This window comes from Rhinolophus sinicus, chromosome 15 (assembly GCF_057876585.1).
Source record: "Rhinolophus sinicus isolate RSI-liver-muscle chromosome 15, RSI-T2T, whole genome shotgun sequence".
In the NCBI taxonomy this organism is placed as follows: domain Eukaryota; kingdom Metazoa; phylum Chordata; class Mammalia; order Chiroptera; family Rhinolophidae; genus Rhinolophus; species Rhinolophus sinicus.
Genome location: NC_142515.1, coordinates 29,393,022 through 29,630,250, shown reverse-complemented (window position 1 = coordinate 29,630,250; position 237,229 = coordinate 29,393,022). Strand labels below are relative to the sequence as shown.

The 237,229-nt window shown below is 38.7% G+C and overlaps 3 protein-coding genes and 2 pseudogenes across 10 annotated transcripts; 2 read left to right on the top strand and 3 right to left on the bottom strand.

Moving 5' to 3' along the window:
- Nucleotides 1–51,016: 51,016 nt before the first annotated feature.
- LOC109450782 (elongation factor 1-alpha 1 pseudogene) lies at nucleotides 51,017–52,623 on the bottom strand (annotated as a pseudogene).
- Nucleotides 52,624–52,784: 161 nt separating this feature from the next.
- On the bottom strand, nucleotides 52,785–164,435 carry IDE (insulin degrading enzyme). Of its 5 annotated transcripts, XM_074339387.2 has the most exons (26): nucleotides 152,669–152,806; nucleotides 118,515–118,564; nucleotides 117,393–117,577; nucleotides 115,985–116,192; nucleotides 112,780–112,949; nucleotides 98,519–98,641; nucleotides 94,210–94,322; nucleotides 93,532–93,694; nucleotides 92,733–92,825; nucleotides 92,195–92,286; nucleotides 91,141–91,221; nucleotides 87,522–87,625; nucleotides 80,773–80,875; nucleotides 78,779–78,901; nucleotides 76,836–76,918; nucleotides 73,940–74,084; nucleotides 70,516–70,626; nucleotides 70,284–70,404; nucleotides 68,084–68,175; nucleotides 67,028–67,139; nucleotides 64,071–64,238; nucleotides 62,440–62,712; nucleotides 61,323–61,384; nucleotides 56,525–56,597; nucleotides 55,767–55,834; nucleotides 52,785–55,089 (listed from the first exon to the last, which is right to left on the bottom strand). In XM_074339387.2, the coding sequence occupies exons 3-26, from the start codon at nucleotides 117,550–117,552 to the stop codon at nucleotides 54,994–54,996; spliced, it is 2,937 nt and encodes a 978-aa protein (XP_074195488.1). In that variant the 5' UTR covers nucleotides 117,553–117,577; nucleotides 118,515–118,564; nucleotides 152,669–152,806; the 3' UTR covers nucleotides 52,785–54,993. The 5 variants fall into 5 exon arrangements, with proteins under 5 accessions (XP_074195488.1, XP_074195487.1, XP_019594986.2 ...); XM_074339386.2 differs by lacking the exons at nucleotides 118,515–118,564; nucleotides 152,669–152,806 and adding an exon at nucleotides 164,298–164,435; XM_019739427.3 differs by lacking the exon at nucleotides 118,515–118,564 and having other exon boundaries at nucleotides 152,669–152,801.
- LOC109451283 (UDP-N-acetylglucosamine--peptide N-acetylglucosaminyltransferase 110 kDa subunit pseudogene) lies at nucleotides 139,765–152,801 on the bottom strand (annotated as a pseudogene). Of its 3 annotated transcripts, XR_012498487.2 has the most exons (3): nucleotides 146,128–146,241; nucleotides 143,751–143,843; nucleotides 139,765–143,654 (listed from the first exon to the last, which is right to left on the bottom strand). The product of XR_012498487.2 is annotated as a UDP-N-acetylglucosamine--peptide N-acetylglucosaminyltransferase 110 kDa subunit pseudogene, transcript variant X1 (transcript). The 3 variants fall into 3 exon arrangements; XR_016018911.1 differs by lacking the exons at nucleotides 143,751–143,843; nucleotides 146,128–146,241 and adding an exon at nucleotides 152,669–152,801; XR_016018910.1 differs by lacking the exon at nucleotides 143,751–143,843 and having other exon boundaries at nucleotides 146,128–146,239.
- A 509-nt stretch (nucleotides 164,436–164,944) lies between the features above and the next one.
- Nucleotides 164,945–201,513, top strand: KIF11 (kinesin family member 11). The gene is made up of 22 exons (XM_074339384.2): nucleotides 164,945–165,270; nucleotides 168,584–168,716; nucleotides 168,938–169,035; nucleotides 169,120–169,198; nucleotides 170,294–170,479; nucleotides 170,628–170,752; nucleotides 173,221–173,311; nucleotides 174,249–174,491; nucleotides 175,646–175,741; nucleotides 177,275–177,363; nucleotides 182,252–182,339; nucleotides 182,979–183,167; nucleotides 183,787–183,994; nucleotides 184,944–185,116; nucleotides 186,857–186,982; nucleotides 187,476–187,634; nucleotides 189,816–189,922; nucleotides 194,725–195,004; nucleotides 196,800–197,022; nucleotides 198,266–198,417; nucleotides 199,150–199,266; nucleotides 201,231–201,513. The coding sequence occupies exons 1-22, from the start codon at nucleotides 165,194–165,196 to the stop codon at nucleotides 201,360–201,362; spliced, it is 3,171 nt and encodes a 1,056-aa protein (XP_074195485.2). The 5' UTR covers nucleotides 164,945–165,193; the 3' UTR covers nucleotides 201,363–201,513.
- Nucleotides 201,514–223,224: 21,711 nt separating this feature from the next.
- Nucleotides 223,225–229,253, top strand: HHEX (hematopoietically expressed homeobox). Its single transcript, XM_019739463.3, has 4 exons — nucleotides 223,225–223,718; nucleotides 225,867–226,045; nucleotides 226,295–226,345; nucleotides 228,175–229,253. The coding sequence occupies exons 1-4, from the start codon at nucleotides 223,358–223,360 to the stop codon at nucleotides 228,391–228,393; spliced, it is 810 nt and encodes a 269-aa protein (XP_019595022.1). The 5' UTR covers nucleotides 223,225–223,357; the 3' UTR covers nucleotides 228,394–229,253.
- Nucleotides 229,254–237,229: the final 7,976 nt, after the last annotated feature.

The window sequence follows — 237,229 nt, the reverse complement described above, 5'->3', positions numbered from 1 at the left end:
ATCTCAAGACTGGATGGATTAGGTTAAATAAAGAATGTTTATGTTCTTCAGGTGTACTTTGTTGAAGAACTGTCCAAAACGTAATTTATTAATTCTGTACCTACATCATTCTTTTTAAATCAGTTATCTAAATAGCAGTTAGATTTTTCTTTTAGTAAAAATAATCAGATTTGTAAAAAAAAAAAAATAATTAGAATTGTCTTATTTTGTAATCAGGATAGCTTAAATTTTAATTATGTTCCAATTTTTTTTAATGGATCCCTTCTCATACCCTCAGAGCCACTTGGACTATGACCAGAAAAGTAACTCAACAGACTCTGAGCGTGCTCTCATGCCGTGGGGTATCTTAAAGTATATTCAAGTGGGTTGGGACACATGAAAAAAACAGCTTGTTTCCTCTGAGATACTAAGAACTTAAGTTTCTGAACAAGATTAGAATCTTCTAAAATAAGGACAAAGGCCCTTGCATCCATGGGGATTGTATGGTTTCTAGGTCATTTCATCACACGGGTCTGAGACAGACTAGCCAAGGAGGAACAGCATAGTCAGACCGTCCTGGATGCATATTCTGATACTTTTAACTTCATTGCAGCACAAGTTATTTTACCTCTCAAACCCTCAGTTTCTTCATCAATAAAACGAAGATTATAAAACCTATCTCTTGGGTTATTGTGAGGTAACATTCTAGGACAGTTGGTGATACAGAGGAACTAAGTAAATCTGTGCCAATTTAAGTAGAGGTTTGTTTGCCCAGCACCTTTCATTGATCCCCTGGGATCTCAAAGTTGCTTCTTCTCTGCTACCCGCCACCCCACACACCCATTAGAAATGGTAGCTTGATGAACTGTATTGTTTAATTGCCTTCCTGGAACAAAGATCCTGAGCAAAGGGTTTGTAGCCGAATGGCCGTAGAAGCCGTGGGCAAGCACCAGAGGTGAGGCTGTCATTCTGTCAGCCCCTTGTGGCTGTAAGCATCACACTGGCAACAGTCTGTCAAGGTTCCCGTGTCAACAACATACACCACCTTACAATGCTTGAGTGCCTGTGAGCCAGGCACTTTGCTAAGTCCTGGGGTAAAGTGGGGCATAGCCTGCCTTGAGAAATTTAAAGTCTTAGAAGAGCACAAACAGGTCTTACGTAGTCTTCCTGTGACGTTTCCACCACAAGAATGAGCTCTGTAATGGTGGGGATTTGTTTTTACTTTTGTTTACTGTATTCCACAAATGAACCAAATTCATGGGCCACTGTGGAATACTTTGAACCCGTAGAGGATGGGACCTGCTTAAATAGTGACTGTCTCTAGTTTAAAATTAGCAAGAAACAATTACAGCAACTGAGCGGTAACATGTCCATGGTCTTTTAATAATACACATCAGTGTGTTTATCAATTCAGATCATTGTACACCAAAAATAAGACATGTACAAGTACACAAGGTCCAGTCACGAGAGCAAAAATCACACCAGTTATTTGAACAGGGAAAATGTAATGCAAGGAATTGTTGACTGGTAGGATCTAAATACTAAAAAGAGTAAAAGGAGACATTAAAAGTAGCAGGGGCAGGGAAAGTAGCTGCTACCTCTAGGCTGAGGGAGTGTAGACCTCTTTTCCCCCCAAGACTGATTCAGACCCCTCTGAAGATGAGTGGCCACCACTGGTACTGTGAAGAGTGACAGGAACTTGACAGGGCAGGCTAGAGCTGGTCTGTAGAAGCTGAGCTGGTGCCTGAGGGCGCAACTAGACATCGCCTGGGCTGCTGGGCTCCTGGGCTCCGTGCTAAGTGGTCACAATGGAGGCCGGAACCTGGAAAGAAGGTGTCTGCCTGACACAATAGCCTTGCAGTGTCACTCCAGTGCCCTCGGGTGAAAAAGTCTAATGTTCCAAAGGAAAAATGTTTACAGAATCCAATTCAGTGGCAAAGAGTGGATTTGGAATTAAGAGACAGTAAGTTGGCACATGTAACTAGTCACCTTTGTGACTGCTAGTCAATCTGACACCCCTAACCCCACCCCCACCAAAAGGAAACATAATCTTGACCTCTTTTCAGTTAATAACTTAGTATTTGGCAGTCATTTAATCCTGATACATTTGATTCACAGAAAGAGCCATAGTGATTTAAAACCATAAAATCCAGGATGATGAATGGGCCATTTTTGTATATTCTGGTTGGGCTACAAATTGGTATGGAGGGCAAGTAGACAGCATCTGTCAAAATTACCAATGTATGTACACTTTGCCTCAGTAGTTCCAGTTCTTAAGTAGTTCCTTAAGATAATACTTGCACTTAAATACAGCAACATAAGCTATAAAGTTATTTTTTGCAACACTGTATGTAGTAATAAGAGAATTGGTTAAATAAATTATGGCACATCCACAATGGAATACTGTGCAGCTACAAAAAAGAACGAAAGCTGTTTACATACTAATGTGAAAATATTTCTAATACATATTGTTAAAAGGAAAAAATCCAAGATGTAGAACAGTGGTTATAGTATTTTACCACTAGTGGAAAATAGGGGAGGGAATTAAGGGGATTATATAAATATTTGTTTATACTTTTAAAATATCCCTGGAAAGATACATAAGAAAAGTGTCGTTATCTACAGGAGGTTTGGAAACAGAGGGTGAACATTGGGGGTAAGAGGAAGATTACTGTTACCTTTTATACTTTTAATTATGTAGATACATTATTTTAAAAGGAATTGGGAATTAAATTTTCCCACTGTGGACAGTACTGGAAATCCAATATAAATTTCTATTTCTTTTGAAGATGATAACATTTGAACTGTATAACAACAGTTTCTCTGTTCTAAAGACTGATGTGATTTTTTTCTTTTTTGAGAAATAGTTTTGCCTCTCCCTCAAGTAGATCTTCCAGTAGGTATTCAATAAATGCTTATTCAACTGAATTTGCTTCCCATAAGATTCACTTTTTATAGAAAATTTTATAACTAGTTTTGCCCAGTAATTTACACAAGGATTTTAAAACAAAAGCCATCCACCCTATAAAAACAAATACCAGAACTTTTTAAAGCAGAAAATTGACAGCCAAAGGCTTATTACTCATTCATTTAGTCATTCATTTGTTGAGTAAACATTTCTTGAGAACTTACTGTCTGATATGCTAGGCACGTGAAATTCAGAATTAATAATAATAATGACTGTTGTAGTATCCAGCATTTATTGCATGCTTACTATGTGCCAGGCACTATTCTCGGTATATTAACTCATTTAATCTACAACAACCCAAACTACTGTTTATGATACCATAAACAAATTGTAATATATTACAACTGAAGCAACTGAGGCACTCTGTGTTTGGTTTTGTTTTTTTAAGTGAATTACCCAGGGATACATGCCTCGACCCTCATGGAACCCATGGTCTAGTAGAGGGGACAGAAAAGAAAGCGTAAATCCCAATATAAAGTTAAAAAGTGCAGTGAGAAAAGAGATCCAAAGGTAGCAAGGGGGTGAAGCTTCCTTCACGTGGATCTTGGAATATGAAAATGAATGTGACAGATGGGAAAAAAGGGACACTGATAGCCACAGCGTCTCAAGGAAAATTCTGAAAAAGGTGATACACATTCATGTACTGGCCTCATACTCAAATAGATTGCAAAGGGGCAATATTTAAAACTGTGGTACTGTTTTGTGGATGAAACACTGGAACGACTAGAAGTCCAAAACGAGGCCTAAGTACAAATGAGAAGTTTGTATATGGAAAGGGTAGCATTGAAATCTGAAGAAAAAGATGGATTAATCAGTATGCAGTGTTGGAGCAACTGGTAGCCATCTGGAAATTCCCTTTACCAAAATAAACTCCAGTTGGAACAAAAATTTAAACGTAAACAATTTAATAAAACATTTTAAAACAAAAGGGAGAAAATATTTGCAAGATGCATACCTCATTAAAGACTTGTATCCAAACTACTCTTAAAGTTCAACAATAAGAAAACAACCCAATTAAAAAAAGCAAAAGATCTGAACACACACCTCACCAGAGAGATGGCAAAATATACATGTGAAAAGATTCTCGATATATATCAGTACAGAATTGCAAATTAAAATAACAAGATAGCACAACACACGTTTAGAATGTCTACATCCCAAACACTGACAATTACCAAATGCTGGTAACTGTGGAGCGAGAGGAACCGCATCCATTCTAGTGCGAATGCAAAATTGTACATCTGCTTTGGAGGTTAGTTTGCTATTATAAACGTACTCTTACCATATCATCGAACAATTGCACTCATAGGTATTTACCCAAATGAATTAAAAACGTACATCCACACAAAAACCTGTGCATGCCAGTGTTTACAGCGGCTATATTCATAATTGGCAAAAACTGGACGCAGCCAAGATGTCTTTCAGGGTAAATGAACAAACTGGTACATCCGTACAGTGAATTATTCAGCAAAAAAAGAAATGACCTATCAAGCCACCATAAAGACATGGAGGAATCCTAAACACTTCTTGCTAAGTTAAAGAAACCAGTCTGTAAAGGCTATATGATTCCAACCATATGGCATTCTGGAAAAGAAAATTATAGAGACAATTTAAAAAATCAGTTTCTAGGAGTTGGGGGGTGAGGATAATAGATGAAGCACAGGATTTTTAGGGCAGTGAAATGATTCTACGTGATACTGTGCATGGTGGATACATGAATAAGCATTTGTCAAAATCCATAGAACTGTAACACAAAGAGTGAACCTTAAGGTAAACTGTAGGCTTTAGTAATGTATCAATATTGGTTCACTCGCTGTAACAAATGTACCACATTAATGGAAGATGTCAATAAAGGGAAAACTAGGTGAGGGGCAGGTATATGGGAACTGTCTGTATTATCTGCTCAATTTTTCTGTAAACCTAAAACTTCTAAAAAATAAAATCTTTAAAAAATTTTAATATTATATGGAAACATGGAAGAGTTGTATTTTTAATAATTTCACAGCTTGAAAGTTCTTTTTAAGAAATCATAAAAGATTGTAAATTCTAATTGCATGAAAAACTGCATAAAATACCATTAAGTTAAAATAAATGCACAGTGGAAAAAAATCACAACTCATACAGAACTAATTTATTTTACTCATAAAAGTCTCTTTAAATCAATAAAAGACTATAATGCAATCTTTCAAATAGTCAAAGGATGTGGTCAGCTTACCAACAAAATGGCACTGAAATATGTAAAACGATGTTTAGTCTAATTCATAAGAAATACCCAAATTAAAACTGTAATGAGACACAGTTACCTATCATTAGCAAATAGTAAGAATTCTTGAGCACCTGCTCTGTGTCAAGCGGTACTCAAAGTTCTCTGTGTATTAGCCCATTTAAATTGAGTCAACTTGAAACTTCTTCGAGCTAACGGTGTGGGGGTAGGGTGCAAGGAAAGTACTTGCCTGTGCTGCCTGTGTATTCAGCGCCTCACATCTATCTAATAGGTGACCCCCTCACACTTTCTCCTCTCGCCTCAAATCTCCAATACCGCCTTTCCCATCTTCACTCTCCCCGATGACCTTGCTTTTTGCCTCTTACTTCACTGAGAAATTAGAAGTAGTCAGAAAAGCCATAAAATCTTCCAAATCCCCCAAAACTACCTGTCTCTATAGCCATATATACCATAATCTACCTTTTCTCCTCTTACGGACAGTCAGTGTTCCTAGCCAAGGCCACCTGTGTCAGAAATCTTTTTCCTTAATGAAACATTCACACACACACACACAAACACACACACACACACACAAGTTTTCCATCTTTAAAAATAATTTTGTCTTCCAGATACTGTCATTTCTCTGCTCTTCTTACAGCAAACTCCTCGGAAGAGTTGTTCATGTCTCCACTTTGTCTCTTTACATTCTCTCAAAAAGATTTTTATTGAGATACAATTTATGTAACATAAAATTCACTATTTAAAAGTTACCATTCAGTGGTTCATACTGAAGTGTCGTAGTACTTTCACAGAGTTGTGCAACCATTAGCACTGTCTAACTCCAGAACATTTCTGTTACCCCAAAAAGAGCACCTGTACCTATCGGCAGTCAGTCCCTCACTCCCCCTCCCACAGTCGCTGGCAACCACTTCTCGACTTTCTGTCTGAATTTGCCTATTCTGGATATTTCATCTAAATGGAATCACGATGTGTAGCCATTGGTGTCTGGCTTGTCACTTAGCATGTTTTCATGGTTTGTCTATGTTGTAGCAAGTTTCAATATTTCATTCCTTTTTATGGCTGAATAATTTTCCATTGTGTGGATAGACCACATTTTGTTGATCCATTCATCCACTGATAGACATTTGGGCCCTTTCGCTCTTGAATCTACTTCAATCACACTTTAATCCCCACATTCCGCACTTTACCAAAACTACCGTAATCCAGATCATCAATGACCTCTGCTAAATCCAATGGTCAATTCCTAGTCCTCGCCCTACTTATATAAAGTATTTAACAAAGTTATAGCTTCATCCTTGAAAGTTTCTTCATTTGGCTTTTAGAGTACCACACTCCTGATTCTCCTCCCACTGCACTGGCTGCTCATTTCCAGTCTCCTTTGTTGGATCTTCTTTCTCTCTCCAACCTCTATGTCTTGAAGGGCCCCAGGGCTCAGTCCTTAGACTTCTCTGTTTTCACTCTAAGAGAATTCATCCAGACCCCTGACAATATGGATGATCTACCATCTATAATATAACAGTTCCCAAATTTACATCTCCAGCCAAAATTCCTCCCCCGAATTCCCAATGTGGGTATTTCAAAATACATACACACACACAACACACATACACACACACACGTGTGTGTGTGTATACATCTCAAATTTATCCCAAGTCATATGGAGAGTCCCTGGAGGGTAAAATGCTTGGGGGGGGAGAGGTGTCAGGGAAGAACAAGGGCACAGAGGTGGCAGACATGTGAGTGATGGAGCCGTCTGGGAAATGAATTCTCCAGCCCCCACCTCTCCCAGCTAATGCCATGTAGATCAGAGACAAATTACCTGGCTGATCCTTTCCTGAATTCCTGACACACAAAATTGCCAACAAAATGAAGTAGTTTGTTATGCAGCAATAAATAATACACAGTGACAGCCATTAGTCAGTGGCATGAGGCATCTTAGGGGGTGAACCTCAAGTATTTCTGGTTCAGTTGTTAAGGGTATCCCTATGGTGAAGTGAGGAATGAGGGTCTCACAGCCTGAGACCAATAAACTTTGGAGCTGTCCAGCTCCTCTTGCTCTGATGCCATATCCACCAGACAACTCTCTGAGGCCTGCAGAGAACAGCCTAATGGAGACGCTGCCTGCATCTTGGGTGTCCCATCTGGTCTTGATGACACGTATGCTGAATTAATAAAATGATCTCTTTGTCTCTCCCTGCAGCTTGATCACTAGGCAAGAATGTGCTGATTATAAGGCCACAAATTGGCTGGTCTGTCCATAGAGAACTGATTCTCACCATAACTTAATAAATGGGCATTCTGACATCCACCTTCTTGCGGGAGCTTTTCAGTTAGTTGGTCTTTGAGGGCAGAGGAGAGCAAGTGTTTGTATGAGTCTTCAGAGCAGAAGAGGGACAATTTCAACTGTTTTTGTTTAGATGACTCATCTATGAACCGATTCCAGATGTACTTGTCATCTACTGATTTCTACACTGTTACCCTAGGTGAATAGTGGTAGAGGTTAAGCGCTCTCTCCTCTCTACCTATTTTGTTTTCAGTCATCAAGGCTGTGACATCTACCACATATCTATAATTTTAAATTTGAGGCCATTTTTACTGTTACAATTATATACATTATACAATACCCATCTTTAAAGGCTAACAACTCAGTGGGTGTTTATCCATGGGTACCCCTGGGTAGTGGACCCCCAGCCACTCCATACAGAACATTTCCATCTCCCTAGAACATGCTCTCTTCCCAGTTACATCCCCCCACGAGGCAATCCTATCCTGATACCTTCAGCAGTCTTATTTTAGCCATTCTGGTGGGGATACAGCAGCAGTATCTCATTTCAGTGATGTAATTCTTAACAACAGTTGCTAAGGTTACAACTAATGTGCTACCTCAGCCCTCAGACGGCTGCAAAAGAGGGTCAGTAAGTGGCAAGGGTTTAATGGCCTTGACTGAATTGAGCTACAGTTTCAGATACTACCCCTGGCATCTATCTCCTTATTTCTAAATAATATACAGCCATTTCTTCTTGTTTTCACCATTATCTACTGACTTCTCACTCTGGTGCATAGGAATTAGCTCTCTCAAAAGACCAACACCTTATTTCCCCTCCTCATCCCAACGTATAGTTGTATCGCCTTATGTGACTACATACGTTTGTTTACTGTTGAACCTTATCTTGTCTTTTCTATTATCTCTTTATCATTTTTGCTGTAGTTCATAATTGCTTCCTTTTTTTTCGTTTACCTGATCCTGTATGTACTTATTTAAAATTTCCCCAAATCCTATACAACCTGCCACATACCTAACAATAATACTTTCCATTCTTTCAAATATATTAGTTCCTTTCCTTTTTTTTCCCCCTAGATACTTTTCTCCTGGAGCCATTTGTCTTCCTGCTCCAAACTGGAAGGCTTGCTATCCCTGCTTGTCACAACTGAAATCCCAATACTTCACTTCTCCACATGGGCAGAGCGCCCTCAGTTTGTGCCCAGCTAAGGGGGCAATGAGGTAAAATCTCGTCCATCCTTGGCTTTCCAAGCTGTGCATCCTGGCAGCTGCAACTGCCTCGAGGGGATTCTTTTTTCTAATTCATCCTTACAGGAGAGGAATTGTTTTCTAGTTCACGCAAACGCTTCGTTTAGGCAGCCCTGGTACCGTATTCCTGTTTTCTTGATCTGATGAGTTCCTCTTTTTTTTCTTTTTTCTTTTTTTTTTTTTCAGTGGCATACATCATCTGGTACAAAAAGAATTTTGGAAGCTTTGTGTGTTTTAAAATGTTTTTCTCCTATTCTTACACTAGATTGAAAAATTCTGGCTTAGAAATCATGTTCCTGCAGAATTTTAAAGCATTACTTCCTTCATTGTGTGTTGCTTCTAATGCTGATGTTGAGAAGGCCAATGCCATTGAATCCTGATCCTATGCCCATAACCTGTGTTTTCTCTAGATGCTTGTAGGCGCTTCCCTTTGTCTCCGGTATTCTGAAATGTTGTGACCATGTGCTGGACACTGGGGCGGGGGCCTCTTTCAGTCATAAGACTCATGTTCTTTGTTCATAGGAAACTTTCTTAAATTATTCCTTGACAACGTTCTCCTCTTTGTTTGACCTCTTTTTTGGCAATTCCTATCAGATGTTGAATCTCCTAAATCAATCCTCTAATTTTCTTATTTTCTCCCTCCAATGATTCAACTCTTTATCAAGAGTTGCCTCACTAACTCCCAACCCTTCTATTGCAATTTTCATTTTGACTAAGCTCGTTCCTTTGAATTCCTAAGAGCTCTTTATTATTCTCTGAATTTCCCAATTCTTTTTTTCCATATAACAATAGCATCCTGTCCTTGACCTTGGCTTGTAGATGTAATATTTTCTCATCTCCTCAAGAACATTAATTAGAGCTTTTAAAAAATGTTTTGCTCCACTCTCTGCATTGCCTTGTTTCCTCTGAGTTCTTTTCCTTGGGTGCCCGGTGATCCTTGCTATCCTTTCACATTTGAAAGTAATGCAGTAAATAGTGGACTTGGAAGCTCTGTGGGGCTGTGAGATGCTTGTCAACTGGTGCCTTCCACTGTGTAGTGAAAGGGTAGGGAGCCAACTTTTCCTTGGGGGAAGACATCTGTAAGTCAGTTTCTGTACTAGTCAGCTTCTTTCCCTTACAAACAAGCACACAACGTCAACGGCTTGTAGCACAAGCATTCATTTCTTGCTCCCCCATCTGTAGGCTGGGCTCTGCTGAGCTTGGTTCCAAGCCCCAGGTTGGGTTCAGGTCTGTTCCACATGTCCCTCATCGTCCTTAGACCACTGTCTACCTACGGTATAGTCTTGTCATGGGGAAAAGGAGGAGAGGAAGAGAGCAGAGCGACCATGTAAGCCTCTTTCAAGTCTCTGTGTATTTCCCATCTGCTACAGGAGCAAGGAATTCACACTGCCAAACACAAAGTCGGGGAATGAAGGAGTGCAGTCTCCCTACCATGAGGCCATGGCAAGAATGAGGATGGGAACTTTATTACACAGGAGCTAAGAATTGGAACCAATAATCCAATCTAACGTTCTAAGTCTTTTATGGCAAGTCACTCAGCGTTTCCCCAAAACAGTCCTGCAATCTACTGCCAAGGGTGAATACACCAAGCTACAGGTGTTCTTGGCAGCAGTGAGGGAGGGGCCCGGCTCGCCCGCTCAGTGACAGCCCTGTCCCTGACTCTTCCCGTTCTCAGCCTAGTACTCACTACGGTCCTCACAGCTGCTCTCCACGTGCTTAGTGTCCCTAAGTCCTGCACTTCTCAGGTTCATTCGCTCCAAAGAATACACACCCTGTGGGAGAGAAGGAGGGAGACCTGCCTGATTGCTGGCGGGGGTGTTGGTCTATGTGCTCACTGTAAAGACTCAAACGAACCTCCTTGTTTTCACCCCGCCTTCTGAGGGGCTATGTCTCCCAGTCTCTCTCGTTCATTTTCCCTTCTTGGCGTGCTTATATTTTTACCTTTCCTCTATACGGCTAAATCAGTTTGCCTTCTGTTCTCATACGGAGTAGCTGAGGTTTACAGTTTCATCAGAGGTGCAGTTTGTGTTTTTATTCCTTTGTTTTTTGTTTGGTTTTTGTTCTGGAGTGATTTCCAAGAGCTGGAGAGGATAGAAAGATCTTCTATTCTCCATCTGAAAACTAGATATCTGAGTCAGAAATACAAATTTTAAAGCTGTCATTTATTGATTGCTTACCGTGTGGGAAGCACTTCACTAAGCAATGTACATGTATTACCTCATTAGATCTTTACGAAGTCCTGAGAACTAAATATGATTATACCCATTTTACAGGTGAGGAAATGGAGTCTGAGTGAAGTAACTCAGCTAAGGCCAGCAAGCTAGTAAACGGTGGCGAGAAGATGAGAACACAAGTGTGCCTCAGAGTTTACACTGTGGGAGGGTGTCACACGCGGCCCTCATCTGCTCTTCACCCTTTGCTGAGGACCAACTCCAGGCCAGGCTCTGTGCCTGCTGGCTGGGGATACACTGTGAATATGGGGTGGCAGTGGGGGGCTGCTCCTGTCACCCTGTTCCCTGGGCTTCTGCTCGAAGTTCATCCTTTCCTAGGATTGTGACACATCCTACCAAAAATGTCATTAGAGACTGCACTCCTCATACGCCAGGTATACCAGGCTCTCGTCTAGATTTCCTAAGTTCTGAACATAGAGGTCCCAGGAGGAAGTCTTTCGTATCCTGCTCTCTCCTAGTATTTGGCTCTCTTTGGATATTGACAAATCTGACCCTGTCTGCAGAATGTAATTATTGTCTAAAAACGTGGAAGATTATAGAAATGGCCAAATTCCACATCGTTTTTATCAGAGAAATGTCAACTTACAATTACAGAAAGTCTCCCAAATACCATGGATTCAAAAAACACCCCATAAACAATGTGAATATATCATCTCCTTTTTATAAAAATAACTTATAGCAATAGTATGTGCTATCATACACATATCAAACAGGACAGGACAAAATTAAAAAGTTAAAGGCTGTCCTACCCCATTTCCTTCCTGATTACCTATGATGTGTCTGTTGTCAAAACTTCCATTGATATAGAAGCAAACCCTTCATCCCATTGGCCACCTGGAATGAGTCTCTATTAGTTTTTGATATTCCCATTATCTCTTTTAAAAATAACTCACAGAAATCTTTGGGATCAAGAACTAGGTTTCGCGGAGCATTCTTCGGGTTTCCTGTGTGTGTGAGCCTGGAGGGGCGGTGCTTCACTTCAGCCTCAGGGGACTTGGTTTGCTTTTGTTTTGATTATGTTTTGGAGTCTGGGCCCCAGTAAAGGATTCCAGTTGAAGCAATGGCAGGTCCCTGAAACTCCAACACAGTTCATCTCAACTCTAGGGTGGTTTTTAGCAAATGAAATATCACCTTCATTTGAATAAGCGTGATACTAGAAGGAAAGAATTGTGTCGCAGGGAAAAATGCAATTAATATTCTCAAAACAAGATGCAATAGATTTCTCATTAAACCATCCTTACCAAGGCAAAAGTACCTTCAGTAAAATGTATATTTATTTTGGTTTTCACCTTATAAAATGAATACATTGCCCTTGTAAAAATGTTAACATTATAAAAATATGTAACATAGAAATAAAAGTCAACCCACTCCCTAGACCCCCAGAAATGACAACAATGAAGAGCTTGGGGTTCTTCCAGGATTTGTTTTTTCTATAGAGCAAAAAAATTTTTTTTTCTTTGTTTTTCTTAATTTTTTAAATGTTACATGCTCATTGTAAAAACTTTAGTTGATACAGAAGCATATCAAAATTCAAAATGAAAATTTCCACCCTTTCATATCCTAATTCTTAGAGTTAATTTGGTATGTACGTTCCTTTTCAGACCTTTTCCTACATAGCTACAAAGATATCTATATGGCTTTTTAATTTTTTAAAAACACAAATGAGCTTATTTGCAACATACTTTTTTCCACCAACAATGTATCTATTCCTGTAGCTGTGTCTTGGCTGTTTAATCCTTGCATAGTATCTGTTATTGGATATACCAGGTCCTGTTTACCCAATTTATTTTGGTTGCTTTCTTTTTACACATTTGTATGAGCATTTCTCAAGTCTAGTGTAGTGGTTACCAGGGTGGGCTGTGAAGTTAAATGCCTGGGTTGAAAATTTCAACGCCACGACTTTATAACCTTGGGCAAGTTACCAAACTCCTTTGGGCCTCCATTTCCCAAGCTGTAAAATGGGAATCACAACAGGGTTTGCATCATAGGGTATACTCTAAGAATTAAAAGACATAGAATATGTTAGGTTGGTGCAAAAGTAATTGCGGTTTTTGCAATTATTTTTAACCTTATAAACTGCAATTACTTTTGCACCAACCTAATATAAAACACTTAGCTTGTTACTTGGCACACCTAATTATTCATTAAATAGTGGCTCTTAATTATTAGCAATAAGATTAATAAAGAGTCTCTATTATTATAGTTATCATCACTTCTTAAGAAAGCAAAACCAGGACAAATTGAGAAAATAGTAATTTGCTAAGAAAAATTGTATCATTACCATTTAAGACACTTACTTAACCACATGGGTCAGTTAATGAAAGTGTATTTTAGTATGAAAAGAATTTTACATTAAGCTAGTTACATGAGGAAATCCAAACAATTTGTCTTTTAAATAAGAGCAAACAGGCCTTCTGAGGCCCAGAAGGGAAGGAATTAACTGGTAATTAGAAAAGTCAATTTCTTTAGCTGCAAGTTTTAATAGCTTCCCTTGCTCTTTTATCCTACGCTGTTATATGGACGCTGGAGGGCACAGCCCTGAGTGTTCCTGGCGGGGCCTCCACTTAGGACCCCATAGGGACACCTCAGGGCAGGGCCTACAGCTTGGTAATTCTATTATGAATATCTTCCCACTAGAAATTTCTGTGTCTCTTATAGCTCAGGAAACTGAGGCCCAGAGACTGCATCATTTAGAGCTTCTGGTTTGCATCCCTCAGGAACCAAGGCTAGCTGACTGAAGTGAAGAGGGGCTTTAGGCAGGGATGCTAGGAGCTCGCGGGGTGGGCAGGGCAGCGGGAGAGCCTGGGCCAGGAAGAGGCCCGACCCACAGGAGCCCACCGGTTTGTCAGCCAAGCAGCGTCTCAGGCTCCACCCGGAACGTGGGGAATCAGCTTCTGCATTGCAACACGTCCTCATCCTCATATCTGTACCTGCTCCCATCGGGAAGCACTGGGCAGGGCCCCTAAATAACACCTCATCTGTGATTGCCTTTTCCATGGGAGAGGGGTGATTCCTCAATAGGAAACTTGGGGTGCTGCTCAGAGAAAGAGAAGGGATGGACTCCAGGACAGCCATACAGGCATCCCTGGGATTCCAGCACGGGCTGGTCTCCCCCAGACTGCCTCCTCCTCTCCGTCCACAGGACCTGTGGGCAGACAGTTCCTGTTGGCGGTAGGTTTTTCACCCTAGGTTGGATTTCTCAGAGGCTACTGACATCTGGGAGATCTGAGAAAGGCCTCTGCTGTAACATCCTTGACCTTTTTAAACGGATGAATGCTAAAACAAAACAAAACAAAACAAAAACCTTTCTCCCTCTTATGCAACTTTTTAGACAAAGAAGGAACGTCAAGCCAGCAGCTGCATTCCTTTTTCTCAATGGTGCCTCTGTCACAGGAACCAGGTCTTATTGCCATATTAAGGGAATGATGAAGATTAAAGTTTTGTAAGGCCTTGAATCCAGGTGCCAAGGGACAAAGCAAGCAGCTGTCTTTGCGGGCACAAAGGCTCTGGAGCAGAAAAAGCAAGATGTGAGCCTGGGAATGGCAAAGAAGAGCAGCTTCCCATTCCTTCACCTGGCGTTGCCTCAGCAAAGGGCTTTTACAGGTGGAGCAGGAGACATCTTTGGAGACTTCCTACCCCACCTGGGACCCTGCCCGTTGCTACCCAGGCCTCTCCTTCATGAACATAGCAAGTCCATGATAGTCTGTCATGGGCGCATGGACTGCTATCCTTGGTCCTGAACCATCCCTCTGAGTCGCAGCAGGAACTCACAGCCTGGCTGCAAATCTGAGTCAATGGAGAAGCTTGATAAATGGATGAATTGCAAAGCCCCGCCCCCCAGATATTCTGACTCAGTAGGTCTCTGCATTTAAAAAAAAAAGAAAAAAGAACCGAGCCCAGATGAATCTGATAGTCAGCCCATGGATTTCAGATTGGAAATCTGCAAATCTACCAGGCGATGCTATTGCGCCGAAGTTTATACAGTGGACTCCTCTTGGTGTTTTTGTTTTGTTTTGTTCTGTTAGCATCTATTCCCCAATCTTCTGAAAATGCATCTTGATTCTTATTAGGAGAGTCACTCCTCTCTACTTTCAGGTTTGGGCAAGGCGCATGCAGCTCCAGGCTTTTCAACTTATCTCAGCTTCCTGACCACAGTTACTGGCTCTGAGGTGCCCCAGTGTGAGCCAAGGATGGAGTTGGGAGGTGTGAGATGAGACCCTTCGTTATAATGAAGCCAACGCAGGGGCAGGCAGAGCTGATGATGGAGAGACACCAAGTTCAAATGACCTTGTTTGAGCCTCTGAATCAAGTAGCCCAGAAGTCAGAAATTCCCCTGGACTTTTCAGATAAGAGAGCTAATACATTATTGCTTACGCCAGTTTGGGTTGGTTTTCTGTCACTTGCAACCAAATATAACTACCATTTCTTAGGACTCTGGTGACTCTTATGAATTCTCTCTTAAGAATTCTCTTCTACAAATTCTGAATCAAGTGAGAGAAGCAGCAGCAGGGAGGAGATGAGCTGGGGCCAGAGAGAGAACAAGGAAAAGAAGCTGAGGTTGACAGGGAGGAAAAAGAATGACTCTAATTTGGACGCTGTTTTCAAATAATCAGTTAACAAGGATGAAACCTCAATCAAACATGGCCTAAAGATCACTTGACTAAAGGAGAGTCAAAAGCATGGGTGATCCCAGGGGGCCAGGCAGAATCAATGTTGACACACCCTCAGCAGAAGTAACTTAGGTTGAGTGTCACCAAAGTGTTCACAGATTTTGCTATATTTTCTATCATGATGAAACATTGTTACTTTTGCTCTGTTCTTGATATATTTGCAGTGATACCTCACTGAAGCTTTGTGTTGACATTTACAATATTTGTCCTGAGGAGCTGGGGCAGCACGAACCCCTCCGTCAGCACAATGAGCTCAATGTTCATTCCCTTCCATGGTACTGTGGGTGGATATGTATGATATCTACACTCCTAGGAGCATTCAACCCACAACAAAAAATACTGAAAGATCAAAAGGTCTGTGAGCGAATAATCCCACAGTGGTAGAGTTCCAGAATATCATTTCTCCAAGTGGGAAGTACAGGTGGGAGTAGGGAAGCATGACAAAAATGCCTGTACCCCTTAGTTTTGAGAGTATCTCTGCCTGTCTATGTTAGGGAAAAAGTTCTGATCAGTGAACGTTGACGTGGGTTAATGTTTGCATTACAGGAGAAGGAAGACTTGCCTGGCAGAGATTCTGGGACAGAGGTAATTAGACAGGAGTCGAAGGCCCAGATGAGAGACTTCTGGGGAGATCTGAAAAGCCAGGGTAAAACATAAAAGGAAGATATTTTTAGAGATGTGAGATCAGATCATAGGACAAGTGGATCCAGGTATCTGGGAATGGTCATTAGAAACAGCTTGAAAGCCAGCAAGTCCAAGGAAAAGAGTGTTAGGGCAAAGTTATGGTGTTTGAACAAATGTCAAGAGATGTGTGATTTTTAACAAATTCTGGGAGTGGGGAGGGTCACATGCCTCTGAGTTATATACAAAGCCCAGTAAAAGAATCTGTCCCTTTTGTGGACAAAGGTTGCTTCTCTAATGGGGTACAAAGTCATTAGATTATGAACGTCATAATACATTGATTGACCTTTTCAAATGTTGTAGCTGAAAGTCTGGAGGAGGGAGGGTTCTGGGGGCTGGTTTTTGTCTGATTCTTGACCTGGGAAGTGATTATAAGAGAGCTTACCTTTGACTATTTGTTAAATTATACAATGGTGTTGTTTGGACTTTTCTATGTATTTCACAATAAAACAAAAAAATTATCCAGATGTTGATTTTAGCATATAAAGATTTCAAAGCAACTCTTTTAAATATGCTCAAAGAATTAAAGGAAACCATTTTAAAAATAAAAGGAAAATATGATGGCAATAATTCAGTAAATAGAGAATTTCAATGGAAAATATCAACTAGATTTAAAAAAATGAAAATTCTAGAGTTGAAAAGTAAAATAACCAAAAATGAAAAATTCACTGGATAGGCTCACCAGCAGAGTTGAGAGGGCAGAAGGAAGAATCTGTGAAGCTAAAGATCGTTTCATCAATAGAAACTATCCAATGAACTATCTGATGAACAAAGAGGAAAAAACAAGAAGAAAAATGAATAGACTCTCAAAGACCTGTGGACATAGAGCAAACTAACTTACTCCAGAAGGAAAGGATAGAAAGAGACATAACAGATATTTGAAGAAATAATAGCCCAAAATGTTCCAAATTTCATGAAAAGTTCAATAAATCCCAAGTAAGATAAACACAAAAAGCCCATACATCACAGTCAAATTGCTAAGAGCCAAAACAGAGAGAAAATATTGAAAGCACCAAGAGAAAAATGACTTGTGTACAAGGAACCATAATACAATGACATCATCAGAAACAACAAAGGCCAAAAGACAATGAAATGGCATATTTAATGTGCTTTTTAAAAAGTCAACAATTAAAGATTCAGCAAAACCATGCTTTAAAATGAAGACAAAAGAAAGACATACTATTTTTCCCTTTGCAATTAATAAGTGTCTTATGGAGAGATACTTTGAGACTACGTAAATATTCTGCTCCCATCATACATTTCTCCACAAACTTTAGCATCCATTGATAAGCCTTGTTTGCAATAATTATTAGTGTGCTATTTGCCAAGTGGTGATTTTCTATTTCAATCGGTCCTTGTACATTGACTTAATTGGAATTCTACTGTAAGGAAGAGCTTTCCTTTTTCTGACACTTTCAAGTTTACTCAACTATTTATCTAACCAAGGACTTACATGTATTTTACTGTGGGTAGTAATCCATCACCATCATTAAATTGACAGTGGAGAAATCTGGCAGCTACCACCTTAACTAACTGTTAAAAGTTATCATCACTGCTCATTTCTATTTCTTTTTTTTCATCTTTATTAAATTTACTGGGGTGACATTTCCAAATAGACAACATCTGAGAGACTTTGTTGCTAGTAGGCCTGTTTTTTAAGAAATACTTAAGAAAGGAAGTCCTTCAGGTTGAGAGGAAATGACACAGATGGCAACTTGAATCCATAGGAAGACATGAAGAGCCCCCACAATGTTAAATATACAGGCAAATTTAACAGAGTAATATATATGCTTCTCTATTTTTCTCTTAATTTCTTATAAAAATATTATGGTTATATCTCAATAAAACTGTTCAAGAAATTTAAAATGCATAAATCAAAAATTCTAATACTATATTGTTGGATTCATAACATATAGATAAAATACGCATGAAAATAATAGCACAAAAGAGGGAGAGGAAATGGAGCTTCGTTGGGTTAAAGTTTCTATACTTTGGTCAGTATTTAAGTTTTCGGCACCTAGCTCTGACATGGGCAGGGTTTTTTTCCCCACACCACCAATTCTCTGACACAAGCTGGGTGTCCACCAATTTAATTCAATTCAACACTGTCTACTTGGAGCTAGCATTAAATTCCACAGGTTAAGGGCTTAGTCCCACAAGACTGCCTTCCACTTCAGATGCCAAATGCAAGTCTAGGTTGTTACCTGTGCTAACTGCATGGCTATAAATCACAAGCTCCCATGCCCACCTCGAGTTCCATTAATTTGCCAGAGTGGCTCACAGAACTCAGAGAAACATTTTACTTACTAGATCACTGGTTTATTATGAAAGGATACAACACAGGAACAGCCAATGGAAAAGATGCAGAGGGCAAGGTATGGGGAAAGGGCCTGGGGCTTCCGTGCCCTCCCCCGGAGTGCCACTCTCCCTGAATCAAGATGTGTTCACCAACCCAAAAGATCTCTGAAGCTCATCTTTTTGAGTTTTTATGGAGGCTTCATTACATGGGCATGACTGATGAAATCACTGGCCACTGGAGACTCTCCCCTCCCAAGAGGTCAAGGGGGTGGGACTGACAGTTCCAACCCTCTGATCACATGGTTGGTTCTCCTGGCTACCAGCCCATTCTTAGGTTTGGGCCAGAAGTCACCTCATTGACATAACATAAGACACTTTTATATTTTCATCACTTAGGAAATTCCAAGGGTTTTTTGTTTTGTTTTTTTTTAGGACCTCTGTGCCAGAAATGGGGATGGAGAGCAAATATGTATTTCTTGTTGTAAATCACAGTTCTGTGTCACAATATTAATCTGAAGCAGACTGTGATACATTGTGGTGTGCACTGTAATACTTGGTACTCCTGACATTTGGGGCCAGGGAATGCTTTGTTGTGGTGGAATGTCCTTTGTATTATAGGATATTTAGCAGCATCCCTACCTTCTCCCACTCGTAGCACACCCTCATCCCCAGTCGTGGCAAGCGAAAATGTCTCTGGAGAGTTCTAAATGTCAGCTGAGGGAGGTGTAATAACCACCCCCAGCTGAGAACCATTGTCCTAAAGCAACCACTGAGAAAATAATCCAAAGAAATATGGTGAAAAATCAACAGAAGAATTAGAATGATATACTAAAAATACTTAACGCAAAAGAAGGCAGTACATGAGCAACAGAGGAACAAGAAAGATAATACATACAGAAAATAAGTGATAAAGTGGCTGATTGTAAATCTAACCATATTAATAATTACATTAAATATGACTAAATACTCCAATCAAAATACCAGAACTGTCAGATTGAATAAAAAAGGAAGATCCAAATATATGAGGCATACAAGAGACACACTTCAGAGTCAAAGACACAATTAACTTGAAAGTAAAAGGATGGAAAGAGATATACCACGCAAACTGTATTCCAAAGAGAACTGGAATGGCTATATTTATATCAGACGTAATAGGCTCCCCTCACCCCGCCCCCACTCCAGTTCAAGCCGTTGTTTCTCAGTCTAGTTGTATAGGACACACCTCCCTGGCCCGTGCTGGTATTATGAGCCTTGCACTCCCCCTGGCTGAGGCAGTCAGTGGGCTGAGCCGGCTGCTCACGCTGGCTGCTGGCCATTCACATTGGCCACGCTGGCCACCCATGGCAGCACGTGACAGCACACAGCAGCCCAGCTCCAGGGAGAGCTGTTGTTCACAATCTTGGCTGTAGAGGGTGCAGCTCACTGGCCCATGTGGGAATCGAACCTGCAACCTCGGCATTAGGAGCTCGGTGCTCCAACCACCTGAGCCCCAGGGCCAGCCCCAAAATAAACTTTAAGACAACAAAATAATGCTAGAAATAAAGAGGCACATGTCAATAATAAAAGGGTCACTACATCAAGAAGATACAATTATAATTATATCTACATCTAATAATAGACTTAAAATATGTGAAGAAAAAGCTGACAGAATTGAAATGAGAAATAGAACTAGAAAGGACATCAGTAAGGATATGCAACACCTTCCAATTTGATCTGAAAATGATAGAAGTCTCCACCCAATGACAGCAAAATATACATTCTTTTCAAGCACACTTAGAATGTTCTCCAGCATAAAAAAAAAAAATCAAGTCTCAATAAATATGAAAGCATTGAAATCCTACGATGGTTTCTGACCACGTCGGAATTAAAATAATTCCGAAATAAAAAACAGTAGGAAAGTTAGGAATTCCATAAATATTTGGAAATTAAACAACATATTTTTAAATAACTCATGGGTCAGAGAGGAAATCGCAAGGAAGATGTTTTCTAGAGGGTCACTGTACCTGTAAAGGGCCCCTGGCTAATAAGCAGTTTATTCTGGATTCACACAGAGGTTTCTCAGCCCAAAGCCTTGGATGCATACGTCTATACTGAGGGTCAGGCCTTAGTATGTGAGTGAAAATCCTGCAACAAGATTCTGTTTATCCTCCTATTCCCAATAAAATTGACTTCTTAATGACACAAAAAAACCCATGTGAGGAGCTCAGAAACCTCTGCTTTCCGTAGAAATTCTAGATTTTTTTCCTCAAAGGAGAAAGCTAGAGATGACAGAAAAGAATGTAATATATTTAATGGAATGTTTCAGTTCACGAGTAATAATATTATTCCATTAGAGCCTACCATTCAAAACGTCTCATAGCATAGAATGAATTATTTGTGTGTTCAAACCATGCTTCTGAAGGACCCATTCATAATACATCACAATAGTCTCAACTGAGAATGTGGGTCATCTTGGCATTTTTTTTCCTCTTTTTTTAGTCCTGTTTTTCACTGCAGCTATTTCTCAAACCAGTGCACCAGGTGTCGGCACTAAATGTCCTCAGTCAGAGAGGGAGACAGAGGCCCACATTAGACACATTTGTGGAGTCAGGACATAGCACTTGTTCCCCTAAGCCCTTGATTAGGCCCAGCCAGTCAAAGTGGATATAAGATTTGATACGGTTTCAGGAGCTCGGGCTGAAGTTAGACACACTGAGTGAGTCCTGGCTTTTCTGCTATATGTCTCCAGGCAGCAAATCACTTAACCTCTCTGAGCCCATTTCCTCTCCACCTGCAAAATGAGGATGATGAAATCCACCTTCCAGGGCTACAGTGAGGGGACGATCTGGGCCAAGTGCTTTGGAGAGGGCCTGGCATACAGAAGTGAAGGAAGTGCTGCAAATAGTATGTGGCAGAACTGGGGTCAGGGCTTTGATCCCTAGGTTCCCACTGCAGCCTTCTGAGCTCTTCACCGTCCCCCACTCATCTCAAGCTGCCCCTGCCATTCCTCCCCACCTCAGCTAATCACCACCCTTCCAGTTGCTCAGGCCCAAAGTCCTAAAACCTTTTTCTTTTACTTCCCCACGTCTAATCCATCAGCCAAGCCTGCTGGCACTTCCCTCAAGGTACATCCAGAATCCAAGCACATCTCACCACCCCACTGGCCCCGAGCTGCCCGACCCACAGTGGAGGCCCCCATCATCTTTCAACTCCAGACTGGTCGTGCCGCCTCTGCCTTTGCTCCCTTGCAGACCAACCACCAAAGGGATCCTATTCAACTATAAAATCACATTCTGCTTCTGCCCAAAGCTCTGTGTCATGCGGGAGACCCTGCTTGCTGCGCCATGTGTCGTGCGGGGTGGCCTGTGGGGTCTCTGCTCCCGCTCCCCACATAAGAACGCAGGATGTGGTGAGGCCAAAAAGGAACACCCACAGAGCCATAGGTAGGGGAGTCATACCACTATATTCTCGCTGGCTGCTGGGTTGGAGAAACAGGAAGCAGGAGCCACACTATTCGCAACCCTCCATCCTAACTGCAATCCGCGCTTGCCAGCCACCATCTTCTTGCCAGCCACCACCTTCTTGCTAGCCCCCATTTTTTCTGCTTGCGTAGCCACAGCAGTTATATTAGTGGCCAATGGCTCAATGGTTACAGCTGACGGCCAACTAGCCACAGCTGATGGCCATGCAATCACAGTTGATGGTCATTTACTACCTGAGCCAGCACCTTTCTATGTGAGGCCGAGAGCCTGGAAACTGCACTCCTGGCTCTGTCCCCACACCCTGTGAAGAAAACCATTTGGCAGTCCCTGAATCTGTGGCCAGTGGGCTTTCTGGGCCAGAAAGGACAAGAGATACTGAAAGTACAAGGAGGAAGTTGGATTTAGGACCCGAGCATCCAGAGGCCTCGGCCACCAGCTACTTTCAGAGCTCTCAGAGCGGCACTTACCTCCAGCAGACGCCCTGAGGCAGCAGGCTTGTAAGGCCGAGAGTGAAGCAGGACTTACCTTTCTTCCTAAGATTCTGCTCCCCGAATTCCAGTATTCTGCAGCTGCCCTTGTCCCCCCAATACTAAAGGAAAGGGAGAGGAACCTGACTTCACCAGTTTACTACGAACCAACAGGGCAATTTAATCAAAGTCCGCAGCACACACTTGTGCTGAAAGGACTGGCTCCACCTGCGTCATGGGCTGCTGCTGCTGCTGCTTTTTAACAACAGATTTATCGAGGTATATTTGATATATACAAAAAAATTATATACAAAAATATTTAATGCATATAATTTGATGAGTTGGAACGTATGCACACACCTGCAAGGCCATCACCACAATCAAGGTAATAGATGTATCCATCACCTTTAAAATTTCCTTATGTCCTTTCGTTTTGTTTTTATGGTGAAAACACTTGAGATCTACTCTCTTAACCAAATGTGCATAATATGGTATTATTTGTCCTCTGTGATGGTTTATTTCACTTAGCACAGTGTCCACAGGTTCATCTATGGAATCTCAAAGTTATCTGCTCTCCCATGTTCATTGAAGCACTACTCACAATAGCCAACCAAGGTGTCCGTCAATAGGTGAATAAAGAAAATCTGGTATATACACACAGAATAGTATTCAGCCTTAAAAAGGAGGAGACACCATGGGCTTCTAAGAGGAGGGCAAGCTGCCTATGGACCTGGAAGGACCTGGAAGGAGGTTAAGAAGTAGTGCACAGACAGACTAGAACATTCATCTCAATGACCAGCAGGGACTGGGTTACTTTAGAGTTGGGGGAAGGATGGAATAACAGCAGAGGAGAGTAGTGAGGGCCCAGAGAAGAAATCAGAGGAACTAAGGACTCTAGAAGTTCTAACTGCTCCAAGGAATTGACGAAACTTGTGCCTAGGTTTTCCTCATGTTTCACTAAGTGATTGCAGCATACCAAATCCCCCCAAAACTCAACAGCTTTAAACTATAAGGATGTATTATTACCCACAAGTCCACAGGTCATTCAGGTGGTCCTTTTGATATTGACTGGGCTCATTTATGCAACAGTTATCAGCTGTGGGATCTGCTTATCGTGGCTGAGCTCTCTCATGTTTGGGCAGGTGTGCAGGCTGGTCTAGGACGGCCTAGACTGAGACTATGGGGCTGCCTCCCATAAGCTCTATTACCCTCTGGCAGGTGGTTGTAGAGGCCCCAGAGAGAGAGAGAGAACATAAGTATTCAAGGCCTCTGGAGGCCTGTCTTGCAACTGATATCACTGTCATTTCTGCCACATGCCTTAGGCTAAAGCAAGTCGTGAGGCCAAACTCAGTCAGTATGGGAGGATACTATGAAAGATGTGGATGCAGTGGGGGGGCAAAAACTTGGGGCCATAGTCAATCTACCATACCATACCAACCCCAACTTTAAATCTGCCACCCCACTATTAGGGAGGCCCAGGGAACAGCAGAATGATTAAGGCTTTGGGATCTGGCAGACTTGGATTCAATTCTACTTCCTTGTCTGAGGGGCTCTGGGCAAGTTACTTAACCACTCTGGCCTCACCTTCATACTCTCTCCCCCTCAGGACAGTGAGGATGAAATGACAGGCATGGTGAAAAGGCTCTGCCTGGCCCAAAACAAGTGCCCAAGGAGGGTATCAGGTATTTTAATATGCGAGGCTTAAAGCCAGGGAAACCCTAGGCCCCTCTTTCCTCTGGGCTTTAAGTAGGATGTGGAGGATGGGAGAGCCGAGGAGGGGAAGGAAGAGATGGGTGGGGAGTGGTGTGCGGTGAAACCATCACATGGGGCCTCGGGAGGGACTTTAAGAGTGCACTTCCACTGGTCCCAGTGGCCCTGCAGGCATTTGTCAACCCAGGAAGCAAACAGCTGACTTTCTCTAGGGAACAGGGAGGAAAGAATGAGAGATTCATTAATTCAAGTCAGCTCAACTACTCCAGCAAGGGGGGCCTTAAACCATCCTCATCCAACAAGGAATGGGGTTGTGGCCTCTCACTTGACTGGCTTCTGCACACATCTTTTTGTGTGTTTGTGTGTGCAAGATAGATAAATAGAGCCACATAACTGCGGGACCTACATTCCAATACTATGAGCAGATGACTAAAACCGCAGATAGTACCAAACCCTATATATGCTACGTTTTTTTCCTATACATACAAATCTATGGTGAAGTTTAATTTATACACTTACACGGTAAGAGATTAACAACAACAATAATATAGAACAATGATAACAATACACTATAATAATAAAAGTATGTGAATGTGGTCTTTCTCAGCAAACTAACATAAATTTCTTGTTTCTCCTTCACAATTTCACAGCTAGAAGATTCATTCTCACTGTAGATCTAAGCAACCTCAGCATTTGATTTTTTTTTTCTTTCATTATTAAGTCAAGTTCTTCCACCTTGTCACTTAAAGGACGCACTTTACAGCTTCTCTTTGGCATATGCAAATTGCCAGCATCGCTGCTCTTGTGCCTTGGGGCCACTGTTAAGTAAAGTAAGGGTGACTTGAACATAAGCACTGCTCATCAGGACAGCTACTAAGTGACAGATGGGCAGGTGGCCTATAAAGAGTAGATACACCGGACAAAGCGATAATTCACGTCCTGGGTGGGATGAAGTGGGATGGCACGAGATTTCATCACGCTCCTCAGAACAGTGTGTAATTTAAAATGTATGAGTTGTTTATTTCCAAACTTTTTCATTTAACATTGTCAACCACAGCTGACCGTGGATAATTGAAACCACAGAAAGCAAAACAGCAGATAAGGGGGGGACGACTGTACTCCTGGGAAGAAAAGAACTTCATTTAATAACAAGGCTAAAAGGAACCAAGAGACCATTTATTGTCCTCATTTCACAGATGAGCAAACTGAGGCCAGTGAGGCCAAATGGCTTGTCCCAACCCACACAGCCAGTCAGTGAGCCTGGAGTAGAACCCACACCGGTGCTTCCTGGTGCTTCCCTTGACACCAACGTCAAGTTCAGGCTTCCAAAATCACCCTCTAGTTGAACGATTTAGTAAAAGGAATCACAGAACTCATTGAAAGCTATTATACTCACATTTGCAGTTTATTTATGGGAAAGGATACAGATGAAAATTAGCCTAAAGAAGAGACACATCAGGTAGAGTCTGCGAGGGTTCCAAATGCAAAGCTTCTATTGTCTTCAGACTGTAATACCCTCTCCGTATTGCTGTCCATGTGTGACAATACGCAGGAAGTGTGGCCAACCAAGGAAGCTCACCTAAGCTTCTGTGTGCACAGTTTTTATTGGGGCTTCATTACATAAGAACGAGTGATTATTGTCCATGGCCGTGAACTCAGTGTCCAGCCACCCCCCAATCCCTGGAGGTCAGGCTGGTATCACCTCATTAGCATGACCTATCAGGTGTGAGCTAAGGAGCCCACCATGAATAGCAAAGACACTCCCATCACTTGGGAAACTCCAAGTGTTTAAAGGTTACCGCCCAGGAACCTGGGACAAAGGCCAGACCTCTTCAGGCAAGGCCAAATTCTTTACTATACACCTTTCATCTGCCGCATGAAGGCAGTTACAACGAAGAATAAAAACAGTTATACTGAGATTATACTAGGGGCCAGACACCATACACATATTTTGTCTAATTCTCACAACAACCCTGCAAAGTTGTTGTCATTTCATCACATTTTACAGATAAGAAAATTGAAGCTCAGAAATGTGCCCAAAGTTTTAGAGCTGGAAAGTAATAGATTTGACCACGTTGACACAGCATAACTCCTTGGGCTATTAAATTCATGTTGCCAACTTCATTCATTCATTCATTCATTCATTCATTCATTCATTCATTCATTCTACAAATATTTATTCAAGCCTACTATATGCCAGTCAGCATTCTAGGTGTTGAAGATACAGCAAAGAACAACACAGACAAAAATCCCACTTGCACAGAGTTGATATTCAACTGGGAAGGACAATAAGCAAACAAATATATAAAAGACATAGTATTTTGAATGGTGATATTGCTACGGAAATAAAGCAATGTGTATATATTGTTTGGGCCTTTATTTAAAAGTATCAATTATAACAAGACATCTTTGAGACAACTGGGAAATTTGTGGACTAGTATATGAAACTATTAATTTTGTTAGATTCGATGATGGCATGGCGACTGTTTCCCAAAACAGTCCTTTTCTATTAAAGATTTGGACTGAAGTATTTATGGATAAGATTGCAAAATGTTGCTAATTATTAATGCTGCATGACAGCTACATGAAGAAAAACCTTTATACGATTCTAATTTTGTGTGTGCTTGAAAATTTTGTTAGTACAAAGTTTTGTTTTTAAGTGATGCATAGAGGTGGCAGATAGGATGTGTAGAGGGTGTTGCATGACAAATAGGTAAATTAGGGAAGGCCTCGCCAAGAAGCAAACACTTGACAGAAGTGAGGGATCTCTGGGAAATAACATTTCAGACAGAAATGGGATCTCGTGTAGAGCCTGGAGGTGGGAGAGGGCCTGGCAGGGCTGTTCAAGGAGGAAGTCCAGTTGCTGGAAAGGAATGAAAAATTGATAAAATACTAGGTGACATAAGAGAGTTAACAGAGATGGGTGGAGAGGAGAGGAAATGTATGCAGGGTCAAATCCAACAAAGAATTCATACCCAAAATATATAAAGAATGCCTACAAACCAGTAAGAAAAATGCAGGCAACCCAATAGAAAAACGGGCAAAAGACTTGAACAGGCACTTCACAGAAAAGGAAATGGCCAATAAGCATATGAAAAGGTGTCCTTTAGGCAGCAGGGAAAGGCGAATTAAAGTCTCAGTGCTACACCACAACACACCCACAGAAAAGCTAAAATTGAAAGGCAGCCAATACTCGGTATTAGGGAGGAAACAGAACTCTCCTGCACGCACGGCTGGTGGGTATGTAAACTGGCACAGTGTCTACTAATCCTAAAAATATGCATGCCTTTGAAGCAGTCAATTCCATTTCTAGTTATATATCCAACAGAAAACCATGTAAATGTCCGCCAAAGACTGGAATGTTCGTACAGGGCAATGCTATTCTTAACATACAAAAACCCAAATGCCCAGTAACAGCAAAATGGATAAACAATGGGCTACTATACAGCACTTAGAATAACAAAGGAGACAATACAGATGAATCTCACAAAAACTGAGCAAAGCAAGCAGACACCAGGGATTTAATACTGTGATCCCATTCATGTAAAGTTCAAAAACAAGAAAAACTAACCTATGCTGCTGGAAGACAGAACCATGGTTAGTGGTGTAGAGAAAGTAGCTGGAAAGGCGGGTTGGGGGGTTGGGGTAATGTCCTGGTTCCTGATCTGGATGCTAGTTATGTACCTGAGTTCAATTTGTGAACTGCTGCCAAGCTGCACACTGATGATTTGGGCACTTTTCTGTATCTACATTACACTTCAATAAAACATTTCTAAGAAACCATGTTGGGGCATCTTGGTTCCCTCCTCTGAGGTGACCATGTCCGACACCCAGACACCCCCATTCCTTGAGCCCATGCTGAATAAGGAGGATACAGAGCACAGATTGTTGGCTTAAGAAAGAGTAAAGACGGGGTGGCCGGATGGCTCAGTTGGTGAGAGCGTGAGCCGGTTCAATTCCCGCATGGGATGGTGGGCTGTGTCCCCTGCAACTAAAAATGGTGACTGGACTTGGAGCTGAGCTGCACCCTCCACAACTAGATTGAAGGACAACTATTTGGACCTGATGGGCCCTGGAGAATCACACTGTCCTCCAATATTCCCCAATAAAATTTATTGGAAAAAATAAGAGTAAAGACATGGTTTCTCAACTGACAGCTGCAAGCTCTACAGTTAAGGTCCCTGAAACTGACGTAGTAAGTCAGTAATGTCTCTGTTTCATTGTCTCTTCCAAAGAAATGAGGCGAAACTGTAAATATGAGAATACGACAGCTATCTTCCCCTCGGTGTTATAGATGTTAATGTACCTTATTGTGTCTCATGCAACAGAACATTTTTGTATAGTATGGTGCCAGTTATGTTGTAGCACTTTGAGAGCAATCATTCAGAATTTAAAGAAATTGAATATTTTAAGTGTAGACATTATGAGCTCTTTAAAAGCTGAAAATTATTACAGTTTTTCAAACTAGAAATGAACAGGCACTGAAGAACTCTGCAGATTTTAATTTCTAAGAGAGAAGGTTGATAGCTGTAACCCATATAAGCAAAAAAGTCCTTTGGAGTCCTCAATTTTTTTTTTTAAAGAATAAAGGGTCTTACATGAGACCAAAAAGTGAGAAAATCGCTGTGGATTATCCCCAACCTTGTTGATAGTTCTGAGTCTTCCAATGGCCTCATAAAGAAACTTCTGTTTTGCAGTTCCGAGAACCAAATAGCTACCTGGTTGGGCCTAGGTTATCGGTGGGTCCTTCTAGCTCAGAAACCTGCTTTTCAGTGACCTGAGGGACTTTGACCAAAGTTAGCTTCTTTCATCCTTGGCATTTTGGTTTATTTTGTTTGTTTTTTTCCTTTTTTCCCCCTCATCTCCTCTTTTCTTTCTACTTTTACCATCCTGCCTTTTTCTTTTGCTCAATTTTTAAAAATTTAGTTTGTTGGTATTTGCTTTTATTTTTATTTTTGTCTGGCATTGTGTTTCGATTCCATTCTAAAGCCCATTTCATCAGGTGAACTTTGAACTGATTTTCTTTTGAAGTGACTTGGGCAGGGCTTCTTACCAAACGTAAGCTGACGTGAGGACACCGTGACCCCACACAGGGCAGGAAGCCCGGCGGGCCACGCACGGGCCTCTCAGCCATCTGTGCGGAGCAGAGGCCCACTCTGGCAGCAGTCTCCTGGAGCGCTGAGGAGGGCGACTCCGCTGCGGTGAAGCTGGCCCGGCACATCCCGAATGGGAAAGCGACAGCCGTGAAGATCATTGCTGAGACTCAGCAGGACTCCTCTCCAGCCTCCAGAGACATCTCACAAAGTGGGAATCGTGAAGGCTTGGGTCGTCCCTGCCCAGTGAAACACTGAAGTGACGGAGGCTGAGGAAACTGCCTTGTTAGGAAGGACGCTGGTGGAAGAGAGGTGTCTGCGGACCTAGTGGCTCAGGGCAGTAGGAAAGAGAAGAGGCTGCAGGCAAAGTCCACCAGAGTGTCTGCTGTGCAACCTGCCACCAGAAATGTCTTGTCCCTAGAGACTTAAAGACAGAAAGCCTGCTCTTGCATGTTGGCATGAACTTCAGACTTTGGCTTCAGCAGCAAATTCTCCTTTACAACAGGCTGGATACCTTCTGTGGCAGTCTCCCTAGGCTGCCCTCGAACTCTCCCAGGGTCAAAGTATGACCCAGTGGGTATATGGAGTCTGGAAGTTCTTCTACGCGTATGGACACTGGTCTACAGATTCCTGCCTGTTGATGGACAGAACTTCTAGGAGCTGCCAGAGTGGTATTAGAACACAATATATGTTCATGGAATGTGAAAATCTTTTTAAGAAATTTCTGATTCTCAATGAGGAGCAAATCATGAAAGATCCAGGAATTAGTGTGGGTCATAAATGTGAGGAACTAAAGCCCTAGATGGAGCAACCCCCTAACTACGAGGACACAGGGCAGACTGAATTCATGGTGTCCATGGGTTACACAGGGAAAGAGAGATCAGGACTCACTGACAGGCTAGAAAAGCACTGAGATAACGGCCACCGGCCACCTCTGTGCTGCTGGGTTGTACGAGAGCCCAGCCGGGTGGCTACCCCATCACCCTGAAGCCTCAGCCCTCAGCTGATCTAACCAACAACAGCACCTCTTTCCTAACACACAAGGTACAGCATAGGGTCTCTGCCAACTGCAAGCAGCATGGTTTCCACAGCCTGCCATTTAATTCCACCTTTGATTGCGACTCTAAGACCACTCCGAGGAGCCATGCAGACACTGAGGAGGATCAGGGGACAGGGCACAGCCAACATGCCTGCCAGCCCCCAGCCCTGGCCCTGGCCCGCCTGCCAACCACCACTGCTCCACAGCGCAAATCAGAGAAGGATCCCCCACTTTGGAAGCGAGTCAGCCTGGGCCAGGCTTCCATGCAGAACAGCAAAGACAGCCTAACTGAGCCAGGGTCTGGGCACCATGCTTATGCTTTTGCCACAGTCCTCTGGAATCCAAGTGGGTCTCAGGCAGCCCAACCAGACCTGTGGCTGTCCCCCATGGAGAGGACCTATGAGGAACCACGGCCCGGTACAGCCCCCCAGCGTGTCCCTGTGGCCTGCAGTCCACGAACAATGTCAGCAGTGGTGGTGGAGCCTCCAAGGGTGTCCAAAGGAAACCCCGCCCATGCTAGGCAGCCCTATAGGTGCTAGACCCAGAGATTTTGCCCTCACATGAGACCCCCACCTCGCCCTATGGCAACAACCACACCAGCAGGGGCCACTGGGAGCTTCTTCAGGAAGTTCAAGTTCAAATCTACAGGAAGAAATGTTTGTTCGAGGTTTGCCACAGGAACCTGAATGAACCTGAAAGCAAAGAGAGAGGGAAGTCATTCTACCCTCATGTGGTGGGCAGCAGAGGCAGTGATTTAAAAAACAAAAAAAAAGGATTTCCAGCAGTCAAGCTGTGCTCTCTACACTTTGGGTGAAGGATGAAGGTCACGAGTTCCATGGAGCCAGAAGAGATGTCGGGGGCCCCCCTACCCCTGAGCAGCTGCTGTGCAGCGGGTGAGCAGGACTAGCAGATGCAACGGCCAAGTACACACTGTAGGGAGGCCTCCCAACCCGGTAAATATACACGTGAATCCTGTACCTCTGTGGCCTTCAGAAGCATCGAGACAACGCTACTTTGGGGACAAGAGGAGAGGCTGCCCAGAGCATGGAGAATTGGACCTGCTGCCGCCACCTGGGCCAAACTGCAGCCCCGCTTGCTGGTGTCTCATCTGGAGCCCTGCTCCCTCTGCTGCCCTTCCTTCCCGTCTTCTCCTCCGCCTCATGGGAGAGGAGATGGCTCTGGAAGAGACACACACAGAATTCCAGTGAGTACAGGCAGAGGCTATCTACTCAGAGCTTGCTGGGGCAGAGTTGGCCCCCATCACCTGGGACTGGCAGACTCTAGGCAGGCAGGGCCGTGGGAGAGCTTTCTAGTGAAAAAGGAAGGCTCCAGTTGTGCTGTCGGAGGCTGTTGACCAGCGGCCACCTTGCCTCCCTGCTCCACTGGGACAGAGGAGACTGGATATGCACCCCACTACGGCTAATAAAGTTGGGGAAATACCAAAGAGAGGAAGGATTACAGATGTTAAGCGACTGAAAATCGTCACAAGTGTCCATAAGAAAGAGTGTATCGGATGAAGGTCAGTGAATGTGCTATGACTACCAGACTGATTTCTTTCTGTGGCTCTAGTCCACACTACCAGGAGGGAATTCCAAGAGAAAAATCACTCTCCTGAAGGAACCACCTTCCTTAAAGGAAAACACTTGTTTGGATATTTGTTTAAACATTATTGTCAAGTTGCATGATAAATTTTTTTTTCCTTAAAGAGGGCGCAGCTCACAGTGGCCCATGTGGGGATCAAACCGTCAACCTTGGTGTTATTAGCACCACACTCTAACCAACTGAGCTAACCGGCCGCCCCACATAATAAAATTTTTATAAAACAATGTGATAGATGGAACAAACATATATATCCTGACAATATCATTTGATACCCTCCTTGATCCAGCATACCTAGGGTGGAATAAATCCTTGGAATTCCCAGGTATTCAAACAAATTACCTTCTTAATTCCGGTTAGTTTGAGATGATTTTCTGTCTCTTGCACCCAAGAGAATCTGGAATAAATAAATATTTGAATAGAATTTGCACTTAACGTTTGTTGATTCTATTTATTTGGACTACAGATATAAACGGACTTATATGAGAGCATTTTTTCATTAAATCAGAAGGGAGAATAAAAATGGAAATGATTATAGATTATTTTTATAACCCGCCATTTGAGAGATTGATAAATTTTATTTTCTTTACAATTATTTTTAGTGTATAAGGTTTAGTTTTTCTAAATGTAAGTGGGACAAAAGCACATATAACAAAAAAGAAGAAAGCAGTCCTACCATATTTAGAAAAAGTTTTAACTTCCAGGCAAGGCAGGTTCTATTTATTCCTGAAAAGGAACAAAATTTGACATAGATTTAATGTCAATGTTGAAAGAATAGATAAATAAAGTGACAAGGAGACAATAGCAAAATTCTGGAAGCAAGAATTCAGGTGTATGAGTAGTAACTTTTTAGCAAACATGAGAAAGCCAAAATAAGCCAGCAGTGGCAGAAGTGTAAGCAGACTCATTCCTGCTGCAGGTCCCTCAAAAGCTCTGAACTTGAGCTGTATCAAACCCTTTTATGAATGTTCAAATCTGTGTTTTCTCCTGCCCTCCCACACATGTGTGGCCAGTTGGAAATGTTTGGTGTGGGTTCATCTGTCCCTCATTTCTAGAACAGGGTCTGAGACCCCACTCCACATCTCCTATGCTCTGCATCCATACTTCTTTTGGACATTAAAGATTCACTGATGCAAAAAAAAAAAAAAAAAAAAATGTTATTTAAGGTGTATTGTCAGGGACTATTCTGTGGAGGAACTAGTGGGTTAAAAATTGGAGGAGTTGCTGGAAGTGTGGAGACAGAAAGGCTGGAAGAATTCCCCTTTCCCACTGGAAGGAGACGAGGTTTACTCTATGGAGATGTTAATTCAACAAAGCTCTGGACTTTGGGGCCCCAGTGTCTCGTGTAGGCAGTCAGGCTGTGCTGAAAACATGGGAACAAGTGAGAATCTACACACCAAACAGTGAGACCCTCTCCCCACTTGTCTACTAGGCTCCCCAAATATTGGTGGTTAAATTAGGGGGCAGCTTTCAGGCTGCCTTTACTTCTGTTTGTTATGAATTCTTTACAATGACATGTATTACATATATATATATATATATATATATATATATATATATATATATATAAATATAAACAAATAAAGATTCAGGAGGTAAATTACTTTCAAGTTAGATATCCCAGACATCAAAAAATGTGCCGAATTGCTCCAACAATGAAATGACATCTGGCAGCTAAACTGGAGTGAGCATCTGATTAAGTTGATAAAAATCCGTTATTCACCAAGATTCATCCACCTGCCCTTTGTGTAGATATAACTGAGAAAGCCTTTAAAAAGGAAGAAATTGGGGTTATGGTCACACAACTAATAAAAGTCTGACTAGAATTCAAACGTGTCTGGCTGGCGCCAAAGTCTACGCCCTTCCCCCACACCACAGACCATCAGGGGCTCCGTAATCACTGTCAAGTTGCCACCCGCAAGTCTGGAACTGCGTACTCATTACTACGAATTAGTCTCAATTTTTAGTAAAAATTGTGTTTTGGAAAAATTCACCAAATATTAAATAGATGGCAAGGTAGTTACCCAAAATAATATCCAATGCTTTCCCCGCAATATCTCAAAGGTTTCCGATGGAAATCCAAATCGTGACTGGCTTTCTAGATGGCCGTTTGGTAACGTATCAATGTCCTTAACGACGACGATGGGCGCGCGCGGAGCGGCGGGGTTGCCAAGGAGCCAAGTGCCTGCTGCCCTCAGGCCTCCGGGAAATGTCCTCGTGGGGCGCAGTGACTTCAAGTTCCAGCTCCAGGGACCCAGGCCCTGGTGCTTAGCGTGGCTACTGGAGGCACTGAAGCAGCAAGAGAGACTTCGCACGACAAAAAATTCATTTGCAAGTTGCCCAGAAAGGGTAGAAGATCTTAGACGCTGTGGCCAAAAGACAGGCGGCCATGCAGAACGTGAAGGGCTTGGAAGAAAAAGTGACGAGTTTCATCCTGTTAGATTAGACTGTAAGCTAAGGCGGAAAGCCACTGCGGGAGCGGATGTGGACACAGATAAAACCTAGAATTCTGACCCTGGTATTTGACATTTCACGACTAGTTTCTGACTGTTCGGCTGTAGATAACAGCAGGTCATCTAAAACAACCCCACACTCACAGAGACTGTCTGTCCATGTCCTGCATGCACAAAGAAATGGAGATTTCAGAGGCGAAGTCCGCAGCAGGCAAGTGCTCATCTTCTAGCCACAGAGCCAGTACAAGGAACGTTATCTGAGATAAAGAGGGGAATTACATAACGAAAAAGGGGTCCATTCCCCCAAGAAGACATAACAATCTTTAATGTGGATGAAAGTAACAAAGCACCAAAACATGAGCCAAGACTTGATAGAGCTGCATGGAGAAATAAACCAATCCCCTATTATATTTGGAGATTCCAGTACCCCTCTACCAGAAATAGACAGAGCCGGCCTGCTGGGTGGCTCATGCTGTTAGAGCTCCATGCTCCTAACTCAGAACGCTGCCAGTTTGATTCCCACATGGGCCAGTGGGCTCTCAACCACAAGGTTGCCGGTTCGACTCCCACAAGGGATGGTGGGCTGCGCCCCCTGCAACTAGAAACAGCAACTGGACCTGGAGCTGAGCTGGGCACTCCACAACTAAGACTGAAAGGACAACAACTTGAAGCTGAACGGCACCCTCCACAACTAAGATTGAAAGGACAACAACTTGACTTGGAAAAAGTCCTGGAAGTACACACTGTTCCCCAATAAAGTCCTGTTCCCCTTCCCCAATAAAATCTTAAAAAAAAAAAAAAAAGAAATAGAGCCAACAGATAGAAAATCAGTAAGGATATATTTGAACTGAACAGCAACATCAATCAATTGGATCTATTGACCTTTAGAGAATATTTTATCCAACCAGTGCGGAATACACATTTTTTCCTCAAGCTCACATGATAGACCACATTCTGGAGTACAAAATAAAAACTTTAACAAATTTGAAAGACTAGCAATCCTGCAGAGCATGCTCTCAGACCACAGTGGAATTAAACTCAGTGGAAATCAATAACAGAAAGATGGCTGGAAAATCCCCAAATAGTAGAAGACTCATCAACAAACTTCCAAATAACACATGGATCAAGGAAGAAGTCTCAAGAGAAATTTAAAATTTTTTTTGAACTAAATGAAAATGAAAATACAACTTACCAAAATTTGTGGGATGCAGGAAAAGCAATGCTAGAGGGAAATTTATAGCCTTGAATGCATATATTAGTAAAGAAAAAGATATACAATCTATAAGCTTCCACCTTAGTAAACTAGAAAACAAATTAAATCCAAAGTTAATAGAAGAAAAGAAATAATAAAATTAAAGCACAAATCAATGAAATTTGAAGGCAGGCAATCAATAGAGAAATTACTGAAACCAGAAGATAGTTCTTTGAAATGATCAGTAAAATCAATAAACCTCCAGCCAGGCTAATCAAATAAGAGAGAAGACACAAAATGCTGACATCAGAAATGAAAAAGAGGCCATCACTACTGATCGCAGAGACATTAAAGGATAACAGAGGAATATTACGAACAACTCTATGCCCATAAATTTTGCTGATCTTTTTAAAGAACCAAATTTTTTCTATCATTTTTTAATTTCCTAGTCATTTATCTCCTCTCTAATCTTTATTATTTCCTTCTTTCTATTACCTGTAGGTTTAGTTTGCTCTATTTTCCTAGTTATTTAAGGTGTATAGTTAGGTGATTGATTTGAGATCTTTCTTCTTTGTCAATATATGCATTTACAGCTATACATTTCCCTCTTAACATTTCTTTTGCTATATCCAATAATTTTTGGTATGTTTTTAATTTAGCTCATGATATTTTCTAATTTCTCTTGTGATTTCTTCCTTGACCCATTGGTTGTTTAAGTGTATTTGGTTTAATTTCCACATATTTGTGCGCTTTCTACTTTGCCCTCTGTTATGGATTTCTAGTTTCATTCCACTGTGATCAGAAAAAATAATTTGTATGATATCAATTTTTTTAAATGTATTAAGATTTGGTGTATCCTGGAGAATGTTCCACTTGTACTTGAGAATGATGTTTATTCTTGTATTGTTGGGTGAAGTGTTCTGTATATGTCTCTCAGGAGTAATTGATTTATAGTGTTGTTAAAGTCCTATATTTCCTAATTGATCTGATGTCTGGTTGTTCCTTCCATTATTGAAAGTGGGGGTATTGAAATATGCAACTATTATTGTAGAATTGTCTATTTCTCCCTTTGGGTCTGTCAATTTTTACTTCATATGTTTTGGGGCTATGTTATAAGTTGTATATATGTTTACAATGTTACATATTCTTGATGAATTGAAACTTTTATCAAAATATAATATCTTCTCTTGCCTCTTGTAAAATTTTTGATCTGTAATCTATTATGTCTGATAATAATTTAACCACCCCAGCTCTCTTTTGGTTAACTATTTGCATGGAATACCTTTTCCATTCTTTTATGTTCAACCTCTTTGTGTCTTTCTATCCAAAATGACTCTTTTGTAGACAACATATGGTTAAAGTATACATATTATACAAAATATGTACAAGACCTACATGACAAAAACTACAAAACTCCAATGAAAGTAATCAAGATCTAAATAAGCAGAGAGATATTCCATATTCATGGATAAGAAGACTCATATTACTAAGATATCAGTTCTTCCCAACTTGATGTATAGATTCAACACAATCCCAATCAAAATCCTAGCAACTTACTTTACAAATATCAACAAACTGATTCTAAAGTTTATATTGAAAAGCAAAAAACCCAGAATAGCCAAAACAATACTGAAGAACAAAACTGGAAGACTGACACAACTGACTTCAAGACTTACCATAGAGATACAGTAATGACAACAGTATGTATTGGTGAAAGAATAGACAAATAGATCAATACAACAGAAGACAGAGCCCAGAAATAGACCTACACAAATATAGTTAACTGATATTTGATAAAGGAACAAAGGTAATTCAATGGAGAAAGGATAATCTTTTTAACAAATGGTTCTGGAACAACAACATGCAAAAAAAAAGTGAATCTAGACAATGACCTTATATCCTTCACAAAAGTGGATTCACCATGGACCATAGACCTAACTGTAAAATATAGAACTATAAAATTTCTAGATAATAGTATAGAAGAAAATTGAGGTGACCTTGGGTTTGGCAATAAGTTTTTAGATACAACACCCAAAGCACATGAATGAAAGAAATGATGTTAGACTTCATTAAAATTAAAAACTTCTGCTCTGTGAAAGACATCATTAAAAGAATGAAATGACAAGCCACAGATTGGGAGAAAATATTTGCAAAACACATATCTGGTAAAGGTCTTGTATCCAAAACCTTAAAACTCAATAATAAGAAAAACCCATTAATAAGTGGACAAAACATTTGAACAGATACCTACTAAAGATGGCAAATAGCAGATGAAAAGATGCTCAACATCAAATGTCATTAGGGAATTGCAAATTAAAACAGTGACATACCACTATACATCTATGAGGATGGCTAAAATCCAAAACACTGACAGCAGCAAATGCTGGCCTGGATATGGAGCCACAGGAACTCTCACATATTGCTGGGGGGAATACAAAATAGTAGACCCATTTTGGAAGATAGTTTGGTATAACAGTGTCTTGCAAAGCTAAACATAGTTTTACCAACCAATATAGCAATCATACTACTTGGTATTTACCTAAACAAGTTGAAAACTTATTTTCACACAAAAACATGCACACAGATGTTTATAACAGTTTTATTCATAATTCCCCAAATTTAGAAGCAACCAAGATGTCCTTCAATAGGTAAGTGGATGAACAAACTGTTACCTCCATACAATGGAATATTATTCAGTGATAAAAAGAAATGAGCTATCAAGACAAAAAGGAAAAAAAAGACTCAGAAGAAACTTAAATGCATATTGTTCAGTGAAAGAAACTATTCTGAAGAGGCTACATACTATATTATTCCAAATATATGACGTTCTGGAAAAGACAGAACTGTAAAGACAGTAAGATGATCAGCAGATCGCAGAGGTTCCTGGGGGAGGGGTAGATGAATAGGTGGAACACAGGCATTTTTTTAGGGCAGTGAAACTATTCTGTCTGATGCTGTAATGATGGATACATGATGTGTGTTTGTCAAAATTCTTTGTACGTTGAATGTACAACACAAAGAGTGAACCCTGAAGTAAACTATAGACTTTAGTTAATAATAATGTATCAATATTGATTCATCAATTGTAATAAATGTACCACACTAATGTAAGAAGTTAATAATAAAGGAAATTATGATGGGGGGTAGAATGGGGGAGACTGGGGTATTTTGGAATTTGTACTTTCTGCCCAATTTTCCTATAAACATAAAACTGCTCCCCCCCCAAATAAAATCTATTAATTTAAAAAAGTAGGTTTATTTTTAACATAAAATGGGAAAGCACTAGAAAGATGTTAGTCAGGAAACCAACATGGTCAGATGTAGGTTTTGGATCACGGTGTCTGGAGGCAGGAGGGAACAGGATGAGGGATAGAGTGAAGAGGAAGGGAAAAATGTACAAAGCCTGGCCTCAAAGAGTAATGTGTGGTCCTTATAGAAGATGGAGACAGTCTCAACTAGAGTAATGAAGAAGGGAAAGAGAAGATGGGCTTGAAAAATACTTAGGAGGTCAAATAGGGAAGATGTGGTGGTTGGTTGTGTATAAATGATAAGAGAGGGGAAGGAAAGGATGACGTCCATTTTTCTAATTTGAGTGACCGGGTGGGTAATGTTCGGCATAATTAGGCATGAAGCCCCCCTGTTGACTCTCAGATAGCACCCGTGTCCATTCTTCATCACCACTGATTGAAATATGTAATTATTTGTGTGCTTCCTTGTTTAATGGCCGACGGCCCCTCCAGACTAAAAATGCAGCAGGAAGAATGAGGTCTGGTTTTATGCATCCTTGTACCACCAGCACCAGCACAATGAGTGGCACAGAGTCCGCAATGAATAAAAGTTGTCCAAAAAGTATATGGAATGAGAAAGGAATATACAGGAAGCAAGGATACTTTAGTGAGTTTCTTTTTGGACATGGTAATTTTGAAATGACTCTGCAAATCCCCAGGTGAAGATAACCAGGAGGCAGCTGGAAATGAGTCTGAAACCCAGGGAGAGGTTAGGTTTGGAGATAAAGATTTGAGAGTTACCAGCATGTGATAAAATCATGACAGTGAGTTTGACACCTAAAGGGACTTAAACTTCCTCCTACTTTCTAGTCAATTACCTTTGCCTGCTACAAGTCCACTGTCACTGTCCCCTGGGCTGCTCACAGAACTGGCATATGACATGACTCCAGGAGACACATTTCTATGCTGTGCTCAAGAGAGGGCCCAGCTATGCCTTTATGACCTTGCCAAGGAGGCTTCATATGCCAATGATATCTTCCCCCCATTTTGCCAACTCAGTTCTCCTGAGTCCTTTAAACAGCCCCGGAATTCTGTGAAATCCTTTTCCCTGAAATCTTTGCGAGCCTACAGAATAGCAATTATCCTGAATATCCTAGCTATTACATTGCAGATCGCCACTCTGCTTAATCAAAACATAGAAATCTTACCCTTTCCCAGTTCTTTTTCCAATGAGATCCCTTTGTGTGTCCTCTACCCTTAAGATCAAGTCAGGCCTGTGTTGATATAAACACTGCTGTCTATTGCTACTGGGTTTACTGCTTATATTCAGGGTCTGTGTGTCTGGCCCTAGCAGGGTGTGTGCTTTGACCTGGTGTGTACCCAGGTGGAATCACGGGCTGTGTCAGGTAGGGGGACGGGACATCCTGGCTTTTTCTAGCACCGTTCTGTTGAAAGTACTCACCCTATAACCAGGTGATACGTCAAACTATGCATTTTGGCTCAGATAATGTTCATCGAGGAAGGATCCAGGCTCCTCCTGCCTGTCCTCTCTGCCATCCTTGGTTATACTGGTTTGTCCAGTATAACTTTGTCATCTCATGGACAGGGATGGTTCTTCTACTTCCAAGTCTTGTGTCCCCAGAAAGATGGGGACAGGAGGAGGGGGAAACAAGGGAGAAAACACATTTCTTGTACTAAGTCTTTGTCATTTTATTCTGGAAGAGAAGCCTTCTCCAGTGGTTTGTTCCCTGCACCTCACTGACCATTGGCACGTACAAGAGAACAGAGATCAAGCTTGTAGCCTTTACAGCTTCTATGACAGAGCTGGGCGAGAGACAGGAGAAATGAAAGTGGAGAGCTGCTAATGAAGTATTTCAGATTTAGGAATCAATGTAAGTTGCATTATTACATCTATATATTTTCTAAAACCTGTGAGCATATCTTACACTATTTCACTTGTGATGATGTTGATTTCTATTTGCATAATTCTTATTATGATCTTATTTCAAAAATTTCCATTGTAATATATGAACAATATTACCGTCCTGTTTTATTTTTCAGTCTTTTGTCAGTTTATATGGTCTATTTTATCAAAGTGAGCTAGGTAAAGGATTAAAAATATTTCTAGAGGCTGAATCAGATATATTTCTATCCACATGTTATTTTTTTAAGTTAGTTCCTAGAATTTTCCCCAGTGGTGGGAAGAATATTTTTGGTTGGCAAGCAACAGTACCAAGGATAATTTTACCTATCTTCCCACATGTTTGCTCTGCTTGGTACATTATATAAATTGGAGTTGCTGCAGCTGTAAAATCAGAGAATGGGTTTTGTGTGGTGCTTTTTTATGGAGAAGTGCTTTGTCTCCATCTGGTGGACAACTTTATCTTTGCAATGTCACCCATAGTTCTCAGGCCTGGATGTCCTTTAGGATCACCAGTGGTTCTTGTAAACAAGCCCAGTACACAGGTCCCTTCCCAGACTAATTCAATCAAGTCTGGAACAGGACCAGGCATCAGCACTTCTTTTTTTTTAAAGATCTGTAGCTAATTTTAAGGTGCAATTAAGGTTAAGAACCACTGAGTTAGAAGAAGCTTTAAATTCATAATGAATACTGGACAATCATTCCTCCTGTAAGATTGCCATAAAGGAAAAAGAACTATCTACATAGGTAAATTCTATACTCTTCCAGAGGCCCTTTTACAGCTTTTGGAGCAGAGATCATCAAGGAGTTGCTAAGAATATAAGAAATTTAAATCTAAATTACTTCCTGTGTGACTCTCCCTATGATGACATAGAATGTGCTGAGAAAAGACACACGCATACACACACACACACACACACACAATCAATCAATCAATCAATCAGACTGGTCCCTGGGCAAAACTGTCAAGTAGTTTCAATCTGATTTTGATATCTTATGTATTTACCGAAAACTTGCTTACACATTTTCTCATTTAATTCTCTCAAGCACTGGATGAAATGAGTATTCCTTCTTCCCACAAGTGCTAATACTCACCTACAGAACACGGAGACCTAGAATCTCTCAGGTACCCACTCAGACCCTGCATTTCCCTTCATCATTTTGCTCATTCAATCTTACACTGCCAGAATCAGCTTCCTTCTCTGCTTGCCATCTTTTTAAAAAGTTTCTCTAACTAATTCCCACTGACGATGGCTCCGCATTCATTATAATACATGCATTACTGGTATCAAATGTAGTTATTAAAAAGGGGACCAAGTTCTGCTACTGGCAATGGTTGACCAGATGGTTCTGAACTCTCTCACTGAAAATGAGTTTAATCTGGAATATATACAATTCCTACAACTCACTAAGAAAAAGAGCAAGAACACAATTTTTGAAAAGGGCAAGAAAAGGAAAGGGAATATTGAAGTAGTCAATACGCATATGAAAAGGCTCCGAATCTCACTAGTATACAAAGAAATACAAATTAAAAGTACACCCATCAGAATGGCCGAAAATTGAAAAGACTAAGAATATCAAGTGATAGTGAGCAACTGCAACTCTGACACTGAGCTGGAGTAAATTGGTAAAACCACTTTGGAAAATTGTTTGGTGGTTTCTCCTAAACTTAAACATACATACATATCTTCTAACATAGCAATTTCACTCTTAGGTACACATAAAGAAATGCATGTAAGTGTGTACCCAAAGACATGTTTAAGAATGTTTATAGCAGCATTATTTATAAATAACCCAAAACTGGAAACCTAAATGTTTTTTTGATAGTAGAATGGATAAATTGTGATCTATTTATACCATGGAAATGCAGAAAAAACGATAGCTACACACACAATAAATGGGTAAATCTGACAAATGCAATTTTGTACAAATAAAGTCAGACACAAACAAAGCATTTTAAAATGTCATTTATATAAAATTTAAAGCAGGAAAAACTAATGTATGCTGTTAGAAGACAAGATAGTGGTTGCCTTTAAGTAATAGGAGGAGGTAGTAACTGCAAAGGGGGAAGATAATGATATATTTCTTGTCCTAAGTTGCCATTACATAGATGCGTTCACTTTGTGATAATTAATTGAGCTGTAAACCATTGCGTGCACTTGAATTTTAAAAAGTTAAAAATGAAAATGAGATATTCATAAATAGTTTTGTAAAAATGAAGCCTTCCTTGTGTTAGTCATCTGAAGTAGGGGAGTTTTAACTGATGGGACGTAACCGGCAGTGTTCCTCAAACTTTACTGTATAACTCATCTGGGGAGCTTGCTGAAAAACAGAGTTGATCCAGTATTCTGATGTAGGGCCTAAGATTCTTGCATTTCTAGCAAGATGCCCATATTTTGAGTAGCAAGGACCTAGGGCTTTCCAAACCGTGTTCCACAAATAGTAATGTTTTGAACTATTAATAGATGTTAGGAAGGTTGCTAAAATCTAATCAAAATTTACTTTTAAAATATAATACTAAGTACTTTTAGGCCATTCCTCTTATTTGGTGGTAAATTGTCTTTAAAAATAAGTGTGCCATACTTGAGAATAATAAACTCAATAAACATAAAGCTCAAAAAACATAGCTATGTGCCAGGCATGGTAACACTACCTTACTGAATCCAGAAGAATATGCCAGAAAGTGGCAGGAAACACCGCCTGATTCTGAACACACACGTTTGGCATCTTGCTGAATAAGTAGCACCTAGCAACTGTGTTGGATTGTCTATTGCAGGAGCCAGCAAATTTTTTCTGTAAAAAGCCAGGTAGTAAACATTTGGCTTTTATACCATAGGATCTCTGTCACAAATTCTCAGCTTCGCCCTTATAACATGAAAGCAACTATAAACAATACGTAAATTAATGGGCATGACTGTGGTCAAGAAAACTTTATTGATGAAACTGCTGGCAGGCCACAGTTTGTGACACTGGTCTATTAAATCTTTAGTCAATGATATGTGTCCTGTCTTGAAATTTCCACATAGTTTACCTTAGAAAATATTTTAAAATCTCTAATAAAAACCATTTTCTATTAAGATGTCACAAATGAGCTTTAACTTTTTGAAAACAAATATTCCACGTGTATATTACATCTCAAGAAGAACTTTTTGGTGTCATGAATCATGGTCAGATAAGTTAAAAAATGGCCATCTAAGAACAAAAGAGTCCCCAAATTAAAAGATATATTGAGTGATAACACAGGGACTAAGTCTCAGTATAAAATTCCATTCTTGAACCGCACACTTGCTAGGCCACTGGCTTAACAGCACAATGGTTTCCCAGGACTAGCAACCATCAATCATTAGATTTCTAAGTTGGTGTACAAACAGCACAGAAATAACATACCTGAATTTAGGTTCCATATAGAACTTAATCAGGCTGAATCCATACCATGAAGCTGTCAGAGATAAATAAAGCCGGACATTAATAATTAAAGCGACACAAAAACCAGATTTTTTTTTCTTTCAGTAACTACTGACAGTAAGGCAAGGAACTGAGCTCCATTTCCATTTGTGAGGCTGTGACTGGGCATTTCAAAGGGAGGGAGAATGAGTGCCTAGGACTCAAGTGAAAATTTCAAAGGGTTGGTCAGCCCAACTGTGTCTGCTAGCGGGCAACTATCCAAGTTGAGATTTGATCTTCCCACAGAGACTGAGAGACTGAGAGACTGAGGCCCTCTCCTTCCGGGTGATTACATTTCCAAGGAGTGGTTTTGAGGTCCTTGAGAAAGACGCTCCTGGGTTGCAGGAGATACGTAACATCTCAAAGAGACAGAGAAAGGATTCACAGTTGTAAACCCTTTTTAGTACATGTTCTAAGCAGGGGCCTGTAGTCAGGTACCAGACCTGCAAGAACCAACCATAAATTCTTTGACAGCCTTGAGATTTCCAGACAAGAATTCCAAAGGGGGCTGGGTTGTCCCAGGGCTTCCACCTTAGGCTGCTGTCAATAGAAGCTATGGTACAGCTTGGGCAAATCTCTTACGGTCGGGGTTTGAACAGTGTTCGTACTGAGAGGTTTTGCCATTCTTAAGGCCCATTTGTTATTGTATGTTGTTTTATGTTCTTGGTACACTGGAAGGTATAACCAGAAAGGAAAAATGGTGTTTTAGAATCAAAAGACCAAACTGACCAAACTTTAAGTTAACAATTATAATTAGACTAAGCTCGGCTAGCTCGAGCCTCAGAAAGCCAAAATGAAAACTGACATTTGTGGAAGTTCAGCTGACTTGGCCATGACACAGGTCTAAGCAAAGCCTAAGTTGCTTAATGAGTTCCTCCTTTTGGGAAACTAGGGACTTTATTGTGGATGAAACTCTGAGACAGAGTTCAGACATTGGTTCAAAGGTGTGAGTGACCTCTAATAAAGGAAAGGCTTTGAAGACTCTAATTAGCCAGTAAAACTCCAGTCTAGTGCCCACACTGGTCACTCTTTGGGATTCGGCCAAAGCAGATATATTGACCGCCTCTACGCTTTACAAAATACATAGAAAGGAGGGAAAATACCCATTTTGATCAAATTGCAATCATAGCAATTACAGCTGCAGTGGTGGGTGTAAGCAGAGTTCAAATAGCTGACATGCTTTTGTCTTGCTCCAAAGTGGTGATGGGAGGAAGATCAGCTTAGGGAAGCCAGCGGCTGGCAGGTGAAGCACAATTTGATAGGTGAGGGTAACCAGAACATTACGTTCATGGGTTCCCTGTTCTGGTGGAATTTAATCTGGAGATTAAAGGAGACTCAGGTCAGTAGGAACATTCAGTGTGTCGCACTGTGACTTCACAAAACTGGTACAGTTGGAACAAGTGCCGAACAAACCTCCTGAAAGCCGTGGACCAAGCATAATAGGCTCAGCATGCCTTCCAATAATATTCTGAATTTCCTTGAAGTCGTTCTTTTGATTTTAACATTCTTAATTTCTCTTGAATGCTACTGAAGATCATTATAATCAAAAGGGAATGCAGTAGCGTAATGCTTCCCATTTTTAGATTTACTGTATTTGGCTTTTTTCTCTTGTGATTTTAAATAGTATTTGTTATCAACAAGTTTTCATAAGTACTTGCTAAATGACTTCTGTCACAAGCACGGTTAGCCCTCTGTAATAAAATAAAATCTTAAACTTGTAAAACAGGTAGATTAGAAAGTGATTATTTTAAGTATTAAAACATATTTATACCCTTTACAAAAGCCTTCATAATGAGGTTCCTTTGTCTAATTATCTCCCTTAGGGCATTTAGAATTAATGCAATTTACACTTGCCTTATAAACCATTTTGAGTACTATTTACAGAATTTCAAACTGTCCCCAAAATCTGCTATCAACCACTTTATCAAGTGGAACTATTAACATTTGTATTCTAAAGTGAACTCCATTAACTCTGTATTTCTAAATCACCATACCTTACAATCATCAAAAGCTACCTCCAAAATATTGCCCAAAATACGATCTTTTACTACTACAATAAAGGACATCTACTCTATAGAAGGAAATTTTTAAAATATACATGCTAGAAGATATAAGCATTTATTTGGTATTGTATTTCTAATTTTAGCTATTCTAGTCTGCATGGAATGATACCTCATCACATTTTGGTAGTATTAAAAATATGTTTTCCAGCTTTTTTTTTTTTTAACAGGACTTTATTGGGGAACAATGTGTACTTCCAGGACTTGTTTCCAAGTCAAGTTGTTGTCCTTTCAATCTTAGTTGTGGAGGGTGCCGTTCAGCTTCAAGTTGTTGTCCTTTCAGTCTTAGTTGTGGAGGGCGCAGCTCAGCTCCAGGTCCAGTTGCTGTTTCCAGTTCAGGGGGCACAGCCCACCATCCCTTGCGGGAGTTAAACTGGCAACCTTGTGGTTGAGAGGATGCGCTCCAACCAACTGAGCCATCCGGGAGCTCAGCGGCAGCTCAGCTCAAGGTGTCCTGTTCAATCTTAGTTGCAGGGGACGCTGCCCACCATCCCTTGCGCGACTCCAGGAATTGAACTGGCAACCTTCTGGTTGAGAGCCCACTGGCCCATGTGGGAATCAAACCTGTAGCCTTCGGAATTAGGAGCATGGAGCTCTAACCGCCTGAGCCACAGGGCTGGCCCCAGCTTTTTATTAATATAAAATATTTCCTTTTTTTTTTTTTTTTTAAATATTTCCTCATGTCCTTTGAGCCTATCTCCTAGGCAATCACTGATCTTCTCACTGTAGTTCTGCCTCTCCTGTTGATGTTAATTTGCATTTCCCTGATGATTAATGATTTGAGTATCTTTTCATGGATCAGTGTTTATATCTCCTTTAGTGAAGCATCTATTCAACTTTTACCAGATTTTTGTCTTATGATTTTAAATTTCCCATATATTCCTTTATATGTCCTTGGTCTGATTTATGTATTGCACATATTTGCTGCCAGGCAGCAGTTTGCCTTTTTATTTCTCTAATGGTATCCTTGGAAGAGAAGACATCTTTAAACTTAAAAAACTTCAATTTGTCCATTTTTTTCTTCGATGGTTAGTGACTTTTGCAGCCTAAGAAATTTTTGCCTTAGAAAAGATTTTCTCCTCTTTCCCAATAGAAGTTTTATGCTGCTTAAATCTGTAGTCCTTGTTGCATTAATTTTGTATATACTATGAGGTAAGGGTTATGGCTCAATTTTTTTCCCTGTGAAGATACCCAGGTGTTCTTGAACCACTGTTGAAAAAGCTATTTCTTCCCCATCAAAGAATCATGACACTTTCGTCAAAAAATCAATTGAAATCAACTTGGGGGTCTATTTCTGGACTATCCTCTTCCATTGATCTATATATCTATCTTTAGGTCAACATCGCACTATCTTGATTACTATAGTTTTATTTTTTTATAAGACCTGTTTTCAGGAAGGATAACTTTGTTCTTCTTTTTCAGAATTAGCTACTCAAGATTGCATGTCCATGTATATTTAAAAATCAGCCTGTAAATGTCAGCCCCTAAAGGCTGCTGGAATTCTGCTAGGCATTGCTTAGAATTTATAGATTAATGGGGGAGAATGGATATCTTAAAAATACTGTCTTCCACTCCATGAATACAATGCATATATCCTTTTATTTAGGTCTTTAAAAATGTCTTTCAGTAATGTTTTTAAGTTTTCCAAATTAAAAAAATTTTACCCCTAACTAAGTACTTTTTGGTACTATTGAAAATTTGAATTTTGCTGACAGTAAAATTTGAATTTCCTGCAACCTTGTTAATTCAGTTAACAGTAGCATTTTCGTTGTCCTTAGAAGTTGTTTTGTATGTGCTCATGTCATCTGTGACTAGACAGTTTTACTTCATCCTTTCCAACCTCTGCTGCACTGACTAGGACCTCAGATACAAGTTTGAACACAAGAGGTGAAAGCATACATCCTCATCTTGGTGCAGATTTTATCATTCAATATGCTGTTACCAGTAGGTATTTTGTAAATTCCCTTTATTAGGTTGAGGAAGTTCCCTTTTATTCCTCATTTGCTGAAAGATTTTATTACGAACTTTGTAAAAAAATTTTACTGTTATCTATTAAAACGTCTTTTTCTCATTAATTCTGCTACTATGGTAAATACTATTAATTGAGTTTCAAATATTATACCAACCTTACATTCCTGGGAAAACCACTTTGTCACCATGTAAGATTGGCATAATTGAAAATGCACTGTATAAAAAAATTCCTTTTTATACATTGCTGGATTCAAATTGCTAATATTTTGTTAAAGACTTTTGGGACTTTTTAAAGGGTAATTTGAGTTTTCTTTACTTTAAATAACTTTGATTTTGTTATCAAGGTTAACATTGGCCTCATAAACACTGTCCTCATAAATAGGGTTCCCTCTTCTGTTGTAAAATTTTATGTAAAATTAGTATAATTTCATCTTTAAACATTTGATAAAATTTACCAGTGAAGCCAGGTGTGCTTGAAATTCTTTGTGGTAAGGGGAGTAATTCAATTTCTTAAATAGATAAGGGAATACTCAAACTTTCTATTTCTTTTCATATCTGCTTTGATAATTTGTCTTTCAAGAAATTTATCTATCTCATCTAAGGTGTCAGATTTACAGGCATATAGTGTCTAACCAAAGACAAAGGAGACAAAGGCCAGACCTTCCTTTAGGTGAGGCCAAATTCCTTACTCCATACTCACCTTGTCATCAGGAGATACTTGATGTTATTTAGGGGTAAAGAGCCATGAAATCTGCAACCTACTTAAAAGAGAGGGGGCAGTAATGTGCAGCAAACATAAAACTGGTGAATACAGGGTGGACGGTACATGGGAATTCAATGTACTATTTTTACAATTTCTCTGTAAATTTAAATTTTTTTCAAAATAAAAGTTAAAGGATATATTCATATTCTATAACCCAGCAATTTAAATAATCAGACAAATCACACACATACTCTGCACAAGTTTTATCACAGAACAAGATTTGAAAACGCCTTAAACATCCCACAAAGAGGACTCGATAAACAAACTACAGTATGACACCAAACACCCCAAAACAACAAGATCACATTTTTTTCAAGAGTATCCATGTGGAAAATTCTCAATACATGTAGACTACTGAAGGAAAAAGTTGCAGAACTGAATATATGACCCTATTCTATATGTATAGGAAAAAGACCGCACAGAAATGTAATGCAAATGTGGTTGTCTCTGAGTGGTGGGGTCACAGGTGAACTTGAGACCTTCCCATTCCTTTTCTGAATTTCTTGAAGGGTTCCAGATACTCTTACCACTCCAGGGGCAACAGGAAGGAGAGCTTACACTGATTTAGGGGTTTAGCAGGCCAGGAGGCGTGGGTCTGGATTAACCCCAATGGGGCGGGGGAATCTTGCTGGCAGTGGTGCTAACTGGCCACAGGGTAGCCCAGCAGAGCGGAAACAGTGGACTGGAGGAGGCGCATAGGCTCAGATCCGGTCTCACTCCCTCCAACATAGGCAACGGTTGGGCGATTAAGATGTTGCATGTGAAAAAATAGCTTCGTACAAACGTAAAAGCACCTGCTTTTCTACTTTGTTCCACAAGTACATTAATGGACATGGTAGCTATTACTATAGCAAATCCACATGGAACAGTGAGATGCAGTGTTTAAAGCTCTGAGTGGAGTTATGAATTTGTCCTTCCTACATGATCCTGGGCAAACGGTTTAGCCTTTCTGAGCCTACGTTCAGCTCTGAAAACCTGAGATGATGATAATTTTTATCACAGTCCTCCTACGTCCGAAGGTTATTGTGGAAAATCTATTGTGGAAGATGTCTGTGAGGGTGGTCTGTAATCTACAAAGTGCTTTATATTTATAATGTTAAGGTTAATTTAGGGCATTAGCTGTCCCAAATGCTGAATTATCTTTGAAGAGGTGGACTTGGATGAGAAGAGCAGCAACGCAATACGACCAATAAGCTTTGCCACAAGAAACCCTGGGGTGTTCAATGTTCAAGTGAACACGGACAACAACTGAATTTCGTTCGATGGGCAGCGCCGGATACCTGGGATGCAGGAGCCAGCTGGGCGGAGGCCTGGCCAGGGAAGGATGGGGATTAGGAGGGCAGGAACCACCCTTACAAAAGGGAGCTAAGTAGGTGAGAATCCTTGGTTTTCACCACAAACATTCCAAGAAGCTGTACTGAATAGTGGAAAGGACCAGATGATTCCCCATGTCAGAGAGGGACACTGCCCCAAGACATAAAACTTGGGGTTACTCTGGGCCTCTGGATGGGGCTGCTCCATCATCCCTGAGCATAATGCTGACTGTGGTGGATGGGCATCACTGTCCTAGGCTGGGAACTGAGGAGCGAGCACATTTCCTCCGAGACGCCTGTCTGAACTAGCCAGGCAGCTCACAAGCAGAAAAATTGTCTTGACAGTGTCAGAGGCCAGAGATATCTGCCTAACCTGCTGCTGGAGATGCTGCAATAAGATGCAAACACGAGCTGTAGCGGAAAGAAATTCTTGTTTTTCTACCTTTTTTATTTTCCTCCCTGTAAGGCCAGGGACAAATCTTTCTGGGTTTGGGGTCACTGACAACACCCATAGCAAGGAGGTCAGCCTCTTACCCTGAGATTCCTGTTTCATAAAAGTGATCTCTTTTTTTTCTCATTAAACTTTGTTTTAATGAGTCTCAAAATTCTGTGGCAGATTTTTGGTCAAGTTGTTTCCACTAAAAAGTACTGATTTTAAAAACTAATAACTTAAAAACTGCCAGACACACAGAAAACAAATGGTCCACAAAACATTCTCTTTTTCTGAAGGATTTATGATGCATTGTAATCATTAGCCTGTCTTTTACTATTAAACTTAAATGACCAATTGAGACAAACAGTTCTGAGACCGTTCTTCCACCACTGATTAAAACTGGGGTGGTGGGTATTGGGGATAATATTCATTTAGGCTTCTGAGATTTCTGGGAAGACTTGGTGACCTTGCCAGCTCCAGTTGCCTTCTTGTCTACTGCTTTGATGTCACCACAGCAACCGTCTGTCTCATATCATGAACAGCAAAATGGCCCAGAGGAGGATAGTCCGAGAAGCTCTCAACATATGTGGGCTCGCTAGGAACCATATCAGCAGTGGCAGCATCACCAGATTTTGGAAACTTCTGGCCACCTTCCAGCTTTTTCCCAGAACGATAATCGATCTTCTCTTTTAGTTCAGCAAATTTGCATGCAATGTGAGCTGTGTGACAATCCAGCAGAGGTACATATCCAGCACTGATTTGGCCTGGATGGTTCGTTCAGGATAATCACATGAGCTGTGAAGCCGGCTGCTTCCATTGGTGGGTCATTTTTGCTATCACCAAACACTTTGCCATGATAGACATCTTTGAAAAACACACTCTTGACATTGAACACACTGTCCCCAGGAACAGCTTCACTCAAAGCTTCATGGCCCATTTCAACAGGCTGTACTGCAGTTGTAACACTGATTGGAGCAAAGGTAACTAACCACCTTGCTAGGTCTGAGAACACCAGTGTCCACTCAGCCCACAGGGACAGCACCAACACCAACTGTGTAGACATCCTGTAGGGGAACATACAAAGGCCTATCAGTTGGATGAGTTGGTGGCAGGATGCAATCCAGAGCTTCAAGCAGCATGGTTCCACCCATTGCCATCTTTACCGGTGACTTTCCATCCCATAAACCAAAGCATGTTAGCACTTGGCTCCAGCATGTTGTCACCATTTGAATCAGAAATTGGCACAAATGTTACTGTGTCAGGGCTGTAGCCAATTTTTAATGTAGGTGCTGACTTCCTTAATGATTTCCTCGTATCTCTTCTGGATGTAGGGTGTCCCAGTGGAATCCATTTTAACACCAACAATAAGTTGTTTCACACCCAGTGTGTCAGCCAGAAGGCCATGATCACAGGTCTGCCCACTCTTGGAGACACCTGCTTCAAATTCATCAACACCAGCAGCAAGAATCAGGACAGCACAGTCAGCCTGAGATGTGCCTGTAATCGTGGTTTTGATAAAAGTCTCTGTGTCCTGGGGCTCCGCAATGGTCACATAACACTTGCTGGTCTCGAATTTCCACACGGAGATATCAGTGGTGATCCCACATTCACATTCAGCTTTCAGTTTATCCAAGAAACAGGCATACTTGAAGGAGCCATTTCCTATCTCAACGACCTCCTTCTCAAGTTTACAACCGTTCTTTTGTCAATCCACCACATTTGTTGATCAGATGGCTAGTAGTGGTAGACTCGCCCGAATCTACATGTCGAATGATGACAAATTGATATGAGTCTTTTCCATTTTGGTTTAGCAGTTTTCATGACATCTGCATTCTGGTGACAAACCCATTGAGAAAAAGCATGATCTATTCTTAAGAGTGTGGAATCAATCCATTTATTTGACTAAATCATTGCTACCCAGATATACTTTAAAAAAAAATTTCACTGCTTTCTGCGTTAGGAACAATGAAAACAAGAAATATTGTCAAATCAGGATGTCGAGAGATCGGTTGAGGATTGGCCGGTGAAATTGTAAAAATAATACGCAAACTCCAGAGGTTAAATTCAGGCGATTTATTGTAAACAGGATTATCCTAGCACTCCACCAAACTGGCTGTGTCATACACATGCTCTCTCTTCCAAATCAACTAGTCAAAAAGACTTTATTAAAAAGTCACAGGTAACTAATAACTTAGTGTGTTTCACTAATCTCCTTCACTAAATAAGCATTGAGTAAATAGTGTCGGGTAGTCTGTTATTGCTCATGGACTGCAGCTTGGATCCATTTAAATGAACCCATTAGTATGCCTGAGTGATCCAACAGTAGCTCTAGATCCAGTTTAGAAACCAGCCAATGCTGGAGCACACTGAACCACGATCACAGGTTCCTGGAAGACCACATGCGATTCCTTTCAGATTTCTTCGCGTGACTTACTCATAAAAATGACACAGTTAAATTCCATCCGTTTTTTTTTTTTAAAAGAGCTAAAAGTTACTCAATAGCATATAACTTTCCACAGAAAAGGTAGGTGGATCATCTACTCTTACAGTGGTGGAGTTAAACGCTCAGGACTAATTTTAGATCCTTCTCATATATATTTGCAGTTTGATGAAAAGCTGCATAGTCTACAAATGCATAAAACGTGATGATTGATGCACCTTCGGATGGACAAAGACAGGCTTCATACAAGGAAGCTCTTGAAGGTAGGGATAAAGATAGTTACAGCACCACATTTACGTGACAGAAATGGAGCCCCGCTTTTGAAAGCAGCCTCCACAGCTGTGATTATATCATTCTGCTCCAAATTTAGATTATCTGGAAAATGGTAAATGTGAAAACTTAAGATGTGAAAAGATACGATTCTACGGAAAGAAGTCCTGGCAAGGCAACTCATATGGAGGTAAAATGTCACTTGAAAATGCCATTCTTTACTTTGCCTGAGTTAGTGGACATCAGGGCCCCTTACTGTTGTTACTAGTGCCTGTATGTGAAAGTATATTCATAATTTCTCTTGAAGTTTTAGAAACAGTAAATATTTCAAAACAGCTGTTCAATGTGTAGTAACAATTTCATCTAAAATAGTATCTCATGAAAAGAAAAAAATTTTTTAAGTCCACTCCAGTCATCTTTTGCGTGTTTGAATGTTTATATTTATACATTTGAAAAATAACACTTAAGGCAATATTAGACTGGTAGCAAAAATGGATTTCAGAGTCTTATGGAGATCATGCTACTTAAGAATCCAAGGCTTTATTTTTTTAAACCTCCAAAAAGGTAGCTTTGTATTTGTTGCCTTTTAAATTCATAATGGGGCAAATATTTTGGTTCATCTACTCACTGTAATTTCACAATAGTAAAAAATTACAGGTGTCTACAATAGCTAATGTTGGAAAAGCATGTCACACACTCAGTGGGATCTGAAGTTCACCGTATTTGTACTTGTTAAATAAATACAGTAACATATTAATGGGAAAAGGTAAAACTGATAGAACACTGCAAACCAATTATGAACAAGAATGTTGATATAATTCAATCAGAAAGAAACTAATCACGGTAATCCTGAGAAATTCAGTTTGGGATCAAGTTGATGTTAGGTAACTGTATTTCTAGCACTATAAGTAAGTAGGGTGTTCTAGAGTTTTCCAGCACTTGACTAACTTGAATAAAAAACATGTTCAAATTTTATAAAAAGATTAAAACCATGCCTTATAATCAGCAATTTCACTAATAAAAGAAAATCACATTGCTTGTACACTGTTTTGTTCATTATCTGCCAAATGTAATGTCTCCACTGATTTACATGAAACTATTCAGTGGAAAGCAAATTTGAGGGTCAATTTTTTAAAAAGATATTATTACCTCTCTAAATGTTTTGAAGCCTTTTTTGGTCAACCTATGAGGCTCTTAGAAAAAAGATACCACATTTTCTTCTGACAAATGACTATTTTACAGGACAGGGAGGGAAGAGTCTATAGGAATATCACCCATCATTTTAAGTATTGCTATATAAGGGAAATTTCTCTTAGTAAGGAAAAAAAGCTTTTTAAATATTTAAGAGGCATGTATTTTAAAAATACATCTATAAGATTTTGTAATTTAATTACTTTGGATTTTTAATATTTCTACATAATGACATTTGACAACTTCTCTTTTTCTGTTTATCTCTCTAATAGTGAACCAGAAACTACTAAAGTGGCCAAGATTGTTTTCCCAGCCCCTGGAAGACTCAGGAATGCATCCACTTGCATTTGCCACCCATGGGAATCTTCAGAGTTTTGCAGCCATGAAGTTAATATGTGGCTTCACAAGGGGAAACAGTGGCAAACCACGCTTGAACTCGGTCATGTTCTGAATCACTTCAGGCTGCAAAGAAAAAAAGGTTTCTCTTAGTGTGTTTAGCCTAAAAAGCAGACTGAATAGGACATTGACATTTTTCTTTTTTTCATGCATACTAGTTTCTACCCCATATATTATGATCTGCTGACCTTTCTTTTTGGATCAGTAGGGCCAGAGGGTCTATGCAAACCTATGGTGAAGGTCCCCAGAGGGACTCTGGACCAGAAGAAGGAAGACACGGCTTTCCTCTGGGTATTCAGGGCTGGCATACTAAGGGCGCAGCACCAAGGCTTCAGCAGAGTGACAGAGGCTGGTGTCCCCACCCAGCAAGGACCTGGTTACATTGCCAGTTTCCTCCTCCTGCACGTAAATGCCAACCTTTCCAGATGACTAACATATGCAGTCCCTGTAGAAGGGGCTGGGAACAAATGTGGCTGGAGACGGCTTGCTGCAGAGTAAATTGAGCTGGAGGCAAGGGCAGACAAGGGCAGAGGCTGAGTTTCTGTGCAGCTGAAAAGCAACAGGTATGACCACTGGGAACCGTCGGAAAGAATGGGGACCTGGCCTTTAAGGGAGACCTAAAGTAGAGGCTCGAACACCAGGGGACCTAAAACCTCTAGGCCTTATGTATCCTGATGAACAAGCTCCTTCTAAGTAGGAAATCCTCTAACAGTGCAATCTAACATAATATTTACATTTCTTACTTGTGGCAAGGCTGGTGCTTGTGACAAATTTATATCATTTTGACATGGGAACTCTCCAACCACAGGACCTATAAGAAAATAAAAGGTTTAGTGCTTTGCACTTACTGATACTAGCACACAAGAGCCACTTTCAAAAAATAATCGAAACGAGACTAGGCGCCTTAAAAAACTGTGCCAGGCCCAGTGCACGTACTTCTCAGATCCTCTCGGGCTACCTGCTCCCCCAAGGCCTTGATTGCTTATCCTGCCTCCTATCGGGAGTGTCCCCATTGATGGTTCATGATGTTACCATGGTTATTAAAGCATTGGCAGCAGGTCTGATCTCACTGGACCCTGAAGCTCTGGCCACCAAAACAACCCAGAAGGCCGAAGGAGATAATGGTTGTGGGTAAACCTTGTCCAGTCAGAGACAGGAGACGGGAAGGACTGAAAGGATCAATTGCTCATCCTTCCTCCCCACATGCACTGGCTCCATATGGCTTCTTTGGGGATGTCCCGCCAGCAACTAGCTGTATTTTCTTACAGAACAGTGGCCAGCTTGGCATTGTGCCATCTGGTGTTGGCTCTCTCCTTCACTGCCTCATTCTTTTTTCCCCCCTTATTTTTGCTTTGCTAGAGCAGACCATGTTTCCAGTTAGTTCCCCTTCTGTACCCCTTTACTTTCTGGTGCTCGATAAGCAATGTGGCTATGGCAAGGGATGGCTACCATGTGCCTAAAAATATACTTAATAAAAAAAAAGTCATTATTAAATACTTACAAGAATCCATTTCTCTGGCAAGAACATGGACGGATACCTTATGTCTCCTCGGGGCATCTACTGCCAACATTTCCTAGGCAGAAAGAATAGCAAAGTTACCTTTTTGTTTCATTAAGGAAGTTAAACTGGGGTGTTCTCTTATAACTATGAAGAATCAGCTCTTGCATATCCAGATACAGAAAAGATGCATCTTTTTCTTTCCCCTCACAGTATTTCATTTAAGCCGAGAATTATCCTTAACCCCATTTGACAGATGAGAAAACTGAGTCCAAAGAGATTAAGTGACGCGTGCTCAAACTCCTACAACTAATAAGTACCTGGGCTGGGCTTAAAAACCTATCCTAGTCCTCATTGGGGTGCGATGCAGAGCCCTACCTAGTGATCTTTAGTGTCTGCAGAGACAATGGCCTGAGCTTAGTCAGGGGACGACCACAAAGCCTGCTCCTCTAAGAACCTTCGCAGATTCTGCACCAGGGCACTGCTGTGGTTCCTCATCTACCAAAGTTAAGGAAACTATCACTTATTGAGTTCTGCCTTTTATCAGGCGCTCTCTTATGTTAGCTCACTTGATTCTCTGTAAGCTAAGCATCATGATGATTCTTATTTTAGAGACACAAACTCTAAAACACAGAGAGATAAAATGACTTGCTGGAATCATACAGCTCATAATCGCTTCCACAGCCAAAAATGGCTCAAATCTCATTGCTAAAAAAAGGTACTTTCAAAAAAAAAAAGCTCATAAGGGACAGTGTCAGAAGTGAGGTCCCTCTTGTTCTCTCCATTCTACCATGTTGCTTTGAGGGATTCCCTTTAGTTACTACCATGAATACCAGGAGTGGCAGGTTGGAAGACATATCGGTGGGGAGGTGTCTCTTCACCTTTCCCTGTCTTTTTTAAAGGGAAAACACAAGTTGTGGAAAAGCTTCCCCTGATGCCTCAGCCAGAAGTAATGTTTTGTATCCTCAGCAGAAGAGATCATCAGCGAAGCCAAATCCACTCAACTGTTATTTATGGAGAGTTATTATAAGCCCGGTCCTCTGCAGCTGCAATGGAAGCCCTGCTGATGCTCCATAGCAAACTTGACCATGGCTTCCTCCAACTGGCAGAATAGCCCAGACTCATCTGATAGCATCTAACTTATGAAAGCAAACTTTTTGATTCGTGATAACCTTATGATTCTTCATCACTTTTCATTGCTTCCTTATCAACCTATATAAGTAGAGAGTAGAACACTTTTTTCAGTTTCAGATTGTTCTCAACTTCCCAACCATCTTTTGACAATCCCCATTTTTCTAAAAACCAACCAACCAACCAACCAACCAACCAACCAACCAACCAACCAACTGCATTTTCTTGCAAAATGTATTCTAAAGAACACTAGAGTCCTAGGAGATACTTATAGATATTCAATGCAAGAAAAAGGGTCTATGGTGAAATCAGTTTAGGAAATGTTTTGTTGATCAAAATTAAACAAATGCTGGACTAAAGGAGTCTTTACTCTGGGGCTTCTTAGAACTTTTAAAATGCAAAACCAAACTCTGTGCTTCTCCAAGAATGGAAATAAAGAGTGTAGACATCTTCAAACTTATGTAGTCACTAAACTCTTTTTTCTAGGTACCTCTATTATTATCTTATAGAACACTAGTGTACTATGGAACACAGCTTGGGAAATGTTGTTTGACACTTAGCTTAAGCTTGGTAACAAACACTCAGTTTTGAAGACAAGAATAATCTAGTCTTATAACTGCTATTTTTACAAATTCAATAATCAGGTATGACTTATGCAAATGAATAATTGAATTTGTGGAAGGAAATGAATAATTAAATTTGTGGAAGGAAAGACAAATCTCCATTTCTTCTGGAAACATTACAGTACATTATATTAGGACATCATTCTTTTTGAACACACATAACTAATAATGCCTTAAAATGAATGTTTAGTGGGGCCGGCCCAGTGGCTCAGGCGGTTGGAGCTCCATGCTCCTAACTCTGAAGGCTGCTGGTTCGATTCCCACATGGGCCAGTGGGCTCTCAACCACAAGGTTGCCAGTTCAACTCCTCAAGTCGCGCAAGGGATGGTGGGCTATGTCCCCTGCAACTAGCAACAGCAACTGGACCTGGAGCTGAGCTACACCCTCCACATCTAAGATTGAAAGGACAACAACTTGACTTGGAAGAAAGTCCTAGAAGTACACACTGTTCCCCAATAAAATAAAATTAAAAAAAAAAAATGAATGTTTAGAAACCAAAAGGAGCTGAACATGATCACCCTGTTTTGTAGGCAATTGAGAACAGATACCTAATCTCACAGAGTTGAATAGTCTTAAGCAGTAAATAAAAACAATTAAGACTTATTTTATAACATTAAGGAGGAAAACGTATTCTAATTTAAAGCATTCTGATGAAAACATTAAAAAAACCCTACGATTGAGTATTGCTAATAAAGAGATAACAACAACAGAGACTATTTATTAAATACTACTAAGTGTCAATCACTTTACATACCATTTCAATTAATTCTCCAATTAGTCTATTCTTTATCTTGTAAATAAGGAAACTGAGGCTTAGAAGCTTAAGTAACTTGGCCATAGTCACAGAGCTAGCTAGTTGGTGATGGGACCGACCCCCCAGGTCTGTATTCAGAGGCCATGTATGGTCCTGCTGTTGCCCCCACGGGTTAAAGCACCTTTGGAGAAGTTGAGATCACTGAGTGAGGTCTGCACTCTAAGCAGGGCTCTCTAGACAACTGAACAGCCTGGCAGTGGACATGTGTCCTCAGCATTGCTCCTACACCTAATGTGGTCCCTCAGAGTCCTACGGTAGCTCTCTCCTCATTTACACGACTACCTGGGATTATATTTCAGATCACAATTTTGTTTTATATACATTTTATTAACAAATTAGGTATGTATTTTTACACATACATACATACCTAGGGGTGGTGCCGAAAAACTGTATACACATTTTAAGAGATGTTATCTATGTATTACTTTTCAAAGTTGAATTGAATTACGGTAGCGATGTGTAGCATGACGTTCACACAAAAGATGGTTTTGGGAATGATCGATTTTACTTCCAACAAGTATTACAATTTTAATACAGTTATTTTCCTTTCTTAAAATGTGTATACATTTTTTTGGCATGGGGTGTGTGTGTGTGTGTGTAATTTTTTATAGCAGTTTCGGGTTCACAACAAAAATGAGTGAAAGGTACAGAGATTTCCCATCCATCCATTGCCCCTACATACGCATAGCACCTCTCTTACCAAAATATATGTATATTTTAAAGACTATTATTGCAAAAGAGCAAGAGTAGTTTAGATGAGACACTTGTCTTCCTTTACACAATGCAAAGGGATCTGTGAAGTAACGGAAATAACTTGCCCAGCCATTTCCACAGCCAACACAGCTCAAACCTCATTGCTAAAAAAAAGGTACATTCCAAATACTGGCTTTTACTATCAAATTTTGAAACTAAAATAGTTGTGTCTTCCTTTTCTTATTGCTAAGGTGTTACGGGCTATATTATACTTGTTTGCACATATGGAGAACAACAGCCTTGTAGTTTTTCAGAGGATTTGGGTGAAAGAAGTATAAGTAACTTGTAGACAGTGCAAGATCACCATTTTCCTCTAGGAAATTATCAGCTCCCTCGGGTCAGGACATTTCCTTTTTCTCACTCTCCCCACAGCACCAACAGTGGTGAATTAAGTGGGCATTAGAAACTCCAATACAGGAGAAAAATGTGGTTAGTCTTCACTGTACAAGTAATTTCACAAAATCATTCTGATGAGAACTGCAAGTACTGACTCTTGTGTTGTCGGTTACAATATACCCCTGGAAAACGCCACGGTAAAGTAGATGATTTCCCTCCCAAAGTGATGTCAGCACAGGTGGGAGTGAGTCCCTGATCAAACAATTGGCACCTAATAAATCAGATATGAACCAGGAGACGTGGCTAGAACCCTAGCTAGGATATAATTCTAAGGCACTATGGTAATTACAGAGGATACTTTTGCTCCTTATCCTGCAAAATAGACAATATTTTACGCAAATTAGAGGCCCCAATATATTACAAAGAATATATGGAAGACTCTAAGCACAACTTTCTTGCAGCTTACATTTTAATTTCTGCACTTAGCATCCTTATTACACATTATATACCCACTTAACAAAATTTTCACTACCCTTAGAATTTTGTTACAGGTGGGGAAAATTTAGATGGTACAACCCTCTTAAAGCTGTACTGGGAAAACTTGAATGGTGGTGTTTCTTTTTTCTCCTAAGAAACTTTCTCAGTGGGCACAGGCATTGACAACTCATAAGATCATAAGACACCTGAACAAAGTCCAAAGGTGAGTCATCATCATTAATGTAAAGAAGCAGCCACAGTAGCACCGAAATGGTTGAATATAATTTATAGTTGTCAGAGATTGGAGAATAATCTAATTTTCATGTTCTATTTGTTTTCTTTGTTCTTCCCTCCCATCAAACAAGCTCAGCAATGTTCTTTGTGGGCTGGGATGGGAACAGAGAGAAGAGACAAAAGGGTAGCTAAAGAGATGCATCTGGAAGCCAGGAAGGGCCATCACGGTCCCTGGTCCGGAGGGAGAAGGAAACAGTACTGGGTACAATATGAATTGTCCCTTTCTGCTAACAGTAGTATGTGTCAAAAATACTTAAATCCATAAAAACGCCTTCATAAATCCTGCCCAAAAGGATTCAAAGTAGCAACATACAACACAGTACATACCATATTTCCTTATCAGTCAAAATCAAAATACATGAATTGAATTTACCTTGTAGAATTTTATGATATCTTCCTTGGTAAGTGTCTTTAAATACGCAACTTCTGTATTATCTGAAAAAGTAATCAAACAGTAATTTACTAAGAGTCCCATTTTAAGTAGCCCAGATACTACACTAAATGACAATATACTTCACTTCAACACTTCTAAGTATCCATATTTTTAAGTGATCATCTGCTCCTGCAAGTAGTGAGGAAATAAATTTCAAGTAAAAAGTTAAGAGGATATTCTGGCTCTCTACTTATGAGCTGTTGGATCTTGGGCTAGTCACTTTCACTTTTCTGAGCCTCAGTTTCCTCTCTGGAAATTGGGGATAAAAATGACTTAATGGGGCTTTACTGAGGACTAAGAAAAATGATAAATGACAATAACACATTGCTAGGGCACATGAGAAATGCTCAGTAAGTGGTAGGTATTATATTTATAGTGAATACAATTGCTAGAAAAATTACAGGTAAGGAAACAGAGGCCCCAAAAAAGGTGAGTCGGCCAAGATCATAGCTTCTTGGTGTTAGAATGAGAACACAACCCAACTCTTCTGACTTCTAGTGTAGCTTAGCACACCCACTGTGAATCTCTGCTCTAAAAGAAAAGGTGAAAGGAAGCCGACAGGCAAGAGACTCTGGGGAGCATGCCCATTTCTAAAAGCACGGACAAATTTCTGGAGATCCCTACAGGCAAATGTCTGAACCCCTGTGCCTCCAGAGTAGCACCTGCCTCAACTGAGTTCAAACTGCAAATTTTTCTTTTTCTTTCTTTCTCTCTCTCTCTCTCTCTTTTTTTGGTGTGTGTTACGGGAACTCGATATCTACATATCCACGCTCAGAGCCGCAGGGGCACAGTGACTGAACACAAAAATGAAATTAGATTATTAGTGCATTATTATATAGATCCAGCTCTAGCTTGAGAGAAGAAAAAAAGATGAAGTTTCTTTTTTAGGAAATTGTTATGTTAAATCACGGTTCTGTAGAAATGCTGTACCCTCACCCCCACTCCCAAATCTACAAAACGTCATCTACAAAACGAATACCATTTTATAGAATGGCCTCAGTGTCCTCTAATATTACACTTAGATGCCATGAACGTTGAGGCCTTAATTTTGCCTTACCTCTGTCAAAATTGTATTGCTGGGAGATGATTTCCCCCCAGTATTTAGCACACTCTGCAGAGAGTTTCTTTGGTTTGTCTAGTCGACGAATCGCTAATGCTTGAATGTGTTTTTGGAAGGCCTCTTCTGTCATGTCCTCTATGGACTTTTCCATGGCGATTAAGAAAGCTTCCACTCTGCTTTCTAAGTAGTGAGGAGGCTTTTCTGACTGGATGATGAATCGTAAGCCCTGTATGCCATTGGCTCGACGTGGCCCGCTGAAGACGATATAGCCTGGAACACAAACACCAGCCAGTCAGGACCTTGGCATTTGAGACTCGGGTCACTTTAAATCTTTCAAAAAGCATGCTGTCAGAGCAAATAAAATCTACTTTAGGGTTTTACATTATTAACCTTTGAAGAAATATGAGCAATTAAGATATCCTCAGTTCCTACGGACACAGCAGAATAGTTAGGAAGTTGGAGATACCTCTTCTTAAAAAAGTAAAACAAAAAACAACCCTACTCATCATTCAAACTCAATATCGCATAACTCCTCGTTATCTGCCAGCTAATCCCCTTCAATCTATGTTAGTTATTCCCATTCCCATGAAACGCTGAACTCATTTTCATCCTGTAACCATTGTCCTAGAACTGTTTCCTTTCACATTCAAGTTCCTTACGTGAATTTGCTTCTATATTGCATTTCTTGTTAGAGAATCCATTCCTGGACCAACTCTGTTCAGACTGTAAATCTTTAGAGACCAAGTAATTGAGGTCATACTTCCATTGTCATCTTGTAAGCTCATGCCCTACCTCCTTCAGCTGCCCTCCCCTGAACCACCCCTCTGACCGCTGTGGTGTCTCTGGGTTCCACTTCTGAACCCAGAAACTATCTTCAGCATAGCCTTTAGAGTTTAAACACTCTTAGTAGCATTTATCACACTGTACAATAATTACTGTTGTTCCTTTACAGGTCTGCCTTCCTGATTAGACTATGAGCTCCTCAAAGGGAAAGGCCATCCATAACTTACCTATTTTCACTGTCCAGCATCTAGCATGGTGGTTGTTTAACACTTGGCACTTGGAGACACTCACCCAAACCCTTTTTCACTGGCTCTTCCAGTCATACTTGAGCTTCTTTCTTTTCTCACTGATCAAACCCGCTAGGATCTCCAAGACTTTTAACAGTGCCTAATACTCTGCCTGAAACATTTCCTCAATACCTACTGAGCACCTTCTATGTGCCTTAGGCTTGGGATACAAAGATGAATGAGAGAAAATACCTGTTCCCTCAGGGAATCCAAAGTTTAGTGCATATAAACTCCTCTGATGGCTTGCTTCCCACCTTGCCACTCATAACATCCTGCCTTAGCATCCTCTCCCCTCTACCCAACATGTCCTCTTTATTCACATGTATATAATGTAAACAGAGTGTCACCTCCTTAAGAATTACTTTACTGTCCATAAAATATTACTTGCTTATCTTTTAGAAGGGGATTCCTCACAAACAAGTTTTTCATAAGTCTTTCTGAATAGAGCACGCCTGAAGCCACATGCTAGCAGACTATTATGTGTGGAGAATGTCCTCTGAGAACAATGGCTGTTCCTCAAGGTCTATGGTACCCTGCTATGGCCCACTTCTCTCTCACCCAGCTGTTCCTTGGTGCGCAGGGTGTTGAAGCAAGGCTCAGAGATGATCTGACAGAAGAGCTCCAGAAACATGTTCTCCGAGGTGCTCTGCATGTCCGTTTGGTAGTATATCTCGATGCCACAGTTATTGTGAACTTCATTCCTCTGCTGGTAAACGAACCATCCTCCTAAGAAGTTTCAAAAAGAGAGCAACACGTTCAAACACTTATTTAAGTTTTCATAAAGTTAATGTTTTGTTTGGCTTTTTAAAGTTGTTCAATGTGGTTGGTGTTTATTGGTACTTCCAAACTGCAATTCATTTATTAACAGTGTGAAACTCAACTTACCTAAGAGAATCCTATACCAGTGATATGCATTTGGCAGGCACTCGCGTGCTCACTTCGGAAGCACATATACTACAATTGGTAGGCCCTCGATAAACACTCATTGAATTTAAAGGGCAAGGAACTTATAAAATACCCATTTTATGACTAAGTATTAATGCTAAATGAGATCCATAGTTAATAAAATGTGCAATGTAGTGCATGTACTAGATTAGAACTAGCTAATACACATAAGAACCTCAGTAGAAATACCACCTATGTTTTAATAACCATATATAACAATTTTTTTTTAATTACTAGTTGTGCCTTTATTATTTTGTATTTCTATTTAACAGTCTATTGGCAATATTGTTTACTAACACTCACACTAAAGGTCATTTCACAAATTTACACAAATGTGTAGAATGCTTAGAGATAACTCAGACTAACATCTCACTTTAGGGATGAGGAAATTAAGATCCTGAGAAGTAGGGTGACTTGTCCAAGGACACAAAGTCAGATGGTAGACAGCGAAGACTCAGATATGCGGATCAAATATTTCATCAAAGTTATGAGTACGATGATCATGCTTTATGATCTGATGACTACTTCATGAGCGATAAATTTGACTAAGCAAATATATAGTGTTTAGTTTTAGTACTGTATAAGACTTATGAATTGAACATTTCTCAGAAATAGTAGTAATGATATGCCTGCTCACTCTTATAGATGCTAATTTAGACATCAACAGAAAAGGGAGACAGCGGAGCCTGGAATTGTATTTCATCAATTTCACTTTTCTGACCAGGTCCAAGTCTGACTAAAAGTCAAACTTTCTGATCGTACATTGGCAGCACTAAGTTCCCTCCTATCAGAAAAGGTCAGGGAACCCAGGCTGCAAGTCCAACATACAAATCTCCAAATGTCTCCTCCTTCATAATGCCTGAAGCTTTTCTTTTTAAACTGTAAATATTGTTCCAGGGAGAGTTAAGTGAAGTACTACCGTGTTTCCCCAAAAATAAGACCTAACCAGAAAATAAGCCGTAGCATGATTTTTCAGGATTCTTGTAATATAAAATAAGCCCTGATGCGTCTTTTGGAGCAAAAATTAATATAAGACCTGGTCTTCTTTTCGGAGAAATACGGTAGAGCTTATTTTATATTACGAGCATCCTGAAATATCATGCTAGGGCTTATTTTCCGGTTAGATCTTATTTTCGGGGAAACACGGTATTTAAGACTTTCAAACCTGCTCAGTTGACTAAATTAGAATGATTTCCTAACAACTAGCATTTTGAGAATGAGATGTGAATGGAGTTATTTTTGAGCATGGGCAATTTGAGAGATAGAAAAGATAGGGTCCTAGGAGAGGAGAGAAGGCAGGAAGTATAGTAAAAAGAGGTGAAAAAGATAGATTTCACTTTGAAATTTTGTTTCTAGACTGGCCTCACTGGCTTTTGAATGGCAGACGCTTCCTCCCAGCCACATTGCAGTGACTGAGGAACAAACTAGCAGAAGTCTGAAAGGAACCATTAGCAGGTCTGTGATGACTGGTCATGCAGAACAGCAGAGCTGTGCTCAAGGTATCTCTGTGCATTCAACAGTGATATCCTGAGATAATACCATGCTTGAGTTGCTTTAGTAGCTACTCAAGTGAGCTAGACTCACAGCCTGGTGTTAAGAAATGTAAAGCTAATAAGAGATACGGAGATGCACTTCAATCCCAACTCAAGAGAAAAAGTACTAAGTGGCTTATATAAGTATGTAAAGGTTCAGAAAACCTGTGCTGGGAGGTCAGAAGAGAAAGTGATAGCTGGGAGTTTTAGAAAAAGTTTAGTGGAATAGGTGGCTTATAAGATGGGCCTGGAAAGATGAATAAGGTGTAGACATAGGTGCATGAGGAAACGGGTGGGGGGTCAGGGGATAGGATGGAGCATTATTTTCAGGAGGATAAAAACAGCTGGAGAAAAAAGCACAGACCATGAGTGCATGGAAAACAGCCAACAATCAAGTTTGGCCCCCCAAAAAAGAAAAAATCAATGCTTCTCATCCCTGGTCTAATATACTTTCCACTAGATAATTTTGAACAATATGGAAAATAATGCTTAATGAGTTTTTATATCAACAGAAACCATTTTTAATGCAAAAGTAATCCAACATTGCATCCTCTAATATGTTTATTATCCATTTTATGTTAATTCCTCATAAAATATGCATGTAATGAATACATTGTGTTATCTGCACCTGTGGCTTTCCTAAACTATTTTTGCCAAAGATGTCTATGGGCTTCCAATTAGATATTATGATTCTAGTTTTCATGTTTTATAAATAAATTGTATTTCATGATTAACAATCAGCATTTCTTTAGCTTTGTGATGTTTTTATTTCCTAACTCTTCTATACTCAATTACTAGTCAATTCCAGTATCACTGTCTTCAAAATAATTGCCTGCCTCCAATTTCACCTCTATGGCCCTCCTACAGAGAATTTTCTGAGAAATGTCTTTAACTATACTTCAATAAATAGTAGAGGATCCCAGGAGATCTTTACCATAAAACTATATATTATCATCCAAGTGAACTCAACCTACCTGTAATCACACACAATATCATGTTCAAGTACTCCATTACCAAAGTTATAGGATTTCAACTTACTGTCAGGGAGCTGAACTTCTCTATACCGAACCAGCTGACTTGGAAGGAGAGGTTTCGTATGAGCATGTTCAATAAGAGTGTCTTCAACCATCTGCATAATTCCTAATGCAGCCTGGGGAAAATCACAGGTCACAGTATATTACAAAAACACAAATGTATCTTGTCTGTGAAAATAAAAACAGTATATTGAATGACAGCCCATACAATATGAAAACATGCCTGTGAAATAAACCAGCCTAGCTTATCATAAAAAATGGATGAAAATTGAATTTGTCAATTTGCAGTATAGTCAATATGGTAGTGAAGAGACACAGAGACCCAGACAATCTTGACGCTGGAAAAAAGGCACTGCTAAAGCTGGAGATGTCCTGGTCATGGAAAGTTGGTCCCAAGTGAGTGACACCTGGAGTTACAGCAAAGAAAAGGAAGTGAGCATAAGCCTTTATTTTGAGTAAAACTGATCTTGCTGAGAATCCTGTCTCTGCCACACTTATTAGCATCTGACTTTGGGCATATTGTTTTGGAGGCAGCATAGCAGAGTGGTAAAGAGTGTGGGCTCTTGAGACAGACCGCAGTGGGAATTCTGGAGTGCTATACATTTGGCCTTTGCTATTTCGTTTAATCCTAATAACACTAATTTTACAAATAGGGAAACTGAGCTCAGAGAGGTTAAGAACTTTTCAGACGATTACATATCTAGTATGTGGCACTGTTAGGATTTGAACCCAGGTTGTCTGATCCCATACCATGTGCTCTTTCTTATAGTCCTGCTGTCCTATACACAGTTGGGAAAGCGATCTCAACTTCCTCCTATGACTGCACGAGACAGGCAACAACAGAGGCGGCCGCACTAAAGTGGGTCCATAGTTCACCACCATCATTCTACTTCCCCTGTGCCTCCCTCCACCTTCCTCCATAGAGTAGAGAAGATTGAGTGAACACTAAAACACTAACGTGCTTATAAACATACTGTGGTAGTTAATTGTCTAAGACAGACTAGGGTAAAAAATCTCTTGCATTGGTCCATTAAACATTGCTAAGGCCTCACCCACCCACCTGCTTTGTTATGTTTCCATGGAGAAGAGCTTCAATATGCAGCCGTGACAGGAGCTGAGGTATGAAGGCCTTAAGGCGAGGAAGGGTGACATCTGTAAAGGAGTTAAGAAATAGTGAGCTCTACATATGAGCTTTTTAAAAAAAACTTTGAGATAATTTGAGAAGAGTTTGGAGTTCTAAAATAGTACAGAGTTCCTGTATACCCTCCAACCAGTTTTCCCTAATGTTAACATCTTTCATAACCATAGTACAATGATCAAAAATAAGCACTTAACACTGGTACAATACTATTAACTAAAATAGACTTTATTTGGACTCCATTAACATCTCTTTTCTGTTCTAGGACCTAATCCACAATCCCACCTTGTATTTAGTTGTCATGTGTCCTTAGTTTCCTCCAATCTGTGACAGTTCTTTGGTCTTTCCTTGTCTTTCATGACCTTAAGATTTTTTAAGAGTACTTTCAGTTATTTTATAGAATGCCTTTTTTTTGGGTTTGTCTAATGTTTTCTCATGAGTAAGCTGAGCTTATGTATTACTAGAAGAATACCACAGAGGAAATGTGCCTTTCTCAGAGCATCACATCAGGGGCACATGATGTGGATATGTTGTAGTACCGGCGATGTTAACATTGATCACTTGGTTAAGGTGGTGTCTGGCAGACGTCTTTACTGGACGTGCGCTATTTTATTCTTTTGGTTGTTATTAGCTCACGAATGCTCAACAAGCAATTAGGAAAAGCCACCTGCTCATCAACACTTTTCCCACTGTAACTAATAAATACTTATTTGGGTGGGAAATGTTTTGAAACTATACAAATATCCTGTTTTCTCTTAATTTTTACCCACTAATTTTAGCATCCAATGGTATATACTGCCTGTATCAATTATTATTATGGCATCCCAACAGTGGGTTTTCTGTTCCCCACTTTCCTTTTACATGTATTGACTTAATTCTTCAATAAGGAAGAACTGTCCCTTTCCCATTAGGACACCATCCTAATAATTGTTACAATTGATGCTAAAACTAGTGGTTGAAATTTAAAGAGAGATACGGGAAGGGAATTAACAAGTGTTTACTATGGGTCAAGCACCTGATAGATGTTATAAAACTGTAAAGCGTGTACTATTATCCACATTTTAAAGGTGAGAAAACGGAAGTTTGGAAAACTTAAGTTTCTTGTCCCAAATCATCAAGCCAGTAAGTTACAGAGTGGGCATTTGACCCTTGGTTGGACTAATTCCAAAGGGCATACTCATTCCTCTCCATTGCACTGCCTTAGGAGCCCCGATACCCTGTCATTCTGGGCAGACCTGTACCACAACACTTACTCTCTTTGTGTTTACTAAAATGATCTGTTTACACTTATGCTATGGCACTAGACTGGAGCTCCCTTATCAAAGAAACCCACCTAAATGATCGTTTGTTTTTTTAATCTCAAGCACCTGGAGTCCAGGGCCTGGTGCATGTCGGGCAATCGGTAAAGACTGTTGGATCACACTGAAGTCTAAGGTTCTTGTTACCAAGGCACCTGGATAGCTAACTGACTTAGAGTCATGAGGGAGCCAGCTTCTCACATTGAGTTGTCTCCAGATTAAGCCATGTTGGTATTACTGGATTTTTTATGAGTATACATATCAAAACAGAATGATTATTTATTAGAGTAGATAATTTCAACTAAGAAAGTGCTGACTTTATAAAATACATTTTAGGAGGGTTTTACATGCCTATGAGACACATTAGAGCATATTCTGATTAAAATTTACATAACATCTCGCCCAGAATCTAAAAAATGGGGAAACCTCCAATATCTCTGCTTTTTGATCATGCTGAATGTAGGTTCCGTTTCTTAAAAAATATATTTAAAATCAATTATGTGGTATTTTTTTAAAGGTAAAATTCTTGCTATTAACTGGATGTAACTCATAACCATTTTGCAAAGAAAGGTATGTTAACTGGCCAGATTAAAAATGTATCTGTTCTAGTTAACGAATTTTATAATCTATACGTCTATCCAATGCCTGAGGCAACCAATAAAACAATGAGTTTTCAATACTTTGCTCTTGATTTGTCACTGAAGACATCAAAAGCATAGTGTTACACAACAAGTAAGCACTTGTCATAAAAGATCATTAAAATTCAAATGACTTTAGAAAAAAATAAAGAAAGCATTAGGCTGCAAGTAGAAAAGGAGTCTCACCATCCAGGGCTTCTTTTAATTCATCTTTAGTCCAGGCCACTTCAGTCATCAGCAGGCGGAGGTAGTACATGGCGTGCTGATGCGGCTGCTCAGCTCGGAAATTGTTAAGAGATCGCATATACTAGTGAAGGGAGACACGGGCTCATTAATTTTAAAAGTCCTTAAAAATCATTTTATATTACCTTAGGAGCACAAAAACAATACACTGTAAAAGTAAGGTTGGTAAACTTACTGCCTCTTTGATAATTTCAAATCTTTTTTCATCAATCTCAAAGGTAGCCATTTTCTCAATAATCTTCTTTAGCAAAACTGGCTGCTTGTCATTGTAACCTTTTACCGAGAGCTACAGAAAGAGTTCAGGGTATTAAAAATCAAAAATATCATGAAACAACGTAAGCTTGTTTATTAAACATTTATAAAATCCCCAAACCAGGTGTATTAAAATAAAAATTCAATAAGAAATTTAATTAATTTAACTTCTCATAAATATAGTTTAACACTTAGGAAGACAATATTAACCATCTCTATTTACTAATACCCAAAAGCATAATTTTGCTTTTCCTAAACAAAATCAACAGTAAGAAAACTCACCTGATGACAAACTATGGCAGCACACACCACATCATCAAAATTCAAGTTTACATTAAATCAAAATTAATTATAGACTATATTTTAAGTTTAATCTTCAAAAAGAATTTCTAAGGAATGGCAGGATTAAAGTTTTTATAGGTTTAATGAGAAGGTAAAAATCACAGGGGAGTGATATCTACAAATTATGGGTAGGTAGGTTCCCAAATTGTTTATATTGAAATATTTTTAAAAACATATTTGGAGAAATCGGGCAGCCCCAATTTTACAGTATATGGCATTTTGCCACTTTTCTCATTCAATGTTGCCCAATAAGGATCCATATGTCTCACCACTTGCTTGTTTGATGGGTTCTGCTTATGTTCCAAAAGAAAATGGCAAAAAGGATGTATAGTGAAGACACACTGTATATACCACCAGGATTTTGCCTTAGGACAATTGACTTTAATAGTCCCTGAAAACATAACATTTTGAAAAGTGGGGGATCCCTATTATCATATTTCCTATTATTATATTTCCACATGGTGCCATGCACAGAAGTAGAGGATATCTTGCAACTAGAACACCTGTGAAAGCCTCTACCTTATGAAAAATGATAGGCAAGAAGCAGTAGGAGTCAACGTCCTTGGCCATGGAAAGCGTATCACATACTGTGGGAACTAGACTGACAATTAGCAGAAAGCCCATTTTGTCACAAACAAAAAAAATTATTTATATTAATGGTAATAAACCCCTAAAACTCAATAGTGAACACTTAATAATAGATTATTACTTTTCTATTTGGAGTTTATTTTGATCTCTGAGCTTCAAATATCCCTGGACTTTGAGAATGGTTAGGTTATGTACATTCTTATACATTAAACAAAAGCTACCAGAAAATTAACTGTGTGAAGAAAAAAAGTTACTGCAAAATAAAATTTAAAAACCCTGAAACCTTTTGTATTAGAATTTATAAAGAGGAGCACACAGCATATGCCCTGATTTTAGTTGTTACTAAAACATACAGTACATTTTCAAGAAAAGTGAAGATGAATGTGTGCTATAAAAGGGATGTTAATTTGGAAATGAGATACCGTGTTTCCCTGAAAATAAGACCTAGCTGGACAATCAGCTCTAATGTGTCTTTTGGAGCAAAAATTAATATAAGACCCAGTTTTATATTATATTATGTTAGATAAGACCCAGACTTATATTATAGTAAAATAAGACCGGGTCTTATATTAATTTTTGCTCCAAAAGACGCATTAGAGCTGATTCTCCGGCTAGGTCTTATTTTTGGGGAAACACGGTATAAGTTTGGAAACATATCACAAACAGCATCAAGAGAAAGGATCTAGATTTCTTAGAGTACACTTAATAATGCTTATTTTAAAACACACTTAAAAGTAGTTAATGATGCATGCTACAAAAAAATTAAATGAGAATGTCACATGTATTTGAACTCAGGAACTTTCTGCTACGTCAGCAAAAAGAAAGGAAGTTTATATGAGGTCTGACAATTAAGTTCGTGAACTTGTTGCAAACAATGTTGTTAACCTATTTTGATATCAGAGAGATTATTCATTATGAATTTGTACCAACTGGACAAACAGTTAACCAGTTTACTATTTGGAAGTGCTGAAGAGACTGCATGAAAAAGTTGGACACCCTGAACTTTTTGCCAACAATTCATGGCTCTTGCATCACGACAATGTACCAGCTGACACGGCACTGTCTGTGAGGGAGTTTTTAGCCAGTAAACAAATAACTGTATTGGAACATGCTCCCTACTCACCTGACCTGGCCCCCAATGACTTCTTTCTTTACCAAAATATAAAGGGAACATTGAAAGGAAGACATTTTAATGACATTCAGGATATCAAAGGTAATACAATGACAGCTCTGATGGCCATTCCAGAAAAAGTTTCAAAATTGCTTTGAAGGGTGGACTAGGCACTGGTATCGGTGCACAGCTTCCCAAGGGGAGTACTTCAAAAAAGGTGACCATAGTGATACTCAGCCATGAGGTATGTAGCACTTGTTCTAGGATGAGTTCGCGAACTTAATTGTCAGACCCTCATATATAAATAAAATTCAAGCACCCCAACAGTAACTATTGACATCTTTCACTTACAGATGTTAATATACTCACATATATAAAAAGACCAACATGCTTTCAGGATTATATGTTAAGCATTTCAAGCAGAGGAACATGCAAATAAATGTAGCACACATACATGTTCAAAAGATGCACTAAACTCTGCGAAATCAGTCTTTAGTATAGCGAATACTAATTTGAGTTCTTCAATCATTAAAAAGTTGCAAGGAAAAAACCATCAATCTTCTTGTTTAAAAATGCAGAAGTTAATAGTTTTCCCAAGCTCAACATAATGCTTAAATGGTGTGGTGCCTTTTCTTTGGTTTTCATTTTACTTACAAGTATTGCATTCATTCCTGATGCAATGCCATAGCTCAAACCTGAGAGGCGTGCTGCATATGTATACTCTTTTAAATCATCCTTCAATAACCTGATAAACAGGTATGTCATGTTGCAATGGAGAGGATCAGCATAAATGTAGCGACTAACAAAAAGAAAAACAAAAGAAATGCTTTGACACTTCAAGCTGTGGTATGGTAATGAAGAAACATGACCGAAGAGTATGGATATGCAGCCTCATGATGTGAATTGCTAGGGAAATAGTACAGGCCAACCTTAGGTTTTACAATGGCAGCAAGAGGTCATTCTCTGTTGTCAAAGACCAAGACTTCACATAGAGAATGGGTTAAGAGCTAAACCTAAATCAGGGTCCAATTTTGTTTGAGGAGAAAAATATGACAAGTTGATGAAGGATGTTAAAAAAAAAATAATAAATAAAAGAAATCAAGGAAAATTTGCATGGTATGAATGATATATTGCTGACTACTTAAAATAAGAGCTAACTTAAAAATTAAATGAGAAAATATGATTAACCATAAAGATTTAAGAAAAAAGAAAAGAAATTAAACTCATACCCTCAATCGAAAATGCTTCCATCAAATCAATGTCAAAAATGTTGATGAGTGGAAGGCTCTAAGACGTGGGTACTTACATACATCCCATAGATGGTATTTTGGAGGTCATAGCTCAAGCCTGCTAGCTCTGCTGCATATGCATACTCGTTGAGTGAGTCTTTGAGGAGCTCAAGGTACAAATGGGCCATGTTACAGTGCAAGGGGTCCACATAAGCAAATGGGCTGGAAGAAAATGTTGACAGGAAAATAGCTGATTTATTACTTCCCAATGTGATGTGTGGCCTTTGAGATGGATCAAGAAACTGAACACTGATTAATACAATTTCCTGAAGATAAGGTTTCAATTCTTGAGTCTGTCTCTTCTTCCCATGCGGAAAAATATAAGAGGTTTAAAAAAGGAGTCTGAGGCATGTCATGTGTGCTGGTGGTGATAAACAGGGAGAAGGAGCTGCTTACCCCAGATGGTGTGGCAGAACTGACAAGTTAGAAATGCAAGGCAGGAAAGGAGTGGAATCAGCCAAAATGTGTGCCTACGTTTAGGCTGATAGGAGGAGGTATGGCTCAAAGAGCTGATACAGCACTGGCATGTCCTCTTTCTCCTTCTAAACCTAAACCAGGGTCCAATTTTGGCTTCTAAGCAAGCCATCCCCTTGGTGGACAAGAGTGTGAGATTGAGAAGTGTGTGTGTTATGGTTATGTGAATTTAAAGGCAAAAACTGAGACTTGTGAAAATGTTAGCTTATTTCTGAGTTTCCCCAAACCAATAAAGATAGAGCACTGTGGGTTAAACAAGTGATGATTTCCACCATGTAACTGCAGCCAGAACTAGGAAAAAAATATTAAAATAGGAAAATATTTAAGTAAGAAAGAAAAACAGGAGACAAAAAACAATTATAGAGTACAAAAGATAAACAGGACCACAGAGATCACCTAATTTAAATCTTCATTTCCCAATTAAGAAATCTCATTTTCCTCAAGTCAACTGGGCTGCAAGTGGCAGGGTTAGGATTTAGATTTAAGTCAAATGACCTACTCATCTGACTATATGACACTACTTACCTTTATGAAGAGGAAGGAAAAGATTTATTTACTCAACAAATACCTATTACATGCTTACTACAATGCTAGGCTCTGCTCTAGGTACTAGGAATAAAGAACACATCAGGCAAAGTCCCTGACCTCAGAGTTTATAGTCCAGTTGGAGGAGACAAATGATAAATTTAAATATGATAGATCAGGTGGTAATAGTGCTGTGGAGAAAAACTAAGCAGGCTAAGGGGAGTAGGAGTGATGGGTGGCAGTGGTGGTGGGACAGGAAGGTTGCTAAGATGGTTCATCGAGGCCTCTCTCATAAGGAGACATCTGGGCCCAGACCTGAAGGAAGCAAAGGAACAAGCCCTGGGGATATCTGGATAGGGCAGAGAACATTCCAGGCTGAGAAAACAGCCTGTGCAAAGGACCTGAGGCAGGTGCCCGCTTGGCCTGTTGGCGGTATATTCAAAGTTTGACTCTATCCGTAGCACAGTAAGTATAACTAATGTACTGACAGCAAAGCCAACATTTTAATCAAAAATTGGTAATGAAGCAAAAATAGGGGTAAAATGTTTAGCCACTTAGAGAATTAAAATCAAAGAGAAAACTCTACAGCTATACAAATATTTCTTCTTCTGGAAAATCTAAACGAATGCTCTGTCATTGAACTTTTTAAAGTATTATACATGACGACACACTTCCTTTTTCAGGCAAACAGCAGCTCAGAAACTAAGGGTACAATTCATAAAAGCAAAATCATCAAAACAAAAGAGAGCCCATGAAAGTGCTCAGCCCCACAGGAACCTTTCTATGCACCTCTCTTAGGTGGACGTGAGAAGCCAGAGAAAGCCAAGCCTGGGAGCTCAAAGCATATGGTCAAACTCAGAATGCAATTCTAGAAGTGTCCTAAAGTGCTGCGCCCACAGCAGCGGCACTGATGAATTGGAGAGGGTCCTAAACTAACTTTTAAAAGGGAACATGATTCAACTACAATGCTTAAATTCTGGCTCATTTGTTAATTTAAAATGTATTTTGTAATCTGATGCTATAATGCTTAAATATAGACCACAGAGTTTTAAAAACTGTAACTAAGTATGCATAATATAATCCTGAAAAAATTAAAAGGATGACACACACAGAAAATTTCTAGCAGAATGTAAGAAACCTAACAGTGTTTACCTCTAGGGAGACCAGAACACAGAGAGGGATTAGTGGGAAGCAAACATTTTTAATTCTTAGGATTATGCTGGGCAGTTTAGAGAATGCAAAAATATCCAATGGTCTCTCAAAAGGTATTCTGAAGCCAAATCACAGAAGCCAAATGGGAAAGTACAAGCTTACCCTCATTTTATTGCACTTTGATTTATTGTGCTTCACAGATATTTCATTTTTTACAAAGTGAAGGCAAGACCTTCCACCAACGAAAGGATGGCAACTCGTTTTATTGAGATCCTCACTTTCCTGCAGTGGTCTGGAACCAACCCTCAGTATCTTGCCTGTAAGCAACCCAGAAATAGAGCGGTATCCAGGGGCTCAGACAACCAAGGGGCTGGAAAAGACTCAGGCCACTTAGTAACTACCACCTCTTCTTCTGGGCAAATTCTAGGAATACAAAACCAAAAACACCAAATTATCTCATTTTTCTTCAGTGAAACCTCTGGGGGAGTCTACAGCCTCCTCAGACTCCAAAATCCTGAAGGTGAGGAAGGTCTTCCTAACAGCTAACTTAGCCATTTCAGTTACAAGGCGTACTCATCAATAGAAAGGAAGAATCAACAACCTTGGTTTGTACAATATCCCTTAACGGCAGCAGCCTTCCTTTGTCTAGGCTAAATAACCTTTTATTTCTAGACATGGGTCCTCAAGGAAGCAAAGAAAACTTTTCAAAATGTAATTGTTGATTTTTATAAGAAGCTTTGTAGCTAGAGTCATCTTACATACCTGAAAAATTCAAAGTTGAGACAAGCCTTCGGCAAGAAAAACTTATCATCTTGTTTGAACCAAAGTTTGCTCATAGCTGTATCCTGTGATGGAGAACACAATTTGGTTATGCAAATATGGGCACATGGGAAAACCACATCACCCTTCAAGAGGAGGAGAACAAAGGCAATAGTCGAGAATTTTGTTCTGGAGAGGCTGCTGTCTCATGGCCTTGAAGTATATGCAGAGGGTCAGCAGGTGGAAAGTGGAGAGAGAAGACTCGGATTCCAGTAGCAGAGAGAAATCACCCTTTTATCTCCCCTGGGTTAAAGAGACAGGAACATAGTGGAGGAAGAGTCAGATTGGAGAAGCCAATACCAACTGCCCTCTCCCTGTCTTTCTGGACCCTGGGAGGCAGATGCAGGAGTCCTTAGAGTGCTGTGGCTGCCGCCTCCAAGGTGGGCTGTAAGGATCCCCGCCTGCTGGAATCCACACCCTTGTGTTGTCCTCTCTCCTACATTGAACCAGGATTGGTCTGTCTGCCCAACAAAATATGATAGGAATGATGGCACAATACCTCTGAGATTAGGTTATAAAAGACACTGTGGCTTCCATCTCAATCACTCACTGTCACTCTTAGATCACTCATTTTAGGGGAAGCCGGCTGCCATATCAAGTAACTCTATGGAGAGGCCCAAGTGGTGAAGAACTAAGGCCTGCCAAAAACCACACAACCGAACATGGAAGAGAATCCTCTAGCTCTAGTTGAAACTGCAGATGGCTGAAGCCCCAGCCAATGGTTTGACTATAACCTCATGAGAAACTCTGAGCTAGAACAACCCAAATAAGCCACTTCCCAATTCCTGACCCTCTCAAACTGTGAGAGATAAAATATTTGTGGCTGTAAGCTGCTGAATTTTGGAGTAATTTGTTACACAGCAATGGATAACCAACAGCCAGGGATGAACAAATAAGCCACTACCTTGACTTTCCACTTTACTCATACTATATTAAAAATAGGCTTACATGGTCACTTGAAACTCTGACAAGAGATAGAAATGGTTTAATGTTCTCCTTAGTTTACTCTGAGAAGTAAAACTAAAACAAACAACAAATAAAATTTAGAAGAGGTAAACGAGCTTTTTCTTTGAATAACCTAACCTATAACTCATTAAAATGGCATTTTAAAAGAAAAATGATTGTTTTATTAATAATCATGTAGTTGCTTGAAATAAATTAAATTTTATATTCCTAAACACTAATTCTTATCTCATTGAATTAATTGAATGTCAGGTCATTTGAAAACAATAAAAAGGAAAGATGTGTGTCTGTGGTGGTGAGTTTAGAAAGAGGTAGTTTTAGAGTTTAGAAAAGAGGATGTGCTGCAATTATCTTATTCATTTTTCTACACAATTTACCTTAGGTGTAAAATAATAACATGCAGAGAACATTTTGAAAAGAAAAATAAACCCCACTTCTCAATCACCCTTTCCACATGGCTTATAACTCCATTAACTTCATACAGCCACTCTGTCACAAGGAGAATTGTTTTTAAGGGCAGGAAATCCAACAGCTCCCCTTGGGGATGCTCTCTTCCAGGCTTTAGAGATTCTTTCTTATCTCTAACTTTCATGACGTAGCATAAAACCTACTTCCTTATTGGGTCTTCAGAGAATATGAAAAGGAGGCCGCTATCTTTCAACAGACTTGTGGTTACAGTCTTTTTTTTTCTGCAAAGAAAATGACTCCCTAGATTCTATGTTGCTTAGTAGTTTTGCTTGTTTGCTTTAACATTTCTAGCCTTTTACTATTTCTTGTATCATTCTCTTTGCAACTTTTCTGTCACCTCTTTAGATTGAGCCCCCAAATCAACACAGTACCAAATGCAAGAAATCCTCTCTCTAGTCCCTTCCATGTAATAGATCTGTCCCCTGGATTTAAAATCACTGAATCTAACAAGTTACCTTAATAAGAGAAGGGTATGGTGCTGCTTCTTTTTCTAATGATAAAATCTCAAAATTCGTAGGAATAAATTCATTCTTCATTGGAAGTTTAAATTTCCCATTCAGCTCAGCATTTTGCCATTTCTGGATGAATAATGAAAAACACAAGCAATTAAAATAGTCACTTTGCTTAATATCCTGGCAAATTATTAAGGGGATAAACGTCACACAGCATTCTTTTCCATCATATGGAAAGAGACTATTCCCAAGATCTATTGATGACTTTTTGTGAAATTTGAGCTGGAGTCTCTGGTATTAATCAAGGTTTTAAACCTATCTGCCTTTCTTCTTTACAAATCTCCAAAATGACCAGCTAAGGTTAAGGAACCATCTAAGACTGTGGAATACTGAGAGCCTAATTGGTCCCATATAAAAATCACGTTAGCTTTAGCTCTTTAACGAATGGAGAATAACCTGTACAGGGATATTTCCCACAACTGCTAAGCAATAGGTCATGTACATGTGAGTTAAAATTTTAGCTACACTAAATTACTAGCCGGAAAGATAGGCTAAAGGAGGCGTCTTTCCCTTCAGTACGTCTTCTTAAAACACGGCCCACACCTCTCCCAGATGACCATGTGAACTTCCAAGTGAAGTAGTAATTGAAGCAAAAGGTTAAGGACAAAATTGAGACTTAAATCTGGATTGTGAGTCTGGCTGTCAACCTGCAGTTTGGATCTGATCCATGGGCTATTGCCAGAAGCTAAGTGGGACAGGTCACATTGATTGTTGAACTCTAATTTACAAGACTATTAAAAACAAAACAAAACAAGAAACAGAAAAAAGAAGCCATCAACTGCCAATAATTCTGGGTTCAGTAATTCGGTCTGCAGATGATGAGGCAGAAGCCCTGTAGTTTCTGCAGTTCTATTTTGGTCCCTGCATTTGTGTCTTCTGGCACTGGGATAGTGGGGATGTTGGCCATATTATTTATAAGTAGCAACTAAAGTCTCCAGAATGGCTGAATAATGGAACTAGTAAACACTTAGCAAATAATTTCACTGCTGAAGTCCCAGATAAATTTGTTTTGAAAAAATTCCCATTCGGGGAATGGGTTCTCTCATTTTAGGATTAGTTCAGACTGAGCATAATTCAAGGGCGATCAGCTTCCCTCACAGTTTAGCAAGATGGGTATTTTCAGACACTAAAGAGCTCCAGTGATGTGAATATGTCAGAGAAGTACCAGTAACAATTTTCTTTCTTAAACTCTTATTTTTTCTGTATTGTCATTCCACAGGTACATTTAAGAAATGTCCGTTACTTGGATTTAACTAGAATCTAATCAGAGCAAGGCTTCCTGGTATCTCACCATGAATAAAGCTCATGTAAATCTCAAAGCTACAGCTACACAGCCAAGAAGAACTGAAAAGGAAAAATACTAAGTAAGTAGATAAGATTCACAAACAGAATCTTGAAAACTACTGAATGGTGTAATATGCTATCTAAACATACCTGTTTTGAAATGAATCCTAATTCCCTTATGTTGACAAAATGAGCAATGATACAGGATGAGACATAAAATATAGCATCTCCTAAAGCGAAGACAGTAGGAATCCCAAAGACTCCTCCCTGCCTGTGTTCCTAACAAGGTCGTGAGCTCTCTGTAATCCATGCGTCTGTTTTTCATGCTCCCTACTTCCATCTCTTCCTGCCTGTCTTCGTACCTTTGCTTCTCTGGGTACTTTGGACTTCGATGACCTTTGACTGCATGAGGCTGGGAGTGTGCCTGACAGCCCTGCTGATTTGACAGACACGAGAAGGTGGCCATAGCGCCATTTCCTTATACAAAACCTAAGTTCCTGCTCTCCAGCTCCTTGTTCACTTTTCCCAGGACAGTATATACAGTGCTGGGCCATCACTCACCACTCCCTGTGCCATGAGTTGGTGACCAAGGGAGCGCATGTTCTTCTGTGTCCCTCACACACCAGGCTTATTCGCAGATGAGTAAACCCTACCTTAATGACTTCATCGGGTATAGCTTCTTGTTTGTAGTGGGTTCCATACCACTCTTCTGTGCGATCAGTTTTGCCTTCAAAAGATTTGGAAACTACTGCAACCCTAGAGATAGATGGAAAAAACAAACAGAATAAAAACCTATAAACTCATGCTGTATATATAAATTTATAGACCCTGACTCATGAAAATAGAAATGACAGCCAAGAATGTGTTGGGCCTTTAAGACCCGGTAAATTCTACAAGGCTTAACTGAAATAGGCAAGATATGTATAGAGTCTGTTATCCTTTCGTTATAGCCCATCATTTTCAGTATGAAAAGTATTCACAGGAAAGATTCTTGTGGGTATGCTATTAACTAAAATTTTACGAGTAAGTAGCGAGGGAAAAATGGAACAAGGTCAGTTGAAAAACAGTACTTAAAAAAGCAAAACAAAGTACTTCCTCCCAGGAACAGTGCAGGCCCGGGGTTAACAAGAGTGGCTAAGAAAGCCTGTTGGCTCATCCAGAGATCAAAACAAAACAAAAACACACTTTATTACTTGCGAAGTTTGTGCTCTATATTTGTTTTCCTGCCAGAGACGACCATCAAATATAGCTACTACATGTACATTGGTCTTCCTGCTGCTAGAAGACAAAGGGACAAGACCAGGAAGCACCTTTCTATCTTCTGGTTTATTAAAAGTTGTTTGTTTGTTTGTTTGTTTGTTTGTTTGATGGGAGAATAGAAATAGCCCAGAAGTCAGAAGGACAAAAAAAGTTCAGGGAGGGAAGGTGGAGGTAAAATAATGTCAAAAGATAAGGGAACAAGAATGGAGGCGCAAAAGAAGCCCTGGACCAGTGGAACTCCTGTCCCTGTGCAGGATGATGAAGGACACTTCTGCCCCTGCTATCTTTTAATTATCAAAGTCGGAATCATTACACTCTCACCAGCAGACTCAACTCCAGGCTGGAACCAATCTTATTTTGAATCCTGTGGACAAAGGAGTTCTAGGCCAATAGCTTCTCCCTTATGTGCCAATTCAAGTAGGTCCGTATCTGTTCCTGATTGTTCTCATCTGTCCTCCCAGAGGTTTGGCTGTAACCTCCAAATGCTGGCCTCACAGCTGAAGGCCAAGTACTTGGAATCAAAACTCTCCTCTGCTGAATATATACCCATTTTTTGAATCCTAATCTGTGTTTCAAATACCTGCCCCTCATTGGACCTCTCCAACTTCAAAGCTTGATTGTCTGAACAACCACCTATGTCTTATTCATTCTACACAAAATACTCTACCCGGCTAACTGGACTTGACCTTATCACCTGCTTTAGGGTAGATATAATAATCTGACATTTATCTGCTAGTATGACTGAATAATCTTCCGGTTCAAGGAGTTCCTAATGTGACCTTGCTGCCGCTGATCACTACCAGTTCTAGAAAACACGCTAAATAAGAACCTGTTCCACAGAAACATAGACAGGAATCACAGGGTTTAATGGATGAAAGAGTTCTGTCATCGTGTCCAGAAGTGATGCATGTTGGCTGTTTGAGAATCCCTTTTGGGAGGTATGTATAAAGTATGTATAGAAATCACATGGCCGCATGAAGGGTACATGCTGTTTCTTAAGGGCTATCATTCAATATATGACAGAGCCTAGTAAGACTCAGCCCTAGAAACTGCTTCCACTCCTACTGATTTCTCAAAAATGGATGGATTGATTCTCAAGGAGACCTCTGAAAAATGTGTTAAGAAGTAGAATAACCTGGTAGAGCAGTGATACTCCCATCTTCTCTTCCACGACACACTTGATTTTGGAAAAGTTTGTTACATAGATGGTTTTGGTTTCCCTGAAGGGACAGCCCATGCATCAGAATAAGGCACAAGGGACTGATAATGACTTGTGAAACCTGAAGCATTCATTTATCAGTGGACTTGCCCTGTGAAACAAGAAAACTTTAAACTTACTTCTGAGAGAGAAGGTGAAAAAGCTCAGGGAAAGCTGCCAAATGCTCTGGGAGGATGACTCTATGACACAGAAAGAAGCAGACCCTGGAGGCTGCCCAGTAATGCTCAGGTTAAAAAAGCAGGGAAATTAAGGAGATTTGTCAGGTAGAATCCTAAGGGATTCAGATAGTCACATAGTAAAGTGTATGGGTAATGTCTGAAATGTTATTATAAGGAAGTAAATATTAATTATATAAACATAGTTTCTCAAACTAGGCAAATACTGAATATGGGCCTGTCAAAAAGAGATACCTTTGCAGACCAAGAGTTAGTGTACCACTGAGGAATTCAAAACTGAAACATACAATGGAAGAGTATGTATTTTAAAAAAAAATGATGAAAGGTAGGGAAGGGGAATAACAACAGAGACAGCATATACACACCTCAAACCTAAATTGAAATCTATGAACCAGTGTGGAAGCACAAGAGCACTTGAATTAGGAGAAAAGAGAAGTCACAATAATCAAAGTATACCACAGATAGCTGCAGTATATTTAACTGCAGACAGCTAAGAAAAACTGGCACAGATATTGTATCATCTTAGACTATATGCTGGGCATCTAATTATGCTAAAAATAGTCTTGGTGAATTTTTTTCTTAAATTGTGTTCTGTGTGTGCAGGCACCTATGTGTGTGGCAATGCTCTCCTTTAATTCTGATCACAAAGAATTCGATACTGATGTGGTGCTGACGTGATCCTTGGAAATATGAGAGAAAATGACCTTTTCTTTTCATACTGAAATTTACAACAGCGAGAAAAAGAAACAGTGGGCTAGAATGTTCAGAGGGAATGAATAGCTGTTGGAGCTGGATGGGACCCATTCAGAAACAAGAAATATCCTGACTATAGATGTTAAAAGGCAATATGGTTCCCAAACAATAAATTCTCATGAGGTTTTTATAAATAATCCCTGAGAGATAAAAAGGGAGCAGACATCCAAGAATAAGGAGAGGCTTTATAGATAAATGTGATGAATGCAAACAGAATTACTAGAAAGGGCACAGACATACATGGCCATCAAAAACTTGGATTCTGGTAGATAGTTGTGACTCACTTTCTTTGAGATCTTGCCAAAGTCAAGGTTAAGATCTAAATTAGGCAAGTCGCAGGGCTTCAGTTTCATTACTTTTTACATAAGGATTCTAACTATAAGAACTCTATCCTTCCATTAGTAGGTAGAATTCTATAATATCATGATATCAAGTCTTATTTTTAAAAGATACACACAGAAGAAAGCAGGTGAAAAACAATCTATTGATGAGACTCAAAATCAAACTTGAAGAACAGTGACATGAGTGCTAAGGAAATTGAGGTCCATGAAAAACGCTAAAAAACATGTTGAAAAACGGTTTTTCAAAGCAAGAAAAAAGAAAGGTTAGGCTAAAAGTTTAGAATATTTAATCAACTTTTACTGAGCCAATACCAGCTTGAATTCTCGGAAAGATAAAACACAGTGCCTATCTAGAAGGAATTCATAATCCAATAGGATACACGACCTAAAGCTGGATGTGATATGCTGATCTCATGTTAGACAACAGGGCTACTCACCTCCTATGTACATTGATTGTCTTAGAAAGAAACATGGGTCTTTAAACTGCAAAGGTGGACTAAAAACAGAAAAAAGGAATTGAAGCCCAGGATTGGTGAGTGAGCCAGCCATATGATTCAAATGAACTTACACAGATGAGTCATATTCTCTGATGCTTAGGCAACTAATAAATTCCAGTAGAATATCTGCCCATCACCTTTTAGAAATCCCAGAGGACAGGAGAAGGGGCAGAAGACAGGAGATGTGCGAATGCTCTAATTTTCAGAAAGGGAAAGGAGTGTAGCCTAAAAACCATAAATCACTGGATTACGCATTGACCCCTGACAAAATTCTACAGTCAACTGTCAAACTATCAAATATTTGGACAAGAAGACAGTTATCACGAGGACCTGCATGGACTCACCAAGAGTAACTCCTCCCAAATGAATGGAATTTATGACTGACACAAGGCATGTGGCAAAGACTTTACAGCTGTATTTGTAGGTTTAATATGGCAAAATGGGCACCAAATGATAGGATCAAAGGAGGCGGGTGATGATGATGATGGAGTAGTAACAGATAAACATCTTTGAAAAAGTAAATCAAGTCTCAACATTCAAAATAACTTTCTAACAATTAAGACTGGCAAAATGGAACTGGGAACCCGGATATTTAATGAATTCCCCATCTTTGGAGGAATTTAAGCTGAGGCTGTTGGAGATATTGCAGAAGAGATATACCTAATGAAGGGTAGATTAAGTGACCTTTAACGTTCCTTTCATTCTGAAGGATTTTCCTGTTTATTTTCCTACCTGGTTGCAACGTTAAATTTGTCTTAGTAGGTATTAAAGAAAGAAATCTTACCCTTAAGCAACCTCAGTCTGGCCTGGCAGCTGGCACTATTATTGCAGGCTGTTTTGTACTGTATCACTGACCTGCTACAGTTAAAATTATAACAGCCGTAGAGACCAATCCTATAGAGAAAACGCTTTTTCTTCAAAGGTGAGGGTAGAGAGAAGAAAAGGTTCTCAACTCTAATTGCATAAGATATCAAATTTAGAAACAGGCAATTTAAACAAAAGTAAAATGTATACTCCTGCAAATTTACTCCTACGAAGCGTTGCTGGGATAAATTGCTTGCTCTATTGCAGCAAGGATTATATGAATATAATTGAAATCATTTTTCTTGCAAAAAAAGCACATCCTTAGCAAATAATATAATCTTAATAGCATGACCTTGTATTTGTACAATACTTTTCAACTTTGTTAAATCATTTTGCATCAGCTAGGAAGATAAAGTACTATCGTTATTTTGCAGATGGGCAAGTTTCAAGGAAATTAAATGAGAGCCTGCGTTCAAGACATTAATGAAGTTAACTTTTCACATGTCCCCTTTGCAGGATGATGAACTCTGAGTTTTCACATTAGTTATTCAATAAACATTGGTTAAAGAAAAAAGTGACCCATCCAAGATCTCATGACTAGTAAGTAACAAAACCACTCATAACTGGTCACTGAAAGGAATCTTACCAATTTTCTAGTGAGTTCTATTATTTAAGTTTAAAGCTTTTTCTCCTTGTGCTGACAGGAGGTTTTGGTTTTAGAAGGTCTATAATAAAACTCAGCAGGATTTAGGTTTCTTTTTTTTAAAGAATGTATAAGCTACATTGAGGAAAATACAAATATTTAAACGTTTTCACTTGCCTAAAATAATTTAGTATGTACTCTGAGTATTTTTCTTCAATATACCTTAATTATGTAAGCAAATGCATAAATGACCTTATGAGCAGAAGTTTTTATCTCAATGAAGTCTAATTTATCAATGTTCTTTCTTTAATGATTACTGCTTTTTGTGGTCTAAAAAATCTTTGCCTATCCCAAAGTTTAAGATATTTTCCTATGCTTTCTTCTAGATGTTATATAGTTTTAGCTTTTATACTTAGGTCTATAATCTATCTCAAATTCATGTTTATGAATGGTGTAAGGTAAAGGTCAAGCTTCATCTTTTTTCATATGGATAATGGATAATGGTTGATTTTATTCATAAATTACTGTGTCAAAAGACATTATCTATTCAATCATTAAGTTCCCATAATTTTGGAAATATGAGCTTGAGGAGAAAAATTAAAAATGCAAAATACATGTCTGTCTAGTATACTGCTTTTATTATTTGACTTTAGAACAATATAGATGAAATTCAATTTTAAGGCAGAAATATCATGTGTTAGCTCATAATCTCTTTACGGCTGAACTTCTTCTAACAGGAATACCTCTGTTAACTGTAAGAACTCCTACAACTTCTGATCTCCTGATTTATCACTGGATGGTCAGAAGAATTCTGAAATTGTAATCCTTACTTCCACTCAAAAAAATCAAAAAGAAGGGCCGGACCGGTGGCTCAGGCGGTTAGAGCTACATGCTCCTGACTCCGAAGGCTCCGGTTGGATTCCTACATGGGCCAGTGGGCTCTCAACCACAAGGCTGCCAGTTCAATTCCTCGAGTCCCCACAAGGGATGGTGGGCAGCGCCCCCTGCAGCTAACATTGAACACGGCACCTTGAGCTGAGCTCCCTCCTGGATGGCTCAGTTTGTTGGAGCATGTCCTCTCAACCACAAGGTTGACAGTTCGACTCCCACAAGGGATGGTGGGCTGTGCCCTCTGCAACTAGCAATGGCAACTGGACCTGGAGCTGAGCTGTGCCCTCCACAACTAAGACTGAAAGGACAACAACTTGACTTGGAAGAAAGTCCTAGAAGTACACACTGTTCCCCAATAAATTCCTGTTCCCCTTCCCCAATAAAATCTTTAAAAAACAACAAACAAACAAACAAACAAACAAAAAAGAAGAGTGTTCTCACTTATTTATTAAACCAGATAGGTAAGCTGGGTTCTTTGGGCATTTGAGTTAGGATGAAGCCAGGTTAAGATGATCTATTATTTATTCATGATAATGAAATTATGATTATGTTAACAAAACAAGTCTTCATGTTTTAGAGATATTGTCTCAAAAAAATTTAGAGTGGAGGGAGGGTAAGTGAAGCAGGTGGGTAAAGATAAAAAAGACTGGCCATGTACTGATTGTTGAAGCTTGGTATTGTTCATTATACTATTCTCTCTCCTTTCGTAATCATGCTTGATAAAAAGTTTTAACGTTTTATTCGCAATTTCAAAATTTCAGATTCTGATCATTATTGAAAATTGAGTATGTAACAGTAAAACATGTAGAGTGACTCACCGGACATTTTCTGGTCTGAGTTTATCGAGAACCATCTCTATTAAATCGGGTCTAAATTCTTCCAGTAAACATTCAGCTGTGAGCACTTCTTCTAGGGGATAATACTTTGAAAAAGGAAAATAAATAAATAAATAAATAAAATGTGCAAAGCTAACTTATTAAAAAGCAAACAAATCTCTAATACATTAAATACATTATTTTATACCCCCCCCTTCCTTCAATGAAAATTTTACTCTACTAGAAAATCTTCTCTTTTTGCTTTCTGACCATATTTTAAGCAGTTTTATATTGTGGCATGATTTTTGTAGTTAATCCCCAAATACACTTACATTATTGAGAGTAAAATCACAATTTAGTCCAGGGAAAAATGTGAGTAATATTTCTGGCTTAAAACTGAGTACTTGATAAGAAAATTTGATGGTTAAATGCTGATAACTACAAGATTCTTAATATAAAGTACATATATTTTTATCAATAGAATTTCTCTCAAGTTTCCATAGCAATCAGACAGATAAGCATTTAGAAAGTTGTTGTGGGGGGAAAATAGCTTATATTTTCAGCTAGTGAAGAAAAATAATGTAAAAGATGCTTTTTATTAAGAGCAACTTCTAATATACTCAGACAGATTGATGCATTCATTCAACAGGTATTTAATGAACACCTAGTCAGTACCACGCACTATTCTTGGTACTGCTATGGATACAATGGTAAATAAGACAGATAAGAAAATTGTAAGACACTGAAGAAAGAAATGAAAGAAGATACAAATAGATGGAAACACATCCCATGTTCATGGATAGGAAGAATTAATATAGTTAAAATGTCCGTACTGCCTAAGGCAATATACATATTCAACACAATTCCTATCAAACTACCAATGACGTTTTTCACAGAAATAGAACATATAATCCTAAAATTTATATGGAACCATAAAATACCCCAGATAGCCTCAGCAATCTTGAGAAGTAAGAACAAAGTGGGAGGTATAACGAAACCTGACATCAAATTATACTACAAGGCTACAGTAATCAAAACAGCATGGTACTGGCATAAAAATAGACACATAGATCAATGGAACAGAATAGAGAGCCCGGAAATAAATCCATGCCTATATGACCATTTAATCTACGACAATGGAAGCAAGAATTTACGGTGGGGTAAAGACAGTCTATTCAATAAATCATGTTGGGAAACCGGGACAGACACATGCAGAAAAATGAAGCTGGACCACCTCCTTACACCATATACAAAAATAAATTCAAAATGGCTTAAAGACTTAAATGTAAGATCTGAAACCATAAAATTCCTAGAAGAAAATATAGGAAGAAAGTTTACAGATATTACCCAGAGTAAGATTTTTACTGATGTATCCCCTCACGCAAGGGAAGTAAGAGAAAAAATAAACATGTGGGATTACATCAAACTAAAAAGTTTTTTCACAGCAAAGGAAACCATCAATAAAACAAAAAAGGATCCTACTGAATGGGAAAAGGTATTTGCCAATGACATATCCGATAAGGGGTTGATATCACAAATTTATAAAAAACACACCCAACTCAACTCCAAAAAAACAAACAACCCAATTAAAAAATGGGCAGAGGACATAAAGAGACATTTTTCTAAAAAGGACATACAAATGGCAAACAGACATTATTTAAAAAATGCTCAACTTCACTAACCATCAGAGAAATGCAAATAAAAACCACAATGAGATACCACCTCACACCTATCATCAATAAATCAACAAACAACAAGTGCTGGCGTGGATGTGGAGAAAAGGGAACCCTTGTGCACTGTTGGTGGGATTGCAGATTGGTGCAGCCACTATGGAAAACAGTATGGAGGTATCTCAAAAATCTGAAAATGGAACTACCTTATGATCCAGCAATTCCACTCCTAGGTATTTATCCAGAGAAATCCAAAACTCTAATTCAAAAAAATTTATGCACTCCTATGTTTATTGCAGCACTATACACAATAGCCAAGACATGGAAACAACCAAAATGCCCATCGGTAGACAACTGGATTAAGAAACTGTGGTACATTTATACAATGGAGTATTACACAGCCATAAAGAAGAAAGAAATCTTACCATTTGCAACAACATGGATGGACCTAGAGAACATTATGTTAAGTGAAATAAGTCAAACAGAGAAAGACAAATACCATATGATCTCACTTATATGTGGAATCTAAAGAAAAGTATAAGTGAATGAACTAATCGGAAACAGTTTCAGAGACATAGAGGAAAAACTGAGGGTTGCTAGATGGGAGGGGGGTGGGAATAAGAGGGAAGGTGAGGGGATTAGAAAGCAGTCAGTAACCACAAGATTGCCATGGGGTTACGAAAGTTAATTTGGGGAATGTAATCAATAATGTTGTAAAGATTTTGTAGGGTATCTGATGGAATACTTGTCTTGTTAGGGAGACCACCTCAGGGATGATGTAGATGCCTGATCACTGCATTGTACACCTGAAGCTGAAGCCGAACAATAATGAATGTCAACTATATATATATATATATATGTATATACTTACAGGAAGGGGAATACAGCATTAGGAATAGAGACAGTGGAGATGTAATGGCTGTGTGCAATGTCAGAGGGATAGCGGATGGGGGGAGGGGGGTTGACACAGTGTGAGGGATATAAATGATAAACATCTAAGTATTACTTTGTTTTGTGCATCTGAAACTATTAAAAAAAAAAAAGAAAAAAAATAAGACAGATGATGCCCCTGTTCTTTAAGGAACTTATATTCTAATTGGGAGGGAGGCAGACAATAAACAAATACTGTCATTATATTGATAGGTGCTTTGAAGAAGTTAAAAAAGGGCAGGGGTATGATTGGGAGCCAGGTAAGGTCTCTCTGAGGAGACATTTGATTGGAGACCTAAAAGATAAGAAGAAACTAGCAAAGATCAGAGAGTATTCCAGGTAGAGAAAACACCAAGTATAAAGACCCTGAGAGGGAGGAATAAACTTAATGCTTGAAGATTAGGCAATAGCATCACTGGAGTGGAATGGAAATGGGAAAGGTGGGCTAGGGAGTGGTATGGAATATGATCAAAAAGATAGGCTGGGGCCAGATCCACCCTGAAGGCCAAGGTCAAGTTTTGGATTTTATTCCAATTCTGATGGGAAACCAATGAAGGACTTGAAACATCTGATTTTGGTTTTCAAAAGATCACTGAGGCTGGAAGAATAAACTATAGTGGGGACAAGAAGGAAAACAGGGAACCCTGGTAACAGACTATGATCGTAGTGCAGGCAAGAAACACTGGTAGTTCAGACTAGAGTGGTAGCAATGGAAACGGAGAAAAGTGAATGATCTATAGCTTTCACATAATTAGCAACTGATATATTGCAGAACTGAAAAATATTTAAAGCCAATAAGCAAAATGCCTAGGTAATGAAAAATATTACAGATGATCATTTTTAGGATGATGAAAATTAAGATTTTAAGCATGTCTTGACATCAAAGTTTGCCTGGTTGCTGCAAAATCTAAAATTTTATACTGCAGCTTCAATTTTTATCATTTATGTAGTACTGAAAGATATGTAGGATTACTGAAATACTCTATAAACCAATATATACAGTAAAATAACAGCAAACTTACATGTAATATTCCTGCAATCTTAGAGGTATAGCCCCGTGGTCTCTCTTTATCTTTAAACCTAAAAGCAACAGCATTCAAGTCCTAAAATGGAAAGTTAATCCAATTAGACATAAGTTAATTATTATTTTTAAATACCTTTTTTAGTGTCTGTTTTGCACTATAGAATATCTACTCTATATTTAACATTATTCCACTTTCTGTAAAATGACTATGCTTGATTTAGAAATGTATAGAACATGAATGAAAATAACATAGAGAATATGATTCTATAGCCAAATTAGTGAAAGAATTAGAAAAACTGTGTAAAAGACACTTGTGAGATACCACAGTTGCATTGATGATGATTGTGTTGACCCATTCAGAGAATTGCACCCAGATTAGAATTTATTGTCAAAAATTTCACAGAGATTATACCTTGAAACTTACCTAGGTAAAGAGGATATCTTTCATCCTAAAATACATTTCAGAATTTTGATAGGCCTTAAATATAAAGTCCATATTTTAAAAAAAAACCCTTTTAAAAGAAGCCTTTAAAATTTTGGAAGACAAATACGTTTTGTTTTATGGGAGAGAGAGAGAGAGAGAGAGAGAGAGAGAGAGAGAGAGAGAGAGAGAGAGAGAGAGAGAGAGAAAATAGCCAGGCTTTTCCATACATACAGTCATAAAATCACTTTTAAGACCACAATCATATATAAAACAAATTCACTATTTCCTTGAAAGTTTGCTACAGATTTTTATTACCAGGTCCAATGAGGCTGGTAATAAATGAGGCTTCCGGCATAGTCAAGTTAGCCCTGATAGAGAGAAGCTCAAGAAACTGCTGGCTTTCTTCCCTCCTGAAAAAGGCTACATGATGTCTTCACTCTTCTGTGCCCCAGACAGCCAATCAGACGAGTACAACTAAGCCTTAACTAAAGCTGCTATGCATTACAAAATTGTATTTAGATTAGGAAAAAAAAAACCCTTCAAGTTTCAGTGGGCCTTAAATTTAAATTAATTCACATATATATGTTTTATGAAAATTTTAAGAAAAATTTTGGTGAAACAAAAGTACCTTGCATTCTTGGAAAACCCATTCTTGAGGTCCTTCTGCACGTAACTTCTGAATGTATTGAAACATGTGCAAAATTATATCTTCAACATGTACTGGAAAAAAGGGGCACACTTAAAAACCATTCAGTCCTCAAATCCTATAAATCAGTGAGCTCACTCCTAACGTAAATTCAGGTAAGTAGAAGTTGGTCCCTCTTAGAAATGGAGTTCTCACCTCCGTGGGCCTGGTTTTTAGGGTTCCACACACATGGCCCTCCAGGCTCTGGGATATATGACAGAAGGGGCTTTGGGTCAGTAAACAAGCAAATGAAAAGCCAAGTCCACATTTTACAAGTGCAACATAATGATCAGTCGTTAAGGTGGGAAAATCATCCATGAAATGAAGGCCATGTTACACATGAAAAATACAATGGATAAATTGGATGAATTAAAATGTATAAAGTTTTACAACATGAAAGAGATCCACAACATAAAGAAGTTTAAAAAAATAAATCACATGAAGTCAATGTTCATTCAAAAATAAAAAAGTCAATACTTACATAATCCTTCCTCAGTCAAGTCCACATTAATGATAAAAAACATAAAACCTCGGGCTCCTTCCTTCTGCCCACCAACAAGAGTATTAACCCAGCCTGTAACATTCAAAGGACATCAACATGACTACATGTGTAGCTTCTTTTAAGACAAGGAATTTTTTAAAAATTACATACTGTATGTTCCCCAAAGATTAGAGTAGACCTCTTGCAGAAAAGACCATCCCCCCAAAAAACAGAAAAAAGTTCAGAAAAGCAGTTTCAGACACTGCAGAAGACTCGAGGGATTTTTGGGGGGTTGGGAGCTTTCCTCAGGACTCCTTAAGTCAGTTCCCAAATCAAGAGTAGATTACTATGTGTGTTATATAAAAGCAGAGTCTGAGATAAGAGGAGCCTTGGAAATCATCTGTTAACTAGATCCTACTACACCCTCTGGTTTCATGGGTAAGAGCAGGGAAATAAACAATGGGTATTGACATTTCACAGAGATGGTAAAGAATATCCAATGTGAGCTTGTACTTTTTAACCTCTTTTTTTATTTAAAACATGCACCACAATATCTTATGAAGGGTAAAAGAAATTATAAAAAAAGGAAAAAAAAAGCGAAAAACAAAGCACACAAAAAAAAAGGAAAAAAAAAAGCGTAAAACAAAGCACACTAACAACTACCACCTTACTTTCCCGTATTTCCAAATGGTCTCACCCAAAAACAGTTTTTCACAGAAAATAGTTAGGAGCAATTGAAAGCCAGAGTGAAAGATATGGTGGGGTACTACACTCAGAAGTTGGAGCACAACAGACTTACCCTTTGATTTAAGTTCTGATAACAGACTTCCAGGACCTTCGTGCCCAATGAGATGACCCAGATAATGACCAGGATTTGATTTGTAGTATTTCTGAAGGTCAGGTATGGGAAATGTCACATAAAGATTCCTTATATCCTTAATGGGTACTATTTTGTAAATTTGCTGGGGAAAAAAAACAAACAAATCACAAAAGATTCGCTATATCCAACACCTACGGAATAAAATATTTACGCATTGTGAATAATACTGATTATCATGGAAGTAGCCCAAATTCTGGAAACAATCAATTGCCAGAGAAAACCCTACTGATCACAGAGAAAGAAAGGCCTGGCCTCTTTCTTGTGGAATGTCATTACAGTTGGTATGCGGCCCATGTTTGGTCCCCTAGCCCATGCAGCTAAAAACTTCTGGATGCTTGCCTACTGGCACTAGATCATAGCTTTTATAGTCTGCCAAGGCTATCGCTACCAAAACTACCTTTAGCATGCAAAGATCAGATCATATTGGTATCTTTTTGGTGATACTTGTCCCTAATAAATGTGAAAGTGATTTGATTATCCAAATACTAAAAGCTATATAAATAATGAAACCTCTCAAATTTTTCACCTACTCTTTGGTAAACTAGGCATATGTTAAGTCCATAAAAAAAAAAAAAAACTAGAAATACATGTACTTACTTTAAGATGTTCTTCTTGGAAAGGGTGTTCAGGGAATTCTGGTAATGGCACATTTTTGTTCTCTACTTCAGAAAATAACTTTACCACCAGATTAGTCAAGTCGTCTAAAGATTCTAAAATAAAACAAATAATGAAAACAGAACTTAACCTAATCATAACATACGACAAGCAGTATTTAAGACCTTGGGATCATATGTACATATATAAAATCACTACATTGTACACCTTAAACTTACACGTTATATGTCAGTTATATCTCAATAAAGCAGGGAGGGGGGAACCAAAGGATCTCCTGAAACATCTCAGGACTATTAAAAGGAAAATTTAGAATTAAAAACAAAAACAAACTGCTTTTGATAAAATTGAAGCACTCAATTAAGTCCTACCAGTGACTATATAACTTCTAAAGCTGCTAAGCAATATTGATAGTGATTATACCTCATGTGTCTGCTTCTTTATCGTTTAAAAAACTGTTTCACAAATGTTATCTTGCAATAAATTTAAAACAAATATTAGAAAAAAATAATAGAATAATTAGTTGCGTTTGGAAACTATTTTACCTACAATTCCCAATAAGTATATACTAAACCATCATCAGCTGATAGACTGAGACATTCACTTTATCTATGCCCATTGTTAAAAGTCAAATAGAGTTTGATTTTGTGGGGGAATAGTATAAAATGATGAAAAGAATCCTGGGTGGGGATCAGAGGACTTGGATTCTAACCACAGCTTTACCAAGCAACCATGTCAACTGACCACTTAGACAAAGTGGTTATCCACTCCAGGTTCTATAAAACAAGGAAGTTGGGTGAGATGATCACAAGTCTCTTCCAAGGTCTAACATTAAATGATTCTATATCATAATGTGTATGCCAAACTTACTCAAAGACTTTTCATTGTTGATAAAATTATATGGCCACCAAAATGAAGTTCTGCTACCTATATTTTTTTTATAAAGAGTTATACTCGCAAAAGTTTATAAAGTTATATGTATAAGATGTTCACTGCAGCACTGTTTATAACAACAAAAAATGGGAATGACCTAAACATCTATCAATGTGTAGATGTTATGAAATGTCTGTACATTAGAATTTTATGCAGCTGTTTAATGAGGGAGAGATCTGTACTTGCTGATATGGAAATATCTCAAAGCTCTATTAAATGAAAACTACAGGCAACAAAACAATGCCATGTAATATAATCTTGTTTAATTTTTTAACAAACATACATATACGTAAGTATATTAACAAAATTCTACTTTTGAAAGCATAATAAGAAATGACTGAAAGTGACTATCTTTGAAGAGGTAGTCTTGGATGGGATGAGGAAGAAGAACTTGATTTCCATTTTATACCCTTCTGTGTTGGACGAAATTTTTTCTGTGTATACATTATTATTATTCTAAAAAGGAAAATATGCAAAAAAGGTTCTCTTTTTATAAACAAGATAACCACTCACCTTGATTCTGTCTCAAAAATAGGTTATTTATAAATGGTATAAACATTTATCACTTGTTATTTTCAGGAAGCGTGTGAATCAAGTAAGAAATTTCCCTTGATAATCTATGACCCATTTTGAACTTTCTATGAACTCTCGAGAGAGCATTTAATCACTATTTGAGAACTGCCTTTATATAGTATGAAATTCTTTTCTAGGCCTATGAATGTGGGCATTTGCACTTTATTTATAAAATTTTGTGTGTTTACTTCAATTTTTTTGGCATGTATGAAGGACCCCAAAATATCCAGATCCAAATCCAAGGCAGATCAATGGCTGCTTGTTATATAAAAAGTGAACTCAGGAATGAAGTAGGTATATTTGGAGTGAGAAATATCAGAGACATCTTTGACATAAAGAGACGCAGATGGGACATGTGACTTGAAACAAGGTGGGCAGCCAACAAAGGTTTGTTGACCTGAAGTGCTGATGACAGCGAGGCGCTTTACAGCAAAAGGCATTCTACCAGATACACCTTTTGAGTATTTGTAGCCCAAAAGCAAAAAAGGTAGATTTTTAAAGGTAAGGCATCTGTACAATACTGCAATCTGTCTTCACCACTCAGCTGTGAGCTACCAGAGATCAGGGAATTGGGTCTCATTCATCTTTACATCATAGGACTTGGCAATAAGTGTCCATACTTGATAGGTACCTATTTGCCAAGTGTCCAGGTAATTAGTGCTGCCACAACTAGAGGGACGGCCCCATGGGAGAACAGAGAAAAACGTTTTTGTCCCTTTGTGACAGAAATCCTTCCACATCGTAACTCTTTCTCTACCCTGGTCCCAGAAGAAGGACGGATTAGCTTTTAATCCTCTAAGAGATCCTGCTTCCTGCTAACTCCTCTGTACTGTAAGGACATGTCTACCAGACCCCTCATCAAGTTCACTGAGCTTAGCACAGGTCAGTCCCACTGGGAGAGTGATGTGTATGTGATCAGGGAACTGAAAACATCTCGTTTCGTTTAGACACTTATTCTGTCACTTCCACTAAACCAAGCAGGGTTCATGTCTGATTCACCTGCTATCATTATCAACTGCCCAATAAGTGCTTATTAAAATCATGTGTTTTATCTCAGTATGACATAGACAAAAATACAGTTTGGGCACCTATTGCCAGGACTAGACTCTAAATACCACGTGATATTTAACACTCCAGACCTACCTACATTTAGAAAGTACGTAGGATTATAAAGCACACTTTATTAGCCCTTACTCCTTGGACCCATTTTTTATCCTGGTTCCTATTACCAAGTTAAAATATACATAATCGTTTATTTTCTAACTACCTAAGTAACATTTGCCAATAGCAGAAAACTTAGAAAAACAAAAGCAAAGAGAACAAAAGTCATCCATAACCTCATGATTATGGGATGCTAAGAGTAGCCACCATTAATGGAGCTTTTGCTATGTGCCAGGTACTATGCTAAACACCTTTTCTGCATTATCTCAATGAAACCTCAAAACAGACATGAGGTGCCACCTCCATTTTACAAAGGCAAAAACTGAGGTTCAGAGAACTGAAGTAACTTCGTTAGCTCACAGCCACACAACAAAGTAGGAAGTATATCTGGAATTCAAACCCAAGGTGTGGGACTCTGGAGCATGAGTTCTTAACTACTACAGCACATTATTAAATTTCCAGTATGTGTTTTTCTGTTTCCTCATATGCCTACCATTTGCATCTATTAGAATTTTTTTCATATCCCCAAATGGGACCATATAGCACACAGTGTTTTTATAGACTACGTTTGTTTTCTATTTAATATACTAAGAACGTTTTCCCATGTTATTAAAATGCTGTCATAAAATTGTTTATTCTTACAGTATTTATTTACCAAGTACCTATGATGTACCAAAGACCATCCCAGGAAGCACGAGGGAGAAAGCAGTGAACAAAACAGTTTCTATTCTCAAGTAACTTACATTCTGATATAGTAGACAACAAAGGTGGTAATAAATATTATAAAGAAAACTAAAGCAGGTAGAGGACAGAAAGTGGGAGAAGGGATGCTATTTTCTATAAGGTGTGCTATTATATTGCTATAACATCAACATTTTAACCAATCTCCTATTAATGAACATTTAGATTGTTTCTAACTTTTCACTAATAAATACTATGCTGACAGAAACATCCTCACACCTGACCTGTTTGAACAATTCTGATTATTTCCTTAAACTGCATTTCTAGAAGTAGAAATGTACATTTTAAGCATGGTGCATCTTGTTAAACTGTCCTCCAGAAAGGGTGGAGCAATTGTATGAATTGTATACATCACCACCAACACAAAAGAATACCTCTCCTCCATAATGGGTATTACCAAAAACAAAATTATGGTAATTTAATGGGGGAAACAATATATTATCATTAGTTAATTTGCATTTTTAAATAATCAAACCTTTGTGGTTTATATTCCAAAGTTTTTCCAGTTTATCATCATCTGTCTTTTAATGCTGTTTCTAGTTTTTGAATTTTTATCAGGTCAAACCTGTCAATCTTTTCCTTTATACATCCTTTGTTTACTAGTACGTACTTAAGAGCACCTACTATTAATTTATATTTTTTTCAGGTCTCCATTTAAAATCACCTAAGCTTTTTTTTAGAACACAGTGAGTTAAAAACAAAATTGCCCTCCACATATTCTCTAACAAGATCATTTTCAAAAGCCTCTGAGCAGATAAAGGGTAGTATCTTTCTTCTAAAGGATAGTATTTCTTCTAAATACTATCCTTCTTCTAAACGCTTTGAAAAAGCCAAAATGGAAAACTGCTATTACCCAATTCTATGAAAAAATGCTAAGGATTCTTACCTCGACCTAAAACACAAATAGCCATTAAGTTGGATGAATAATAAGTAGAATGGAATTTCAGTAGCTCTTGTCTTACATCAATGCCTTCTTGGGTTGGTCTAGTCTCCAGAGTATATTTGTTACCTGAAAAGGAGGAAAAACATTTCTTAGAAAAAGTAAAATATGTGGACTTAAAATTTTGAAATTATTACTGACATTGCTATAAGATGAATTTAAAAAAGACTTCAAACTAACACACATGATGATTAGTCAAATATGTTTGAATGTAAATTGGGTAAATGAGACAGTTTGTACAAACTCGTAACATTTTAAACTAGAGATTTTTCCTCAGGAACTTGAAGTGCTTTAGAAAAATTACGCTTCTTAAAATCCCTATGAGATAGTAGGCGTTATGAGCACTTATAAGACAAAATGAGATCCACCTGACCTCCATTCATACCTACTTTAATTCCCTATGTGCTCCATAATTAATTGAACATAGTCACTGAGGGATCTTTTTGGAATTTGCCAAGTTACTTGTGGAAACAAATATACTATTCTTGGATGAAGCATTAAATTTGTGATGTGATTTAATCTATACTGGTAAAAAAAAAATAGGATACAATGCTATTTTTATGTCTCAAGTGATGTATTAGTGTACCACTATGAGATCTCTTATGAAATCTAGTAACAAATCAAATTAGGATAAAATATGCATGTCAAAAGCAAATAGCCAAACTCTCTAAGTACTACCTTTCTAATAAAAAGCTTGCAACTTAGAGACTGAGGGCTGGAATTTCAATGATTGGTGTCTCTCTGAAAATGGCATCTTGACTAGAAATATCCTCAGATCCTAGTATAAAAACTTTTATTATTGTTCCTGTTTACACTCCTAAATTGGCTCCTTGTCTTTTATCTGCAGAGATGAAACTATGGCTGAACATATTCTTGATGTAATTTTCCCCCTTGGGTTATTATAATTAGTGGTTGATGAACTGACATTGGGAGAGTCCCTTTCACTAAACTGAACATCTAGAGAGAGCCACCAGATGGCAATCTCAGACCCAGTCTTTAGACCCACAGATCTGCATAGTACTGAGCCAAGATTCATGCCCCAGAAAGCTTGAATGCACAGATCCAGTGGAGTGTGCAAGTAACAGCCTAGCAAGTACTCATTAACCTTTTTAACCTTTGTCTAGTCCCAAAGCAATAAACTGTACTCACATTCACTAGCAGTAGCCTGCTAGTCAAGCTTCCAGGTTCTTAACTAGTCTGTTTCTCACTAAAGACTCAGTCCAACTCCAGATCAGCTCTACATGGGGTCCTGGGACATCCCCTCACTCTACTTGAAGGGGGAAAAGGGGGTTCAAATGCTCTTAAAAGTATCCAGAGCCCCAACTCATCAGGAAAAAAAGAAGCTTTTTGCTGGGTAATGGCTTGAAGTTCTCCATTGATGGTGTTTCCTTTTCCACTAAATGAAAATTCTAAAAGCCTCTGTTCTAGAGGGATTAGTACTCAGAGCTTCCTTAATCATTTACATTGCCAAGCTAAGATTCCAGTACATTCATTCTTCAAATAGCAGCAAAAGTCAAAACCACAACAATTTATCAAAGCCACATACACTCTGTGTATTTATTATACTTCAAGTTAAATGAAAAATGTGCCAAAGATACCACTGTCAACAGCAACCTGGATCCCCTAAGGTACAAAAACCTAATGATACTGGCTGGATCTCTGGCCAAACTGGTAAACAGAGACAATCACATTTGTTCTTAAAAGTGACTTTGAGCGACAAATAAATACCATTCCACAAATCCTCATTTCTTTGCTGCCTAGATGTTTTTAGTCTTTCTAATACGTGATGACAAAAGGAAATAGTGGTCTATTTGGGAACGCAGCCCAGACGGGCAGTTTTGTATCCTCAGAAGCTCCTGAATTAGAAAGAGGAGAAGGTTCTCTACTACGAGTCTCCTGGAGTCAGGATAGTCAGCTCTCAATACACTGACAAAGAGAAACAAGGATACTAGGTACAAATGGGCCAAAGAGCCAGGCTTGCCATTAAGTTGAACGCTTTTATAACAAGTCCTTTAAAAGGGTTTTCTAAAAACAGTAAAGCTAGCTGGTGGAAGTTCTCCAGAAACAGTTAGATGAGGAAATGAAAAGCAGGACATAAAGCACAATTCCATAATTAGTCCTTAAATTACCAAGTGGACTCTGTTACTATCTGTACCATCATCCCCAGGTAGGGAGGTACAGAGAAACAGGCACTGGCTTTGGTGTTGGCACAGCTATCATCTAATCCAGGGTCAGCCGTCTTTTGCTTGCATGATCTTGAACAAGTTACTTTACTTTTCTTAGGCTTAATCTCCTATCCTGACATTGGCAGGCTTACACCAAATTAGAAAAAAATACACGTAAAAAAGTATAAGACTAATATTTAACATCCAATAGATAGAATGGAAAATCTGATGACACCAAGTGCTATTTAGAGATGCAGAGAAATGAGAATGCAGACACTGCATGAGGGAGTGCAAGTTAAATCAACCACTATGGAAACAATTTGGTAATATCTGTTAAATCTGAAGATGTATATGTAATTCTACTTCTAGTACCCTAGGGAACTCTGTGTATAACAAAACATGTACAAGGAATGCTCACAGCAGCACTGTTCCTTTAACAGGAAAATCGTAAGTCGTGGTATATGTGTTCAATGAATTTTTCAAATCCCACAAAAATAAAAAACTTAGAGGCACATTTACCAATATGGATAACTCTTAAAACTATAACATTGGGGTCAGCCAAGTGGCTCAGGTGGTTGGAGCACCACGCTCCTAACGCTGAGGTCGCTGGTTTGATTCCCACATGGGCCAGTGAGCTGTGCCCTCTACAGCTAAGATTGTGAACAACAGGTCTCCCTGGAGCTGGGCTGCCCTGAGCAGCCAGAGGTTGGCATGAGCTGCCGCCGGGCTGCTGTGCTGCCGTGGGCTACCGTGTGCTGCCGTGAGTGGCCGGAAGCCAGTGAGAGCTGCTGTGAGCAACCGACTGTCTCAGCGGGGGAGCACAAGGCTCATAATACCAGCATGGGCCAGGGAGCTGTGTCCTACACAAGTAGACTGAAAAACAACAGCTTGAACCGGAAAGGGTTGGGGAGTAGGAAGAAGGGGAAAAATGTATAAATATATAACACTGAATGGAAAAATACAAGTGGCAGAGATTACTCATAATAAAGTACCATTTTTATAAAACCTGAAAAACTATACAACATATTGCTTAAATACATGACTAGCACAGTTTTTATAAAAAAGCATGAGAAAGATAATCATAAAACTTAAGATAGTGGTGATCTGTCAGGAGCAGGGAGGAAAATGCAATTGGAGAAGTATGTATCAGATGCTCAAACTGTATTTGTAATGTTGTAGTGTGAAAATAATCTGGCAAATGCATTTGTACCTATCTCCTTTATGACAAATAACAAATCTGTAAAAATGTTAAAGTGTTTAACATAATACTTGATATATAGCAGAAAATAAACACACAATAAACAGCAGCTACAATTGCCATGATTTAAACTATAAGAGGGACTCCTGGCTTCTGAATATATCATAGAAACCATGGCACTAACGTAGGGAAGAAAGCTCAGTAAAAGGTCCTGATAACTTTCTTCTACCTAAGAATCCATGTGTGGAGAACAACGTGAATATGGCTGGGACAGCAAATACCAGTTCAGTCTCTAGACACATACTGTCCTAATTTAGTGCTAATTCAGCTGGGTCATTTCTATCAAATTAAAATGCTGCTACCAAAATCCCAAACCCTATCTTTCTGGCTCTGGCACCACTAGAGTGAGCTCCAGTAGTGGACTGAGGGTATCAGGTATACCCTGACCCACCAGGCCCCTGCCACTCTGGGCCTGCTGGGAGAGCACTGGTTTGGCGGGTAGGAGGTTCAGGGTTTCTTAGACTCCATCACATACTAATTAAGCAACCTTGGAAAAGTCTCCAAATATCTCCCAGGGGTCATTTATTTTTTCTGTGAGATAGGGTAATGTGGATACATGCCCAGTTGTTAAGAGTAAGGGCTCAATCCCTGTCTCCTTGGTTTCCTAGCTGTGGGACACAGGGAAGTTTCTTAATATCTATAAATCCATTTCCTTATTTGTAAATAAGAATAATGACAGAATCAATCTCACATTATTACTGTGAGGATTAAATAAATAATCTGTGTTAGGGCTCAGCATAGCATCTGTCAGGCTTAATTACTTAATATAACTTGGGTTTTTGTAAAGCTTACGAAAACTAATAATGGATATGAGAGGGTTTCATAAGTTAAAAGCTCAGTAAATACTATTTTATATTTTCATTGTAACGATTATTTAAATTCTATTTTTTGTTAAAAGCTTACGAACTCAGTACTAATGTATATGAATGCTGATTTTCACGGAAATAGAATTTATTTTCCTGAAGCTAGCCATATGTTTCTTATACCCTGAGGGAAAGACTGAATTTGAAATTTTAGAAATCTGCTTTAGAAACCAGAGCTGTCTCCAACTATGTCTGATGAGGTTCTCAAAAAAAGATCAGCTTGATAACCATGAAAATCTTAAATATTCTCTGAAAACCCACGATTCTGAAGGTTAGGTTAATTTATCTACAGTGAGTTACTTGGAATTATTATAAACTTTTCTTTTTAAAGCTCTTTCTCCTTGGTGTAGCAATGTTCTAAAAATCCTGGAAGAGACTAAAGCCTGTGATATATAAATTTTCCTGTAAAACTTGAAAGGACAATTCTTCTGCAAGTGGGTAAGAACACGCAAGTACAAGAGTTATGACAGGGGACTTGAAGTGAAAACCTTTTAAATGCCGCGATAGAGCACCTACACACTTGATTAATCCAGTTCTTGTGTTTAGTGAATTTCTACTTTTCCATAGACACATTTCCTACCGAGGAAAAAAAAGGTAACAAACTCCATGGAAAAACGTAGGGAATAATAAATGACTAAGTGGGCTAAAACATATCAAATATTTTTATATCCATGAGCATATTTGGATACTATAAAAACAAGTTAGTCATCATTCAAAGATGCTAGGGAACCAACTCATTATTTTGAAAACAGGTAAAGGGATGAATCAAACATTTGTCCTGCCTTTCTTATAACAAATGTCCCACTGGGTAGCCAAATAGTAGAAAAGGAAATTTTCTTTTTATAGCAGTATTCAAGCTAATCGATATGAGAGGAATAAAAGAATTAGAATTAGAGAGGTGATGCATTGAGGATCAATGGTTGCAACATTATAAATAGAGAGAAAACTAGACAGTATGTGCCCCTGATGGGAAGAATACATCTCCACCTATGAAGCCTTGTCTGAAAAAGTCTCACATGGATCTGATCAAGCCTCTACATCCAACTGCCAATTTGTGGAAACACAGAAGACAGAGGAGATGTTAACTACATTGTTGAGGATGCAGTCAGTAAAACCTACGCTATGAAACGTTCTACACAACAGACAACCAGATTCTTCAATGAATACATTCTTAGGAGGCAAGGGGAGGGAGTGGGGGGAAAGATAAAGAATGAACCTATAGACTAGAAACTTAAAAGATATATCAGCCACTAATATTTGAAGCTTATCGGAATCCTAATTTAAATCAACTTTTAAAAATTATGATTTTTATGACACAACTAGAAATGTAAACGCTAACTGGCTATTTAATGATATTAATGATAATGGTATTTTTGTGTTTTTTCAAAGAGTCATTATCTTTTAGAAATATATACTGAAATATTTGTGAGTGAAATTGATATGATGTCTGGGATCTCTTCAAAATAATACAAGGGGATGAATGGGAATGTGGATCAGACAGGACTGGCTGGGGCAGAGTGATGCACACATGGGGCTCATTATAGTATTTCGTCTACTTTTGCAGGTTTTAAACTCTTCACTTAAAAAGAGGGAGGGAGAGTGGGGGCAGAAAAGTAAATGATTAACTTTTATCAGTATCCAACTTTGTGTATCATAATCATCATCCCAGGCTCAACTATGTTCTGGTTCATATTCCACAGTATTTTTTGGTTCTAATCCATTTTTCTACTCTATTCCTCCCTACTTTCCTACGCAAAAGTATCCTTCATTATAGCCAAACTGCGCTAACTCATGTTCTCCAAACGACACAGGGCTCACTCCTTGGTCTTTTCTTCTTGTCATAGTTTTGGGGATCAGTCTAAGAATATCGCAAAGAACATAGTTCTGAGTTCAGACTGACTTGCTATCGAATCCCATAACCTACACAAGACACTTCCTCTACCACCCCACCTATCTCCGCCCTGGATCTGCCACAAGACTATGGAACTTTAGTCTAATTACTCTTTCTCAGTATCAGTTTCATCATCTGTCCAAGGGGATGATGAAATTTCAGTATTGTGGTGAAAGATAAGTAAAATCATATTAGGCAAAACATTTGCCCAGCATGTGGCACTTAATATTTATTCAATAAATATTAGCTCCTTTTCCTTCTCCTCTTGAACGGCTCTGCCTTCTGCTTAAGATAACCCTACCCACCCTTCAGGAGAATTCAATTTACAACCCCTTCAAGATCCTGGAGAATTCAATTCTAGGCAACCCTAAAGCAGGCAGAATAGAGCAGTGGTAAAAACACCAGATCTAGAGTCAGATCCTGGCTCCGGCACTTAGAAGCTGAGTGACACCAAGCAATTTAATTACCTTGAGTCTTAGTTTACTCATCTGTAAGATGGAAATAATAAGAGCACATGTCTACTGGGGATATTGTGAGAATTTAGTTAAATCATCCAGGTGAAGTGCTTAGCACAACTCAATAAAAATGAGCGGTGAGGAGGAGGAAGAGAAGGAACAGCTCATGACCCTGGAAGTCAAAGCTGAGATTATAACGCGTGAAATCCTGGGTTTGCCTTGCCTCTCCACTTAAACGATTAGCACCTTGAGTGCAAAACATTGAGTACATTTCTTTGCATTTTCTAATATACTTTATATGTAGGGGGACTTATAAAAATTACTTGTCACCTGAGAGAGATAATCTGGGCTCACTTATAATACCCTACTCAGATTCTTGTAATCGTATAGCACATGCTACCAAGCATACAAGAGTAAATAATTAAATTTAAAAATGTCACCCACTTCTGAAATGCAGCACCACCCTCTGTCTATTTCTATGTGCTGTCCTGCCACTGATACATGAAGGAGTGCCTGTTTTGTTTCCCTCACCCACATTTCGACTTCCTTCTTTTACTTCCTTCCCAGCTGACTAAACCAGTTGTTCCCACAGTGTCTGTGGGATATGTTTAGAGAAACGGATCACTAAAGAATAACCAGAACTAAGTTTTTTTTCCCTTTCCTGTTCCAAACTACTTTTAAAAATTCAACTGCTCCTGATTTTATTCCATGGAGAGGCAAATTTTAAAAAAAGGCAAACAGGGCAGAGAAAAAGCATCCAATTTATCAGGGATATGAAACTAAAACTGAAGACATATGTGAAGGATAAATGAAGGGGGAAAGTCAATGTGGGCATCAACCACGGGTTCCGTTTAAAAAGGAAATAACATTCCTCTAATAAGATAACTGCTCTACAGTTGGTTCATCAAACCCACTGGCTCTTCAAGCAGCCCTTGGCTGGCCACCTCACGATTCATGTCTTTCATAGCTACCACTAAGCTAGGTATTATATTGTTGTTATGAAGGCTACTATCATTTACTGAGCGCTATTATGACCAGACTTTTTGCTAACCCTTCATATGCACAACCTCCTTTAACCTGACCTGGGAGGAAACTGAGGCTTACAGAAGTTAAGAAACGCCCCGAGTCTCTCAGCTGGCCGGTGGTAGAGCAAAGATTCAGTACTTCAGAGGCCAAACTTTAAATCACCTAGGAATATGCTGGTGGGAGGTGGGACTCCTGGTTGAAGTCTGAGGCGAGGGGACATGTGTAGAGACAGATTAGCATAGAACATCTATGAAAACAACTTTCAAATAAAGTAACTGACTCAAAACAGTAAAACTATTGCCAGATGGCAGTTTGAGAATGTGTGAACTCAGATCATGGAAACCCAGGACACAGGAGGAAGGACAGTAATTTGAGGGCTTGTCCCATTTGGTTGGACAAAAGTTTGCAAACTCACATGTTTCCTAGGACAAGACAGGTAACCTACAGGTTTCTTTTGACATAGACACACTGGAGTAGTAAACACACACACTCCTCACACACGAAAGAGAGCTCTTTCCTGCTTATTTCGAAAGGTGTCACCCTTTCAGTCTTTCATTTCCCCATTTTTGTTAGATAAATGGGTATAAGAAATACTTCACATTTCTCTTTTAATTTTAAAATGTGAAATATTTTAAAATATTTAAACATACTGAAGTATAAAATTAACAACTATGTACTCAACACCCAGTTTTATCACTCTTCATTTTGCCATATTTGTTACAAATGTTTTCCCCCCAGTAACAAAACATTAGGGACAGAGCTAAGTCTCTCTCTCTCTCTCTCTTTCTCTCTCTCTCTCTCTCTCTCCCTCCCTCCCTCCCTTCCTCCCTCCCCACGCATACTAATCAGAATTGGGTGCTTCATCATTTTGTGCATATTTTATACTATCTTGTATACATATATAGACATTAACACTATGCAGTACTATTTTGCCTGTCTTCAAATTTTAAAGAAAGCTATCATACTAAGCATATTCTGCAACTTGCATTTAGCTTAATATACTTTGCTCTTTACCTAGTTCGATACATGAGTTCTAACTCACTCATTTTAACTGCTGTAGAATATTCCACTGTACGACAGACCAAAATATATTTATCAACTTATTCAACTGTTGATAGAAATTTTAAGTCATTTCCCATTTTTCACTCATTCAAAAAATGCTTCATGAACACTCTTGCATCTGTTCCCTGTGCGCAACTGCTACAGTTGTTTCTCTCTAGGCTATACCGCAAGAAGTGGATTCCCTAGATGGAAAGGCATGGATATCACTTTATTAGATACAGGTATTGCCAAGTTGCTTAACAAGGCAGCTGAACCAATTTATTTTCCCACCAACAATGTATGAGTTTCTGTTTTTCTACATTCTCACAAACACAATACTTGGTTTTGTCTGACTTTCAACTGTTGCCAACGTGATAGATGTGAAAGGGTATTTCTTCATTGTTTTATTTTGTATTTCCCTGATTACTCATGATTTGAGCATCTTTGTAAGTGTGTTTATTGGCACTCAAATATCCTCTTCTGTGAACTCCATATTCATATTCTTTGCCTATTTTTCTAGTGAGGTGTTTCATTTTTACTTACTGTAGAAGTTTTTATCTGTTATATGCTTTGCAAATATCTTCACTGGGTATGTGGTTTGTCTTTGTTTTTGTGTCTCTATTGAACAGAAAGTTTAAATTTTAATGAAATCAAATGTATCTTTAAATCTACGCTTTATCTTTATCTCTAAAAGATATGGTTTGTACTTTGTGTGCTTAGGAACACTTTTCCTTCTTAAAATTAAAAAATTCTCCTATATTTTCTTCTAAAAGTTGCAAAGTTCTCTTTCTATATTTAGGCCTAATTGACCTGGAATTAATTTTCGTGAAGGTGCGAGATGAGATCTAACTGTACTTATTTCTACACGGAGAACTAATTGCCCCTGCACCAGTTATTGAAAGGTCCATCCTTTCCTTGCTCATTTGTAATGTACCGCTCTGTCTTATGTCAAGTTTCCATATATCTGTGGATATGTTTCTATTGTCTATAATATGTTCTACTGTTATCTTCGTGTATCCATGCACCAATTCTACTATTGTAGCAACCAGAACTTTATAATAAGTCTTGATATCTGGTAGAAGTAGTCCTTTCTTTTGTGTGCTTCAAAATTATCTTAGCTATTATTGGCTCTTTACTCTTTCTTATGAATTTTATAATCAGATTATCACGTTCCTCAAAACATTTTTCTAGGACTTTCAAATAGCATGGCACTGAATTTAGATAACTTTGGGGTGAATTTACATCTGTGTGATATTGAGTTTACCTATTCATGAACATGGTTTATCTCACCATTTACTCAGGCATTCTTTTATATCCATTATATATATTTTGCTCTTTTGTTAGATTTATTTCTGAATACCTTATAGCTATTTTTATATCATGAATGAAATCATTGGTCCTCTAGCATTTTTCTAATTGATTACTATTAAGAATGCAATTTTAGTGTACTCCTCCTCTTTTGGCAACCTTGGTGAATTATCTTATTTTTAATGGCTGATCTGAAGATTTTCTTGAATATTTTTAAGCAGATAATCATAGCATATGGAAATAAGGATAGTGTTTTTTTTGCTTCCTTTCTACCTCTTACATATCACAGTCAGTCCCCTCCCCTCTGCCTCCTCTCCCCAGACTTACTGCAACCATTAGTACCTACAGCACAGCTGAACTAAAAAGCGATTAGGGGTATTCTTATTTTGTTTTTGTCTTTCAATGGACATCCTTTTCAAACTTCACTATTAATCATGATGTTTGACAAGGGTTTTTATCAGCTCAAGAGTTTTTTGTTGTTTTGTTCAATAATGAGTGCTGAGTTTTATCAAATGCTTTTCTGAGTCTAACTGAAATGACTGCATATCACTTTGGGTTACTCAAACTGTGGGTTGGGACCCATTCGATCATAATGAAATAAATTTAATGTATTGGAAGGCCAGAATCTTTTTTAAAGAAACAACAAGTATAACAGAGGGTACCAGACTATATCCCAAGAAAGTTTCATAAAACTTTTGTTTCAGCTTCTTATACAAACACACATATATATGCTCCTGAGTTGCTAAGTAAAACATCCTTCTTATTGTGTTTTTTAAAAAGTTTGAAAGTCACTGATCTATACTATTTTTGAAGCATAAATAGTATAAACATCTTATTGTAAGATTTTCGTAAATATAAACAACACAATGTTTAGTTTTTGTTCATTTAAAAATACCCAGCTTTTCCTGATATTATAATTATTTAAATATTATTAAATATCATGTTTTAAATGTTATTTTTAAATATTACTAATATTAAAAAAAGAAATCAGGGCCAGCCAGTCGCTCAGGTGGTTGGCGCGCCATACTCCTAATGTCGAGGTCGCCAGTTCGATTCCCACATGGGCCAGTTAGATTGTGAACAATGGCTCTCCCTAGAACTGGGCTGCCATGAGCAGCCGGCGGTCAGTGTGAAGGGCTGTGCACTGCTGTGTGCTGCCGTGGGCTACCAGGTGCTGCCATGAGCGGCGGGTGGCCAGTGTGAGTGGCCAGCGGCTAGTGTGAGGGGCCGTGCACTGTTGTGTGCTGCCGTGCGCTGTTGTGAGCGGCCAGCCAACCAATGATCAGCGACCAACCACCTCAGCCAGGGGAGCACAAGGCGCTCAAGGCTCACAATACCAGCACGGGCCAGGGAGCTGTGTCCTACATAACTAGACTGAGAAACAACAGCTTGAACTAGAGTGTGTGTGGTGGAGGGGGGAGGCAGAAGAAGGGGAAAAAACAAAACAAAACAACAAAAAAAGAAATGATAATCTTTTATGGACAAAATGACCCACATTCACAGAAAAACGTGAAGTCACTCAAAAGTAACAGAAATAAACTAAGCATGAATTTCTGACAAGGACTCTTCTTCAAGGATCACTTTTGCAAATTTTATATGTGTGTAATTTCTAGGACTAGGGTATACAGCCTTCATCATATTTTCAAATGTATCTGACTTTGAAAATGGACATAGCTTCTACTCCAGAAAGTTCAGTTAGTTTATACTTCCAAAATCAGAAGGTAACTTGGCATTCGTACTATTTAATTACATTTTCTGTCCTGTTGCACTGAGTCTGGCTTACTCATCTCTTAGCTGTTACATTACCTCATCCTTTGCTGACTAACTGCCTAGACTTGTCAGTGGTTATAAAAACAAATATGCCCTCGAACTCCACCCATACACATATAACCATTCAGTGTTTCTCTTTGCCAATCACTCTGGAAACCTTCCTTTAGGACATTTAAAGATTTTTCTTTGTTGTGATCAGAAGTAGTATTACTCACTCTATTCATTGGATTTATTTCTGTAAGATCATTATGCTCATTATGATTTGTCACCAGTGAGACTATTTAAAAGAAGGCAACTCCCAGAGGAACTGCAACACATTCTGCACAATGGCAGCATTGCGAGTAGAAATATCTAACTCAACAAAGGGACTACTTAAAAGACAACAATCATTTGGGGGTAATAATTTTGTTTTTTAAAACTCATATTCCCTTCTTGATATCCCATGTATGCTGATGTTCTCTATGAAAGTCACTTTTCAAACAATCCAGTATTACAGACATTTTAGAAACCATAGGGTTCATCTTAGTAATGATGCTGATTTTTCTTGAGTGCCCAGTAAGTACTATGAGTCTAAAGAATACAATATCACTGCTTCCAATTGTAATTTTTCAAACTTCTTCTAATTCTGTAAAGCTATGCTAATTCCCTCACTGCTTCTTGATGTATAGAATGGTATCCAAACTGAAACAAAGCTGTCTTTACAGTCTTAAAAAAAAGTCTCCCAAGTTAAATGACATAATAAGCATAAATGTGTAAGTGCACTAAACAATCTATTATTTTTATGTAAAGTTATAATACCCAAAGCAGTATTTTTAAAATCACAGCAACCTGTTCACAGCAATTACATCTGGTAAGTGGGACTGGCAGGAGTAGATAAGGAAAAGAGAGCCTTCCTATTTTTGTTTTTTAAATACTTTTGTATTGGTTAAATAAACACTTTTCAGTGGGAAAAAAATGAATAAAGAAAAAGGGCACAATTATAAAATCAAGAATCTCCACATTTCATTCTGCGCCATGTCATCCCCACCTCTAATCTCCTTCTAGACTGCAGCACTTTGAGAGCAGGGACCTTGTGTGTCTTCTGTACAGTTCTGTCTCCCACAGAGCCATCCCCATGGCAGATGCTCTGCATCTGGATGATCATAGAGGTGGAGGCAATGGGAGCCGGATGATTCAACAAGCCTTGAAGTGAGCATTAAAACAGCACTTCTTTTTAGAAGTAAAGAGGGCCAAAGTTTTGCCACCCTGAAGCTGCCTTAAGAAATAAGACGAAGAAAAAATCTTTGACTACCCCCTTTCCTGCCCAAGAGATTCAGACAGAAAAACCTGCTTCAGGAAGAAAATCTTAGGATGCTGCTTTAGCCTAATTTGAATTAAGTATGGTAAATAGGGGACTTCAGGCAGGGGCCTATTAGCTAGATACCCCATGTCCCATGGTTTCTGAGTTGCCTGGCAATAATTTGCCTGCCATGTGTGTTTCCTCCTCCTCACCTACATGTAAATTGCCCATTATCACTTCTGAAATCTAATACCCTGTCCCCCCCCCCTTTTCTCTTTTGTCCAAAATGTCATATATACCCAATGTGGCCTCACTGTCTTTGGAATTTTCATGCTTATGTGAATTCCCCAGGTACATGTATTAAAACTTGATTTTCTCCTGTTAATCTGTCTGGTAATTTGATCATTAATGCACCTAGAAAGTGTGAGGAAACGTTTTTTGGTTTTTTTTTTAGTCCCCATAGAAGGTAGACTTTAGAACAAAAACATCTATTACCTTCTCCCTTTGAAATGCTGGTTAGTATCTATTCACAACTCTAACTGCTCTGCTCCTTGAATATTTAGACCCCTATTTGAATGGGATGGTCAAAGTAACCCTCTAGCAGGCAAATAATGGCTTAGGTCACAATTACTACGATTTTGAGAATATCATCCTAAGTGTATGTCTCAAGTCCAATGGACCCGACTCAGGTGTGACATTCTTCTTTGGGACTATTAGCTAAAGGCTAGATATCTGTTGAAGAGATTATAACTACTTCACTCTTATTATTTCTAAACTCTGAATTCAAATCTATGCCTTGCTACCCAACAAACTCGCTTCATATTCGGTCACGCTTGTCAGCAACCTATCACTTTCCCCATGAAGGTCTTACACCTAAACTTCAGCCTCATCTTAGGTCACAAGTCACAAATATAGGTGCCTACACAGGGACCAGGCAGAGAGCAGTGTGGGGCATGGCTGGAGAAATTAACAGCAAGTAACAACGATATGTAACAACCACTTCTCAGTTCCAGACTATGAGCTTATAAAGAACATGGCAGGTAGAAATGAGTTCTGACATCCTCTATCCTGAACTGTAAAAGACAATACTATGCAAAGAGGCCATGGGTTTAAATGAGGTCAAGCATGCATGAAAGCTGCTATTGACAAACCTGTCCCAAATTTGCTGAAGGGGTGTTTGGGATTCCCCGTAGCTTTTTCCAACTGAAAGAGTCTCCAAGCATCGTTCATTACATTCTTCTCATGTTCTGAATCAACTGCATTCACCTCTCTGTCTTTGCAACTCTCATCAAACAAGGGGCACAGAAAAAACTGTGCAAACCTAAGGGTGTGAAACATAATTTGAAAGCTGTTATTCTAAAAGAATGGCCTTTAAAAAATGTTTGAAACTTAACAGATAGGAAATAGGAATTCTATAGAACCAGAAAAAACTACCATTGCTAAGAAAAAAGGAATATAAAATATGTTCTAAGTAACAGATGAAAAATATAATGTAGGACATATATAAATTCAGAGAAGTCAATCTACCCCAGAGATATTAAATAATTAGTCAAAAAGATTAACACCTCCGATTCTGACACCAATTCCCATGTGTTTTTTCCACATCACCAAGCAATTCTCCAACACCAGCTGGATATCCTACAATTCAACTAAATTCTGACACTACCTGAAAATCAGACAGCAACACATCCCACAAGGTAAGGGCTCAGTCCTACAAGACACTTCCTCCCCTCCCTTCAGATGCCAATCATAAGTCCAGGTTGTCACCTAGGCTTCTGACCAACTCTCTGAGGATGCCATGACCTCCTCCTCAGGTTCAATTAATTTACGAGAGAACCTCACAGGGCTCAGAGAAACATTTTACTTACTAGATCACTTTATTATTATAAAGGATATAATTCACAACAGCCAGATAAAAGAGATACAGATGCACAGTGCAAGGTATGAGGGAGGGGGTTCAGAGCTTCCATGCCCTTTGAACGTGCCTCTTTCACCAAATCTCCATGTGTTCACCAACCTGGAAGCTCTTCAAAGTCTGTTCTTTAGGGTTTTTATGGAGCCTTCATTAATAGGCATGACTGATTAAATCACTGACCATTTGGTGACTAAACTTAATTTCCAGCCACTCTCCCTTCCTCGGACTTCTAGGGTGGAGGATGAGACTGAAAGCTCCAACTCTAACAACTTGGCTGGTTCCCCTGGCAACCAGTTCCCCTCGGGCTATTGGGGCTTCCCCAAAGTCCCCATTAGCATAACAAAAGACTTTTTTTATGGCTCTCATAGCTTAAAAAATTAGGCCCAGAAAAGACCAAATATGTATTTCTTATTATAAATCACAATATCACAATACCCAAAGGCAAGGCAGACGTATGGAGAAAGCAATAATCTATTTAAGATTTGAAATTTTGGCATATCTATGAAAATCCTTGTTATACATGGCTAATTAAAAAAGGAAAAAGCAGGTGACAGTTCATAGGCAAATAAATCTTAAATTTACAGTTTTAGGTGCAATTTCACTAAGACTCAGACATTTCAGGACAAACTAAGTGACCTACTTTTAAAAGGCTCTACTTGAATTTTTTTCTTCTTATGGAGAAAAACAAACAGACCTACTTTAATTAGTGGAAAAGATAATGGAATGAAAAACCATGACATAATAGTCTAAGACATAACTATGGGCTTTTGTGAAATATTGAGTATTTTAAAATCTTAATAAGCAGTGGTTAATCAAATTACATGGCACGCAACTCAAACTTAAGTAACCAATATGCTTTTCTTGAGGCTATTCTTTTAATAGCAGTACCAAAGTTTAACTAAGATACTTTTAGTTAATAAATTAACTCTCTCCTATATCAGGTTGCAATTTAAATCATGATTTCATATAGTAATTCTTAAGAAACTTTAGACCCCATCTTATAAAAACATGAATTCAGAAGAAGCCGAGAGCAGAGGCTCTTTCTGAATGAAACTACTATTCAGTGGGCCTAAGAGACTCCGGCATCTATAAACCTCTCAGCAACTGCAACTCATGGTCCAACTGTCAAAGAGGCTATTGTTATTTGATATTTATTTTAAGCACAATACTGTGCTAAGTACTTTACACATACCAATCCAAAGAGAAATCCATCCATCTGGAGTCTATAATCAAAGACACATGGAAACAGCCATTTCTAGACATGTCACTCCTTTTATCTACCTCAATACATTCAGATTGGGAAAATGCCTACTAGTTACATACCATAGCTGGACAGGCCTCCATAAAGGGTCACGATTATGACACCGTATAATCAATTTTTTTTTTAAAGATGCTCTTATACAAGTGGTTTTTTTACTCTCAGCCAAATAACAGACATCCTCCATCATACAGAGATCTATTATATGAACATTTGCCACAGCATTTATAAAGCAGGAAATTAAATTCAGTGTATGATCCCAGGGAACTCATTCATGTTAGTCTTCTGGGAATACACTGAAAGATGATTACACCTCAAAGCCTAAAGATTGAAACATAAGCTAGAATAAGTAAGACACAGTCTGCTTTGACTCAGCCATGGATCCTGAACCTATGCATTTGCCCTGTTAATGTTCTTTGCACTAGGGAATAAATTCAGATTTAAAAAAACACACAAATAAACAGAATGACTATTATTAATGTAAATAAACAAAGTCGACAACTACTAAAACTGTTAAGTCAAACTTTATTGCAGACCCATTAAAAAGCTACAGATTACACCTTCTTGGTAACACAGAAAACTATAAAAACTCACCAAGAAAAACTACACTTTGAATAATGAATCAAATCACAGAGATAACAAAAAATTAAAAATTGTTAGCTGTATAGAAAATTGACCAAGAAATTAAATTGGCCTAAGGGAGCTTGCTCCAGAAAATACTTTCACAAATTGTCCCCCGGGGTTGAAACAGCAGGTCAAAACATTCTGTATCTACTAAGCATCCCTGAGAATAGAGGAACTAAAGGAAAATAGAGTATTTAAGTTCTAGCATTCTGGAACAAAAATATGTTTGAAAAGAGATCCATGGCACTATTACAGTTTATTCTTCATCACCTGCTTCATATGTAATACCAATTAGAATGGGAAGAACTGGCGAAAATTTTATAAGTCAATAAAATATTTTTAAGTCTGAAGGCTGGTTTAAAGTCATGCCATTATTTTTCCTCTATCACAAAGTAAATATATGAGATCACTTATTATTTTTCTTTTTTATAAGACCCTGGGGGGAAAACACTGATTAAAATACCTTTTGTTAAGCTATCAAGCTATGAAAATATCTTTGTAAAAATAATAATTGTTACTGTTATTATTAATGTGATAAGTGCAGAGTATTCAGCATTACCTGTCTAGAGCACCTTCCAGGTGTTCATGGGAAACATCAAAATAGTAATTGGTATGCTCTCCACTAGTAAAAGCATTTGAACTTCCTGCGTGTTCACTGAGAAACTGGCTGTATTCATTTTCTTTAGGGTATTTCTTTGTTCCCAAAAATAGCATATGTTCACAAAAATGACTCAAGCCAGCAATATTTGGAGGATCTGACAATGAACCTGAAAGAGTAGAGAAAACATATATATAATAAGTCATTTATTTATGTTGAAAGATGTCAAGTACTGATAAATTACAGATAATTTGAAACTTCTGTTAGCATAACAACTCCCACCACACAATCAGAGAATGTTAAGCATAGGCTGTTCTAAAATGGTATTGTTTAATTCTAGCCCCATTTTTTTCACATTAATTAATTGGTGACCTTGGGCAGATTTTAACCTCTCTGGACATTCATTTCCTCACATATCACACTGGAGGAAAAGAAAGAACTGAATTCACTGTTTCTGTTGTTTTGCAGGAAACAATACAGCATAGTGCTATGAGGTTTGGGGGTTAGCAGCTCTACTAACTGTGAAACTTTGAGCACAATATTTTGCCTCCGTCACTTTTCTATATGTATATATACCTAACTTAAGAGGTTTTGTGTGAATATAAATTAGATGGGATTTGCAAAGCACACTGCATTGTGCTTGGCAATAATTATTTGTTCAACATATGATGGTTATTACTTTATTTCCTCAATTTTAAAATGGCAGCGAGTTAAATAAAAGCTTTTCAGAGAGGCAAAAAGGAAACATGCCTCACTAAATGTATATACAGATAAGAAACAACCTGATTAAAGCAGCATGAAATGTGGAAGAAATGTGCACACAATAATCTAGGAAATACGTTTCCTAGTGTACCAAAAGTGTACAAAAGTAAAAGTATTAGAACTGTTACTGTAAAGCAGGGGTGTCAAAACTGCGGCCCACGGGCCAACTGCAGCCCGCAATCCATTGTTAATTGGCCCACAGAAAATTCCAAAAATATATTTAGTTTACTTAAATAAACCAGGTGAGGCAATACTTACTTCACCTCGAGTGAGTGGCCCGGCTGTTTGTGTATTTTACCGCATATGGCCCTTGGTAAAAAACGTTGAAAAAAGTGTGGACACCCCTGCTGTAAAGGATGGGAATGAGTTTTCTTGCTGCTGGGCCACCTTAGCTGGGAACCTAACAAGATGCCCTTGGTAAATGTAAGATGATTTGACTTAGACAACTATAGATTACCAATGACTGTACAGGGCTGCTGTACAAAGTGAGGTACATCAAACTGCTAACTATCAGGTCTTTATTGGCAGAAAGATGGAGCGTTCTAATAAATGTCAACACAAGGTCAATGAAACTGAACAAAGCTTAATTCATAATGTTAGACTGTACCTATGTGCACATCAAGTGCTGCTGATGACTTATCCGTGGTGGGATCGCTGATGAGAAGCACTTGGATGCCATTGGCTAGCTCTAGCCCACGGTATTCTCGCTTGTCTTCGGGAGATTTGATAATGTGATTTTCTAGTCTCTTGATAGCTGGGTTATTCATTTTGCTGTAAGTCCTTTTTTGAAAACTTAAAAGAAAAAAATTATTAATTATTAGATTGTGGCTACTTTTCTTTTCAGAACAAAGAATAACATCAAGTAAACCCATATAGTACATCATCAGATTAAAAAAAACAAACCTGGAGGAAACTTTTTATAGCCTATCTATACAGATAATACAGAGTGTTATCAGTCCACTCCTCCCTCTTACTCATCATCCTTTCAGAGAAATGCTAACAATATTGTTTTCACGGAGCCCTATTTGTATCTAGGACAGCACATGGATGGGGATTTGAGACAGGATGGGTTGGGCCATGAGTTGGTCAATATGCTGACCTAGAATAGTTTTCAATTACCAATAACTGCTTTCCCACACATTTCAGAGGCATCTGTTAGAGTTAAGTGAGGTGAGAGGTGTAAGAATTATTATGTCATCCAAAACATTGCTCAACCTGATAATATTCAAAGAGAGGGCAGATCTAGAACTCAGCAGTCTGGTATGTACATGCTCAGAACAGGGAACAATCTCCAAAGAGGAAAAAAATTCTGTGAAGTCCTAACACAAAGAGACCTAGGCTGTCCTATGAGGGTAGCAAAAGTAAGGACAAAAACAAAGTTGGAAGGATCCCAACTAATTTTTGAAGTCTGATGCAGAGGTGAGTGCCAGAGCAGGAACAAGTCCAGTGATCTTAACAGAGAAGTCAGATAAATTCTCTTACAAAGGACCTCCCTTCTTCTGATAGTCCTCTCCTTTCTTCTCTAGGAAAGCTAGAGTTACAGTGATGGGAAGGGACTATCAGCACACAGTCTTATAGGGAAGGTTTTTTTTTTCTCAGAGCCTGAGGTATGCGTGTTTTTGAGACTAACAGTGGATGCTATTTTTGTCTATGTTGGGAACTGCTTAAAAAACTAAAACCTGACCTATTAGTAGGTCAATAAACTAATCAAGTATAGCCAAAAACATACCTGAAACTATAGAGGAAAACTGTCCCTGTGCTAGCACATTTGCTTCTCACCTGGAAGACAAAAGAAGTGGATCTGACTGCTCCTTAAAGACTGACAGACATCCAGATTTAAAAGCAAACCAGAGGGGATATGAATAGGCACGCAATTATATTGGAAAAACTCTTTATTTGGGGGTGTTAAAATCTCTGGAGATTAATGGAGGGAAAATTCCAGTTTGTTTTTGTCAGGATACCTTCCTCTATAAAATCATCTGTAACTTTTCTTCTGAGTAATAATTGATAAACCAAAGAGGTTTGTCTGTTCCTATTGTCTCCTGTCTCTTCTTTTGAGGAGTACATTTGTAATATTAAAGATCAATACTGTAGGTCATACTAATTGTATAATAATACTGGTTTTAAAAAATCACATAGTACTTTACAGAGAAAGTGCTAATAATCTTGCCCTATTTATAGTAAAATTGTTTTGAAAAATAAAGTATAAAATATAATGCTAACATTTCTGTAATATAAGGCCACCGTTGGAAAATTCTAAAGTAATCTGGAATGAAAAGGTATTATTAACAACTTTCTACTTCATTAGCCATAAACCACTTTAAAATCAGTCAGAGACACATGAAAATATCTGAATGAAAAGCCTTAAAAATTGGTGTTTTGCGGTTAAAAAAAAAAAAGCTCAGGGTAACAGGAAATGGTCTACCTAAGCCTCCAAGGAAGGGCACAAGAATATTAATCCTGGGTAAGGTATTTCCCAAAGGAGAACCTGTTTGGACTGCCACAGATGCCTTCAGTAAAAAGCTGGTTTCAAAGACCTTAATTTAGGTTCAATAGAAATTACTATTTAAAAAAAATAAGTTCCAATCTAGCAGCAACATTAACATTCAAGAAGCCGTGAAGCAGGCTCCATTGAGACCCACAGCCAGGATGGCAACATTACAAGGCGACATTAAGAAAGCTCAGTATGTACCACGGAGATGGCCTCAGCTCCTCCCTGCAAGGCTCTACTAGAGGAAGGGAGGGGGCTGAGGGTCTAGTCATGGATTCACCAAGTGGGAGCAAAAGCTAAATGTTACTGCCATTGTTTACACCCAAAGCCCTCTACTGTGCTGGCCCCAGTTAGTCTGATTTGGGGGAAACAAAAGTTACAAATGATTAAAATGTGATGATAATGATGGTGGTGGTGGTGATGGTGGAGCTCTAAAACTTCTGTCCAATCCACAACCATAATGGGGAGATGAAATACAGGTGACTTCGTTAGGACAAATTGTCTTATTCTACGAGAGGTGAAAAATTCATTATAATTAAGATAACCACCCTCAACTATAGGCTACATTCTGTACTTTTTTCGGGATTCAATTTCCCTTGTCCAGATTTTCATTTTCTTAAAGGAAAAAAATAGAGTGGATTGCTATTTTTGTCTATAATCATAGTCCATCACAGGCTATAACTCATTTAGACACTGAAGCTAGGCCTGATTAATATCCATGGTGTGGCTGAGAATAAAAAGATAGATATATTCTATAAGTCAAACATAAAAATTAGTTGAACTACTTTTAGACATTTGTACATGAGATCCAGGACAGCTATAAATTTCCAAGCTGGCAATACTCCCAAATCAAATATTATGACTTCTTGAGGAAGTAAAATCCAAAAGGAAGAGTAGCAACATTTTCAAACGAGCCTCATCCCCAGCAATCCATATTCAGTAGGCACAGCCTAGCATTACCGATAGTGTATCTATCAACGTGTCCCACCACAATTAGATTCTCACCTGGAAAACTGAAGGAAATGACCTGGAACTCCTCTGATGATGAATTCATCAACAGCTTCCCTGTCTCTGTACTTATACTCACGAGATCACATGTCTATCCAATCTCACCTCATTAGCATAAATAATTTATTTATTGCAAGTGTTCTCCAATGTACGCCAAAGAGTGAGCAAGCAAGTATTCTGACTTTTAGATGACAAGCTAACTCAAATGCTTTCCCAGACATTTATTTGATTATTTTTAACCTGTGAAAGTCAAAATCTGAGAAGCAATAAAATTAGTTTCAATTTCAGGGACATACATTGGAAACTTCCTAATAAGGCACAGCACTGTTAGTATTCAGCACTCTGATAAACGAGAGAGATCGTCATCACAGCATATTTTGTAATTTTGTTCAGATTTAAAACAATGACTGAAAACACAAGAAGGTAAAAGCAGGAAGAACCGTCGGATGTTATCTAGTCCTTCGTAGTTCATGGACCAGCAACTCCTACTCTTCCTGGAAGCTTGTTAAAAATGCAAAACATCAGAAACCACCAGGGACCTACTGAGCCAGAATCTGCATTTTTTTCTTTTTATTTTTTTTTAAGTGTGTTTTTCCAGGACCCATCAGCTCCAAGTCAAGTAGTTGTTTCCATCTAGTTGTGGAGGGCACAGCTTGCAGTGGCCGAGGTGGGGATCGAACCAACCACCTTATTAAGAGCACCACACTCTAACCAACTGAGCTAACCAGCTGCCCCCAGAATCTGCATTTTAACAAGATCCCCAGGTGGGCTAGTCCCCTCATCTTACTTATAAGGAAACTGAAGCTTAGGGACATTAAATCACTTGTCCAAGATCATACAGCAAAAGTTACAATTATAATTCGGTTCTTAACTCCTAGTCCTGTGCACACTCCAGCCCCCACCCCATAAGCAAACATTGAAGGAGGCCTGTTAAGATGAGACACTACAGCATGCACGTTGGCTACAAAGATGAGTACACCAGAGCCCTTGCTCTGAAGGAACCCAGACTAGCAACAGATATGAAAACAAGTGATTATCTTTTAAGTGTGGTGACAAAGTTGTCCCCAGGACACTAAGGGAGCAACGAAAGAGGGGCACCTAATTGTCTAGAGGGGAGAGAGAAAAAAAGAGTAGATGAGCAGAAGCATGCCAAGTAAAAGGAAGGGAATACCTGAGCAAAGGACTGGTGGTAAGAAAAAAACACGAGGCACATAGAGAAAAAAACAGAGCTTGGTGTTAACAGAACAACAACCAGAACTTCCACTGAGACATCATGGACTTTTATCTAGACACGTAAAGACCTAAATTTTAGGTTTGCAAAAACAAATTCCCAAACAGGTCATTTCCAAATTCCCATACCAAGAGGAAATTTTTCTGCAAATAACCTTTTCTCTCATATCTCTTGAAGCGTTCCACAGCGTATTGAGTAGGAGATTGACAAACTTTACTTTGCCTTTTGTTTCCTACCCACCCCATTGCCTCAGACATATTTAACGTTAGACCTGGTCCATTTCTAATCTCTAAATGAATGACCTATAAACCCAAACAGGAGAATGATCATGCTAATAGTCAATTATACGTCAAACCCTCCCTTTGATGGAATCCATCCACACCCAAAACCACAGGCAGAAGTTGAGCTTACCTATGGCACTCCCCAATGTGGAGGAGGAGGCCAGGGAGAAAATGCCTAGAATCAGAACCACACAAGAAACATGCTTTCTTCCCCATAGAAGCCAGAGATAAGTAAGAGAGAAGATCAAGGTAGTGGTGGTATAAGCCCTGGGAGGCCTCGCTAGAAGACCACACATTCCCAAATACTATTCATGTTACTTGACCTAAAAAATAACGACATGTCTTAGGAAACCATCTTCCCAGGCCTCTTCAGTTATAGGGAACCAGTACATCTCACCTCATACACCAGCTAGATCACAAAGGTGGGTACAAACTACAATCCTGTCAATTGAATCCTATTTTCCCATGATGAGAGGCTTTCTTTGCCTTTGTTCCAGGCAAAATGTCAGCTGTTCTAACTCTTGCCCTCTGGAAAGGAGTTTACAATGAAAAAAATAAACCTTTAAAGGAATAAGGGTGGTTGCAATTTAAAGGAACCCTACAGCAGTATCGTTTTAGAGATATGTGCTTTTGCAAATGTTGGTGCACGGGTATCTATGGTTGTTCATTCCCAAAGTGACAGGCTTATGCGCAAGAGGAAGTAATTTTCCTCTACGTTTCCATGTTCTTTTGGCTGATCTAATAATTAAATCGACAAGAGACAGATTAACAAGAGAAGATAACCAAATTTAATTAAATATGTATGTATGGGAACCCCACATACATGAGAGTCAGTAACCCCACATACATAAGAGGTCTAGATACAGAAAGGTAAAAGTGGTGTGTATGACATTCTGAGCTAAGGAAAGGTAAAGTGCCTTGGGGATTCAGAGGGGAAGAAGGTCATTCACAGAATAAGAGCAGATGTTCAGTAATTACAAATTTGCCCTGCCCTATAGATCGGTCATAAAAAGTTATTTTTGGTGACAACTCTTGTTGATGTGAGAATGTCCAAACCTTTAGAGACTTTTTTATGAGTTTATCTGAGCCAAACTGACAACAATTGCTGAGAAGCAAAATCTCAACAGATTGAGGGGCGGGAGAAAGCAAAGCAGGGAAATCTCTGGCATTGGATAAAAAGTAAAACAGAGACACATAGTTATTTTACATTGGTGGACACAGGATAGTTAATAATGAACATTCATAGCACACAGAGATGGTAAGAAGGGAACAAGATAACAGTGAGGGGTTCGTTCTGTGGTCTCCTGCTCTGGTGGGTGGGTTTTGCCCTGAAGGGTCTGCAAAAAGGGATTATCTGACATTCCAAGGGTATGTTATCTTAGATGCAAAAAGACAATAGAAAACCTCACTTAAGGTCAAGACTGACTTTTGTTAAGGAAGCTACAGGCCTAGGATGAGAATACCCACTACGACGTGCTTTTAGTTAGGAATTTTTGTGTTCAGACCATCCTAGTATGTAGTTACTTTCGGTCTGAATTAGTAAGGCCTGCCATGCAGGCCTCCCCCAAGCTTGTCAGGTTTCTTACGTGGCCTCTTTTTCGTCCGTGCTCTTATTATGGGCAAGGCCCAAATTTAAATTCTTTAAGGGAGAGGTAAAAATTTCTCTTCAGCCCACAGGGTCTCAACTGCCTTCAGCTCAAAATATTCCACATGGGCAAAGTAGTACATTTTGGGAAGCCTGTTCTGAATATCTTCACTTAACATGGAACACTTTAAAGACCTTATGAAGGTTTACCCGAATGAACAAAACCTCCATTTTATACCTCTTGCCATATAGTTAACCACAGAAGGTTTCTTACAGTTGTAGTTTGGGGACCAATGGTGTTTCACAAGTGTGCTTCTTCCGCAGGTAGCCTTCAGATGCCACTGGACAAACCCAATCCTCACAATCACTCCATTTTTAACAGGTTACATGCTTTGTAAAACTGCTAATTTAATGTTTCCATTCTCCCTAAGTAACAAGTCACAGCAGCTGTTGATAGTCATTCTCCTCAACTCCAGATGAGGGGGAAAAAGCTCAGTGCTGAAGTGACTTGCCCAAGGGCACTTACACCTTTGACTTGTGGCAAAGCTGGAACTCTACAGAAAGAGGACGATAGGAGGGGAGGCAAAGGCCATCCTTCTATGGCTTTCCGACTCAGTTCCCGGTTCCCACCGCACAGCCCTCCCCTGACCCCATTCTCCTCCCATACGATCCCAAAGAACAACATGAGGAAACGAAAATTAAAATAGGTCAAAATATATGCTCCCAGAAAAGTTTTCAGTTTCGTACTTCTCCCCCATATAAAACAGATAGGTCGTGGAAGGAGCTTGGAAGAACGCTTCTAATCTGCCAAAGAAGTCCCTGGGCTGAGAACCATATTATCTCACTATGCTAATAAAAAAATGAAAAGAAAAATGTATGGCAGGATTAAACACATAGCAGGTTTAAAGGGAGAGACGTGTGTATAGAATTGTCTCATGCATGAGACGGAATATGAAAATAATTACAACAGTGAATATGATAGGGTCATGAGTAATTTATTTTTTGGATACATAGCCATAGGAACAGGAAAAAAGGAGAAAAATCACATAATCATCTTGGTAGATGCAGAAAAAGTACTTAACTAAATTTAACAACCATTCATGTCCTTAAAAAGAGTCAGCAGGGGAGAGGGAGGGGGTGGGAAAAAAAAGTCAGCAAACTAGAAATAGAAGAGAGGAAAATTCCTTCATCCGAAAAATTAGCTACAAAAACTATCGTATTCAATGGTGAAATAATGCAAACACCCCCATCTCCACAAATAGGATGCCACTATTATCTCTTCTATTCAACACTGTACTGGTAATTCTGACCAGTCCAATAATACAAGAAAAAGAAAACATACACAGATAAGAAAGGAAGGAGGGAAAATAACTAACATTATTCACAGGTGACATGATTGTGTACATAGCCAATCCCAAGAATATACTGATAATTTTCATTTCTGGGTAGGATATAAGTCAGGGGTGTCCAAACTTTTTTCAACGTTTTTCACCAAGGGCCGTATGCGGTAAAATACACAAACAGCCGGGCCACTCACTTGAGGTGAAGTACGCATTGCCTCACCTGGTTTATTTAAGTAAACTAAATATATTTTTGGAATTTGCTGCGGGCCAATTAACAATGGATCATGGGCCGCAGTTGGCCCGCGGGCCGCAGTTTGGACACCCCTGATATAAGTCATGGCAACCTGATTCAGCTTCAAAAACTAGAAAGAGCCCAATAAGTTACAAAAATCACATGTTCAAAGACGTTAGAGAAGTATGGAAGCATTAAGGACTAGAGAAACCGGAATTCCCAAGGGGGAGCGCCTCTGAGTAAGCCCAGGATCCTCACTTGTCTTCTTCTCTGGGGGGTATTTGCCAATTCTGGGTGTGGCCTGAAGATCACGCTTGGCCCAAGCAGAAGGACTTTAGTCCAGGGAGAGAAAGCCAGGCTTAGGGGGGAGCATGAGCTTGGTGTGACCGACTAAAGCCCCAAGATGTCCCAAATTCACAGCTGATTTTTGCCACAGGAGCTTTCCTGAGCTATCACTACATACCTACCAGAATGGCTAAAATGAAAAAGAGAGAAGATATCAAGTGATAGAGAAGTTATGGGGCAACCTAAACTCTCATATGCTGGTGGCAGAAATGAAAATTAATACAACCATTATTGCAACCTGGGAGTATGTACTAAAGTATATATAAAACTGACAATATGGCCTAACAATTCATGTGTTAGGTATATACCCCAAATAAATGCATTTATATGTTCACAGTAATACTATTCATAATCACTAAAACTAGAAATGATCAAATGTCCATGGACTGTGAAAAGATAAACTGTGATATATTCCCACAATGGAATAGTATACGACAATGAAATGAATAACCTAGAACAAAGCGCAACAATAAGGATGAAGCTTACAAGGTTGACTGAAAGAAGCTACATACAAAAGAATAAAGACTGCATCCTCCCGTGCATATATAGAGTGTGAGGACAAGTAAAATCAAGCTATGCCTTTATGTCAGGATAGTGGTCACCCTTGGGGGTGGGGGGTAGTGATTAGGAGGAGGCATGAAGTAGGCTCCTGGGATACTGGTCATACGCTGGTTACATCGGTACGTTCAATTTGTGAAAACTCATCAAGCTGAACACTTATGATATATTTCAATTAAAAGTTTTTTAAATAGTTTTTTTTAAAAAAAAACATACAACATAGTAAAATAAAAGGAGGCGGGAGACACATAAATTACTCAAGGCTATAAATATCATCCACCAAAAGTCATCCTGGAAATAGCACCATTTGAATACTGAAAGTACCTATCCATATCAAATAGGTGCTAAACAGAGAAGGCTCACTAAGAAATAATAGTCCAATTAATGTGATAATTATCTAAACCTTCTCAGGTGTGTCCTGAGACAATTTATTCTGCTGATGTCATTCTGGCCACAACAAATAGGAAGCTCATGTAAGGACAGCATCAGGCAACTTGACGAAGTCAATAATAAAGGAAGTCTTCAATCATTATGCATAATTTGAAACTAGTTTTTATTAATTACTTACGTTATTATTTAAAAATAGAACTTCATGTTCCCAGCAAGCAATTAAAAGTGACAAGCCATAAATGTAATCATGTAAGCAAAAAATAAGTAAAAGCAAAATGATTCAACTTTGAATAAATTCTCCCCTCAACAATTTTCGACATTTACATCAAACAACAACTTCTAACCGGGAATTTGATTTAGATAGGTTCTGTATTTTAAAATAATATAAAAAGAATACTATATCAAGTTAACATTTCTTCAAACTCAGAATTAATTTTACATACAGGTATATCTTCCTCATAGATGCTCCATGATCCCAGAAAAACAAGGACAGTTCAAGGATCCCTGTCATGGTCTCTAAAGAGTCATTTAAATCACAGGTGAGGAAGAGTTATCAACCTGTAACTAATTCTCTGAAGAGAGCCCTCTAAGGAAAGCAAATCACAAACACCCCATACTCTGTATTCTGGATGTATCTCCATTTGAGGGCTCAGTTCCACCCGTATGTACACCCTGCTTCTCACAGAAAGAGTCACGTAATGCTGGCTCAGGAAGCTGGACCTGTACTCTGCTTTAGTATGATTCTCCATGCAGCACTGATCTACTGATCACTTCCAGCCAGTGTCCAGTAATTATATACCTTCACCTTTACCAAATGACCCATTTGCTGCTTAGATCCTGGATACTACTGGACTATTCTGGTCAGACAGGGCTTGTGAACCTCATCTTGTTTTGCAATCAAGAGTCTCGTGAAGCATGCATATGGGTTCATTAAATTGACAGAGGTATCTAAAAGTTGCATCAGACTTAGGCAGACTTTACAGCATTTCTCCTGTAAAACAGGTACAAATAAACTTCACCAAGGCAGTGGCTGGTACATTAATAGGCACCCATAAATGGTAACCTTATATCATAATCGTAATTACGGTCGCAGGAGGGTGAGATGCAATCGACCACCTCAGTAACCACCATGTTATTACGAGCATTCTCAACATATACTCATGCAAATTCCAGTTGTATACTGTCACCTACAGAGATCAAAACAATCACTGGACAGGCTGGTAATAGGATGGTACTGTATAAGACTCAGGAAAACAGGTAAGTAATTATCCGTTTATAATTGTAATAGGCAAGCCACTGTTTATAGTCAGGGGTTCTCAATAGGTGACAATTTTGTTCCCCAAGGGGACATTTGGCAATGTATCACAACTGAACAGTCAAACTCAAGGGTGCAACTGGCAACTAGTGAGTAAAGGCCAGGAATGCTACTAAGGATCTTGTAATGCACAGGACAGCCCCACAACAAAGAATTATCCAGCCCAAAATATCAACAGTGTCAAGGATGAAAGACCCTAGTTTATATATGACTTTTTAATCCAAAAATAATGGATGAGAATCACTGCAACCAATTCAACCCATTTAAAATAAAACCCAGGAGATAGCTTCATCAAAACACACAAAGCTATCTGTTCCCATCTATTTATTTGTATTTAAAAATCTAAACCAAAAAAGGCTTAAATGAAAAGAGGAGAAAAACTGATAATGAAGGAGGAGGAGAGGTTTGTGGAAACCTTGTCCTTGGGTAAACAATCTATTGCACAGTAAAGGGACCTACCTTGGAAAGCAGCACAGCCAGGACACTGGGACAGACCCTTCCTGGGCTCAGGAAGGGTCTTGCACAGCACAAACTCTTCATGGGAATTGTACTTTCAATGAACCCCTTGGACAGATCCTATTCTCATTTTTCTTGGGTGGGGAAATTAAACCTCATAAAAGTTATCTGGCTCAGGCCACACAGGTATTAAATAAAAGAACTAGGATTCAAACCCAAGTCTGTAGACACCAAAGCACCATGCTTTTAATCACTCCACCAAGTTAAATAGTTTATTTTATGTACAGAGACTAAATCTCTGGAAGGATACTCACAGAAATATTGAGTATGGTTGTCTCAGGATAGTAGATATTAGGTGATCTTGATTCTGTATGTTTCAGAATAGTACAAAAAGAATCTTTGAAAAGGTAAAACTTAATGGACTCGAATGCACTAGGTTCTGGTTACTAAATTTATAAGCCCAAAGTGAGATTTGTTATTATTATTACTTTATTGTTAACTTGGATCACCTACATCACAATATAACAAGGCTAATTAATAAAGAAAAATCTGGATTTCACTTTCATTCACTGTTGTTGCTCCCTTAAGAAATTGGTTTCTTGGCTCACAACTGAGGCAATTTCCAAAATAATTTTTTAAATAGTTTGTGATGTGAGATGGAAGCTTAAGCAGACAATGGAAAAGAACCCATAGCCTAATTCCAGAACCTACTTCCGCACTCAGTTGCTGACATACTGTGCTTTGGTCCAATGTTGCCATCAATTTTAGGATTCATTTTGTTTCTTCCTACACATTGAATGAGGACTTCAGGTAATTTAGAAAGTAACAGCCTAGATTGTGACTTTTAAAAAAAATCACAGATGCTATTCTGTTTATTTAGATACAGACCTTGATTCAAGAAAACTCACCCCTCAAGCCCCAACTCGCCGGCTGCCTACAACTATGAAATTACACCTATGCTATTTGTTGTGTCCAGAAATAAATACATAACACTTTCTTCTCCTCTTCATAGCTATGGTAACACTGTTCACATTTACTGAACACTTAACTACATGATAGAGACACACACATTACATGCATTCCCTCATTTAATTCTCACCACAAACCTGTGAGGCAGATACTGTTATTGTCCCCATTCTGCTGATGAGGAAACGGGCTAAGAGAGGGAAGTAACGAGTACCACAGTCACACAGAAGTAAATGACAGAGTCCAGGCATTGTGGCTCCAGAATCCCAACAGCAGCTCAAGCCAAAGAACTGTAATTATTGACATTCTCATCTGGCCCCAAAAGGATCTGTATCAGAATGGGCTGTCCCACAATATTATGACCAATCCATAAATGCAATGTTCAAATATTCAAGACTATTACGTAACAAAGCGAAGCCACTTCATGTCACCTCAGCACGCAAAACTAGGTTTAATGGTGGGAGTATAAGGAGAGCAACTGCTGCTTCTGTAACCAAACCATCAGAGCAGTCTTCACTGACTAGGTAGTGTCAGAAGCACCCTATCAAGTAGAGGCTGAATACTATTCATGACATGGTTTTCAAACCGCTTTTAAAAAAGGAAACATGCTTCCTTCCACTGAAATCTTATGGAAATATAATTCATAAAACTAAACTACTGTTTCAAACGGAACAGAAGTCAGAGACCCTATTCCCGCCTCACAGAACCCTTCAGTGGCACTGATACTGTCAAGAATTCCCAAGGCTCTGACAAGTATTGCTTAAAAACTAATACAGAATCCCAATACAAATACTAGAATGATGTATTATGGAATTAGACAAATTGATATTAAAACTTATATGGAAAAAATGAACACTTAAAAATAGCTATAAAAACACTGCAAATTTTACATGGGGAACTTATTAGACATTAAAACGTACTCTATACTGAAAACAGTATAGTACTGCCACAACAAAAGACAAACAGATCAGTAGAAAAAACTAGAAAGAAGAGAATTAGACCCAAATACATATGGAAATTTAGTGTTTGACAAAAATGGCCATTTCAACTCACTGGGTAAAAGACAGATGTTTTAATAAATGGTCTTTGGACAACTGAGTAGCCATTGGGGAAGAGATAAAATTAGATCCGTATCTAACACGATTCATAAAATCAAACTCCCAATATATAAGGGCACTACAGTCATGCGCTGCATAACATTTTGGTCAACAATGGACCACATCAACAATGGTGGTCTCATAAGATTATAATGGAGCTGATAAATACCTACCACCTCCTGATGTTGTAACACTGTAGCACAACTGGTGTAAACAAAGCTATTGCCCTTCCAGTAGTTTACAAGTATAGCACATACAATTACATACAGTACGTATGTGATAATGGTAATACACGACTGTGTTACTGGTGTATGTGTTTACTATATTAAACTTTTTATTGTTATTTTAGAGTATAAAAATAAGTATATTTTTTTAAGTTTGCTGTAAAACAGCATGCCATGTTACGTCAGCAGCAGCCTCACATATCACGTTTACCATATCTCGATTGCATAATTTTCTCTTGTTCTTGATTTAATCTTGTTTTGTACAGTAACATGTTGCACAAGCTTGTAGCCTAGGAGCCACAGGCTGTACCACACAGCCTAGGTGTGTAGCAGGCTATACCATCAGGTTTGTGTAAGTGCGCTCTCAGATGTTCACGATGACAAAATTGTTTTACGACACATTTCTCAGAACAGATCCCTGTCGCTAAGCAGCACATGACTATGAATGTTAAAAATGAAACTATACAAGTACTGGATCTGGATATACCATGTTTCCCCAAAAATAAACCCCAGTTAAGATCACCAGCTAGACGGACGCATTTAGTACGTTATGATAATGTCCCAGAAGATGACATGACTATATTTGAATAAATGTAGATTGTTGTACATGAAAAAATAAGACATCCCCTGAAAATATGCCCTAATGCGTCTTTTGGAGCAAAAATTAATATAAGACCCGGTCTTACTTTCGGGGAACTACGGTATATGCTGACTGGAGGAGGGATGTAAGAACAAGGAGATAAGGATGACTCAGTTGTTAGTCTAAACAAGCAGACGAATAGAAATGTCATTATCTGAGATGGGGGAGAAAACTGCGGGAAGAACAGGTTTTCAGGGAGAAGATCTGGAGATAGGTTTTGGACGTCATGAGTTCAAGATCTATATTGGACACCCAGGGACAAATATTGAGTAGGAAGCTTATTACCTAAATCTGAAATTCAGTGGAGAGGTTCTGACTAGAAATATACATTTGGGAATTATCATAACATAGATCAGACCAGTTTCATAAAGCTTCTGTGATGACGGATATGTTTTATATGTGCACTGCCCCATATGGTAGCCAGGAGCCACATGAGACCTGAAATATGGCTAAGGTGACTGAGAAACTGAATTGTTAACTTTAGTTAATTTGCATTTAAATAAGCATGTGTGACTCATAACTACAAATTGAACAAAGCATATATATGAGGTGTGATCAAAAAATACGGTGAATGCTGCCGCCGAGTGCCATCCAACGGAAAGGCAGGGATCTTTAATACAGGAAGCAGTGCATCGAACCTTAGTAACAGTGTGTGACAAGATTCAACTTGTTTGGTGCAGTGAGTCTGGAGTGAGCTAAAGTTGAGAGAAGGTGTGTTTTAAAGTGTGCTGTAAATCATGGATCGAACAAGCATTAACATGAAATGGGCAAATGGTTTCATCGTCCATCATGACAATGCTCTGTGTCACACATCGCTTCTGGTACAGCAATTTTTGTCAAATAAAAACATTATGGTGTGTCCTCATTCATCTTAATCACCGGATCAGGCACCATATGACTTCTGGCTCTTCCCCAAAATCAAAATGACCATGAAAAGTAAACGTTTTGAATCGATTCAGGACATCGAGGCAGTCATGACAGCACAACTAAACACACTCACGAAAGAGGACTTCCAGAACTGCTTCAGAAAGTGGCAAGAACGATTGGATAAGTGTGTTCAAGGCAAGGGGGAGTACTCTGACGGGGATTAATGGCAATGTGTCTTTTACTGTACATTTTTTAAAATTTAAACATTCACCGTAATTTTTTATCACACCGCGTACATACTAAGATCACTTAACATTACGGAAATGCACATTAAAACCACAATGAGATACCACAGGATGGCTGTTACCAAAACAAAGCAAAAACCAAAATAACAAGTGCTGGTAAGGATGTCAAAAAATTGGAACTCTGCACTGCTCGTGAGAATGTAAAATGGTGCGGCACTATGGAATACAGTATGGAAGTTCCTCAGAGAATTAGAATCACAATTACAATATGATCCAGCAATTCTACTTCTGGGTATACACCAGAAAAAACAAGATTAGCCTGAAATAAAGAAATTCTCTAAAAAAGATGGGGGCTCACTGAAAGTACACAGGAGCCAACCCAAGGAGCTCCTAATGGCCAAAGCTAGTACAATTTGAGCAACAAAATAAAAAATGACAGCACTGAATTTTAACCCATAGAATAAAATAAATATCTGTGAGTTCATACTGATATAAGTAAGTAAATGAATGAGGAAAAAAACGGTTCTATTTCACAGAATTTCAGTTAACAAATAAAGAAGGAAAGTGGGAAATAATTACCATTAGGTACAGTAATAAATGTTGCAGACAAGATCTACCAGTAGATGCTAAAAAGTTTGAGGCACAAAAGGATTTGCATAACCCCAAAGTATTTTCTCAAAGATGTTATCAACTACAAAGGTAAAGATAGTCTCTTATTCTTGATAATTACACTATAATTATGTATTGAGGAAGTATTTTATTTTTGTAACTTTTCTGCATGTCTAAAATTAGTCAAAATAAAGTTTTTTAAAAATTAAAAATACATCTGTATCCAGACCCTCTTGCCCCCACCAAAAAAAACCAACAAAAAAAAACCCCAAAGTTAATGCAGAGGGATGTTTACGCAACATTAGAGATCAGAATTCTAAGCTATTATTAATGATGGCCAAAGGTAGAAAGAAACTAAATGTTTATCAAAGGCTTTCCTAAGAATATGGGCACATACTTTTTTAGTTTTTCTTTTTCCCTTATCCCAGGACCATTAAGCAAAAGTACTCAATCCTGGGCATTTGAAGTACTTGTTTTATTTTTATTTCGTATTTCTCACATAATAAATTATCTATGCTAGTTGTAGATATAATTCTTTTTTAAGTAAAAGTATCTAAATTCTACCATCCAAAAAGATAAATACATTCTTAATGCATCTCCTTCTAGAAAATAACATATACTTTTCCCATATAAATGGTTACAAGTTTAAGTCCAACAACCCACTCTATACTTAAGATTCCCTATTCATCACCTATTTTATAGCTACCAAACAAAAAACCTTAAGGAAAAAGGCAAGAGAGTGTTATTTTTGAGTACAGGGTTACCCATCCCCTTTTCCATCATTTTCTCTTTCCTGAATTTTGTAGACAGCCAAGTTAGGCCTTATACTCGGGTTTATTTACAAACTTCAGGATATTTAAAATAAAGGCTAATGCATGTTTAAATATCCCCATTCCCAAGTCAGGTGAGTAGTCTTGCCCCCTGGCAGCCCAACACAGTAGTTGAAGCCCAAGCAGGATTAGTAGGCATACTTTTGAGGGAATAGCCACAAGTGGGGTGTCAAAGCTCAAATAAAATAAAAAGGGGAACCACTAATGGAGCAGCCCAACATGGAGTGATAATGGCCAAGGACCTCAAAGGGAAGGGGGTGGCAGCAGTGATGAGATATTGGCTACATTTAAGGGGATGGATTAAATAAGTATCTATTAAGGATAATGAGAACTAGGGTTTCACTATCAGGGCAAGGAATTACAAATATGGACAAGAAAAAGCTAAAATAGACTTTGTAGTTTTAGATTGGAATTGGAGGTTAACTGTGTGACTCATGGTTTTTCTATATACTATATATATCTGCAGATATATACATATACATATACACATTCTCTCTCTCTCTCTCTCTCTCTCTCTCTCTCTCTCTCTCCAGGTCTGACAAGCTCATCAACTTGTTGCAATGATGTTGCTAACCTTTTTTGATACCAGAGGGATTATTCATTATGAATTTGTACCAACTGGACAGTTAACCAAATTTGGTTACTACTTGGAAGTGCTGTAAAGGCTGAGAGAAAAAGTTAGACAACCTGAACTTTTTGCCAACAATTCATGGCTCTTGCATCACGACAATGCACCAGCTCACACGGCACTGTCTGTGAGGGAGTTTTTAGCCGGTCAGTAAATAACTGTATCGGAACACCTTCCTACTCACCTGATCTGGTCCCCAATGACTTCTTTCTTTACCCGAAGATAAAGAAAATATTGAAATGAGGACATGTTGATGACATTCAAGAGATCAAGGGTAATACGATGACAGCTCTGATGGCCATTCCAGAAAGAGTTCCAAAATTGCTTTGAAGGATGGATTAGGCACTGGCGTTGGTACATAGCTTCCCAAGGGGAGTACTTTGAAGGTGACCGTAGTGATATTTAGCAATACGATAGTTCTTTAACTTAATTTTACCAATGAGTTCGTGAACTTAATTTTCAGACCTTGTGTGTGTGTGCAGATAACAAATATTTATAGATGTAAATGTGTCTGTGGACCAAGTATTCATATATATCTACATTTGCATACGTGTATTTCTAGCTCTATGAAAGCCTAGGAGCAGGGATCCTGCTCCTCCTCCCAAACAGCAACGAGTACACCCAGCACCGAGAACTTGGTTTCTAAATTTTATTCTCCACTAAAAGGAATCAGGGCTCCTTAGAGAAATGGTTGATTCCAGGACTGGGGCAGGGAAAGTACAAGATGAACCTGGAACATCTCATTGTGCCAAAAAATAAAGTGTTAAAAGAATGATGGATATTAAATGGATACAGAAGCCAGCTTAAAAGGGCCCCCACAGCCCATATCTGGGACAATTTGAGCATCAGACTAAATAATGATAGTTTCGGATTAAAATCCTTTAAATATAATAGAACATCGTAAGTCCATACTGATACAAATAAATGAATTGAGAGTCTGATGAAGATTAGATTTAGTTTTAAATTATCTCTCCTGAGGATACTATACAAAGGGAAAAGAGTAACTTGCAGTGGAGAAGGCTAGCAGGAACTATCCTACGGTGATAGAAGTAAATATAATCAATGAAAGGCAAATCAACATTGAGTGCCACCTGATAGGATGCAATGAAAACGTAGACAGCTTCATGTTTTGATATTCCTGCCAAAGCTGGGTAATCTGCATTTAATCATGAGGAAATCTCAGAAAAACCCAAATTAGGGACATTTTACTAAGTAATTGGTCTGTAGATTTCAAGAGTCAAGGTCATAAAAGGCTTTAACTGTGGAACCATCCCAGTCTGAGGAGAATAAAGAGGTACAACAACTACAACACTAATTCTGAACTGAATCCATTCATTTACGGTATCTTCAATAAAGGGTATAATTGGACAACTGATAAAATCTGAACGGGATGTGAGGTTTACGTGCTAGGAATGTCACAATGTTAATTTTCCGATTTGATGGTGGTATTATGGTTATATAGAATGTCCTTGTTTGTAGGAAATCACACTAAAGAATTACAGGGTGATAAGACCTCAAATGGGTAGCTTACTGTCAAATGGTTCAAGAAAAAATTGAACAAAACAAGTGTAAAACTTATAAAAAATGAAAAACATTATTGTAAGAAATTAATGGATGATAATGAATGGATAAAATGTGGTACATCCATATAATGGAATACTATTCAGCAGTAAAAAGAAATGGAGTACTGATACATACTAACGTTAATATTACTGCAACCCCTAATTTGTTCATTACTCTAATATTTGTAGAAAGATGTTTTGTATTTTGCTCAATCATGATATTAATTAGTACCAGTTTGGCTGGTTGATTCATAAGTTTAAATACAAATATCCATTTTACCTTTTAACAAGTCTATTATTTTAACTGTGTGTCTAACTGGCCAGATTATCTTGTCTATTCAGCTTCTAGGAATCGTTATCTTCCCAGTGTCAGTGTTTCCATCTGTCTTATCTATGTGACCTGACCCATCAGAGACCCTAATGTACTCATTTTGCTTCTGTCAGTCTCCCCCACCCTACTACATCATACTCATCTCCTTGATGTACTGTACACTAATTTGTTATCCTTTCCTGGGCTCTTCTTGTTGGGTATCTCTAGAGACACCTCAAAGATTGGGAGTTGATTTGCTATTCCTTTTACGCATGACCACCTAGCCCAGGCTTATAGCTCTACCTACTTTCCTAGAAGCAAACTTAACATGCTCTTCTACACCCACCTACTCTCACTCCACCTTGCTCCAGTTCTAGACAACACAGTGAATTCAGAGGCAGCAGAGCTGTCTAAATTAAACTTCTTCAAGACTGGGGGACTTTTCATTTCTGTCAATCACACACAGTTGCCATAAGGATCAAATACGATGATGTGAGAATTCTTTGTAAACCAGGGGTAGTCCTGATTACATAATAATTTCTGTAGTTTCTGAGCAATTTGTATATATTTTGTTTCATTTTTAGTACTAACAAAAACCTGCAGTATCACCAAAAACTACAATAGCTCCTCCTTATCCACAGTTTTGCTTTCTGCAGTTTCAGTTACCCACAGTCAACCATGGTCCAAAAATATTAAAAGGTTCACTGGCATCCAAATACTATTGTTTTTGAGAACTGTTTTTCACCATTTCCTATTCCCTTCTCTGCATGATGAATAAATTTCTTTGTTAAATGTAAAGAAATACATATATAAATATCAAATGGAAAATTCTGGAAATAAACAATTTATAAGTTTTAAATTACATGTCATTCTAAGTAGCGTGATGAAATCTCTTGCTATCCCACTCTGTCCAACCTGGGACATGAATGATCCCTTTGTCCAGCGCTTCCATACTGTATATGCTACCTACCTGTCAGTCACATAGCAGTTTTCGGTGATCAGACTGGTTTTCAGCGAGATAGAGAGACCACACTCACATAACTTTTATTATAGTATATTATTATAATTGTTCTATTTCATTATTATTAGTTACTACTGTTAATCTCTTACTGTGCCTAATTTAAAAATTAAACTTTATCATAGGCATGTATGTACAGGAAAAAGACACAGTGTAGTATATAGGGTTGCATACTATTGGCAGTTTCAGGCATCCACTGTGGGGGAGCGGTCTTTGAAAGTATCCCCTGAAAATAAGGGGGATTATTGTAGTAAGACTGATTTCCTCCAATCACTTGGGGCCACAAATGTAACTGCTTACCAGGTCAAAGAGGTAACATAAGTGAGCAAAGCAGAGTGAGGTGGAATTGTGGTGTAAAGGAATACACGCTCATCTGAAAGGAAAGTAAATCTTAACTTAGGCCAATTGTTGCCAGGCAAGAATGTGCACCAGTGTCACCAGATCACCACATTTTCCCTAAAAGGTCTCAACTCTTGGGATTTTTAAGTGTTGACACACATTTTAAAAATAACATCTGAAAAAAGAACATTATCCGCATGCCATATCCCAGCATCTGGTCCACAGCAGCCTGCTTCAGAGCTGGCCAGACTAACTCTCTAAAATAAAAACAATACAAAGTGAGGAGGTAGTGACAGTGTAGCACGAGGAAAGAAAAGGAACTATACAAGAAGCAATGTTGTTCAGAAATAAAAAATTAGTCCTAATAAGGATTTTGAAGCTACTTAGTCCCATGCCTAGTAAAAAGAGGCCCATGCAAAGTAACCCATTCAAGATAACAAAAATGCCAAAGAGGTCTTCTGACCGCTTCAGAATGACTTACCCACTACATCACACTGACTCCCAGGGGAATAGAATTACAGAGCGAATAGGACATTTTGTTACGGGACAGTAGTCTGCAGTACAAACTCAGAACCAGGAGTTGAGCTCACTATCTTCCAGGAACAGACTCCGAGCTCTAGAATATTTTACATAGATTAAATGGTGACCAATATTCCCAGTCTCTTCAGATGGCGGCTAATGAGATGTGAATGGTGACGAGAATTGGCCATCAGCAGAATATAAAAACCACAGAGTAGCCCAAGGGAAGTAGGAAAGGTGGGAACCTTCACCTACTGAAGAAAGAAGGAAAAAAATAGAACTGACCAATGTTTAATTTTTTCTTATTTGAAAAGCAAAATTTCAAATGTACTTGCTCCATAAAAGCAAATCTTTAAGTTCAATTGAAAACAGAAGAAAGGAGAATATAAGAGATGTCTATGCCTTTTTTGTCAAAGTCCTACAAAGGGTCTCTCTGAAAGTTTGTTGTTTTAACCATTTGCTAGATAATCTCTAAAAATCATTTAATTCTCAAGAATTTAGAATCCTAGAATTCTAAAGCTGGATGGAGAAGTAGAAGCCATTCAGGTCATCTCTCTCGATTCTGTAGACTTCTTCTACCAATGTGTAGAATCACACCAAAACGCAGATCTCCACTTTACAGATCAGGAAATCATTAGATCTTTTAAAAAGTTATCTTCCATGTGCTGTTTCTCAAGAAGTTACTGGAAGACACGTTCCAAATATAACATGTAGCTCTTGAATAAGGAGCAGACCAAGATAGAAATAGTTGATCCAAGAAATGGATCCGTTATAAGAGAGAAGCAAAGGGAAATTCCAGGCAACCCCTTTGCAGCAAGCCTAGAGCAAAATTAGTCCACACTGCAGCTGGGGGTTGGGGGAAGGTGTCTAGAAGGAAAGTCTCCAAGGAAAAAATATGGAATAAATAGACCATTTAATAGGTTTGATCATGAGGAAAATTGTACTAACTGCTGTGGGAGCAAGCGGGAAGAATCAGAAATAAGTAAATAGACAAAATAGCAAAAGCAAAAGATGAACAATAAAAAGAATATAATCAGGTTATACTGTTTGGCTTGGCAGTGAACACTATTTATAAAGTCACTAATAGTCTAAACACTGCTATATCCAAAATCTGTGATATAACTGTTTTGGTTAAGATGGGGCAAGAGGGAAAAATAAGGGAAGAACTAAATGTTTACCTACCATAAAAACAAATCAACAGATAACTCCAAAAATTAAGAAATGAAGAAATAACAATACAGCATATTACTTAGGAATATTAATACAAATTTCAAAATAGAGTTGAATAATGGTTGAATAACTTAAAGAGATAAATGTGCTAGCCTCTGGGAGCAGGAACTAAGGGATGCTGTAAGCAGGGAAAAACTGTTTTTCTCTGTAAACCTTTTAGTACTATTTGACTCAAAACTCTGCCTGCATTACTTCAATATCAAAAATTAATTTAAAAAATCAGCCATATATTAAATAGATTAAGTTGTCCTTTAAAGGGAAGGATGTTTGATTTTTAGTATATATGTGATGTCACATGTTCTTTAAAAAAAATCACTAGTGCATGTACTGAATTCAGAATCTCATTTCTGAAGCAAGTCGATTATGCATTAGGTTTGTCCCACAAGCCATTCTCTTTTGTGAGCAGAAGAAAAGAAAATGATGAGTTACAGGGCCCATTATGCCAGTCACTGAGTTGCTGAATATTTTTTATTCCGTTTATTACTGCAAGAGAACTTGGATCCTTTGTGACATAAAGCTCCAAAATAAGCAGTATTATCTTCCTCATAAGCTCATCTTGACTGAAACGTTGTTATATTACAAAGGAAACCAGAGCTATTTTAAAAATAAAACCTGTTAAGAGTATCAACTGAATGCAAATATTGATACGTATCACATGAGTTGTCAAAGAAATATTCTTTATTATATATCACTTCAGAAAACAATTATATAATCTCTACTGCCAGAAATTCAATTATACTAGCATCATGACTCTAATCAATTATAATAGCCTGCCTCTTTTCAGAGCCATAGTATAGTTAGAGAGCAAGGCAAAATTCTTTTTGGGGTTCTAACATAGTTTTTTTTTTTAGGCTCAAGTGGTTTATAAAACCTACAAAAAGACTACAACAGCAAAGACCCTACTAATCTGTAGAGTTTAGAAACTAAAACAAGAAGCAACATTTTAGCTTAAAACCTTATCTAATGAGAATCATATACATTTCACATGAATAAAAACACCTGAAATCAAACATTTTTTGAAGTTCCAATACCCCAAATATAAAGAAAAAATTAAATTCAAAAGACTCAGTCACTCCATGGAATCATAAAGTGAGTGGACAATCTTGATGTCCCTCCGTATTAACCATCCCATGGAAGACAAAGGGAGAGCAGACCTTCCAGACCTATATATCACCTGCTTACTGAAAAATTCCATGGCAATTTCTTGTAGAATAGCTGTTTCCCATCTTTCGTGACTCTCCCTATCATGCAGGAAGCAAGTTTGGCTGTGCTATTCTATTATTACTTGTCACCCATCTGCAACATGATACTGTACTGTAAAAAGTACATCATCTAGTTCCCTTTTTTCCAGAAGGTTGAGGCTCAGGTACCGGGGCAGTTCTCCTATGCATAGTTTTTATTTAGGCTGACTCAGTGACTTCAATGGGCTTAATAATGTGATCAGGTTTGTTGCCAGCAGCATAATGCTCCCACATCTGTAGATAGAGCTGCTCTAGTTCCATTGTGTATTGTTTGGTGTTGAACAGAGGGCTACATAATCTCTGCTTCCAGACTTTGCCACGAATCTTCTTCAGGTATTCCAGATCCGTTCCCAGTTTCACAGCTATGTCTTCATATTCTTGTCTGTTTTTAGCAATAAGCTCAAGACAACCTAAACAAGTGAGCTGGGAAGCCGCAACTCGAGAAACAAGAGTCTCTCCTGGCAAAGTCACCATGGGTGTCCCTGCCCAGAGGACGTCCATCCCTGTGGTGTGCCCATTACAGAGTGGAGTGTCCAGGCAGACATCAGCCAGCTGGCCTCGCCTGACATGTTCCTCTTTAGGAGCAACAGGTGAAAAAATGATGCGGTTCTGGGCAAGGCCCATGTTTTGTGCATACTGTTGAATGTTAGGTTCTCCCGCTGCTGGAAAACACAGCAGCCACAGCACACTATTAGGAACTCGCTTCAGAACATTTGCCCACAGCTGCAAAGTAGAAGGGTCAATTTTATACAACTGATTAAAGTTACAGTAGACAACAGCGTCTTCCGGTAACCTGTACTGGGACCGTGTGGTTACAATAATGGTGCGGGGAACCTCCTCTCCAGTGGCAGCCTTACTGTGGATCTGGGTAGTTGCCAGTCCGTTGCTGATACTGAATCCATTAATTGTTATCTGAATTTGTCCCCTGTTAATCATTTCATTAACTGCTTCTGTAATAGCATTCCCAGGAATAACCGGCATATCAAGAGCTGTATTACTACTGTCTGCATTGTCTCCTCCATCAGGACATTTCATCTTGACAATTTTCACATCTGGTAGACTATCAAGAAATGCTTTGAGGTCGATGCCATTCAGAACAATCCGATTGTCATAAATGTGTCCGTTGGACTTAGAATCGATGACTGCCTTTTTCTTCAGATGAGGGAACATATTAGCATGATCACCGATAAAGAAAGTGTGGGGCATATAAGCCAGCTTCTCAGAATATTGCTCAGCCACTTCAGCTGGTGAAGCTTCCTGATCAGTGATGATATAATCCATGAAAATTGCACCACTAGTCCCAGGGTATCCCAGCCACATTGCCTGAATAGGAGCTGGCCTGAGCGCAAAGAGTTCATTTCGAGCTTGCTTGGTATAACCATTCATATTTATAAGGATGTGTATGCCATCCTGATAGATGCGATCAGCTGCTTTTCCATTGCATGGAATCTGAGAAAGATCAATGAAATGATCGGCTTCTGTCATCACCTTCACTCGGAAGTTTGTGCCATCGTCTGCACTCAGCGCATAACAGAATACCTCAAATTTATCATGATTGTGCATGCCGGGGATAGACTGCATCAGGTGAGAAGTAGGGTGATTCCCAAAGTCAGCACTCACATAGCCCACACGCAGTCGGCCATCACTGAGCTTCAAGTCCTTTGGATGTTCATATGGTGGTTTATGAAGGACATTAATCTTATCCAAGCAGAGGTTCCCATGCCTCTCAGCAATAGCCTTCCTGAAGCCATGAGAAAGTGGATACAGCATACTATGGTGAGGATGCACAGAGGGCAACCTATTCTTCTCTAACTGGTCAGCCACGATACTGACCAACTTCTTCATTCGCTCATCATAGTCTGTCCAATCACAGACAATCTGCAGGCAATGAGCCAAGTTACAATAAGCATCAGGAAAATCAGGTTTAAGTTTCAAAGCAGTGCGGTAAGAAGCTATTGCTTCGGGAATGTTCCCTGAATCCTTGTGAATGGAAGCCAGATTGCTATGGGCATCTGCAAATGCAGGGTTAATCTGAATGGCACGCGTGTAACACTGCAAGGCCCCTTGAACATCCTGCATCTCCTTTAGCGTGTTCCCCATGTTAGAGTAGGCGTCAGCAAAGGTCGGGCTGATGCGAATAGCCTCCTTATAATGCAGCAGCACTTCCTCCAGTTTGCCCTGCTGTTGCAATACGCTTGCTAAATTTGAATGGGCAGCAGCAAATTCTGGGAAGACTTCTAATGCTTTGCGATACAAGCGAACTGCCTCTTCAATGCTCCCCTGTTCTCGTTTGATATTGGCAAGGTTATTCAGAGAGTCTGCATGAGTGGGACACAGCCGGAGAGCTGTATTGTAACAGTCTTCCGCTTCGGCAACACTGCCCTTCTCTTTGAGGGCATTAGCTAGGTTGCAGTAAGCATCAGGGAAATGTGGCTGCAGTTCAATAGCTCGCCTGTAGGTATCTATTGACAGATCTATCAGGCCTTGCTCATAGTATACACAAGCCAGGTTGCCGTGTACCACTGCGTGATTGGGACTCAAGCTTAAAGCACGAAGGTAAGCTGCCACAGCTCTGTCAAAAATCCGTGCCTCTTTCAAGACATTTCCTAGATTGATATAAGCATCCAGAAAATTGGGATCAAGGGTGACAGCCTTTTCAAAGTGATGAGTTGCAAGCCAAATTTCCCCTTGTGCATTGAAAACACAGCCAAGATTACTCCAAGCTACTGCAAAGTTCGGTTGTGTCTCAATTGCTTTCAAATAACATGCCTTGGCTTCTTCCAAGCGACCCAGGGCTTTGAGTAGATTCCCCAGGTCACTGCGAACACAGTACAAATCAGGATTGTACTGAAGAGCAGAGACATAAGCTTGTACTGCCCCTTCCATGTCACCTGCTGCTACCAGTGCAGCTGCCAGGTTAATATAACCATCGATGAAATCTGGTTTGAGACGCAATGCATGCCGGTAATGCTCAACTGCTTCCTGCAACTGTCCTCTTTCCTTGTACACATTCCCCAAATTTGAATAGGCTTCTGCCAGAAAGGGGTTCTGTTTAATTGCCAGAGTGCTAAAGTGAGCAGATCTGTCCAGCCTTCGACACTGGAAGTGTATAGATGAAAGTAATAAAAGCACACCAGTGTTGTCCGGCTCTTGTCTCCACAGCTGCATGCAGTGTCTCTCAGCTGCCTCAAAATCTCCTGCCTGATATTCCCGATGTGCCAACTCAGCTAACCCTTGGAAGGAAAGCATGCGTTTCGTTGGTTCTGTGCTATCGGCCACGTTGCCCATGGAAGACGCCATCTGGAGCTTCTGCAGGGAGGGCGAGAAGGGGGTGATTGGGTCTCGCTGCCGTCACTACTGGCAAGACTGTTTCTAGAGGTAGTAATGAGAGGGCAGCAGCTGTACCAGTGCTTTGGCAGGCTCAAGTGGCGGCAGTGGGTACAGGCTTCGAGCCTTAAGAATTCTGGTTGGCCAGCTACCTCTCACGATCTTGAAAATCTAGAGTTGTTAAAAAACATAAGGTCTCAGATTCATGGAGGTAGTAGGAATTTTAAAGCTGATCAGGCCCAGCACCCACAACCACACAGTCAAGCTAATGGCAAAACCAAGACTAGACTCCAGCTGAATTGAGCCTTTTTATGTAGAGCTCTTTCCCACCACGCTGTCCTAGTTCTTAGGTCCCATCCCTTTTCAAACCAACTTAATTCCTATGAGTAACTCAAAACTACCAGAAATCTTGGAAGTACATTCCAACCTATAATTTCTTTTTAATAAGAAACACACTGCTACACTGACATTTAGAGCTTGATAATGGCAAATTGTGAGCAAAAATCGAACTGTGTTTATGACTAGGGCTCCCTACTTCCAGGAGTCTGTGTCTTGGATAAATTTATTCAACAAATACTGAACAACTACTATGTGCCAGAAACTGTGCTAGGTACCAGGGATACCATTATAGTATAGATACCATTGGGGCTCCTTCAGATCTCCAGGCCCCAAATACAACTCTACATGCCCTAAAATAAAGTAGCCTATAAAGCTGGATCATCCAATTAACTGAACTGGAACACATACTACCTACTGGACCTTTTTCTACATGGGGGGAAAAAAAAGGCAGAACTTAGAACTAGAAGGATCCTTTCTTCAAATGAGGAAAGCTGAGGCCAAGAGTTATAAGGGCCTCAGTTTACCTTTTTTAAAAATAATTCTTCATAAGCAACTGCCCTTCTAAATTAAGACCTATCGTGAACAAATCTTCATTTTCCAATGCTATCCTCTTCACCTGTGCCTTCATATCCATTTTTTTTCAGGCTCTCTCTTAGACACTGTTCTCCTCCACTAGCTTCTTCCTTTCAGCCGCCACTACCAGGTTCCCTATTTCCCTATTTCCCACCATGCTTTCACTCAAGCCTGCTCTTTCCCAGCTGCCATCTAATTGCTCCAAATTCAATACCTTATTTTTTCAAAATGACTCCATGGGACTGCATGAAATTTAGCTTGCGTCCCCTCCTCTTTATTTGCAGGTTACCACTGAAATGGTCTTTGACCTTTTGCGGAGGCCCCACTCTCTTCAAAACCTCTTTGGCTGGACACGTCTGACCATTCCACTTCTGATGTCATCTTCTGCCTCTCTAGCCCCCAAGCTCTCCAACTGTTTCCTCCTTCCCCCGAAATGTCAGCATTCCTCCAAGTTTAACCTGGGCCCTCTGCAACTTCACACAGATATTTCCAATATATTCATCCATGTCAATGTCGCCAACCGCCTCTTTACACTCAACTCTCAGATGTAGGAAACCAGCTCAGATCTTTTTACCAAGTTCCACCCACATTTCAAAGGCAACCTGCAGTCTTCCCTTGCCTATCCAACAATCACTTCAGACTCAATACCACCACTTCACAATTTACCATGTTTATCCCTTCCAAAACTATCTCTACCAGAGATGCCAAACTACCTTTAAGAAGGCAGATAATACAATGGCCAAACCCTGAGGTTCTTTAGTGAGCCCACCTGAATTCATACTGGTTAAGCCACTTACTAGCTGTGTATCTGAACAAGTTAATCTCTCTGAGCCTCAATCTCCTTTTCTGAAAAAAAAAACACCAAAATAACCACAATAACACTCTCACAGAATTATTGTGGCCATGAATCAAGGCATTATACGGAACGCTCCTAATACAAAGCAAAACCCACCATAAGCGTTCAACAAGTATTAGCTGCTAAACCTTGCATGGTTAACATTAGCAACAGCAGCGAGAGCCTCACAGCTGCAGCTACCCAGCCTCTACACAGCTCAGTTTTGTTCTAGCCTCTGGACCCATTTCCTATCCTTAGGCAGAGGAAATTTAAGAAACTCCAATAGTAGTTCAAGGCTCATCAACCTAGTTCTAATCTTTTAACTGTACTCTTCCTTGAGCTACCAATCTACAAATTGGGTCATTTTGGTTTGCTTTCTGGGTATTTAAGGATTGCTCCATCTTGGCCACTGCCCTGGGAGGCCCTGGTTAAGTCAGCTCTGAAACGCCTACACTATCGCCATTGTGCCCCACCGCTGCACCTGACCAATCAGGTCTCGTCATGCCTTTAGAAAACCAGCCAGCACCAGGCAGGTCCCACATCTCACTAGGCCGGACTTCTTCGCACGGCCTGCAGCTAAAATCTCCCCAACAAGAGCCTTCCTTACCCTGGCGGCCCCTCCTAGTTTAGGCTCATCCTGGCACTAATCTCAATGTTACGCGAGCCCGAGACCTTAGGCCTTTCTGACTCCTCCATCTCCCCACTTACCCAATCAAAGCAGCTGAATCTTCTTTCAATGTATCTTCTGCAGACACTCTCCTTTCCTTGTTTTTTGCACTACTTCTTTATCCTTCGTCAATCTCTGCGTGCATTTCAAACGTGCTTCCAAAAAACAGCCAGATTAATCATCCAAAAACATAGCTTTCATATGTCACTCTACTGCTTAAAACGTATCTGAGGCTCTCTACTTCCTATAGGATAAAATCTCACTTTCCCTTGATTATACTGTGAATTTTCTTACTTCTGAGCTTTTGCTAATACCATTCTTTCTATCTAAAATATTCTCTTGCCCAGAGAATCGACATCAACTAAATGGGGATCAAATACAAGATTTTAAGCATTCCCTAGCAAAGATATATTACTTGGATTTCAAAAAGATCATGCTGCCAGTGGTGACAAGAAGGCTGTAAGTAGAGAAGCGAGTGCATAAGCAAGGAAACTGGTTAAGAGACTAGGACAGTAATCTGGGTAAAAGGGTGTGATCAGAAAGAGCCAGGGTGGCGACAGTGAGAAGTGGTCTGAATCTGAATCCATATGCTGACTAGATGAGGGATATAAGAACAAGAAAGGAGTTAAGGACTCAAAGTTGTTAGCCTAAACAAGCAAAAATGTTAGGTAGAAGTTAGAAAATTAGAGGAGGAGGAGGAGGGGTCCCACAGTGCCTACAGAAAAAGCTCATAAATAGCTTTGATTAACTGCCTACAACTATGTATCTGTTTTTACAACACAGATGACAAGAGGTGGTCTGGAGCAAGATAAGGACCTGAGTCAACAGACCTCCACCTATCTTAGGAGGTCACGCCCCCCCATGGAAGAGCATGTACCACCTTTTCCTGACAAATCATTATGTAACTCCCTCACCCCACCCAGCAAAATATAAGTCCTCTGGACAAGGGCTCTCTCTCTCTCTCTCTCTCTCTCTCTCTGGCCCTTCAGCACTCTTGCCCTCACTCTCTCTCTCTCTCTCTCTCCTCTTCTCTCCTTTCTCTTTCACTCTTTCTCTCTCTCTCTCTCTCTCTCTCTCTCTCTCTCTCTCTCTCTCCCCTCCCCCTCCAATCTCTTCCCTGAGGACATATCACGAATAAACCTGCTTACATATTAATCAGCTTGCTGACCTTCAATTCTTCACTGCATGGGCAAGAAGCGAGGCTCCCATAATAACAGAATAGAGATGTCATTATCTGAGATGGGGGAGAAAACTGTGGGAAGAGCAGGTTTTCAGGGAGAAGATCTGGAGATAGGTTTTGGACGTCATGAGTTCAAGATCTATATTGGACACCCAGGGACAAATACTGAGTAGGAAGCTTATTACCTAAATCTGAAATTCAGTGGAGAGGTTCTGACTAGAAATATACATTTGGGAATTGTCATAACATAGATCAGGCCAGTTTCATAAAGCTTCTGTGATGACGGATATGTTCTATATGTGCACTGCCCCATACGGTAGCCAGGAGCCACATGAGACTTGAAATATGGCTAAGGTGACTGAGAAACTGAATTGTTAACTTTAGTTAATTTACATTTAATAAGCATGTGTGGCTCATAGCTAAATATTGAACAAAGCATATATAGATAGTATTTAAAGCAATATGATTGGATGAGAATCCTACATGAGTGAGTGTAGGTAGAGAAGATGTCCAAAGATTGGGCACTGGGGCACACCGACAACATGGGTGATTTGTGATGGGAAAAAAAAATTGAAATAACCCAAATCTCCATCAATAACAGAATAGAAAATAATTAGTGGCATATTCACATAAGACTGCCTCTGCAGTGAATGCATACATCTATGTGAATGAATCTCAAAAAAAAAATAGTGTTAAGTGAAAAAAGTAACTTAGAGAAGAAATTTTTCTATAAAGGTCAAAAGCAGACAAAACCAAACAATATACTGTTTAGGAATATATTCAGATTGTTAAAACTACAAAGATTAAAGGATTATCCAAATTTAGGATAACATCACCTCTCCAGGGGAGGGAGAAGGTTGCAATTGGGAGGTGATCACAGAGGGCTTCAAGGTTACTGGAAACGTCCTATGTCCTAAACTGGATGGTGGGTACACAGGTGTTCATTTTGTTATTCTTCTTTGTCCTAGATATATGCTGGCATGTATAATACTAAATAATTAAAAGAGAAAAATATGTAAGGCAGCACATAGTTAAACGTCAAATGGATGTTTCAAAATCTCTTTAAATCATTAAGTTCAGAATAAGGAAAGATAACTGTGGCTTGTATGTGGTCTAGAAAGGACAGATTTAGTCATATAAAGAAAAGAGAGGGTATCTAGAATTGGGAATGCACAGGTCATGTACAAGAGATAGTAAATTAGTGAGTCTGACTGGAGACAAGGAAAGTTAGGTTGAAAAGTTAGGCTATGGCCAGCCTACAAGATGCTTAAATGCTGGGTCAAGAAGTTTGGACCTGATCTAAAAATATGGCAGAACCATTGGTGGTATCTAAGCAAGACAATGGCATGAGGAAAGTGGTATATTAGTAGGATTAATCTGATGATAAAGATTAACTAGTAGGAAGATAGGAGGCTGGAAAAATCAGTTATAAAATTTGTAGATGTGAGATGTCACAGAAGGTGATCATGGCCTAAACTAGGATGGTAATGGATAATCAAGTTTACTCCAAGAAACTGTAGGATGAACGACTCAAAAGAGTTTGGTCTTGGGAATAGGCAGTGAGGGAAAGAGATTCAAACATTACACCAATTTTTTAAGCTAAACTGAGAAAATAACACCAATGTATGCAAAAGTAGGGAAATCAACAGAGAAAGCTAGTTTTGAAGGAAGATCATTCATTAATTCGGTAAATATGTCAGGCCATATTTACTGACACCGTCCCCTCAATCCCCTCAGGGAGCAGCTTATGAGTCCCTTTTAAAAAAAAACAAAAAAAAAACAGTTACACGTTTTTAATAGGCAAAGAAAAACTATACAGTTCTTTGGGGGGAATAGAAGCTTTTATAGCTTTGAACTCTGTAAGAATTTTATAAATCCCACTTTTAAAAGAAGAACGAGTAGTGTGATAAAAACACTAAGTTGCTTTTCAAAATAAATTGAAAGAAGCAACAGAACACAAAAGTGATGTTTAATAAAAGAACAGAGGTAAAGGAGTTAAAACTACCGTGTTTCCTCAAAAATAAGACCTAGCCAGACCATCAGCTCTAATGCATCTTTTGGAGCAAAAATTAATAAATATAAGACCCAGTCTTATATTACATTATATTATATTATACCCGGTCTTATTTTAATATAATGTTAATGTTAAAGTATTTTAATTAATGTTAAATATTATTTATTTATTAAATATCAATATTTAATAATTAATATTAAAATAAGACCAGGTCTTATATTAATTTTTGCTCCAAAAGATGCATTAGAGCTGATGGTCGGGTTAGGTCTTATTTTCGGGGAAACACGGTACTACTCACTATTGGACTGAAAGCTCCTTAAGGACAGAATTTATCACGGTCTTTGCATCCCCACAGTGCTGAGTACAGTGAGTGATCACTACAGAATAGACATTCAAATTACAGCTGACCAGAGAGGAGTGAGGATAGACTGAAGACAAGGCAATTAGTAATGCCCTAATCAAGCCTCCAAAATCCAAAATACCTAGAAGAATCTACCCCTGTGGAAGAAGAGTGTTTTCAGCCGTGTCACCCTGGCTGAAAGGTAGGCTGATCCTCTGGTATCTGTTTAGGAGATCTAAAATACCAACAGAAAAACAGAAAGGAAACCAAATCTTATGAAAATATACACTTGAACTTCTGCTCCCCACCCTGCTCCCAGATGAGATTATTCCCAATGCTTTAAGGTAGATAGGCAGAATGTAACATTTTACAGTGTGTGGACAGAGCTGATGCTAATTAAAGATACTCAAAGGTATCCTGTCCTTTTAGACTATGAAAAGACATTTTTCTGGCTAAAAGTATTTTAAAACCCTGAATCTTAATAGTTAGTCCCACCTGGTACACTGCTGTTTCCTAAGCCTGTAGAAGAGAGAAATGCAAAGTAGAGCTGCCTGCAAAGTGAGACGACTGATGCCCAGGTGTTTCAAGTGGTTGCCAGAGACTGAGTTATTACCTCCAGGTTCCCCAATAGTTCAGATAATGCTGCACAGCCCAAACTTATCCAATATGGCTGAACAGAGGACAATAAGGCTGCTTTTCAAACGAATTGATCTTATATAAATGCTTTAAGATCATCTTTCTCAAGAGGTTAGAACAGGAAATAAATGCCCTAACACTGGCAAAGGCAGTATAACAGTTAAGAGCTCAGGCTCTGGCACCAGACAGACATGGGTTAAATCCCAGCTCTTTAAATAAATAGCTATGTAACTATCTCTGTTAACATATTCTTCCTATCATGTACAGTAGGATTGATTACCTTCCTTAAGATTTGAATATGTGGTAGCTTCAGATGTTAAGTACTTTCCTTCCCAAAGCTACCGGTACACCCTGATCCTTTTAATTGGACCTGTATTTTCCTTAATAGCCTCAGGCACTAATTTTTAGTGTAGAACTTTCTAGATGGTTGATCTCATCATGCTTTGAAGCTCCTGAATTTCCCTCTCTGAGAACAATGTTATCTTGAAGCTCTGGTTGTTGAACCCATGCCATGGACTTCATCAATGAAAGTAAAGAGCCAGGGGAGAAAACCATAGAGAAAATCAAATTGTAAGTAGAACATTCCAACCCTTTTGTTTTATAAAACTTAAAACTGATGCTTTCTTTGAAATCACAAATTCTGTACACTGAAGACAATATGGAGCTAAACATAGCCTATTTGCAATGATTTAAGAACAAAAAGTATTCTGACCTGAAGGAGGCCCAGGGAAGCGCCCTGCCTATGCTTACCATCCCCACGTCTCTAAGCTCAGGGATCTTTTTGCACGTTGTAGTGAATTTTTCAGTGCAGAGGGAAAACAAGTTCCACAGAGTCTTCATTTGCATTAAGCCTTCGTAGAACCATTACTGCCGTCAGAGTTTAGGCAATAAAGTCTAAGTCCCAACCGGTTTCTCTGCCTCAGGCCTCTTTACTTCCTTACATCCTGCACACAGCCACCAAACTAATTTCCTAAACTACCAGTTTCATTTCATCACTCCCTACCTCAAAAACTCTTAATGGCTCCCTACCTCCTATTCACTAAACTAAAGCCCAACTAAAATTCAAAGCCCAGGCTAGCATTATCCTACTTTTATAACACAGGTTTTGTTTCCTCCTTATTCCCCCACGGAAATTCTCTAAGGCTCCAACTAGACTAATCTGCTGTCTCCCTAACACAGACTAATCTGCACACCTGAAATGGATTTACAACCACCCCTGCCCACCCTCCACCCTTTCAGCCTTTCCTTCAAAGGCCAGCTCAGACCCCTCCTCTATCTCTGCCAGGCATTGTGCTCCTTGAGCACACACTGCCCATAATATTGTCCATCTTCTGACCCCCATCAAACACATCCTTTTTAGCCGGCTATACCCTCGTGCGTGGCAGCTCAGCCCACTCCAACCAAGTCAAAGTTCCTTGGAAGGCAGACCACGTACTTACACATTCGGTCTATCAAGGTCTATCCAAATGCCCTGCACTTGGTAAGTCCCAGGTACTATTAAAACCAGAGTTCAACTGATGTATCTAAGTAGGCAAGACAATACTGCCCCTCAGAGCCAGTTCCTTTGCCTATCTTTCCCAATTTTATTCACTGTAAAGGTATTTATTCATCGTTCGCTACCAGACTGAACATTTCTAGCATAAACAGAGCGGCTAAGCGCAGAGAGCACGCGACCGGATGGCAAAAAACGTGCGTCCCAATCTTGGTTTTTGCCACAATCTCTGCAATTGTGGGAAAATCACACAATCTCTCTGGGGACTGGGTTGTCTCAGGTGCTAAACAAGGAAGCTGCTGTGATGGATCCCAAGGTATTCTTTCCCAAATTCCCCCGGACAGGAAACCCAACACTCGTCTACCCGCTAAGGCGGAGGCAGGCAAACTTTTACGGTTCCCAAAGCAGGCATTTCCGTAACGTAGTGGAAACTCAGCCCCTATAGGAAAAAGCGGGGCTGAGAGGAAAACGGTCTCCCTGAATTCGGGATTCCTTTACCCCAAGGCAAGGGAAAGTCCGCCTCGGGTTGCCGGCCCCTCACAAGCAGAGTCCCCGGAGAGTGGCGCGGCGGGGCGCGAATCCCAGTAGCGGGCCGGGGTGACTCCGTCCGCGCTCGTGCCCGCGCCTCGCTCTCCCACACTTGTGGCACACGCTCCGTGACCCCGGGTCACAGCCCCGGTCCTCCCTCACCGGCCCGAGGGACGCCGTAGTCTCCCCGGAAGGCCCCTCGCTCCGGCCGGGCGAGCCGCCCTTCTGGGCCCTAGAGCGGCCTTAGCGCGGCAGTCCAGGCCCCAGGCCCGCGGGACCGGAGGCGTGAGGAGCGGCGGCGGCTTTAAGTGCTGAATCACCACTTTGCAACCCGAGCTCCAAACCACTGTGACCCGCGGGCCCTGAGGGCCCGGGCGCTGTGCTCCGCTTACCTAAAGAGGCGCTCTGGGGGCGACAGGCGGGCGCCAAGGACCAAGCGGAAGGTGCTGGGGAACCCGGAGTGCAACAGCCACGCTAGCCGGTACCGCATACCCCAGCGCAGCCGCCGGATTACAGCGAACGAACGCTTCCTTTTTGCGTGGAGAGCCGGCCTGGCCCACTGCGCATGCTCAATCCGCCGCGCCGCCTCCGGAGAATTGCAGAGCGGTCGCCGCTCCGGGTTTTGCTTGGAGCCCGACCGGACGGGGACGGTTCGGACCGCGGGCGTCCCAGGCCTCGGCTAGCGGACGAATAGAGTCCCGTTGGGAAGCCGCGGAAGACCAGCAACCAGGCTTTCTCAGGCGAGGAGGGCACATGTGAAGGCGGCGTTGGGTATCTGGCTGTGTATAGGTGGAGGCTAGGCCACTCACGAATACAGTGAGGGCAGCGGTGCAGGTGTTGGAACAAAGTCAACAGACCAAGCGGCCTCACTGGGAATGAATCCGCATTGGTGCGTGGCCCGCGGGCTCCCTCTAGAGGGTGGTCGGACGTGGACAGCGCGGGTAGGAGAGAGGGGAGTACTAAGACAACCCGGGTCCACCAGGGGGAGGCCGGGATCCTGGGGGAAGTTTCTGTCCTGGGGAAGCTAGTAGCCCTTCAAAGAGCAAGGTGGATATGGGACAGGCCACAGAAAAACAAGGCTTTCATGGACTTTGAAATCCAGAGTAGAAACTATTAAAAACACAAACAAACAAAAAAACTAATACATGTAGTACCACTATTATCTGTATACTTTAATCATTATTTGTAAGACAAGACTTTTTTTCCCTGATGGCTTCATGGTGTTTTGCATCCAAGAACAATCCTGATTAATAGTTATTGATCTGATTGTGTACTACTTTATTTTACAGGGGTCTTTAAGGAAGAAAAAAGTTAGGAATGGTGACTCCCTAGCTTGAGTGCTTTTAGGTTTCTGATGTGGTAGACAGAAGACTGCAGCCAAAAGCAGTGCTCTGAATCCTGTTATTGCTACAAATGGGAGTATGCTTCAAAGACGTAGGAGGGATATTTTTTACAATATGGTTTACAATAAAGGCAAACCTTGGATGGATGAAAACTGAGGAATTGGAGATGAGAAAGCACTCCTAGTGCAGTGCAAGGTAAAATTCCACCATATTACATTCTAGCCCTCAACCCACATGTGTTAGTTTCCAGCAGCTGCCATAACAAATTACCACAAACTTAGTGGCTTAAAACAACAAATTTATTGTCTCAGTCTGGAGGTCAGAAGCCCAAAATCAAGATGTTGGCAGGCCCACAAGCCCTAGAGGACCTTAGGGAAGAATCCTGTTCTTTGCCTCTTCCAGCTACTGGTAGATGCCAACTTTCTTGGCTTGTGGCCCCATCACTTCAATCTCTACCTTCATTTTCTACATTGCCTTCTCTGTGTGTCTTCTTTTATAAAAATATTTGTCATTGGATTTAGGGCATAACCAGGCAATCCAGGAAGATTTTATCTCATCCTTAATTATATCTGCAAAGACTCTCCAAATAATGTAACACTTACAAACTCCTGGGATTAGGATGTAGACATTATCTTTTGGGGGCAACCACTCAACCCACTACCCCACCTTTTTAGCCTCCATCCCCACCCTCTACTAACTCCAGTTCACACAGCTGTCACAGCTAATTGATGTTTACAATACTAACTTGTCAGTGCTCTAGCAAATTTCATGCCCTGTTGAAATGGCATTGCCTTTGCAAAACTTTCCTTCATTTTCATTCCTTACATACCCCATTGGAAGTAACCACTCTCTGATCTGAGCTGCCAGAGTAGTTTGCCACTCTCAAAAGGCACTTATTTGGATCTTAGCCTTCCATACTTGTAAGAAGCAATAGATTAAGAATGATGTCGCAGTCATTTTTGTATCTCACCTGGCAGCAAGCACAGTGCTCAGTTCATGCTTGTCAAATGCATGTTTCCTAAATTTGATTAAGCCTTGAGATAATAACTACCATTTATAGTAAATACAGAGGAAAAATTAAGTCACACTTTATGGATACAATCGGCAAAGTTTGGAACACTAAAGGACAAATGACGTATTTCTTTGACAAATAAATTGCAAAACAAAAAAGAGAGGAAGGAGAAGCCTGTGGATTAAATGGGACTTACAATTGACAATTATGACAAGCTGTTTATAAATGTTTATATGAAAATGCAAAGGCCGCAGAAGACCCAAGCCAATCTGGAAGAAGAATCTGGAACACTTACACTACCAAATATTAAGTTACTGTTAAGCTATAGTAATTGAGATGATGATATAATGGCATGAGGGCAGATGAATAGGCTGTGTTAAACTATTTGGTAGTATCTATTAAAACTGCACATATGCTATGACCCAGCAATTCCATTTCTAGCTATATATATCCAACAGAACTAGAATGTTCACAGCAGCACAATTAATAATAGTCCCAAACTGCAAATGACCCAAATGCCCAAAAATGCACTGGAAAAATAAACTGGGGAATATTCATACAATGGAATACTGTACAGCAATGAAAATGAACAAATAAAAATTACACTCACGATATGGATGAATCTCACAAGCATGGCGAAAGAAGCCAGACTCAAAAGAGTACATACTGTCTGAGTGCCTTGTATAAAGTTGAAAACCAGGCAAAACTAATCTATGGTATTAAAACTCAAGTTAAAGGTTACCCTGGAGGTGGCCGTGACTGAAAGGAAGACTATAGGGGGGCCCTTGGGTGTGTTTATGTGGGTGTGTTCAGTTTTTGAAAAGTGAGCTATACACTTATGACTTACTTACTGTTATTTTGCAGTACTTCAATAAAATCTTCAAAAAAGATAAACTTCAAAAATGCAAAACAAAAAAAGATAGAGACATAATAACCAAATGAAATGTTTGGTTCTTGTTTGAATCCTGATTTGAACAAACCCATTGTGAAAAAAATATGAGACAATCAGAAAAGTAAGAACACTGACTAGATATTTAATGATATTGTTTATGTTGAGTTGGGGGGTATGTTAGTGGCTGTGGCTTTTTAAGGGTCCTTTGAGATACGAAAGGCCGGACAACTAAGTTTGTGAACTTTCCACTGCTTTTTCATATATAGACTGAAATAATATGATGCCTGGGATTTGGTTCAGAATAATTCATTGGAGGCGGAGGGAACAGGAGGAAGAATAGATAAAACAATATTGGCCATGAACTGATAATTATTGAAACTGGATAATGGATGCCTGGGGGATTTATTATACTATTCTCTTTGCTTTTGTATATATTTGTAATTTTCCATGATAAAAAGTTTTATAATGTATGTTTTTAGTACAGTACTATGGTAATAAAATACGTACCTAAAAGCAACATGAATTTTTAAGACTGTTTATAGATAAGTGATTTATTATAAATTTGTTAAAAGTTTTCCTAAATTACTCATACTTGCTAGTCCTTAAAGGTAAGTTTGAGTTACTTTATGGACAGTACTTGAAATATTTATGTAAAAATCTATAATTCGTATTTTCCACAGTTAAGGCTACTTTTGATTTGTCCATTCAACAAATATGCGCCCAGGCCTTGCTTTAGATGTTGAGGCTACACCAGAAAAAAAAAGAGCAACCAGCTTTCTATTCTTGTAGGGTTTACAACTACAGAGAGAGAAACAAGTAAATTAATACTTATGTAAAATAATTACACGTGATTAAAATAATATTAGGGTAACCAGGGTGAGTTTTCCTGCAGTCCAGCTTCACCAAGGGACTTTCCCTCCATCACCACTGCTGCCCCTCTGGGTGGGGGAAGGTGGCAAAGATCTCATCATCTCATCTCAGGGGGCTTATGCATGTCCTGGGCACACATGGAGTGTGTGTGTGCAGGGGACAGTTTAGATGGAAGCTCAGCAAAAGCTCACAACATAGGATTTTGTGTTTGAGCTGCATAGGCAGCTGTCAGTGGAAAGCCAGCTTCTGTGGCCCTTCTCACAGGCTGACTCTCCACCAGGTTCCCTCCTGGGATTACCCTCCGTCAATCCTGCTTTCTTTTTGTTTAATGGCCTTTGACCTCCATTAGTTTCTTCTTCTTATATCACTTTCTCTCCATCCAATGTCCTAGCCAGGAGTTTCTCAACTAGAGTTTGAAAGTTGAGGGGCAGTCAGCTGCTTCTCCTTCTGTTGCTATCATGCTTAGGGCTCTTCTCAGGGCCTTCCCTTAAATGCCTAGCTTGAAAGTTATAAACGCTGAATATTATTTTTCCTTTTTGCATTCCTGCTATAAGAACCCTAATTCTCCTAGATGCCTTTGCCTGAGGTATGGCAAAGAAAGAAAAACACGGGGAGTAAAGTTTCAACATCTTTTGCTATGTGCAGAAAAATAAATGGGGTTTTGTGAGAGAGTTTGCAGGGCTACTTCAGATACAGTGGTGGGGGAAAGTCTCTCTGAGGAAGTGACATTTGAGTTGTGACTTGAAAGGTAAGAGGGAGCCAGTTAGAACAAGTGAGGAAACATTCATCACAAGAGTCTGGGATAGGAGAGAGTCTGGTATATTCTGGGATCTGACGGAAGGCCAGAAAACATCTCTTTACCTTTCTCTCCCAATTAATCTTTGCCATGGAGGCTCTACTATTAACACAGCGAAAACATTAACCCAAATTTAGATTTAGGGAAACTCTATACTTGAGCATTTAGGGATTGTTTTTTTACAGGTTTATGAACAGTTCATGAATTGTTTTTTCCTCAGTTTAAGCACATCAGAGATGTTTACTGTTCTCTTTGGCATTTATACTCACAGGTATACAGAACCTACCATGATTCTGGCAACTATAATAGCTAAAGTCGAGTACTCCTCAACTATTCACTAAAGAATTGCATAGGTGTTGTTCAAGAGCCTTAAGATATCATACAAATAAAAATGTTTCTGAAGAGTTTTTTAGGACTTGGAAGAATGCTTAAGTTAAATAAAAATTCAGGATGTAAAACTAATAATTATGATTTCAATTATTAAAAATATACATATAGACAATTGGAAAGAAGTACATCAAGATAGTAATAAGTAGGTAGTGGAAATCTATTATCCACATATAGGAGTTCCAGAAAGAAAGAACAGAAAAATGAGTAAAAATGTTCAATGAGTAATTCAAAGATATTTCCCAGAACTGAAGGAAGTGAATTGCCAGACTGAAAGGATTCACCAAATGCTCTTAGCCCAGTAGATGAAAATACATACACACCAAGGCACATTATTGCAGAATTTCAGCCCAATAAAGGGAAAAAGTAAATTGTTTAAGGTTCCGGGGGGGTGGGGGGGGAAGGCCACTTACAAATAATCAGGAATCAGAATGGCTTTGGATATTTCAGCAGCAGCAGAAGCTAAAAAACACTGTCTTCAAAATTTGGGGACAAAAATGCTCTTACCCTAATGGTGTCACAAAAGCAGCAGAGTTCCTAGGGCTACTTGCAACTGCACAGTAGGCATCTCAGAAGTAACCCATATGAATCAAAGCGCAAAGGGCTCTCCACACGTGTTTTTCTTCCTGTGAAACCTCTGGACCTTCGCACATCCCATGAGAGTGTGCAGGGGCATCTGCAGTAGTAATCAAAATTGAAGTTTCCAGGTGGAAGGGGAACTCGGGGTCATATTTAATAAAAGTTAAATAAAATGATGTGATATTTTTTACACCACCCAAGATTGTGGTGTAAAATCATATCTGCTATAATAACTATTAGGGTAAGGGTTTTTTTGTTTGTTTTTTACTTGTCATGGTTTCTAGGTTGAATTTCTTTTTTTTATTATTATTAGTTTCAGGTGTACAAAACAATGCCATAGACATTTCACCCCTCACAAAGTCATAATCCTCCTCCCCCAAACTATTGCCCCTCTGACATCATACATACATATGTATTACAATTCCATTGACTCTATTCCCTATGCTATACTCCATATCCTGTGACCATATATATATATATATATATATATATATATATATATATATATATATATATAAAATTATAATTGACATACAGTATTATTCAGCTTCAGCTTCAGCTTCAGGTGTACAGTGCAGTGGTCAAACATCTACACCATCCATGAAGTGGTCTCCCTAATAAGACATGTACCTATCTGACACCCTACAAAATCTTAACATTATTGCTTATATTCCCCAAACTGTCTTTCATATCCCTGTGCCAATATTGTAGTTACCAATTTATGCTGTCTAATCCCTTCCCCTTCTCTCTCATCCCCACCCCCTCTCTTTTCTGAGACTATTTCTGTTTACTTTGCTCATTTATTCAGTTCTTTAGATTCCACATATAAGAGAGATCATATGGTCTTTCTCTGTCTGACTTATTTCATTTAGCATAATGTTCTCTAGGTCCATCCATATCGTTGCAAATGGTAAGATTTCATTTTTTATAGCCGAGTAATACTCCATTGTATAAATGTACCACAGTTTCTTAATCCAGTCATCTACCGATGGGTATTTTGGTTGTTTCCAAGTTTCGGCTACTGTAAATAGCGCTGCAATAAACGGCTGCATATAGTTTTTCAAATTAGTGTCTTGGATTTCTCTGGATAGATACGTGAGAGTGAAATTGCTGGGTCATAAGGTAGTTCCATTTCGTTTTTTGAGGAACCTCCATACTGATTTCCATAGTGGCTGCACCAATTTGCAATCCCACCAACAGTACACAAGGGATACCTTTTCTCCACAACCTCGCTAGCACTTGTTTGTTGGTTTATTGATGAAAGCCATTCTGACTGGAGTGAGGTGGTATTTCATTGTGGTTTTTATTTGCATTTCTCTAATGATTAGTGAGGTTGAGCATTTTTTCCTGTCTGTTGGCCATCTGTATTTCCTCTTTAGAGAAATGTCTCGTCATGTCCTCTGCCCATTTTTTAATTGGGTTGCTTAGGATGTTTTAATAACATAAAAATTGTAATAATAATCATAGGTATAAATTAATTACTATAGAAAATCAAATGTTGATGAGCTAGTGGATTATATAAAGCACTAAGTTCTCCAGATTACTAACTTTCAAAATGTTCCAAATAGAAAGTCCAAGAGAGTAGCAAACACTTGCCATCCTTCAATTTATCTTCAGAAAGGCATACCTAACTGCTTGGAAGGAAATACAGGGAGAACAAAGCACAAATTTATATTTCAATCAAATATAATTCTGCACTAGGATAGTAGGGTGCCTTTCTTTGCTATCAAGATAAAAATAAAGCTTTGAAATGACCAGAAACATTGTGTGTGTTTTTCAAGGTTTCAAAGACTGTTTTTTTACGAGCAGTTTTAGGTTCACAGTAAAATTGAGTGGAAGGTACAGAGATAGCCCATATATTCCCTGCTCCCAATCATGCATAGCCTCCCCCTTTATCAACATTCCCACAAGAGCGGTACGTCCATTATAATTGATGAATCTACAAGTACGTTGACACATTACTGTTACTCAAAGTTCATAGTTTACATTAGAGCTCACCCTTGGCATTGTACATGCAATGAGATTGGACAAATGCATCATGACATGTATCCACCATTATAGTATAATACATAATGCCCTAAAAATCCTCTGTGCTCTGCCTATTCATCCCTCCTTCCCCTCTAACCTCTGACAACCACTGATCTTCTACTGTCTATAGTTTTGCCTTCTCCAGAATGTCATATAGTTGGAATCATACAGCATATAGCCTTTTCAGATTGGCTTCTTTCATTTAGTGTTATGCATTTAAGTTTCCTCCATGTCTTTTCATGGCTTGATAGCTCATTTCTTTTAGTGCTGAATAATATTTAATTGTCTGGATGTACCACAGTTTATTTACCCATTCACCTACTGAAAGGACATTTTGGTAGCTTTCAAAGTTTGGCAATTATGACTAAAGCTGCTATAAACATCCATGTCCAGGGTTTTGTATAGACATGTTTTCAGGTCCTTTGGGTATATACCAAAGAGCATGGTTGCTGGACTATATGGTAAGAATATATTCAGTTTTGTAAGAAACCGCTAAACTGTCTTGCAAAGTTACTGTAACATTTTGCATTTCCATCAGCATTGAATGAGAGTTCCTGTTCCACATCCTTGTCAAAATTTGGTGTTATCAGTGTTCCAGATTTTGGTCACTCTTAATAAGGGTGCAGTCGTATCTCATTGTTTTAATTTGCATTTCCCTGATGACATATATGTTTCATATGCTTACTTGCCATCTGTATATCTTTGGTGAGGTGTCTTTTAAGGGGTTTGGCCCATTTTGAATGTTACCTTTTAAAGCCTAAAAGGACTTTGCAGATGTGATTAAGTTAAGGATTTTGAGATGGGGAAATTATCTTGGATTACCTAGGTGGGCCCCAAATCTAATCTCATGTATTATTAGAGAGTTTTAACACAGAAGAAGAGAAGGCATGGAGGCAGAGATTGGAGTAATGTGCCACAAGCCAAGGAATGCCAGCAGCCAGCAGAAGCTGGGAGGCACAAGGAACTGATACTCCCCTAGAAACTCCAGAAGGAGCCTGGCCCAGCAGACACCTTGATTTTGACCCAGTGAAGTTGATTTCAGACTTCTGGCCTCCAGAACTGTGAAATAATAAATTTCTGTTGTTTTAAACCACCAACTTTGTTGTGATTTTTTTATAGCAGCCATAGGAAACTAATACACCCCTTGAAAAAAAAATCTGAAATAAAAATACCTAGAATCTGGATTGTACATATAACCTACTTAGCAATTAAGTGTCAGAATAAAAACATTTTAGACAAGCAAGCAAGTTCTCAAGAAATGTATGTCCTCTGCACTCTTTCTCGGGAAACTACAGGAGGATGTGCTCCACCTAAATAAGTGAGTAAAACAAGAAAGCACACAGATGAGATCCAGAAAACATGCTTTCCAAACGAGGAAATAGGCAAAGGGAATTCCTGGGATGAAAAAGAAGGGCAAACATAGGCTGGCAGCTGGGCCCCACGCCTAGAGAGAGTAAGCACCCAATTAAAAACTACTTAAAACTGATTTCTGATGTCATTGAATTGGTGGAAGATTTTACCAAGAGACTACTAGGAAGTCTCTAGATTGGGAAAAGTACAAGGAAAACTAATCAAACAAAACTGGGCAGTTATTAATTTCTGAATAGAAAAAAGATAAGAAAGAAAAACAATCTCACTAGACTGAAATGCTCAGCTATGAATAGGCATAATAACCTAAATAGATTTTTGGTTTAACAAAAATTGTAGTATTGGGTGTACAAGGAAGAGAAAGCAGAGGGAATGGTAAAGTTTGTGAACTAAATCCTATCTTCCATAAGAGGAAATCAGTAGATAAAGTCCAAAGTGGATTAATCAAAAGGTAACAGTATATACAAATTCCTTACAAAAATGGGAATGTGTAAATGCTAAAAGAAATAGCTAAAATGAGTTGAAAGTAGTTGTTTCTGGAGTGGAGGTAGGGGTTGGGGCAGGATAAGGCAAGGAAATACCTTTTTATGTTGTTGTTAGAAACCCTTTAGAACTATTTTAAAACTATGTCCGTTTTTTAAGAAAATTAAAAATCAACTAAAAATAACTTATACAAGAAATACATACTTGAAAGAGAAATGCCAGATCAAACACACACATGATCAATGATGGATATTAGTAGAATCCAGGTTAACTATTAATAATTTCTAACCATGGGCAGACTTGCAAGAAAGAAGTGTCGATTAGCTTGAGTAGTTTGAGCTCTATAGGGGAAGTGTAAAATAGCATATCAGAGATAGTCACCTGCCTAGCGTAACAAAACTTTTACAAATAGCCAAAAGATCCTGGCTCTCTCCATTAGATTTAGTCTTGAGGGCAGGAACTATAATTCAGCCTTACCTCTTTACTGCCTAGCCCATAGTAAGCACTCAATAAGGGTAAGATGAAAGTGGGTACAGGCGCACTGAGCACATGAAAAAATTAGATGAGGGTGATAGCAATTAAGAACCTGGGATTTGAAATCAGAAAGAATTCTGAGTTCCTCCCCTGTCATTTATTAGCCATATGACTACAGACAAATATACTTACGTGGCCTGTTTATTGATAAAATAGTGGGACATAATAGTTGCTACTTCAGAGAGTTGTTCTGAAGATTAAATGAGACGATGCACACAGAGCCTTTCATAGAATCTGACACATAGTAGCTCTAGATATATGGTAGCTATGAAACTATTACCAAATGGAGACGCTTGAATTTCTTGCATAAACCCTGATGACTGTTAATGTAAATATTGTTTAGGTATTTACTAATGAGAAAGAAAAGAAGAAAATTTTGGCCTACTATGTGCCAGGTACTTTACACATGCTATTATTTTAATCCTCACAATAATAGTAATCATTATCTCCATTTTACAGATAAGGAAATCAATGTTGAGAGAAGTTAAATAATTTCCTTCAGGTACTCATATTTATTTAATGACTACTTTGTGTAAGGTTCTGTTCAAGACAATAGGAAAACAGCACTGACCAAGACAATCAGGTCCCTGGTGAAACTTACATTCTAGTAATACACTCACAGTGTAATTTGTGGTAAGTATTGTGAAGGAAATAAACAAGGTCTTGAGACATAAAATTAAGGTAGAAATATGCTTTAGATAAGGTGGTCAGGAAAGACCTTTTTAAAGAGAAAGATTAACTGAGATCTGAAGGATGAGAATGGGTAAGCCATGCAAAGAGCCAAACTAGAGTTGTAGGCAGAGGGTACAGCAAATACAAAGGCCTGGCTGCAGGTAGTGAGCTATAGAGAATGGTAGTGAGCTATGTAAGGTAGGGGCAGCAGTTTATGAGGGCTGTTTACGAGGGCCTTAAAGAACATGGTAAGGAATTTGGATTTTGTTCTGAGTACAATGAGAAGCTACTGTGGGTTAAAAAGTAGATGAAAGGCATGATCTGTTTCGTTTTTTAGAAGATCCTTCTCTTTGCTGAGGGAATGCACTGGAGAGAGGAGAGAAGAGCACAACTCAGGAGACCTGTTAGGAACTTGTTTGGGACAGTTCAGGGAAGAAATAAAAGACTTGAATTAGAGTGGTGGGCAGAGGTGATAAAATCAACAGGACTGCACTGGACATGGAGGACGACGGTCTGGTTAGTGCCATTGGTCCAGATGAGAAAGACTGGGGTGGAGGTAAGGGAGATAAAGAATTCCATTTTGGATTGGTCCATTTTGAGACGCCGGTGAGCCTTCTAAGAGGAAATATCAGTAGACATCAGCCTATGCAGAATCTCCATTGACCAGCGATCTGGGCTTTAGAGACAGAAGCTTCCCTGGGGGAATGTAGGAGTTAAGTAAGTGGAGGAACACTACTGGGGCCTGCAAGCTTCCCACTCCTGTCCGTTTCTTAAGAAACTAAAATGATACCTACGTTTCTGTGGGCTAAGTATGGCACAGAAGCACAGCTCCCGGAGCCGACAAAGGCCCATGATTCAGTATTTCCGGAACCCACCCCTAAAGTGGCCGAATCACTTCCAAGCACTGCCAAGGCGCCTATAGAACGCCTACGGAAAGCCGGAGGTCACCGACCGCGGGCGGGGCCCAGCGAGCGGGGCCTGCTGGGACTTGTAGGTTAACCTCCCGGGGAGTCGGCGCAACCTCCTTTAAACGCCGTCTGGAGGCTGCGCCACGTACCTGGAGGGAAGTGCGCCTTGAGTCGGCTTCAGTCACTGCAGAACCGTTGTCCGAAAGCGCCAATCTGATCTTCCTTTCAAGCTTGGAATCATTTAGCAGTGATGACTTCTCATCAGTGAAAGAATACATTTAGAGTCCAAAAAATGACATTCAATGTCCATTTCATCACGAGTTTATACCCGTGTTAGCCTTATCGCGTAACACTTCCTAATTATTCTTCAAATCTATACTGAATGCTGCCCCCGAGAAAGAGGTTCGCTTTGGCCTCTCCTCTGTGCTTCCATAGCACTCCCTTACAATTCTCTAATAATTATAATCATGACCAGCCTTCGTGAGCGCTTACTATATGTTCTAACCTAAGCTATTTACCCGCACTAGCTTATTAATGCTCACATAGCCCTCTAGAAAGGTCGCTATTATTTCCCTTTTGCAGATGAGCAAATTTTGGATTGGAGATGTTATGTAATTTGAGCACCGCTACGTAAATACCATACTGTTTACTCCTGCTTGTTACGAGTTCCCTGGATTAAGAGTTCCAGACGGCTACGAGAGCACCAGATTTTTGGTTTCCCTGAGGGCGGGGCTCTGGTGAGGAAACCGCATCCCATGGTGCCTTGCGCGTCCGCGCTGCAATTGGCCGGGAGACCGGGCTCCTTTTTCAAATTGAGGCGCCGAGTCGTTGCTCGGGTTCCTCGGCTTTTGGCTGAGACGAGTTTGGTGCTTGGGCGGCTTTGGCTGGTGTGGGACAGACACCACGGCCAGTCAGAGCCCCTAGTGGAGACCGGGGACGCTGAGCTGCTTGCGTCCGGTCCCCGGGCCAAGCCAGCTCTCGGCAAGAGAGGTGGACATCCTAGCCCTTGCCAGCGCCAAGCCTTGATTTTCCGAGGGGTTCCGTCATGGCGTCCCAGCCGAATTCCTCCGTCAAGAAGAAAGATGAGAAGGGGAAGAACATCCAGGTGGTGGTGAGATGCAGGTAGGACGCGCCTGGTGGGATTTGGAGTGCGGGGCTTTGCTACTGGGCTTCCTCTTGCGTGGTGGGAGGAGAGGAATTTTGCTTACAGTTTCTGAGTGGACCAAGCCTTGTTGTTTCCTAGTTTTCCGCGTTCTGTTGGATTAAATCACACCATGTTGCTGTGGGGAGTAAATTTCTTTTCGGAAGAAAAGATATTGGTGGGGGTCGCAAAAAATAATTTTTCTCCCACCTTCTAAGTGGGAGGAAATAATCAAATTAACCTGAGACAGATTAGCAGGCGAGAATGTCCAAAGTTTATGACGTCTGTACGTGCAAGGATGCCATAAGAATATGAGACCTCAAGACGCATCGGGCAGTTGAGATTTATATGTCATTTTGGACAAAGGAGAGGGGGGCCGGAGGTCTGGGATTTCAAAGGCAATTTACAGGTAAAGGAGAAAGCAAATTCTTGCTGGGCCACCCAGAAACAACGGTGCACAGAAGGAAGTTCAACAAACAGACTTTGCTAGATTTCTGTTCCCCACATTTAGTTTATATTATGATACTAAGGTGATGTTCCCTTCCTTTAAGCAGGTGTTTGTATCTTGAGTTCCTTTAGGCAGGTAAGGGGAGAGCGAAAGGGTCTTTCTGAGTCTTTTGTTTCTTAATAACCAGCCTGAAAACAGTATCCCAAAAGACGTGTTTTGGAGAGGCAAAACTTTGGTTCCCCTCAGATATTTGTTGGAGGTTATAGTTTAAACTGCTGTATTCAGAAGTAGAATTTGATGGTTGTTCTTTAGTGAAAAGTGCATTCTTTTTTTAAAAGTAATGTCGGCAAAGAGTTAGGTGTTATTTTTATATGCCACGCCTTGCAGTTTGTCAGTTTGGAAATAAGACTGCTTACCTACTTTGCAGATGTTTTAGTACTTACATTGGGATTACTGTCCTCTACATCACTGTAAAAACGTAATCCGTCACCTGTTTATTCTAAAAGTATTCTAAAATTAAAAGGCTGTTTTAAAAAGGTATCAACGAACTTTCTTAAGTTGTTTATTCAGCTTTGGTGACTTGAATTGTAGGTATCAAAGGTAATACTAGTTTTCTTACATTAGGTGCCAGAGAGAAAATTTGATGGTAATCTTCAGTCTAGCCAATTACTAGTTGCAGTCTAGGGCTTCTGTTAATAGTTGCTTGCTTTGAAGGTTTAAAAAAAAAATGAACAGCCTGCAACAAATCTGCCAACAGCCTGCAGATTTTTAGATTATTTTGATCATATAATAAAGCCAGGCAATATTACATTTCTGTGTGGTTTTATTTTCTTTAATTTCTTTTTTATTGTTAGTTACAAATTATGTCAGGCCAATAAAAAATTATAAAAAACAATGTAACAAACATCTATATGTCCGTCATCCAGATTAGAAACAAAACAGTCATTACAGCTGGAGCCCTAGTGTATCCCTTCCCAATCTCCAATCTTCTTCCTCTACCTCAAGAGTTAAACATTATCCTGAATTTCATGTTTATAATCCCCACACATTTCAAGCTTACCTTAGAAGAGATTTCTTTTACTTTATCACTATTGAAAAGTGCTTAGGTTGTCTAATATATACAATAATTTTAGTATAAAGAGGTGTATTTTTCAGATTATCCTTTTTTTTTTTTAATAGCCTTCTTAGTGCAAATATGTCCTCTAGCTTTAGTAAATAAACAACTTAAGAGGCCCGGGGTGTCAAATCTCTTCTGTAAAGGGGCTAGGTTAATATTTTACGCTTTTCAGGCCACACGTGGTCTCTGTCACATATTCTTTTCTAATTTTGTTCAGTTTAAAATTTTTAATTGGCACCAGTTATTGTAGCCTAAGAGGTCAACAAGATTTCAAGAGAGGAGAGATGACTTCATTACTTGATTACATTGAATGTAATCTTTATGATGTTCTTTACTTGTACAGTAACTTGAAGAGAAATTTTTATTCTACCTGTACACAACTCAAGATAAAGGTATAACTTCTGGAGCTGAGGCACTGATGGTATAGAGAGAAATTTTAATAAGGAAATGGCTTTGATACGAATACACAAATACACACAAAACACCCCTTCCCCTTGTATACTGTACAAGTTGGCACAAACCTGATAAAGAATATAATGTAAAGGTTTTAGGATTTAAGTTATTCTTGGCATTTTAATCTAGACAGCTGCTTAGGCAATTTAGGTCTTAACATATCTGAGTTATTCATATATTTTAAAGTATATAATTATATTTTTTTTAAAGGCCCAGGTGAACTTTCCTTAAATAGTAACCCAATATGACACCATAGTTACCAAATGGAAAACAAGATTGTGATTCTGTATTAAATCAGCAGAGGATATTTTAGAGAAAGGACAACTTGAAAAATAAAGACTTCATTATTCCAAGTTAAGAGCATTTTAGTTATTAGCAGCGGTTATCAAATGAGCTAAAAGTAAATCTCCAAGGAGCTGCTTATAATTTGCTTTGTTGAGGAGAGACTGTTTTACTGTTGCAGTATAAGGTGATGTAAGTTTTTTTTATCCTTGAAAAGGTTTTCTGAAATTGGTATCCCTATCAGCAAAGGGTACTCCTGGCACATTCATCACAGTAGGACATGAGGTCCAATGGTGCTGTTGAAACTTGATTCTTTCAGTGGCAGCTTTCCCATCATTCACGCTTCCCCCACCCTGCCCTTTCCCAATCAGGACCAATCATTAAATTTTTGCTGTATGCACTTACAGCACCCTTTACATACCCTTTCTAAACATCTCTCTTACAATTTTTTTTTTTTTAATGTTACTGTTCCCCACTAGACCTCACATTACTGTGAGGACAAACTGAGTTAACAAGTGTAAATAAAGGTCTTGGAACAGTGAGTATTGACACATAGTAAGTGCTCTGCATGTTAGTCATTGTTTGTTTCCATTTTTTGTTTTGTACCAGTTATCCACTGGCAGGTTAGTATTCTGAACACAAATTTGGCATGTTCTTTTTACTACATCATAACCTAACTTGATCAGATTCTAAGAAGAGTGGAAATAGAATTCTGAAAAATAAGTTTGGCATTTTTTCCAAGTTAATTCTGTTAGCATCTATCTAAGAAACTGTCAGAGTTGTAATGTTTTACATATCTTTGAAAATTTATAAAACTAATTTTATCTCTGGGAATTGAAATCCTTAAAATTCTGTCTACTTTTATCATTTAGTCCTCATCACCACCAGTATAGTCAAAATGTCACATTGTTCTTGTCTAAGTTGTTAATGAAAATGTCATCAGTAGCTTGATAACTAAGAGTTCTTGAATAACTTTTTGTATTTCTTTTTATAGACCATTTAATTTGGCAGAGCGGAAAGCTAGCGCCCATTCTGTGGTAGAATGTGATCACGTACGGAAAGAAGTTAGTGTACGAACTGGAGGATTGGCTGACAAGAGCTCAAGGAAAACATATACTTTTGATATGGTACTTCTTAAAATGCTGCTGCTTCTTTATTATTCACTAATGTAAATTTACCCTAGTATACATATTTCCTCTAGGTTCTAGTGTACAATTACAAATTTCAGTTGATTCTTTGAGTTGTCAAATGGTTTCTAGTGAGCTAAATGAGTTAATTTATTAAAGAGAGTAATTCTGAAATTGTTTTTCTTGAATAAATGCTTTTTTTTTTTTTTTTTTTTTGATAGGTTTTTGGAGCATCTACTAAACAAATTGACGTTTACCGAAGTGTTGTTTGTCCAATTCTGGATGAAGTTATTATGGGCTACAATTGCACTATTTTTGCGTGAGTGAAACAGTTTTTCAAATGATGAAAAAGTTTAGATGTCTATATTTGTTTTTTATTTAACACTTTTATCAATCTTGACAGATATGGCCAAACTGGCACTGGAAAAACCTTTACAATGGAAGGTGAAAGGTCACCTAATGAAGAGTATACGTGGGAGGAGGTATTTATTGTTTATAACAGATTCTGTCTCTAAAGTGGCTGAAATATAACTGAATAAAACTTGGCTGAAGGACACTGTCTTGAAATAGAGAAGAGTACCCATGTCAAACATGAATTTAGCATTAACTACTACTATAATATAATGAAAGTACATGGTATGGCTCCTGTTTAAGAAACATACACACTCATTGGGAGAGGACCAATATATTAAGTGATTAATTTGACTACACTGGTATTGGCACAGTTAAGTGATAATAGAGGGTATGTTTGGGACAGAATTGTTGGAGCAGAATATTGTGGAAAAGGAAAATGACTAGGGCTTGAAGGGGAAGGCTTTGCAGTGAGGGAATGAATCTCATAAAGTTAGCATAGCAAGGGGCAGTATAGTATTTTATTCATCACACCTTGAATGTTCAAGAAATTAAGATCACTGTATTGTTGAATATTGTAGAAAGCACATAGTACATTTCACAAAGATTTCCATCAAATGTGTTTAAATGAGTTTAATGACTAAGTCACTTTTCCAAATTATTAACATTTAGGTAAATTCTTTTTTTCTTATGGTGACATAGTTGAGGCTTAACTTTATGCAAGTACAATAAAGTTATGGAATTTTAACCATAGAGATGTGGAATAAGCTTTTAAAGCAATTTTAAAATTTAGAGACTTATAACAGTTTTATTAAGGATACTTAACATATGTGAGAAACAATCCTGTTTTATGTCAGAATTAGGGAATATACTGTTAGAGGGGTCAATTTTCTAATTAAAATGGTGGTATTATGTACTAAGAGAAAAAGTGGAAAGGATTATTGAACTTGGTTTTTTAAGTAGCTTGGTTCAGTTGATTTATGTAATGTTCAGGCATGAAGTGTCTGACAGGCATGACATATTAGTGGAAGGTATGAAGGAGAATAATTACTGTTTAATAGACTTATAAATGACTTGGGTTGTCTAACATTTTGTTTTCTTTAACTTGTTTTGACATACTTATGTTTAAATATGCTATAAAGGAGGCCCTTGTTATATGTGTTTTAACAGTCACAATAAATGCTATTCTTCCTTTATTTTATTCCTCATTAATATTATAATTTCAGGATCCTTTGGCTGGTATAATTCCACGTACTCTTCATCAAATTTTTGAGAAACTTACTGATAATGGTACTGAATTTTCGGTCAAAGTGTCTCTGTTGGAAATCTATAATGAAGAACTTTTTGATCTCCTTAATCCATCTTCTGATGTTTCTGAGAGACTACAAATGTTTGATGATCCCCGTAACAAGGTAACTCAGTCTTTGAGAATGAAATGTCTGTAAATTTAAACGTGTGATGCTCTTGAGTGCTTTGAGGTGTGTGTGTGTGTGTGTGTGTGTGTGTGTGTGTGTGTGTGTATTAACCAATCTAATGGATGCTTTTTTGATATTTGGTCAGAGGGGAGTAATAATCAAAGGTTTAGAAGAAATTACAGTACACAACAAGGATGAAGTTTATCAAATTTTGGAGAAGGGAGCAGCAAAAAGGACAACGGCAGCAACTTTAATGAATGCATATTCTAGGTAAAAACAAAAAACAAAAAAACCTCATTGTCTCCTCCACCGCTCCCATTTTCTTTTTAAGAAGAATTAGAAATTTGGGGAAAGTCAAATTGGGGTAGGTGAGTCACATAGCTGGATTTGATGCTAGATTGCGTGCTTTAGTAATTGGCTTGAAATGTATAGGGAAGCACCAATGTTGGAAGAATGTTGAAAGGAGAACTAAGATTAAGTTTAATTAAAGAAGGAGTATTAAACCTTTTTTAAGCTGAAGATTTTTCCCAAGTGAAATCATACATGGGAGCCCAGATTAAAATGTGGCTGCTATAGTTGATTTAGGCATGGGATTCTCGGAGGCATACCTCCTCAGCCTTAAGAAGGTTTTTTCTGAGCATTTTCCTGAATCTCCTGTGTATACTTAGCACATAGTTTGAAAACCCCTCATTTGAGTAAGGATTAGAAGAAAGTCAAATGGCTTCATTTTATTTTTTTTCCAGCTTTATTAAGGTATGATTAATAAAATTATATATATTTAGGTTGTATAATGTGGTTTTTTTCCCAAATGGCTTCATTTTAATGTAGGAAGACAGATGGTCACTAACACTGACTTTCAAGGGGAGGAAAGGGCATATTTGAAGCAACCCCCTATAGGATGAATCCCAAATTCTACAAATGCAGTTTACCAAGTCAGAAGGGACATTTTTCCCATTGGTCTTTGAAGGAGACATCAGAGTGTAATTGAAAGAGCTGTGGGTTGGGAGTTAGATATTTATTTAGTTCCAGTTCTGCAGTTTAACTAAATATGTGACTTCGTGTAATTAAGTGAACTTATCTGAATATCAGTTTCCCTGAGCTACAAAATGGTTATTAGAACTAGATCTTTATTTCTTTGCTCCCTTATCATTTAAAATTTGTACAATATTCTATAATAGTTATGATTGCAACTATAAAAATATGTATGCATTTAAAGAAAGGAAAAAAATAACAATATGAAAATAATTAAGATCATGGAACTGTGGCTGATTTTATAATTCTGTTTAAATTTTCCAATGATAGCTTTCAATTTTTAAAGCTTAAATTATAAACCAATCATAGAATGGAAATTTTATTCTATATTTTATTCTATGATTGGTTTATAACTTAATTTTATATAGAATTTAGAGGAATGAAATTTTTTTTTTTTTTTTTGAGGAATAAATTTAAAGTCAGGTAAAATTTCTTTTCTCTAAAAACATTTCTCTGAAATATGCAATTCCTATTCAGTAAATTTGTATAATTTAGGTCTCCTTTTGTTTTTTTGCATGTAGACTTGAGTAAAGATCTCTTTTTATGTATATATGTGGTAAAGAGGAAGAAACATTCATTTTTCCAAAACCAGAGTTGGCATCTATGCTTGATTGCATTAATTGCACAATCTTAGGTTAGGAATGGATAAATAATGATAGTAAAACATGAAATAATATGATTCAGATTTAGAGTTTATGTTTATATTTTTCTTCGTGCCTCTCCCCTTTTCTGTAATTTTAAATAACTTAAATAATTTTTTTATAATGATACTATAAAATTTTCCAAGTAACATGAAAAAAGTACAAATAAAAAAATTGAGGGCCGGCCCAGTGCCTCAGGCGGTTAGAACGCCATGCTCCTAACTCTGAAGGCCGCCGGTTGGATTCCCATATGGGCCAGTGGGCTCTCAACCACAAAGTTGTCAGTTCAATTCCTCGAGTCTCGCAAGGGATGGTGGGCAGCGCCCCCTGCAACTAAGATTGAACATGGCACCTTGAGCTGAGCTGCTGCTGAGCTTCCAAATGGCTCAGTTGGTTGGAGCGCATCCTCTCAACCACAAGATTGCCAGTTCAATTCCTCCACTCCCGCAAGGGATGGTGGGCTGTGCCCCCTGCAACTAGCAACAGCAACTGGACCTGGAGCCCATCCGGGAGGCAGCTCAGTTCAAGGTGCCGTGTTCAATCTTAGTTGCAGGGGGCGGAGCCCACCATCCCTTGCCGGACTCAAGGAATTGAACTGGCAACCTTGTGGTTGAGATCCCACTGGCCCATGTGGGAATCGAACTGGCAGCTTTCGGAGTTAGGAGCCTGGAGCTCTAACTGCCTGAGCCACCGGCCGGCCCATGAATAGGAAGATTGATTGAAGCCTTCCCATCTGACACACCAGGCAACTGATCCAACCCTACCCCATATCCAGCTTTCAGAAGTGCCTGAGGATTCTAGTTCCTAAGTCTGTTAGGGTGTTTTCAGGTAGCTTCTTATTGGGTTCCCCTCTGCAAGCAGCAGGTATAAGAAACAAATACCTAATCTTTATATTATCCACCCTCTGTCTTCCAAAATCTTATTGATACCTTCTGTCTGATACTGTCTTTTTTATTTATTTTTTTCACCCTTGGGGATTTAGATCTTTGGATATTTTCAACATTTTATGAAAAGCAGATAATGTTTTGCATTATAATAACTGGGCAACTTGATCTTATTTTCTAGCCGTTCCCACTCAGTTTTCTCTGTTACAATACATATGAAAGAAACTACAACTGATGGGGAGGAGCTTGTTAAAATTGGAAAGTTGAACTTGGTAAGCATCTACCTTAATACCACTGTTTCATGCTTTTTGGTTTTTTTCTCCAGCTTTATTGCAGTATAACTGACAAGTAAAATTGTATATTTAAAGTGTACAACATGATGATTTGATATGTGTATATTCTGTGAAATGATTACCACGATCAGATTCATTAACACATCCATCACCTCCCATAGTTAGCTTTCTTTTGGTGAGAACACTTAAGATCTACTCTCAGCAAATTACAGTGTGGTCTTGTTAACTATAGTCACCATATGGTACATCAGATCCCCAGAACTTACTCATCTTATCACTGACAGCTTGTACCCTTTAACCATCATCTCCCTATCTCCCCGAGCCCCCAACTCCTGGTTATCATCATTCTTCTCTGTTTCTATGGTTTTGACTTTCTTGTTCTTCTCCTGATTCCACATATAAGTGAAATCATGTAGTATTTGTCTTTTTGCCTTTCTTTGTCTGGCTTATTTCACTTAGCATAATGTGCTTTAGGTTCATCCCTGTTGTAGTAAACTACAGCATTTCCTTCTTTCTTGTGACTGAATAATATTCAATTGTGTATGTGTACCGCATCTTTATTCATCCATCGAAGGACACTGTTTCCACATCTCGTCTATTTTGAATAATGCAATGGACATAGAAGTGAAGCTATCTCTTTGAGATAATAATTTCATTTGCTTTAGATATATATCTGGAAGTGGTATTGCTGGATTATATGGAGTTCTGGTTTACTGTTTCATTCTTGACTGCCTCATAGAGCAGCCTGAAATTTTGTACTTCTGGGCAATATTTCTTACAATATTAGCTTTGTAGTGGGTTATTAATTATAGAAAAATTACTTTGCTGGCTATGTAATATATTATGTGTGAGAATGAAAGTCTTCGAGTCCAAGTCCAGTAGACTCACAACTTATTTTTTATTTTTGAAATTCCAGGTTGATCTCGCAGGAAGTGAAAACATTGGCCGTTCTGGAGCAGTTGACAAGAGAGCTCGGGAAGCTGGAAATATCAATCAATCCCTATTGACTTTGGGAAGAGTTATTACTGCTCTTGTGGAAAGAACCCCTCATGTTCCTTATCGAGAATCTAAACTAACCAGAATCCTCCAGGATTCTCTTGGGGGTCGTACAAGAACATCTATAATTGCAACAATTTCTCCTGCATCTCTCAATCTTGAGGTAAGCCCTTAAGTGTCTGCAAGTGTGGTAGCTGTTTATTTATTATATTATTTTAGAAGTTCATTAATTGGCTTCATTAATTTTATACCATAGTAGAAAGAATCTGGACATTGCATGTGGAGACATACAAGAGTACACCACTGAAAAAAATGTCTTTCTCCTCCCTGGCAGAGTTTTTAATCTTAGAAAGCCAGTTACTTACTGGCCTTTTCCACGCAGTCTTTAAAGAAAATTGCTGTGGTCATTAGCAGTGGATGGTTACATGGGGTATGGAGATTTAATTAGAAATGTGTTAAGTGAATGCTAGTGTTGTGGAGGCTACTTAGAGAGCACTGAAGATGGGCTTGAGTATGTGGGAACAAATGGGAAAACCAAGAGAAGCAATAACCATGGCAAAATCTACTCTTATTGCAGTCATTTACTTTAAATGGAGTTAGGAAAGCTTTAAAAGGTCTCTAACTCCCCTGTCCTTTTTAAATTGAGGTATAATTCACATACCATAAAATTCACCCAATAAAGATGTATAATTCGATGATTTCATTATGTTCACAGATTTGTGCAACCATCACCAAAATCTAAGTTTAGAGTATGTTCATCACCCCATAAAGAAACACTAGCAATCACTCCCCATCTGCTCCCACTTCCAAGCCCTTGGTCATTATTAACCTCCTTTTTTTAATCTATAGATTTGCCTGTTCTGGACATTTCATATAGATGGAATCATACAAGAAGTGTTCTCTTGTGACTGGCTTCTTTCACTTAGCATAATGTTTTCAATGTTCATCCGTGTTATAGCATGTATCAATACTTTATTCCTTTTTGTGGATGAGTAATATTCCATTGTATGGTAATAGGACATTTTGTTTATTCATAAGTTGATGAATTCATTGCGTTTTTAGAGAACAGTGTAAAGTACAAAATTATGAGATCAAATTATTATAAAGTTAAAGGCCCTGAAAATTGAAGAGAAGGAAAAAAAGATAAGGATGTTTTTTTGAACAATCTTTTTAAAGATTGGGTATAGTAGCCTAAGGGGATAGATTTTTAGATTAGCTATAACCATAAATTATTACTTACAGGTTATTATATAGTACATTTTAGATAAAAGAACTACGTTATTCTCATATCTTTAGTAATTGGCCTTTTCATCACAGGAAACTCTGAGTACATTGGAATATGCTCATAGAGCAAAGAACATAATGAATAAGCCTGAAGTGAACCAGAAACTAACCAAAAAAGCTCTCATTAAGGTAATTGTGGATTTTTGTGGAGTAATGAAATATTGTTTGACAAGTGTGACAATAAGGAACTGAAATAGTTGTTAAAAGATTTGTTAAGTTGCCTGTGGTAAGGCTTTTCATCTAATGATTTAAACTAAATATCTCATATGTTAAAATTTTTTTTCTATTGCTAATATTTTGACTACCAGCTCTATCAAGTTAGCAAACTTTGCAAATATTTACATTTACAAATTTATTTACAGCTTAAGGGTGTACTTACCATACGTTAGGGTATAATTACCATAACATTCGACCATTGTAAGCCTACCATTCTATTACTTTTAGTACATTTTTAGAGTTGTGCAGCATCACCACATTTAGAAAATTTCTGTGGCTCTATAAAGTGCCCTTTTTTCCCTTTGCAGTCAGTCAACAACTGATCTGCTTTCTGTCTATAGACTTGCCTTGTCTGGACATTTCCTATAAATGGCATCATACAATATTTGGTCTTTTGCATCTGACTTCTTTCCCTTGGCTTAACACTTGGGCTTTATGTATGTTGTAGCATGTGTCAATAGATTATTTCTTTTTATTGCTAAATAGTGCTCCATTATATGTCTAATATCACATTTTGTTTATCCATTCACCAATTGATGGACATTTGGATTATTTCCAGTAATGCCACTATGAACATTCACATACAAGTCTTTGTGTTGATGAAAACTTTGTTTTCATTTCTCCTGGGTAGATACCTAGTGGTTTATTTACTGGGTTGTGTAAAAGTTTATGTTTAACTCTTTAAGAAACTGTTTTCCTAAGTGGCTGTACCACTCTAAATTTTTACCAGCAATTGATGGTTTGCAGTTTCTCCACGTCCTCTCCAACACTTGTCATAGGCTTTTTAATTTTAGCTATTCTAATAAGTGTATAATGGTACCTCAGTGTGGTTTTAATTAGCATTTTCCTAATGAATAATGATATTGAGCATCTTTTCACATGCTTATTATGCATTTGTGTATCTTTGTTTTGTGAAACGTCTATCAAAATCCTTTACCCAGTTTTTAATCGGGTTGTCTTATCACTACTAAGTTGTAATGAGCTGTTCATATCTTTTATAGACAAGCCTTTTATGAGATGATTTGTAAATATTTCCTCCCAACCTGGCTTGTCATTTTCTTGGGAGTATTCTTTCTTTTTTTTTTTTAAGTGAAGTTTTTATTGGGATAATTGTAGATTCATATTTGGAGACCATCCTGGGTACTGGAGATTGTGTTTTTTCTTCAGAAACCCCTATTTTTATAATGAGTACATTTAAAAGGTCTTTGAAAGCAGTTGAAAGACTATTCTAAACAGATTAATATTAAATGAAAAGTATGGTTATGGCTTTATATCATACTTTTCTGTGCTTTAGCCATTAGAGAAATGTAGGTTAAAACCACCATTATACACTTATTAGAACAGCTAAAATTAAAAAACCTGTAACAAACTTTACGTTTCATATCCTCCCCAAATCGAATTAAAAAAAATAAAGTGCTAAGTTGACACAACATTCTTTTTGTGTAGGAATATACAGAAGAGATTGAGCGTCTGAAACGAGATCTTGCTGCAGCTCGTGAAAAAAATGGGGTGTACATTTCTGAAGAAAATTTTAGGTAAGCCCTTAGCTGTGGAAATTAATTTCCAAGAATGAGCATTTTCTAATTAACAGGCTATTTGAAGTAAAATTTACTTATCTGACAGTAAATTAAGTCTTTATACCTAGTGCCTCCTACAAATGCTTCTTTTGTTTTGACCTTAACAAGTAGTTATCAGTTTAAAATTTTTTTATATAACTTTATTTTTTAAATAATTATAAATTCACATGAAATTGTAAGAAGAGTAAGAAGAGGTCCTATGTATTTTTCGTCCAGTTTCCCCCCATTGGATACCTCTTGTGTAATTTTAGTCTGTATCAAAACTGTGTGTAATTCTGTGCCATTTTATCACTTTTGTAGATTTGTATAGTTCTACAATTAAGATATAGAACTATCCTATCATCATGAAGATCTCCCTCTTCCTACCCCTTTATAGTTATACCCACCTTCTTCTCCAATGATCTCTAACCACTGGGAGCCACTAATCTGTTCACTTTTTAAAGTCCTGAAGAGGTTTGTTCAAAGGAAAACTTCTACTGCAGCTTTATTAGAAGCAAAAACAATAACAAATGAAACACGGGGCAGAAGGATTATAACTTCCCAAAAATTCCTGATTGTATTTACCCTTGAAGATATTAAGAAGGGTGACTTTCACACTGGCATTTTTTAAAAAAAATAATGATAAGGGCTGGCCCAGTGGCTCAGGTGGTTGGAGCCCCGTGCTCCTAACGCCAAAGTCGCGGGTTCGATTCCCACATCGAACTGCTGTGGCAATCTAAGCTGCGCCCTCTACAGCTTAGATTGTGAACGACATCTCTCCCTGGAGCTGGGCTGCCATGAGCAACCTGAGGTTGGTGTGAGTGGCTGACAGCCAGTGTGAGCTGCTTTGTTCTGCCGTGGGCTGTCGTTAGCTGCTGTGAGCAGCCCACCGGTGACTGGCGACTGACTGCCTCAGCCCGGGGGCAGACGGGGAGAGCGCAAGGTTCATAATACCAACATGGGCCAGGAAGCTGTGTCCTACACAACTAGACTGAGAAACAACGGCTTGAACTGGAGTGGAAGCCGGGGAGGCAGAAGAAGGGAGGGAAAAAAATAATGATAAAAGATATTTAGAGCTACTTGATAATAACCAAAAACATTTTCATGTAATCTTCCTTTTTTAAAGATATTACATGATCATTTTGATAGTATATAACTCATTTAATAAATTCATTGTTTTCCATGTTATTTTCAATTGCCATAATGTGTTATATCCTCCTGATTGTTTCATCAAATTTATATTTTATGAGTATCACAGATTAATAAACAATAATTCTTTTATTTTTTCTATGGGATTTCAGTTTTGTTTGGTTCTTTCATAGCCCAGACTCAGTTGGCAAAAACATTTTTACAAAAATCTTTTGTAAATTTGCACTTAATTTTTAAACTTGATAATGGTTTTTGTGTGTGTGTTTTTCTGATTTTGACATACAGTCTTTCACTGTATACACTACAGTGTATTTTTCATTATATTTTTTAATTGTTCAGTTTACAGGTGTCCCTATTGTACCACTTTTATATACGTTAACTTTTTTTTTTTTTTAAGATTTTATTGGGGACGAGGAACAGGACTTTTTTCCAAGTCAAGTTGTTATCCTTTCAATCTTAGTTGTGGAGGGTGCAGCTCAGCTCCAGGTACAGTTGCCATTTTCTAGTTTCAGGGGGCACAGCCCCACCATCCCTTGTGGGAGTCGAACCGGCAACCTTGTGGTTAAGAGGACGCATTCCAACCAACTGAGCCATCTGGGAGCTCAGCAGCAGCTCAGTTCAAGGTGCCGTGTTCAATCTTAGTTGCAAGGGGCGGAGCCTACCATCCCTTGTGGGACTCGAGGAATTGAACTGGCGACCTTGTGGTTGAGAGCCCACTGGCCCATGTGGGAATCGAACCGGCAGCCTTCGGAGTTAGGAGCATGGAGCTCTAACTGCCTGAGCCACCGGCCAGCCCAGCGTTAACTTTTATTGAATAAATACTTTTCATATTTTAAGTTTGATATTAGAATGCTCTTGGTTGTTAGAATACTCAACTTAAACTGTCTTAAAACAGCACAGTGTAGAATGAACTTCCAGGTTATTTAATCCAGTAACTCGAGGATCCTGTTTCTGTCTCTTCCCACGCCTGTCATTCATGGTAGCTTTCTCCTAAGCTTGGCTGTTCATCAAGGGTGATGGTCAGCAGCAGAGCAGCTACATGCTGTCATTCAGGTCCATTGTAGGTGATTGACTACCTGTCCTTTAACCGTCAAAACAGGCCAGGAGATCACTTATTGATTGGTTTAGGCCTGAGTTGTGTTAATATATGAACCAATAACTGACAAAGGAGTCAAAACAGGCCAGGAGAAGATCACTTATTGATTGGTTTAGGCCTGAGTTGTGTTCATGTATGAACCCATAACTGACAAAGGAGTGGAATTTTCCTGATGATGTTGACCAGTCAGGCTTTTAGTCCCTGGATCTGGAGATGGAGTCAGGAACCACCATGCAGCTTGGCTTCTGTACAGTCTGGGGAGTCATTCTCCAAAGAAAATCTGGATGCTGTAAATGCACGCTTAGTAGGCAACCAATGAAAATCTATAAGGTTTTGTCCTTTGATTTGTTAATCTAGTATTTTCTGCTGTTTATAGTCAAACATTGGACATTGTGGACTAATTGCTAATTTTCTTCTATTGTTCATCTCCTTGATATATTTTAGATTAATAAGTTATTTTTAGTTTGTAAATCCCATGATTGAAAAGACAGTGTTTGATCTTAATAGACATGGTGCATAATGTGAAACAGTTCTTTCTGAAAAGGTCTGAGAAGGACCACAAAAGCTGCCAACATTTAAAACAGGATAATACTTTGTTTACCCCAAGCTTAATAGACCTTTTTTAAAACTACATCAATGGGGCAGCCGGTTAGCTCAGTTGATTAGAGCGCAGGGCTCTTAATAAGGTTGCTGGTTTGATCCCCACATGGGCCACCGTGAGCTGCGCCCTCCGCAACTAGATTGACACAACTATTTGAGTTGGAGCTAGTGAGTCCTGGAAAAACACACTTAAAAGTTTTAAAAGAAAAAACAAAACTACATCAAAACTATAATCCATGAAATAATAATGTTGCATTACCTCTTATACATTAAATATAAGAAAAGTATTTCAGGTATCTCATTCTACATAAAAGACCCATTTCCAATAAAGAACTAATACAGTTAATCAAAAGACTGTTAGAATTAACTCTCCTCTTATACCTCAGTTCTAGCTTTTCCTTTTTTTTTTTTAAAGATGGGGAAAGGGGAACAGGACTTTATTGGGGAACAGTGTGTACTTCCATGACTTGTTTTCCAAGTCAAGTTGTTGTCCTTTCAATCTTAGTTGTGGAGGATGCTGTTCAGCTTCAAGTTGTTGTCCTTTCAGTCTTAGTTGAGGAGGGCGCAGCTCAGCTCCAGGTCCAGTTGCCGTTTTCTAGTTGCAGGGGGCACAGCCCACCATCCCTTGCGGGAGTCGAACCAGCAACCCTGTGGTTGAGAGGACGCACTCCAACCAACTGAGCCATCTGGGAGCTCAGCGGCAGCTCAGCTCAAGGTGCCCTGTTCAATCTTAGTTGCAGGGAGCGCTGCCCACCATCCCTTGCAGGACTCAAGGAGTTGAACTGGCAACCTTGTGGTTGAGAGCCCACTGGCCACTGTGGAAATCGAACTGGCAGCCTTTGGAGTTAGGAGCATGGAGCTCTAACTGCCTGAGCCACCGGGCTGGCAGCCAGCCCCCTAGCTTTTCCTTTAATCAACAATATCTCTAGCTGATAATTTGAGGAAATTTGCATTCACAAAGGAATCTTTGTCATTTAGGCACAGTGTGGAATAGACAGTTGTTGGTAGTTATGAAGGAACTAGAACATAGAAGAATAAAAAAAGACAGCACTCACGTCTGAAACTTGGTAACACTCAAGAAATCAGAGACGTGTTAAATTGGACCAGTTATCTCGTCCAAAATGACAGTAGTGCTGAAGCTGAGAAACTGTGTTGTAGAGAATCCTTTGTTCTCCTGAGGATGTTTGTGGTGGTGTGATGGTGGCATGTGTTTTGAGGTGTGTATTTAGGTATGTATGCAGGTGGCAAGAGGTGTAATTGCTCTGTCTACATACTTTAATTCAGTTCTCTGGTTTTTAGCCCCTTGTTTCATCTCTTCCTCCTGTGATATCTGATGCCTTTAAGTCCCAAGCCTTTCCTGGATTCTTTGTTCTATTTATGCTTCATACTCCTGATTTCAGACACTTAAGTTGTATTCTCCCCACCTCTACTTTATGAGAGTTATATTCCTCTGTGAGCTTTGTTGCTTCTCAAATTTTATATACACACGTTCTCCCCCTCCCCCCATAAGTAGGTATTCTTGGTTTCAAAATGGAGATAACAAGAAAAACCATTAATTATTAAAACAAGGAGAAGGACTGTATTTGTTTTCCAATTTGTATTCATTGCTTATGTTTCTTTTTTCCCCTTCTTCTGCCTCCCCCCAATACCCTACGGTTCAAGCCATTGTTTCTCAGTCTAGTTGTGTAGGACACAGTTCGGTGTCCCTGCCCCAGCAGCTCAGGCTGACTTCTGGCTGCTCACTGCAGCCCAACTCCAGGGAGAGCTGTTGTTCACAATCTTAGCTGTAGAGGGCGCAGCTCACTGGCCCATGTGGGAATCAAACCAGCGACCTTGCATTAGGAGCTCAGCACGAGCCACCTGAGCCACCAGGTTGGCCCATTGCTTATTGACACCTGGGCATAATTATCACAATAGTGGTAAAATGCTAGAGATGGTGTGTAACTGCCACAATTTTATTAGAATGAATTTTATAAGAATTAAGGAAAAATACAATTAAACTCATATTAAACTTTATTTTAGAGCCATGAATGGAAAACTAACTGTTCAAGAAGAACAGATTGTAGAATTGATTGAAAAAATTGGTGCCGTTGAAGAGGAGCTAAGTAGGGTAAGCATTCAAAACAATATTGAATGTTACATAAAGAGAAAATATTTAAAGAAAACTTTAGAATGTGAGAGACTTGATATTTTTCTTTACGGTTTTTTTCTTTCTGATCTTTATACTAAAAGTAAGTTGTATCATAATTTTATTATAATACCATCAATCATGAAGAAGCTGTCTATTTTGACACTTATATTAATGCAACATTACCATTAACTGAATTATGCGATTTTACTGTTAAAACTAAAGAGTGAATGCTGAGACATTTTCATTAACGTGTCTATCAGATGAGAGAATGCCAATGTTGGGAGAAAACAGATGTTAAATAACTAAGATGTGAAAACCTGACTCTTCTGTTTTCCAACATTGGCAGTGTTGGAAAATCCTGAAGAATAAACACCAGTATACTAGATCTGTTGTTTTTAATTAATTTGCAGGAAGAAATCAGATGCCATATAAAAGGTGCTAACCTACCTAGTAACTTACAACTTGTTATAATTTTGCGTGGCAAAATTATTTTATAACCAAATTATAAAATAATTTGGTTCTTCAAATATTAGATTATGAGCTAGCCAGGTGTCTCACCAACCAGCTCAGCATTTTTAATTCTTTTAAAAAATATTTATTTTAATGTGTTGTGTTTAGGTTACAGAATTATTCATGGACAATAAAAATGAACTTGAGCAGTGTAAATCTGACCTACAAAATAAGACACAGGAGCTTAAAACCACTCAAAAACATTTACAAGAAACCAAATTACAGCTTGTTAAAGAAGAATATATCACATCAGCTTTGGAAAGTACTGAGAAGAAACTTCATGATACTGCCAGCAGGGTTTGTCCTTTGTTCTGATTTATACTCACATTAAAGAAATTAGAGAATGGGTAGAAGTAACTGACTTTGCCTTAGCATTAATTGTGAAATTCTATTTATTCACCCCAAATGACATTTCTATCAATTAAAAAATGTTATTTTACTATTTAATGTAAATTTCCTCACTGGAGATGCTAACTTAAGAAAAAACTATTCCTGGAACTAGAACGTGACATTAATATATTGTGGACATTTAGAATAATGATGTCATGCTTCTTCCTGTGGTCATGATTGAAATTCATCAGTCATCAAGAATTTAGTAACTTCTAATGATGGAAGATTTTGAAAATATTTAATTTTTTATTAGGTGTATTTTTGAGGAATTAGTAACATAATAGGGAAAAAATTGTGAAGGAGTATAATTACTATATTGGCAAAATCAGTTTTCCTTGCCTAGCTTAGATGGCTAGGGAGGGGAAATAAACATTCCTGGATAAATTAGCATGAGTTTAAAATTTCTTCTGATACAATGTATAAAGATTTCTCATTAGGAGAAATCCTTATGTAGCACAGATATTTTCTTAAGATGGCTTTTGTCATATCCATCTTATCAACATTTATTTTTGAAAATTGTATATAGTTGCTTAACACAGTTGAAGAAACTACAAAAGATGTATCTGGTCTCCATACCAAACTGGATCGTAAGAAGGCAATTGATCAGCACAATACAGAAGTTCAGGATGTTTTTGGCAAAAATCTGAATAGTCTGTTTAATAGTATGAAAGAATTAATTAAGGATGGAAGCTCAAAACAAAAGACCATGCTGGAAGATCACAAGACTCTGTTTGGTACGTTCAAGCATTTCTAATTATTCTAGTCTCTGTGTGTGTAGTGTGAGACTAATTTCAAAACTGATAATTTAATATCATAAACTCAGAGTGACTAGTTCCCTCAAATGCACACACTATCCATTCAGACTAGGGATTAATGCTTTTACTGTCTTCGAATTAAAACAAATCTTAGTTGGTTTTTTCCCCCCTGTTTTTTTATAAAATAACATGTTTATTAAACAATAACTAAATGCATAAACTTTAGAAGTCAAAGTCCCTTTAATCCTGACTGTTTGTCATTCTCCATGGATATTACTGTTCAGTTTCTTGAGTTTTCTCCTAGAAATTTTCTGTGCATAAACATTCTGTATCTTTTCTTGTTTTGAGAATGTCTATCTTGTATGTTTGCTATATTTTCAAAATATGTGTATGTATCATTTTTAACCATAATTGTTATCTTCATTTAGAAAAAAACAAGTATTAGTTTATCATGAAAGTATTATCCTCATTATACAAAAATTGGGAGATGCAGAAATGTAAAAATTGTTTTAAATCACTTAGTGTCTAGTCATTCTAAGCCAAATCACTATAAATGTTGTTTATTGATTTCTACTTTGTCGTTTCTCTATAACCTCTTTTGCCTACTATAATCCTATGTATTACTTTTAGTTAAAGATTAATTTTAGTATATTCTAATTCTTGGTTTACTATGAGTTATAGTTATGGATGGGTCTGATGTACCTACAAATATGTCAAGTGCTTACAGTATACTATAGAACAAATATAACTTATATTTACAGTATTTCCTTGCTTGTATAGTGTGCCAATTATGTTAAGCTTATTTGTTACGACAACTTGCCACAACAAGGATATAATTTTCCAGCCTCTTTGAAGTGGTTCCAACTGTATTTAAATGTTTATGTTAAAGTTTATGTCTTTTTAATTTAATTTCATTTTTTTGGTATAGGTAACCTGCTGTCTTCCAGTGTTTCTGCATTAGACACCATTACTACAGCAGCACTTGGATCTCTCACATCTATTCCAGAAAATGTGTCTACACATGTTTCTCAGATTTCTGATATGATATTAAAAGAACAGTCATTAGCAGAAGAAAGTAAAACTGCACTTCAGACATTGATTGTTAGTAAATTTTTTAAAGTATTTTTGAAGGGTTCTATTTAATAAATCTACGAAAACAATTTAATTATTATTCTTTCATCTTAAGCTTTACTAGACACAGTGATAAACATATCACTTTAATTGAATACGTTTATAATTTTGAAGATAAATCTCTCTACTGTTTTTCTTTCCCAGAAAGAGTAATTTCCAAATGCATATAACAAATCTTTGAAACTTTTTTCACTTATATCTTGTAACATTAAGAGTAGGAGTTAGTAAGCCTTCTAGTATTAGGTAGTTGCAGTTTAAAAGGTTAAAAATAATTGCAAAAACTGTAATTACTTTTGCACCAACCTAATAATTAAAAAGGATAGGTTTAGCTCCAGATGAATTCAAGGGACCCATGACTTGCCAGTTGGCTCAGAAATTGGTAAATCATCCTTTCCAGAAGGCTCCTGGAATGGTCCTACTGATGTTACACTGACCCATACAGAAAGAGGTGTTAAGTGGTTAATTTGAAAACTACAGCAAGATAGAAAAATGTGCAAGAAAAATAACTTAGAATATAGAATTCTAGAAACACATATAACAATTTGTGGGATCCAATCTTTGTGATCAAGCCCTCCTGTGCCTTAACTGTAAGGCTCTTTTTCAAGTTCTATAGAAGTCACTGATTTAATTATACTTAATATTACCTCCTCCATATCTGATTTGTGTACAATTTTTATTTTGTAATTGTGTGATTTGTCTAGGAAGTTTTGGGCTGTATCCCTTGCTGTGTTTTCTTTGTGCAGGCTGTTTGCCTCCTTATTTGAGTTTCACAGTGTTTGTTGAATATTTTCCAAGTAGATACTACAAATGTTAGCTGACATTCTGCCTAAATTCAGTGCTTGTATAACACTATTTGATAGATTTCTTCAATCACCCAGATTTGACAAAGTTAAAAGCTTCTCTGTCCATACTAACTTTTTGGAAATTGATTCATTCACTAAACGATAATCTGTGTTTATTGATGTCTTCCTACCAAGTTATAAGCATTACTTGAGTCAAAGAGATTGACCGCTGTGCCCACAGAATGAGTTGAAATTAGTGTGATTGCTCTTTCCAAATGAATACCGGTAGCCTTTTCTTTTTAAGTATTTACTAATAATTTCTATCATAGTTCCTCACCCCTGCCCTAGTGAAAGGAGCTTAGGTCGGAGTTTTTTTCCTTTTTATAAAAATTCTCAGTCTACAGTACATTTTCAACTTCCCATATACCTTGATGAGAACTTTGACAAATTCTTCTGATATAGTAGGATGTAAGTTACGAGGTCTTCAAAGTTAAATACCTCCAGCCTAAAGCCTGCTTTGAAGGCTATTTGATCTCAGCCTTTTTGACTAGTAACCTAAACTTGTTTGAAATTTATTTTGTTAAAATGTATGTGTAGGTTTTTAAAAATTTCCTGTTTGCAATACTGAAATTTTGTTAAATGACTGTCATTTTCCCCTCTTCTGAATTCTTCTGACTTTTGTTACGTTAAACTGTTAGGAATCTGTTTTACATTAAGTGACCATTTTCTTGATTACTATAGGCAGGTTTAAGTGATTTATGCAGAATATTAACTCTAGTAATAAATAGGCTCTAAAGAGTAGAGAATGAATAATTAGAATTGTAATATGCATGTGTTTAGTTAACAAAGTATTTAGGATATTTAACCAGCCAGGTTTATGGAAATGAAGTAATATTTTAAAGATTTGTTTGTTTATTTTTAAAACCAGAATGTACTTAAGACCGACCTTTTAAGTTCACTGGAAACAGTTTTATCCCCCACTGTGGTGTCTATAGTGAAAATCAATAATCAACTAAAGCATATTTTCAAGACTTCATTGACAGTGGCTAATAAGGTAAAAAAACTTTGTTATTATCTCAAAATCAAATTATTGTTTAAGAAAAAAACAATCTGTGGCCACACCTGGAGGTTTGTCTACATGCAAAACCCATGGGTTCTTAGAAGGAATCTGGAGGTGGGAGGATATAGGATGCTCTCTGCCATTTATGTAGTCAGCAGAATCATGGCTAAGAAAAATGAGGATGATCGATATAAATGTTTAAGTTTACAAAGTACAATATGTAGTATGCTATCACATGGTGGGTGAGGAAGATATGCATATCAATGTAATATACGTGCATGCATATATATACCTAAATATGTAAAATATCTGAAAGTGTTTTAAAATGGTAGCAATCGTCTCTCAGGTGAACATGGGACTGGAATTCCAAGGGCTAGAGAGAAAAAGAGACTTTGCTTACTGTTTGCAACCTTTTCTATTTTGTATGGATTCGAAACAAAAACAAACATTTTCTTTAATTAAAAAAAGAAATTTTTTTTCTTCAAAGATAGAAGATCAGAAAAAAGAAATGGATGGCTTTCTCAGTACGCTATGTAACAATCTACATGAACTACAAGAAAATACGACTTCTTCCTTGGCTGAATCACAGAAGCTATGCGAAAGCTTAACTGAAGATCTGAAGACAATAAAGAAAATCCATTCACAGGTATCTTATTTAGGTGATTTGGAAAGTAAAAAAAGAAAGTTTTATGATCTTTAACTTGATAATCCCTGTTATACAGTCTGAATGCGATATAATTTAGAAACCTGAAAATAACATAGCCACTGTTGCTTATAATAGTAATTAATGTAAAATAATTGAGAATATTTTTCTTGATCAGTTAATATTTGAGGATTTGCTACATATAGAACCCTATGCTAAAGCACAATAAGACAAACAAGACTATCCTTTCCTTACACCAAGAGAGTGAGAACATACCTTTGGCAGTACAATTAGAAGAAAATGGTTATAGCATTTTAAGTGAACATATGTCTACATTATAACTTGGTAAATTGTTTTTTTCTAGGGTAACATGGATGGTTAGTCTTATACACTATGCCCTGCTTTCCTCTTTCTGTCTCATCCATGTCAGACAATTTTTCAAATTGTAGTAAATTAATATAATTCTTAAATTTTATTGATTGATTATAAATGTAATTCATGACTTACCTTCCTCCATGTAAACTCTTCCTCAGTATATGAGCCTTTAAACCAAAACCAAACCTTCAAACCATGAAAGTCATAATCTATAAACATTAGACATATGGAAAACAACTCCTGGTATTCTTAAGGCCTTAGTAATGAATGTCTAAAGTTTTACTAAGTGAGGCTATTACTACACGACAGAACTCTCTGGTCAATTAAACTGTTGACATAATTTAATGGGTAGTAAAGGGTTTTTTTTTGGTGGGGGGAAGTAAGGGACAGGGAATGCATATCCATGTCACCAAAAATGAGAAGGGGAACACATCCAAGATTTTTAGGTAAGAATTAAAGCACTTTAAAATAAGATTATTTGTTTTCCTAATTGATATGCCTGAGACTTTTCAGAGAAAGGATTAATATCAGAAATTAGTAAAAATAATAGTTAACATTTATTGAGCAACTCATGTTTATTCCTCCCACCAATAGGTCTTATTACTAAACCAGTTTTCTAATGAAGAAACAGGCCTCAGAAGCATCTAACAGTATTTTAGATAATCTTACAGTGGTGGGTGGTGATTGTATTGCCTGAAAGGCATCCATTTTTGAGTGGCTCTTTTATATATTTCTAGAATATGTTCTTGTAATTTGAAATTGCAACAATTTCTCATACTTCTACATAGGGTTTTTACCTTAAAATTGTCTAGAGTTTTTTAGATATATATTCTAAGATAGATCAGCTTTTTATAAATAAGCTGTTTTGAAATATTTAAAATTGTTGATCAACTGTTTAAAAACAAACAAAACACCGATGATCCAAAAAGTATTTTAGCATGACTGGTTTGATTTTTCTGGCTTTAAGGAAGCAAGTTTACTAAGTAAACTATTTCTTAGATTTTCTAGAACTTGAAGTTAGCACTAACAAAACAATTACGTAAAATTCTGAACACTTATTTGCATGTAGATAAATCTAATAATACCTGCATTTCCCTGTACTCTGAGGCTAGTAAAAATACTGACAGACTTCATTCATAATAAAAATGTTAGATATGTATTGCCAGCTGATGTGTTATTCAAAGATGTTGGCCAACTAATGGACTGAACAGTGAATAAGAATGCTGGGTGCATTTTCAGCTCTTCCCTGATTATTAGTGTAGCTTCTTCACTTTGCAATGTAAATCCCTAGCATGTTGTATGTCTATAAGAGCTTGTTTTTAAAGATGCCAAGTATGAGCAAAGGCTAAACTCTATTTACATTTTATTAATATGCTCTAACTAGGTTCTGTAAAATGTTACGACTCCAGTAGTTGATAGTAATTTTGGACTGCTTGGCCCATGAGATTATCAGCATTACATTTCCCTTCTAGTAGTGTTATCAGTTACAAAGCAACTGTGTATATCTTTCCAAGTGGCTCTCAAGCATAATGTGACATTTTGGTGTGTTTGGTTAGTTTAGAGGTACATCGAAAGTAATTTGTTAAAATAGCTAAGTTGCTAATTATTTCTTTTTGTAAAAATCCTATAATGTTATCCTTTTAATATCTCCTCCACTGCTTTCCTCTATGGGAGAGAGGTGGAGTTAAAAGATCTCTTGTTAGCAATTTGTATAATTCTGACCTATGGGAAAATACTTCATGTCAATATGGAAAAAACGTTCACGTGTCATAATTTCAGTCTCTTCCCCTCACCACCCCTTTCTTACAGGAACTTTGCCAGTTAATCAATCTTTGGGGAGAGAGATTCTGTGCTTTGGAGGAAAAGTGTGAAAATATCCAGAAACCACTTAACAGTGTCCAAGAAAGTACAGAGCAGTAAGCTGTTTTTAAATTCTATTTAACTTTCTCTACCTGAAATTATTTCAGAATAAAAAGCTTCAAATAGTACAAAAACAATCATACCAATTTCTCATTTAACATTTTATTATGTTTGCTTTATGGTTCTCATTCCCTCTCACTCTTGCCCCCAATGTTATATATTATATTTGGCTTTTCTGAACTAACTGCAAATAAGTTATAGATGTAATGCTCACTTTCCCCTAAATACTTCAGTGTGTATTTCCTAAAAACAAAGATAGTCTCTTATATAACCACAGTACAATTATTTTAAATCAGAAAATTAATATTGATAACTATTACCTAATATACACGCCTAATTCAAATTTTGCCAATTGTCTCGCTAATGTTCTTTTTTTAAGATTTTATTGGGGAAGGGGAACAGGACTTTATTGGGGTAACAGTGTGTACTTCCAGGCCTTTTTTTTTCCAAGTCAAGTTGTTGTCCTTTCAGTCTTAGTTGTGGAGGGCGCAGCTCAGCTCCAGGTCCAGTTGCCGTTTCTAGTTGTAGGGGACACAGCCCACCATCCCTTGTGGGAGTCGAGGAGTTGAACTGACAACCTTGTGGTTGAGAGCCCACTGGCCCATGTGGGAATCGAACTGGCAGCCTTCGGAGTTAGGAGCATGGATCTCTAACAGCCTGAGCCACCAGGCTGGCCCCCTCACTAATGTTCTTTATAGGAAAAGAAAAATTTTCCTCCTGGTGCAGGATTTAATCCACGATCACACATTGGATTTGTCTTGTCTCTTGAGTCTCCTTTAATCTGGAGCAGTTCCTTACTCTTTGTCTTTCATGACCTTTCCATTTTTCAAGAGTATAGATTATTTAGTACAGTGTCCCTCAGTTGGGATTGTTTTTCATGATTAGTTGCAGTTGTCAAGAGTACCACAAAAGTGACGTGTTCTCAGTGTATCTCAGATATCAAGAGGTACATATCAGTTTGTCTCATAATTGGTAATGTTTTATTTAACTTTGATAACTTGGTTACAGTGTTTTCCTCCACATTTCTCCACTGTAAAATTACTCTTTTTCTTTGCGATTAATAAAGAACTTATGGGGAGATACTTTGAAACTAAGTATTCCATTCCTATTAGCATCTGTTGATACACATATCTGTGTTTGTCAAATCTTTTTTCTAATTTCATTTCTTCTACATTTGTTAGTTGGCATTCTTCTGAGAGGAAGAGTTTTCCCTTTCCCCTCCCATTTATTCTTATTCATGTTTATGTTAGCATGTACTCATGGATTCTTTTGTCCTCTGGGTTATTTATTTTAATGCTCAGATTATCCAAGTTTTGACTAGCTAGTGCCTCTTCAAATTGGCTCCTGTGTCCTTTTGATATGACCTATTCTTTTTGAGCATTTTCTTACTTTGTGGTATGGGAAGATGTCCTTGTACTTTCTCAGCCCCAGCTCTGGGATCATATTAATAGAAACCAAGATCTGGAAGCTGAGTATGCTTATTGCTACTGGGGTGTTATTTCTTCTAGTCTTCCTAGGTGGACGCAGCTAGAAGTTGTGTGTGTACGTGTACATGCATATAAATATCTTTCTATTCCATATTTGTGCTCCCTTTTCAGACAGAAACCTGGATCCTATCCACAATATATTTACTTATTTTGTTCAATCTTACAATACACATTAAGTAATTTCACCATTTCTAACCCATACTAGTAATGAAGTGTATACTTACTAATTAGAGCAAGGTTTGGCAAACTATGGCTAGTGGGCTGGATGCCTGTTATTGCAAATAATTGTATTGCACATAGCCATTCCTATTTGTTTAGATATTGCCTTCGACTATTTTTGGCTGCCTTTTTACTGCAAAAGTACATCAAAGACTACATAGCCTTTAAGCCTAAAATATTTGTTATCTACACTTCTAAGAAAAAGTTTGCTGATTCTTGCATTAGAGTTTAATGTTGCTTTTATAGCCTATTGCTTGCCAGTCTTACATACTAACCATATATTCCAGGCAGACTTATTTTTTCTTTTAGAAGTTTTATAATTTTATGTAAGATTTAAATCCATGATTCATTTTGAGTTTTTCATATAAGGTGTGAGATTTGTCACGGTTCAATTTTTTGCCTATGGATATTCGAAACTCACAAGGAGAAGGATTTCTATTTACCCCTGTTTTTGCCCATTAAACTGTTCTTACCTGAAGTTCCAAGCTTCCTTCTGTTTGGAAAACTTCCTTTAGTCTTTAAGGGTAGGTCTGCTGGCCACAAATTCTGTTTTCCTTTGTCTGAGTATGTTTGATTTTCCCATTCCTTTCTGAAAGGTATTTTCACTAGCTGTAGAACTCAGGATTGACAGTTTTCTTCAGCACCTGGAATACGGTGTTCCGTTTCCTTTTGGCCTCTATGAGAAATCCTCTGTCTTTCAAATCCTCTGTTCCCCTATAGGGAATTTCTCTGTAGCTGCTTTTAAGATGTTTTTCTTTTTCTTAGATTTTAGAAGTTTAATTATAGGTTTTTACAGCTTCTTGGATCTGTAAACTCAATGCCTTTCACCAAACTTGGAAATTTTCATCTATTATTTCTTTGAACATTTTTCAACCCTATGCCCTTTCTCCTCTGCTTTTAGGACTTTGATGGCACAAATATTAGATCTTTTATTATGGTCTTAGGTCTCTGAGGCTATAGATATATAATCTATTTTTCCTTTGTTGTTCAAATAGAGTATTCTATGATTTTTCTATGATTTGTCTTCAGGTTCACTGGTTCTTCCTCTGTCATCTGTAAACCACTGATAAATCCATTCAATGAGATGTTTTATTTCAGTTATTACATTTTTCAGTTTTATAATTTTCATTTGCTTCTTTTTTAAATCTCTTCTATTTCTTTAAGATTTTTTTTTTCCGAGAAGTGTTTTAATTGCTCATTGAAACATTTTTATGGTGGCTGCTTTAAAATCCTTGCCAGATAATTCCACCATCTGAATTATCTCAATGTTGGCACGTGTTATCTTTTCTCATTCAGGTTGCGATTTTTTCACAGTGATTTTTGATCTTGAACATTTTGGTTATTATGTTAGGAGATAGAAAATCCTATTTAAGTCTTCCTTTTTAGCAGACATTCACTCTGTTTTGGTTTAGCATGCAGGTCCTGGACCACTTTTGTGGGCTGTGGTTCCAATAACTATTTAATTTTTATAGCCCCGGCAGTATTATTTGTGGACTACCCATGTGAGAAAAATATGTATTCTGCTTTTAATGGATGAGGTGTTCTAAACATGTCAATTAGGTCAGAACCTCTAAGAAATTACTAAGAGAGGGGTGTTGAAATCTCCAACTATAATTGTAGATTAGTCTATTTCTCTTATCAATTTATCAGTTTTTTGCATGTACATTTAGGGTTGATATCTCAGAGAATTGACCCCTTCCTTTATCATTATGTAATGTCTTTTTTTTAATATCTGACGATCTTCCTTGTTCTGAAGGCTACTTTATGAAATTAATGTAAGTACTTCAGCTTTCCTTTGATTGCTATTTGCATAATGTATCTTTCTCCATTCCTTTACTTTTGGCTTAAGTCTTTATATTTAAGGTGGATTTCTTATAGACAACATATAATTAGGTCTTGCTTTTATATCATATATAACAGTTGTGACTTTTAACTGGTGTGTTTAGAATATTCTCATTTAAAGGATTGATATAGTTGGATTAAAATATACCATTTTGCTGGCTTCTTCCATAGCTTTGAAGGGAATAGTAGGGTAGGAATGAAATGGGAAGGCAACTATGATATACTTTCTCTAAGGCCTAAGCAAGTCATTTGTCTATCTTCCTGGCATTGTCTACACCAGTGTTTCTCAAAGTGTGGTTCAGGGATCCTGTAAAAGAATTAGTCAGGAGTAAGGGCCAGGAATCTAGGTGAGGTTTATGTGTACTGAAGTTTGAGGTCCACTGCCTTTGGCGTTTATTGTCATGGATAGATTTGTGTTGATAGGCTCCAAGCTTACCACTTAAATTTTTTTCTCAATCATTTCCACTTAATCTGTAGTTGAACTTTGGTTTTCAACAGATTTGCTTGCTTACTTGGTTTACTCACATGGTATACCATCTCATATAATAGAGAGTAACTTTTATTTCCCAAAGTTTAATTATGTGGTCCTTTTGATGACTTTCAATGTTATTATTGGGAACCTTACTGAGAGAACGAAGCCAGCAATAAATTTTGAATGTATATTCTAACACATTAGTTTTGTATCAGGTTCATGTTTCTGTGTACTATGTGTGGTATAGGTATAGTTTATCACACACTAATATCACTCCTTTAATTATTAGAAAACTTTATAGTTGACTTTGTCTTATAAGATTATAATTTTTATGATTTATTTTATGTCATAGGCAGGGCAAAACTGCTTAAGAACAGAATGACTGACTGGACAGTAGACTAGAGACTGTAGGAGATGCCCTTAAGTAACATAATCTAGTAGGAGGAATAAAACACATAGGCAGATTTCATTTTAATAAAACGGTATGGTTAATACTCTAAAAGGTATAAAGTAAGGCATTATGTCTGGAGGAGAGCCGAGAAAGGCTTTATGAGAAGACATTTTCAAAGGTAATGGCAGGTGTGATGTCAGTCTACTGTGAAAAGACACAGGCCAAAGCATCTGTTCTCAGTGTGGAAGACTAATGAAGAATGTGGGCTCTGGAGCCAGACTGCCTGGGTTCAAATATGCCATTTTTGAGCTGTGTGATCTTGGGCAAATTATGTGTCCTTTGAGTCTTAATTTTCCATTTTAACAATGTTATTCTCTTTTCCTATAGGAAATCAAAGGATATAATCAGCAAAACAACTTCTCACAATACAAAATTTTGTGCTGATTCTGATGGCTTGTCACAGGAAGTCAGATATTTTAACCAAGAAGGTATACAATTGGTTGAAGAGTCTGCGAAACACTGTGATAAACTCAATAGCAACCTTGAAATAATATCTCAAGAGACTGAACTGAGATGTGAGGCTCTGAACACAAGCACACTTTGTTTTTCTGAACAGTGGGTATCTTGCTTAAATAAAAGGAAAGAGGAAATTCAGAACTTATTGGAGGTAAGAACTTTGTGACTGGAACCTACTTTGGGGAAAATAGTGATAATCAAAAAATTAAATATTCTTGTCTAATTGGTTTCAAAACAAACGACATTTTAAAATATAATGAATGACTTAATCTTTAAGTATAATAATTGGTATGCTTATCCATTATCTTGTTTCGTGTATATGTCTCCTAGAACTCAAAATTATTTAACATTTGTCTGATCTGTTCTGTATCTGTCTTTGGTTTTTGACTTCTTAGTTCCTTCAGTTAAGGGCACTCTGTTTTTTGATACATAATAACTTCCACTTACATATACTTTTTACTTTTCTCCAGAACATTCAAGTCTGTTATTACTTTAAGTGTTTAGGATATTGTTCTGGTTGCTCAAAGGATACCTGATAGGTTTGTGGGTTTGCTTGAACATAACACTTGCATGAACCCTATGTTGGCTTGGTTTTTCTTTCTGTGCAATAACAGGATTTTACTAAAATTCTTAGGAATGAGGTAAAATAATTTAAGTATTTTAAGCTATATAAGCTATGTTCACTGAAAGGAACCAGGGCTAGTGGAGAAATAGCTGATTTTAGGTTTGGCACAGAAAATATACCAGATGAGCCTAGAGATCTTGCCATACCAGAAATGAGGAAGTTATTAAATATTAGTGAGTTTGTATCAAAACGACTTAGGAGCCAATCTGATCAAATGCCGCTGTTTAAAGATGGTATAATTTGAGCATCAAAAAGAATAATTGCTATGACAGATTAAAATACATCAAATATATTAAAACTCACAAATTCATAAAAATTTCACAGATTTCTGGAACATGCTGGCGAAGCAATGCATTATTCTGAAAGCTGGTATATAAAAGGAAATAATTGAGTATCCATCTGTCTTTCTCGAAAGAATTCTATCTTGGTTTAGCAGGGTAATGCATGAAGAAAAAAGTTTGGTGACTACACCCAAAACCACAAGTTAATCTTAACATAAGAGACACAACCAGGCATTCTGTGCTTTTGGTGCCACCTATGAAATATTCTTGCCCAAAAAATTATACTTAATTTAGATCAATCTTTTGGATCTAATTCGTTTGTAGAAAATACAGAGGATAAATGAACATACAAAAATCCAGATTTTGAGATATTCAATAGAGCAAAGACCTGGTTTCTTCAACAACATAAATTTATTTTCAAGGAGAAAAATATGAGGAAGGATAAATTTTTTACATTAAAAGATTGTTAAGACTACAGGGCCTTACGTCCTGGTTTGCCTGGGATAATCCTTGTTTACTACACCCGTTGCACAGGGGTAATTATTATTAACAATGGCCCCTTTCACTGAAAAGTATTCCAGTTTGGATGATAAATTATATAGTCACCTACTTAAGACATATCAACCAAATCTAATGATAAATTCTGAATCAGACACACCAGTTGTGAAAAGCATTTGAAACAAACTGGTGAAATTTGAACACTAATTAGACATTTGATACAAAGAAATCAATGTTAAATTTCTTTGATGTAAGAATGGTCTTTAAAAAGCTCTTAGAAGTGTGTACTGAAGTAAATGGTACAGGATTTGCTTTGAAAGAATCCTGAGGGAAGGAGTAAATGGCCAATATTGTTTGATCTATACCCTAAACGCTGAGTCTCTGTAGTGAATACAAGGGGGTTAATTATACTATTTTCTTTATTTTTGCATGTGTTTAAAACTTTTATTATGGGAAATTTCAAGGTAAGGGGAAATGATATATTGAATAAAGCAGTGACAACTTCGATTTTAATAATGAAAGCTCATTTGCATCATTTACAGGTTGTAAACCAAGGTTGTGAGGCTTCAAGTTCAGAAATTACGGAAAAATTAAGTGGACATAAAGCAGCTAATGAGAACCAGCATAACATTTTTCTTCATCAGATAAATATTGATGAAGAAAAGTTAATGACACAAAATCTACAACTTAATGAAAACATAAAAATTGGTTTGACTAAGCTCGATTGCTTTCTACAACAGGATCTGAAACTGGATATCCCAACAGGTACTTTAAGAGGGAAATATAATTGTTAATATTTTTGATGTTGAATTCAACCTTATACATTGCAGATGTTCAGAAAAACTAGGTCCTGTCATTGCCTAGTTGGAAATTATTACCTCATATAATCAACTCAAATGTGGAAAAATTGGAACCCTAAAACAGTTTTAATGAAGTATTAGATGTCATGATATAGGTGACATATAATCCTAGAAGTTTGGGCATCATAATTCAGCAAAATTTTACAAATATTCAGGAACTGGCTTTGTTAAGAGAGGACGTTTTAAAAACAACTAAAAAGAAAACCAACCAACTATCTATCTAGCACTGTTTGCAAAAGGACATTTCATACCAAAAAATAGTAGAGGAATGTAATTAAATAAATGGCTTAATGCAAAGCTCACCACATTGTACATTTTCTTATGTGTACCTCTCATTTAGTCGTGGGCTGTTAGATTGACGTTTATGAATCACCATTTGGGGAGGTCACCAGTGGCAAATACCAGTGTAAGCTATAATGATTCAGGGAAACCTTGGAACAAGGTATGTAACAAGCTATTTAGCACAGGATGAGTAATTGAGTTATTCACTGGATTGTGGTAGTGGCTGCACACCTTGGAAATTCACTAAAAAAAATCATTGAGTAAATTTTATGGTATGCAAACTGAAAGCTTTTTTAAAATTAATTATAAAAGGAGTTGGTGCTAAAGGATATTTTTATTTTTTCCTCGAGTCTTGTAATAGTTATTTTCAATAAAATTAGGAATATAAATATTAAACAAAAAGGCAAATACCTATGTAAATTATGACAGCATGAGTTCATTATGAAGAAATTTAACTGGTTAATTAGCTGCCACCAAATTTACAGTGAAATGATTATCCCTATCAAAGTGATCATGTTGGGAAAACTGTCCTCTTATTCCAATAATGCCTCTATTTCTCAAAACACTCCTTTTAGAGCCCATACACATCTTTTGTACTTCCTCAGGGATGGAAAATTTCATGTTTTGGGGTAGATTGAATCTTGAAAACAATCGAGTCTATTTAAGATCAGCTGTGAAGTTAGGAAATATTAGTTGTAAGCAATGTATGCCTGACAGGTAACAAGACTGATTCTGATTCTCGTATGGCAATGATTATGTTTTTGGAATGCAAAGATTCATTGGGAAATATAAGTTGTAGCATTAAAAAAATTTCTTATTCCTAACCCACACTTCAATTTTTCCCACTTACATAATGTCCACTAAAGGTACTACACCACAGAGGAAAAATTACTTATACCCATCAACACTGGTGAGAACAGAACCACGTGAACAACTCCTTGATGAGTTGAAAAGTAAACAGCCTGAGCTGTTAATGATGCTGAGCAGTTCAGAATACAACGAAGAAGACACCAGTCAGGTAAAATTTAAAGAATTATAACTCTCCCATAAACTCTTAATAATGTGAAAAAATTTGTTCTTTGCCCTTCAATTCTACCCTGTCTCATTAATGATAGTTATCTGACCCTTAAGCCTGTTTCTTTTAACCTGGCCATTTTATTATTATTAGACTAATGAATAATAATGATATCTGATATTTATATTGTGCTTATTATGTGCCAGACACTGTTCTAAGCACTATATGTAAATACACGTGTGTTTACTCAATTCTCTCCGTAACCCTGTGAGGTGGATGCTGGTACTATACCCATTTTACCGGTGAGGAACCTAAGAATTATATTGTCCCAAGTCACAAGGAGGGAGTTAGAAGTAGAACCTAGACAAGCTCCACAATCTGTGCTCTGGAATATAATATGTAATTATAGGATAGTTGGGAAATTAGAAAGTATCAAAGAAGAAAATAAACTAATCCCATTTTCCTGAGATTTCCACATTTTATTTATTTTTATTTTATTATTTTATTTTATTTATTTATTTATTATTCAACATTTTATTATAGGTACTTTACTTCTCTATATGAAAACATGTGAGGGATTATTTTCAGTATTTTGTAGACTTTCTACCAATTTTGTTGAAGTTGAATTTTTACACAATGGATATTGTGTTATTTTCAGAGAAGAAAACCGCCTTTACTTTTGGGAAGATTTTTTAAGACCTTGGATTTAATCACTCATCCAGCTTCTTATTGTAGGACTCGGATGAAGAAAAGGCAGTTTTGGAACACACAATCGAAGAACCTCTGAGTCAAGAGCCATCTGCAGATACCAGTGTGGATTGTTCATCCAGCGGTGGGATTCCCTTTTTCCAGGTACCTGATTATATCCTATCAGATAGGCCTTCCTCATCTGATATCAGTCAGTCATTTGCTATTCAGTATAAAAGCATTACTCTTGGTAGGTAGAACAGCAGAATATTTTCAGTCATTCTTTTTGGATGGCACATAAACTTTTCTGGTTTATATTATTTACACAAATATGATAATTGATCAAGGGTTTTCTGTAGGATAAGTCAAGGCAGAATTTGACATAATCTCCATCCTCAGTAATATTCAACTATTTATCCCTTTTCTGCTTCCTGCATGCTCAGAATGGATGAGCAGTTGTTTCCATTGGCTTCTCCTTGACATGGAGGTCCTGGAGCTTATCTCTGCCCATAATCAGACTTTAAAGGATTGAGAGACTAAGGGCCTCTCAGGTTATGTTAGTGATTTCTTTAGCCTGAGGGTTTGCTCTCGTTACTATTCCCCCATGTTTCCTGAGCTCCTTGCCTGCCTTGATCTTGTGCAAGTCAATTCTGTGACCTCTCCTACCCCCTTTTAAACACTGTTGGGAGTATGGCACTATAAACTGCCTAGCCTCTTTCCTACTATTTTGGAGACATGAGCCTAGACAGTTTGTCAAGTAAGGCTTTCCTTACCTAAGACACCCATGTCTCCATTGTACAGTGAAGTGCTGCTTCTGATTTGTATGTGCTTGTACCTGTCCTTAACAGGCTTGCAGGGCTTTCCACTGAGGGCTAATTTAAGCTGTTAAAACTTCTAGCTCAGAGTCTATTAAATTCCTCTCTGTCTGCCTCAAAGCAATCTTATCCCAAAATTCTTCCTACCTTTTACTTTATTCATTGTTATTAGAGAACTCTTCTATATATTTCTTTCCAGTTTTTAACCTCCTCTTCTATCTTATAAAGTTAAGAAAAGGAAGCGAGGTAAGAGAAACTTAGTGACAACTTAATCACTGGTTGGAAATCCTCTCATTGTTACTGTTCAAGGCATTTTGAAGGCCTGCCTTAGTTATGGCAAAGACGTCCCTAAAGAACCAGAAAAGATTTGGGATAGGATTTCAAACTTTCAGCTGAAGTTCGGAAATTATTTTTTCCCTGATAGCAGTCTGATGTGGGGGTGTTTCCTGGGTTTAAAACTAAAGTAGGCTTAAGATTTTTCTCAGCATTGATGACTGGTTCTACAGTGAATGTCATCTGTCTTTTAAAGCTCTCGATGGGTAAGTATGAGGATTTTGATGAGATATAATTTCCAAATGAGAAATATGAAATGAGTTTAAATAAAAGATAAAATACAGTTTTTTAAAAAAGTGTCTTGAGGTAGCCTATATAGCAGATTCTCTGCTTAAAATAGAATTGCCTTTCTTGCATGATAGCAAATCTTTTCTTCCCTACAGCAGGATTTCTTCACAGCAGCACTATTGACATTTTGAGCTGGATCACCCTTTGTTGTGGTGTCCTGCGTATTATATAATGTTTAGCAGCATCCCTAGTTTCAACCCAGTAGAAGCCAGTAGCACCCCATAGTTTTAACAACCAAAAATGTCTCCAAGCATTATGAAATATCCGCTGGGGGAGGGGGTAAAGTTGCTGTCTGTTAAGACTGCCCTACAGTCAAGTCTGTAATTATTCCTTGGAATAGCATAGAGAAAATTAATATTTCTTAATATTTTATTAATATTATATGTACTCTAATAGTATATAATATATTATAAATTATACTATTATATGTAACATATTACATATTTATTACAGTATATATTTATTTATATTTATTAATATTTCACCCCACTCCTTCTATTGGTGGTAAAATGAAGCAGGCATTCATTTCTACTGGTCCAACAAATTGTGGACTCAAATTTGTGCTGAGCCTTTCCAGTTTTGCACACTTAATTTATTTCCTATAATCCAGAGAATTTTGAAAATAAGAGTATAGCTAGTATGTATCAAATGTTACTTTATATTGACTTTTAATTTCTCTCCTTAAATCCACAGCATAAAAAATCACATGGAAAAGACAAAGAAAACAGAGGCATTAATCCAGTGGAGAGGTCTAAAGTGGAAGAAACTACAGAGCAATCTGTTACAAAGAGCAGATTACCTCTACGAGCCCAGATAAATCTTTAGTTAACTTGAGGGTTGGTAATTTTATTTTTAAGAAAAATGAAAAATAAAACCTGTGACCCCAGAACGTGAGCCTTCTCTGTAGATTAAAAACAAATAGAAAAAAATATCAAGGCAGTACTGTAAATTGAGTTGAATTAAATATTTCTATCCATTTTTTCTGTCATCTCTGTAGTTTACTGAATATTAAATTGAGTTTCTTTGGGGATTTGCATTGAGTAAATAGGTATTTCTAGCTTTTGATATAAAATAGTTCTTTCATAACAAGTGAAAATTGTCTCATCTATTACTAACCAGCAAATACATAGAAGCTGCACTATTCTTCTAGGCTTGAATTTATCTAGGTAAATATAACCAAAGCTTAGTCTTGGGAAGGACCATCTCCTTTTTCTTGCTATGACTGAATTATGTCTAGTTGCTTGCCTCCTTCCCTAAACTTTTCCATTCTGCCTTCTCAGCTCACATTCTCCCTTTTTATTTGTCAACAAACCATTTGTAGAGCTACAAAATGATATCCATTCTTACTGAGATAGCCAGAATTTTACCAGATGTCTTTAATACTTTTCTATAGTTATCTCTAAAATTACTGTCAACAATAAACATAACCGTAGAAGTTCCTTTCACTATTTTTAATTTGTTTCCCCATAGATGTGAAAGCATTTCATTCTTTTATGAGGACACACATGAGCCCCTACAGGGTCCAGAATATAGATTGAGGTTATGGGAGAATTACCTCTGATTAATGGCTATGTGACTCTGTTTTGAGGCCTGTGTCTTGTGCAGTGGTTTAAGGGCTTTTTGAAGCTAATAATTATGACTATAATTTGTATTCTTTTTTTTTTTTTACTTGATGAAACCTTTTGTTATTCTTTGTATATAATAAAATATGTATATGTATATTTTTTTCTATTGAAATCTTAACCTTTAGAAGGGCTCTTACAATTTTAATCTGGCAACCAGATTTGTGGAAGTTGAGACGTTCCAGCATGAAGAACCAGAACACTTAGAAGGAATACAATACCCATTACCGTGATTTGCGTTTGTGGTTTCAGTTACCCACAGTTAAACACCATCCAAAAATATTAAATGGAAAACTCGAGAAATAAACAATTTATAAGTTTTAAATTGCATGCTGTTCTGAGAAGCATGGTGAAATCTTGCGCCGTCCTAGTCTGTCCCACCTGGGATATGAATCATCCCTTTGTCCAGCATATCCATCGTATATACGCTACTGGCCTGTTAGTCTCCATATCAGATTGACTATCTCATTATAGCAGTGCTTGTGTTCAAATAACCCTTATTTTATTTAATGGCCCCAAAATGCAAGAGTAGTGATGCTGGCAAATTGGATACGCCAAAGAGAAGCCATAAAGTGTACCCTTTAAGTGAAAAGATTAAAGTTCTCAGCATAATAAGGGAAGAAAAATATGCCAAGATTGCTAAGATCTACAGTAAGAATGAATTTTCTACCCATAAAGTTGCGAAAAAAGGAAAAGAATTTGTGCTAGTTTTGCTGTTGCACCTCAAACTGCAAAAGTTACAGCTGTAATGTATGATAAGCACTTAGTTAAGATGGAAAAGGCATTAAATTTGTGGGTGGAAGACATGAACAGCAAATGAGTTGTACCAGAAAGCATTGAGCCTATACGAAGACTTTAAGGGATCCCCAGAAATGAATGCCACCAAGCCATTTACTGCAAGTAAGGGATGGTTATACATTCAGGAATAGGTTTGCACTGAAATATATAAAAATTATTGGAGAGGCTGTGTCTGCCGATGAAGAAGCTGCTGCCATATTTCTGGTAGAGTTGAAGTTGCAGTTTCGGGCATCCACTGGGGATCGTGGAATGTTTCCACTGCTGATAAGGGGAATGTATGTGCAAAGAAATTTTGTGCCCACATCAAGTTAAATATAAATTTAGAGAGGTTTGACTTTGATAGCTAAGTAAAACCAAGCCCTACTGGAGAATTAGAAAATGGGCTACTTCGAGGAATAAACTTAACCTTGCAGAAGTATTATCTTTATAGAAATGATATAATTTTTTTTTTTTTTTTTGCAAAATCGGATATCAACATAAGCTATGGATAATACCTAATAAACTGCCCTCAGTAAATCCATGATTAATAAATTTGGTTTCTACATTAACTTTCTTACCCCATGATTTCTTATTTGGAAATGGGTATATTTACAGAGGTAAGCAAATTGTATTAAATTCCTAAAATAAACTATACAGGTACCATCAAGAAAGAAGGGCCTTGTTAAACATCCCAGGCTTTCAGTTACACTCCAAAGGGCTACACCTTGGTTTAAGATTAATGAGAAATAGATTGGCACTCAGAGGGCCTGAAGTCCAGCTTTGAGTCATCTCATTTCCTGTTTTAAAGTTATCTAGGAATGCTAAGGCAACTAGTTTAATTGCCTGGCAGAAGCAAAACTAATCTGGAGAATCTAAACATCCAGAGCCTTAAATTGGCTCTACAGATTTTCATGTACAATGTTAAGCACTCAAAAAATAACTATCTGAGGCAGCAGGTTAGCTCAGTTGGTTAACAACGTTGCAGGTTCGATTCCCACATAGGCTACTGTAAGCTGTGCCCTCCACAATTAGATTGAAACAACTACTCGACTTGGAGCTGGTAGGTCCTGGAAAAACACACTTAAATAAAAGTTTAAAAAAAAAGTAACTCAGCAAAAACAGGTAGCTTTAAGGACCCATTCCTCTTCAAAAGTAAAATCATTCAGAAACAGCTGTCAGAATTCTGGAAGACAGGATTATAGCAACCAAATGCTGAATCAAGAAAAAGGAAACCTAAAAACTAGGAAAGCTTTTTGGTGTTTTATTTTCTCTTGCTCCACTCCCTTTCCCAGCTCTGTGGTGGTCTTAAAGATAGACAGCAGCCCACCTTTTTAGAATGGGACCTTGGTCCCTGGTCCCAAAGAAGCAGAGATCTTTAGCTCAAAAAATGGTTCTATCTGGAGCAACCTGAAGAACAAGCTGGGCACTTGCTTTGTTTCGTTGCACTTAGAACTCAGACTAGAAAAGAGGCAGGCATTTCTTGAAAATATTGTAAGGCAAATGAACAACCTGCTGCTACCTGGGGCAAAATACTACAGTTGAGGTAAATAAAGGAGTATCTAAAGCCTAAGAGGAAAAAATGGGAGCAGAGGATCTCTTAAGTGAACTCAGACCATTCAGAAACATCAGGCTAAACTGGGAAATGGAGAAAATCATTCGTGTTTAGGCCAAGTTGCATTTATAGAAGACACCTAAGCTTACACTGCTGGCTCAGCACAGGCAGGAAGCGAAGGCTAAGGCAGATTTAAAATGGCCTGGCTAAGCTTTGAAGGTGCGCTCCAACATAGCCAATACGCAAAGACTGGCAGGATCTTTTTTATGATTCTTATTTATATTTTGGCCATTGGCATTAAAGGAAATCTGTCAACACACTAGCTGAAAACAAGCAAAGGAAGAAACTTCAGAGACTCTGTAAGTCACTAAAACTGCTACAGCTCAGAGCAAGCAACAAAAACCCTGGGGCATGAAAAATCTGATTCCAGAGTTGCCACATTATAATATTCAAAATGTTTCATTTTTAACCAAAAAACTAAGAAGCATGCAAACAAAGTATGGCCCATTCACAGAAGGAATTACATAAACCATCCCTGAGGAAGCACAAACATTGAACTTTAAATCAACTGTCGCATATGTGGTTGTAGAGCTAAAGTAATCCAGGAGAACAATGTTTCAAGAAATAGAGAATATCAGTAAAGAAACTAAAAAGCAACCATACAAATTTGGAGCTGAATGGTATAATAAGTCACTAGAGGTTCCAATTGCAGATGTGAGCAGACAATAAAGCCAGTGAACTTGAAGCCAGGTCAATTGAAATGGTCCAATTAGAGGAGCAGAAAGAAAAAAGAATGAAGGAAAAATAAATACAGCTTAAGAGACTTGTAGAGCACAATGAAGCATGCTACCACTTGCAAAAATGAAGTACCAGAAGGAAAGGAGAGAAAGAAAGGGGCAGAGAGAATACTTGAAGAAATAATGGCTGAAAACCTCAAATTCTTTAAAACACTTTGAATCTATATACATTCAAGAAGTTCAACAAATCCAAACAGGATAAACTCAAAAAGATCCACAAGATACACTGTAATCAAACTGTCAGAAGCTGAAGACAGAATCTGGGAAGCAGCAAGAGTGTAATCTTCAGGGAAATGCAAATCAAAACCACAATGAGATAGCACTTCACATTCACAAGGATAGCTATAGTGAAAAAAGAAAATAAGTGTTGGTGAAGTTGTTCATCAGGAACCCTCATACGTTGTTAATGGGAATGTAAAACGGTTAAGCCACCGTGGAAAAGTTTGATGATTCCTAAAAATGTTAAACATAGAATTACCATATGACCCAGAAATTCTAGGTATCTACCCAAGAGAAAAGAAAAAAAATTCACACAAAAATTTGTACATAGAACACTACAAAAATGTTCATAGAAGCACTATCACAATAGTCAAAGAGTATAAACAACCTAAGTTCATCAACGTAAGAATGAATAAACAAAATGTGGTATATACATTCAATGGATTATTACTCCGCCATAAAAATGAAATACTGATATATACTACTCTGAAAATCAACCTTGAAAATAATGCTAACTGAAAGAAGTCAGATGTAAAAGTTCATACATTGTATGATTCTACTTATATGAAATATCCAGAACAGGTGAGTTCATAGAAACATATTGATGTTTGCCATAGCTGGTTGAAGAGGGAAAGGGGAATGACTGCTTAATGAGTACATTTCATTTGGGAGTTTGGAAATGTGTTGGCACTAGATAGATGTGGTAGTTGTACAACATTGTGAATATACTAAATGCCAATGAATTACGTACTTTAAGATGATTCATTTTAAAAAATTGAGCTATAAATGGCATATAACATTGGTTTCAAGTGTACAACATGATTCAATATTTATACATTGCAAAATGGTCAAAGAAGTCTTAAAATGATTTGTTTTATATTATGTGATTTTTTTTACCTAAAACCAAAAGGCATTCACTATATAAAGGGATCCCTGTCATCTATTAAATAAGAGGTAATTGAATCATAAAGGCATCAATAGTGTAGGTGGAATTAATTGGCGGAGAAAAAAAGTTCTTAAACAAATGCTACAATTTGAAAATGTATACTTTGTGTGCCCATAAAATACATCTGTTTACACTCCTTTAAAAAATAACCTAGTATACAAGGAGCTTGAGCAAAAACCAAGAGAAAAGACAGACAACAGAAACAAAGTACACCACGGGGATATGAAAGTCAATTTGGGGAATGTAATCAATAATGTTGTAAAGATTTTGTAGGGTATCCGATGGACACTTATCTCATTAGGGAGACCACCTCAGGGATGATGTAGATGCCTGATCACTGTACTGTACACCTGAAGCTGAAGTTGAACAATAATGAATGTCAATTACAATTATATATATATTTACAAGAAGTGGAGTACAGCATTAGGAATAGAGACAGTGGAAATGTAATGACTGTGCGATGTCAGAGGGATAGTGGATGGGGGAGAGGGGTTGACACAGTGTGAGGGATATAAATGATAAATGTCTAACTATTGTTTTGTGTACCTGAAACTAATAAAAAAATGTTTAAAAATAATTAACTAAGTAAGTATGCAAAAAAAAAAAAAAGAAAGAAAGCACAGAAATTGCAGCTAATGGAGTTGCCAAAGAAGATCTTTTAAAATCAAACATTTAAAGAACCTAAAGACATGCTGGAATATTTTGGATGAAAATTGGAAATTATAAAAGGCAATCATGGAAATTCTAGAACTGAAAAATACAGTAAATTATAGACACAGGGAATGCTCTTAGCTTCTGAATAGTCACAGTTAAAGAGTTTTTTAAAAGTGGATGGTAGGTTAGAAGAAAATAGTTACACTAAAGCATGGCAAGACAAAAGGATCAGAAAGGAAACAGGATATGGTGAAGAGAGAATGGAACCGATGCCCTGTAAATCCCAAGAGAATAAATACAAAGTCACACCTCTTGGCAATGGCTGGGAGACTTACTGGATTCAGGAATTTAAATAAATAACTATTTAATTGTTTGCTGACCACTAACAGAGGAGAGAGTTCAGTGGTCACACATGGCAAAGAATACAGACTTTGCAGTTTAGTTCAGAAAAGTCCTTAAACAAATAACATCAATAACAACTACAGAAGAGAGAGAATTTGACTTCCAGAGTTGCCACATGATATTTTAAATGTCCAATTTTCTATAAAAATAATGAGTCATGCAAAGACAAAGTATGGCCCTTACACAGGACAACAGCAATCTATAGAAATGGTCCTTGAGGAAACCCAGATGTAGATTTACTAGACAAAGACTTAAAACCAACTATTTAAAATATGTGAAGAGCTAAAGGAAGCCATGTTTTAAAAAATTAAGAAAAGTATTAAAGCAATGTCTCACCCAATAATCAATAAAGAGATAAAAATGATAAAGAACCAAATAGAAATTCTGGAGTTGAAAGTGCAATAATTGAAATGAAAACTTCACTAGAGGGGCTCAAGAAAGATTTGCGCAAGCTGAAGAAAATCAGCAAATTTGAAGATAGATAAGCTTATCCAGTCTGAAGGACAGAAATAAGAGCGAAGTAAAATGAACAGCATCAGAGACCTATAGAATAGCATCAAGTGTAGCAACGTACTCATAATGGGAGTCCCACAAGAAGAGGAAAGGAAGAGACAGAAAGAATATTTGGAGAAATAATTGCTGAAAAGTGCCCAAATTTGTTGAAAAACAAAGAAAGGGAAGAGAAAGAAGCTATATAAGAGCAATTATTTTGTATACTATTGATATTAATTTGGTATTAATTGAACTTGATTGTTAAGATACTAATTGTGATCTCTAGGACAACTGAAAAATGACATATAATATGTATAACAAGAGAGTTATAGTATACTAGAAAATATCAAATGTGAAAGAGGGCAATCTTTCAGTGCTGGAGGAATAGAGGGGAAAAAATTTAAGACATAGAAAAATTTCAAAATGGCAGACATAAATCCTTCTTTATCAGTAATTATATTAAATGGATTAAATTCTCCAGTCAACAGGCAAAGACTGGCAGAATATATATATTTAAATGATTCAACTATATGTTGTTTACAAGCAACACACTTTAGACTCAAAACCACAAATAAGTTAAAAGTAAAAAGATGTTAAAAGATGCACCATGCATACAGTAACCAAAAGAGACCTGGAGTGGTTATTGTAATATAAGACAAAACAGATTTAACACGAAAATTGTTACTACATAGGTATAAAGAGGGACATTTTAAAATGAAAATGTAGCAATCCATCAGCAAGACACGACAATTATAAATATATATGAAATTAACAGCAGAGCTTCAAAGTATAAAAAGCAAAAGTGGACAGAATTGAAGGATGAGATAGATAATTAACAGTTGGAGACTTAAATACCCCACTTTTAATAATAGAACAATTAGGCAAAAGATCTATAAGGAAATAGAATACTTGAATAATGCTATAAGCCAATTTGACCTAACAGACATTTATAAAACACTCCACACAACAACAGAATACACATTCTTCTTAAGTGCACATGGAATGTTCTCCAGAATAGACCATATGTTAGGCCATAAAACAAGTATCATTAAGTTTAAAAGGATTGAAGTCATACAAAGTATGTTATCCAACCATAATGGAATGAAATTAGAAATCAATAAAAGAAGGACATTTGAGAAATTCACAAATATGTGGAAATTAGACAACACACTCCTAAATAACCAGATCAAAGAAGAAATCACAGACCATGAGGAAATAAAGCTGTTTAAATTGACTATGACTTGAATTAGACTATGATAAGTAAAGTGTAAGTAAAATATTAAACTTGAAAAGAATATAGTCTCCTATCATTGGGTAGATTGTTCTATAAATGTCAGTTAGGTGAAGTTGATTGATAGTTCTTCTATAACCTTACTGATTTTTCTAATTGTTCTATTGATTTAAGGAGGAGGAGAAGGGAGGAGGAGAAAAAGAAGAAATCACAAGAGAAGTTAGAAAATACTTTGAGGTGAGTAAGAACAAATATACAACATACCAAAACATGGGTACGCAGCTAAGCAGTGCTTAGAAGGAAATTTATAGTGGTACATGCCATTATTAAAAAAGAAGAAAAATCTTAATCACCTGATCTTCCACCTGAAGAATGTTGAAAAAGAAGTGTGAACTAGGCACAAAACAAAGAGAAAAAGGGAAATAATAAAGATTACAATGGAGATGCTTGAAATAGAGAATTTTAAAAAACAATAGAAAAATTAAAGAGCTGAAAGAAAATACCAGTTACCACCATAGAACTCTGTGCCTAATGAAAATGTTTTTTTCAGAATGATGGGGCTTTAAAGTCATTTTATGTGTCTAGGAAACGAAAATTGGTTTTGTTGCCACCAAACTGGTGCTAAAAAAATACTAAAGAGTGTTCTTTAAGGAAAAAAAAAAAGTATCTCAGAGATATAGGAAAGAATATGGAACAATGGAAAATATAAATGCATCAGAAAAGATAAATCATTATAAAGCATAACAGTGTTTTGTAGTGTCTAAAATATACATGAAATTAAAATCCTCAAGAATAGCACATAGGATGGAAGAGTAAGAAGAGTTAAAGGGTTCTGAGGTCCTTCGGGAGGCAGTAAAGGTTCTAATTAATATTAGACTATGATAAGTAAAGAGTAAGTAAAATATTAAACTTGAAAAGAATATAGTCTATCATTGGGTAGATTGTTCTATAAATGTCAGTTAGGTGAAGTTGATTGATAGGGTTGCCAGTTCTTCTATAACCTTACTGATTTTTCTATCTAATTGTTCTATTGATTTAAAGAAATGAAGTCTCTACCTATCACTGTAAATTTGTTTATTTCTCCTTTCACTTCTTTCAGTTTCTAGTACCTCTGTTGTAAGGTACATATATATTTAGAATTTTTACATTTCTTGGTGAATTGACCCCTTCATCAGTATGTAATGTCCCTCTTTATCCTTGATGATATTCTTTATTCTAAAGTCAACTTCTATATTAATGTAAATACTCCAGCTTTCTTTTGATTATTGTTTGCATGGTATATCTTTTTCCATTCTTTTGCTTTTAATTACCTATGTCTTTTATATTTGAAGTGGGTTTCTTGTAGATAGATTATAATTGTTTATCCAATCTGACAACCTCTTTTAATTAGTTTATTTAGACCACTTACATTTAACATGGTTGTTGGGTTTAAATATATAATCTTGTTAATTGTTTATTTGTTCCCTTTGTGTTTTGTTCCTTTTTCCGCCTCCACAGAATTAATTGAATATTTTTATGATCCATTTTATCTCCATTAAAAATGTTATTTCGTTGTTACTCAAAGGCTTATAATATACATCTTGAATTAGTCATAATCTACCTTCAAAAAAATTATATTAGGACCACCAGTTGGCTCAGTTGGTTAGAGCACAAGCTCTTAACAACAAGGTTGCGCAGTTCAATTCTCGAATGGGATGGTGGGCTGCGCCCCCTGCAACTAAGATTGAAAACAGTGACTGGACTTGGAGCTAAGCTGCCACAACTAGATTGAAGGACAGCGACCTGACTTGTGGCTGATGGGTCCTGGAAAAAACACACTGTTACCCAATAAAAAATTATACTAATTCATGTATAGTGTAGGAACCTAACAACAACACACTTGTTTTTTCCCCCCAACCATTACTTTATTTATATTGCTATGCTTAAGTTTCATGGAAAAGACAACCAAGCAGTTCTTCCCCATTTCAGGAAGTTTCCAGTCAACACCAATTATGTGATGACAAATAACTAGGAATGGTGACATCATTAGGACAAGGCTGACAAGGAAGAATGGGCTCTGCTCCTACGGTTCATCTCTAACAAGTATATGGCACAATGACCAGCACAAGCCATACTGGCACTGAACCTTTAGCTCTGGTCACAAATTCAGATCTCTTCTCAAGAGGCCAGCAAATCAAGTGAAATAACTGGGTTTAAAAAAAAAGTTTTAAAATGAAGCCCAAATAAGTTTTAAAAACATGCTCTTGACACATTTTCCTTTCAAAATTTACATAAAACATACATTTTCAGTCTAATAGCCCAGTTTTTTTTCCTTGTATCTGCAGACTATTCTGCCTCAAGGTGTAAACATGGTGTGTGTGTGGGCGGGACGAAGGAATGAACAGCATCTGCATATTATTCTCTCTACACACTGCTGTTGGATGAAAAATAAAAAAATTTAAAAGGAAGGAAGGAAGAAGGAGGAAGAGGGAAAGGAAAGGAAAGGAAAGGAAAGGAAAGGAAAGGAAAGGAAAGGAAAGGAAAGGAAAGGAAAGGAAAGGAAAGGAAAGGAAAGGAAAGGAAAGGAAAGGAAAGGAAAGGAAAGGAAAGGAAAGGAAAGGAAAGGAAAGGAAAGGAAAGGAAAGGAAAGGAAAGGAAAGGAAAGGAAAGGAAAGGAAAGGAAAGGAAAGGAAAGGAAAGGAAAGGAAAGGAAAAAGAATAGGTTCTAATAATGTATTACAGAATTGTACACCTGAAATCTATGTAACTTTACTAACAATTGTCGTCCCAATAAACTTTAATTTAAAAACAAAAGAAAGAAAAAGAAAAGAAGGGTTCTAGAGAATCTCTTCTGATTTGACAGTTATTTTCTTTCAACATTTGAAAGATGTCACTCCATTGTCTTCTGATTTGCACAATTTCTAATTAAAAAAAAGCCTGGTGTGTAATTCTTATCTTTTTCCCTCTACATTTAATGTCTTTTTTCTCAGGCCGCCTTCGAATTTTTTAATTTTGGTTTTCAGTAATTGGATTAGGGTGAGTTTAGGTTGCTGGAGGGCTTTTCTCAATGTTTGTGCTCCACCCTCAGCTTTCAGCCTCCTCTGTGTGCCTGAGCCCAGGAAGGGTCTCTAAGCACACTTTTGCCCTTCTGCCATGGAAAGGCTGCTGTCCCTTGATTCTCTGGGCTTGCTGGCCTAGTGGTGGGGGTTGGGGTGGTTTTCTGCTGTTCAGGTCCAGCCTTAATCCTAAGCAGACCCTGTGTCCCGGGTCTTGCGAGAGTCAGACTTTCTCAGTGATCCTGTCCCTTCCTGGAGTAGCCAAATTCTGCCAGTATCTTTGCAGGTTCTTTATAGGAGTGTTAGTTCCCTGCTCCTCCCCTAGGAGTAGAGGGGGTATTCTGTTTTCTTTTTGTTTTTTGTTTTTGTTTTTTACCTTTATCACAGTCACTTGTTCCCTGGGAGACACAAGGTTTGCTGCCCTTCTTCCTACAGCTTTTGTCTGCAAGGAAGAAGGGTCTGGGCATAGTTTCATGCCTTTCTTGTGGTGGCTGCTCCCTTTTCCAGGCCTGCATCACAGATGGTGGCTTTGTCTGGTCTCCTTCCCAGCCTCTGGTTTTGCTTGAGGACCTGATAAAGTCTGAAGAAGAGCCTGCTCATGGGTGCAAATTCCCATTGTGTCTGCAGCTTCTAGGAATTCTGTACTTTCACGTTAGCACACATGAAGCGTTCGGCAACTTGTTAAAACTCTAGCTGAATTCTTACCTACTTGCATGCTATCTGGTGTCTTCTCCTCTCAAGTTCTGCCACAGATCAGCTACTGCTCATCTCTGTGTCTCCTTGGAAGGCCTGTCTTTCCTTAGTGTACTTGGCTGTCCTGAGACCTTAGCTCTCTGATGGGTTCGAGAAAAGTTTTGATTGTGTAGTTTATCTAGTTTTTTCTTGTTAGAGTGGAAACAATGCTCTTCAGCTTTCAACATCCTAAGTGGGAGCAGAACCTGTGTAGTCTCCCATTAACATTTTCTAACTTGTTAGACAAATAGTGAAGCTGATTTCAAGAGAGATTTCTTCTTCCAATGTGTGCCTATTTTGTTCCCATTCTATTTCTCTTAAATAAAATTATTATATGTTTACTTACCATTTCTTCTAACCCCTTGTTAGCCAAAAGATTTTCCCGGTCTTTATGGTCACCTTCCATGGCTTCAAAATTACTTCCCCAATGTATACTTGAAAAGAGCTCAGAAAAGAAGAATTTGATCTGATACTTTGTTAGGGTTAACCTAACCTTTTATTAAAAAGCTTTTGTTCTGAAGAAAACTTAAAACTTTGCTGCTCTACCTTGGCTTAGAAAATTATCTGATGAAGCAAGCAGCTTTGTTAAGTAGGAGCATCAATAGCAGATCTCACTTGGGACATTTTCACCCAAAGAAGAAGAGAAAGAAGAGAAATGAGTAGAACCATTTCATGGATATTCCATTAAAAAGATTATTTTAGGGTCGGCCGGATGGCTCAGTTGGTTAAAGCACAAGCTCTGAACAACAGGGTTGCCAGTTCGATTCCCACATGGGCCAGTGAACTGAGCCCTCCACAACTAAATTGAAGGACAATGACTTGGAGCTGATGGGCCCTGGAGAAACACACTGTTCCCCAATATTCCCCAATATTCAATATACATATGTGTGTGTGTGTGTGTGTGTGTGTGTGTGTGTGTGTATTATTGTAAATGGCTGTTGTTACTTTCTCACTGAATTATAGATCACTTGCTTGGATAACTCAAAATTAGCATCGTAAAAACAAAGTCAAGCTACTCTTGTAGAATCATTTTTATTTTTATTTATATCAATAGGAATAGAAAATGAATAAACCTAATAATCCTTTCTTAGATTTCCTATAAAGACAAATAATAGGTCTGTTTCCTATCCCTTATATGAAAGAGTATCTATCACTTATTTAAAATAAATATTGGATAATTAAATATAATCAAAATATTTTAAATGTATGGAGTTTGAAATAACAGTGCGATTATAATTTTTCAAATAAAAGATGGTAGAAATCAAATTTCTTTGATCATAATAGATGATTAATACTCGCTCAATACATTAAGATTTAATAAAATTACGTTGCTTTTTTGGGGGGCCGGCCTGGTGGCTCAGCGGTTAGAGCTCCATGCTCCTAACTCCGAAGGCTGCCGGTTCGATTCCCACATGGGCCAGTGGGCTCTCAACCACAAGGTTGCCAGTTCAATTCCTTGAGTCCCCCAAGGGATGGTGGGCAGCGCCCGCTGCAACTCAGATTGAACAGGGCACCTTGAGCTGAGCTGCCGCTGAGCTCCCGAATGGCTCAATTGGTTGGAGCACATCCTCTCAACCACAGGGTTGCCGGGTCGAGTGGGCTGCGCCCCCTGCAACTATCAACGGCAACTGTACCTGGAGCTGAGCTGCGCCCTCCACAACTAAGACTGAAAGGACTACAACTTGAAGCTGAACAGCACCCTCCACAACTAAGATCGAAAGGACAACTTGACTTGGAAAAAAAAAAACTGCTTTGTTTTTCTTTTGTGGAGACTTCCTGTGTTTTACTTTAGTATTCCAGATCACCCAGAAATGGGTGCATACCCAAGGAATAAAGCGATAGGTATGAGCTTCTTGTTTAAAAATAACACTTGTGTATGTTACCATTGCTTAGCCAATAGCAAAGCTTTATGGAACCACAGAATGTTCTTGTTTAAGAATCCCACCTGAGTTAAATGCTTGCTTTGCTATTTATTAACTCTGTGCCTTTGGACAAGTTCTCTGGGTCTGCTTCCTTATCTATAAAATGGAGTTATCTATCTGCTGGACTATCAAATGTAACAAAAGTTTCTTAGGCTTCCAGGCTTGGAGGTACAATAAGGTGGAAAGTGAGGAGCAGTCATTTTGTGGCTGGTGTTCCAACAACTCCAAGGCTAGAACTCCATGTGTGACATCCTCCTGCTCTACTTCCACCATCAGGCTTTCTGAAGACCACCAAAGAGATGGGTCTGACAGACTCAGGTTCAGTGCCATGAACCACCAAGTTTAGGAGATGCTGCTTTTCATTCTGACCTTGGTCATTTTCACAGCTGCTGCCACCACAGCAATTGCCGTTACGATTGATGCTTCTGTTCATATTTCTTGTCTTCATTCCCTCTGAGAATTTTTAATTATTTTGCTTCACCCAAATGTTCACCCTATCACTCAGAAAAATAGAATGGACTCTTCTCCCTAGAAACCCAGGAAGTCCATGTCCTCAGGGTTGGGATCTCAGCCTGCTGTCCCCTAGCCATGAAGGTGTGAGACTCAGTGACCCACATTTCATGATGCCAGCTTGGTACCGGGTACAGTGCTGGGTGCTGGTGAGAGACAGGGATGACTAAGATTCAGCTCCTGCTCTTCAAGAACCATTAGTCCAATGGTGTCCTCTCCAATCTTGGGGACTATACCCTATTTCATTAATTCAGACCTCCAAATCAACCTAGGCACTCCTCTTTCATGCTATTCCCACTTCAACCATTCAACCCCTCTTCCCTTGGCTTCCCCTCTTCCCCGTCTCAGACATGCTCTTCTCTTTTTTAGCTTGAGTGACTGAGCGGCTGGAGGTACCAATCATCAAGATGGTGAACCCAGAAGGAGGAACAAATCAGAACTATCTTTCCTAAACCAGCAAAGATTTAGAAAACGTATAGCCCTGCTCCTGTTATCAATTTTTGTTTTTCTTCAGCATAAGCCACACTCAACAGTATTTTGCCTAATTTATGAAGTTTTTAAAAAAAATCAATCAACCAAAAATTGTTCGACCTTCAACTTGAAGTAGAGATGGACTAAACTAAATTCATCCCTTATTGTTTGTTGCCAGGCAAAATTTTTTCTACTCCTCTCAAATAGAAGGCAGTTGAGAACTTGCTGGATCAGGCACGGTACCAAAAATTTTAAAGGCAGTGGTACATTAATCCTCACAACTGTATGATATAGGTGTGATTATTAGACTGGTTTTTTTAGGCTAAAATAAAAAACTACAGGCTGAGAAAGTGTAAATTCTTTGTCAAGGTCACAGAGTTAGGAAGTGTCAGAGAAATGTCCATGATTTTAATATTATCTTCTATATCCATGAATATATACAAACAGTATACAAAAGCCCAGATGCTAAACAAAGAAAAGGGAAGATTAGAACATTGCCCATGTGATAGCTGGCTCATTATTACACTAATCACTGTAATGAGTGCAGAATCTTGAGTATTAGCTTCATTGAATTTTCCAGCTCTTAAATCTTCATGCTGTGTTCATTTTAATTAAATTTGGTACAATATTTTAATTAAACTCACTACAATAACAACAACAACAACAACAACAGACATCAGATAGTCTAGAGTTTGTTTTCAGGACATTCATTCACCAATACTGAGCTCCTTGAGGGCAGGGACCTTGTCCTATTAACCTTTATATCCCCTACAGTACAATAGACTTCAGATACATTTCTAATTGAAAAAACTCTCTGTAACAAAACATTCCCAAAATCCAGACAATGTACATTTATTTTGAGCAAAATTTACTAGAGCAATGCTCTATTATCGTAAAAGAATTAGGACAGCCCCTTGGTCTACTTCTCTTCCACCATATTGTAGCTGTTTGTCGTCATTATCAGCATTGTTGTCATCACAGCACCTACCCTGTATTGAGTGTGTACTGAATGCTAGTGATTTATATGCCGTAACTCATTTACTCTCAGCAGTATTATGAGAGAGACATGATTACAATCCCTATGCCACTTTTGAGGAAAGGGGGCTCAATATGGTTAAAAAACTAATCAAAGCTTACAATAAAAATGGTGGAGCCAGAATTAAAAATCATACTTGTTTGACTCCATTCATTCACCCTTTTAAAAATCTCTATAGAATACTTACCACATGCCAGACACGGTTTCGCGAACTGGGTTCAAAATTTTAAAAGTACAAAAGGGTGTGCAACATAAAGTCACCTCCCACCGTATTCCTATTCCCACCCCTATATAGGCACCACCATCCCCTCTAAGCAATCAATGTTATCAGTTCCTTGGGACCTATAACTTCAGGTAGGAATTTCCCTTTTATGTCAACCCTTGGCATGTTTAATATTTCCCACCTCTCCTAATAGTCCTAGACTTCTTTGATGAGTTGATCTTAAGTAATTCAATTGATCTTAAGTAATTGCGTCCTTGGGAAGCCAGATTATGTTTTATCTGAGATGAGGTCATTGCTAAGCAGGAGAGTGAGTGCTTGTAGGCTAACTCATGGTGTTTTTCCCGAAGCCCGTTTTTCTAGGAGGTGATCATTGCCAGCTCCAATGGATTCTCACACTTAGGATGTCCATACTATTTCCCCTCCAGCTCTCTCTCTGAACTGAAGCTCTGTGACCACAGTAGTCCATCTGAACAAGGCTTTGTGACTTCTTTGTGGTCCTGGCATCCTAACATTTGTTGCTTTCTTCTTTTCTCAGAATACAATCTTTATTAGAGCACTCCTTAGAGTTAAGGATGGGGGATTTTTTTGCCCATAAGCTCTCAAACGATTTCATGAAAATTAAAAACATTAGGACAAGAATCTGAACTGGCTTAAAATTTTTCCATCAGACATTTGTTTCCTTGGCAATAAACTTCCTGTTTCTCTCCTTTCTGGGTGGGGTTTAGAAGGACACCTGACTGGTGAAAAAAGAAACGTGAATGAAAGAGTATAGGATCCAAGGGAGTGGGTTCGTGTGTTGAACAGAAAAGGCCCACGGGCCAGAGAGCATAAGTTCTGGCTCATCATTTCTCATGCTTTCTCAAGGGTTGTTGCCTAGGAGTTTGGCTGCATAGTCACAAATTTGGATTATATGTCAAAATATCACTTTTGATACTATAACCCTTTGTTACAATTATGATACATTCTTGACTTTCATGTGACATCCTTTCGTCATTTAGCAAATTATATAACAACTTTATTGAGATATAATTCATACCATATCATTCACGCATTTAAAGTGTTGTGGGGTTTTTTTCTTTCAGGATATTCACAAAGTTGTGTAACCATTACCACAAAAACTTTTAGAACACTTTCATTACCTCAAAAAGAAACTCTACCCAATAGCAATCACCCTCCATTTATTCTCAACTTTCTTAGCTCTAGGCAACAACTAATCTACTTTCTGTCTCTATAGATTTGCCTATTGTGGAAATTTCACATAAATGCATTCATCTAATATGTGGTCTATTGTGTCTGCCTTCTTTCACTTAGCAAAATGTTTTCAAAGTTAATTCATGTTGTAGCATGTATTGGTACTTTATTTCTTACTACCAAATAATATTCCATTGCTTGGATGTACCACATTTTACTTATCCATTCATGTTGATGGACATTTGGGTTGTGTCCATTTCTTGGTTATTATGAATAATTCTGCTATGAACATTTGTGTACAAGTTTTTGTGTGGACATATATTTTCATCTCTTGGGTATATACCCAGGAGTGGAATTAGTGGGTCATGTGGTAATTCTACGTTTAACCCTTTCAGGAGCTGCCAGATTGTTTTCTAAAGCAGCTGCTTCATTTTACATTGTCATAGCAATGTATGAGGGCTCTAAATCTCCACATTCTTATCAACATTTGTTATTTTCTGTTGTTGTTGTTGTTGTTTTTAAAACTATTATAGCTATCCTAGGGGGTATGAAGTGGTACGTTACTGTGGTTTGATTTGATGACTAATGATACTGAACATTTTTCACGTGCTTATTGGCCATTTGTGTATCTTTTTTGGAGAAATGTCTATGCAGGTCTTTTGCCCATTTAAAAAATTGGGTTCTCTGTCTTTTTATTATTGAGTTCTTCATCATTATATTAATTGAGCAAATCAATATCATAAGCTCCACCTAAAGCTCCATGGTCAGCACAATTCACCTGCATTCTGCTAAGGTACATTGTAGTATGTAAAATGTGGACATCACTGAAGCCACTGCCCATGTGTTCCAGAGCTCTGATCCCACTCAGGACACAGACATTTCTATTCGATCATACCAGCATTTTGTAAGTTAGTATAGCCCTATAACCCTAATTAGATTTTGTCAAATTTTAAATAAAATATATTACAATGATTTGATATGTGATTAAATGATGTAGTCATTTCAACAGCTGAAGATAATAAAACTTATATTGTAAGTAAAAATAGAACGAAATTGTTACAATACAAACCACTGATGCTTTCAAACTATTGCTAATTTGAAGTTTTTCCTCTGTGTATATTTAATTATTGAAAATAAGTTGCAAAATTTTTACCTGTTTCTACTAGATAAATTAGAGGTGAGAACTACCCTCTCTTCTTATAAAGTTTGGTCTCTTGCACAATAGCAGTGACTGAAATAAATGGTGCCAAATTTTGGAGAGAGTCTTGTTTAATTCAGAATATAATTAAAATCTCATGTAGCTTTATTGGTTTTAGTATCCAGCAGAGAAAAAATATTGAAACTCCAAGAGATTTTGAATTAAATAGCTACAACAGTTTTGTTTTATTAGTTCTGACTGTGTGAAAAAAATTATAAGGACAACTTTGGAAAAATCTTGTTCCTTGAGAGCCCCAAATGACTTTTAAAACAATAAAACAAACTATAAAACCTACACGAGTGATATTAAAAATTATGTAGTTCAATAAATGTGACATTCACAAATGTGGTTGTAATATTTTTTTACCTATAGCAAAATGAACATGGATCTGACGATTGGATTTAGAAGAGGTAGTGTTATATAGCTTAAAAGAATTAAGTGCCACAATTTGCTGGTGAGGATTATGTAGCTGACTTGGAATGTTATACCACTGCCTTTTAAGATATCCATCTACCTCATAGCTTCTGTGGCTAAATCACGGAAAGGGATGATGCTTCCTTTTCCTATATTAGTAATTATTTCCCTAGCATTTAATATTTGTTTTTGAGAGCTTTGTAGACTTAGATCTTTTTTTTGGCTAAGTCATGCACAGACTCAACTATAAACCCATACTATTTTTGAAGATAGAGACTGAAGGCTGGCTAGTAAAGGCATTAAATGAATTGTAATCATCTCAATTACTCGCTAGGTGAGAAAGAGGCAGAAAAACAAAGATGAGGGAGAAACATTTTGCGAGAAAAATAATAATAACAGTTACCTGCCTAGTTCACTGAGGTCCAAATCATCAAAGACCCAAACATAACTTTTGAAGGTATGTTTGAGCTTTAGGTGACAATAACTGTCTTTTCTTTGTTCCCAAATCCTGTGTTTGTCTTTGATACATGGAGGAGCACAATTTACTTGCAGTCTCCCAGTAACTGTCTAAATTCTCCATCAGGCCATGTGATGAGAATTATGATTGGTGGAGTGGGCATATCAGACCAGATCACAGAGGGACCAATGATTCGCAAACAGCCCTCCACTGATGGTTCCCAGGGGCAATCCACCACGTGAATTTGTAGGCAGACTTAATAAATAATTTTTATCTTAAGAAACGAGACAATGCTTTCATTTTTAAACATACAATCATACTTACTTTTAAGCCTTTATATTCAAAAATTTACAATCTACAGAGAAGCTGAAACAATGAACATCTGTATATTCTTCACTTAAATTCACTAATAAGTTAATTTTCTAATTTGGTTTATTTCCATATATATATATATATATATTTTTTTTTTTTCAAAATAAGTTGCAGATATCATGAACTTTCACCCCTAAATATGTTTGTCTGCACCTAAGAATAAAAACATTTACCCATAATACTAATCACTACTAACACAATAATGTCATGTAACCTACAATTTATATTCAGTTTTTGCTTATCTCCTCAAATGCCTTTTGTAGGTTTTCTTTTTAAATCAAGAATCTAATCAATTGGGGTGATGCTATGAGATCTTGTGAAAATCCTTATCCTCAACAATGTTTCACTCAGCGGTTTTGGAGTTCAATGCTGATTCTTTCTTGAATGAATTATTACATTTTCTGATTTTATCAATCTTTCTACATTTGTTAGCTGGCATTCTTCCAGCTTTACCATCCACCATCCCTTTCTCCACTGAATAGAAATAGTATGAGCTGTTATAGTCAATGTGTTATAATCCATAATGTGTTTTTGATGCTTAAATCACCCCAAATTTGGCCAATGGACAACCCTTCAAGGCAGTTCCTGTTTTCTTCCCATGGTTTATGGCACAAGATGCTTCTTGGATTTTTCCTGCCACAAACCTAGAATCAGCCACTTTTTCAAGAACCTGCTTTTACTGTGAATAGGTCACACATCCACATGGTTCGATTCTCCAAATACAAAGTATACAGTACATTCTCCCTCCAAGTCCACCTCTCTCTCTCTTCATAGACAATGTTATTAGTTTTCTCTATATCCTTCCAGAGATAGTTTATATAATAGAGCACAGACATGGATAAATGTTTATACCCTCTCCCAACATGTTAACTCCAATGATAGCATATTACACTCACTGTTTGTCTGTGCTTGTAGCTGTTTGTCCTCAGATTCTGAAAGATGCCTATGACTCCACCCCAGAAAGATTAGGAAACTTTAGGCTGAGTCTTAAATCTTTCAAATGAGTAAAGCTCAGGCAGGGACTTGACCAAAGTTGTACTGGAAACACTCACATGCTATTCCCTGGACTTGTAATATCCGTCCCTCTTTAGGCTCTTTGACAACTCATTTTTCAAATATCACTTCCTTGGGCTTTCCTTTTCTTAACAAGCCCCCTCTTCCTACTAGGTGATGTCCCCTTGTTATAAGGTTTCAGATCACTATGTACTCTTCCTTCCTAGCACACACATAAGGCACTGTGTTAAAATTTATTTCCTGTCTCGGGGAGGACAGGAACTACATCTGTCTTGTTTAAAGCTGGCACACAGTAGTTGCTCAACAAAAATGTGCGAAGTGCAACTCGAACTCAGGCCATCTGGCTGGGACTCTACTCTCCTTTTTAATGTGGTCCTGCTGCAGTCGGAGAAATGGTTCCAAGATGTAAATTTAAAAACTCTCAATAGAAAAAGCTTGGAAGTCTTTTCATTTCCACGATTAATGGAGGACCTTAGCTGAAACCGCTCACCGCGAGGTGTGACGACCGCAGGAGGGCGTCAATCAAAAAAATGCCCCCTTGCCCCGCAGGCGAGTGGAGCTGCACAGAGCCGAGGCCACACGGGGTAGCATCACAGCTTCAATAGAAAACACGTGCAAAACGGGAAAGCGGGCTGCGCACAGCTGCGACCCCTAGGACCCGGGGAAAGGAGACATGCAGCAGCCCCCATTGGGTCGACGAAGACTGGACAGCTTCTGCCTGGAGCCATAGAATCCAGGCTTTCCCTTGATTCCTGCCCGAAGAGGCTTCTTTCTGCCAGCGTCCCCAGGGAAGTGGCTAAATCCGGGGGCTCACAGATGAATCGGGCTGGAGCGGCTACCAGTTCCGAGCACCTCAAGCCTAGTTGTCCTTACCCCACTGGAACGCAGCTAAGGACCGTGGATCTCTCTCTTTGGAGCTGCCCCAGGACCCCAAGGCACTCCCTCCCTCTACTAACTCCAGAGGCGCCCGGGGCAACAGTCAGTGCCACCTTGACTTCGGGAGCGCGCCGACCAGAGAAGTGCGGCCCTGCCAGTGGCCTCTATGGCTGCCAGGTCGAGTCTAGCTATCCCTCGCTTGGGACCGGCTGCCGCCACTGTGGGCCGCGTCCTGGATCAGTGACCCCGAGTTCTGCAGAAATGCCTCTCTGCTGGAGCTAGGACTGCTTGAGTTCGTGTTCCCGGCAGCTGCTTTCTTCTCGTCTCCTCCGACGAGCGCGCCCTGGGCTTCCTACGAGGGCGTCCGGGCCAGGGTGCGGGAAACCCCGACCGACGGCGTCAGCTGGGCACCGGGACGCAGGGTCCTAGGAGGCAGGGAGCTAGCGCGTCAGGGAGGCGGGGAACTCGGCCGGCGGGGGCGGGCCAAAGGTGGGGGCGGGAGGCGGCTCCCGGGGCTCCGCGCCATTGGCCGCAGGGCCCGGCGGCAGGAAGGGGCCAGAGAGCGCGGCCCCACCCCGCGGGCCGCAAAGCCTATCGCCGGGAGCGCGGAGCGCGGATAAATGTAGCGCCGGAGAGCGGACCCGCAGTTCTCTGAGGGGCCGGAGCGCAGCAGAGCCATGCAGTATCCGCACCCCGGCCCGGCGGCGGGCGCCGTGGGGGTGCCCTTGTACGCGCCCACGCCGCTGCTGCAGCCCGCGCACCCGACGCCGTTCTACATCGAGGACATCCTGGGCCGCGGGCCAGCCGCGCCCACCCCTACCCCCACGCTGCCGTCCCCCAACTCTTCCTTCACCAGCCTCGTGTCCTCCTACCGGACCCCGGTGTACGAACCCACGCCGATCCACCCCGCCTTCTCGCACCACTCCGCCGCCGCTCTGGCCGCAGCCTATGGACCCGGCGGCTTCGGGGGCCCTCTGTACCCCTTCCCGCGGACGGTGAACGACTACACACACGCCCTGCTCCGCCACGACCCTCTGGGTAAGGCGGCCGGGGTCATGGCGGGGCCGAGCCGAGGCAGCGGCGAGGAAGGCGCCACCCGGCAGGTGGCAGCGCCCAGGAGGCGGCGGGGGCGGAGAGGGAGGTAATAGAAAGTTGTGGGAAAAGCGATTGAAAAGCGGTTCTCGAGCGCGCGCGGGCACAGGAGACGCGGGCCCCGGCAGCGCGCGGCTGGGCTGACCGCACCATGACTCAGATTGGTTTTCCTGCACCTTGCAGTCGTCGGGGCTCCAGGGCCGGCGCGAGACCTCGGGCTGGGGCTGGCTACGGAAGGCAGTCCTGGGGCGCGCGTGTCGCCCTGGGTGAGGTCCCCTTAGCTGGAGGGACAAGGAAGGGAGTGCCAAGGCGCCCCGGGCTGGCCCCTGCAGGGCAAGGATAGCTGCGGGGCCCGGGTGGTTACGGGGCTGGACCTGGTTCAACAAGCATGTGTAGTGCTAGAGCCTGACCCTTTCCGTTCATACAGGAAATCTTGAGTTCTCGATAGGAGTAAATCTGGTTTCAGAAGCTGTTAAGTGTTTTCCTGGCTGCGTGAAGCAGACCCTTCCCCCGGAGTAGTGCACGCTGCTGATTATTTTATCGACATCCTCAATACAGACATATTCAGGAAACACTCGACTTCTGATAGCCGGGATCCGTTTTTCTGATATTGTTCATTTCCTCTGTGTGGGATGTGACTTTATGGCAGCTAAAATAACCAGTTGCTTCCTTTTTTTTTTTTTTTTTGAGGCTGTTTTGCACCAGTCTGAAGCCTGACGTAAGCAAAATCTCGAAAAAAAAACACACACAAAAAAACAATGCCAGCTTTCAAAGCGTTTAGGCACAGGCCTCTAGACCCACGGACCGACGGACTGTCGGACAAGTATTTGGAGTAGGAAGGGCAGCGCGGATATTGGACGTACAGAATTTGCTGGGCTTGACACCCCGCAACCCCCAATCCCCCCAGTGTGCAGCCTAAGACGTAAGGCACCCTTGATCCGCGCTCCGGGTGGCCCTTGGCGCCTCCCGCATCTGAAGCCCCGGTGTAAATAAGGAAATGGGGGCTCCTTGCATTGGGCCACCAGGGTTTTAAATCTACTCTTTGTTATTGGCAGCTTTTGTAGAGACCCTGAAGACAATACTATTTTAATTAATTGACATTTTAATATCATGATGGTCTGCCTCTGGCTCAGTCTTCCACCTTCCTTTTTCATTGTTAGATTGAGGGGGTGGATTATATTTTAGTTATTTTTTTAAAAAAGTTATATTGTAGTTTTGATTCCAGCCTTGGGCTTGGTGCTGCGGCCCTGGCGTGGCCCTGTTGGCTTGCTGGGGCCGGAGGAGGACCCTCAGCCGGGCCGAGCCTAAGGGCGAACGTTTTCACTGAGCGCGCTCTGGGTTTCCTTGGGTTACTGCTGGGACTGCGCAGGAGGAAGCAAAGGGTTTTTCGAGATAGACCAACAGGAAACACATTGACGGAAATGTTGCCATAGCCCTCGGGGTGGCTTTAACTGGCCGCCCCCGCGGGCCGGGTGTGAAATCAGAGGAGGCCGCGGCGCCCTGGAGCCAGGATTGGAAGCTCCACGCGCGGCCTAACGCCAGAGCCGGGGCTCAAGGGTTTCCCGCGTAGCCTGGATCGTGGATCCCCGGTCCGGTTCCGGCCTCCGGCCAGATGCTCCAAACACCTTGGCAGTGTAACAGCCCGTCTCCTCCCCGACATACACACATTCACCGTATTTGGAAAGTGCGGTTCACCGTGGGAGATGACCTAGAGTTGCAAAAAATTGTGGATAAATTCGAGAGCGACTGGTTAAAGAGGGTCATGGTATTTTAAGCTCAACCCATAACAGGTGTTCTTTTGGTGATCAAAAATTTGTATGTTGGTATCTAGCTGTGGGTGTGATGGGTGTGTGTCTGTGTGTGTGTATGCGTATGCATATGCAGTGTAAGTGTGTGAGTTTGGGTGTTTCTGTGTGTCTGGGCATGTATGTGTATTGGTGGCAGTGTGTTAGGTATTTGTGTCGGTGGATGTATATGAACGTGCCCGGTTGAGTGTCCTGCGTCCCCTTTCCCCTTTGTCACCTCCAGAGCCAGGTAGGTCTAGGGTCGGCCAGGCTGCTCTGCAGCCATCAGTGATCACCGCTCTTGCCGCAGGCAAACCCCTGCTCTGGAGCCCGTTCTTGCAGAGGCCTCTGCATAAAAGGAAAGGCGGCCAGGTGAGGTTCTCCAACGATCAGACTATAGAGCTGGAGAAGAAGTTCGAGACCCAGAAATACCTCTCCCCACCGGAGAGGAAGCGTCTGGCCAAGATGCTACAACTTAGCGAGAGACAGGTGAGCGCGCCGACGGCACGGGGCTGGCTCCTGGGGCGGGGGTCTCAGAGCTGAAGAAAGACGTGGAGCCACCGAACGCTTGGGCTTGGTCGCACCGCGCTGTCCAACTCCTGGAGCGCTGGTCTGCTCGACCGCCCGGGATCTGCTTCGCCCCTCCTCCCTAGGTCCCCGGGGTCTGCTTCGCCCTTCCTCTCCAGTTCCCTCGAGATTCTGGGCTGGTGGCAAGTTTTCTTTCTCTTTTTCCTGTAGGTCAAAACCTGGTTTCAGAATCGTCGCGCTAAATGGCGAAGACTAAAACAGGTATCCACATGGAAATAAATCCACAGTATCCACTGTTTCTATGGAAATAAATATTTTTATCATGTTATCTCAGTGCGAGGCCTGTTATAGGTTGTATGCAAAAGTCATTTGAGAGACTATTTAACCTCTTCACCTTGATTAAAAAGGCAAATAGTTCTGCTGAAATTCAGGATGAGTTGCTCAGGTGGCAGTAATGCTAAAAGCACCTAATGCAGTTCCTATATCAATTATGCTTGGGTTTTCACACACTGGCTAGTAAAACTCCTGGCTAATTGTTTTATAAACCCCATATGTTGTTTATCTAATTAACGCAGGAAAGATAAAGTAATTGACAGTAAATGACTTAAGCAGTTATCTTTGGGAGAAAATTGTTTCTTTTATTTACACAGCCATAATAAAACCAGGCAGAGCTCAAGGGTAAATATAAGGAAATAAACACCTTTAAGTCTTGTTTGCACTGTTTTTTAGAAGAATTAAATATCAAAGAGTTTAACAATTATTTTCCATCTAATGCATGCTCTTAAAATGAATATAAAACCATGTAAGGGAATATCCAAGCCTGTTTGGAAAGTAGCTTAAACTTTCTAACAGTCTTTCTTCCAATGACCTTGTTACGCAATATGTGATAAAAAGTAAAGGCTAATTCAGTTTTAAAAGAAACTCTATTGACTTAAAGCTAAAGATTTGTTTTTGATGTCCTAATCTGGATATCTTCTCCAAATTTATCTGACAATTGATGAATTGTTCATTTGCCAGTATATGTACAGTTTATAGTAAATAAAATATTTTTGAAACAATATGAGTGGGGAAATTGAGAGCAGTGTGCATTTTTTATTTGCATTTTTAAATTTAGTGATCGTAAACCTTGTTCATGAAAAGCAAGATGGTGTCATAAAGAACATTTTGAAGCAGGAAATAAAATTCCCATGATTTCCTTATTCTGACAGGACTTAAAAATTTTCAGGTTCCCTCTCAATTGCTGACCTTGTGCATATACTTGTTACATAGTTGCAAGCCTGGAGAATCTATTATTCTATAGTGCTTTAAAAAAGAAACCTTAGCAGTGTATCACAATATTTCTATATAGTGTTTTTGTCCATTTTAGACAAACACATGATTAAAAATTCACTAACCCATTTAGTTCTTGGTCAAAACATTACTGCAGTTTACCAGGGTCTTTTAAAGTAGTGGTTCCTATATAATATGGGAATATTTTCCAGAAATTTCCCCCAGATTTTAAGTAAGTTATAGTTGTTTCCCTTTTCAGTTGGCAACATTCTTCCAGTTCTCTATTTCTTTGCCATGATTTTGTAACCTGCTACATATATTTATGGGTTTATGTGTTTATCGACTTATTCCAGAAAATGGATGAAAAAGGATTCAATCTAATAATTCTGAAACTTTATCGTTACTATTTAATATTCACATTTTAAAAATGTCTACAAGGCCCTGTTAATTGGCAAGATTTAAATATTTGAAGAATGAAGATATGTGTATCTGCAGTGATCTGATTTCTTTTTCCCCCTAAACTTTTAAGAATCTTGAGATCATGGATTTGGGCTGGAGTTAAGTGTTCATTTGACACAATACATTTACAGTTATATTTGTGATTGGTTGTTCTAACTTGGCAAGAGTATAATTTTTCTCTGATATGACAAGAACTTCTTCCAAAGTGAGAAAGAAGTATGTATTTTCTGGATAAAAAGATTATAGCTGAAAGCAGTTGATAAATTAAAAATCAAAAAGATAGTGAGAAGACAGTTTGATTTGTGTCTCATCCTTTCCATATTTCATGATCCTGTCCATCTTCATTTTCATCCTCCAATCAGGAGAACCCTCAAAGCAATAAAAAGGAAGAACTGGAAAGTTTGGACGATCCCTGTGACCAGAGGCCAGACGTGCCCAGTGAACAGAATAAAGGTGCTTTGGATAGCTCTCAATGTTCGCCTTCCCCTGCCTCTCAGGAAGACCTTGAATCAGAGATTTCAGAGGATTCTGATCAGGAAGTGGACATTGAGGGCGATAAAGGCTATTTTAATGCTGGATGATGACCACTGACATTGGCACTTTCAGAAAATTGGAGCTGGGAATACTTGCTACCGAAAATTTCCATAAGGCGAACTGGAAAACTATATGAGAAATGGAATTAATTTTCTGGTATTCCAGAAACCAAACATTTGGTGCACTGCTTACATAACAAACTCACATTGAACCCTTAATTTCTACTTAAGAAATAGTTTATATATTGATTTTAGGTTGTATGATAAAGGGACTCTTTGCTGATTAAATTCACCCCCTTTTTTAAAAAAGTAAATTGTGTTTTTCTATTTATGAAAAGTAATTTTGAACTTTTTTGTTGAATTTTTAAGTTATAACTTTAAAGATTTTAATAGGATCTTCTTGAATAACTTTTCTATAATCTGTATCTTCATCTGCCTTAATGGAAAAGCATAGAGCACCCCAAATGTGGTGGTCTGACTTGGAAAGGGGCTATTATTTAAGGCAGCCTTGGACTATTTTAAAAGGAAACATTCTTGACTTTTATATTACATTCTTATACTGCTGCTTTAAATTCAAAAGTGGCTCAGAGCTCTTGTCTCTAGGATGTGTGTGTGCTTTTTGTCAGAGATAATAGTTGATATTCTTAAATGCATGTTTTATACTATCACTTAATACCTGTTTGACTAAGGTGTTAAGCATAGTACCGTCCAATTCAAGCAGAGAAACTGACTCATTGGTGACTAAAAATCGCACATTAATTAGAAGTAGCGGATTAATTAAATGTACGTAGATTGTAGATATTGTGTTTTATATCAAACTGTTTATATGTGTATATATATAATTGTTAACTGTAAAAAACATGTCCAGAATGTTTTCTTTTTAATGAGTAAATTGCATATAAAAGAAATCCATCGGTGGGACGACTGACTTCTTCAGAGCCCTCATGCTTTGCTTAAAACAAACCCAAACCTCTTCTCACAGCGCTGCCTCCGGACGCCTGGCGTGCTGCTGGGCGCCGGCGGGTCGGTGCTGGAGCCGCAGGTGGTGCGTCTCGTCTCGCTGGGGGCTCCTGCAGCCCTGAGCGCCCCGGGAGCGCGGTTCTGGGCCGCCGCCGGTGGGTGGGCACCTGGAAGGTATGTTTGGTCCTTTCCCTGGTGTTTGCTGGTAGCTGGGTGTGTGTGCGCCTGGGGCAGCGGGGAAAGCTCCGGCCCGCGGACCCCGAGCTCGGCAGGTCGGAGCCCCAGGAGCGCCAGGCGGCGGGAAGAGCCCCATCGATTCGCCTGGCTCGCTGGGCTGGCCCTGCCGCTGTCCTTGACCGGCGTGAGTCAACACTGCGTCAGCCCGAACCGGGGCGGGGGGGGGGGGGTCCTGCTTAGGGGGGTGGGAGACCCTGGCCGGTAGGAGCGGGAGGTAGTTCGAGCTAACACAGGGGTCTCAAGCCTCTGAGCTTCAGAATCACCTGCAGAGCTTGCTGGAACTCCTTGCCGGCCCAAGCCCCCGAGTTTCTGATTTGGTAGGGCTGGGGTGTGACAGGGAATTTGCATTTCTAACTAGTGCTCAGGTGATGTCAAAGTTGTTGGAGGGGTGTGGGGACGCTTTGTTTTGAGAACCACTGTTCTAAGGTGCCCCGTGGAAGAAGCAGAAGCAGGTGGGCCTGCGTTTCTCCCTCACTCCTCACCTGCTTCCCTCAGGTGACAACTCCTGATAGAGGCTGGGAGGACTGAGGGAGGGAGAGGGAAGCCAGGTGTATCCAGGGTGGTGGGAGCCAGAGTTTAATGGCTCCCTCTCTTGAGGAGAGGAAGCAGGGTTGAGGAAGGGGTATTGTGAGATGAGGGAGAATGAAAGTGCTGAGGTCAGGGAGGGTGTGGGGCTGACAGGAAGGGTGGGCTGAGGTGGGCTGAGCTTTCTGAAGGGCCCAGGTATTGCTGCCCTGCATCTAGCTGCTTGCCTGGCTGAACCATGAGGTCCCTGACATTCCAGGAAAATGAGAGACCTGTGAGGGGAGAAGCCCAGAAATCTCTAGTTTGTGCCTCCAGGGAGGCCTCTACCCTGTTTCCCCAAAAATAAGACCTAGCCAGACAATCAGATCTAATGCGTCTTTTGGAGCAAAAATTAAGACCCGGTGTTACATTTTATATTACATTATATAAGACCTTATAACATAAGGTATTATATATAATAAGAGCTGTTTGTCTGACTAGGTCTTATTTTCAGGGAAACGGTGTAGTTGTGGAGCTGGGTGCCTCCTGGTTGAGGTTCTGTGAAGGAATGACTCTGACCTTGGCCTGACTGACCAGGGCTGTGACTCCCCAGACATGGGCGCTCAGGTGAAGATAGAGTGTAAATGTCATTGCTCTTATGGGGTTGTCACTTTCTGGCTCGTTAGAGTCCAAGAAGACCCCTAGACTTGCCTGTGAATTTAGATTCCTGAGGAAATTAGTACTGGGTCCTTAAGCAGAGAGGTGTGCATAAAGCCTGGAAGTATACACATTTGGGTTGGAGTTTTAGTTCTTTGTCTCAATTCTCTCATCTGTAGAATGAAGATGGTCTAGTTGATCTACATGACCCCTTCTAGCCTCCAAATTCCCAACTTATTCAAGCTCTTTATCATTATTGTTCCCCCTATTCTCTGTGTCTCCTCAATGTTGGAGCTCACAGTAGACATCTAGTGGGGGGGTCTCCTTTCCCATCAGCTGCAGGCTCCAAGCTCCCTGACCCTGCCTGACAGGTTACATCAAGGTTTCAAAGGTCGTAATCAGTCTCGTTTGAAAATGGGACTGTCTGTATCAGAGTTTGAAAGAATGGGAGGTTTGTGGGCCTAATATTGAATTAAAGCAATCCTGAAGTCACTTTGTGTGTTTTGCTCCTGGAGATAACCTCTGGTTAATGTTTATTCTTGAGAATAACTATATCATGACTATCAAGCAGAGAAATGTAGGCTTATGTGTTGATGGACACTAGAATAGTTGAGGGGTGAAATCTGGCTTTAAAGTAGACAATCCTTGAAACCAGGCTGTTTTCCCACTTAAAGCTATTCCTAACTCTCTTCAAGTTGCTCATATTCTGAATCTGAACATGTCCTTAAGAATCAAGAGTGTGTTAACTGGAGGAAGTACAGTGTTCTCAGGATACAGGTTGGCATTAACTGTTGTCTAAAGTGCCCCATTGCAGATTGCCAATGAATATTTACAAATTCTTCCTACAATCCAGGCATTTTTCATTTGTTTGTCTTTTGGCTACTTCATGTTGAAGCAGCATGTATGACCTTTACAGCACAACTCCTGTCTTGTTTTTAACTCTTTTTATCAGGAGATTCAACTTGAAAACGGTTATCATTTAGCAGAAAGACAAACAAAAAAGCACATTTTTGTAAGCAAAACGTTAATGATTGGAAGAATTGCCCTAATTTCACCATGACAGTGTGTGATTAATCCCCTGGGTCATGTACTTATATTTTAAGTTATTCAGTTTGTTGGTCTTTGATATTCAGAACCCTTTCTAACTTAATAGGATATTGATTTTGTTGGATGATGTACTTTGACTCTTTAAACAACATCACTTTTAGGGATAACTAGCCTGTTGTGGAGTATTTTATTTAAAGAAACATTGCACAGGTTTCTTTTTCTTAGATTTTATGGTTTTCTCAGGGTGAAAGCTGATAAGACATCTTGTGGGAAAAGAGGAAACCATCTCTGATAGTGAAAGTACCTATTCTCTCAACATTTCTGACAACCTTTTTTTTTTTTTTTGTGGTTTCATTGCTGTGAATATTCATTTTAGTAAATGGGGGCAGGGCAGGGATTCAAGAAAATATATTTGGACTTGGGGGAAATGCATTTTGCTGGGGATAGACTGTACTTACCAAAATTCCTATTCCAGTTATACTGCCTTGGGGAAGATGATGTGAACTCAAAAGCTCACCCTTTTGATTTTTTACAATCTAATAATCAATGTGATTGGAGGTGATATTTATGTGACTACTGACAACATGGAAAAGAATGTGGAAAAACAAGCAATCGCCAAGGATGCTCCTAAATGGTTAGGAATTTTGTATCTTGTAGTAAAAATAATCAGATGTCTTAACATTTACTTTTCATCCGTTTGGGTTTCATGAAATTCTTGCTGGACTCTGTACTTGTCTAATCTCATTTTGTCCCTTGATACATTTTTTTGGTATTGTTGAATTCAGATGGGAAGTACTTTGGAGATTCCTCCCACCCACCAAAATATCAGGATCCAAGGTCTACAGAATGGCAGTTACCCATTTAGATGGGCTGTGGGGAACCCTCTCTCAGGAATTACACCTTTGTGGATAAGAGCAGGGCTGGGAGTAAAGCAGACAGTCCCCTACCCCTCCCTCAGTGGTTGGAGGCCTTGGGAAACATGAATTCTAGCCTCAGTTCCTCAGAGAGGGAGGCAGCTCAACTGAGAAGAGGCATCAATACCTGGCACACAGTGGGCACCAAGTGTTAGCCACAAGGCTAAAAAGCCCCCACAGATTCCTTTATTTTGAGGCAGCTCTTAGGTTCGCAGTTGCAGGCGGGGAAACCTCCAAAGTCGGATGTACACAAATCTTTCCAGACAATAGAAAGGGCTGCGGGAGGAGACCTTGGAGCTGGCAAAGGCATTTCCTGTCTGCGGAGGATCTTGACTTTGGAGCATCCGGCGGTAGCTGCGACGTTTTCGAGGTGGCTGAACCCTATCCTGTGTAGCTACTTTAAAAAAAGAAAAAAGTCACTGCCAATTTCAAGCTATTTTCCATATGAAAGCCAATGAGACAACTTATCACTTAAAAAAAAATTTTTTAACCCTATTTTCTATCCATTAGAGTCTTTTCTAATTTAGAAGAGGAGTTTGGTATCTTTCAAAATCTTAAATATTAAAAAAAGAATCTCATCACTCTGTAAAGACTACTACAAGAAAGGGTTAACGGTAACACCCCGCCCTCCCCCCACCCCCCATTCATTGATACTTGCCGGAAGAGAAACGCCTATCGAGTTTGTCTCCAGGAACCTTGTTTATATTTTTCTTATAGTTGAATTATCCCATTCGTTCTTCCTCCTCTCCTTTTTATTCATTCCCTTTCTCCTCCCCTCTGCCCATCTCAAGATTCCTCTTCCTCATTCAGTTTATTTCCCCACTAAGAATAGAAAATGACGAGTCTCAACTCTTCAGACATCACAATTAGGGCCAAGATTTTCTTCAAGGATACAGAAAATTTCACCTTTCATTTGGAAATTCAAAGTTTGAGGGAGGGAGATATTGTTGGAGTCCTAATACATTGCCCCATCTTTCCAAGGGCAGTTCTTTAGCTTCTTTTCCCCTTTGGATGAGGATAAGCAATAATAGTGGTAATAATCATAGAAGAGTAATAATACTTGTCTCCTTAGGGGTCAAGCCCTCAGTAGCACTGGGGTTAGTGGAGCTGCTGCAGTAAGGAGCAGGCACAGGATGCCAGGGCAGAGCTTTCCAGAGGCTCCTCACACACGGAAAAGGAAATGGAATCCTGTTCCAGGGAGAGGAATGATAGTGTTCACAGACTTGGAGGTGAAAGAGGGCAGGGGATAAGTATGACTAGAACCTTCAGAGGTTTTCTGCATTCCAGAATTTTGGAGAAAGAATTAGAGACTGCTATTTTCCCCGCTTTAGTTACACAGATCTCTTTGCGTTTGTGTTTGTAGTTTCCTCTGTCTGGAATTCTCAGCCCTCAGTCAAGCTCCTGGCTGATTCCTCACCTCCCTCTGGCTTGGCTTTCCCTAGATATCCGATTTTAAACCACAAACCCCGCTCTTCCCTGTTTCCCTTCCACAGTTTACTTTTCTTTATTTTCCTTATTACAATTGGGTATAATATTTTTACTTATATTTATCTCTCCTCATTGAAATGTTAATGCCACGAGGGTAGAGATTTGTGTCTGTTTTGTCTACTACTGTATATATCCAGCCTGACAATAGGTGCTCCATAAGTATGTCTTAAATGAATGAATGAATGAGCATATCTTGAGCACTTACTATATATTAAACATTATATAAGTCCTTCACATACTTTTGTATCATTTAATTCTCACACAAAAATCCTATGAGGTAGATACTGTCATCAGCCTCATTTTCCAGATGAGGAAACTGTCACGGAGAAATTAAACCCAAGACCTCAGTTACTATACTAGTCAATGTTGTAATGTGAACTTCTTCATTTAATCTGTTGTACCCTTGAGAAGGTATCAAGCCAGGTCTAATTCTGGCTATAAGAAGGGAGTTGAGGGTTTTTGTTCGTTTTATGTAATCTTTTACCTTAATTCAAGTCTAGTGTTAAATCTGGAAGGGATTACAATACACTATAGGGGATATGCAATTTCTCTGTACTTAGCATGTTATTCTACTATCCTCGGAAAATAATAAATTGACTAAGGTACCGTTTCCAGTTTTCCAAGGAAATGAGCTTTATAAAATATGCTTTATATCTTTCAAAGTTTTTTTTTTTTAAGTCTGCCTCTGGTCCATGTTATTTGGTGTTTCTATAATATTATATAAACTGTTTAGTATCGTTATATTTCTTCTTCGTCTGACCCATTGATGCATGTTCCAGAGGGCCTATGAACATACAGCAGTGCAATGGCTTACTATGGTTTTCCTGGCATCTAGCACTGTTTGGCATGCAGTAAACTTTTAATAAATATTGTACTACAGAATGAAAGTGAAAACCATGTGCCTTCTCCCACAGAGAGGAGAGACACTTCCCTCCCTCCCCAAGCTTTGTACTCTCATTCAGTTTCCTATTCCTTGGCCACCAGAAACACAGCTTCCCTGGATGGCTCCAGGAGCACAGCCGAAAGCATAAGTAGGGGTTACAGGTGCAGGACAGAGAGTCTTTGCTGGGCGTGGGCATGGGTGGCTGGAGGACATGTTTAGGTTGACTTAAACCTACAAGCCCTCAAAGAAGATGTTCCTCCTCCTTTTTTTACAGACATGAATTTTAAGAGGAAGTGCTTCTGTGGGTTTATATTGACCATCTTTCCCTTCAGATTTGGCAATTTCATTCCATTTCCAATTCACACTTCTCAATTTCAATCAAGAGTTTTATTTAAAATATACTTAGTTTACTGAAAAATGACACTGTTCAGGGTAGCCTGTTATTACTACTATTTTTATGAGCATCATCCATTTAGCAAATGGAAGCAGGAAACCCCAGTGTTTTTAAGTGATTTATGAAAGTATTTCATGTATTGCAAATAAACAAATGTAGATGGAGCATAAAATGTGTTTGCTTCACACCCTGGTTCAAAGGTTTAGCTTTCCTTAGCTGCTTGTGGAATCTGCATTACTACAGACTTTTCATTAATTGTAAATTAGATTGGACTAATTCGATAAATGTTTAAAAATGGCTCCTGAGTGCAGGTTCAGACATCCAGAGGAAGTGGTTTCTTAGACACCTGCCCCCCATATATTGACTTGGTGGCATGTAGCTGGAAGGTAGTGAGATAGTTATGATGATGTATGGTGCTGTTGATTAGTTAATTGAAGGTACAATTTTTAGCTTCACCAAGCAATTACCTGGTCTCATTAATGTCTTTAAGATCACCCAAATACAATTTTGCCTGAAGCAGCTGCCCTTGTTTAGATGTTATTTCAGGCATTAAGAAAAACGTAATGTGATTGGTAACCAGGGAATTTAAGCCTGCAGTTTTTGGAATATATTGTTCCGAATCTTAGCCGTTATTCAGTATTATTCATCCTGTATGAGGATGGGACACTAAATTATATTTACATTTATGTGGTGTTTTACTTTTCAAAAAGTTTTTTAAAGTTATTATGTTTACAAAATACGTAATGTTTAACAAATAAAATTGTTTTTAAAACGCCAATTTTAATTTTTAAGGAAACGTATTATTGAAGACTAACTTACATACAAAAGAGTTCACAAATTAGATATATGGCTCACAAAATGAACACATCATGTACCTGGAATCCATATGAAGATATAGAACAACTGGACCCCTAGAAGCACCTTTATCCCCTCTTTGGGTCACTGTCCCCACTGCTGTCCCAAGGGAAGCCACTATCCTGACTCTAAACAGCACAGATTCATTTGCTGATATTTGAACTTCATATAAATGGAATTATACTGTATGCCCTCTTTTGTCTCTGGCTTCTTTAATTTCCTTTTTGTTGGTAAAACTCGTCCATGTTATTGTGTCATGTTGTGTATTCATTCCAACTGCTGTGTGATTCATTGTATGAATTTTCATGCTACTTTAAATAATCTTTCTGAACATAAAACTGTAACACAAAACTTACAAACATTTGAAAAGAATAATGCTGTTCACATATGATAACCAGACACTCATTTTTCAAAAGGCATGATCTACATGTAATTCTAAGACTCCTGGATGCACAGAAGTAAAGAGAGTAGAAGACGGGGGTATCATTATGCAACCTTTCACACATCAGGAGGGTTGGGAATATGAGGAAGTAAGATACTATCTATTTTTTCCACTTGGGGAGGTTAAATTGAAAAAAAAAAAAACTCTTTTAAAGACAACTTTCCAAGATTAATTTGTGTTGTTACACATAGTTCTCCATGATAAGAAAGCTAAGTAAGGAGTCAAGTGAGCAAAAAGAACTTCAGATTTATTTTAATTCTGAACGTAAGGTCTCTGTAGTTACAGTATTTTTATGCAGTAATTTTAGAAATTTAGTTTGCATCCTACTCCACTTTTATGTTCCTGTTAATTTGCAGTTCATAATTATGAAGGTGCTCTGAAAAGGTGGCCTGGCTTTGACTTCTGGGTTTGCTGTTAAGTAACAGTGTGACTTTGGACGTGTCACTTACCCTCTTTGAGTCTGTTTCTTCATCATAAAGTGAGGGGCTTGGACTGGGTCATCT

Excerpts from the sequence above, each read along its gene's own strand:
- IDE (XM_019739427.3), bottom strand. The coding sequence starts at position 152,766 with ATGCGGTACCGGCTAGCGTGGCTGTTGCACTCCGGGTTCCCCAGCACC. Across the intron at positions 87,626-91,140 it reads AGATTGCAGGAATATTACAT|TATTATCCCCTAGAAGAAGT; the intron begins GTAAGTTTGCTG and ends CCTTTTTCAAAG. Across the intron at positions 61,385-62,439 it reads GCAATACAATTTTGACAGAG|ATAATACAGAAGTTGCGTAT; the intron begins GTAAGGCAAAAT and ends TTACTTTTTCAG.
- KIF11 (XM_074339384.2), top strand. The coding sequence starts at position 165,194 with ATGGCGTCCCAGCCGAATTCCTCCGTCAAGAAGAAAGATGAGAAGGGG. Across the intron at positions 175,742-177,274 it reads CCAAAAAAGCTCTCATTAAG|GAATATACAGAAGAGATTGA; the intron begins GTAATTGTGGAT and ends CTTTTTGTGTAG. Across the intron at positions 198,418-199,149 it reads ACGAAGAAGACACCAGTCAG|GACTCGGATGAAGAAAAGGC; the intron begins GTAAAATTTAAA and ends TTCTTATTGTAG.
- HHEX (XM_019739463.3), top strand. The coding sequence starts at position 223,358 with ATGCAGTATCCGCACCCCGGCCCGGCGGCGGGCGCCGTGGGGGTGCCC. Across the intron at positions 223,719-225,866 it reads GCTCCGCCACGACCCTCTGG|GCAAACCCCTGCTCTGGAGC; the intron begins GTAAGGCGGCCG and ends CTCTTGCCGCAG. Across the intron at positions 226,346-228,174 it reads AATGGCGAAGACTAAAACAG|GAGAACCCTCAAAGCAATAA; the intron begins GTATCCACATGG and ends TCCTCCAATCAG.